At 32.7% G+C, this 238405-nt stretch overlaps 2 protein-coding genes across 3 annotated transcripts; one reads left to right on the forward strand and one right to left on the reverse strand.

Annotated features, from left to right (window-relative positions):
* Positions 1-21649: 21649 nt before the first annotated feature.
* On the reverse strand, positions 21650-56670 carry LOC129800386 (ankyrin repeat domain-containing protein SOWAHB). Its single transcript, XM_055844727.1, has 4 exons — positions 56517-56670; positions 55545-56233; positions 24123-24158; positions 21650-24054 (listed from the first exon to the last, which is right to left on the reverse strand). The coding sequence occupies exons 1-4, from the start codon at positions 56629-56631 to the stop codon at positions 23905-23907; spliced, it is 990 nt and encodes a 329-aa protein (XP_055700702.1). The 5' UTR covers positions 56632-56670; the 3' UTR covers positions 21650-23904.
* A 19980-nt stretch (positions 56671-76650) lies between these two features.
* On the forward strand, positions 76651-209377 carry LOC129800387 (homeobox protein araucan). Of its 2 annotated transcripts, none has more exons than XM_055844728.1 (7): positions 76651-78028; positions 143490-143915; positions 162809-162927; positions 189174-189499; positions 198958-200068; positions 200133-200204; positions 207887-209377. In XM_055844728.1, exons 1-6 carry the CDS (start codon positions 77933-77935, stop codon positions 200170-200172), a joined length of 2118 nt encoding a protein of 705 aa, XP_055700703.1. In that variant the 5' UTR covers positions 76651-77932; the 3' UTR covers positions 200173-200204; positions 207887-209377. The 2 variants fall into 2 exon arrangements, with proteins under 2 accessions (XP_055700703.1, XP_055700704.1); XM_055844729.1 differs by lacking the exon at positions 76651-78028 and adding an exon at positions 123988-125182.
* The last annotated feature ends 29028 nt before the right edge of the window (positions 209378-238405 follow it).

Below are 238405 nucleotides of genomic sequence, written 5' to 3' on the forward strand. Positions count from 1 at the left end.
CTTAGCCATAAGGCTAAATTTCTCTAATTTCTTATTAGTCGTAAATTTTTGGAAAATTGTGACTTTGAAATGGACTATTAAGGGAAAGTAATCTGTTTTAATCAGAAGAACAAATTAAATTGGTTGATATAGGGTAAATTGGTACAAGTTGGACAATGGCAAAAGTTGGAAAATTTCGCTGGGACAAGTTGGACAGGCAATTTTTTCTTGATAAATACAGTACTAAATTTTAATTAGTATATTTTTCTATGTTATAGTTTAATTATTTGGTTTCTTGTGCTGCAAATAAAGTGAAAATCCATTCATATGAATAAGATTTAACGTATAAAATTCTCACCTCAATTGACAGTGTAACTTTTCACCGTCGAAAAAATACATCGATCGGCCATTTTTTCCTAATAAAAACACAAGAAGAGTGACTTTGTTGCGGAACAATATATATTATTATTATATAATTTTATGTTATTATTTATATGTTATTGTTCTCGATTCTGTCCCCCTCTGTACAGCGCTATTCTTATTCGGGTCAGCAGAACCCATAAGTAGCCGCGCTATTGACAGAATCGAGGAGTTGGACGGGAATTTTAGACAATAAATGTCTTAATAATGAAGCTAGCGTTTTAATGTACGCTTCATTGGTGTCAGAAGTGTTTAGTAAAAAGTGAAAATGAGTGAAAACAACAAACGAAACAGCGTCAACTTGAGGACCAAAATCAACGTGATCGTCAAGGCAGCGCCAAGAAAAACATCGGTACAACAGATGCCGAAATTGATAATTCCAAAATCATAAGCCGAAGGGAGGCCTGGACCACCAAGTGCAGAGAATCCAGCCTTCTAGAAAACTACGCTCCCGAAAAGAACACTACCGCCAACTCCACACCGTTACAAATATCAGCCGATTGTTGAACCAAAGCAATCAGATATTCAACCAGAAAACCAACGAAATCAACCGATTTCTAATGAACCAGCCAGTTGCCTTGTCACCATTGAATTTAAGTCTACCACCCGCACTACAACCTACAACAAATCATGCATGGCATTGGACGTCAGGCGTTCGTATAACATCCACTTCGAAGAATTATCTTCAGCTTCGTTCATCTAGACCAGCGATACACACCAAATATCAGCAAGCAGCATTATCAGCATCACGGAACACCATAGACACAATCACCTAGATATCTACACTTATGCAGCCTCCAGAATCTCGACTACCCGCACCAGAACATTACAACATGGCAACAACACCTCTGATCCCGTTCCAGGATATTTATGAAATCTTACCAAAGTGTACAGGTGAGCCCATAGTAGCCAGTCAATTCCTTTCTTTATGTAACGGAATCTATGAAGATTATTTCGGTGCAGAGAATGGGCGTAGAGATAGGGAGTATATACGATTATTAACACTAAAATTAAGTCCAGAAATATATTTTCAAATTAGAGATCAATCCTTCAGCACATACGCGGAATTTAAAAACGTGCTCCTATCTGTCATTAATCCAGAAATTCCTTTAGAAGATGCGATAACATCCTTACAAAAATTGTCACTTCATCCTAAAGAAACGATCAAAGAATTCGGATCCAGAGTACAAGATGCTTTACAAACCTTGAATACTGTATATTTTGCTCATCTTGAAGGAGTTCTTCCTTTGTCTTTGAAAAAGGCAAATACAAGAATGGCTATAGAGACTTTTGCGAACTCTATACGTCACACAGAAACTAGGATCTTGGTACTATCACGATCCTTTGATAACCTTAATGCTGCAATCACTTACACTGAAAATCGCCTAAAGACCAAAACGTCCTATTGCGAAGATCATTTCTCTAAAATGTCTCAGTCACAAAATCCTCAGAGAAAACTTAAAAATTATTCAAAAATAACCACTGATGCTGACCGAAACTATCTAGCCACAATTTCAAGCTATTCCGTTATATCAGAATATGATCCTCATATCATTAACTTAGCAGCATCCGTGTCTTCCTACAAATTAAAATTTCTTGTCGACACCGGATCACCGTTTTCTTTTATAAAACGTAACTGCATTCACGATTATACTACGGTGCATACTAAAAATAGCATTCGTATCCAAGGCATTGCAGATGAGGGGATGGTGCAAACGCTGGGCACTGTAGTCACCCTTATACGATTCATCCCAGATAGAACAGATTTTTCAGCTAAATTAAATGTACTTACGAATAGTCAGTTCCCATTCGATGGAATACTAGGCCATGACCTTTTAAGCATACTTGATGCCGTAATTTTCGTGAAAGACAGAAAAATATTGCTTAAGTCAATGAATTTAATGGTTCCATTCGCAATTTCTTCTCAAAATATTAAAATGGAAATGGAATTAGGGCATCACTCTCCAAAATTTAACAAAGAAGGAAATGCGAATGTTGCGAATTTAATACACAACAATAGCACCGATCAAAATTCAAAACAAAAATGCAGCGACCTTGCTGAACGCAACATTGACAATAATGCTAACGCAAGCAAAATTTATGTCGATGCTGACATAGCTTATAATCGTAACAGTGACCTTAAAGCAAATGCGGAAACAAATTTTGAGAATAGCACAGAGACCCCAAAAGATCACACCTTTTTATGTATCCCTTACCAAGAATATCACTCTTTAGGGACAAATTATCAACAGAGTCATCCCCTAATAAATGAAAACCGTAAGACTCCAGAAAATACACAAAATATAAAAAATAAATCTGAAGACAATATTCCAATGCATAAGCAAAATGAAGTTAACAATACTTCTGTTTCCGAAGATCCCAGAGAAAAAATAAAAGAAACCAAGGAAAATATATTTCAAAATTTCATTAGAAAAAAAGGAACGCATTCCATGATTCTCCCAAAAGTTGAGGATCAAAATTTACCCCAAAATTGTAATGTCATATTTAACGAAGACGAAGAGAAATTTAAAATTCATCACCATTACATTATGGAACAAAAATTGCTTGCCCTCCTGAAAAATGGCCTCACACTATTGAAGATCCCGGAATTTCAAAGAATCCACTGCTACGAACTCAAAACAATTCAAAAAATCGTTCCTCCAATACAGTTAGAAAATTATACTCATAATTATACCCCACATTAATCAATTGATTAGAGATAGATATTATGGCCTCATTATACCGACCTCAATAAGTTTTGGAAAATTATCCGATAGATCTCTTGAAGTAAACCAACGAACAAATTTTAGAATTTAAAGTTTTAAAATTTAAAATCATGATTTTATCCCATCTCTGCATCGCACCCTTTAAGAGGGGAGGGAATGTGATATCTAATAATAAAAAAAGGAATATTAGTAATTTCATAAAAAAATAATACATTATTTAATATAATATTTAACCCATAATAAAAAAAAAGATATTTCTGAAAATATTCAAAAATTATATACCAAGTACCATTTGATAAACAAACAAAAAAAAAGTTAATTTCAAATATAATAATTTCTCAAAAAAAAAGTCAATAAACCAAATGTTAAATAATCCCCTTGGCAATCTCTGACAATTGTAAGTTTTCTTTTACCATATTTGAATAAGAAAAAAAAAATAAACAATTCCAAAAAAAAAACAACAAACACATTTTAAACAAAAATTTTATAAAAATATAATTGTATAATTTTAATCAGTTTGTAATCTAATTCAAATTGTATTATACCAAATTGTAATTCATATTATATTATATAATATTTTTGATAATATTAGAATTGTATAATTGCAGTTCGCATCCTCCTCCATAACAATAAAACTTATTCGCACGGAGTCCGTGCTTCCTTAAGGAGGGAGGAGTGTTGCGGAACAATATATATTATTATTATATAATTTTATGTTATTATTTATATGTTATTGTTCTCGATTCTGTCCCCCTCTGTACAGCGCTATTCTTATTCGGGTCAGCAGAACCCATAAGTAGCCGCGCTATTGACAGAATCGAGGAGTTGGACGGGAATTTTAGACAATAAATGTCTTAATAATGAAGCTAGCGTTTTAATGTACGCTTCAACTTTGGTTTTTCGGTTCTGTTGACATTTCTCAATATTTCTGGCAAATTTTAGTGGAATAAAGTGTTTAATCTCGATAGTTAACGGTACGTAATGGTTTTATTTGATATAATTACTAACTGTATGAAGAAAAAGTGCTTATTTGAAGCGTGAGCAAAAGTGACAAGTTGGACATCCGGAGATACGATTGTATTGCAGGGGTTTTCTTTTGTATGTATGTATTTTTATTACCAACATGTGCCTTTTATTTCAGATGGGTAAAAAGGCAAATAAATTGAAAAAGTACAAATCCTATACTCAAGACCAAGTGAACAAAGCACTGGAAGCTTTTCGTCAAGGAAAGTCACTAAGTCAGGTGTCAGTATTATTTGGGGTGCCAAGAACAACACTTTTTAATAAGCTGACCGGGAAATGTCCGGAAGAATGCTCTGGGGGAAGGCCTCCTACGCTGCCAAAAGATATAGAAGATGAGCTCGTTGAATGGATTTTAGGATGCAGTGACAAGTGACATCCTATAACAAAAGATCAAGTTCTCAACACTGTGCAAATTATTTGTAAGAAGTTCAAGATTGTCAACGAGTTCACCGATGGAAGGCCAGGATACTCTTGGTTCAAGAGCTTTTTGAACAGATACCCAGAATTGAGACTTCGTACACCAGAAGCATACACAACCCAAAGAGCTGGTATTACCACTGAGTGGTTTGAGAAAACTCATGAATATTTAAAATCCAAAGATCTTCTGGAACTTCCTCCTGATCGCGTCTTTAATCTTGACGAAACGGGTGTAATGCTTTCGCCCAAAGGTGGACAGGTATCTATATTATTATTCTATGGAGTTTTTAAATTCATGTTTGAAGTTCTTTGTGACAATTCGTATGATTAATGCAAGAAAAAAAAGAATTAGACTTCAGAAACAGGAAGAAAGGTTCAAAATAAAAGAAGAAAAGGAGCAAAGCAAGAAAATTAAAATATCCAAGAAAAAGATTTAATAAATAATATATATCTAAGCCTTAATGTTTTTTACTTTTTAATTATACACTTTACCCTAGTGGTACAATTGATTCAGTGTGTATGGCATTCAGTAAAAAATCTTGAAACTTGCACAACCTTCCCCTACGCATTGTCCAAATTCCCACGTCCAACTTGTCCCACCCTGTCCAAATTATATTGTTTTGCACTCACGTATTTTTCTTGTATTTAAGAACTTTTCAAACTGTTTTTCAAGAATTTCCATGAAACGGTAATATTCTAGAAGAATCAAGGAGCAAATTTATGTATGTCATCAGGGAAAAATGTATTTATAATGTCTTTAATCTTGTCTTTAAGTTCGAGCCTCTGGAAATTGTTCCAATTTATGCAACTTTCCCTATAGGATTTTGAGACCTTTAAAAACTAGGCTAAACCTTTAGTGACGATCTTACAGCTGCGCCTCAAAGCTTTCGATAAAAAAACTTAAGCCCTCGACCCCCTTGGTCCGAGCTAGAAGGGATCAAAAATTTAGTTTTAAAATAGCGATATCTCTTATTCTATATCAGAATTTGAAAAACTTTGATGATTTGGATAGATCTCGTTAAATGTTACAACTGTGGGACTGTAACTGCTGCGGTAGTTCCTTACATGGTCCCTTACACGGTCCCTTACACGGTCCCTTACATGGGACCGTACGGCCGCGGTAGAAGGGAACGATGAACGTCTCCACTTATGTATAAATCTACATCTAAATGCTACAACGCTTCTAAAGACGCCAACTTCATCCGATTTAATCGAAGGTCCTATTATCGAAAAGTTTATTTTTGAAATTTCGATTGAAAAAATTCAAAATGGGCAGTAAAAAATTAAAAATGAGCAGTAAAATATCTAATTATTGTCAGTAAAAAACTTAAATCTTTACAAAAATGGGTTTAATATATATATTTAACATTTAAAATTATTGCAGATGGAATGAAAAGCCCTTTATTTTCCCTTTGCCAAAATTTGGACGATAATTTTACTGTTTCAAATTTTTGTGTTACTGCTCAATTTTAACTTAGTACTGCTTATTTATACAATGCCTTTCGAAAACTACATTATCCCTTTTTCTTTAAATTTTTGTATGTTGCAGTTGAGATGAAGACCTTTCCAATAGTGAGTTGCACCGCCTCCCCTTGATTTTCCTTGACCTGAGCTATAACCAAAAATAACTTGACAGGACCATATCATCCTCGGTGTTTATGAAGCGATATTGATGAAATTTTAGTTTTTAATATGTTGGATCTGAGATTGAGACCTTTTTGGACATGGGCCGCATCTGTCCCCACTCCACATCACTGTACCCCGACTACCCCGACCCTCACTATAATCTAAAGGAACAGACTCTATCTCTAATGTTTACTAACCGATTTCAGTTAACATTCTTTTCCTCTTTTTAGCTTTCTTCTGTACTCAAACTATTTAAAATAGAAAATGATCAGTGATAGACCCGGATAAGTTTATGGCAGCTGAAACTCTTTATAGGCGACCTCGGGGTGCTTGCAACTTGCAACGCGTGATAATTCAATATTAAATTGAATCTTAGGGGCTTTAGGGGTAACAAAGAATCGCGTTGGGACAATTTTACACATTTCGGTCGCCGAGAACGGTTTTACCGACGCGATTATTTACCAAAACCAAAAATAATAACCAAAATATATTTTTACAACATTATGCCCAACGCACAATAACTTTTGTTTAGTAAACAGGTTTTTTACATTTCAATGAGAGTGAATGAAACAATAGAACTAGTCATCTCGCTCATTCTCATGGGAAATTTTGAAAACATGTTTACAAACAAAAGTTATTGTGCGTTGGGCATTACTTGGTCGACTTGATCTAAGTAGCGATGCATTTGACGATTTATCGAGAACAAGAAGGAAAATTTCCTATTTCTTTCTCCTCAGAAAAATAATTGTGCGCACCCTATTAGACTGGCTATCGAATAATATCGTCAAAGATCACAGAATCCTACCTTTCAGATTGTTTTTCTTTCCATCAAGGAGGAAGAAATAGCCACCCAAAGAGGAGATATAAGATTTTTTTCACTTACACACCCCTTTTTATTGTAGGTAATTTATTATCGTCATTCAATACGTCTCTGTAATCGTCTTACGACTCTTTTTTTTTCTCTCTCCTGATACTCTCCTTCAGCATCACCCACAAACCACAAAAGTGAGAAACTTCTCAAGCCATTTTGAGGTGGAATCAGGTAAAATGTGGACAATTATTATTGTCTCCTTGTGTTATTGTGCCTCAAAATGTCTCTAATGTTTTTTTTTTACACATCCAATTCCAATGGTCTTATGGTCGTGTGAGGAGAACAAATGGCGCCAGGCGTTACTACCTTCTTTTTTAATATATTTATTTTAGTGCTATGGAATTGGTTCTGGAGATGGCAAAAGGGAGTGACAGTGCTGGAGAGAAATTCAATGAGATTGAACACCCTCCAGAAAAAAAATCCCATGACACGTTTGCGGCGGGACTATCATCCGATTGTGCCTTCTTTTTTTTTCTTCTTCTGGATTGATGCTAAAGGAGATTTCGGAAGAACAATGATTTTTCTTCCTCCAATTGGATTAGTTATACTTATATATTTATTCTAAGAATGCTGACAAGAATTTTTTTCTTCATTTGATTGGTAGAAAAACCTACAGTAATGTATTATGATATGATTCTCATTGACGTACGAAAAAGTTAGCAATGTTATTTTTATATATGTAGTATCATATTTAGAGGTAGTAAATTTAAAAAAAAAAATTGATTATAATCAGGGGCATGACATTTCCTATGTTTCCCATATGTGTCTAACGAGCCGAAAAAACGTTTGGGTTTATTAACTGTTTTCTGTCAGTGTAGAATGAATTATCAAATAATAGTAATACAAAATAAAAGCCAATTTAATATAGAATATGCAACCGAAAACCCCAAATTGGCAACCTACGTAGTTTTGGAGATATCTGGTGAAATGTGTACGAAAACAGGGAAAAATTTACACTAAAATTGGTCGCATTTTTCAGAGCTAATGTCACCCCCCTATTATAATAATGCTTTAGTGAATACGAATTTTTAAATAAAATCTTGAAGTTTCAAAATTGAGAACAGTTACCAGCGCCACTTGCGGAAGATGACAGTGCCCTCTCGTGGAAGAAAAGGTTGTCAGTGTCAACCATGCCAAACATCATGGTCAACCATTTTTGGTACAACACTTTTTTTTCTTAGTAAATCTCTGAGAATTGTCATTCCTTCCTCAAATTTCCCAAGAGTGAAATTCGAGAGGCAAATTAGACCATGTCCGAAGAGTGATCCCAAGGTTTTCTTTTCCCAAAAGCACATTGCGTAATTTTTTTTTTTGAGGGTTGACTAGCGTAAAATATACAAATTTTGTCCTCTGAGGTATATTAATTTTGTGGTATAATTCAGGAGGTCACAGTGACATGAAATGTGTTAATAATTTTCTTTCAAGCTTTCACCCATATCATCCCTTTTTCTCCACCATGCATGCTCATTAGGAAAATATCACATAGAAAATATGTTAGTTGAAGCTGTAACATTGAAATGTTGCGCTTATGTTTCATATGTGTTGAATATAACAAATGGAAGAGAAACATGTTTTTGCTGTTGGTATCACATTCTCTAACTTTGGGGGGGGATAGGGGAGGATGCTTTACAAGGAGATAAGTAGGTGAAATTTAATGGTTCCATCGGATGGTAGATTTGTCATCTGGAATGTGTATATGAAAGAGGTATTACACGGCCTAAAAAATTATTCTAACACAAGAAGCTAATTTGCCAAGTACAACTCTCACTCTCTATCTCCCTAAATTGAACAATGTACTACAGGACTTTTAAACTTATGTCTAAAAGCATCGCTAAACTTATGTTCTTTTCGCGTAGGGTTAACTTGAAATGGAAAGGGTTATGGTGAAAAAAGAAGATTCTGTTTAATGGTAATACACAAGGTACTATCATGAGTTCTTCCATCTCTTAGCTTAAATCTCAGCAGATTGTGTTGTTCAATTTAAAACTTGAGTTTGTCCGATTGGGCAAGAACTTTCCAAAAATACGTTTAAACAATCATGAAACAATCATCATAAAATCGGGTTTTATTGCCTTCCGATTAATCATTTTTGTAAAACAGTTTCTATAGCAAAAGCGATATGAGATATTGACTTGAGGTTTTAGTAAATGATAATGATAATGGTGGCAACATTCAATACAGGAACTTAGGCCTTCCCGCAAGGGGAGTTCGGAACATCCATTTTTATTTTTTCTTATACGGGATGAGATTGTCAGTCCCATACCTCGTGAAATCAAGTGCAGTGAAGCTCACTGGATGCAATCCGAACACCTTTAGCGCCAAAAATTTCCTGGTGACCTAAAGGGGATTCGAACCCGGGACACTTGCATCATAGAGCGAGTGCTATACCACTTGACCCATTGAGTGCCCAGGTTTTAGTAAAGGCCGTTCGAAAATTACAAGATGGTAATATCAGACCCCAGACCAAGTTGATACGCCACAAATATTATTTTCCGAATATTTCAACTTCAAATTTTAATAATGTTATAGTTGAATGCAAGAGCAAGCGGGGTATGTGGTAGGACCCTACCGCTTCGAAATATTAGACGCCTTCATAGGGCCAGAATTTCAAAAGTTGGTGAACGTGACTATAACTTAGTTCAATTTTTCTCTTATTTCTCAAAGCAAGACTTCGATATTATTAAATGAAGTTAATTAAAAACAGTTCATAGGACTACCTAAAGTTTACAGATCCTATTTTTTTGGTTTGGGAAATAAAAGAAAAATTAAAATCTTCAAAAGATTGAGCACTCAAAGGCAGGCCACTTTCTCTTATAAGTAGAGAAGTGTATTACTCTACGAGCCATCGAGCTTAGAGTAAAGGATTTACAGGAGTAGCTCTTCGTAAAACGTCTGAAACCTAGATGTTGGTAAAAAATGGAATTTCGGTCTTCTTAACTTGTTATTTTATTTAATTTTATTTTGCCAACGTTTCATAGGCCGTGAAGAAGATTCCAACCAAAGGTCCGAAACATTGGCAATACCAAATAAAAAACCGAAATTCTATTTTCTAACAAGATCTAGAGGGAAGTGAGACACCTTTTAATTGAGGCACATTTAAATTAGGGTTTTTTCTCCTATTTTTAAATGAAACTCGACCTTACCGAGATATGATTTAATTCCACAAAACAATTGTCAAGCTAAATTGTGTGATGGTAAGGCTCAGTTCCATTTAAAAATGGGAGAAAAAAACAATTTTGAAGCTGCCCCAATTCAAAGGTGCCACACTTCTGGAACTTGCCTGAAATTTGAAGTCACTTTCTCATACTTCGATTTAAATTTATATGGGATTTTTTTTGCACTCGCTACCGTTATGCTAAATATTTAAAAAGTGAGAAGTTTTTCTGTATTATAAGATACCTTTCCGTATGGAGGGATAAATATACTAAATTTTTGTTTAAATAAATTTTTTCCTCGGAGCACTGTGAGCTGAGTCCGAGATCAATTTAGGAAATGGCTTCAAATAGCTCCATATAAAAAAGCCAACTTGCCAGGGGGTTGTCTGGAACCTACCTCAAGGGTTTTATTACAATTTCAGTAAAGCACAGTTGATCCGTTTCTCTCTCAAAGAAATTTGTGTCCTATCGCATAAGATCAGGTTCTATCTCGAATTCCAGAATATAAAATTCAAAATGTTTCACTTAAAAGACCTACCCCATTCCCATTTTTTTTCTGACATCCAAAATCAAAGACAAAATGCGTCCGGTTCTGATCGCTAAAATTTAATTATCGACCTTTATGTCCAGTAAGGGCGCTTAACCCTTTCAGGACGAGAAGGTCTAAAATCAGGGGTCGGAAAAAATCACTTTTTCTGACTTTTTAGAGCAAAACATAATTTCCGGCCGTAGGAAAAACTCTATTTTTGGGTCACCGGTGACGCAATCGTCCTTAAAGGGTTAAATCGAAAAAGCATTTCGATATTTCGATATCGAATATCTCGAATGAATATGTCGAAGACCTAATAAGAGATCACATCTCCGATGTTCTATTTTGGAAGCCATCAAAATAGGTTGTCGGCGCGAGGCACATCCAGGCGAATATGACTTTTGCAAATTAAGAGTCTTTAGCAGGAGCGCCATGGAATAGACTCTGAATGCTTTTCTAAAATAAGGAGGAAGGATCAAGAGTCGGAGAATGCTAACTTAGATATCCTACTAAGATCTTGACCTCATTAGGAGGAATTAAAAGTTGGAAATGAATGAATTAATTGTAGGGCTTAATACGGGCTTCAGAATTAAAACTTAGTCATATGGCTTGCCCGTTCTAAATTCTTATTAATCAAGATTTTTTAGAAAAAAAATAACTTAGAATTTGATTATTAAGGACAAGTGACCTATTAGATTTTGAAAAAACAATCAAATTGGTTTCTATTTAAGATTTTGAGACCTTCAAGAACTGGGCTAGACTTCTAGTCTGAAGACCGTTTAAAGCGGTCTGCAGACTTGAGGTTTAACGGGTTTAGCCTAGTTTCCTAAGCTTTCAAAATCATAAATAGCAACCAATTTTATTTAATTTTCAAATTAAAAAATCAATTTGGCTTTAATAATCTAATCATAAGTAACAAATTTCGAAAAAAAAATCTTGATTGATAAAAAATTAGAGGTTAAGCCATGTGGCTAAGTCTTATACGAATTTGAGATCCTAAGGCTTAGACAAGTGGCGCAACTGCTCTAATTTGTAATCTATCAAGTTTTTTTTTGTAAAAATCTGTCTTAGAATTGGACTATCAAAGACAAAAAAAAAACTTTTAGATTCTGAAAAGACTCCAAAAATTGCTTGACATATCGATTCCTCAGAATATAAACCGAACAACTCGCGAATGGCCAACTTTTCAGGAGAGCGATTTAAAGCTGAGATTTTACATGCTGATCATACGATTTTTAAGATTTGAAACCCATATAACTTTGGAAATACAGTGCCCGCTTTGTAATCCGGATGATTGGGAGACAATATGACAGATGTCCGCTTCGTAATCCGGATGGATTTTTTGAATTTGTTCAACGTCTCGCAAGTATAATACAAGTTTTTTTGTAGAAATAGAATAAAAGTTTTAAAAAAAAGAATAAAAAGTCGTAATTAGAGAATTCTATGCTATTATACTTTATTTATTAAACAAAAACATCACAGGATAATTCATTTTCCTTGCTGAACACACATGCATACATGACTTCAAAATTATTTTAAATGTAACCTTCGATAACTCGTCCGGATTACGGCGATCCGGATTAGAGAGCGGGCACTGTAATTAACTTTTCGGCCTTTTCGGTATAATATTCACCGGAAAGGTAAAGGGTGTCAAGGAGTACCCGAAAAGCAAAAAAAACGAATTTTGCAAAAAATCGAGTTGTTCGGATTATATTCTAAGGGATCGATATAGGATTTAGAGACCTTCGGGAACTTGGCTAATCCTCTATTCTGAAGACCGCTTTAGGCGTGAAGCCCCTATAAGGATGAACCATTTGATAATAAATAAACTCAATCCAACGATAAGTCGCTTTCTCCTCTGATCCTCGTAATTGCTACGTATTTAGACCTGGAAATACTCTAATATTGCTTCTAAAGAATCTCAACCACCATAAGCTTATCACGGGTTTCTGTCCCCTAACCACCCTCTTTTTAGCTCAATTCTCGCGCCTGATGTTGCTCTCTCAACATTCAATTTGTCATTTGGCGATGTCAAGACAAGTGTACTTAATGTAAATTTTCAGTTTTGACTCACTCTTGGCGAAATTGTTTGTGTCGCTGCCTGTGTGTGCTACATATATTTTCCTCCAACCCATTTTAATGCCCAAAAAGGTATATATTGCAATCACACATGCAAATTTATTATTATAACCGCCCTGCGCGTATTTAAAATGTGTTATATCGCTTATAGTAGCATGTTTTAAATAGTTTCGATGTCATCTGACTAATAAATTAGCATTTTGTTTTGCACTAGAGGATTAAATTTTCAAATCTCTGAATTATATGTTTTCTGCCTATGACTCTGATGCTGCACCCACCTCCTATCCCACTTTGCCCATTGTGTCTCTCCTCCTCACCCCCCTCCCAACCTTCACTACTCTTCAGCAATGGTTAAAATTGTAAATTGTCACACAAAACACCAAATGTTTTTAATGTAACCAATTTTGCAATGAGTTTCCATGCATTGTATATTATACTTAATATGATTATTTATTGAAATTACAAATTACATTTTCAATCGCCATTCATGAAAATATTCTGCTTCCAAAACATGGGGTTTGGATATGGCATATGAGGGGTGGGTGGATGGTGGAAAAGTAAATTCAAGTGTTTTATATGGTTTGCATCAATATGTTACCATTTTAGCCCCTTCTCACTTTTAAATTTGAGCCCCCTTATTCTGCCTTAATTTATATTTCATTGGATTACCACATTAACAATTTAATAACATTTATCAGTGATGTTACGGGCTATTGATTGCAAGCTTAACCTAAATAATTTTTTAATTAAAGATTTTATATATTATATTTAGTTTTAAAATGGAACCATTTAGAAAGGTGTTAGCAAAATCTAAAAGCGAAACAGAGATAATTTTAAGGATGAAAGTCAAATAAAATTTGAAAATATAGATACCCTAAATAGAAATATTAAAGTTCTTTCCAATGGTACTTGGGACTCTTTTAATATTAAACTGAATACCCATTAACCTTCGACTTAAAATAGGACAATATCATTCTGGTATCTTAAAAATTATAAAATCAAGGTTTCTTTGTCTAAAAATTTAGGACTAAATTAAATTATTTTATGGGAAAAACAGTATCAAAAAGTTTGATTGAAAAATTTTACAAAGTATCAAAAATTGGAATTTTAGTCCCAAAATTGTTCTTGGAATTGGGTTTACTGGCTAACCGATAAAATAGGTTGAGTACAAGACCTTCTAACAAATTCCGGATCATTAGTATTAATTTTACTAAATTTCAGAACTGAGTGAGTATTTGACAATAAATGAAATCGAACAATTGTCATGAAAAATTTAAATTCCGAATTTCAGAATATTACAATTTATTTTTTGTCTTTAAACAAATTTATTTACGTGATCTATATAAATTCACAATAAGATCCTTTTTATCCATGAATATAAGTTCCTTTCTGTCCCATTTTAGTGGTTAAGACCCCTAGTTTGGAACTAAATAAAATAGTTTAAATTCCGGATTTTAAGAATTTCGAAATGAAATTAGAAAGGCTATAGCTTCGGCATACATTTTATATCAGGAAAATTTCATAAAATCAAAATTTTGAGCCTTTTCTCACTCAAATGTCATTCATATTTCTGGGTCCCGGTTACAATCCCGAAAGCCAAGGTCTCGAAAACCGAAATCCCGAACTCCAAAATCTCGAATAGGCCAGTATCCCGAATTCTTAAAAACGTTTTCATGTTTTGGGAAATTATTCCACACATTATCCTCTGAATAATTTCGTCCCTGTCAGGATTTTGATATTCTTCAATTCAAGATTTTGGCTTTTTGAGATGGGGATGTTTGCCCATTCGGAATTTTTGCTTTTCACGATTTTGGTGGTCGGGATTTTGGATTTTGGAATTTTGGCTTTCGGGATTTTGGCATTCTTGATTTTGGCTTTCGGGATTTTGTCATTCGGGTTTTTGGCTTTGGGGATTTTGGCATTCGGGATTTTGGCTTTCGGGATTTTGGCACTCGGAATTTTGGCTTTCGGGATTTTGGCATTCGGGATTTTGGCATTCGGGATTTTGGCTTTCGGGATTTTGTCATCCGGGATTTTGGCTTTCAGGATTTTGGCTTTCAGGATTTTGGCATTCGGCATTTTGGCTTTCCAGATTTTGGTGTTCGGGATTTTGGATTTTGGAATTTTGGCTTCCGGAATTTTGGCTTTCCAAATTTTCGGTTTTCGGAATTTTGACCTATTCGAGATTGCAATCCATTCGGGATTTTGGATTTCGAGATTTCGACCCGAACGGAATTTTGGCTCTTCGGGATGTTGGTTTTCGAGATTTCGACCCATTCGGAATTTTGGCTCTTTGGGATTTTGACCTATTTCACATTTTGGATTTCGAGATTTCGAGATTTCGACAAATTTCGGAATTTTGTCTCTTCTGGATTTTGACTTTTCGGGATTTTGACGTTTGGATTTTTACTTTCGGTATTTTTGCCGGCACCGCATATTTCTATCGCACTGTTTTTCATATTTCATCCTCTCTTTAATATTCCAAAAAAAAAAATCAATTTAGATTTGAGTGCGTATAACAGCTATATAGAGGTAATACATTTAAGAACAAGGGGATGAAAATTTTGATTTTATGAATCTTCAAATTAGAATCCTAATAAAAGAGGTCACAGTATCTAAATTGAAGAATTTTGAGATAAGATATTTCATATCGGTCTACTAATTTTCTTCAATTTCTTGGAAAAATTCATAGAAATAGTTTTTGGTACTTAAAAACGAAATTAAATATTTCTGAAACCAATATTTACTGCGCACGGTTTGAAAATATTATGCCAAAACCACTTTTGGTTAAGAATCAAGAGAGTTTTTTGATGTTTCTTTAAAAGTTCTTTAATTCCAATTAACCCATTAGTTATTTTATCAGACTTTTGACAATTTTAAATTATATGAGGTACAGTAGACTCTCGCTCAATCGGCTCTTTTGGAATCGGGCGGAAAATTTTGTTGACAATTTTCACGTTTAATTATGAAGCTAATTTGCTCAAATTCGCTGTAGTTCTTGCTATTTTACCGTGATTCTTTATAATTGAGCGCTTTTTGTGAAATTTAAAAAGGCTTTGACGCCCAAATCTATCGATAAACCGGATGACATTTTGCCCCAAATGCCCAATTGAGAGAGAGTCTACTGTATTCTTTTGACAAATGTAATTGCATTTCTAAAAATTCAGTATCCTGAATTAAATATAAAATTCCACTTAAGAAATGCTTGCGATGAAGTCTTTTCTCTATCAATTACGCCATTATTTAGTTTTTATAAAGCGTGATTGTAGCAGAAATAGTTGAAGCATGATGAGAAAGAGTAACGTATACAATTTTAAAAGGAATTTTCTTCCTTTTTTTCTTCTTGAAAATAATATGTACATTATTATTATTTTTGCAAAAGTGTTGTTACAAGACATTGTTAGGAGAAGGAATACCTCATTGGGTGCTTCTGCATTGCTTTTTTTCCGAGATGGTGGTGCAGAACCAACAGCTCGTCAGAATGAATTTTGGAATCGACATTTCAGTGTTGGCGCCAGGAGTCTTGCCACGCAAGAAGATCTCCTTGTCCTTCTCCCAGAGAGAGAACTTTAGTTATAACCACACAGAGGCCCAAGCATTAAAATGGGGGCTAGGGCAGAGTGAGCAAGGGGCAAAGAGAGGCACGCTGTGAATTCTTCTGGGATGAGGCCACAACCATTTACAGTCATTGGAAGTGACTCTCGCAAATGAATTATGTCGCTTTGTCGTCATTATTGTGTGGTTCTGTCTTTCCTCTTTTTTTTATTTTTTTCCCTATATACTCCCTGGCCTTTTTACCTCCCTTTTTGGACATTTTTTTCTGATCTCGTTTTCAGGATCTTTCTCTCATCCCTCTTCTGGATCAATTTACAGGGAGAAATTTATAATCATTTCATAATTTCTCAATGATCTATTGAGGATGTTATCTATTTTTGGCGCTATTTTATTTCTTATTTGTTTTGAGGGTTCGATCTCTTCGGAGTTTTAATTTGGAATTTTGTAATAAATCTCTTGTAATAACAACCCTTAACTTTATCTTGTGAAAAAATATTTCGTCCAAATTTGGTACAAATTTAGGGGTTGTGTACGGAAAGATCTAATTTAGGAATTTCTTAATTTTGAATTCTTATGGCTCCGGCACACCTTTTAGATCAGGAAAATTTCATGAAGCCGAAATTCGAAACCCTTTCTTTCTCACATGTTTTCCATATGACTATCTCATTCTTTCGCACAGTAAATTCGATTGAGCTAAATTGAATTTGGAATGATGTTCAAAAGAAGAAGAAGAGTACAATAGAATGAGATAGACATATTCAAAGCATGTAAGAAAGAAAGAGATCCGAATTTCGACTTCATGAAATTTTCCTGATCTAAAAGGTGTGCCGAAGCCATTAAGATCAATTTTTGTTTTTAGATTTAGGGTAAGTGTGCCAAATTCCGGCCAGCTTGCAATTTCGGCCTCCTTTTTTGTTCCTCGAATTTCCATGAACATTTAGATTTTACATACTCTAGAGATTATACAATGCAAAAGAATAACAAAAAATGTAGCTTCGACAAATGAAATGACGTGAAAAAGAGATTGGAAGAATTCCCGAAGGGCAAATAGGGCACCAAAGCTCTGCCTATATTTCTATTCATTTTAAAATATATTAAGAATGATTTTAGAGTAAATAAAGACGGTAAAATCTTTACAAGGTTCCAAGCAACACTCTTTCAGAAGAAAGAATAAAAAAATAAATTTGAATTTAAAATATTACATTTCAAACTTGAGACTTTGACGCTTGCATGCAACTATGCCGAAATTTGGCACACTTACCCTAATATGAAATCTTAGATGGTTTTCTAATGATTGCCTTGTTTACCATCAAAACTTCAGAGCAGAAATTGTATATGCTATTATTTCAACTCATCCAATTCATTTTGCTTTGAAAAATCGGAATTATATGAAAACTTTAAACTTGTCCGAAATTTTTCATCTTCGAAAATTATTTAAAATTTACGGTTTTTAAAAATTTTACTATCAATAAATTTCAAATATTTCTAAGAAAGCCCCTGGTTTTTGGATATGTTTTGAGAATAATCCAGGCGAACATTCGCCAATAAACCTATGATTGGAAAATTCGAAATTTTGAGTTTTTTAAGGTCAAATTTAAACAATTCTAGAGGTCTTATTTCTTAACCGATTTAATCAAGTTTAGATTTAATTCAAAGGCTTTGAAATTCCAAACCCGATTCTGCATGCCTTAACAATAAAGCCCCTTATAATTCATTTCTTAAATTTTTTTTATCTACTTAGCTGTTATCGGCCTACGAGGTCATAGAATAAGAGATATCGATTTTCGATCCTGGGTGACTTTAATATTTGATATTATATCCTATCAGATCAATCTGTTTTTTCTCTTTCTACCACTCATCCTTCAAAATATATATTTTCGGTTAATTTTGAAAATAGTTCTTACAATTTACAGATACGGTACGAACTACGAAGATATGTATCAAGGAAACCATTCGAAACAAATTGGCCAAACACTCAATTGGCCAATTTTCGATTCTTTCCGAAGGCATATAATTGGTGACAATAAACTTTAAACATTTCAAATCAAATCTCTAAACGTCCTAAAGGTGACAATAAAACAAACCATACAATTAATTCCCAAAACTTTAATCGTAATATCCACTTTTGTGGCCAATTCATGTAGCAATTGTCTCAAGTGATCTTGAAGTTTTTGAAGGGGATGGTGAAACACAACAACTGCAAAATATTTCACCACAAAACCAAAAACTTTGTTCATTTTATGCGTGTTCAACAACTTTCCCATAAAGTCACTGGCAATTGACCATTTGAGCATACAAACAGTCAACCCAAAACGAATGATTGTCGTATAGTCTCTCGCTCTGTGCTGTTGGTTTATGTTTAATGGGATGTCGTTACATCCTTTCATATGCATATGGCAGTTGAGATTCAACTGCAACTATTACAATTATTGTAAATATTGTCAAGTGTGTTCTCTTTCATTACTTTCTTCGGAAGGGACTGTATCTCTCTCTCTCTTTCTATCGAAAAAAGCCGGCAAACATTTATCACACAATTCAACCATTTTACAGATTGCATTACATATGTTTGTAGTTTTAAGGAGAGACTTTTTCCGTTTTTCAAATTGTAATTTATACTTGACTTCGCCCCTTTTTCTGTGAAACACTTCAAGATAGTTCTGATTTTTTTTCCATCATATCTCTCCCTTCAAAAGAAAGTGATGATGAGAGTACAAAAGATGAGAACTTTTGGACAAAAACATGTGTTTCTCACTCAAATTTCTGTCTCTTTTGGTGAAAGAAATCTCTCCTCGAGAGGTGGATCAATTTTTAGTGTTAAAGGACTTGCTGAAAGAGCGGAAGGATATTAAACGAGTATTGATGACAAGAAACTCAATGAAAGAGATACTTGAGATTTCAAGTGAATTTCACTTCAACTTTCTTACAGATGGTGTTCTAAGGTCCTATATTGAACGAGCAACACATATTTTCCATGAATATTTCATAAATCAGCGCACGTAGCAAAAAATTTTCACTCAAAGCCTATACTTCGGGAGAGTAACACAATTACAGAAGTAGCCCTATAAGGACTTGAGGGAAAGAGCATTGCAACAAAAGTAAGTTATACACGATAAAAAAACTTGAACCAATCAAACTTAACTATCCTGAGCAGTAGAGAGTTGTACTTTATTTTGAAAATTTACGGGTTTACAACTCCTGCTGTATTGGTCTGCTTGAAGCAAGGATGGGACATGGAGCTCTAAAAAACAACTTTCAAATAGTTGACACACTGATGACCATGTCACATATAAGATTAATATTAAGATTAATACTTTCTGAACTGCGATAATGGCAAAAAAAGATTTGCAATTGTTTTATCTTGCTTCTCTCTCACATTTCCCCTCTGCGTACGAAGTTGGCAGCACTACATAGCTCGAAAACTGACCGAATCACAGTTGGCACGCATGGAAAATTGCTCGTGTGCCTGTAATACGATTCAGAAATCAATTAATACGAACAGTAATATCTTACTCATCGTATTAATCCACTAGAGTGTACTCTTTCTAACACACGTGATATTCCATTTGAAATTGTGCATATATATACCTCTCTCTCCGGCTTTTCTTAATATTAATATTAATCTTATATGTGACACCACGGTGATACTGCTTACAGATTACAAGAACTACGATAAACTTAAATTGGCAAGATTTACCGCGAGTTTTGCGACGTAACATGGGGAGAACGTGTACAACAGAAAACTTTAAAAAATTTATTATACGTTTCAAGGGCTGGTTTTAAGCTGGATTACAATAAAAATATCAATTATGGAGGAATTGTAAATTATTCTCAATCAAAAATCGGTGAAATTATTCAGGCACTTTTGAGAACTCAAAGGAAATTGTGTAAATTATCGTTTAAAAATTTTATAAAGAAATATTTGAACCCTCTTTTTGAAAGAATTTTTAGGACCTTTGTTTAAAATAATATACTCTCTTTATCCCAAAAAAAAAGTCTTAAGGGGAAGTGACGCACCTTTGAATTAAAGCAACTTTCAAATTGAACTTTTTTCTCCCATTTTTAAAAGGATCTGAGGGTTATTATAATGTAATTTAGCTTCACAATAAATATGTGGAGCTAAAAAACATGGTAAGATCCCATTCAATTTAAAAATAGGAGAAAAAGCTCAATTTTGAAGCTTCCCAAACTGCAAGGTACCCCACTTATTCCTACATTTGGGAAAAATTTTTATCCCGAGAAATAAGTTACTTAATTGGAGTTAATTTATTGAAAATAAACGATCTATTAAAGGACATGTTTAATATTCTGCAAAGAGGAGGAAGTGGGGCATCCTTGAAATTGGGATTTTCTTATGTTTAAGTGGAACTGAGCCATATCGTAATGTAATTGAGCTTCTTAATCTGGTTGTGCACCTAAATTATATCAGGATAAGGCTCAATTTTATATAAACAAAGTGGTTAAATTTTGATCTTCGAAAATTCGATATCGAAAAGGTTTTCGAACATAGGTGTCAAAGGACGAAATATTCGCATTGACTACCCCTAAAACTATACGAAAATGAAAGTTTCCTAGGCACCGTTTTCAAAAAAAAAAAAAAAAAAACAAAAAAAAAACAAAACAAACAAACAACATGGTTTTAGAGGGGGAGGAGGAAGTGGGTGGAAAAAGAAAAAGAGACTGTCCTAGATAATGTTGACTTATGGGGGAGGGGGAGGGGGTCGTCGAACTCCAGAGGTCGATATCTCTTACCGTTTGGCCTCTAGCCGTGTCACAAGTTGAAAAAATGGATTATATAATTGCTCTCTCTTTGAGTTCGAGCAGTAAAATGGGTAAAAAATCCCAAAGGTTCCCCAACTTCCTACAATTTCAAATGTGCCCCATTTTCAAAGATGCCCCACTTCCACCTACCAAAATTCGCACAGCCGACAACTCACTGCACTGGCGCGCAAGTGTCAGAGGAAATCTCGATAGATGGCACTATCCGGGCTATCAAAACTCTTCTCAATTTTTATTTTTAAGCTTTTATGCGATAACGTTTAACCAAATTGGATTTCCTATCATAAAAACACCCATTTTAGACTCATAATTTTACCAAAACGTATGACTGTTTTTTGGGACAGATGGAGTAATTTTTCCAAGGAATAAAGCATAAATTCGGCTAGTTTACAAATATTGAACGAGTATAGGGTAAGTGTGCCAATTTTCGGCATAGTTGCATGCAAGAGCCAAAGTCTCAAGTTTCAAATGTAATATTTTTAATACAAATTGATTTTTTTATTCCTTCTTCTTAAGGAGCGTTGTTTGGAACCTTCTATACAGTTTATCGTCTTTATTTACTCTAAAATCATTCTTAATACATTTTAAAATTAATAAAAATGTAGACATAGCTTTGGTGCCCTATTTCGGCCACCTTCATTCTCATAGTTCCTTGCCCTTCGGGAATTCTTCCAATGTCTTTTTCACGTCATCTCGTTTGTCATAGCTACATTTTTTGCTATTCTTTTGCACTGTATAATCTCTAGAGTATGTAAAAACTAAAAATTTATTGAAATTCAAGGAACAAAAAAGGTGGCCGGAATTGTAAGCTGGCCGGAATTTGGCACACTTACCCGAAGTATTTTGAACAGGAAAGTAAAAAAGTGAATGATTGGTAAAAGAATTGCATCAAGAAAATTAAAAGGGTAGTTGACTTTTTCACTGAAAGAACAGACCTTGATATTGTCTCAATGTGTTTCACTTTTTCGGGAAAAGGCAACCAATTTGCAATCTATTTCATTACTCGATAGCAGATCATTCGTATTTAACTAATTTTAGAGCAATGTAATTGATTTATTGGTGAAAAATGCTTAATATTTTTAGAGTCCAATGTTTAATAAATTTAGATAATCTTCCTAGAAATAAGAGGTTCTAGAGAAAGGAGAATCCTAAGGGAAAGACCTCCAATTGAAAGTAGAGAAGGTCAAGTGTTTTTAATTCTTTTTCCGAATAATTCTTTTGAAGCTGAGAAATCATACCGGGGGAAGATGCCAATGATTTGTACGATTTCAAGCTTCGTCGTAATAGCTAAATTTTTCCTATAAATCTCAATATCTCAATAAATGCACCATAGCACCTATATTTTAAAAATTAGGGGAAAGTAACCCAACCCAGTTTATAAAATATATTGCGGAATCACATTTATTCATTACATTATTTTAGAAACTTAGGAAGAATTTAGTCACTACGAAGCTTGCTATCGTACTAAGCATAGGCATTTTCCTCTACGTATAACAGAGAATCGCAATGGCTTTCCCGTATATTCGTTGAATATTAAAATACATTTAGCATCATATAATGCCAAAAACCTTAAAAACTGAAATATGAATAATCTTATATTTTTCTACAACACCCTCTGGCCACAATTTGGCGCCACAGTGTCGGATTGCGTCTCATTGTCTAATTAGGATCATTGGACAAGTTTGTGATTTACGATCAGCCCAATATTCTTCTCATGGACCTCAGGCACTTCCTGTGCCTCTTGCACATTTGTCATCTTTCATCCAAAAGACAAAAACTTGAGGATGTTTTTTTTCTGTGAATCCCTCTGGGCCATGTGAAAATTATCCTGATACACCATTTATGTCTTTGAATTTCCCAAGAAGGACACTATGTATTGAAACACAACACTAATTTCTTACACTGGAAAACATCAACTACTTGTCAATCAACTGGAGCAAAAATTGGGAGCATTTTGACTTCAGTTACAAAAAAAAAAACTAGATATATATCATAACTTGAGACAGCTCTAAAAATTACCTTTTCATCACAACTCAATTGAAAAGTCCACATGAGGAGAGAAAACAATTAGGAAAACATATTTTGAAAACTAATTTCATTTTGGGGCACGATCAATTGAGATTGAGATCAAAATAAAACCCGATATTTCATCTATAGCCTTAGAAATTATTATTACTTCCAAGTAGATTGAATCAAAATTTATGGCGTAAATAGAAAAAAAAATCTATTTAACTTTTTTAACTTCCCCATCCATCTCCCCTCCCTGAAGCTCCATCAATCTAATTCATCTTACGTTTGCCTAAATAGTAAAATTTCGTCAAGTCATTTATGATATTAACCAGATAGATGAAATTGTAATTAATAAACTGTTTCTCATGCAAATGAAAAAAAACACTTTTTTTCTGCTCCTCATTCTAATTTAGATCCACACTGCAAAATCATTAAGATTGTACGTAGAAGAGAGGAAGAATAAGAGTTGATAATTTCTTTGTGAAGAGAGATATAAGATTTCAATTAAGAGATTCCCATCATAATCTGTGTCACATGAAAATGAATTAGTGCACAAAATGTAAATGGAAAATTTTGCAGCTGTCACTAATGATTTTCATCTTTGACTTCAAAAGATGAAGATGATCCTCGACATTTGATCTTAATTATTAGGTTAATGTCGAAATTTCACTTAAAACACTTGAGGATATAGGAAATTTCTCTACAAAAATTCTATACTTTTGAATTTGATGATGACTTTCATTGAAAATTGAAAAATTGGGCAAAAATTAAAAAGAGACTTACCCGAAGTTTCACGAGCCAGGGACGATCCGATGCCAATTTTGAAAGTTCCTGATAGTTGCATCTGGCAGCACTAACAAGCCATTCTTTGGCTTTTGGATCAGACAACTACAAAATAAAATAACCTCAAAAATTCCAACCCTTCCCCATAAACTCAAACTAACAAAAAAACTTACCAAAGTCTCTTGATCATTTATCTCAGAATCAACGGTCTGAAAACAATAAAAAAAAAGAGAAATAAGAACAAATACTGAAGACCACGTCTGAATGCAGGAACAAATTGTAAATCAATTACTTTATAACAAATGATTAACAATAAAAATATATGCCATAAAGAGGGAGCAATAATTTTTCGCCATAAAAATCACAGTGAATTTGAGGTGATGAATGGATTTTCTCATCGGATTTCCTTCCAGCAAATTTTTATTTCATTCTCACACCCATCAATGTTATTCTTCATTTACACAAGGAATCAGAAAGAGATGGAGATGCAAAAAGCAATTACACATGATCACTCCTCTCTTCGCCTTCTGACCAATTTGTTCAGTCCATTGTTTGGCGGAGGAATTGGAGAAGAGAGTCCAATAGGAGAATCAACAAATCATCATCATTAGAGGCCGACCAACAATAGCAACACGAGGACTACTATACCACAAGAAGTGTCAATCTGAACGTTCTCAAATTTAAAAGAAAATTTCAATAAAATAGAGCAAATTTTCAGAGCTTGGCAAAATTGTATCAATGTTTCGACATTTTCTATGAAAGAAATTATACTTCTTATAATCTAATTCTTCACCTTCAGCTTTTTTTTTCTTAAAGCCCTATTATAAAGCTTATCCTAGGATCTTTGGGAAAAGGACAAATTTTTCAGAACCTTAAAAAAAGGGATTCTAAAAGATTTGTGTAGTTCTCGAACTCGTGACTTAGATGCTATGCTTGAGAAGTACTTTCGCATCATTTACGGTTTACTGGTTCTTAACCGATTTAAACCGATTCATAAATCACTCAAAAGTTCTCCAAAAATAGTTTAGGAATCTTACAATTGATTTTCCGATAAAAATTATTTGTTGGTTATGAATCGGTTCATTATCGGTTTATTACCGATTAGATCTGATTCCAAGCGGAAATACGCTTTAGCCTTTGAAACTTTTGCCATTGAAAAAGCGTTATCAGGAATGATTCAAGATTCAACGGCATTTAAATATATGATCGAAACGTCCGCCTGGATAGGGTAAATTAGGCTAATTCAAAACGTGCTCCAAATGGAAATTTTTCGTTAATTTAAATGGAAACGTCATTGTTTTCATGATAAATACAATACTAAATTATTATATTTATAATATTTTCTATACCGCAGTTTCATTATTTAGTTAATTTTGCTCCAAATAAAGCGAAAATCCATTCATATTCACAAATTTTAATTTGTTAATTTCTCAGAAAAATTAGAAGTGTACCTTTTCACCATCGAATTTTTCATCGATCAACCATGTTTTCCAATGAAAAACACAATGAGGTGACTGTTCTTTATTCGTTTTGTTTAACATTTATGTCATATTTCTGGCTAATATTAGTTAAATAAAGTGCTAATCTTTATTTTTAATGGTACGTGAAGTTTTCAAATGAAATCATTACCTATTTCGTGAACAAAAAGGGCTTTTCTGAAGTGTCTGAAAATGCTTCAATATGAAACCCCGGAAATATGATTTTTTTTTGGAGAGATTTTCTTATTGTTTTAGATGGGAAAAGAGAAAAGACCAGGAATAAGAGCAAATCCTGCACTCAGGAGCAACTCAACAAGGTTTTGGAAGACCTTCGTCGCGGTTTCACTTACACTGTTTGTCTCCAATTAGAAACTTTCCCTTGTCTCCATTTGGATTAATATGTTACCAATAGAAGCATTTTACACTCGTGTATTTTTCTCGTATTTAAGAAGTTTTCAAATTATATCTGAAGAATTTTCACTAAACAGTAACATTCGAGAAGAGTCAAGAAGAAAATTTATATAATTCTCTTAAGAAAAAATATGAACTGAATGTGTTGAATCTTCTGTCAAAGTTAAAGCATCTGGAAATGGTTTTGAATTAGGTCGTTTACCCTAATCTCAAAAACCTATCCAAAAATGAAAAGAGGTGGCAGAGCGTCCCAGGCTTTGCAAAATGCTCGAACTCGTGTCTTATATGCTATAAAAGTACTTGCGCATCATTTACCGCTTTTTAACCGGTTTAAACCGATTTGTAAATAATTTTAAGAGCAACTAAAATTGATTTTCGGACAAAAATTACTTATCGGTCCATAACCGGTTCAATAGCGTTTCACAACCGATTTAAATGGATTTATAACTTACTCAAAACATTGCCCAAAATAACTTAAGACTAATATAATTGGATTTCGAATAAAAATCAGTTATCGGTTATGAAACGATTCATTATCAGTTCAAAACCGATTGGAGCTGGTTTAGTTTTGCCGTGAATTCCAAGAACTTTCCAACGAGCCCAAACATGTCCCCATTTCCCTAATTAATGCGCTCTCTAGAGCATAGGTGTTCAAAAACCGTTGAAACCGAATAAACGTTAAAATAAGTTTGTTCAGGTAGCGTTTTGACCATTGATTGACGTACAAGTTTCATTTGGCGTTTGTTCGGTTTCGAACGGTTCTTGCACACCTCTGCTCTAGAGCTGTTTTTTTAACCTTTGACCTTGAAAAATCGGTATTCGGAATGATTAAATGGTATTTTCGCACATGGTCAATTATCTGCCTGAGAAATCTCTAAAACATATCCAAAAATGAAAAAAAAATTGCACGATGCGTCTTCGAGCAATCTTAAAAAACATGGTTTTGGAGGGTAAGTTAACGATTCTTGATTCGACTTATCGGGGGAGGGGGTCCCTTAGGTTCCAAGTCGCTATCTCTAACCGTTTGGCCTCTAGAGCTGTATAGTGATCACTCCGTGGAGTTCGAGCAGTAGAAAAATCTCTAGACGCGTTTTCGAGCAATCCCAAAAAACGAGATTTTGGAAAGGAAGAGAAGAGGTGAGGGAAAATCAGGGGCATGATAATGGATCCAGGGTCTACTTAGGGAGGGGTCCTCTGAAGGTCCCAAGTCTCTATCTATAACCGTTTGGCCTTTAGGCGTGGTAACGGCCGAACAAACGGATAAGTAGCGTAACGCCAGAAAACTCGAACATTTAGATTTTCAAAATCCTACCAAAACACTTACGACCTCTTAAACGGTAAGGAGTCATTCGAGACATATTCAGCTCAAAATCAACTGATTATATACTGCTCTCTCTGCTAAGTTCGAGTGAAAGGAACACCTATTGACACTTTAAGAAGTCGTATCAGGACTTATTGACACCATACTCCGTAACATTTGGAATGAGGAAGTTGAACATCTATCTATACTTATAAGAAAACGTAGACTAAGGAAAAAACGTCGTATTATTTACATTTTATTAGATACTTTAAATAAATTTCTGGATTTTGACAAAAGTGTCAATAGGGGTTCCCTGTCGAAGAGGTGTTCCTTCGACCCTAAATAAATAAAGAGGCTGATGGAGAAGAAAATGAAATTATATCATTAGAGTAATTTCAACAAGGGAGGGTCATTGAAGATCTCAAGTCGCTATGTCAAATCGTTTATCTTCCAGTTATGTTAATGAAAAAGCAGTCAACCAAATGTCACTCAGTCGTTCAAAATGTAAAATGCCCTGAAATATGATTTTTTAAATTTCTATTTTTTAGTCATTTAAAGACACTTGGTTTAACCCATCCCCTATTTCTTTTTTCTTTAACTATTCGTAATATGAATCTGGGTGAGAAGTGGCGGGAAAATATGACGAGTCACTGGCCAGGCGATGAACTGCCCAAAAAAGTCCACGCATCTCCCTCTTGGCAATTGTCTTGGCACGTTGTCAGTCGGAACGCCACTCACCCACTGGGAGTTTATCGTGTCACCATCGCGGCTCTCTGGACGGCTCTTGGCGTTCATATTGTGTGTGAAACAATGATGATGACGACTCTAGGTACACACCCGCCATAGACACATAGACGCAACCATGATTGATTAATCGCTCAATGGATTTATAATTTGTGTCTTGGCCTCTATCTCGTCTTTTTTTTATTGATTCAATCCCTCCTGCCAAACACTCTAGCACTTCATCACTCATGGACCCCGTGAGAAGGACACGAGCGAAAGAAGTCCAATCATCTCGATCCAAAAGTGATTCATTCACAGGAATATCAAACAATTTCCGGACACCAAATCACACTTAATTCACGCTGTTTTGTATTTATGTCGCAACTTGACTGCTAAATGGGGAATTTTTGAGAGACAATTGCTCACGATTTTCGCATACTGTGTATTGCAATTGGATCGTTTTGCATTCATGGCATTTGTGCTGAAGTGAAGAAATTGCAAAGTAGACGAATAATCAATTAACTAATGGGGCTATTACTTTGAAAAATAATAAAGGAATATAAAATAATTTAGGATCATGCATTAACTTTTCTTCCCAATGTGCATACTTTACATTTCTCTTGCTGTGTACTAAAAACTATGCAGATATTTTTAAAACGAACCTGAACAAATATAAAGCGACTCTGATATTGTAAAAAATAGTTATAGCATATATTTCAAATATTTTTTTATGTTTTTCTGGAATTGTAATAATCGATAGAAAAGATTAATTTTTTCTATAAAAAAAAGGATTTAGAACAAGTGTGTGCTAAAAGTTTATTAGCCCGATCATTTTTATAAGTGTCATTCTTAGATTTCAAACATTTAACGCAATGATTAAAAATTTCTGCCAGCAATTGCTTTAGTACATGCATGTACTAAATAAAATGTGTGTGCATTAAATTGATATCTTTGATATATATTGAATATTTTCATTACAATACGTTCACCATCCAGGTTTCTTAAAATTTCTGGTTTTTGAAGATCTATTTAGTAGATGCATGTACTAAAACGTCATCACTGCATCTAATAAAAACTGTTTTTCCATTCTAATGAATTTCTTAATAATAGGGTAAAGTGGTACAAGTTGGACAGGACAGTGGTACAAGTTGGACAATGGTACAATTTGGACAGGGCTTTTTGTCTTGATAAATTTAGTACATCATTTTTATTTGTATATTTTTAATGCTTTAGTTTTATAATTTGGTTCCTTGTGCTTAAAAACAAATTTTATACTGTATTTATCAAGAAAAAGCCATGTCCAACTTGTACCGGCGAATTGTCCAAATTGTAACACTAATTCCAAATTATATCACTTTACCCTAAATAAAAATTAGATCCGTTTATAATTTATTTATTTTTTCTTTATTATTGCCAATGTGATAGCTACGTGCTCCATATCGTTACAAGTTACGTAAATAACAGATCTTTCTACTTAAGTTGATTTAGAACATATCTGTTCTAAATATTGAGTACTAAGTCTTTTTTTCGTATTTTTACTTTGTGCATTAATTCGTTGATATATTAAGTTCTATAAGATTTTTTTAGCACTTATATGTACTAAATATTTAAACCCATTTATACTAAAGAGAGTTGTAATATTAGCACATGTCTTTCAGAATTCTTAAAGCATTTTCCATTGTAATAGCACCATTAGTCATTTAACATCGACAGGGATTTGCAAAATTCACACAGCTGGTTTTAACTGACACATAACTTACACTTCAAGGAAAATTTCAAGCAACACTTGAACAAAAAAATAATCATCCAAAATATGACAATCATAGCCGTAAGTTTCTGATTTAATGATTGAACTATCGCAATATGAAATCTCGACCTCTGGCAGCGACTCTGAATGAATCAAATCTTATTATTAAATATATTGGCCTCATCTTTAGCCTCTAGTGCTACAGGGGAATCTCTTGTGATAGATGAAGTGGAAGCATAAAAAAAATTTTAGTTGAAAGAATTATTGGGTGGATCAATGGGAGATTCAAATAGACAAATGATTTTAACAATGAGAAAGCGATTTTTACACACCATCACTCGATCAATTTTTCGATTAGTTTGTGATTTCTTCAAATTAATTTCTTCCCAGGTCTTTTTTTTTCTCTCTCCTTAGATGTTATTATAATACACCCATGGACTGGCCTTAGAGTTGTTGTCATCAAACAACAAAACAGTGTTGTTAACAAGAATATAATCTCATGTGAGATCGAGATGTTTTCTTTTTGTTGGTAAATCTCATTTAATATTAAACACTTTGCTTTATTTAAGCAAAATAGTTTGCTTTGAAATAGATTTTGAGTAAGAAAATTGAGCAATACTAAATTTGACTAATATAGGGAGGGGCCTATTTTTTAATGGGCGGGGTTTTTTGTGCTTAGATTCTGATAAAAATAGTATTTGAATAATGAATGATATATTGTTGCTAATGTGGAATGCGAGCAAATAACATTAAAAATTTTTCAATCGTGATTTTTGTAAGCCTTTCTGAAAGGGGTGTGTCCTTAAAGTATGTTTGGGTGGAGCTTATTTAGCAAGACAAATGCTACATCTACGAAAAATATCGATTGAAAAAAGTGTACAAGAGAAATCCCGAAGGTTCCCATAAAAGTGAATGAAATTGAATAGACAGGAAGGAAAACATTTGCCAATTTTCCTGGCGCAGAAGATCACACACAACATAGCATCTCCATCCCCATCATTCACGACAAAAGTCTTCCTCCTTTGCAGGTGAAATTCTCCAGATATTAATGATGTACCATGTTTCATTAGAGATTCACTCTATGTTCCTTCGCATCTCCTCTCTTTTGCTGAGGCTTGTGGCAATGGCACCATCCTCAGAGAGTATACAACCACCCTTGAAATCCTGTTGTGTACCTCTATGTTCCGATTAAAGTTCCCCCCATCAAACATCAACTAACTCCCATTTCATCCTTCCAAAAGTGCATCATAGGGATGTGTTTGAGCGACAAAATAGCGAAGGGTTTGAATTAGTAGCAAGAGGACGCCTGAGTGAATGTGAATCTTATTAAATGCACAACATCCACCAACGACGATACCTCATCATCCGTGTCAACTTCCCTCTAGCATTGAGTCTCCAATTTCAAGTGGGCGTCATCCACTAGCACCATCCGGAATTTCATCACAAAACCCACCCCTTACTCCCCTTTTCCCCAGTCACCCCAAAAACCACCCAAACTCACCGGAGATTTTAGCTATGACGGTGATCAACTTGCATCTCCTGCGCAATACATCCCCAAACAACTCAAAAGATACAGAAGAGCACAGTTTTCACCTGTTTTGGATTTATAGGGACAATTGACAAATAGTTATTTTGTCCTTTTGAGGAATAATGAAGATCTTGTTCAACAGAAATAACTGTCAAACTAAAACCACTTTCCTTACGATCTTTCACAAAGTACACTTCAGCCCAAAAATCCAAGCGAATATGTCAAGGGGTTTATAGAAAATTTCTTATTAAAATTAAAGAGACAAAATATGAAGGTGCAAAACTTAGCGTTAGAGATATGCACAAACTGAGAGAAATCCGAAAAAGTTAAAATAACATTCCGGAAAGTCCGGAAATGTTTATTTTACCCTGCAGTATTGATCCGAAATCGGTGTAAATATTATGTATCATAAGAGTATTAGGGGTTAAAGTTACCCTTTTTTCATGTTAATTTTACCCTCAAAAAGGTGTAAAATTAACATTAAAAAATGTTGGTATATTTTTACACATAAAAAGTGTTAAAGTTACGAGGAAAAAAAGTTAATCGCACCCTCTTTTTTTTCTCAGTGCCGTAAAGCAAGATTTAAAATAAAAAATTAAATAATAATTTAATAAAAATTTGCAAAAGTAAAAATACTTTATACCTTTTAAACAGTCTTCAAACAAGAGGTTTAGCCCAGTATCTGAAGATCTTAAAATTCTACACAACAATTAATTTTTATTGATTTTCAGAATCTAATAGATCATTTACCCCTAACAATCCCGTTCTATGTTGAAATTTTCCAAAAAAGTCATGGCTGATAAGTAATTAAAAAAGTTAAGTTATATGACTAAGCCTAAAGTCTAAAGTCCGTATTACATGGGCTTCAGACCTAAAGCTTAGCCATATGGCTTAACTTTTCTACTTTCTTATCAACCTAGATTTTTTGAAAAATTATTACTTAAGATTGGGCAATATCGGCAACTGAAACACTACGTTATGAAAAAACAATTCAATTTGATGCTATTTTGAATTTTGAGATCACCGGGAACTGGGCCAAGCCTTAGGTCTGAAGCCGGCCTTATACGGGCTTCAGACCTAAGGCTTAGCCATATGGCTTAACTTTTCTAATTTCTCATCAGTCAAGATTTTTTGAAAAATGTTGAATTAGTATTGGATTATTAAGGGCACATGACCTATTACATTTTGAAAAATCAATAAAATCGGTTGCTGTTTAAGGTTTTGACAACACCGGGAACTGGGCTAAGCCTTAAGTCTAAAGCTGGCCATAGGGTAACTTGGTAAGTCGGACACATCAAAAGTCAGACAAGAAGCCTTCAGAACACAAATACATGAAGTTGTGTTATCTCTGATGTATCAGACTTTACAAAATTTACCCTATTTGAGTACATTTATTAAGGATTTTATTAAAAAAAACTATTTCTGCTGCTTTATAGGGAAGTAATCAGCTGTATAAAAATCTGTTGACTTAAAAGGGATTTGAATTCGGGACAATAGCATTAAACGCAATAGCAATCAATAGCGAGAAACATCGCCTAGCGAGACACTAGAGGAGTACTACCACAAGAAAGTGAAGATGGCTAGAAGAATTCATTTGGAGAACAAGACCATAAAGGAATAGGTCCCGGTCTAAATCCCGAAAGCCAAAATCAAGAATGCCAAAATCCCGAATGCCATAATCCCGAATGCCAAAATCCCGAAAGCCAAAATCTCGAATGCCAAAATTCCGAAAGCCAAAATCCCGAAAGTCAAAATCCCGATTCGTTGAAATTTTATTACAGTTCCAATTAGAGTTAGAACCCGTCACTTAAGGTGTTGACGTCTTGAGGGAAGCTGTGTGGACGTCCTTTTCTATTAGTCAGTATATCGTAGGGGTGTCGCTTTCCAAATGGGTGACGGTAATTCTCCCGCGAGTATCGGAATTTTGCGTGATGGCTTATCGCGATTTCATGGTTAATAGTCTCAATTAAATATCCTTTTTTTCATATTTTTGTTTTTATTTTGATATAGTAAGTATTTAAGTCAGGGTTTTCTCTTTAGTCCCAACAGCTTGTAAGTAGGGAATGCCATTTAGCCCACATGGGCACTAAATGGGTCAAGTGGTAGAGCACTCGCTCTATGATGCAAGTGTCCCGAGTTCGAATCCCCTTTAGGTCCATGGTAAACCAATATTTTCATGTTATTTTTAAACAACGTATAGGGGAAAGTGACCATGCTTGATACGATCCAAGCTTGATAATAACTATTTTTTTCCTACGTTAAACAATAATTATGACTCACAGCAATATATTTTAATAGCTGGTCCTAAGCCTCACATTTCCTAAAAAAATTAGGATCCCAGCTCTTTTTTCCTAGTTTCAGGAAGCAAAAATTAAAAATGGGTCCAAAACTGTAATTTCGATACATGATATTTCATAAGTACAGTCGAGTTCCTCAAATTTGAACTCCTCAAATTTCAACGCCGGTTGAGTTCAAAATGTAAAATTTGAGGTTATGTGAAGAAAGTTTTGCGGGGATTATGAATTAGAACCATATTTATTTGGTCTTTCCTCAATATTATCGTATTATAGTAACTTCCGCAACAAATTCTATTTCTTTAACAACAAATTCAATTGATAAACTTCTCCAAAGTTATTTATCTTAATTTAGGCAAAGTGAATTTCACATGAATTCCGTTACGTTTTTGAAAATATCGTTCAAATTTGAGGAGTGAGAAATGTCATCTATATCCCCCAAATGTTCAAATTTGAGGAACTCTACTGTATTTCTTAATTAAAGTCGCTGTTCAGGACAACTACTATCATAGGCACATAGAGGGTTCATCAGTATTAATATTTATGTAAAAATATTTTTACTTGGGGACACTGTTTTTGATGGTGGTGACAAATTCATAAATTCTACCTGTGTCCATCCTATATTTTAAGAAGGGTTCATGAATGATAATTTAAATATGGCAACTCTATCATTACATGTTATTCTTTCATAATTAGACCTATTGTAATCCTCCAATTTTATTCACAATTGACATAGCCTTCATTTTAAGGTTGCAGAGTAACATTTTCATGGACTCAAAGTGAAAAAATGGTTTTCGCTAGCGTCCTAATGTCATAAAAACATGGCTTAGAAAAATTAGATAAAAGTAATTTTAAAACTCATAACCAGTTGTACAAACGATTTAAGCAGATATATTAGAGTTCCGTCTAAATATTGATGTGCATTTTTTTGTATCCGGTGAAATTTTTACAGTGAAAATGGGCCTCCGAATTGTCGAATGAATTATTATACAGGAAGGCCCCGGACCCAACTTGTATAAAAATCGCCACTGAATTTCCATTTTCTTCTTGAAGAAAATCTAAAATTTTTCAGGAACTATTTGAGGTGGGATTTTGAACCTAATAAGTGAGACATTTTTTTTTGTCATAGTGGAAGAATCGCTTCGGTTTGTGTGATACTCAGAAAATAATCACAAACCTTGGAAATCATTTTACAGTATCAAGCATGGGAACTTTCCCCTAATTTAATTTAAAAGACGACGAATCTTCAACCTGTCGAGCTTGTCGCCCCTTGTCCTCAATATTACGAAAGGTTTTCAGTAGATAAAATATCGTCCTGCTTCATTCTCAACCACTGAGAACCTTCATGTATACCCAGTCAGTATCACTGAAACTCGTGAGATCAGAATGGAGAGTACAAAAGGTATATAAAAGGACTTGGAGGTGTTGTTACGTAAACCGCCCCGGGATGTATGTAGAGCTTAATGACATCCTAGCATTCTGCTCACTTGTATTATATGCTTCATTTTCTCCATTTTATCCACCAATGTCTTTCCTTCCACACCATAATCATCCCCATCAGGTATAGAAGAGCATATTGAGCTTTTTTGGCCACTCAAGCACCAAAAAGGTAAAATTCACTTCTGAGACCTCTCTCAAAATAGTCTCATAAAAAAGCTTTAGAGAGAAAAGTTTTAGTTGTAATCCAAATATACATTGCAATTAAATTAAATTTTATTTCCACCAAGAACTTTTATTGTGCACACACCAAAAAGCACACAAAATCCTACCCTAATTGGAAGACATAGCTCCCCTTTAAAAAGCTCAACCACTTGGAGATAATAAATTCTTGGCCAACCATTGAAGATTCAGGAACACAGAGGGAGTTTCTTAATTAGTTATAATGTTGACCTTTTGTGATATTTACAAGACATTTCGTCATAAATTAGTCATTTTTATTTTTGCACACTCAAATTCAATGGGGTTGTGAATTTAATTACACCTCTTGATATATGTAATTAGGGCTGTAAAAAAATCACCATGAGTTCGAGAGTCATAAAAGTGCTCTCAAACTAATCTCAATTAATTACTGTTGCCCGTCATTTATTACTAACTTGCGGGGAAATCTTGCTGAAATGTTGACTGAATCGTAAAATTTGGCACGTGTCAGCAACCAAAATATTAATACAACATCCAGATGAGAACATCAATTCAGAATATTTCTTCAGAAAGAAATATCTACGTCGTCGTGAGAATGTGGATCAATTTGATACACAAATTGCCGTCTTATCCCTCCATTTTCCTCCTAACAATATAGCTCAGCAATTTTATTCTCTTGTAAAGTTTTGTGTTAATAATCAGGACAACAAGATGTGGAACAAACGTCGAGGCAAGTAAAAAAAAAACAGTAGAAACAGCAATTCACAACTAACCAAATTATTGTAACATCGATTAAGTAATCAATGTTAACACGACATTCAAACATTCTTTTTTTTTTGCTCTCTCCCATTCTTGCACATTATATGCTTTCAATAACACAAAAAATACACAACACAGCGGCACATTTCAATTTTCTCTATGTTGCCGTCACCTAATCAGAAACTTGATTATGTAGACTAATCTAATAGTAAATCTATCACCTAAGGATGACTGCAAGGGTAAAACCTAAAAGTAATGTCGAAATTTTGATCTTCCTTGACAGTTACTGTCACATTGACATATGTCAAATTTACGATCCATAATGAAATAAAAATTAAATCACGAATAACATAGTTTCAAGAAAACCTAATATAACAATGTCAAAAAATGGGAAAATTGTCAAAATAACCAAGTAACTTGCTGTAACAGAGATTTTGACACTGACAGGTGTCAAATATTCTCTACTGAGTAGTAATAAAATTTCAAAACAAACAGATTTGATTAAAATTACATCAAAAACACTTGGTAAAAAATGTCAAATAATTTTAGAATTCGAAAACTATAATCATGATATTGCAATTTCTTATAACAATAACTGTCACATTGACAGCTGTCAAGTATACTGACAAATAATCCAAAAATTCAAAAGGAATGACATTCGATTAAAATTATGACGTTAATGCTAAGTGTTAAATATACACGAAAATAATTCTAATGCAGACCTGTGCTTGTTAAAAGTCGTGTAATATCGGAAATTTTGTGTTGATAATTTTAATGGAAATTACAGATAGCCATACTGGTAACACTAATCCCGCTCATTCACGGTGCCATGATAAATATTTCTGCGCCAAAAAGACATAACAGACATAAAAACTCATATAGAAAGAAATTGTCTTCTTGACATCTTTGTCGGAAGACGGATAGCTGTTCACTACACACCCTTTTACTTGAATCTTGCAAAAATACAAAGAAATTAAATGCAAATATCACTTCAAATGGAAAGTTCTTAAATCGCGCGCAATTCAACTGTGAGAAAGAGATAAAGATACAAAAAACTCACTTGACAAACGTCTGGCGGCGCTGCGATTGCAAAAAAACATCTGAAATGCGACAAAATATTTTCTTCTCTATTTTGTCTTTATTAGCAGGTCGTGTCCCTTCTTGTAATATGTACTTTTGCATTCCTTATTAACCAAAATAGTGTTGTACAAAAGGGTTTTACTCAAACTCATCCTGAATTTTGGGACAGCTCAAAAGAATATGAGTCTTCCAGCTCAAAATTTCATCCCAATGCTTTTGTTGTAATATTGACAATAATTTACAATTAACTCAGATAACTGTATTCAACTAAATTATTAAAAGGATTTTCTTGTGAAAATGACTTAACTCTAAGGAATTAAACAATTTTCACATTAAAAACCTCTCATTTTCTCTACGAGAATTTTCGCGGCATTTCGAATAATACCAACAGGCACCACCAAATTCACTTCGGCTTTTCCTTTAGCTCAGGCCTGTTATAATGACTTAATGTTAATAACATTTCCTGTCAAAGTGACAGCTATCTAATACATAGCAGCGCATAGTATTACAAATTCATATTACATTATTAGAAATTCCTCTGAATGAAGTTATATTATTATAGGCCTATTCTTCGACTGCTTTAAATTACAGTTGACAAGTATCTGTTAATTTTTTTTATGTCCGGTGATCTTGAAATTTCGTTGGACTTAACGAACAGTGACATATCAACAATAAATTAATAAAAATAATGAATGACAGACTAGAAATAAGTGGTTGAAAATTTACCCACTAGAAAATTACACATATAAATCTGCGTCAATATAAAGATATAAAAATTGCCAATCGTAATAGTCTGACAGCTGCTGTCACGTTGACAGTTTGTTAAGTTGAGTCATTTTAATTGTCAGGTATTTTCCATATATATATTTTTAGACTCAACCATGTTAATTTGACCCATTTGAGTTAAAAAATCATGATAGAACATTCAACAAAAATTTAAAAGTGACAGCCCCTGTCATATTGACAGGTGTCAAATCTATTATTTTCAATCAGAGATTTTTATTAATATTTTGTCGTTATTCAGCCACCAAAAATTAAATTTAAACCATAATAAATTAAAATAAATGAAATTTAGCAAAATTATCTTCATAAACACTTAAAACAGTTGGCTGAACATGTGGTAGGAAAATTGCCAAAATTACCCTTCATCAACCACAAAATCACAATTAGGGAACACATAAAATCTCCGAAAAGAGCAAAACGGCAGAAGATTGAACCCCTAAGAAAAAAAAACAATAACAAGTAAAAAGAATGAAAAACATCAATTTTTCAAGATGGATAATTTAAGTTTTATGAAGTGAGAAGAAAATTAGAATCAACTTGAGGATGAAGAAACAAGAACAACAGTTTTACGACTTTTTTTGCTTTTGTTGTTGTAAAGCAAATTTCTATTACAATGTAATTTTTAGCAATTTTCGTGTATTATAAAATTTAACGGTTGTCGCGCAGTTCTTTTGAACTTGCGCTTTTTTCTCAACTCTCTCAGTTTTTTTTGCTTATCCCTTTGGAAAAGTTTTATTCTATTTTGTAGGGCGTTTTTCTGCATCTTGGAATTTTTCAGAAGAGATTCCAGAAATTAAAAAAAGGGAATTTCGATTGCAGAAGCGCCAGAAGAAATTTTATAGAGCAACATTTTTTAATGGGCTATTATTATAATTTGCCACTTGAATATTTCGAGATAGGAATTAAAATTTTCTGTTCAAAGAGCTCCTCTCATTTTTTTTTTGCACTAGAATATCTCTATGTTATTAGCGTAGGGTCTATTGAAAACAGAGGCCACTTCCTCCAGGGCATTCCGGATGCTGTTCTCATTATCTTTCCCATTCATCGGTTGAACAAGCCACAAAAGTTGAAGAGCAGGAAAAAATGGTTAAAAGGGTATTTCGGATCTCTTTCCCCCTTTTTTTCTTTGCCTTTTTGCTGACTAAAATTTTCTCGACATTTTCTTGTCACTAATTTTTTTTTACTCCTTGTAATTTGATGGCAAAATAAAAAATTGTTAACCCACAAAATGAAAAACACTTGAATTGGAGTTTGGTTGGAGGCCAGTGAAATACAAAAAAAAGGAAGGAAGGTATAAACGAATGATATAAATTCATTAGAGATAGTGAGGTGTGGCAATCAGTGCTTCGGCATCGCTTTTAATTAATCAAGTGACAAGAAGGAAGATATACAGAATAATTAAAACATCAATTCGATCGGTGAGTGACTAATTAAAGAAGTTAAGTAGCCATCTAAAATGTTGTACATTGTCGCAACTTATCGCAAATACTGCCAATTTTGTAGTAGAGAAACCATAGAAATTGGTTAATAGGGTCAAATAACCGCTTTTTGATACCTACTTTTAGGAAAAAAGTGAAAATATTCTGATTATGATTTTTTTGAATTTTCTGTATATATGTATTATTTTTTTTTCGACTAAACCGCTATCTTTACATATTTTTGGCCTTATTTGTACCAGCTTGATGTTGTGTAAAACAAGGGTAACCAGAATCCCGAAATTCCGCACTCCAAAAATTCCGAAAATCTCAGAGCCAAAATCCGAGTGGTCAAAATTCGGAATATGGATAAAATCCCAAAAAGCCATAATCCAGAAAAAATAGAAATTTTAAAGAGTTGAGATCCAGAAAGGATCAAAATCTCCGAAAGGACAAGATTCCTAAATAGTTACAATTCCAAATTAAACAAAATCCCGAAAAATAAAATTCAGGAAGGATTCAAAAACCTAAAAAGTCAAAATCCCTAAAGTGTTGGGTGGTAATGCAATACAAAGCCTCTTCTCCTTAATTCTTATGTTTACCCCGAAGCGGACTAGAAGCCTGGTAGGCTCCGTTATACTCGGGTGAATGATAGAAAATTGGGTAACTAACACCAGTGGTAAGTCATGAACCTGAGACTAATATGGGATTCAGACCAAAGGCTTAGCCATATGGCCTAACTTCTCTAATTTCTTGTCAATCAACAAGAAGAATTTCGATATCACGAGGAACTAGGCTAAACCTTAGGTCTGAAACCGGCCTAACGAACAAAGGATCTAGTCCCTCAAAAGAGGCTTGGGCAAGACGCCAACAACTCCTCCCCGTAAAAACAAGATTGTTACGAAAACTCGCAAGGAGCCTCTGAAAGGACGGACTATTCGATCGCGACCTATGCTTGGTTTCTGGAGCGAGCTGACGGAGAGTCTCCAGGACTAGAAGAGGTTAGTGCGAGAGGCGTGGTCCCTTAAAGAGACGTTGCAGTCACCTAAGTAAGTAAGTTAAAATTCCGAATGGTTCCGTTCAATAATGTTAGGTGGCAAAATTTGAATTACCCGCCACCTAGAATTTCCCTCATAGTCAGCGCACAATGACTACCGTGACTACCGGGCGCTGACCATGAGGGAACCTCATTTTTCTATCCGTTACTTTCTTTCCACCCGACCTTCTTGAAGTAAAAACCACCTCTGTAAAAATTTTTATTAAAGTGAATTAAATATATCTGTTGAACCCAAAAAGTGTAGTTTTTCTACCACGCGTGCACCACGGGATTTGGCGACAATTCTGGGATTGGATTTTACTAAATATTCTTCTATTTCCCAGGTAAATCCCGTAACAATACACAACAAATAATAAAACCTTTCGAAGAGACAAAGGCTCTCCAAAACCAATCCAAACCTATTCGAAAATCTACCGGAAGCCTAAATTGCAAGTTCATGTACTCTCCGCTTTAGCGCTGATTGTTCTACTATTTCGAATTTCGATATTCCATCTTGACACTTTAATCGTATCAATCAACAATGACAACAACAGTGTGCAAACGTTTGCTGCAAAAAGTGAATTTTTTTGTAGTTTTGTGGAATTTCAGGATGGCAGAACGTTAAATTTCACGTTCAACTTTAAATCTTGAATAGGTCCAAATCCCAACAGATCAAATTTCGAAAAGGTCAAAATTCCGGATTGGACAAAGTCCCAAAAATCCAGTCCAAAAATCGAAATATAGAACAGCAAAATCCAGAAAGGGTCAAAATTCCGAATGGAAAACTATAGTAGACTCTCTCAAATTCGGCCATTTGGGACCGAAATGTCACCCGAATTGGAGAAATTCGGGCATGAAATTTTTTGAAATGCAACGATTTTTGTTTACCTGTGTACTCATATTAAATTTACTTGCTCATATTAATTGTAAATTTTATGAGAGCCCCAAAATAATGCGAAATCACATCAAAACTGAGACAAAGCATGGCAAATTTGAGTATATTTGCTTCATTCGATAATCACAATCGAACTTCAAAAATTTCAACAAACTCTTTTCAAATTTAACTGCTGCCCGAATTAAAAAGTAGCCCGATGTTAAAGGAGCCGAATTAGCGAGAGTCTACTGTAAAATCCAGAAAGAGTTCGAAAATCGGAAGCGTTTAAATTTCGAAATTGTTTAAATTGCGAATGGGTCAGACTTCTGAAGATCCAAAATCCTGAAAGAGTTAGAATGCCACAAGGGTCAAAACTTCGAATAGAACAAAATTTCGATTGGGTCAAAATCTCGAAGAACCTAAATACCGGAATGGTCAAATTTCCTAAATGGTCAATATTCCGAATCTAACAAAATCCCGAAATTATAAAATTCCTCAAATTTAGCTTTGGTGATTTTGACCGAAACGAACCTTTTATCATTTACAATGGTGAAAATTTTGGAAAACTTTGGAGAAAATATAACAATATGGCTAATTTTTAAGCCTTCTTTACATAAACTTATAAAATAAAAAATCTATAATGAGAAAATTACATTTCTAGTTTCTATTCTTTATTCTTTATTGTCCTAATTATCATTATTTGTGAAAAGTAAAATATTTTAGCAAAAATGGCGATACATGGGTACCATTCTTTGCGAATAGTGGGTAAAAATCTGTACACCAACAACAAGACAAGAGAAAAGTTCCCCATAATCGTAACATCTTATTGAACTGGCTCAATGTAAATCTCTGTGACATTTTTAGATTATCTCTGTTGATCAACAGCTCATTACGTGAGTGAAATGTTGAAGCCACTTCACCCACTAAAAGGGTTAATCTAGGCCTTAATCGTCTCACTTTTGTCGTCTTCAATTGCCTCAGTGATAAAATTAATCTTGACACTTCCCCAAGACTTTATTTCTGGCAGAAGATCCCAATTGACAAAACTTTCCCCTCACATTAAGACAATTTTATCCACCCATCCTCTTCATTTTCCTTGACATCATGTCAAGATCCAACCATGAATGGAAATAATGTGATCATAAATCTATTTAAAAAATTTTCTCTTACAATTATTGCGCCTGTGGTAATATTGTGAAAAGTTGAAGAGACCATGTTGCATTTTGAATTATGGGCCCATTCAATCTGACATTCAAAGCACTTTAAGCAATTTTTAGAACAAATTGACACAGAACGACAAACATTTGATGACTACATTTCTTCGTCACGCATTTTTGATTTTTCCCCGTCATTTTGTTATGTTTTGAAAAATAATACAGAGCAAATTCTTCCTTGAAAAACTTCTCAAGAAACATCGACAATTTCATGTTTAACTTGATATTTTATTGATCATTTCGCTCGAAAGATTATTAAGCCCCAAAATTAAAACTCAAATACACAAGAATTTATAAACAACTTTAGACACGTTTCCTGTGTCGAGGATTTTATTTTCATCCCAATCTGAATGACGTGAGCAACAGATTTGTATTTGTCCTCGACGAAGGGGCCGTCATACTGAGATTTTAAGGTGACACCCTTACATAAAATAGTTTGTACAACAAGGATTTAAGAGTAATAATTAATCCTAATAATAAAGATAAAAACAAACACAATTGTTTAGAGATTGTTTTGCTTATAGAATTCTGATTTAAGGACAAAAACAGCTAACGAATTTGATGATCTTACGTGATAGAATCTATAGCTCAAAAGTCGTTAAATATTCTCAGTGTTATTCCTTGTCATTTTTTATGATACCTTTGTACAGTAGACTCTCGTTCAATCGACTCTTTTTCAATCGGGCGAAAAATTTTGTTGACAATTTTCACATTTAATTATGAAGCTAATTTTCTCAAATTCGCTGTAATTCTTCCTATTTTATCGTGATTCTTTATAATTGAGCGCTTTTTTTGGAATTCACAAAGGCTTTGACGCCCATATCTGTCGATAAACTTGATGACATTTTGCCCCAAATGCCTAATTGAGAGAGAGTCTACTACAGACTTGTGCTCGTTAAAAGCCGTGTAATATCGGAAATTTTAAGTTGATAATTTTAATGGAAATTATGTACAGATAGCCATACTGGTAACACTAATCCCGCTCATTCACGGTGCCATGATAAATATTTTTGCGCCAAAAAGACATAACAGACATAAAAACTCATATAGAAAGAAATTGTCTTCTTGATACCTATCTTTGTCGCAAGACGGATAGCTGTTTACTACACATCCTTTTACTTAAATCTTGCAGAAATGAAGGAAATTAAATGCAAATATCACTCCAAATGGAAAGTTCTTAAATCGCGTGCAATTCAACTGTGAGAGAGAGATAGAGACACAAATAACTCACTTGACAAACGTCTGGCGGCGCTGCGGTTGCAAAAAAATCTCTGAAATGCGACAAAATATTTTCTTCTCTATTTTATCCTTGTTAGCAGGTCGTGTCTCTTCTTGTAATATGTACTTTTGCATTCCTTATTAACCAAAATAGTGTTGTACAAAAGGATTTTTCTCAAATCTATCCTGAATTATGGGACAGCTCAAAATTTCATCCCAATGTTTTTGTTGCTGTATCGACAATTATTCACAATTAACTCAAATAACTCTATTCACCTAATTTATTAAAAGGATTTTCTTGTGAAAATGACTTAACTCTAAGGAATTAAGCAATTTCAACATTAAAAAACCTCTCATTTTCTCTACTTGAATTTTCGCGGCATTTCGAAGAATGCCAACAGGCACCACCAAATTCACTTCGGCTTTGCTTTTAGCTCAGTCCTGGTCTACTGTATAACCCTGAGAATTTTTATCTCCTAACAGAACATAATCTTTTAAACATAACCTATTTTACGATAAATCAGAAAGGTTCCCGTCAAATCATTGCTCTACCTGCCGATTTTATTCGGAGTTTTTTTTGAATTGTAGCGGTATATTCTAGTACATTCAGAAAAATCTGTAGATTTTCTATGAAGAATATTTAGAAATTCGATAAATGGTGAGCAAAAAAATCAAGAGAAATTAATCGCACAGTTTTCTGCTCACCGTTTATCGCATTTTCGTTTTATTTCTTTAATTCTCGTATATTATTTTCAACTTTTCCACCGAGTATAAGATAAGGTATTACGGTAATGGAAAATTTGCGTAAGAATTGCAATGGAAATTCGTAAATTTACGAAATGTGATGAGCATTTTACTGTCAATGTGATTCTGCCCTAATGAGAACAATCAAAAAGAAGCTGCGAAATTTTGCTAATCAAAAACTTGAATTAAAAAAAATCAGTATACAGTAGAAGTAGAGTCTCGCTATAGGCCATCGCTCTATAGTCCACAATTTATCGACCGTTGATTTCAAAACACTGATTTTAAGTTAGGTTATGTTTTTTAGTATGCGACATGCATAATTATTTTAATATTTTTGGCAAACTTTACTGAGTCGTTGTGATAATTGTGATCGATAATGAAGAGAGCGAGGACAAGTACCACAATCGCAAAGAAAGTGGAAGACGTCGAGCAATTTCAATACTAAAAATCGTTGATAATTTTAAAAAATTACATGGACTATAGTGCGACCCAAGTGTCAAATTTGAAACCAAATATGGACTATAGCGAGACTCTACTGTATCACTATTTAAGAAGTCTACAGTGAAGTAAAGCTTAAAAAAAAATTTGAAATGTCTTCCTTGGGAACAATCTTATCGTGGATACGCTTTAAGTCTAAAGCCCGTGATTCATTTTTCAGACTTATGATCTAGTCATAAGGTATAACTTGGATTAGAATTCAGTTTGGATAGTAGATAAGCCCTAAACTTCATAAAAATTGAGTTTTTCAGTTCCTAAATTTTCCGATTTCTAACCTCATATTGATTATCTCTAATCTTTCCGTACAGAAGTAGATCTTGAAAAATTCGAAAATCTTTTTGAAGATCCAAAAAAAGAGACTTTCTTACTTCTTAATACTTTCGCAGGTTGGCGAAAGTTACATTCTGTTCGAATTTCGAAGTGATCAAGTGTCAAAATGTGACCTTTCCGCATTGTTATGGGAAAAAAACAGAACAACGACGTTTACTGTTCTTGCCCCAGTTTTTAATCACTCTGTAATCACTGAGTAACTCTTTTGCCAGCTTTTTAGTGTGATATTTGATAAATCTTCTCCACCTTGTTCGAAAATTTAGTAGGAATATTCGAAATTGAATTTGAATTCTTCGAACTTCAACGACTTTTTCTGCTAATAGAGTTCCATTCACCTTTTATCCAAGACACTATTGGAGAATCAAAATCTACTTCTGTTTGGGCTCAATGGATCCTCTTAAAGCCTCTTTTCTGTTCAAGTAACATCCTTTATGGCCTATACATATTGGGAAGAGTTTTTGTCAAAAATTGCATTTTTGACAGAATTTTAACGTTTCTACCTATAGAAGTGCAGAAAATTTTCTTCAAAAAAGCATTGTTTTTTATGAAAATTGCTCACAATGTGTAGAGGCCTTTAGAGAATCCTATCATCCTGAAATCCTGGCAATTGCATAATTTTGCAGAGAACAATTCTTACCTACCTCCACCGAGATGAATTCAATAAATTAACCAAAATTCAACGAATTAAGCAATATCCCATCCGGATGTTAATCACCCTTTGTGGGTATATGATATTGAGAAAATCTCGTCCCATACTCACACTCAGCATTATAAATCAATCACATCCCATTTCACTTGCGTGCCATCCCAGGAAATCCACACTAAAATCTATTTGCAAACTTTGAATTGCAAATTTGTCTCCGCCATCGTTGTTCGTCGTCGTTCACTTTCCTGATTAAGATCCGGATTTCCCTTCCTCCCTCCTTCCACCTCACATTCATACCATCCATTTTCATGTCTCTAGGAAATATATACAAGACTAATCTCAACCACTCTTGAGGCCTCTTTTCGTATGCCCAAAAGATCTTCTCTCTTTTTGGGCAAAAGAGATTCTCACACAAATCATCAGCTCCCCAACTAGCTTTCCTTCCGCGAGGGACGACCAAAAATTTTTCAAAGAAAGAAAAAAAATCGGAAAATTACAGAAACTGAGAAAGTTTAAGTCCGCATACAAAATTTTCCGTTTGTGAATAAATTTTACAACATTCCGCCTCCAAAGTCAAAATGGGATATAGAATTCTTTGGATGTCACCCAGAAAACTTTTCAATCTGCTGCCACACTTAGTCACTGTCTCACCATTTCTTGTTCTTATATCATTTTGGGTGACAAAATAGGATACAGATATAGGTATTAATATACAGAATGAAAATTTTGTTTGACGACAACAGCTGGAGATCTCAAGTGTGACTTTCATCTCTTGTCTTTTAGTCATTGGCAAAAGAATTTGTCCAACTTTTCGGCACGTCTGTTTATTTTCAAACAAACAAACAACCCCTCGAGGACTCTCAACCATCACACTCATTTGCACTCTAACTTAGTAAATTTCAACGTGAAACATTTTCTACAACACTCTGCCTGTCCCAATATTTCTCATACCTTTTTTTCTCTCTTTCTTTCTGCTTTTCCATAGCTTTGGATATTTAAGAAAATGTTAACGAAATTGAGGGGTCACGATTTCCGTTACACGCAATATTTGAAAAAATATATCAGGCCTAGAAATACATTGAAATATGAAAAATATGTGAGAAAAGCGTAGAAAATTTCCCGACACGAACTAAATTCTTTGTATTTTTAACAAGCATTAAAAAGAAGAAATTGGAGAAAAGTTTAAATGACCTACAATTTCGAATTTCGAAAAATCTTCTCTTGTAGCATAAAACTCCACCTCGCGGCAAATGTCCGAAGGGCTTAAATGCAATATTACTGCATTCTTTAAGAAATTCTCTCTGACTTCCAAGTCAATTGTCCAACAAACCAATTTCTCGCCAAAAAGATGCAACATTTGCATATTCAGCCCAATCTGATGACCAAAAACACTTCATAAATTTCTCTTTTAGAGCCATTCTCTCCAACGTAAGAGTGCCCCCTCCCCATCAAAGTTTATGGAGAGGGGTCACAAGGGAGTGCGAAAAAAGAGTTTATGATAAAATCAAACATGCCGTATAAGTTTTCAAGAGATCCGTAAATCATTTTCATTGCACGAATCTCCACAAATCGCTCATTTCAGTTCTGAAAAAAATAATCTTCTACTCTTTTGTGCAAATAGCACATGAAGTGCTTTTTTCCGCACCTCAACTCTTTGGCAGCAGTTCATCATCTTCTTTTTTTTTTTAATTTGCTTCTTCATCCGAAATGGCATAAATTCAGAATGATTGAAACAATAAATCATTTTTCATTTCAATGCTTTTGTGAAAAGTTTATTTACCCTCAATTTATTATAAGTAACACCTTGTTTACGTTTTCGAAAAATGCACAATGGTTTAGCAATAAATCGAAAATCTAGAATTACATTCAAAAATAAGGATGACTGTTTTTTCGATGAACTTTGAAACTAAACTTTCGAAACTAAAATTGAAGCTGAGATCGTCCAATCTTCTAATAAAAGTTTAACCCATTTTTATTATAAGAATTTAAGCCCTTCATATTAATTATCCGTTTTTAAATTAATAAATCAGAGGAGCGCAAGAACCGTTGAAACCGAATAAACGTCAAATGAAACATGTACGTCAATGGTAAAAACGCTACCAGAACAAATTTATTTTGACGTTTATTCGGTTTCAACGGTTTTTGCACACCTCTGAATAAATAGAAACATCTTGAAAGCAATCCTTTCGAATATCGAAAAGCTTTCAACGACTAATAAATTTATTTAAGATTAAATTCGACAATCTAAGTACGATATTTAATAAGGACGAAACATTTTACACTTATAACAGAATCGTATTTTTAACACAAGTAACGTTCTACGTAATAAAATTTCGATTTTGAATGTACAAATGTAAACAACTTATAGTTTGAAGCTTTCATTTATTCAATTACTGTGATTCGGCATTAGCTTGTAATTTCGTATTCAGTTACTTAAGCTCGACTTCAGTTACTAAAGGTAGGCTTCTGTTTCCAAAGGCCAGATTTAGTCACTTAAGTTCTATCTCGGCTGATAAACTTAAGATCCTGCTACCAAGGTTCAACTTTAGTTAGTAAAGATTGACAGAGATTATTGAAGTAAGGGCTTCTGTTCTTACTTCAGCTTAGCTTCAGTCACTTAAAGTCGATTTCGATTGCTTAAGTAAGGCTTATATCCCTAAAGCTTAGCTTTAGTCATTTAAAGTCGACTTCAAGTGCTAAAGTTGACTCATCTTACTAAAGCTCAATTTCGGATACTTAAGTTCAACTTCGATTGCTTAAATTAGGCTTCTGTTTCTAAAGCTTAGATTTAGTCACTTAAGTTCGATTTCGCTTATTAAAGTCAGACTTCTGTAACTGAGGCTTAACTTTAAATTAATAAAGCTTGTCTTTGATTACTAAGGCTTCTGTTCCTAAAGCTTAGCTTCAGTCACTTAAAGTCGACTTCGATTGCTTAAATAAGGCTTCTATTCCTAAAGCGTGGCTTTAGTCATTTAAAGTCGACTTCAAGTGCTAAAATTGACTCATCTTACTAATGCTCGATTTCGGATACTTAAGTTCGACTCCTATTGCTTAAATTAGGTTTCTGTTCCTAAAACTTATCTGAAGTCACTTAAAGTCGACTTAGATTGCTTAAGTAAGGCATCTATTCCTAAAGCTTAGCTCTAATAATTTAAAGTCAACTTCAAGTGCTAAAGTTGACTCATCTTACTAAAGCTCAATTTCGGATATTTAAGTTCGACTTCGATTGCTTAAATTAGGCTTCTGTTCCTAAAGCTTAGATTTAGTCATTTAAGTTCGATTTCGGTTATTAAAGTTATACTTCTGTTACTAAGGCTTCTGTTTCTAAAGCTTAACTTTAGTCACGAAAGTCAACTTCAAGACCTAAAGTTGACTCATATTACTAAGGTTCGATTTCGGATGCTTAAGTCCGACTTGAATTGCTTAAGTTAGGCTTCTGTTCCTAAAGCTTAGATTTAGTCGCTTATGTTCGATTTCGCTTATTAAAGTTAGACTTCTCTTCTGTTATTCAGGCTTCTGTTCCTAAAGCTTAACTTTAGTCACGAAAGTCGACTTCAAGAACTAACGTTGAATCATATTACTTATGTTCGATTTCGGATGCTTAAGTTCGACTTTAATTGCTTAAGTTAGGCTTCTGTTCCTAAAGCTTACGTTTAGTCATTTAAGTTCGATTTCAATTATTAAAGTTATACTTTTGTTACTAAGGCTTAACTTTAAGTTAACAAAGTTTGTCTTTAAATACTGAAGTTTGGCTTCTGTTCCTAAAGTTTAGCTGCAGTCACTTAAAGCCGACTTCAAGTGGTAAAGTCGACTCATCTTACTAAGGCTTCATTTAAGATTGTTAAGTTCGACTTCAATTGCTTAAGTTAGGCTTCTGTTCCTAAAGCTTAGCTTTATTCACTAAAGCCGACTTCAAGAACTAAAGTTTATTTCTTCTTACTTACTTACTTTTTCTTCGATTTCGAATGCTTAAATTCGACATAGCTAAAATTAAGTTAGGCTTATGTTCCTGAACCTCAAGTTTAGTCATTTAAGTTCGACTACGGTTACTAAATTTAGAAGTTCGTTTCTAACACTTAAGTTCGTCTTCGGCTGCTATAATTAGGACTTTGGTAAAAAAATATTTACGTTGCTCTTCAGTAAGTGAACTTAGGTTTCTATTTTTGAGGCTCAGCTTTAGGTATTAAAGCACATCTTTGGTTACTAAATTTCGACTTCGGCTACTAAAGTTTTGTAACGCTTTTTAAAAGTTTCTTATTTCAAAATTACAAAGTTCTTGGGAGCCCGCTAATACCATAAAGATATGATATTGGACAGTGAATCCTCGTGCACTTTTCATCATCACGATATATGGGCAAGAGCCAATCCCGAGACGAAAGACAAGATGCAAACGGAGAAATTTATCTTTAATTGATGCGCTACCTTGAGAGACGCAATATATATTACAGTGGAGATCTCTTTGGCCTCATGTTATGCAAATCACACGGAGGTGCTCGTCCGTTTTTCTCTTCTCGCCAAGACGCCCCATAAGATATTGCTCCCCATCTTCACCTCGTTTGCCGCGCTTGTCGTCATCATCGTGGGGATCTTCGTGCCAAAAGCACAAAAAGAATAACCACATCTTGTTCCTCGTTTCATTTTTTTCTGTTTTCTTTTTTTTTTGCAACCCTACTATATACCCCCCTTTTCTTCACCCTGAACTTCCACACTCAAATGCACAAACATCTTCAATTCTTCCACACATTCTCATGCATCACAATTTATGACTGATGTCGGTTGTAAATTAAAAATAATCATAAAATTAAATCATCGCCTGTCACAACAACGCACAGAAAACGTTCATTTACTCACTCAAAGATATTTGATTCAGAAAATTTCTTTTATTGCCTTCTCCCGTGGATGCTGGATGCCTTCTTCTGCAGCCTCTCACTTCCCATCCCAGGGGCCTCACCATTCACCCGAGTACCCATTCATTTTATCAATAAACTTGTGAAAACCACAGGGAAGGGTACATGGAGAGAAAGAAGCAGAGCGAAAAAAAGCAACGAGGGGAAAAATTGTGTAGGAGAGATTGAACATTATTCTAACATACAGGGATGCGTTGAGAACGTCCTAAATTAGGTAACATCAAACATCTTCCAATCTTCAAGTTGATTTTCGCAAGTCCTCGAGGTCACATCTAATTAGATCAGTTTTGCTTTTGAATTAATAGCCCAGCAGCAAGGTATATTCCCAATTATTGAAACTTTCGACAACAAAATGCCCCAAAGATAAACAATACCGCACAAAGGATGAAATATCCGTTTCACCACAGACTCTCAATTGCCATTTCAACAGCTTGTCTTCACTATGTCCCTCAGTGACTGAAGGGAAGTTCACAGGAGTGGAGCAAGAAGGGATATATAGGACCCTGAGAGCAAACACTTAATTGAAAATGCATTTGAAAACAACTCATACACTGCATGGGACAATGTTTTAATACCTTTCCCATGAATTGAGAGCTCCACTGCCATGGTATAGTATCCCAAAATTATTTACAATTTTAATTAAATACTACTCAACACGGATGCAATTTACAATTTTCAATTACACAACATTCTCCTGCCATTGACACTCTGGGATAGAGATGGATCTCAGGGGGATGGCCATCCGGAAAAACAAGAGTAACCATATTTAAAGTGGACAACAGACAATTCAGAAAAACCGTTTTGCATTTTTTAAGTGAATACACTGCAATCGTGCAGTTAATGCACTGGACGCAGTTAATGCATTCACATCCGATATGACTGTATTTTTGACATTTGAAACAGTAAAACCGACATATTTGTTGAGGTTTTCTTGCAATCTCAACTTCTGTGATTCGAGAAGATATTCTGCTTCTTCCAATTAAAGCTAAGCCAATTGATAACAGCCAAAAATACTTCCCGCCATCCACGTCGGGCTGTTTCTACGTACTACAACATTTTTTAAAGAGAGATCGGAAAAAATGTTGATAAAGATCGAACGACGGATAGAATTTGATGATGTCATATCCAATACCCCAAAATTCTTGATTTCCCAATGTGTTCCGGTCAAATTCCAGAAAAGTTAAAATCCCGAAAGCTAAAATCCTGAATTCCTAAAACTGTCATACCAACTCCTCCGATTAGACCCGAGAAAGAGGAAAATGAAAATTTTCTGTGTTTTGGAAAATTATTCTACACATACTTCTTATAATTTTGTCTCTTTCTGGATTTTGACCATTCCGAATTTTGGAATTTGACCTATTCCGGGTTGTGATCCATTCAGAATTTTCATTCTTCGGGATTTTGGCTTTCTGGATTTTGGCTTTTTGGAGATTTTGGCTTTCGGAATTTTTGGCTTTTAGGTATTTTGACCATTAGGATTTTTTTTTTGTTTCTTGGTATGTTGGGCCTTTCGGGATTTTGACTTTACGAGATTTTGACTTTCGGAATTTTGGATTTCGGGATTATGGCGTTCGAGGAACGAAAAATTTTAACTTTTAGATTTTTCGATCCTCTCGAAATCTTGTCTCACAGGATTTTGACCATTCGGGATTTTGGCTTTTGGGATGTTGGACTTTTTGGGATTTAGACTTTCCGAGATTTTGGCTCTCGTAATTTTGGTTTTTTGAAATTTGATCGAATTTGAATTGATTTGATTTGATTTGAAACGGGATTTTCATTTTTTTTTGGGATGTTGGACTTTTCGGGATTTTGGATTTTCGAGATTTTGGATTTCGGAATTTTGGTTTTCGGGATTTTGGCGTTCGGGGTTTTAGGTTTAAAAAATTTTGACTTTTAGCTGTTTCGATCCACTCGGAATCTTGTCTCTTACGGTTTTGACCATTCGGGATTTTGGCTTTTGGGATGTTGGACTTTTTGGGATTTAGACTTTCCGAGATTTTGGCTCTCGTAATTTTGGTTTCTTGAAATTTGATCGAATTTGAATTGATTTGATTTGATTTGAAACGGGATTTTCATTTTTTTTTGGGATGTTGTACCTTTCGGGATTTTGGCTTTTCGAGATTTTGGATTTCAGAATTTTGGTTTTCGGGATTTTGGCTTTCTGGGTTTTGACTTTCGAAATTTTGACTTTTAGGTGTTTCGATCCACTTGAAATCTTGTCTCTCAGGATTTTGACCAGTCAAGATTTTGGCTTTTGGGATGTTAGACTTTTCGGGATTTAGGCTTTCCGAGATTTTGGCTCTCGGAATTTTGGTTTTTTTTTTTTGGAATTTGATCCATTCGAAATTTTGTCTCTCAGGATTTTGACCAAACGGGATTTTAATTTTTTTTTGGGATGTTGGACCTTTCGGGATTTTGGATTTTCGAGATTTTGGATTTCGGAATTTTGGTTTTCGGGATTTTGGCGCTCGGGGTTTTGGCTTTCGAAATTTTCACTTTTAGCTGTTTTGAGTTTTGACCCATTCGGAATTTTGTCTTTCTGGATTTTGACCATTTGGGATTTTGGCATTCTGGATTTTGGCTTTTCATTTTGACTTTCGGAATTTTGGATTTCAGGACTTTGGGGTTTAGGCTTTCGAAATTTTGTCTTGTAGGTACTTTGATCTATTCGGAATTATGTCCCTCGGGATTTCGAACATTCGGGATTTTGACACAAGGATGTTGAACCTTTCGGGACTTTAGCTTTTTGGGATTTTGGCATTCGGGATTTTGGTTTTCAGGATTTTGGCTTTCGAATTTCGGCCTGCACTGTTCTCAACAACTCAGCCACAATGAACTTGGATATCTGCGATATCTCAAATACTAAGGCGTTAATGATATCCGCCGATTTTCGAGACCAAAATTTTGGAAAAAATGGATTTTCGAAATTTCGATATCGAATACATAGAAAGAATTCAGGACAAATTCAATATTTCTTTCCATTCTTTCAATTATGCCAAATAATGATTTCTCACTGTCAAAGGCCAGATTTTGAGAAATTGTGAAATCCAGAACAAATTTCAACTGTTTTCAAATGAAAAGAAAATTCTAGTGCTGCGTATATTAACTTGGAAAACTTTTGGGGTCATCTGAAAATCGGTTGTGGTAAATTTTGTCCTTGATTTCGTAAGTAACTAAAAAAAGTTGAAAAGTGCAAAAGCTAGAAGAAAGCCTTTTCAATTTTTTTTAAATCAAATGGTAAATACGGTTTTCCTGTGGTTTTGATTGCAAAATTTATCATAGTATAGGTGTAGTTACAAAAAACCTAGGAACAAATCTTGCTCAGTGAGACGGAGAGGTTAAGAAATTTGATTTACTTTTCAAAATTTTCCCCATATATTCATCCTGTATTCACTATGTATATGTATTAAGAATGGAATTATTATCAATCTTATCAAAGTCTTCTTAACAACTCTGGAACAGATAGAGGCATAGAGGTGATTAAGGGGTATGGAATCATAATGCTTCTCAAAACCTACTCACAGTAACGGCTTTAAGAACTATTTTAAGAACAGTTTTTTTCTATTATCAGAATCAGACAACATTTTAAAGAATTTTCTTAATTTTGTAGTCAGCAAATTTTAATACAGTTAGGAAAAGAAAAGAATATTCCAGAAAAACTTCAATGCCAACTTTAAAAATTATTTTGAGAACACTTATTTATAAATTTTTAAATAACATGAAAACTTAGATGAAACATTTTTCTTTTCCTCCCATATTCATTTGATAGAATTTCTTTTTTTCTGGTAAAACTAATTTTAGGAACAGTAATAAACTATAAGTAAATTTAAGAACAGTTTCAGTACCCTATTCTAGAACCATTTTTGGAATATTTGTTTGTGTTTTTTTTTTTATAGAAATAGAAACAGGCGTAATCTGAAACTCACCAAAAATTATTACAGTAGAGTAGTATCTCAAATCTGAATCTCTCAAATTCGAACGACCGACGTTTGTATTCAAAATGTCAATTGTTGGGTTATGTTAAAAAATTCGTATTGTGGATGATTAAAAATGATATTTCTGTGCTGTTTTCTGAATATTTACATACACTACGATAGAATAGAATGGAATGGAAGTTTGTCACCACGAAGATTTGTCAGAAATTCTGGACAGTTGATTCAAAATGCAATTTAATCTCACATTTATTCCATTAGTTTTGAAAATATCTTTCGAATTTGCGAGGTGAAAAATGTCAAAAATACCCCCCAAGCGTTCGAATTTGAGAGACTCTACTGTATTAATTTTATTTGAAACTTTTTCTACTGTGAAACAGTTTCCTTTGCAGTATTTTTTGTGTTTAGGAACAGTTAAGAACAGTACTTTTACAGCAATGTGTGAAGTTCGGAAGATTTTGAATTACAGTAGACTCTCGCTAAATCGGCTCTTTTTCAATTGGGCGAAAAATTTTCTTGACAATTTTCACGTTTAATTATGGAGGTAATTTGCTCAAATTCGCTGTGGTTCTTCCTATTTTATCGTGATTCTCTATAATTGAGTGCTTTTTGTGGAATTTACAAAGGCATTGATGCCCAAATCTATTGATAAACCGGATGACATTTGGCCCCGCCCATTTGAGAGAGAGTTTACTGTAATTCCTAAACTGTTCCTAATCAACAGTTTTAGAAACTGTTTTTTTTTTTGCAAAATTATCATAATCGGTTTTCTCAAAAATCTTAAAATTTTGAATATAAAAATATGTTTTCTTTAAAAGATATTTTTCTATTTTTCCAAAATAGTCAAAAGTCTCCCGAATGACAAACCCCTAAGTGGATCTCACGACTGTCTGGGAACTATTTATGCAAAGAGTGAGAGACCATGTGAAGAGGGAATATGCAATGTGCATCCAAGGATGAGGAGGAAAATGCGTGGGTATCACAAAATGTTACTCTGGCATAAAAAAAAAGAGAATAAAAAAGAAACTTCTAGCACTTACCTTTTCGGGCTTCTTCTTCGATGATGGCGAGATGATTTTCTCCTCCTCAGATGCGATTCTATTGAACTTCTTCGTGGCCTCTTTCACACTAATCTTATTCTCTGACTCTGTCTTTGCAATCTCCATCATCTCCTCCATAATGGCCAGATTTTCTTTATTGGCCTCCTCCACGGAATCATCACTGCTGGACTTCTCCACTGAGAAGGATCTTTCGGCGCTCGAGCGCTTCCTGGGAGGCACTTGAGGCGGATCCTCTTGGCTCTCGCTTCGGCGGAACTCAGCAGGAGCCTGCTCGAGACTTGGCTGACGCTGAAGTCCCATAATTGCCGTGCGATACTCATTGATACAGTCCTTATACTGGGCACGAGTCTGGGGTTCCATAATGGGGACTTTTACGGGAGTTCCTGAGGAGGAAGCTCCAGGAGAGACTATTGGAGGAGGCCTATAGGGTGGAGGTTGTCTCCCGCCAGGAGAAAATTCACTCTCGGACGCAATGGAGCGAGTGGAGGGACTCATTATTGGGGTACTTCCACTGGCCAGACTCAAATTATCTTCCGATGGGCATTCATGGAGGTATTTTGACTTGAGAATTAGATATTTCTCCTTCTCATTCGAACCATCTCGCTTATCCTCGGTTCGGATGGTCGCGAGAATGTTCACGTATGTCTTGAATTGCTTCCGGGCTTCATCTGAACGGACAAGGAAGAAAAATTCCGGGAGTTAACACCAAAACAAGCAAAGTGAGGTTATGTCGAAGTAAACACGGGAATTTCAGCCGAAAAAGACCATGACAAGCCCCCAAAAGTGCTCCAATGGACAAAATAAGAACAAAGGATACCCGGATGCTGGATTTTCACGTGAGATTGGAGCAACAAGTGGTTAAAAAGGGGGATTTTCTCCGCCTTCAGTGAGTCATCGGATGATGCAAAAGAAACTCCCGGAAAAAGGCATGAAAACTGAATTTTCACTTACTTTGGGTATCAGGATTTGTAAGGAACTCCTTGAAGTGCTTCACTAGAGCATGATTAGTCACTTTACACCCATTATTTATCATAAAATTACGAATTTCCGCGAGAGAAAGCTCCATTGTACACAAAACACTCAGAAAAAAACACACACAATCCGTCAAAACAAATGTGGAACTCCGTGTGGAAGCCATCAATAGCCAACTTCACTCTATCCCGCCTTTTTTTCTCATTCTCCATCAAATATTCTCCTCTTCAATTTCCCTCTCTTTTCACTGATTTTTCACAAAAAATTTAATATTTTTCAGCTCCAACCTAAAGGGAATATCCGATTTAAGCTCTATTGAGCATCTTTGTGCACAAAAAATCGCAAATTTATGAGAAAACAAGTTTTTTTGCAACACTTGTTCCAGCACGATGCACAAATTTCCCTAGGAAAATACCATTAATGTGTGAAAATGTTCACCCTTTGCACTTTTTTCATACACTTAGGCTGTAAAAAAGAGAACATCGAGCTCAATGTAGTTGGTGGAGCCACAAAATTCGGTCAGGACTCGATTAAATAACACCCAAAAAGTGCGGGTATTGAAAAACCACGACAAATTGTTCAATGTTCTGTTCTCGGCGGGAAATTAATTTAATTATTGTGTCACAGAGGTACCAATTGGGCTGATGTTGCAGAACACAACATCCTTTTTTTTGGAAAATATTGAGCAAGCATAGGTGAAATGTTCAGTAGAAAAATTTGACCCACGAAGCGAGGGTGAAAATGCCCATGGAAATTGTATCGCAAATCAAACTGTTACAATGCGGTGGTTTTTTTTTAAATTAATTTTGAAAAAAAAATGACAAAAAATGAAGTTTTTTGAAAAGGAACTTAGGAAGAATACTAAGATTTTTCATGCTTTGAGAAAGAGCACTACATTAATTTGATTTTTGGAAGGAATACCAATGAAAGTTCTTCAAGTAATTTAAAAATATTTTGCATAAAGGGGCTAATCAATTAACATTGACAAAAATTAGAATAGATGATAAAACCCATTGATCAAGCAATATATTTAATTCCTATACAATATTTTTTACACAAAATAATTTAAAATTCTGTTTGCAAATTTTCTTGATTTAGGAAAATAAATTACAGTGCCCGCTCTCTAATCCGGATAAGTTCTCGACGGTTACATATAAAATAATTTTGAGGTTATGTTTGCATGTTTGTTCACTAATAAAATGAATTATCTTGTGAAGTTTTTGTTTAATAAATGAAGCATAATAGCATAGAATTCACTAATTATGTGTTTATGATCTTCTTTAAAACTTTTATTCTAATTCTAGAAAAAAAAACTTGTATTATATTTTCAAAACGTTGCACAAATTCAAAAAATCCATCCGGATCACGAAGCGTACATCTGTCATATTGTATCCCAATTATCCGGATTACAAATCGGGCACTGTATTCACTTAAATTTAAATTTGTTAGGTTAGATTTTCAAAGTATTGAGAGGTTATGTTGAAATATTGGTTCCATGCCGCCATTTCACTAAAGTCTTTCCTCTCATTATGATCTACAGTAGAGTCCCTTAAATTCGAACGCTCGGGGGGTATTTTTGACATTTCTCACCTCCCAAATTCGAACGATTTTTTCAAAACTAACGAAATTTGTGTGAGATTAAATTGTACTTTTAATCAAATTCCCGTATTTTCTCACAAGTTTTAGTGGTAAAATATTTCCTTTGCATTTTATACGATCATAATGTATGTAAACATTCAGGAACAAGCACGTGAATGTGATTTTCATTCATCCAGAATACGAAATTTTTAACATAACCTCACAATTGATATTTTGAATCCAAACGGCGTTCGAATTTGAGAGATTCAGATTTGGAGACTCTACTGTACAAGTATTTCAGATTAATTATGAAAGATTTAACCTCAAAATATTTCCCCTTCTCTTACAAAAGAATTTTCAAATGCCAAATGCCCTTTGACATCTACACAGTTCTTAACATCAAAACGATTCCATATAGCAAGTAAAGTTTTATGGTAAACTATTTTTTTCTTAACAATGATGCATACTTTTACAGGCCTTCCAGTTCTCGATTTAACAGTGCAGTATGAGACCATCCCATAACCTAAAAAAAAACATTAAAAAAGTATAACCTCAACAATGTTCTTGAAGAGCAATGAAGATACCAGCTGCTTTCGAGTATGACAAAATGTTTCAAATTATTTCAGAAGGTAAGAAGGATATTACATTAAATCTTGAATAAGTGAGGTTAGAATTTAAATTGCTTTGCAGAATAATAGAGAATGATATTAAAATTGCTTTTTTAGCTGAGATTCTTTATTTTAGTTCTTCTTTAAGACAGTATTTAAGCAAGAAATAAAGTTTGTATGATGTCATATTATATAAAATAACCTAAAAAAGTTCCTAAATTAGTTTTGAGGTTAAAGTTTTAAATAATTTCAAATCCATTAAAAAGCTTGTAAAATATTTTGATTTATAATACAATTAATTATGTTGTGAGAATTTTGTGAACTTTTTGTTCAACATTACGGACAGAGAATCTTGAGCAAGTAACACTTAAATCACAGAGAGTTTTCTCCAAGTTCTTCTTCATATTAAAGTAACACAAATAATTTTTTTAATAAATTTATTTTTAAAGTTTTACGACACTTTAGTTATTTACTTTTATTAGCTACTTTAAATAACTTGTCTTAAAAAAATATTTAGAAAATCAATCTCAAACTTTCTTCCTGGTGAAATAGTGAATTAGGTTCAGTAAAAAGATATGTCACTCAGAATTTCAATGTTAAAATATAAAAACCCTAACCTCAATATTATGTGTTTTTTCAATGTCACAAATTAAATATTTATAAGAGGTACTCTGAGCCATTAAATGTATAGTTTCCAAAGAATATGAGACGAAAATTGTGTTCGTTTTCAAAGTAATACAAAGTTTAAGTCCTTACTTTCAATATTGGCAAGATTGGCAATCATAACCTCAAAATAAAAATTTTGAAAGAATTACTGAACAAGAATTAAAATTAATAGCATTCTGGAATCACCGAGTTTAATTTGGGAGTACAATTTTAGTTCCTAAGACGCGGTGTAAAATTAAAAATCTAACCTTAAAATAGAAATTCTAACCTTTACATTGGATTGTTTGAGAAAGATTAAACTACAGGTTAATCAAATATTTATTTGAACAATAAGTATTCTTAAGCAATGGAATATTTGAAGAAAAATTTGAACTAAATCTTCTTTTCTTAACACGATATTATTTTGGAATCTTGGGATTTCATAACTTAAATTTTTTAATAGGATATTGGGAAAAATTAAATAATAATTCCATTATAACCTGAAAATTGAAAAATTTTAGAAAATTTTAAACATTTATTTAATGAAATTACAAGATAAAAAATAGCGTTTTTCTTGTTATATGAAGTTTGTGTCCTAACCTTAAAAATTGATGATCATAATCTTTGAACTAAAATTAAAAGAGGCTATTAACCCTTTAACGATGAGACAGTTTTCGCTGATTGAAAATCAGCAATAAAAATGAAACCGATAAACAAAATCAGTAAAAGGTCTTACATCTAACCTTCGAAAAGCCAACAGATTATGATTCAGTGTATTTCTTGATGAACGACAGGGACAAAAATAACCAAAAAATTTAAATAATTTTTCTGACGATACCAATTATTGATAATTTTCACTCTAATGAAAAATACTACGTTTGAGTATTGTAGTTTCTTGTTCCAAAACTGTTTTGCTTAAAAAAAAATTGGAAGTATAAAAAATAATTAAAATCAATTTTCAACAATTTTCAATATGTAAATTCAAAAATTCGTCATTTTTGAGCTTAAAAATTTACTATTTAGCTGGAGATTTGCAAAAAATATCCTAGATTCCTTCAACCTTCTACATTGCAATTGCCTACAAACATAAGAAAAAAATACCTTTAGGTAGTCAGGAAAAATTATTTTCTTTATGGGACACCAGTGTTTCAATCGTCTTTAAGGGTTAAACAAATATAAAGTAGGGGAAAGTGCCCATGCTTGATACCATTGGAAGCTTCGTAATGACTAAATTTTTCCTATGTTTCTCAATAAACGTGACTCCGCAATATATTTTAAAAACTGACCACTTTCCCATAGTTTTTAAAATATGGTTGCGATGAGTCACATGTGAAACATAGAAAATTTAGTCATTACGAAGCTTCCAATGGTATCAAGCATGGGCACCTTCTCCTAGTAATCTTATGTCACTAATTTGATTTGGATAAAATCATAGCGTTTCAGACATTATAGAAAATTCACATTCTAACCTCAAAATTAAAATCTTAACCTCAAAATTATATAATTATATTTACATACCGACTTTTGAAATATCCTTACACGAATGGTTTAAGTATAATCATGTTTAAAAGACACAAAATTATACCGGCTTCAGGCCTAAGGCTTAGCTATAGGGCTTAATTGCTCTAATTTCTTATCAATCACATTTTTTTTGGAAAAATTTCACTTAGAATTGGATTATTAAAGATAAATGACCTATTAGGCTCTCAAAAAGCAATAAAATTGCTCGCTATTTAGGATCTTGAGACTTTCAGGAACTGAGCTAAACATCTAGTCTGAAGACCGCTTTAGGTTAGAATTGCTCAAATTAGTTTCACATGTTCTTGTTTTAAATTTCATAATACAATTTATTTTTTAATTCTTATTTTCTGATATTGTAGAATCCACTTTGAAAGAATGAGTGCGGTTATGTGAACAATTTGTTTAGGAGATAGCCTGTGTGCACGAAAACCAAATGGGATGAATACGGTTTGAAATGGCATCCCCCGAAATGAGCATTAAATTAATTATAGAGGCCCAGTGTCGCATCCACAACACGACATCCAGAATTGCTCTCTGTCTACCGCGGCCACCCATTCCACCAGTAAAGTCCATCCCTTCCTGCCCATTGCATTTCTGGCAGTATGTTTTGTCTCTCAATAACGCTAAACACTTGTTTGAGAATGAAAACGATAAATAGCCGAATAAATCGTCTGTTTAATTGCTAAAATTTCAATTGAAAACGACCACCCTCCAGAGAGTTGGGGCCCAATTGGCCACCATCAGGACTGGGGACTCGGAAAATCCGTCGAGAGGTGATTTGGATGCATTTCAGTGCGGGATGGTCAATGAATTGGTGCGTTGTTTCTGGCGGGAAAATTGCCGAGAGAGTTTAGTTCGGGAATCAAAAGAGAGGCGTTTCCCGTATCCACCCCCAAACAATTGGCCAATTCGACCGATGAATTATTGCAATCATCCCGGTTTTATTACCTTTTGGTGGTTTTGTTCCCGACCAAGAGGGATATTTCTCAATGTAAGGGAATAAATTTTGTCAGTTTTGGGATATCTCTGTGCCATGGGAGGCAGCCCTCCTGAGGCGTGTTGCACGAGTCAGCAGGACAATCTTTCACGGATGATGTTCAGTGACTAATTGAATGGGTATTAATTTACAGGAGATGAACTTGAAATTGATTATTTGATATTTTTCTGGGTGTCCCCTGCGAGATTTAATTAAGAAATTGAATTTACAGATGAAATCATTTGATTTTGGAGAACTTACAAAAAAGAAATAGGTTAAGAATTCTATTATAAAATTGTTAAATATCCATAAAAATCCTTACTCATGCAATATTTACATTACTCTACCTTCGATTTTATTACTTCTCTGAAATTAGATTACATAATGAATTAACATAAAATCGGATGATTTATTTGGGAGCAAATAAATCACTCTGTAATACCACTCAGTTAAAAGCAATCAAAGTCAAGAAATAAAGTGCGTTTCTAATAATAATATATGACATGAATTTTAAAATATTTTCTTACAGATTATACAGGACATTACCCTATAAAAATACAAAATTTCATTAAAACAAGAGGGATTTTTCTTTAATGTTTTAAAATTTTTAATTTTGTTTCTTATTTTTTGTTTTTTTTTCTTATTTTTTCTTATTTGTTTAATTTTTTTATTTCAAATTTTTTGGTATTATTTTCTTTTTTTTTCAAATCGAGCCGATTTTTACACAATCTTATCTTCTTAAAAAAATATTGATGCAAAAATATAACTTTTTTCAGATTGATGATCTTAATCATTAGTACTTTAAGTATTTTAAACTTTTATTAAAAGTGCATTCATAATAGGCCAATTATTCTCTCAATTGGTTGAAAAGCTTTTTTCCACCTTTAAAAACCTCAGAAATTATTATTTTTTATAAAAGTTAGGGGTCTGACTAATATAAATAAATAAAGGATAAATAGATAAAGGAGTTACATTGAGTACTAAGCCAGGGGTAATTGAGAAGGATTAGTGATGAGGGAACCGCGAATGGTTGAGTGTTTGATCGGCGCCGATCACTTACATTATCGGGTGATCGATGCCGACCGTTCTTCATTATCGGCTGATCGGCAGCCAAAGTGAACTCTTATAAATATTTATTCCATTTTCATCTAAAAGTGAAGCTGAAAAGATTTTTACCAAAAACAAAAAGACAATTTTGAAATTCTAAAATTAGATCCTGCAATGAAGGGTAGTTTCGTATTACGAAAAAATACGTAAATTTAGGGTAAGTGTGCCAAATTTCGGCCAGCTTCTAATTTCGGCCACTTTGAGTGTAATTTCGGCCATGGAAATAAATTAATTAAAATTATGTATGCTATCTTCGAATAGTCAATGAATTCATTTTGCTTTTAAATATTTATTCTTCTTCTTCTTCTTCTTCGCTTTAAAGTTTTAGGCCGGACGTTCTGACAACATCCACACAGCCTAAATATTAAATTATATTATTTATTTGAATTTAAATTGCGTTGTAAAAACTCAGTATGGAAAGAGTCTTACAAAAAATGTGATAGATCGATTGTGTTTCTAGCAGTCTTACGATTTGTGGTAAAGTGCAAAAGGTTTTCCTTCGGAGTTTTTCATGAAAATTGATTAGTTCTTACAATCTTTAATTATTGTTTCTGTTTATGTTAATAGTGAATCAATCTTTAAATTTCGAGTAACATTTCCCAGCTGGATCCTGTATTTCGCGTAAAAAAGTAGATTCTTTCTGAGCGTCTTTCAGGTGAGGTAGTGTTGCCTATTCCGGCAACATCTTTTGCTTTCCTAAATTTCTTATTCATTTCTTTTTTTCAATTTCTGAGTTCTACAATGTCCAGAGAAAAAAACCATCGCTTCTATGAAAAAGATGATGTGGAAAAGACCTTGGAAGAGTTCATTAAGGGCAAATTGCCATGGGAATCTGCGCGTTAATTTGAGATGCTACTCTTCAGGTCTTCAGAACAAATTACACGGAAGATCTCAGGGATTCTGGGTCATATAAACGTATTAAACTAAATAGTAAACTCGTTCCGTTTGACGTTTTGAAATTTTCTATCCGTTGCGTAACAAAAGGTGGTCAGAAAAAAGGTGTCCGGTATTTCACTCAAAGTGGCCGGAATAGTACCCAAAGCAATATCCATATTACTATTAATTTTTCAATATTTTAGGAAGTGATTTAAAGAAAACACAACCTTCCCGAAAAGGAAGTAACAAAAATTTCAGTATGAATGAAATTATATTGTATTTCATACTTAGGACTTCGGTGCTTATATGCAACTATGCCGAAATTTGGCACACTTACCCTAGATATTTTTCACTTGGTTTGTCGGATTCTTTGATTTTGCTTAAGTTGTGATAGTTTATAAAGTAATCTTGAATTTCACAATGCGGTTATCAAATTTTCACAAAAATTTGTTTTGATATGATTTTCGAAACACACTTTGAGTTACTAATAGGAACCGGTGAACGTCGGGGAAGGAAGGGTCAGCTCAGAAAATTTTAGATACTTCTCAAAGATTTCGGCTCAGACTCCAAGCCTTCCTCAGTGGCTATGGCGGGAAAGAGCACTTTTTATTTTTCAATCCATTTTACAATTTTGCAAGCATCTAGGGTAAAGTGATACAAGTTGTACATAGTGTTACAAATTGAACAATTCGCCAGTACAAGTTAGAGAGGGATTTTTTCATGATAAATACAGTAACTAAATTTCTTTTTAAGGACAAGGAACCAAAATATAAAACTAATGCATTATAAATATACAAATAAAAATGAAGTACTAAATTTCCCGGCTAACACATTAAGTACTTATTAAGTAGTTATTAAGTTCTTAACTCAATGACTTAATTTTAAGAAGGTGTAGAACATTCAACTAATTAAAAAATATATGAAAATGAGACAAACGTCAGCGCTTTGTAGCGAGTAGTCAAACTAATATGGTATGACTCAGCCTTAACACTAAGTACTTAATTAAGGCCTTTATTAAAGTCCTTAATTGAGTAGTTTGTGTTAAGGACATGAAAAGTATTTTCACTAAGAACTTAATTAAGGGCTTTTAACTAAGCGCTTTTTAAGCACTTACCCTAATGCATAGAAAACATTTATTTTTAATTCTTCAATTTTTTTTTTTATTTCACACAATATTTATTTCGATCTTTGAGTTCATATATACAATTTCTGTAAAATTTGGATAATTTTATACAAATATTTCCAGGACTTTGCCTGCTACTATTTCACAAAGAGATAAAAATACACTTTTGCTTCTTATTGCTAAGATAAATACGTTGCTACCTCAGCTCTGTTATGTTGTCCGGACCAACACTTTCTTCTCGAACTTTAAATTACACTTCGTTTATTTCACGGTAATTAACTATATATAAATTTATCACTAAAAGAATATTTCATTAAAACATTTCACGTGTGCAATAACATTTTATGATTATGTTTTTTTCTGAAATGTCAATTTGTTTCATCTTTTTCTATCCAATGGTTAACATGTGTCCGTCGCATTCTCTATTCAAGTTTCCACTTTTTGTCACCAGATGTCACTACTTTCGCTCAAAAAATGCCTTAATTACGTACTTAATAAGTACTTATTAAGGACTTAATTTATGTACTTGGACTAAGTTATTATTTAAGAGCTTGTTTAATGCATTTAATTATTACATTAGGCTAGTAACAGCTTACCTTGTGTTAGCCGGGTTATTAAGAAAAAAGCCCTGTCCAACTTGTACCACTTTACCCTACTTACTCAAATCTTGTCTTTTCTCGCTTTGTCTTAAAGTCAGGGATTTTACAGGGCATGGAATTTTGGGCACTACACTTGATTTGTAATTTAAAAAAAAATAAATATTGGCTAATTTAAATTTCTTAGTGTTCTCTTATGGCCTCTATATACTAGTAATTTACCCCTATCCTTGTAGTAAGAAACGTCAGACTTTTTTTTTTTAAAAAGGCAATTTTTTACGAAAATTACTTCTAGTGTCTAGACACCATTTACACACTATGAGGAATCGACGGATTTCTTTTTAGTGGATTACCCCTTGAGTACATCTTCTCCAAAATTACTTAAAAAAGATTTTTGAATTGATTTAACTTACGTATGGTGTGTATGGTAATAAAGATTTAATTCGTATTAATATGACTTGATTATGTAACAGCAAAATTCTCTTGACTATTCAAAAAAGCAATGTATTAAAATTATGCAGAAATTTAATGTAAAATCCGACCTTAATTTTTCAATATTAAACCCATTTACCAATTGTTCATCGTCCCAATTGCATTTTGCATATGGGGAGATGAATTGTTTTTGCCAATTGCAAATGAAATTATATCGGTAATAATTTAAATTGCAATCAGTATAAATTGTTCTGGGATATTATTTCCATTGGCAAAATATTCTACGCAACTGTGAATGGTGTAGAAGGGGTCCTTTCTGGGCTGAGAGTATGAATGGGGATGGCATTTAATTAATTAGGGGTCCGAATACAATTTATATATTCAATGTGATTTCCACTTGTAGTCCCTCATTATTCACATTATACCAAAATGCAATGCATGAGTCTATTTAGCCCATTTGCAAAACGAAACATACCACATTTCTCTTTCCATTATGTATTGTTGCAGTAACCACTGCAGAAATGGCAAATTATTTAATTAATTCTCACCACTTTCATCCACTTTCTGTCCTCCAAAATTTTCCATTTTCCTTGAGGGGTTCTTCCCAAATTTAAATTCATTATGTGGGCTTCTCTCTTTCCTTGTGAGATTGACAACATTATTTTGGGAATGGGAAAGTCTTCCCATTTCAGTGCACTGAAAACTTTCTCTCGAACAAGCCCAAAGAGATGGAAGTCCTTCTGGTTTTCCTCATGGTTTCCACGTAATATTAATTTTCACAGAGCCACATCCTCTGTGACACTCGGAGAAAGTTCTGACTCTGCAGGAAAATTGGTGAGAAATGACATGAAAAATTTCGTGTGAAATTTATTTTCACATAATTCAGTGTCAAGTTTTTGTGGCTCCTTCAGACACTAAACATTGCTTCACAGTGGCGAGATAATTGGCACAATGAGTGAAACAAGCAATTGAACATTCTTCACAATCACCCGGCAAGACAAGAAGGGGATTTTCTCAATATTCCTTTTCATTTTCCAGTCACTCCTATGGCCATGTTCTTGTGCACAAATTGAGGTATTTTTAGTTTGGTGGAAAAATTGTGATAAATTGGTGATGTCACACTTAATTGCTGACTGGGGATGATATCCTTGGCACGAAATATTTTCCACGTCAGCCTCATTGAAATAGACCACACAGAGTCAGTTAAATACTTTAAATTTTTGATTAAATTGTGTGGAAATTGCTTTTCTAAATTCAAAAGAAGATAGCGAACTATTGAGAGTAACGGATGTAAATTTAAAAAAATTCATTGGATGGATGTAATTCTAAGGTTAAATGCCACAAAACATTGGTTTTCTAATTTTACTGCTCGAACTCAAAGAGAGAGTAGTTATACAATCGTCTTTTTTCAACTTGTCAATGTCGTGTAGCTTAAACGGTAAGAGATATCGACTTCCGGTTTTCGATGACCCCCCATAAAAATAAAACAATATCTCTAGACGTTTTTTTCATCCCCTAGGAGAAAGTGCCCATGCTTGATACCATTGGAAGCTTCGTATTGACATATCCTATTGACATATCCTAACGTCGAAATGTTCAGGTGAACATTTCGACCAAGCATATCTATGACCGAAAAATTCGTCATTTTGAATTTTGAAAGTCAACTACTTTGGAAGGCCCCTTTTCCCATTTCTCAACCGATTTTGCTAAATTTGGATTTTTTGGAAATGTATTGAAATTTTGAACCCGGTTGCATCGGTCTTCATTGATAATGGAACCGGTTAAGTACCGATTTTTGAATACTATTCTTCGGAATTTTTTTTCTTTCACCTTAAGTTTGTTCCCGAGCTAGAGGTCATAGAAGTTAGAACCTCTAGCTCAAGAGAGTTTGGACAAAGAAGAAGGTACTGTTTTAGAAGTAATCCAGGTGAACATTTCATCCAAGCGCCTGGCAAGTTGGTCCTTTTATATGGAGGTATTTGAAGCCAATTCCTAAATTAATCTCGGACTCAGCTCACAGTGCTTCAAGAAAAAAATTTATTTAAACAAAAAATTAGTATATTTATCCTTCCATACGGAAAGGTATCATATAATTCGGAAAAAGTTTTCACTTTTTAAATATTTAGCATAACGATCACGAGTGCAGAAAAATTCCCATACGCATTTGTATGTGAAAGTAAGAAATTGGCTTCAATTTTGAAGGCCACTCGCCTTGGACTATATTTCATCCAAACATGCCTAGGGGGAAGTGGGGCACATTTGGAATTGAGATTTTGCACCTATTTTTAAATAAAATTGAGCTTTATCGTGATATAATTTAGCTGCACAAACAGATCGAGAAGCTAAATTACATTATGATATGTCTTAGTTCCACTTAAAGATAAGAGAAAGATCCAAATTTCAAAGGTGCCCCACTTCCCCTATGTCCGGAAAATTCGCCTTTTTGAATTATTGTAAGCCAGAAATCAACCAATTTTTGGAGGGCCAATTTTTCAACCGATTCGGTTAAACTTGGATTTTTTCAAAGGTATTGAAATTCTAAACCCGGCTACATTGGTCTTTATCGGTAGTGAATCGGTTAAGTACCGATTTTTTTTATTTACAAATGTTTTCGCGATTTTTGAATCAATTTGATCTCTAGGAAACCAGTACACATGAAAAGATTATGCGGGAAACTAATTCACGGTGAGCTCTATCTCGTGAGTTCGAGCATTCCGCAAAGCTAGGATGCCTTGCCATCTCTTTTTTGGAAGATTATATTAAAAAGTGAGGTTATGTAGGTTTTTCTTCTCTAAGATACTGTAGAATATTTTATAGTAAATCGAGAAATTAAGAATTTTCAATCCATGCAATTTTGCTTTAGAAATTTAATTACAAAAGATAAGGATGGCAATGTAGACAAATATGCTATGTTCAATTAATATTTTTCAGTTTAAGGTTCAAAAAATTCTAACCTAACACAAACGAGCATAAAATATTAAATTGTTAAAGAAAATGTTTTCAAAGCTCTTTACAAAATAGAAAAAAAATGTTTTCATAAAATTTGTAACGATTTTTGGTCTTAATTCTCTTTGTGTAAAGAATTTATTCTGGACTTTGAGGTTATGTTTGACCTAACCTCAAAAGGCAAGATTATCTCATGACAGGAAACATTGAAATTAATCAAGCAAGTTTTTTATTTAAAAAATCCACAAAGTTTTTTTTTCTATATTTCAAGTTTTCAGAGTTTTTATATTTCTAAGGTTATGATTTGAAAGTTATTAAACTTTTATGCAAATTTTCTTTTTATAAAATTTGTGTGTACTAGACATTGAGAAATTTTTCAATATTATCTTTTATAGTATTTTTTAAAGTGGGACTTAGTATAACCTAAAATTTTCATTGCTACTTTTTCAACAAATTCGGGACGTCTTTCCCGTTTTTCTATTGAAAATTTCATACTCATCAAAGAAAACCATTGCAAGTACTTTTTAATTATCTCGATTACCTACAAGAAAGTTACAACGTGATGCTTCAGTGAAGATGATTAGTCAATAAATTTAGTTCCGGGACGAAAATTTTGCATAAAAACTTCAATAAAAGTTAATTATCCGCAAAATGTCCCATTTTATGGAGCAAATTTAAGTTTTTCTGTTGAAATTTAATGAAATAATATAAAGAGAATCATGTTATTTTTAAAATGCAAAAATCTCTATAATTGCTGCTATTAAAATTACTCTATTAAGAAGAGTGTCAAATATGAAGAACTGAGTTTTTTTCCCTTTTTGAAGAGGTTAGTTTGAAATGCAAGGTTATGTTAAGCTATAAGAAGCATAATTGGCATCCAGAATAAATATTCTTTAATTAAAGATTTTTCCAAGACAACGTACGACTAGAAAAAACTGAGCAATACATAACGAGTTGTAGTTTTTAAATTAAATAGATAAACCAAAACATTAACATTAACATTCTGACTGATTATCAATTTAGTAATAAAAATTGTATTTGAGAGAAAATGTGAGGTTAAGTCGAATCTAACCTAAGATTTTAAGCCACTTTTTCAATTATTTTTAAGGTTTTGTGTTACAGTAGGACTCTCGCTAATTCGGCTCTTTTAAGATCGGGCCACTTTTTAATTCGGGCATCAGTTACATTTGAAAAAAGTTTGTTGTCATTTTTCAAGTTTGATTATGATTATCAAATGAATCTAATATCCTCAAATTTGGCATGGTTTGTCTTGGTTTTGATGTGATTTTGCATTATTGAGGGATTTTCATGCAATTTACGTTATAATGAGTGTGTAAACTCAATATCTATATGCACATGAATAAAAAATCGTTGCATTTCATAAAGTTTGTCGCCCGAATTTCTGTCTAATTCGGCTGACATTTCGGTCCCATATGCCCGAATTTGAGAGAGTCTACTGTATATTCTGGTTTTTATTCGATCCAAAATTTACGTGCTCCGTTCTGAAGGATTTCTTAAGATATCAACCATCTCAGTTCATGGAGTTCTTTTTTCTAAAAGAGCCATTAAATTTTTGAGGTGACATGATCTTTTGAATTAACCTAAATTCTAGGTGTTCGTCAGCAAATTCCCCATCTTTAGTAATAATACTTAAAGTAAACGCAATGACAAGACAGACATAATAGTCAATTGAGGAGCCAAAACACTGAAAACCCATTCGATGCCATTAAAGAAGCACTTTGCAAGAGTAAAATGTCTTTGTCTTGCAGAAAATGTAAAATAGCCAGGGTGGCCTCTCAAACGGAAGTGTCTTTTCTCACCCACAACATGGGAGCAAATTGGCCGAGAAGGAGAGAAACCATTGAGGCTTCACCATATTGCATTAATTATTTCAAATTGGAAAATGCATTTCAAGTCAACTGGCCCATAAAGAAGAGCATTGGGTGGGAAACAAAAGGAGGAGAGATAATGGAAATTATTATTACTGCAAATACTGCCTGAGGTGCTAAAATAAATAGACAAGGTCTCGATGGAGGAAGAGCGGGAGGTAAGATTTGTTTAGAGGCTGATGAGAGATGAATTATGCCTGTCTTGTGCATGGTCAAATCAGGTGTTGGAGATTCAATGGCCTGGTAATTGAGGGAGTATGAGGAGGGAACAAAAGAATAATCCTCGCGGGAGCAAACTGGAAGCAACCATAAGGAAGTTATATATGGGCAAATTTGGCTTCGAGCCTGCACTGGAGATGCATAAGAGAAATACTTAAATAGAAACATTTTGCTGGGAGTAATATGCAGGTGGACTTCCTCAATTCCATGAGAACCAGCACCTACACAGAAACTTCCTTCATTCTTTTTCGTGGATCTTTCTGATCCATTCGGTGCATTTTTTTTTACAGAGAAATATCCACTAGAATAAATTCAATTGAGTGGAATTTCTAATTACCCACATCTTCTGGCGCCATCCAATTTTCACTTCCGTCCTTTGAAATTGTCCCATGTCACCGTGACACTGAAACTGATACTACCTCCAAGTCACCATCAGCTCAGGGTAAGTATGGTAAGTATATTCTCAAGAAGAGCCAGAAAAAAAACCACGTAAGGTCAAGAAGCTCAAGAGGAGCCTTCTTGGAGAAATATTGATAAATGTCAGAACGATTCTCTGGCGTTTGATGAATGACTCAAGGATTTTGGGGCGGATTGAGGAGCTCAAGAGATGGTTGCTTTTGTGGCCTGGAAGGTGTGGCACATTCTGCCAGGGAGAGTATGCTCAAGTGTGATGATGAGATGGAGATTCTCCAAGAGAAACACAAACAGATTAGAATCTTACATGCAAGACAAGACGCTCCATTGAATTTCACTCTATTCCTAATTGAAAAATTACCTCAATCTTTTGAGAAAACGTGATAATGTTTAGAGATAGTTTGAATTAGTATTCGGTTTATTTTAAAAAGGGTTTAATGAAGAGAGGTTCTATTGTAAAAATACCATTCTAATATTGACCTATTTTCAAAGAAACATGCAAGGAATCTTATTTTAGTAAATATTTAAGAAATTAATACATATTACACAAAAGTAATTATATTGTTAAAAATCATTTTTTTTTGAAGAGTTGAAACGTAAACTATTTTAGCTACTTAAAAGTACTTATATAGGTTTTAGGCTTAAGGCTTAGATATAGGGCGTAAATTCTCTAATCTCTTATCAGTTGAACATTTTTGGACAATTTTGACATATAAATGGACTATTAAGGGGAATTAATTTATTTGAATCAAAAGAACAAATTAAACTGGTTGCTATTTAGGTTTTTGATACCTTCGGAAACTAGGCTAAATCCGCTAAACTTCTAGTCTGAAGACGGTCTTGAAGTAGGATCCTGCCCAATGGCGTTCAATTTGGACTTAAAAATATTTACAAAGGGTAACTCATTTCCATTTTTTCTGATAAGGGTTTCTGGTTTCTCGGGTTTCGCGATGCAATTATTGGGTTTCTCGGATTTCGCGATGCAAAATGCGGGTTTCTCGGGTTTCGCGAAGCGTTTCTCGGACAATTGACGAGGGTTTCTCAGTATGAGTTACTCCTTGAATATTTAAATATTTAATGTATAATTAAAATGAAAATTTTTTGTATTATATAGATAATTTTTAGAAAAATCCATGTAGATTTCATAGAGTTGGCAAATTTTGCTAAAAACAAAAAAACAAAGAATTATTTATTTTATTGAAATGGCAAATATTATTTAAATTAGTGCCTTAAAATTAAAATGAGAAAGAACGGATTTTTATAGATTAGTATTTTTTTGAAATTGTTTTTTTTTCAAAATTCAAAATTAGATTTTCTGAATATATTTACAAATAAATTAAGTGCTTTTTTATTTAGTTTTTTAATTAAATTGTCATTGTAGGGGGAGGTAGGGCTAAATTGAAGAGCTATTTTTCTCAGGAAGCTAGACTTTGAAAAAATTTACTTTAGATCCATAATCGTTTTGTTCATCTAAATTGTATTACGAATCGGCTCAGCTTCCCTTAGAAATAAGAGAAAAATAGCATTTTCAATGTAGCTTTATCTTCCCCAACTATTGAATTTTCTTCAACCATAAGATAATATGTTGCTAATTACTTAATTAGTTTAATTCTGGATTAAGTTCATTAGTACAGTTTAAGTAAATTGCGAATTGCGATTTTAGTTGACCTAAAAAGATTTGTCTTTCTTAGATTATATAACTTTGTGTTATAGAACCTATTTTTATCAGCTACTGTGTAAGAGGCGTAGGAACTATAGGTACATAGAAAAAAATTTATCATTTATGCTTGATTTCGAATTGAGAAATTCTAGTTGATATTTAAAATTCATAATTTTCAATTTAAATTTAGATTGTTTTGCTGACTTCAGAACTTAGGTATTTATTTAATGCAGTTTTCAAGTTAAGAACAATATTAATAAAATTTTTGCTAGAAATAGTAATTTACAAAAATCTAACAAATGAACAGTAACATTAGATTTGATTATTTTCTAATAGGTATGTTGTAGAGTTGGTCTTGTTCTCAAATATTTCCGATATTCAACAGAAAATACTTGCTTCTTTTTTTTTACAAATTTTACAAATTACTTAAAATAAATATAAATGATATCTTTAGTTTATAAAGCTGTTAAATATATTAGATTACTCTTTATTTTTATTTTTCAAAACATTTCCTTATTCTTGAAAATATGATAGGATATCTACAACAGAACTTTTTGGAATAATTCGAAATTTAGTCCAAAATTATGAAATATTTTAAAATTGTGAGTTATTTCAAAGTTATTAGTATTTTTGGTTGGTAGAATATAGATCGAATTTAGAAAGAAAAATAGTTGTGATAAAATGACTGAACTAAAATTTCTCTTAGAAGCACCTTATGGAGTTTCGTGGTTATAGGCCTAATAAGCACAACCTAATTTTTTTCAAATTATTTTTTTAAGGGGAAGTGATACAACTTTGAATTGGGGCACTTTTGAAAGGGATTTTTCTACTATTTTTGAATGGAACGGGACCTTACTATGATACAATTCAGCTCAACGAACCAATTATAAAACTGACTATACAGTATGATAGAGCTGAGTTTTATTTAAAGATAGGAAAATCAAGCCCTATTTCAAAGGTTCCCCACTTCTCCCTAAATAGAAAAATTAGCTTTTGAGTCAATAAAGAACATTTCTTGTGAAATTTTAAATATAAATAAATTCTAAATTTTAGCAAATGTTTTAAATAAAGGACTTTGTTTTTTTTTTGCATAAAGGTATTTTTTGTAGTTGCTAAACTAGTAATCAAATTTTTCAAAATGCGTGTAAGGGCGAAGGCCTAAAAATCTAAAATGCGGTGAGGGGCTAACAACCTCTCCCCGTAAAAGCTATATTGTTACGAAAACTCGCAAAGAGCCTACGATAGGACAGATTTTTCGACAATGCTCTAATCTACGTTCCTGGAACGAGCTGGCGCAGGGTCGCAAGGACGGTTAATGCGAGAGGCCCGGTCCCCTTAAGAGACAGTCTATCCACCTAAGTAAGTGAGTTATGCCCAGCGCACAATAAGTCTGGTTTGTAAATATGTTTTCAAAATTTTCTACGAGTGAAAGCGAGTTGGCTAGATCTTTGTTTCATTCACTCTCATTGAAATGTCAAAAACATATTTACAAAACAAAATTTATTGTTCATTGGGCATAAAGTATAAGAGATTCCCTCATGTTTAAATATTTTTAAAGATGCCTGATAAGGAATAAAAATTTGAGAAATATTTTGTTTTCATAAATCATCATTTCTCATTAAAAATATTATTATATTTATATAAAATATATTTATATAAAATATTATTATATTTAATAATTATAAAATTAAGAATGAGTAATAGATATGAGTTTTGACAATTCAAAAATTCGGCCGCTTAAGTCAATCGGAATTCGGAATAAAATTCTAGAAAATAAAGGCTTGGGATACCTTTGCAATTATAGTTTCTATGTGACACTGACCCTGATAAAGGTTTAATTGTGTTTAATATCTTCTCCTGAAAAAAAAATTTTTGCAGTTAGTTATAACGTTTTTTGAAAAATAAATAAGGGAGGAAGTAGGGTGCCTTTGAATAAGGGCCTCTTTAACATATAGGTTTTTTTAATTTTTTTTTTAATGGTATTAGGTGATAAAGGTTTTATAATAATAATTTAATAATTTAATTTAATTCATTTATTCATTTTAGTTCAATTTAATGCAATTCAGCTTCTCAATTGGATTGTAAAACTAAATTAGTTATGATGCTAAATTCGATTTCCTATTAATAGTAGAAGAAAAAAGTTAAAGTTCAAAGATGCCCCAATTCAAAAGTACACTGCTTCCCCTACACCAATTTTTAATTCAAAAAATGTATATTTTTTTTATAAATTCACAAGATTGACTAGTTTTGAAAAAAATAAAAAAATAAAGGCTTTTGGGGTTTTTTCCTCACATATTGGAACTTGGAATTTTTTTATCTAAAGAAAATTTTTGATTTTTTTTAATCCAAAAAATGTATTGTTAGTTTTCGTGTCCACGGCAAAAGTTATGCCTCAACAGTTAAATTTTGAATTTCATTTTGCAATTTGAAAATTGAAAAAGTGGTATATTAAAATAAATGAAGAAGTGATCCTTTTTATGACTTCTTAACCCATTAAGGAAAGAAAATAATTTTTCCTGACTACCTAAAGTTATTTTTTCATATGTCTACACATAATTGTAAAGTAGAAGGTTGAAGGAAACTAGAATAGAATATTTTTTGCAATTCTCTAGCTATTTGCTATGTAGTAAATATTTAAGTTCAAAAATAGCGAATTTTTAAATTCTCAAATTCATAACTTATTTTATTTATTTTTTATACTTCCAATTTTTTTTAAACAAAACTCTTTTTGCAATAAAAACTACAATACTCATACGTAATATTTTTCATTAAACCGAAAAATATTATTCATTGGTATTGCTAGAAAAATTACTTAAAATTTTGGGCTATTTTTGTCCCTATCGTTCATAGAAGCACAAAATACATCGAATCAGATTCTATTGGACTTTCCAAGGTTAGATGTAAGACTTATCATTGATTATGTTTCTCAGTTTAATTTTTATTGTTGATTTTCAGTCCGTAAAAAATGTATCGTCGTTAAAGGGTTAATGATTTTAAACTACTAAATTTGAAGGGGTTATTTGGTAGGGTCAATGATCACGTGTCCTAATTGTAATGAATCTGGATCTTTTAGCTGAATTCTGAATATTCAGGAAACCAAAAGAGGAGCTTTTAAAGCCATGCAGTGCATTAATGTTTGAGCATGACCATCCCTCGTGCTCACGAGCTTCTGCCCAAAAGCTCCGCAAAGTGTTTACCGTTATACGATGTACCATGGAGAGAGGCTCTTGATGATGCCTCCAATTTGATGCTCTGTACAAACTCCAAATATCAACTGACTCCATCAGTCTCCACGTTGGCATTGTGAGGTGCCTCAATGGGGCTGATGTGCGAGTGAGAGAGAGTGGCTGGGTAACCGGTGTACGATTTGCAGAAGTTGGCGCGCACGTTCAAAATCAACTCCAGTGGTGCCTGTTGGTTGGAAAATTCATGTCAGCTCTCCCATATCGGCCGTTTTGGGTTTTGCAAAAGGAGAGAAAGCCAGGCTGCGTCTCCTCCAGCATTTGGGATTTACCCTGTACACAGAGAAGTATAGTAGGATATTTCTATGGGTAAAACTAAATATTTGCCCCCCTCGTAAGCACTCATGCCCGGTTTGTGCTCGTGTGTGGATATTTGGTTCTTGTTCTGCGCCATTTTACTCAATGTCGAAACATTCCACATTGTTCTTGTTGCCGGTGTGGTTCTCTAATTCCACCTCCGCGTCACTCACAGTGCCGTCGTTCCTCAAAACACCTCAAGGTGTACTCATGGTGGCAGAGTGTAGCGAAAGCTTAGTGGGGTGATTCTGTGGATTTGGTGAACCCTAAACGCACGGTGCATCGGGATTTTCCCGCCAAAAATTTTCAACGAGTTCCGGATGTTTTCCCGCGTGTTTTATTGTTCTGGGCCTGGGCTAAACTGAAGAACTCTCGACCCTGGGACTGCGGCGTGTGACAATTAAATTAGATACTTAAATAAGATTCCGGTTGGTGTTTGAGTCTCTGTCTGCCCATAAAAGTTGGAAGTGCTTTTGGGGACAAAAATTTTTTTGGTTAGACACCTGAATCATCGAGCAATTTCGTTGATATTTCCTCCATCCCCCGGGCTTAAACGGACAGAGGGCCGGTCACCTGTTTTTTTTTAACATTGGCCAAAAGGCAGGCGGCCACCGGAGGAGTTGGACGTCAGTGTATGGGCTTGCGAATCACGCAAAATCATTCCAATGTGAGTTGTCGAAGTAGTCTGATCTCAAAAATAAAAGTGGGTGTAGTCAATTTTTCGACGGTCTGGTGATGAGTGTTGGAAGATCTAAATCAACGTTGGAAGGCTTTTTTGTTGCTCCCGCAGACATTTGGAGCAATTAGCCAAAGAGCCCCGATAGCGCACCCAGTTCACCTGATCTCCAGATAAGGGTTCTGCTTGCTGAAAGCGTGACGTCACCCCGCGATTTTTATTTATTTTTTTGATTATTATTTTCCGCGTACAAAATAGAACAAAGTGTGAATGCGAGACGACACAAAAAGTCCCTGGCAAAGAACATGGTGCAAGTGTGTTGAGAGCCCCAAAGGGATTTCTTAAAACTTGTGAGTGCTCAAAGAAGAGAACCAGACAGTGCTTGAAATATTTCACATGTGACTGTCCTTTCTGAATTCCCACGTGAAATATCCCCAGTGAATTAAATAAAAAAAAAAAGACACAAGAAAAAAAGCCCCAAGAGACACCAAGTGCTTTCAGCAGAGACAGTTTAAAATAACACAAAAGGTAGATTAATTAGTGCGAAGACGGTTAAACAAAAAAAAAATACAAAAGAAGAAACAACAGTGATGGAATTACCACCACCTCATGAGGATTGGGAGCATCAAGTGAATCCCTTTCTGGAGATGAACAACTGCGAGGAGGATTATTTCAATCCACAAGAGGTAAATCAAATAGCCCTCTAATTGGTTAATTCCTTCTTCACGCAAATTACACGCAATTCCTCACAGATTTCCTTTTTTTTTAACCATATCTCTTCTGAGGCTCCTTTCCCGCCAATTTCAATCCCTATTTGGGAAATAGACAAATTGGCCTTTCAAGGGGATGCCATGTAAAAACCTTATTCGATGTTCTATGGGAATGGTAATTTCAAAAGGGTATTTATTTAGAAAACCATGGCCATTAAAAATTTGTTAAACGAAGCGTGTTAAAATTAGCGTTCGAAAAAATATCAACTTTATTTTTCAAAATTGTTAGTGTTGAAATAATAACGATTTTGGACTCTGTCAGTGACATAATCAATGATAAATTACGTAACAGATTAACTAGAATTTAATTAAAAAAATAGGGTTCTAAAGACTATTGAAAATCAGTATGAATTAAATATGGTGAGTAGATACTTAAAATGTAAATTCTGCATTTCAATGTATAAAAGTACTGAAATATTCTTAACAAAGGAGTGTTTAAGTTTAATGAATAATTTTGCATAATTTACTGGCCAAAATATTACGGCATTCTATAAATGAACAGTAAAAAGCTAAAATTGAGCAGTAACAAAAAAAATTAAATAGTGATATTATTGTCAAAATTCTGACAAAGAAAAAATAAAGAACTTTTCATATTATCTGCAATAATTTTAAATGTTAAATAAATAAATTAGACCCATTTTTATAAAGATTTAAGTTTTTTACTGACCATAATTGGATATATTACTGCTCAGAGAGAGCAGTTTTCACAGCTTTTACTGACCATTTTCATTTTTTTTTACTGCACGTTTGATTTTTTTTGACAAATATTACTACTGCTAATTTACCTATTCAAAATATATCTACATCAAAAAATTGAAAAAAAGACATAGGTTTGAAATAAACATAAAATCTATAGCATAATGGTAAAGTACCCTCAAGTCGACCGGTTCCTCAATTCGACCGGTAGAGTTATTTATTCAATTTATTTATATTTGTACTAATATTTGGCGTATGATCTAACGGCGTTATCACACTTGCACATTAAAATTTTAATGTGATTCACATTAATAGTCGCTTGTGAGCGTCCAAATATGTTATTTGTGTCTTTGAGTCACTTAATATTTAGGGTTTTTCTATTTATTGATAAAGAAGTGGACTTGGCCTGCAAAAATAAGTTTAAATTTACCTAAAGCATAAATATTTTTCACATTAAAAAATTAAAGAGAAAATCGCATTAATTTTTCGCATTAATGCTATAAATCAATTTATATCAAATTTTGCGGGCCAAGTCTACCTTTTTATCAACAAATAGATCAAATTTTGAATATAAAATGATTCAAACACACAAATTACACATTTGGACTCTGACCAGCGACAATTAATGTGAATCATATTAAAATTTTAATGTGCAAGTGTGATAACACAGTAACATTAATAGGTCAATTAATTACTCCATAAATAAATACGAATCAGTGACAATTTTATAGAAATTCAACATTAAAAAATTCAAATATTAACCACCGACCGACTCAAGGGCACTTTACCTTATGAAAAATAAAAATTTTCTTAGTGTCTTTGAAAAATGTTACAGATATTCAAAAGCAATTTTGATGTATTTACTGATCAAAAACGAAAATTTTACTGACAATTTTGAATTTTCAACTGGACTAGATGGGTTTTTCTCAATAATAACTAAGCAAAATACATAACCGACGAAGGTCTTTTCAATCGAATTGTCCTAGAGGTTGCAATTAGTGCTAAGACGGCGACGGCCGTATTGGGCTATAAAAATTACAATAAGATTCTGTTCTATTCAGTGTACTACTAATTTTTACGAAAACTCTTTTGTGATTTAGAACGTGTTATAAATTATGAAGATGATTTAACGACTGGGAGTTGTAGAATAACTTGGGACTTTGGAATGCGATCCAAAATTTAAAAGAGTGTCTATTAATTCTTATTATTATTCTATGCTGATTAGTATAAAATAAACGTTGTTTTAAATTTTTGGGCTACATTCCGAACCCCCATGTCATTTTTATAAGGTAATTTTATTACTCTAGTCAATTTTTTTTAAAGTAGTTTACTGACTAAAACAAATTAATTTTACTGTTTCGAATTCTTAACTATATATATATATTTTTTTTTCTTTTAATATTTACAACCAAGATTGGAATTTTTTCTGATCAATCCGTTAATATTTATATTTTATTGAAAATATTTATTTAACAATATTCCAATACAAAAAATTAAATGTGGAAAAGATTTTGAAATTTTTTTTTAAGATTTTAAATTCTATTTGATTTTTCTAATATCATTCTAAATCTAAAGTCTATTTTAAAATAATTTATGAAGTTTTAGTGACAATAGATTTAGTATAAGCTGTAAGTTGCTTTCGACAAACTAATCAAAAATAGACAGTAAGTTTTCAAACATCTTGGTTAGCTGAGTTGTTTCCTAGTACTTATTCTTAAAATATTTATTTTTTATATTTTTCATAATATTTTATGTTGAATATTACTTTTAATAATTTTCAATAAAAAAAAGACATTTTTTGTTTAAATATATTTTTAGTAAAATATTTAAATAAAAATTTTAAAATTTCTCAGTTTTTTCCAATGTCAATTCAATTCATTTATTTACTCGTAAAACATAGGATAGTTCCGTCTTAAAAATTTGTGTCATAAATAAGGTTTACATTAGAAAAACATTAAAGTAGTTAAGCAAAATACAGTTCTAATAAAGAAATTTTAAAGTTATATGAAATATAAAATGATAAAGAAAGTGAATACGTTTTTTCCTGTTTAAGTTCCTTTACAATTCTTTCAGAAAGTCTGATATAAAATTCTGCTTTCATTTCAGAATAATATTTGCCTGATAGACTTAGTATTATTTTAAAATATTTAGGATTATAATCAAAATTAATTACTACAACGCTGAATAACTTCATAAGCATCAAATTTAAGGGCTTTATCGACTTTTCGCGTCTTTAAATTCATTTTATAAAATGATTTGAATTGAAACTCAAAAAATAAACTATTTATTTAAATAATTTTTGCATTTATTATAATTTTTTACAAATTAAATTTCTATTTTATTGAATCTATTAATAATTCATTATAATTGCTAATAAAATTCAATTTTGAAAACTCTATCATTTCTGCTCTTTTATCTTAACGCCCAGCGCACAATAACTTTTGTTTGTAAACATGTTTTCAAAATTTTCTATGAGAGTGAGCGAGATGACTAGATATAGATCTCACTCACTCTCACTGAAATGTCAAAAACATGTTTACAAACAAAATTTATTATGCTTTTTTCTTAATATAAAATGCTAAGAGAATATTCCATAAATATTAATTATAAATGTGTCGTTTTTTCTTGACGAGAATTAATATTTTTATTAACTATTTCGTCTTGCCTAATTTTGATTTCCTTTTAATTATCAAAAAAAATTCTTTGGTCCATTATATTATTAAAATTTAATTTTATTGATACTGTTTATTCAATAAAGGTTTTTTAACAGATAAGATTTAATAGAAGATATTTTAATAGTACAGTAAATTCTTAGTATCTTTTTTAAATCGTATATTACAAAATTTCCAAAGTTCCAATTTCAATAAACTTTTATTTATAAAAATTTTGAAAATATCCATGTTTTATTGCATACCACTCATTTGCAATAAACCCCCTTTGATAGTCGCAAATCTACGGGATGTTTGCAACTGACTTAGCCCCCAAATTGAAGATAAAGGGTATGGGGTTGATAAACCCCAGCCAGACAGCAGCTACAGAGGGTGGCTATTGCCAATCGCACCCCGTGAGTTGGAAGCAATCTGTGGAGGAATAAATTAACACATTAAACGTGAATATTAATGATTGTGAAGCAAGAAGGGGTTTTCGCAACGCAGTACAAGTTAAATTTTAATGTGCATCCCCTGCTTTAGAGGGTGAGTCCCAACTCGGGCCTCTGTTGTACACCTGATACGTCGTAGAGATAAGTCAAGTGAATGGTGTAGCTGGTAGAGAAATTAGTCATTTCGTCATTGAGGGTATGTGTTGAAAATTTCTGTCCTCCCCACGACATCGGGAACACTTATATTGGGGAAGAAGTTCTTCCGATACAAGTCGTATGCTTTTTTTCCCGGGGGAAGACGAATGTGGAAAATTTATGGACTAGCACATGGAATTCTTCAATCCAGTAGGGTATTTAAATTATGCCAAATCACTGTCAGATATTTAATGGATGGATCCCTTAAGCTCAATTTTTGAGAAGGAACGCGACAAATGTACAAAAAAGACTGTTAGGAACCTTTTGAAAATTCTAAGAAATCGTATTTGTGATTAAGATGAATTTGAAAATATTAGAAGAGCGTTATCTGTCTTCAAAATTATAAACTTTGCAAGCATACCGTGTATATAGACGTTTATTGGTGGTTTACAGCGCAAAACTAAATTTTTATTTAGTTCTAATGCAAGATTTTCTAATTATTATAATATTGTTTTATAACTTTCTTTTTATCTTTACTTTGTAAAACTGGAGAATAATTTTAAAAATTCAAAATAAAAAAAAGCTAAATTACAGACAAATGAACAAGTTGAGATCAAAATTCACCGTTTGAGAGAATGTCCGGAAATTATCTACTACAAATAAGTAAATAAATAGACATAAAAAATAAATAAAAAGCACATAACATTTGAAATGTTGAAAAAACAAATGGAGAACAGCGCCACTCGCGGAAGAAAACACTGCCCTCAAGCGGAGGAAAAAAATGCAAGTGAATTCTTCACAATTTCTTCGTTCTCTTTTTGTAGTTAAAATATTTTTAAGAAAATATAAAACAAATTAAGTATAATGCTTAATGCCCAACGCTTAATAACTTTTGTTTAGTAAACATTTTTTTGACATTTCAATGAGAGTGAATGAGATAGTTCTAGTCATCTCGCTTATTCTCATGGGAAATTTTGAATACATGTTTACAAACAAAAGTTATTGTGCGCTGGTCATAATGCCCAACGCACAATAATTTTGTTTTGTAAACATATATTCGAAACTGCCCATAAGAGTGAGCGAGATGAGTAGATCTGGATATCACTCACTCTCATTGAAATATCAAAAACATGTTTACAAAACAAATGTTATTGTGCGTTGGGCATAACGCACAATAACTTTTGTTTTTTAAACATGTTTTTGACGTTTAAATGAGAGTGAGTGAGATCTAGTTCTAGTCATCTCACTCACTCTCATAGAAAGTTTCGAAAACATCTTTACAAAACAAAAGTTATTGTGCGTTGGGCATAATACATAAATCAAGATGGAAATAATGAAAAATAGTGAATTATTATGAAAACATCGAAAATAGTAAGTAAAAGTATAAAGAAATATTTAATTTATTTTATTTTTTTAAGTTTTTTGTTTTTTTTTCAAAATTTTAGCTTTTATTAAACACAACTTCTGAAAAGGTCATGATGCGGATGAAATTAAATTAGATAGTCAAATTCAGCTTGGCAACAAGTAATTATTTTTATAAGAAACAATTATAAAGGTATTTGGAAAAATAAGTTATTATCGCAAGTTCGGTGAATAGTGGGTCAACTCTAGTAGAACTTCTACTCTTTTGTAGAATCTATGATACTTTTTCTTGAATACTTTTTTACAGCTTTAGAGTAAAGATACAGAGAAGTATATTTTACGTTATTTTTCAAAAATAAATTTGTGGTTAGATATAGTCAAGTGTACTAATCCGGGCGCTTCGCTATTTGGATCGTTTATGACAATCCACTTAAAATAATATTTTTATTTTTATTTTCGTAATATAGTCACTACAGTACACAGAAAAAAATATTTTGTAAAAATGTTCGTAAATGTTTGTGAATTCCTATGGGGGAGTTACGAAATGTTCGTGAATCGTATAATCCACAAATAAGTTCGTAAAAGGGCAAAAAGATGAAAATGAGATGAATAAATTGAATTGAAAAAATTGAATTGAAGTTTGTACTTTTTCCACAAACATTGTTCGTAACATGATCATTTGACGAACATTTTATGTACTTTTACAAACATTTTTTCGTAAATGTCCGTAAACACACAAAAAGTGTTCGTAAAATTTTGTCATTTGTTCGTAAATGTTTGTTTTCCTGTCGAATATTTTACGAACATTTACGAACATATGACAAAATTTTACGAACATTTTTTGTGTGTTTACGAACATTTACGAACAAATTTTGTAAAAGTACAAAAAATGTTCGTCAAGTGATCATGTTACGAACAATGCTTGAGAAAGTGATATTTTCGATAAATTTCGGTTGATTGAAAACATTTATTGTTTTTTCCTTGTGAAAAAAGTATTTTAAATCCAAAGGTTTAATTAAAAGTGAATTAGCGAAAAGGCGATCCACTTAGTGCATGCTGATTTATTTCAGTATTATCATTATTTTATAAATTTTCTTTAATATTTTTAATATTTTTTTTAAAATTATGTTTCTAAATAAAACAGTGAATAATTCCATGGATTTAGAAGAAGTAAAAAAGTATTTCATCAGTCCAAAAACAAGCGTTTAAGTAGCACTCTACGGAAAACGATCCAGTTACCCCACCTTACTATATGTGTACCTGTAACTTTTTAAAGCGATATGAATCTGTTGTAGTAGAAAACTTATTTGTGTTAGTATTCCTAATAAAAAATTCACTGAACTAGATTTTTTTTAAATTATTTTTTTCCAATATTATTCGATCATCTAAATAAATTTCATCCATAAATAATTTAAGCCACGCCCCTTTCCAGATTAGCGAAGTAATATTAGGTGAGATTCTTAACAATCTCACCTACTTTTGTTCTATATTTTCCATTTGATGAAAGGCGAGTAATTTATTTAATTTTTCTTAATAATTCAAAACGACTTTCAAAAATCTCTAATTCACTCTTCCAATTTAAATAAAAATCATTAACCTAAGAGATTTTCGAGGAGATTTCCTAAAAGCATTTTATTAATGTGTAAAGTGTCTGGGTGATATGCTGAGAAAAATTTGTCAGTTGGAAGAATTGTGATTGATTACGGGATAAATTCACCTTGACATTATCTCTTGAAAGTTTTATGGTGTGAATTATTCATTTCTGGGGCAATATTTGAAATTCCGAAAAGAGCAGCAAATTGAAGTGAGATTGTTAGTTCATGAGACAATTCTAGGGACCATCTCGACACGGCACTTCATTAGGGCTAGTTGTCTTTTCTCACCCTTTTTTCCACTTAACCTGTCGGAATAAATTTTGTTCAATTGGATGGGCTTTTGTCATTGGAGTGACAAAAAGATGTTGAGAAGAATATGAGCCAATTTGATCATCACGTAATTGAGCCAATTGACCTCATTAGTGCGATTAATTTTTTTTTCTTTATTGAGACTTCTGCGAAAGCTGCGTCCGTTACCGTTCCAGGGACAAAAGTGTCCGTTGCAGAAGGACCATATCGATAAATTAGTGGTTTTGTCAACTAAAGCCTATACATCTTGGGGCTCTTGTTCCTCCTTCAGGTGGATACTTGCAGGCATTATCGATCACGCGCCTCTAAATAGTGGCCTTTTTGGGGTGGTATTTGTATTGTGTGCTCCTCAGAGTGCATAATTTAGTGAATTTTCATCTGTCCCCGGTTAATTGACACAGTAATGACAGTGATCAATTGAGGCAGAGGGATTGACATGTGTACTATGTATGTGGATCTGTGCATGAATTAAAAGGTAATTTCCACTTCAATTACGCCCGCGGGGTGTTAAAGACAATTACAGGGGTCGTACTTCAACAGTATACCATCTTACCAACTATTAATTTATGGCACCATCATTTCACTTCACAATTTATTTTGCCAAGAGACAATTTTTAATGCTCAAAGAGCCTCTCCCAATAAAAACAATTATGCTGTTTATTTTTCATAATCGTGCACTCGACAGTATCTCTTTCGCTCACGCCGTGATGCCCCATCATCGGGCATGGGCTAAGGGTACAAAAATTGCCGTGGACGTCATCAAAACAGGTGCATGCAGGTGTCTCAATGGCCCAGACAATTGATGGATATGTCGATGGAAAGACGTATCCCATATCTAACAAGAAATGTTTGCTAGATATGCGGGCTCTTTGAATTTTCTGTGCTGGATATCCCTAAGGCACAATTTGATCTACTTTGCACCTTCTTCAGAACTGAATCTTCTTCTCCAATTGGCGTTCCATAAATGAGCCAATTCACTTTTTTGCGATAATTGATTTTACTGTCTCAACTCTTATCTCATATTGCCATCTCGTCTCTCAGCCTTGTTCAGTGCCTCAGATCAAAATTATAAAATTTATTCAATTAAAAACGTTACAAGTCGATGAGGCATTCTCTGCGTTCGGAAGAAAGAATTTGTAACCAAAGTGGGGCAGTTTCACGTATAAATGACTTTAGATTATACATGATCTTTGGATTATCAATTTAATATCTTTGAAATGTATAAATTAAGATAGCTCATACAATTAGGGTAAGTGTGCCAAATTCCGGCCAGCTTGCAATTTCGGCCACTTTTTTTTGTTCCTCGAATTTCCATAAACTTTTAGATTTTACGTACTCTAGAGATTATACAATGCAAAAGAATGACAAAAAATGTAGCTTCGACAAACGAGATGACATGAAAAAGATATTGGAAGAATTCCCGAAGGTCAAGATTGTCTAATGGACAATAGTTCCAAATTAAGGAAAATACTCTAATGTCCATGATAAGAGCTTTCTAGGGAAAAAGAACGCGAAAATATGGAGTAATTGTTTAAATATAGGGTAAGTGTACCAAATTTCGGCCAGCTTGCAATTCCGGCCACGTTTTTGACTCCTCGTATTTCCATAAATTTTTAGTTTTCGCATACTTTAGAGATTATAAAATGCAAAAAATGACAAATGTGGCTTCGATATACAAGAAGACGTGAAAAAGACATTGCAGAATTCCCGAAGGACAAGGAACTAAGGTGGCCGAAATAGGGCACCAAAGCTATGTCTATATTTTTATTCATTTTAAAATGTATTGAGAATAATTTTAGAGTAAATAAAGACGGTAAACTCTTTACAATGTTCCAAGCAACACTCTTACAAAAGAAAGAATAAAAAAAATCAATTTGTATTAAAAATATTACATTTCAAACTTGAGACTTTGGATCTTGCATGCAACTATGCCGAAATTTGGCACACTTACCCTAGATCGTACATATTTCGAAGAAAGAGTTCTGCAAGAATTTTATACTGTGCAAAACTACCCACTACACTCTATACTTACAGAGCTTAGAGAGTATTAGTTTATTGTAAGGTTATTAAACAAAAGTCTTACTCACTTATACAGACTCTTAATGTTGTATCAAACACAAAAAAGCTTATGGAAAATGAATTACAAATTTGTTTAAATACTTCTTCATTTATTTTTAATTCACCGAAATTAAATTCATGCAGAGTTAATGTTTTAGTACACATGTACGTACTAAAACAATCCACCAAACACTAACTTTTTAATCCAGTCAGTTGAATTATTTAAAAACCTTTAAAATAATTGATTTATAGATTTGAAAATAAATTAGAACATGTGCTAAACTAAAGAATTATAGAAGTGTGTCATTTTTGCGATATTAGTGTAGTTTTTCTTATTTAAAAATGTGTTTTAAAGTATATTGGACCGTGGTCCTAGCTAGTTCTCACTCACAAATCGATATTGTTTACTTTAATGTAACTGATTACTGCAAAAATTATCTCCTTCATTTTATGACTTCTTATTATTTATTACACATTAATAAATTAGAGAAATCTCTCAAATAGGGTAAAGTGATACAATTTAGAAAAAGTGTTACAAGTTGGACAATTCGCCGGTACAAGTTGGACAGGGATTTTTTCTTGATAATTATAGTACTAAATTTGTTTTAAGCACAAGGAACCAAATTATAAAACCAAAGCATTAAAAATATGCAAATAAAAATGAAGTACTAAATTTAGCAAGAAGAAAAGCTCTGTCCAGCTTGTAGAATTGTCCAACTTATGCCACTTTACCCTACCCCAATGATTAATCAAAAATGCAATGCTTTAATTTAGCACATGTTCTAATTTGATTTCAAATATATAATTCAATTATTTGAAAGCTTTTTTGAATAATTCAATTGGGTGATTTAAAAATTATTTTTAGTAAAAATTATTTTAGTACGTGCATGTACTGAACTATTAGCACTGTAAAAATTTTATTTCAATAAATTAAAGAAAGAATAACTTAAAAACTTCAATGTAACTTACAAACTAAAAAACATTTATTGCAGAATTGTTGAGTCTATATTTCTTCGGTTGCCTCAGCAACTGTGCTAACTGCATCTGCTTTGTATCTGCATTCATTGAAAATGCCGCGCAGCGATGCATTGCTTACAACGAATGCTGACACAAAGCAAATGCAGTTAGCACAGTTGCTGAGGCAACCGACGATATAGCCTAGAAAATTTACACGGAGAAAGCCCGTGCTGACGAAGGCTCTTTTAAGCCAACGGTACTAGTCATTTTTTAGCTGGGGTGGTAATTCTGAGGGGTGCTATAACGGCGGCTAACCTAAATTTACGATATCAATATAGTTCCGTAAGTATAAAGAAAATTAGAAAATTTAAAATAGTCTTAAGATTAGGAAAGCTGAAATAAGGAAATTTTGTTATTAGAATATGTATGTGCTAAACTATGTTATAAATAAACCAAAAGAATAATAATATAAAATAAACCGAATAATAAAAAAACTACTTTAAAAAAATTGAATAGACTATTGAATAAAATCAAAAACGTTAATTGTATGCTGCAATAAGTATCGTACGATCTTGTTAAGTCATTTTTTTTTAATATTGTGTTGATAAAAACTAAATTAACAAGTATTACATTTAATACTTAATTAAAAATATATTGAGACAAAAAAAGCTGCTGAAGAGGATAAACTTTTAGTGCACAAATGTCACTAAAAAACTCATTTTAAACCGTTTTTAAGGTTGTGCTTTTATTGAAAATAAAAAAAAAATGTATTATGCAATTGAAATCTTGAGATATAAATACAATTTCAGAACTTAAACATGTATGATAAATTTTTATATCGTCGATTGCATCGATTGTTGTTATATATGCATTTTTTATGTATCAGCATTCCCCGTTGTACTAAATGCAGATACGACAACAGTAGATTCAACCGACGATATAATGATTTAGTTCAAACAATTTTTTTTATACCCCACCCATCCCTCTCTATATCCAGGTCTCAGATCCTAGGCCTATCATAACCGAAAACCTTACATCGATCCCTCAGAATATAATCCGAACAACTCGATTTTTGCAAAATTCGTTTTTTTTGCTTTTCGGGTACTACTTGACACCCTTTACTTTCCCCGTGAATATTATACCGAGAAGTTAATTATTCCCAAAGTTATATGGGTTCCAAATCTTAAAAATCCTATGATCAGCATGTAAAATCTCAGCTTTAAATCGCTCTCCTGAAAAGTTGTCCATTCGCGAGTTGTTCGGTTTATATTCTGAGGGATCGACATGATGAAACAACTGTCACTACCTCACAATCACTTAAATAAAAATAAATAAATAAATAACATTTATCTGCAGTTCAAACATGTACTAAATTTTTATACTAAAATATTACTTGACTGGAAACTGTACGCAATTTTTTTTGAAGTGTATAGACATTCGTAAGAACAATAATACGTTATTGATCTTATATTTAAACTAAATTTAATACGTCTATAAAAAAAAAATAAAGCGTAATACACAATATAAAATTATCGTAAGTGGAAGAATACAAGAAAAAGCAATAAGCGTTATTTAATGGAACAGTGTAATACTGTTTCACTGTATAAATTAAGAAGAAGGGTGGATTAACCACTTATCGCCATATTTAGGAAAAAGAGGAATTAATTTTATTATAACTTTTGCACTCTTATTACAAGATTACTCAAATTTGACACAAAACTACTTAGATGTATTGACTCTAGATTCGTGAAAACAATAGTCCTAGAATTTAACGCTGGAATACTTAAAAAACTAATTTTTATTAACAATGCAAAAATAACTACTTCATCGCCACTTTTCACCGCATTTCGCCAGTTTTGTAACCACTTCTCGCCACCCACTTGAAAAGGTCCAAACTCGATTATTTTAGGCAATGTTATAAAAAGGATACATTCAATTTTTCTCGTGATCGCCTTATTATTACTAACTTTAAACGTTTTCCTTCACTTTTATTTGAGAAATCAAATTATAAGTCTATTGCAAAAAGTAAACAATGCAGATTTGACAACTGAGAATCTACGAAGTGAAGTTAGCGTCGCCTATTAAAAATAGATGGCGACAGGTGGGAAAATCAATTCCAGAAGATAACCACTTTTTCGCCATGCCTCATTGTTATATAAAAATAATACAAAATGAAATATTAATTAACTAAATACAAACTTTATGTATTCCACAAGTGCAATTAAATATTCAATAAACAAATTATTTATCTAAACAGGTATTTTTTGCTTGATGAAAATTTGATGACACTTAGTATATTTGGTAAGAAATATTGGATTCGATGCACTTGCTTAAAATATTACTCTAAAAATGCTCAAGATCGTAAATCCAAAAAGAATAATAAATATTTTTCGACTCTATATACATAGCAGCAGTAAAAATACAAAGATCTTTGTGGCTCATTTGTTTCACAAATCGCGAAAAATAGCGATTTCAATATAAGTGGCGAGAAGTAGGGCACTGGCGAGAAGTGGTGATTCCACCCTAATGATCGATATGCGAAGTCCAAAATACTGACTCTCAAAATTTTCGAATTTAAACTGATCACTTTAAATAAATGTTCACAACTCAATAAGCCAATACATCAATTTTCTCAATAGACCAAAATGCCTAATTCACTATTTCACCTGCCTTAAATCCAATTATGGAGGAACATGAGCCTTTTCCTCTTCATCCCACCACCAATTTCACCTTTGTCGAGGGGTTCAGTTCTGAGAGTGAGAAATGACCAGCAATGAAGCACTCCAAAAGGTGAAGATTTTCGGTCATCCCGGAAAAAGCAATTAAGAGGAACACCAAAAGATATCTCGGATAACAAATTTCTTGCTTGGGGACAGTTAGACTAATTTTGGTGAATCCTCCAAGATTCCACAATTCACCTGACAATAATTGTGCAAATTTGTCACAGAAAATTTGTGTGCACTTCTTCGACATAAAGGGTTAATTTGCTGCATGAATAATTCACTTCCTTGTTGGCAAGTTCACAAAACATTTCTGGCACATGGGTAATAATTTTCTTAATAAGAAAATTTTATAACAAAATAAGTTCATTCACCCGCAAAAAGTCACGTGCAATTTCATATTAAGCCCCCTCTGCTTCTATTAAAAATAATTCACTCTTTCTCTTGGAAGCAAAAACTCGTGCCTGTAATTTTAATAATTGTTAAATCCCCTCCCGACATTGTCGTGAAAGGTGCCTTTCTAATTATCATCCTTTTTTGCGTGGGAGGATACATTCCTGCGGGATTATCTTAAGGAATCACATATGTGTGGTTTTTCGTTGGGAAGATGGAAAATGCGGAGTTGAGTGAAAACATCCATATATTTCTTACCCCTTTTTTCGCGAACTAAAATGATGGGTGTTAGTATTTAAAGGATGGTGGAGTCTGCTATAAATCTCATTCTCATCCTTCAACCTCAAAAAAGGAGCATCATGAACACCCACAACAAAATGTTTCGAGGTATTTTCCACTCCCCCATGACTCACATATTACTTGATGATGCTGCGAGAGCTTTCGAGTACTGAGAAGGTGTGATTTGGTGAGGGTGAAAACCACCCCAAACAGTCGTAAAGTGTAACCATATCCCATCCATTGTGATGGGTGACATTTCCATTGAGATGCCACTTCATTTGCGCTAGAAGAGAGGGTGCTTCATCTGCCAGATGGGATGAGATTTAGCGGCTCTATCACCTCCTTTCGAGATCAAAATTTGAGGTGAAGCATGTGAATTTCACGAGGAAATTGTGCAGCTAACATAAGTCTTGTTATGGTATATTTTGCAGAAATTCTTTGAATTAACGTTGTAAAAGAGTTTTTTTTAATCAGTTGCGTTGTGTTTAACATTTGAGTCCCTTTAACCCTTTAAGGACGATTGGAACACCGGTGTCCCATAAAGAAAATAATTTTTCCTGACTACCTTAAGTTAATTTTTTCTTATATCTGTACATAATTGTAAAGTAGAAGGTTGAAGGAAACTAGAATATTTTTTGCATGTCTCTAGCTATTTGCTATATAGTAAATATTTAAGCCTAAAAATGATGATTTTTTAAATTCTCATATTGAAAAATTATTTTAATTATTTTTTATTTTTCCAATTTTTTTTAAGCAAAACTCTTTCTGCAATAAAAACTGCAATACTCATACGTAATATTTTTCATTAAAGCGAAAAATATTATTCATTGGTATTGTCAGAAAAATTACTTAAATTTTTGAGCTATTTATGTCCCTATCGTTCATAGAAGCACAAAATACACCGAATCAGACTCTGTTACGGCGTTATCACACTTGCACATTAAAATTTTAATGTGATTCACATTAATTGTCACTTGTGAGCATCCAAATATGTTATTTGTGTCTTTGAGTCACTTAATATTTGGGGTTTTTCTATTTATTGATAAAGAAGTGGACTTGGTCTGCAAAAATAAGTTTAAATTTACCTAAAGCTTAAATATTTTTCACATTAAAAAATTAAAGAGAAAATCGCATTAATTTTTCGCATTAATGCTATAAATCAATTTATATCAAATTTTGCGGGCCAAATCTACCTTTTTATCAACAAATAGATCAAATTTTGAATATAAAATGATTCAAACACACAAATTACACATTTGGACTCTCACCAGCAACAATTAATGTGAATCATATTAAAATTTCAATGTGGCAAGTGTGATAACACAGTTAGACTTTCCAAGGTGAGATGTAATACTTATCATTGATTATGCTTCTCAGTTTAATTTTTATTGTTGATTTTCAGTCCGCAAAAAATGTCTCGTCGTTAAAGCGTTAAGGACGAGATGTTATGTTTTGCTTTTAAAAAATCAGAAAATTTGTTTTTTCTGACCCCCAATTTTTGACCTTTCCGTCCTTAAAGGGTTAATGCAATCCTTGGATGAGTTGTTTTCAACTATTCAGTTCATTTCAAATTTATTTCATTCAGCTCCGCTGCGTCTGCCGCCAACTTCGCCGCTGATCTCTCCAGGAAAACGACAAAAGTAACTGAAAATTATATAAATTGCACACAAAATTTGAATAGGGGAGACTAGGGCAAAAAGTCATAAATCGAAAAATTCAAAATTCAATATCTTCCAAGGTAGAAAAAGATAGCGGCTCAAATTTTTTTCTATAGATAGCCTACATAGATCTTCTTCAATGTCGTAAGTTTCTTAGAATTCGAACAAGGAATTTAGAAAATAAAAAATATCGAAATTTTTAGCCCTATTTTCGAAATATTTTCCTTGAAGAAGATAACAATTATTATCTACTTATTTTCCACAATTGATGTATACTGGTGAATATTTTCTAAATAATTTGGATATTTTGAATACGAATCCGCTATCTGTTTTAAAATTTCACAAAAGTTCTTTTCTTCAGAAATCCTTTTATTAAAAATGGCCACTTGGGGTAAAAAGTAACAAAAAGTGAATCAATTTCTGATGTCTCACGGCGAAAAGAAACGTCATTACCATGTCTCGCCGCTTATTATTTGCATTCGTCAAACGATTTGCAGTCTTTTGTGTATTTTTTTCTAAAATAGCTTGAAAAGCGCTTTTATTGTTTTCTCACTTTTCTCGCAGAGAAAAAGGTGTTTTACAAAGGTGTAGATGAATAAATTTTCTATGAAAATATGTCCTTTCGGTATTTTTTCAATTTTCAAATTTCCGGAATCCCCTATATAAAACAAATCAAAATATGATAATACCCAATGTCTGTTACTATTTGCACCAATATTTTTGAGAATTTTCACTAATTTAGCTTTTATAAATTGGCTCGATAAACGTATTTCCTTACAAAATAGAGGAATATTACTTTCAGAAAGTTGTAGAGCGGTAAATTTCCTATAAAACTGCGCTAATTAGAAATTTCTGGAGCATTCGAGTACTTTGTAAAAAAAAAATATCCGTTTTGTGACTTTTTGCCCCAGTCTCCCCTAGGATTTTTAAAAATACGAAAATGCATAAATTTAGCTCAAGAAGTAAAGCAAAGATCACAAATCAACAAAGTTTAACGTTTCTGATATTTTCGAAAAAATATTTGCCGTACACTTTTAATTAAAACAAAAAAAAACGAGATAACAAATAAGAGAGCAATTAAAAATGAGTGAAAAGTTCGCTATGCGATATTTACAAGAAACAAAAAAATATCTCTTAGTTCGAGAAGAAAACAGATGCAACAGTGGCAACTGTGCCCTTACGTATCGATTTTATAATATAATATATAGGGGAAAGTGCTCTCCCTTCGAACGATCATGCCTTCGAATAATGTGAATTTCTTTTGTTTTTCCTAAGAGATTTACACTAAATTATCACGGATTTATCAACAATTGATGAGACAAACTAATATTTAATAGAAATGTAGGGGAAATGCTTCTAATTTTGTCCAGTTTCTTATTTTGGACACTTTGAGGATAACATTGGACACTAAAAATAAATTGATTAAAATGATGGATTTTTATTCCAATATTTGATGAATAATGAATTCTATCTAAATATTTGTTCTTTTTGGAAGATTTTGACACTAAATACGTTAAATTTTGAATATGATTTGAGTTGAAATTGCTTTGTTGAAAATTCAGTGTGAGCAATTGCTTACGAGAAATATGACAGAACTTCGTGGCTTACTTCAGTCTTATTTAGTTTTGGTGAAGTACTAACAAAGTTTGTTCGCTGTTTTTGAGTGATATTATTGAATATTCATTGAATATTGTGTTGATTCACGTTACTGATGATTTGTACATTTGACCTGAAGTGAGATTTGCCTTGTAAATTATATTTTTCGTGTGAAAAATGGGAAATTTTTTAAGACATTCACCAGTGAGGTGATGATTCTTATTTTGGACAGGTGTTTTTCTCACGAAATTTCGTGAAGTTTTAGCTTTTGTAATGACTAGGTTGGACAAATGCCTGGAGAAATGAAGGAGCATCATCTCTACGAAAGAGATGCAGTGAGAAATGCCTTGAAAGGCTCCCGGAAAGGGCAGGGAATGAGCGAATCCGCACGTACTTGGAGTACCGAAGTCAACTCACTTTAATGAATGATATGGAAAGTTTCCGGGCTTCTTGTGACATTCTACGTTTCCCTTACATGAACAGGAAGAGGACTTGGTAAGATTGGTTCATAAAATGAAGAACAATGGGCATCCTGTTGAGGCGGATTATCTGTCCAAATTTACAGACAAGTTGTAAAAATTAATAACCAAGTTGCCCAAAATAAGAGTCAAATTCACCTCTACATATCAATTCATTTTTAAACGTATTAAAACTAATTTTAGTAAAAATGAGATGATAAATAGCTTGCCAAGTTTCTAAACAATCCTTCTGAAAAGAGAGTAACAAGAAAAGTCAATTAGTATTGAAAATATGGCACTTCAAACTTAGGATATCGATGCTTATATGCAGACTGTCCAAAATTATAAGCACTTCCCCTATAAGTCTCTTAGGAAACCTAAAAGAAAATTGTACTTCCACATAATTTAATGTGTACCGGTTCTCAACTGATTTAAACCGCTTCATGAATTACTCAAAAGATCCCAAAATGGTTTCAAGAGTAACAGAACTGATTTTCGGATAAAAATTATTTATCGGTTTATAATAATTGGCGTATTGCAGGTTTATATTCGAATCGAATCGTTTCAGTTTTTTCAGAAATTCAAAGACCTTTCCAACGAGCCCAGATATGAGCCCATTCGGTTGATAAATGCGCTCTCTAGAGCCTTTTTAACCTCTAACCTTGAAAAATCGTTATTAAGAATAATTCAACGGTATTTTCGCATAAAGACGAAACATGGTTTTTGTGGAGAAGAGAAGAGATGGATGAAATGAGAGGCGTTTAATATTTCCAGGGTCGACTTATAGGGGGAGTCCCCCGAAGATCCCAAGTCTCTATCTCAAACCGTTTGGACTGTTGTCGTGGTAACTGCTGGTAAGAAGTCGAAATATTATAATATTACTAAAATTGTTCAGCAAATAGTCCGAAAGTTTCTTGTGAGACTTAAGAAAAAACCACCTCAAGAAGCAAAACCTGATCCTGATCACGTAAATTTGAGTCATTTTTTTCGAAAAAGAATAACGTAGTCAGCATAAGAATTTGCCAACTTCAAATGGCTCTCCTGGAAAGTTAATTTTTGGAGATAGCATAGTATGGAATGGAACCGTCAATATGACCTCAAATTTATTAGCCAAAAACTCCTCGATGCCTACCGATTATTAGCGAAATTTTGACAGTATGGCATGTAGTGTATGTATAGTACTTGATGCACCAAATAGGATTGTTAGGAGAACAGGAATGTTCGAAGGGAGAGTACTTTCCCCTAGTAAACCCAAGTTTAGCTTTTTTATACCTTTTGAATAATTACTAAATTTCTCTAAATTCTAAAATTCCGTAATAATAATTTTATTCTAATTAATAATTTAAATTCTAGTCTAATATTTAAAATCACAAAAATTAAATTTATCTGGAAATATTGAAAAGGGTATTGAGTCAGTATGGACTCAAAGAAATAGAGCAGCATAGGGATGGAATGATAGCTTTTCGATACTGTCGAATCGATAGTATCGATAAACCTATATCTCTTAGACTAAGTCAATAACGACTTTTTACGCATTTTTAGGCCATTTATTGTGACATTCTTAAGCAAATATGACTGTTGCTAAATATATACATTAGCTACAAAAAGTTGTCGTTTAAATTATTCAGAATCGACAGTCGATAGTATCGAAAAAAAGTTATCATGTAACCCCAGACTTTTTGGTAATAGGAAAGTAAAGGGCAGGGAAGACTGGGATAAAATTTGCTAAAACGGATATTTTATCTTTTTATGAGCTATAAGACGAATTTATAAAATTGAGAATATTTTTTTAAGAAATATACCGTTCTATAACTTTGCTGAAGAACGTTTTTCTCTATCTCTAAATAAAATGTTTTTTTTAACCCATTTTCTAAAAGTCGTTTTATCAGTCTCTTTTAATCCATTAATTTTAATTTTTTTTAATATTGGTTTTAAAAAAAATTACCCAGTCTCGTCTATCTTTTTATCTAGAACTATGATTTGGACTCATTTTTGCAAATATTCAGATGTTTTATTTGCGAACAATTAAAGTTTACTTACAATATTTTACTTTTAGCCGTGATTCCTTTTAAAGACATAGCAGTTTATTTCACAATATAATTTTTTTACGGGTTGAATTCTATTTTACTTACGTAGCAATTTAACGAATACTATATAAGTACTGAGATTAATTTTATGAAACTTTTTTAGCTGGCAATCATTAGTGGCAATAGTGCCTTTCAGTCTGGATCTGGATGTTAAGATTTTTTCTCATATTATGTTTATCGGTATAAATATTATTATGCTTACGCTTATAAATTTTGTCTCACTTTAAATAGGACCATGTACGGGAGAGGGCATATCCTATTTGTTCTAATTTAAAATAAACATTAATTAAACATTTGGTATGCGGAATATTATACCAAATTTATTTTTTTAACAATCTGCGGTAATTTTGAAAAAAAAATTAACCGTATATATTCCAAATGGCCTTTCCGATCTACAAAACTTTAAAACGATAATGAGCTAGATGCAAACTTAATTAGTTGGCTTGCAAAAACTGTATTTTAAAATTTAGTCTCATGGTACTGTTTAACCTTGAAAATTTAGATTGTTGTAAAAATTATAAGGCTTCTAAATTTAAGTACTATTCTAAAAGATAAATTAAATGATTAATTCAGTTTTTTTAACAGAAAGCTTTTTGGTTTTTATTTATTATTTGCACATTAAATAATACACCAGTTTATTAACGTATAATTAGGCATTATTCTCTCTATATAATAGCACTGTGCAATAAAACTAACCTTTTTGTGTGTATCTTTGGTCTTGTCTTTGATAAAAAAAGACAAAACTTTTCAAGAACATCACTTAAGGATTTTGAATCCGAAATCCGTTTAGCTCAACAACGTCTAGATTTTTCTTTGCGCATTTAAAGCTTTTTCGGGATATAAAATTTGAACATCTATCCTTATAAAAAAAGGTAGATTAATTGAAAAACGTAATATTACTTCCATTTTATTAGATACAATAATTAAATTTCAATATGTTGACGAAACTTCCAAAAAAAATCTCTAGTAAAGGTGTTCCTTCGACCCTACAGTTCTCTTGCTTTAGTTATTCATTAGGGGACACTGGGGCAAAAAGTCACAAAGTCAAAATTTCAAAATTCAATATTTTCCAAGATAAAAGAGACAGCGCGGCTTAATTTTTTTTCCATAGATGGCCTACATAGACCTTCTACAATGTCGTAAGTTTCTTAGAATTCGAACAAGGAATTTAGAAAATAAAAAAATATTGAATTTTTTAGCACTATTTTTGAAATATTTTCCTTACAGCAGATATTTATTTACCTTTTTGTTTTCCAAAATTTATGCACTGGTGGATATTTCCTAAATGATTTGGATTCTTTGAAATACGAAGCCGCTATCTGTGTTAGAATTTTTCAAAGATTATTTTCTCCAGAAATCCTTTTATTAAAAAAGATCACTTGGGGTAAAAAGTAACAAAAGGCATGTAGCAAAAAGTAATAAAAACCGATGCAATTTCTGATGTTTCACGGCGAAAAGAAACGTCATTGCCATATAGTCAGATGGATCAGCAATTGTCGTAACTCCCTCATCACCTCATCAGCAGTTCTTGTATAGTACGTGTAGCCCCATATAGTTCGAGGAAGTGCTGATGAGGTGACAAGGAAGTTACTGCAATTGCTGACGCAACTGATGATATCTTACCGCTTTTTGTATGCATTGGTCAAACGATTTGCAGTCCCTTGCGTATTTTTTTCTAAAATACGCAAGGGTATTAAAGGGATAATATACGCAAGGGATAATTTCTCGTTCAGATAGAGAAAACGGTGTTTTACAAAGGTGTAGAGGAATAAATTTTCTATGAAAATATGTCATCTAAGTATTTTTTTTTAATTTACGAAAGACCGTAATAAAGCAAATTAAAATGAGCTAATATCCCCTGCCTGATACTTTTTGCCCCTGCATTTTTGAGACTAGTCACAAAATTACCTTTCAGAAAACGGCTCGAAAAATATATTACAAATGTAAATTGTATTATAAATGTGCTCGATAATTGTAAAAAAAATAAAATATTCGTTTTGTAACTTTTTGCCCCAGTTTCCCCTATTGTTATCTCAAGCTTAAAATGCGAGTGATTTCACCTTTTAAAACTGTTCTAAAATTTCCAAGGACCTATGATAAAATAAAGAATACTTTTTTAACTTAAAAAAAACATTCTAAAATATGATTATTAGAATTAAGGAATAACTTAAAGTTATGAAAAATAAAAAAAAATATTACTTCAATGATTAAACATTAAAGAAATTATCAAGTAAAAAAATATCTCAGTTTTTTTTTTAATGAATCTAACCTAACTTATGGCATATTTTGATAGCTAGATTCTAAATCAATCATTTCCTGAAAAATTAAGTCAAATTCATTACAGTAATATGGGAATAATATGAAGTCTTTGAAGCTAGAGTATGTGCGAAACCAGAGAGGTTTCCCATATAGGGAAATGTTTGCATGATTCGCACAGAGTGAACCTTCAAACAACACAAAATTTCTCTGTGTTTGCAAAGAGCTAGTTTGTCATTTCTTAGCCATAAGATAGATAATTATTACGGCGTTATCACACTTGCACATTAAAATTTTAATGTGATTCACATTAATTGTCGCTTGTGAGCGTCCAAATATGTTATTTGTGTCTTTGAGTCACTTAATATTTGGGGTTTTTCTATTTATTGATAAAGAAGTGGACATGGCCTGCAAAAATAAGTTTAGATTTACCTAAAGAATAAATATTTTTCACATTAAAAAATTAAAGAGAAAATCGTATTAATTTTTCGCATTAATTCTATAAATCAATTTATATCAAATTTTGCGGGCCAAGTCCACCTTTTCATTAACAAATAGATCAAATTTTGAATATAAAATGACTCAAACACACAAATTACACATTTGGACTCTCACCAGCGACAATTAATGTGTATCATATTAAAATTTTAATGTGCAAGTGTGATAACACAGTTTGGCTTATGAAACGAGATGAGGTCAGCTCTTTGCAAACAAAGAGAAAATTCGCATCGTTTGAAGGTTCAATCTGTGCGAACCATGTCTACATTCCCCTAGTTTTTAAAACGGTTTCGTAATAAACATTTTGAAATATTCTAATTACGAATATTTTATACACTTTTAATGAATTAATTAATTAATTTTCAGCTATCAGAATTGACTTTGAATTTAATTTGTATTTATTTTTACATATTTTTATATTTTCTCAATGTATTTCTTACTATAAAAATTTTATTAAAATGTGCAATTTATACTTATTTTTTCTCAAGTAGAAAAAAATTAAAACAGGGGCATATCTTTGTGTTTCAGAATGATTTTCAAAATTTTCTTAAGAACAACTTCATCATCTTTTTTTTGACAATTTTTTCGTAATGTTTTCTTACAGAAATATTTGTTAGTAATCGTCAAGTCTTTATAAATATTGAAGAATAAAAGGGAACAAAATACAAAATCAACAAAATTCGATTTAATTGAGAAACATAAATTATGAAAAATTTAGGTTAGCTGTATTAAAGTCAATGAATTCGTGGTTGTAAATTTTAATGAATTGTACTAAAAACCCACTGATATAATTTTCACCATTTAATTTCTTGTACTAAAATACCAATTTCATGACAAAATTTCCACGCAAAATTATAAAAGTGAAATTATTATCACTTGTCCCAAATTTCATGCACATAATCATGCTTTTCCGCAATTTTCACGTTGGAAAATTTATCCTGTCATAAAAAAAAAGAAACTCTTCACGAAACTTGGTGAATATTTTTTTTACGTTCCTCGAGTTGTTGCAATAAAACACAAAGAGAGTAATTTTGGGGAATTAATAAACATTTTATACGATTTTGCGTGACGTGAATCAGAGTTTTTCCTCGAAAGTTTCATCTCTTTCACTCTCATTTTACGATTTGGAGTGACTTTTGGCGCCAATTAAAATAGTTTTCCACACATTTTACGCCACACATTTTTATAACTTCTTTGGATGATGGTGTCCGGGGGATGAAAAAAAAATACGACACAATAATAAATAATTAAGTGCATTCTGTGAGAGTGAGCTGTAAAGTTGACAGTGAAGTGAACTGGCTGGAAAATGTGTTTATGGGGGATGAAGTGGTGTGGTTTTAATTGAAACGTTTCGAGATGGAGGAAAATAGTGCGTTTTAGACCTCATCCCATTGAAATTGACTTGAAAACTCGTAACGGGAGGGATGCTGGAAATGTGTTGAATCCCGCAGTGAGGCAAAGTGAACACTTGGCAGAGATTTTGCCATTTTCCAATCACATGGGGATTGGACGACGAGGAAGGAGAATAGAGTAAGAGCACATATTGGAGAGTGAACTAAACACCAAATCCACATGGCACGCAATTTTATGCACTTTCCACGAGAAAATTGCCCATATTTAAATGTTTCTACTCAGCCCATATTGTTTTCATTCACCATTGAGCATTAAACAAGTGGAAAATCTACTGAGGAGACCATCGAGGGGTGGCCAGGAAAATCCATTTGCACTTCAGGAGGCAGAAAAAGAGACATCTGAAGGGAGATTTTTCTGGTAAACTTCTAAAAAAATAAAAGTGCTGCCTAATGGACAGCTGGAGGAGCCCGATACGGAATAAATAAAAGTCATCTCAGTTGGACGAAAAAAAAAAACTCACCCTCAAGAAAATTTATTTATTGCTCTGCAGAAAAAAATGAGATTTTGCCAACCCTCAAATCGATGAGGTTGATTAACGATGGCATAAAAAAGCCGAATATTTGACCACATGAAAAATTTACGAGCACAACAAGCAACAAATTCCTGCAAGAGATCCTTGGACAAATATTTGAATTAAATTGGGGGAGAACTTGTAACAGTCTAGTGATTATCAAGTTACATTGTTGATAGAGAATGTTATTATTGAATGTTTAAAAAGGGATTTTAAATGAATCACAATAATTACAAGTCTTAAGAGGTTAATAATCTCAAAAGTACGAAAATAAAAATTGGACTAATGGAGTAATTACAAATATTAAAAGGACATTGAATCAATTTGTACATTCTGTACTAAACCAAATTAGGAAATAATTCTTATATAATTGGAAAAAAATATTTACCCTATTTCTATAACTGAAGATTTCCTTGAAGCTGAAATAGCATAATTGTGAATGATATTGCTAATGTATCAAATATATCAGATATGTATGTTCTAAAAATTTATGGTAACTTTTCTAGATAATATACATAATATGCTAAATAATTACGATAAAAGAGACAATACAGTGCAGACGCGAAGTTTTAAAAGTTAAAGATATATACACCGTAAATTCGTGACTTTTAGTACAGGCATGTACTAATTTTTTTTCATGTATTTATTTACTTATTTTTTTTATTTTAAAATTAAATTTTCTTCGTATTTGTTTGTATTTGTATAGTTAAAAAATAATACATACTTAATTACTTCAAAAGGCTCACAAGGTATTATGGTGCTTTTCCAATAAAAAAATGAAAAGGGGAAATTTTTGGCTATTTTCATGCACTCCTACGATATCGATTTTGTTTATCATGGTTCCTGTTACGACTGTTTTCCCTAATCATGTTCTAAAACTTCCAATCAGTCATGACAGGAACCAACACAACGAAGAGTAAATTAAGCAGAAACACATGAGAGGAGTCATGTACTAAAATATGTTCAGGAGATAGAATTTCCACTTATATTTTTATTTTAATAACACCATTATTCTAAATGTTTGCACTATACGTACTAAATGTTTCAAGCATTTATATAAAAATGTCAAGTAAGTGTTTTAGTACAACCATACGATGTGTATATAGAATATAAACCAATGCTAACTAAAGACATTTAATAAAGTATCCAATAGAAATTTCGATTAGTAAAATATATTATTTTTAATTATACAAATTTAGTTCATCTGTCTACTAAATCCAATTCATGAAATTAATTTCGATATTTAATGGATAATAGTTCCAAATTAAGGGAAATATTATAATGCTCGTGACGAAAGCTATTTAGGGAAAAAGAACGCGAAAATATGGAGTAATTGTTTAAATATAGGCTAAGTGTACCAAATTTCGACCAGCTTGCAATTCCGGCCACGTTTTTAACTCCTCGAATTTCCATAAATTTTTAGTTTTCGCATAGAGATTATACAATGCAAAAATAACAAAAAATATAGCTTCGATTAACAAGAAGATGTGAAAAAGAAATTGGAAGAATTGCCGAAGGACAAGGAACTAAGGTGGCCAAAATAGGCTTCCAAAGCTATCTCTACATTTTTATTTAATTTAAAATGTACTAAGAATGACTTTAGAGTAAATAAAGACGATAAACTGTCTAAAAACGTCCAAGCAACACTCCTTAAGAAGAAGGAATAAAAAATTCAATTTGTATTAAAAATATTGTATTTCAAATTTGAGACTTTAGTACTTGCATGCAACTATGTCGAAATTTGGCACACTTACCCTAGTTCTAATTCTTGTACTAAAAAATCCAGATCTATTAAAAATATATATGGTATTTTTTTAATTCCTAGTATTATACGGCATAGTTGTTTCACGATCTATTTAAAAAAAGCATTACTAGAAAATATATTTTTTTAGCACACATTTAGCACATGAGTGAATATTATACGTACTACAGTAAATTGTAATAAAAATTAGTATTTATATTTTTCAATACCCATGGAAAGCAATGTGATATCAACTTGTTTCTTTTGAAAAACTTAAAAAAGCCTATAATATACTTTAAGTAAACTAAAATATACAAAATAAAAATGTACTAAAGATCTAAATATCCAAAAAATACTAATATTCTCTTTAAAATTCATTCAGATATAAGACAAATTGAATTAATTATATTATTTCCAAACTTTAAAAATAAGCTATGTTTTTTTGGGAATAATTAGCACATGTCTGTACTAAACACTTTTTGTTCTAGTAATTTTATGTTTCGATACATGTTATTGATTTGTATTATATCTCAACAAAGCAAGAAAATAAAAATTTTCCAATTTACAAAAATAAAATATCTTACTGGTGTTTTAGGACTATTATTAGCACAACTCTAGAGCGAATCAAAATATATGAATCAGAAACCTATTCCTGAAATATTTTATATCGTTTATTAATTTTCTACTTAATAAAGCTTACAATTAAGGTGCGTTATTGCGCATTTTATTTAGTACACCTTAAATTACTTTATTACGGTTATAAGGAATTTTATTTTAGACAGAATTAAGAGCGCATTCATAAAATATTCCACGGTTATTAGTGGTTGTATTAAATTTTTTGAACATTACGCTGGTAAAAGTAAAAACCAGATGTAATTTCTTTATAACTTCAAACAATTTTAAATTACTAAATTAAATAGAAATCTCAATGAACTTCTTTTCTTCTATAAATTCTAGAACGTCCATGTCCATTTAGAATTTTAGTGTAACAATTGAATTCATTGCAACATTTTAAGTTAAATGTAAAACGTCTTAATAAACCGAAATGTGGTCTTTCAAGTTGGTACAGGACAATTAGAGTCAATTCTATGGTTCATTTTGGAGTACGTGCGAGTCCCAAGTGTCCCTTAAAGTTAACTTCATGCCAAGTTATGTTGTTGAACTTATGGGTATTTCACAATTGCAAGAACTCCCGCAGATGTCTAACAAAAGTGCCAATGAGGTGAATTTGGTACCAAGTCACCTGATGAACTCTTGTGATTAGATTTCTGGGAATCTGTTGGTTGTGTGGAAACATGCGTTAAATTTATTGTGCGGGGGACAAAATGCCACCAAGGGAAGGTGAAAAGTGTCGTGGTGTGAAGATCTGGAAGAATAGAAAACACCACAGGGACCACCAGAATGAGCAACATATCTCTTGCAGATCCAGAGATTTCTTTTTTTTTAGGCAGAGTGAAAAAAAATCACCAAATATTTTGGGGTCAATTGTATTGAAGTTGTCAGGATGGTTGTTTGCATGGAGAATCAGCGGGAATTATTCCGTCTGTGAGGTCCTTTGGAAGTCCTAAGAAGCCTGATCATTGTGGGCAAATTGCAAAATGGGACAGAAATTGAGAGAAGAATGGACTTGAGATCTCTATTTTGGGATGATTCATTGTTCAATGATGAAAAGTCAGGGCAACAGGTCGAAGGACGTGATGTGTATCTTCACTTTGTCCCATTGACCAGGATCATCTCGGAGATTGCTCTACCTGATCCAATTTTGCATTCCTCGAGGAGCCATCGGGCTAGACTAGGGAAGCAAAAAAAGAAGGATCACTAAATCCCTCAGGAGTGATCATGAAGTCGAGGTACACCGTAAATTAAAAATTGGTTAAGGCTATTTTCTTTACTGAAATGTATTTAACCGATAAAATTTAGTAGATTAAATTTCGTTGGTTTTAATCAAACACTTGCCAATACTTGTAAACCGACTTTGGCTCTTACGTAAATCTAATACTGTTGTAGGAAAAATTCCAAATTAAACTTTTACCATCTGAATGTGTTAAATTAACCCTTGAAATTAGTGGAAATAACACAGCGAACATTGATTGAAACCGGTCGGCCTGTAATATCCAGGGTTGTGCCTTTACATAGTAAAAAATACTTTTTACATTTCACATGTAAAAAATATGTAAAGTTGTAAAAAAAATACGTAAAAATGTAAAAAAATATGTAAAATGTAAAAAAGGAAAATTAAACATTTTTGAATCTTTTAAACATTTCCTGTAAGCAATGTCAATATTGATATGGCTTACGAGGAATATCAAGAAAATATTCTTGGAAAAGCCATGAACAAAATTTTGTTTTGAAAACCTATTGATGTGAAGTAAATCAATAATTTTCTACACAAAAAACATACTTTCTGTAATGAAATAACGTTACTATTTTCTGAGAGAATGATTAAGTCTTCCACAGATAGGTATTTCAGAATGTTGTCTGTATTGAATCCTCAATATGTTGATTTTTTTTATCTTTAACGTATCATAGAAACAAAATTAATATTATTAGTAAACATGTAAAACAATGAGACATAAAAATTCCATTTTTTCCACTATTCGCAAATACTTCAGCAATCAATTTTTAAAATCCAAAAATACTTTTTAATAATTTCTTATCGTAATATACATAGATTATTTTTAACAGACTTTGATATAGTGACATGTAAAAGAACTTGCGATTTAGTGTATTTGTAACATTTGCGATAATTGAAATGTAAATATAATACAGTGATATATTGTCTACATTATTAATTATCATTTATCCAGAAATTCAAACTAAAAGAAAGTGCTTCAAATAGAAGAGTTGATCAAGAATTATTTAGTTGTATTTATGTATTGAAAAAGCCAATCAAAACTCCAAGAGGGCAGGAAAAATTAAGGAATTTGTTTTCTTAATACAGGGGTTAAAACACACAACTCAATCATAAACTCGCATAACTTAAGATAAATATGGGTAAAGTCTTAGAACCGGCACTGCTTCAGCATAAAATAGTTAATATTATGTTGTAATCCCTCACAACTTAAGCCTAAAAAGATTTCACTTGTATGTAATACACTCATAGCTTCAACACGAAAAGGTTATAAAGAGCGCACAGTTGCAGCACAAAATGGAGAAAATTGAATATAAAACCCTCACAGCTGTCGAATGAAACGTTTAGAAATTTAGATCGTTTTTACTCGGATTCTGTGCAGACTTTATTAAATATCGATATAATATCATAATTTCTGTGTGAATTTTTGATTAATACATTAGTCTCATTTTGATAATAAAGCTCGATGGTTTTTAGAATATTACCACCAATTATCACAGAAAAATTCATTACCACTGAATCAGTGTTAGCAGGGAGACACTGATTTTCTTCATGAACATTGTTTTCTGGAATGTGATGTCTTGAACAAGGTATATTGCAAAATCCCCAAAGAAAAATATCGGTATGGAGAGAGCAGGAAATAAATCTTAATTTCAATGGTTTTTACAATATTTATTATTAGCAGAAACCACAGAACAATTGAAAGACTCCCTGAGCATGTAGATATAGAAGTTCAAAAATTATTAATCGTCTATGGCATGGTTATTTATTGGTTGAACCGGGTAGTAGGAAATTTGAATTGGGATTGACAGTAAATTTCATCATGCATTTTAGACGAAAAGCTTTACAGCAAAAAGCCGCAAAATATTTTACTGATTACAACGAAGTCTTTGATTGAGTGAAAAATAAAAATTTGAACTTGATATTTGAAGGGTCAATTTTACAATTTAACATTTTTTACATTTTAACTTTTCATGTTGAAAATGTAGCAAATGTTAAAGGTATTTTTTACTATGTGAAAAATTATATAAAATGCAAAATGTAAAAATTTCGCCTAACCCTGGTAATATCATCTCGTCGGTTGGATCAGCAACTGTGCCAACTGATAGTGATTAGATGTCATTCTTACATAATCACATCTATTTTAGGATATAGTAATTATCTTTAAAAAAATGTGCAAATTTCTGGAAAAATGGTTTAATTTAAATACATTTTAGCATTGAATTAAACCATGGTATTTATTTTAGTACACCTTGGCGTTCATTTTAGTACATTTTTCTTTTTATTCAAGTCTTTGTAGAATATATTTTTTGAATATTTTTGTTCTTATTTTTGGAATATGGCATTAATATTAGTACAATTTAGTATTGATTTTTAGTACACTTCGATATTGATTTTACATCATTTTGACATGTGATTTCGAACATTTTCACATTGAGTTTTAGACCAGACTATGGCATTAATTTTGCATCAGTTTTAGAACACTCTGGAATTGACTTCTACAACATGGCTTTTATTTTAGTACATTTTGACATTTATTTGAAATTATTTTGATATTTTTTTCTTAAACGGTGAATTTATTTTAGTACAGTCTGATACTTCTTTTAGATAATTTTAGTATTGATTTAAGAGTGATTCCTCATCCACTAAATTACAAAACAATCATTACCTTAAAATTTGGCTTTAGAGTACCGACTTTTTCTCAAACTATTCCCAATTTTTCGATTTACAGTGTACAAAGAAATACGTTGATCTTAGGCCAAAAATTGCCACAGACTGTCGAGACGCAATAAATCCAGAAATTGACTGCATTCACCTTAACGTGTGTATCGTATTTCAAAATGAAAACAATTCAAGAACCCTCCGGGGAGTTTTTTCTTCGGTGTCTTGGCCAAAAAATTCCCAGATAGCGATCTCCGGGACGACCCCAAATGGGACTTATCTAGAGCCCAAAACGGTCCATTGGAAAAGACAATGATGGAATAAAATATTAAAATCCTAATCGTCACAAATTCTCCAATGGAATTCCTTTGCCATTTCATCTCTTTGGTTATTTTTTTTTCTGCACAAAATATTTTTGTTGCTATGTCACCTCCAAAAAGAATCTCCGTGCATTCTCTTCAGACCAAGATTGAGGAAGTGCGTCCAAAAGATCACCGTACGGAAATTTCTTGAATCAAGACGCTCCTTTTCTTGAAGAAGAGACCTCGGTCATCAAAATATGAATGAGCTGAGAGATGATTTTGGACAGAGATGAATGCAATAAAATTGTTCATTTCTCGAAAGGATAGGAAAAAAGCGTGTGTGGGGGATGGGAATGGGAAGAAGAGACAGTTTTAAACGTGTGCTAAGGCTCTGGACTTTGATGGCTTGGGGTGCAGTCCAGAGTCTTGAGTCATTTGTTTCACCACAGGGAGTAATTTTGAAGTAGTTCTTCATATTTGTTGTTTTTGTTGTCTTTTTTTTTACACCGCGTGCATCCCAGAGACAATCAGCCAGAAAAATATAAAGACTCCAAATGTCTTTCTTTTATCTGGGACTCCAAAGAATTTTTTTTCCAGTCCTTTCTTTTTTTTCCTGCTTAATTGCAATCCATAAATGAATTATTTCTTCTGAAGGTGGCTTCACTGCACAAAGTTTTATCATTTTCTTGCTGAATGTTCACGCAGAAATCGCGCGCATATAAACATTTAATTGAGGGGAGACACGAAGAGAAAAGACTATCTCAAGATCAATTTAAATGCAGTGTTCAATATGAATTTAAAATCAAAAGGAAATGTTGGGATATAAATTTTTACTATCCCTCATGAAATTTACTGGTAAATGCTGCTAAAAATAAATTTAAGAAGGAATTCTGTGAAATTACATGACGAATGATTTTTCAGTTTATTTGTACGGCTATTAATTTCGAGAATTTTCAAATAATATCATGTATTTTTCTATTATTTTTATCACTTTTAAATATTTCATTTTTCAACATTGCTTTTTACAGAATTTATGTTCAAGGAACAAAGAATAAGCATGTAGTACTCTATCAATTTTAGTCTATATCTAGGAATGATTTTATAAATTTAACCAAAGAAAATATTAGCACATGCATGTACTAAATAATCTGTAACAGTTATCCTCATAAATTTTCATCCTATTATTAAAATTGTCGAGAGAAAAATCTAAATTTGATGAATCCAATTTTAGTACATGCCTGTGCTAAAATATTCTAAGATCTACTTTTTAATATAACAGCTCCATTTGGTAATCTTTCTGGATCTTGAATTGAGAACAAAGCTTTTAAGAAATATGGCATGTTTTTTTCTGTGTAAAAAAAGACTGGTGCTGATTGTTAACTATTTTACTTATGACATAGGGTAAAGTGATATAATTTGGAGTTAGTGTTACAAGTTGGACAGGGCTTTTTCTTGATAAATACAGTACAAAATTTGTTTTAAAGCACAAGGAACCAAATTATAAAACTAAAGCATTAAAAATATACAAATAAAAATGAAGTACTAAATTTATCAAGACAAAAAGCCCTGTCCAAATTGTACTATTGCATTGTCCAACTTGTACCACTTTAACCTACTTTAAGAAAACGATTTCTTACTATCGAATTAAATGACAATAATAAAAATTTTATAAACGGACATTTCCAACAAATTTCTTTCATATATTGTGAATATAGCTTTACAATTTAATTTAGTACATGTCTAAACAAAACCTACGTCATTCAACATAAAAAATACATTGTTTTTTACGAGCTTTATTTAAATCTTAAAGTATTGTGGATAGATCGGTTTATTTAAATTTGTTTTATTTTTTTGTGTTTATTGTGGGAGTTTCAGATTTCGTAGCTAGCTTGTTTAGTACACGCCTGTGCTAGATACTAAGCTGTACTTATAATACTGTATTTATTGTACTGAAAATACTCATTATATGACAGCTGCATTTTATAAGTTTATCACCATTCGATAAATCCGTCGATATATCCACTACTTGACAATAAATTCTTAATCTTAATTTTACTAAAGCAAACGCTTCGAATATCAGTGTAATAAATCGTCCATCAGTGTTTGGTGATTAAAGGGAGGAGGAATTGATGATGGAAAACATTTTGACATGAGCACAGGAATGCTATTTTGCAAGACATTTTCTTCCACCTTGGAATATTATTTATTTTTTCTCAGGAAAGTGAGAATACAAAAAAAAGAAAAAAAGGCGATATAAATTTTATACAATTGATTCTCCACACAATCTTTCATCTCCAGTGTTCACATTTAGATGAATGAGGTGGGAATTAATTGGACAGATTAGGTGGAGATTAATAATCCATCAATTGAATTGGCAATCTCTTGGTGTGTTGTATTCATTCACAAAAACCATTATTTGTGGAGTTGTTGGAAGGTGCACGATTATCTTGAGACATTTTCTGTGTGCCTCACCAACTTCAATGAACAAAAAAAAAAAACAGAGAATCTTCCCGGTGTTTGTGAATGATCAGAGGAATTGAACAATAAATTATTGTCATTGATAAGCAAAAAAGGAGGGACCTCAAGTTTAGTTTCAATAGACAACATTTTAGATAATGTTTTACTCTTTTGATTCCCATTCCACCTCCGATTTATTCACCAACTCGTGTGTGATTCTCATGAGACTCTACCACGATTCCAAATTCTTCCCTCCTGATGTACACCTTCATTTTTGTTTCTTTGGTTTTCCAATAACCAGAAAATTTATGCTGGATATTGAGCCAAATTGGCTCACTATCGAAAGTCAAGTCACAATCGTCTTCAACTTCTCATGTGGATTTTTCTTCAATGGAAGAAGAGTAAAGCAGATCAGTGACAGAAATATTAATACAAATGATATAACCTGAGAAGGATAATCTCAAAGTTTCAGTATTACTTCTGATATTTAAATAATACTTACATAATTTTGAATAGTTTTATTGCGAGGTGGATTTGAATAAGTAATTTTCCATATATTCGATGTTTTTTCTATGTTTTCTTTACGTATAAAGTTACTGTTGGTCTAAAAATTCATTAGCATTATTTATCCACAGTGTCTAATTTACTTTCTAACTATATTCTAAGCTATAAAGTTTATAAATTCTATACATGACATCGGATCTATGTTTTTCGATGTTTTTCTCCGATCTGTGTATTTAAACAATAGAAAAAATTTGATTCCTTTTCAGGATTTTCTGTGCTCCTCTATGTTTTTTTTAATATGTAAAATGAATTAAACTCAGTTTATGATTCCGTGACAAAAACCATCTTTAGTAGATAATTCAAATCTTGTGATTGATAATAATGCACTTTCAGTAATTTTTTTCGCGGTTTTTTTTAAGCAAATTTAGATAAAAGTTAGTTTACACTTCTCATAAATTAAATTCAATGGAAAATATCCAACTATTGTGTTTTATTTCATATGTACGTAAAGTTATCTCAAGCCTTATAGAAAGAAAATGATTTATCCATCGATGTTTTTCGATGTTCTTTTATAAATACAATTTCCGATTAATGAGTCTAAACTTGATATAAATAATAATTCACTGATAATTCTATTACTATACAGTGAATGTCTATATAAATTTTATTTAGAGTGACTAAAAGCAAATGTTCTAACTGTCGATGTTATTCGATGTTTCATTTGATTTTTTTGACTAATCTATAAATGCATTGCAGTTCTATGATAATTCTGACTACTGTGAACAATCTAAAAATCAGACAGAATTTTATTTTAGTAATGTTAGAACTATACGAGTTTTTCGATGTTTAATTTTACATGAAATTTCTATGAATTGCAATTTTATGTCAATACTAACAGCATTGAATACTTAGAGTCAACGGATTTATCTAAAAATATTTTTATTTAAAATTTGTATTAACAATACATTTATTCTAAAAGGATTTAATACAAAAAGGATTATTTGATTCTATGTTTTTCTAATATTTACTTATAAGGAATCTATTAAATTTTGAAAAAGGGACCATAAATATAGTGCATTTGGTGATAGTAATTATGCAAATATTTTAAAATTCAAATATTTAAGTACATTAGACTTTATAAATAAAATATTCACTAACTTTCTATGTTTTCTACGGTTCTTTTTCTACAACAATATTTTCGCGTTTGGTAAAATTTATGTAACATTGATTAGTATTCGATGACACCTTTTAGACGCAATTAGTCCTTTGACTGTGCTTCGACGTTTTAAGTAATTTGACAGTTGTCAAATCATATAAAACATAGAAATTGATAGGCAAATGATGTTTGTTGATCTTCTCTTTCAAATTAGAATTTTTTCTTTATGGAATGAAACAAACCAAAGCTCCTAGTATTCTGCTTCTCTATTTAAAGCACAATACTGTATCTGTGTGTTTTGGTAGAATATGAAACGAGAGGAAGTTAGAAGTTGATTTCCATATCAAGTTTTCAACACCTTTAATTGAATATGTTTAGTGTTTATTGATAAAAATAAAATGAGCTTACAGTTTTCGTCACAATTCCACCCAAGTTCCATTTTAAACTTAATCTCAAAGTGTACTAAATGCATAAGATTCCTGAATGAAGAAATGAACTTTCGGTTGTTTCTTGTGTGACTCACGGTTAGACGATAATCTTACTATTTTTTCCACACCTATTCTTCTCACATTCTTTTTTTTTCAGCTCCATTTTGCGATAAAATTACAAATTTTTGGTCGATATGACACTATCGCAATTTTACTGAGTTTATTTTTTTGGGTAAATGCAGAAGCGGCATTTCCGTCTTTTATTCCCCCAGAACACTCCCTTCTGCCTTTTTTTTTAGAACCTTTTTGCGGCATCGATGAGAAACATGTCTAATTAATATTTTTCCTCCACCGTCGAGTGATTAGAATGAAGAGTGAAGCCGGGAAAAAATATTACAGAGACCCTCAAAAATTGATTCTTTATCGTGTCACGAGCGGCGTTTTTCATGTATGATGGGTGACAATTTTTTAATCGATCGTTGACGGATTGTGAGTTTCCGATTGATAGTTGATTTTTCCGCCGTCAGTTTTTTTTGTGGTTTTGACCCATGTAAAAAGTTTCTATTATTGACAGTAAGTTTCTTATCATCATCACAGATTTTTTTTTTTGACTCTGACTCTTCGTCACTTTCTGAAGGAGTTTTTCTTTGACTTCTTGAGAGAGCTTTGAAATATTCATTCTTAATTGATTCTCTTGTCAAATGAATATTCTGGTGAGTTTCTATAATCATAGGACTCACATTCAGTGGTAAGATTAATTAATTATATATTGAAAGTTCTCTGCGCGATAAACTTGACGGTTTATGTTTAGTTAAAGAAAAGGTTAGAGAAAGGTCAACATTTCAAATTAATTAAGTCAAATTACCAAAATCCAGTAAATTAAAAGAAGAAAGCTTGAACAAAATTTGTAAATCGATGAAACTCTTTCGGATTAGAATATTTATTTGATCCGGATAACATTCTGTGTTTAATTAAATTAATTTAGACATTTTAAGTTAAATTGTGTGCTTCAAAAAAAATTCTTCTAAATTCTAGACTGTAAAATTTACTAAAATTCTGAAAAAGACAAGAAAAGCGCTTTAATTTACGAGATTTAAATATATTTAAATAATTATTATTTTATATCTTGCTTGCTAGATAATTATCAGTTTTATTAATGGAATCAAAACAAAATAATAATCAAAATTATCTTGTTTTGCTGGGTATATTTAATGAGTTTAGACTGGGCATTAATCTTTGGTATTTAGAAAACAAATTTTAAAAGCTACCAATTTAAAGACTGTTCTTAGGGTTGATTTTGGGAAAAGACTTTAAAAATCCTTGGATAAGATTTTAAGTACTTAGTTATATCTTTAGTTTTAAGATATTAAGTAAAGTGTGAAATTACATATATATATATATATATATGTCTGGTGCATATTAAACTAATATATATTTATAATAATATCAATAAACAAACATATTACTTAGTAATTCTTTTACGGTTAATCCCGGCCATTGTAAATATTTGTAAACATATTGAATATTTACTTTCTAAGAAGTAAAACAAAATTTTTGTTAAAATATATTTTTTATATTTTACAAATTCCCCAATCCCATCATTAGCAGATTATTTAGCTTGAAAGTGTGATTGCAACCTAAATAAGTGTACCATTACCACGTTTTAGTAGGGGGAAGCGTGCCACCTTCGGACGATTTATGCTTCGCACAAATCATTTATTTTTTCAATGTGTTATAAATTAGATTTGGACCATTATAATATTATATTTTAAGAGCTAGTCCAATTCCTCAAATTTTCAGAAAGAAGCTATAGGTGAAATCCATTAGGAACATGAACATAGAGAAAAAAATTGCATTGTCCGAAGCTTTAGTCGTCCGAAGGTAGTGCACTTTCCCCTGCATTAATTATTGAGATTTTTACAAAAAATATATTGGAAGAAAATTTCTTATAGGATAGGTAGTCGCTCTTAACCCATCTTTGAAAAATTAAAATAAATACGACAAAGACATTATAAGACTATGTTAAACTAGGGGAAACTTGGGCACCACCAAACACGGGGTAGCACCAAACGCTGCGATCTTTCAATCGGATATTCGACTTCAGAGAACAAGACTTACCGAAATTTATAGACATTATAGGGATGCTTGCCCACTGTAGAAATGATTGTGACAGTCCAAGTAGTTTAAAAATAAAAATTAGTGTTTGGTGCTACCCCGTGTTTGGTAGTGCCTCAGTTTCCCCTATAGAATTTTGAGCCGAGAAAAGGTCAGTTGTTAATGTCTTCAGATCCATCAGATTTAAGTTGAATTCAGATTTTTCAGTGTTCGTCAAAGACAGATTCTTTTTTTCAATTGAAAAGAAAACTCAAATTTTCTCCAAAGCTTTCGACTCTTGGTATAGGTCTTCCTCAGTAGATCAATTAGAATCTTTTACTTAGCGCAAGTGCGGGTGGCTTTGACCTCCTCCTGTTCGTAGACTTTTCTTTACTTCTGATGGTCTTTACCATGTCTGATCGGTGAAAACCGATTTTAAATATTAGAATTAAAGAAAAGTTTACGAACAGGAGGGGGTCAAAGTCACCCACACTTACGATCAGCTAAAGATTCTAATTGATCTATAGATCAGTATACTCAGTATACTGAGGAAGACCTATACCAAAAATCGAAAGCTTTGGAGAAATTTCAGTTTTTTTTCAGTTGATATAAAAGCTTTGTTGAAACTGCCTCTGACAAACACCGGAAGATCTAAATCCAACATAATCCTTCAGATATCCTACCTATAGGACTTCAGGCTTAAGTTTTAGCGTTTTAGCCATATGGCTTAACTTCTTTAATTTCTTATCAAACAATTTATGAAGCAATTGTAGCTTGCGGTGGGACATAAAGCGAAAGCAAATTATTCATTAAATTAAAAAATTAGTCAAATAATTTTTTATTTAGAATTTCGACTTTTGAAAATATGAGCGCAGTTTCTGATTTGAACTCCATGTTATAAGTCTCTTATACAGGTATTAAAGAAAATAAAAGATTTCAAACATATTTTTATTGAACACTGTTATACTTCGTTGAGAATTCTGAGGTTATATAGACAAGAACTATACTTTGCTTATAAGGTTCATTGCGACCATATTAAGAGTGTTATAAGAATTCTGTAATACAAAATTTTATACTGCATAAATCCCAGTTAGTAAGAAGTTTTTTTCAAAATACAAAATGCTTCTTAGGTAGATGGTTTCACTTATTTTTATTAGTATACTACAACAACACTATTATTGCATGGTCATGTTACATTTGTGGAAATCTGTCAAAAAAGCATCACTTTGAATTAATAATTTGATCGTATAGTGCACTTATACAAGTCTAAAAGAAGATATATGGTTCTTTAAACCATACTTGTAGTAACTATACTGTCAAGCTTCTTTTAGGAAAATGCTTGTAAGAAGAACCTGAGTGATAAGGTAACCATTTCTACGGAAATGACTTATTGTGACCATATAGCTATGAATTATTATAAATTATTATAAAATCTTTACTCAGTATTCTTATATAGAATTGCCTCAAGGTGGCACAAAACCGTTTCAGTGAACGAAAATAGTCTATCGTGTATGTAGAGGAAAGTGGCCTGACTTTGAATGCGGCAGCCTTTGAATGCTTCAATTTTTCTCTTATTACCCAAGGCTAAAATTACATTTTGTTAATCGAGGTTAATAGAAAATAGTTAATAGTATTAACTATAGTTCATAAAATTGAATTTTTGTTTTGAAAAATAAGAAAAAAAACTGAAACATTTAAAGGCTGCCGCATTCAAAGGCAGATCACTTTCCCCTATTCTTTATTAGAATAGCCTATTTTTGCTCTAAGCTTGTGATATATTCTTAAATTTAGCTTGTATCATCCCTTGTTCAGTCATTGTGACCTTTACAAGATACTTTTTGAATTGGTAAGGGGCTCAAAAGCTTCTGAAAGTAGAAGAATATTAAAAGAATTTTAAAAATTCAAAAAATAAAAAAGAAATTCAAAAGTTTTAAGGGAATGTTGTTATAATTTGCTTGCGTGAAGTGATTTTGTTTTATAAAAGGTCTGTATTGATCGCTTTTATAAATCTTATAATTCTGATTTTAGTTTAATCCTCTCTTAATATTTGTTTTTTTTTAATAAATGAAAACTTTAAATATCTTTTACGTTTAGAATGATAAGTGGTAATTTCTTTAAAAAATATAAGTTTTTTACAAAGAAGATCTTGTAGAAATTTACCACACAATTTACATTACCTTTACATTTGCATCTTATAATAATCTTACATTTTAGATGTGCAAAAAAATTTGATTCTAGAATAAATTCTGTTTCCTTTTTATGTTGCATTTTTTAAGAATTAACGGTCTTTTGAGCAATTTTCAAAAATAATCCTGGTGTACAGAATTTTCTGTTTCTACCAGAATTTTCCATGTAATTCTTCTTTTAGAGCTTTGGGAAGCTCCATGATGCACTTAAACCACATTTGGATGCTTGGAAGTGTATCAAAGAGCATTTCCCCAGTTGCCCATTTTCCTGGGGCGAATGAAATGTTTGCAAGTGGTGTGCGGTAGAACTCTAAATCTCCATCCGTGTGCCATGCAGCCCTCTTGGCCTGGGCATCCCCAGGAGCAAAATGGTTGGAGATTGCAGAGAACCCACAAACACGTTTCACAGCTTAAAACAGTCTGATTGCATTACATAAATTAGACACCTTTCTCTCTCAATTGAGGCACTCCCATTGTTGTCTGCACGGGTTCCTCCACGACGGTATTCATCTCCTTTTGGCCCAGGAGAGATTCCACCATCCAACACATCTCATGGAATTCTTTCCTCATGTTTGTGTTTTGGCTGAATTTAAATAACTTCGTTCCAAAGGGATTGGAGAAAAAGAAATGCTTATTTTGTGCAATATCACATTTGCACTTTTATTTCTTCACTTAAATTCTCGGTGGTATTTTAGTGAGGAGGAGGATTCTTGGTGTACTTGAGAGCATGCTTATAAAATAGTCATTTATTGTCTTAGCATAGCAAAGAGGATAAAAATGTGCATTTTTCAATTGTACAAATAGTCGAATTTTCTCGTATAGCGGCGGATAAATTGAAAAATGCTTTGAATGTTTCCCAGTAATTTTTCCTTCCGAGTGATTTTGCCAAAGGGTGCTCAATTATTCAAAAAGGATGTCTAATGCCCATTATATTTTTTGAGATCATGTATTTACTTAGGCTGCTATTCTGCTATCTTTATAATTTTGCAACTGAGCAAGATCCAAGAAATTTGGTATTCTCACAGAAAAAATATAAAGTTCTGAAATATTAGTACTCTCCAAATATTTTAGACCTTGTTATAAATTCTCCAACAAAATTTTCAAATTACCATATTTTACTTCCAAGAATTTTTCAATTCATCCAAAATTTCTTTGACAGTTCCATACATTTTCTTATACGATCCAGGAAAAATTTAGAGATCCTTTTAAATTTTGTAAAGTGAAAGTTTTGTCAAGGTTGAATTGAATGTAATTACCTTTAAAGATATTTTAATGCTTTTTTTCGTGAAAAATAACAAACACACACACAGTGTCAAATAATTCCGCAGATGATGCTGCACGACAAGTCTTCAAATTTTTTATATCTTTTTTGATTTTTGCTATAAAATTTCTTGGCGGCAGAATTGCTCAACCTTGGATTAACTATAACAAGAATTCCAAATTCCGCAAAATCTTACAAAATTATAAAAATGGCAGAATAGCCGCCTTAGTCTTCAAATTTTTGGACTATTGTTTAATTTAATAATTCAAAAATAAATAAAATAAAACCTAAAACGGCTGTATTTTGCTAAACTAATGTTATTCCAAATTACAACTAGTTCAATTTCCAAAAATAGTATATTAAAACATATTTTCAATTAATAATTAGTTTCTGTAATTTTCCATTCTTGAGAAATTATTATAGATCGTGTTTCATTCTGAAATAAAATATTTCAGATAATTTACTTATAAAATAATTATAAACTGTTTTAGGATTTTATTTTCTTATATTAGAGCGTTATCTTGCTTCCATCACTGAGATTACCATAAGTAAAGTGGCGCACTCTTAAGGATCTTAAGAGCTGCTATAAGAATTTCCAAAGAATTTTTTCACTTTAAGTCTTTTAAAAGTGCACTAAAAGACTTGTCTAACACTTGGTTCTATAAGGCAGCTATTTTGCTTCTTGGGAAATCCATTTATAACACATTGAAAAAATTGAATTGTTCGAAGCTTAAGTCGTCTGAAGGTAGCGCGATTTCCCCTACATTTTTTGCTCTTAGTATAATTAACATTTTCCGATTTTTATAGCTATTTAGTTTTCGGAATTCCCTTAAAAGTTTGTGTTCTGTATTTTCAAGTTTAGGTTTTGATCTTTCGTTTCCGATTTTTGAATTTTGGCATTCGGTATCTAATATTGAGATGTTGATTTTTTAACCTAAAATTTGTTTAAGACTGATTACGTTAAAAAGTTATTAAACTTTTTTGGCAATATAATTATAACTTTTGGATTTTTACCTGCAAAACGTTATATGGTCGAAGGGATAACTTTTCGACAGGGAACCCCTATTGACACTTTTGTCAAAATATTGAAATTTATTTAATGCATCCAATAAAATCTAAGTAATATAACGTTTTTCATTAATCTGTGTTTTTCGATAAGCATAAGTGTTCGAATTTCGTATTCCAAATGATACAGATTAGGGTGTCAATAAGTCCTGACACGAGTTCTTAAAGTGTCAATAGGTGTTCCTTTCACCCTATTTTTATTTATTTTCTTAATTTGAATGGGTAAAAAATAAATATTGGTCAGTAAATAACTTTACAGTAACTAAATTAATTAAATTTAAATCAATAAAATTTTTAGTCTCTGTAAAAATAAATTTACTTGTGGAATTCGATTGTTGGAAACATTTAGGTTTCCGAATTAAGTGGTTTTAGGGTAAAGTGATACAATTTGGACATAGTGTTACAAGTTGAACAATTCGCCGGTACAAGTTGGACAGGGATTTTTTCTTGAAAAATACAGTACTAAATTTTTTTAAGCACAAGGAACCAAATTATAAAACTAAAGCATTAAAAACAAATAAATAAAAATGAAGTATACTTAATTTATCAAGAAAAAAGTCATGTTCAACTTGTATCACTTTACCCTATTTCTTTGAACTTTTTTTAAAAAATAATTTCAAGATTCAATTGACAGTTTGGGTAATTTTATTTAGTTACTAGAACCGTAGATGCAGATATTTTTTATTTTCGGGGATGATTTTGCCCTCTGCTGTGCGTAACCTTTAAATCTTGAATTTTTCGGATCGGATATGGTAGATGAAATCGGTGCTCTTTAAGTGTTTTAAGTGAAAAATCTACCGCTAGAGGGTAAAGTCACCCGCATCAACGATATTTTACTTTTCGTTTTTGGTTTTTGACTTCTTATTTTCGGTTTTATATATTTTCAGTATTTGAAGATTGATCTTCGTGTAACTTTAATTCTAACTCAATTATTATTCGTCTAAAATAACAAAAAAATTCTACAATATCTTTTACTATCAAAAATATAATAATTAAAAAGAATCATTTGAAAGTATTCCAAATTGACCCGTATATTTTACCTAAAAAGTAACATATAAGAATTTAAAGAAATTTATTCATTTTATGCGTACACTGAGAAAAAAAGAGGGTGCGATTAACTTTTTTTCCTCATAATTTTAACACTTTTTAGGTGTAAGAATATATCAACATTTTTTAACACCTTTTTAACATGATATAATTACCATGAAAAATGGTAACTTTAACCCATAATACACCTAAAAAGCATAATATTTACACCGATTTCGGATCAATACTGCAGGGTAAAATAAACATTTCCAGAATGTTATTTTAACTTTTTCGGATTTCTCTCAGTGTAGATTCAGTTGATAATATATTATAAAATTGAAGGATTTCATGGTGCAATTGGTAAGAGCGTTCGGGTCTTGAGCTGTGTGACCCCCAGCTCGACTGTCACAGTTGTGAGTTCGAGTCCTGTCCGGTGCAAATGATTGAAGCGTCTGAATGGACATTTTTCACGGAACATTGTAATCTGAATAACAAATTTGTAAACTGAACAATATACAAAATGGCAATAAAAGCCCGGTACATCGAAATAAATAAATAAATAATATTATAAAATTGGTAAAATTGACACTTCCATCAACAAAAATTTTTTGGAAGTAATTATTACGGTTTTGAGAATTTTTACTGAAATTGTTACCTACTCGATTATACACTGAATATATTAAAAAAGCAAATGATTTTTTTATCGACTTGATCAGTAATAAATACTATTAATAAATATATTACATAGGAGTTTAAAATATTCTGGAACATTGCAAAATGGTCAGTAAATATTAATGGTTATTACCTTTTACCATCTAGGAAGATTGTAGGAAAAAATTGAAATCGTTAAATCCTTCCATTGTCTTTGGAGACAATGATCCTTCGTAAAAATTTTATACTTCTTTAGAAATTCTAGGTATATTCCACTCTTTTTTATTGAATTTATTGATCATTATAAAATACGGAATAAAAAGAAAATAGATTTTTCAAAATAAATCATAATGAAATTTTAAAGTTCCTAAGAGTAAGTTTAACTTGAGAAAAAAACATACTCAATAAATTCCTGTAGAACCTAATTAACCAATCTTATCGACAACAATTTTCCACCCCTTAAACTTCTTCAAGAGTGCTTGAAATTGGAGTATCTTATTCTTCATTTATCATTTGATTGTGATTGTGTCGTGTGCTATTTACCATCTCATGCAGAGAAACTATACATTTTCTGGCTCTACTCCTATCACCCTTCCTCAGTATTTTCCTCGAGTCTCCTATCCACCCTCCCGGAGACTCTCTCTCTGGGACCTCAGTTTGTCTGCTGAACGAGTGTGAGATGGAGTTTCCAGTGCGAAAAGACACACTTGTGTCGCACGCTTCCATTTCGATCACTTTCCCAAAACCCCAGAAACTTCCCCCAACTTCCCGGGTTCTCTATATGGGTGGTCTGGGTCGGAGGATGCAAGAGGTGCTTTAAGTGTTGTTTCATGTCACCTGAAACAATTTGGACAAGACTCTCTTGTCTGAAGGAGCTTTTCTCCTCGATATGCCTCCCAATTCTGGAAACACAATCCCCCCACCCCCCGCTTATGTAGTATTTTACATCATCCGAGAGATCAGGAAAGTATACCAGAAACCTATTGGAATGGGTGCTTTGACGAGGGGATGTGATTACAAAATAGCGCATTATGTACAATAGAAGAAATCATCTGACAAATTTATGCATCATTTATCATTCGGTGACGGAGAAGTTCAAAGTTCAAGGGATGAAAATAAGGGAATATTTTTAAAATCTTTCGAAATGGATTCTTCAGATAACTTGAATGCGGATTATCTAATATTGAACGGTTCTAATTAAAATTTGTTCTTATTGTAGCACTGTTGCTATTTTTAGGATTGAGTTCTTCAGGGTAATATTGTAAAAATGAATTTAGAATCAATACAGATGTCATCTTGTTTCAGTTCCAAAAATAAAATTTCCTCAAATGAGATCTTATAAAACATGAGCTTGGGAGCTTACTCATACCCTTTGTATGACCTTTGAGATACTTGACTATTCAATTACCTTCAGGCCAATTAACGAAAAACGGAACAACAAAAAAAACCAGGCCAAGCAACAAAAGGGATGAAGAGATATAGTTAAAAACTCCAGTTGTAGTGAAAATGGGGAAAAACCCTAGTACAGAAGCTCATTGTTGTAAGTATACTAGGAAAATCTGTAGGGGGTTGGGGTTGGTTTGGGGTAAAAACAGAGAAAGGAAAAAAAAATCACCATAATATAGTTGACACAAGTTCAAACATAATGAAAACAGCTTGTCGTGGAGCTTTGTGAGCCAATAGCCACTTTTTCCCGAGGATTTGTCCGCAGTCAGAAACAAGAGGGAGAAAGAACGAAGCCCCCAGAGGGGGTGGCTCGAGGGTTGCTGCTGAGAGAGGGTCATGTACGAACAATTTTATTTCGTGTTAAACCGAGACGTCCTGTCACAATCCTCCGCACACGGTCGTGCACGGAGGAGATATTTCAAAAACCCCTTCTGATTTTTTTTTTGCCGTCAAGTCGGGAAGACTATATGACCACCCCTTGCACCCTCCGGGGAAAGAGAAAGTTCAGGGATGAACGAGGGATATGACAGGGATGGGTAGATGGGTTGGTTCCTAGAGTGTGAAAGAATAGGTCTGATGGGGAGAGCGCATGTCGTGATTTTGGTAAAAGGGGTTTGTTGCTATCCGAACTACCTTGCCGGTTGTCCTGCGCCCTTAGGCACTATCCTATCCAGATCCGAAGGATCCGAATCCCCATTTCCCCGTACACAGTGTTTCGAAGTTCGAAAAGGCGTGTCGCTGATATGGCCACACCTCCAAACTTCCAACTCTCCTGCTTCAACTGACCCATTGACGGTTCGTTGTGAGTTCCCCTCTCCGTGGAAACGGCATCTCAATGGCGGTTCATTGGATGTCTCAGTGGTCGATAGCCCCTGAAAGAGGCGGAGTCTGGTGTCAGTGGCGGCGCTTCAGTTCACGCATTATAGTGTACAGTGTTGAGCCTCTTCGAGACCACGGAGCAGGCAGTCGGTGCAAAAGCGTTATACTGTGCGCATCGGTCCTACGCATCCAGAGAGTGAGGTACTCTGACGATATTTCACGGAAAGTTCGGGTTCGGTTGCCCATAGTTTTTTTTTCTTTCGGCAACACCAGTACCCAGAGTACTGAGAAAAGGAACCGTGAGAGAGACAATAAGTGACTTACATCCCCTACCCAACACCCCCTCATTGTAACGTCCTAGTTCTGTGTTGGTCGTGCTGGTGTATGTGCAGTGGGATCCTTTGGAGTTCAAACGACAGTAGGACAGAGATTTTGGGAATTAGCCCCTCAATATGGCCTTCCCCATGGGTTGATGATCCGGAGACTCAGTATGGGTTGCCGGAGCTAAGGGGGGTAGGGGGTTGATGCATGGAGGAGAAATTTAGATGAATAGAGGCTACCACCCCTAACATGGTACTCACCACCAATACAAGTGGATGAGCTGCGGCATCTCGACGGTGTTTTATTGTGTGATAAAGTGTGGTGCTTGTGCAACAAAAGTGGAGACAACGCACCCCCAAAACAAACCATTTGTTTTTGTTATTTTTATTTGATAACACGAACAGAGCCAGTGAACACTGTGTTGAACAACCCCCATAAGGACTCTCAAGAGCACTTTCCCAGGCACTATCTTCAATAGAAGCCGGTTTTTTTGTTGTTGGGTTCTTCTGTTGCAAATCGATTTTGATTATTTAACACGACCTGGGCTAAGGACCTTCGGTACCCAGGTCCTTGAGTTGTGTAGTGAAATTGTAATTTTTTTTGATACATCTATCCGGTGTTGTTCAAAAACCGATTGAGGTAGACTGATTTGTCGTAGGGGGTTTAGATAGAACTTGACCTTGGTGCAGTAGTGACGGTATCTGCAATTGATCAATCTCAATTGAATGGATAATTTTTCGTGGTACAATGGGTTCGGTAACCGTTGCACTTCCTTCTGGGACTTGCAGAGGACGAAGAAGAAACTCTCAATGTAGTTAGCTGGATGGAACAATAAAGTGTTTACACTGGTTATCATCTGCACAATCATCGAAATTTATGGATATTTTTGTTTTTTTAAATTAGTGTATTCAGTGAAAATTCCTAATACTTAGACACATTGGTGCAGGTGAAAAATATCGTGTTGTGCTCTAATGGCAGCATATGCGCAATTCGGCTATAGTTACCCGTCGGCAAGTCAGGTAAAGAGAACTTCATCAACCATACCACCCCTAGTTACTATAAGAACGCTTCTTAAAATGCAGGAATTCACCTCGATATGAAGTGCTATAAAAATATTTAATTAAGATAGGAGTGAAATTTAATTGCAATCTTCTCCATACGCATCATCTTTAATACCAAACGTGTGAGATATAGTGTACAAATTTTACTTCATTGCAATTTACATAATTTCCATGCGTGCTGAATGATTAAGTATTTTTTTTTTCATCATCATTTTAAATCACGAAGCTGCGATTCTCTCTCCGTATTAGGTATTTTAATCAAATAATTTTTTGCAGTGCATATAAACCGCGAAAAAAAACCCATTAGTACTTTAATGGCGATTGCAGCGCTTCAGGCTCATAGACACCAATTGCTTGACGGGTGGTCTGCCGGGATGGTATTAGGAAAATTGTAATTTTCTGCATTTGTCGCAGCACAAAGTGGAATTTTCCTAAAATGAAAGCAATTATCTGGTATTGATAAATTACATTAACAATCCCCTAATGAGACTTCACACGAAGCGCTCCTAAGACCGTTCGAAAAAGTCACCTAAACCCAAAATGGGATGGAAAATCTATGGGAAAATGGCACGATTGCTAATTAATTTGTACAATTTACCCAATCAATAGTCGTCTCAGCAAAATCACAAATATCCAAGTGATTTTATTCCTCTTTTTTTAATGCATCACCCGAAAAATATTCGAATTAATCGTCGTCGGTCAAAAAGGAAACAGAATTGAATTACAAATTAATTTATATTATGAGCAACAGTTGCAAGATACTCAGCTTGTCACCGTGGAATTTCTCCATGGGACTGTCGTGGGATCCTATTTTTGGTGTGATTTTTTCCACCCTTTTGCCCATTGCAATCTCCAACTGAGATGTGCGCAGAAGTTTCGCGAAAATTTTCCCATGGCGGTTTTTTGGGGCCAGAAAAGGGGGAACAATCTGGGGATGATGATTTCTGACTGGGGAAGTGTCTTATGGAATAGAAAGGTACCACGAAAGCATCACGTCTTGTCTTCTGCGTGCGAACTAATGAAGAGAGAAGACCTGAAGATCAATAAATAATTCATTGATTCACTTTGTCGAATTCTATACATTTAATATTTAATAAAACAATTTGGCGCTCTCGATGGACCTTTTTATTTTGTATTTCCCGTGCCAGAAACCCTTTTGGATTCTCTTTGAGTTTATGTGTGAATGTGAATTTGTGACAGAGATGCGCGGTTACGGAATGGTAAAGTGTAAATAAACATAGATTGTAAAGAAGCGGACAAGGTTACATCCTTATAAATCAGGGGTGCTCAAAAACCGTTTGAAACCGAATAAACGTCAAAATAAGTTTGTTTTGGTAAGCGTTTTGACCATTGACATACAGTAGACTCTCTCTGAATTGGGCATTTGGGGCAAAATGTCATCCGGTTTATCGATAGATTTGGGCGTCAAAGCCTTTGTAAATTCCACAAAAGGCACTCAATTAGGGTAAGTGTGCCAAATTCCGGCCAGCTTGCAATTTCGGCCACCTTTTTTGTTCCTCGAATTTCCATGAACTTTTATATTTTACGTGCTCTAGAGATTATACAATGCAAAAAAATAACAAAAAATGTAGCTTCGACAAATGAGATGACGTGAAAAAGACATTTGAAGAATTCCCAAAGGGCAAGGAACTATGAGAATGAAGGTGGCCGAAATAGGACACCAAAGCTATGTCTACATTTTTATTCATTTTAAAATGTATTAAGAATGATTTTAGAGTAAATAAAGACGGTAAACTCTCTACAAGGTTCCAAGCAACACTCTTACAAAAGAAAGAATAAAAAAAATCAATTTATATTTGAAATATTACATTTCAAACTTGAGACTTTGACGCTTGCATGCAACTATGCCGAAATTTGGCACACTTACCCTATAAAGAATCACGGTAAAATAGGAAGAACTACAGCAAATTTGAGCAAATTAGCTTCATAATTAAAGGTGAAAATTGTCAACAAAATTTTCCGCCCGATTGAAAAAGAGCCGATTGAGCGAGAGGCTACTGTACAAGTTTTATTTGACGTTTGTTCGGTTTCAAACGGTTCTTGCACACCTCTGTTATAAATTTATGTAAAAAAAAAAACTGCAATTAAAATCACAAGATTTTTTTTTTTTGAAAATTTAAAAAGATGAAAATAGCATTAAATATTATTATTCGGTTGTTTATTCTTTACATAGAGAATACTAAATTACCGGATTCATTGCCCGTTTATTCAAAATCAGCAACCGTTAATTTTAAAATCAAATCAAATGACAGTTTTCTTGTGACATTAAATCAATTGTCAAGCAAAGTCATTTTTTCTACCTATTTTAGCTTATGCACTAGACACACTTACGACTTAAGCCGAGAGACGACTTAGTGTAACATGATGCAAATGTAGTTTAACCATTATTTCGAATATAATTACGTTAGGCCGTCTTTCGGCTAATCCTCATGTCTGTCAAGGCTCTTACATTCGTATCTTTGTTTATTTAGAAATTTTTTATACAATTTAGAAATAATCTATGATTATGAAGAATGTCAGATAATTCTATTTATTAGTTATAAATAAATAATGGTCGCATGAAAATTCAAATTAAAAAATGTAGAAATATTATTTGTGATCTATTTAATTTTATAATTCATTTTATTTACTCTGAAAAAAAAAATATTTTGTCAAATTAACAAGACAAAAAGGATGTTCTTCCATACAGAATATGAAAAAGTTTTGTCAAATCGGCGGCTAACTGGGTCTTGTTAAAAGTTTGTCAAAAGGGTGTTTTTCCATATAAAATGCAAAAAAAAGTTTTGTCAAATTGGTAAATAACATCTTTTTGTCAAAATTTCAATAAAATCCATTTGTTCGTTTAACAAGACATTTTTTTCAGAGTATTCCCGTTCTTAATTCCTAAATTATGACGTTACATTTTAAAATGCTTTTTGTTGTACTGTACACTATCTATTAAAAAATCTATTATTTTTTTTATCAGACATATTGAGGTGAACTCTAGCTGTTCAATTCTAAGATAAAAAAACACAATGATAAGTATTTCTAAATTAAAATTGAGGATTTTTTATTTTGAGTTATAAGCTAACGATATGGTTTATATGTTCATTTTAAAATTTTGAATAATAAAAGGGTGTAAAATTAATTTATCACTTGTTTTAAAATTAAGGAAATACCTTGAAAAAATCTCGAATTGTTAGGTAATTAATTTTTAACTTAGTTTTTATTCAATTTCCGTCGAAATTGATATTTCGAAAAAGGTATCTTAATCAAGAAATACGAATTTAGGTGCAAAATGAAATCTGGATTTTTTAAGATTTTGAAAATTAAAGAAAGTTTTAGTTTTGGAAAATAAAGAAATAAATTAAAGGGTAAAATTGCTAAATACGTTTTTCAACAATTAAAAAAATATATTTTTGTATAATTAAAAATTATTTTTAATGATACACTAATGCAGATTCTGAAATTTTTGAATTTTTTCAACAACGGTAAAATTTATGTTAAAATGAGAGCCATCCTTATTTCCTGAAGGATAACTGCCAATGTCATTTTAAACTATTTTATTTCAATTATTTGTTTTTTAATAAATCAAAAATAACAATGTGAAGAATTTTGTAAGGTTATAAGGGAAGAGTACCCTTAATCGGAATGTTAAGAAACATGCTCGATATTCAGATTAAAATTCAAGTCTCAAAATATTATTTGGTATTTTTGTGTATGCTTAATTGGTTTATTTGTGATCCATTTAACTATATCTGTGCATTTGAATTTTAAAATTTTACAATAAATTAAAAAAAAATAGATGTAATTGCAACTAAGTACTCTCTGTACCTCGGATCGTCACGAATTTAATCAGGTGCCTCACGGAAAAATAGTTTTGTGAATTAAATTTGAACTAATGTACTGCATTCTTGTGTGAGTTAAATGGTAAAAAGTAGCTAATAATTTTTAAAAAATCATTTGAAATTGGTGCAACAATCTGGTAATAAGCTGACGATCCGAGGAACACTGCCGATAGCTGGTACTCTTCCATTAGCTTGAAAAAAAAAGTAAAATAAAAACGTTTTGACGGTTATGACCGTTATGGCATGTAGCGTTGCCTTTTATTTCAAAATGATACGTCAATTTGACAGCACTGGCTAAATTCCTGTCAAAATCGTTAACATTTAAAATTTATTACCTAACATTTTAATAGCAGAAATCTTCAGAGATAAAAAATTGAAGAGATAAAATTTTGTATTTAACTGATTATACTATGCTTTATTTCAACTGCTTTATTTAAAAATCTTAAAATATTGGTACCATTGTATAACCTGTCATAGAAACTGTTATTTAACCCTTTAACGACGAGACACTTTTTATAGACCGAAAATCAACAATAAAAATTTAACCGATAAACAAAATCAATGAAACGTCTGACATCTGACTTTGTAAAATCCAACAGATTCTGATTCGATGCATTTTTTATCTCTACGAGCGATAGGGACAAAAATAGCCCAAAAATTTAAGCAATTTTTCTGACAATATCAGTGAATAATAATTTTCACTCTAATGAAAAATATTATGTATGAGCATTGTAGTTTATTTTTCCAAAACGGTTTTGCTCAAAAAAAAATTGGAAAAATAAAAAAATAATTAAAATAATTTTTCAATATGACAATTTAAAAAATCATCATTTTTAAGCTTAAATATTTACTATATAGCAAATAGCTGAAGACTTGCAAAAAATATCCTAGATTCCTTCAACCTTCTACTTTGTAATTACGTACAAACATAAGAAAAAAATAAATAGTCAGGAAAAATTATTTTCTTTATGGGACACCGGTGTTCCAATCGTCCTTAAAGGGTTAATAGCAATTTAGTTTATCGTTGCTTGTATTATCAAGTGTTTTAATTACTTCTTCGTTATTAGAACAGTTTCTGATACAACCAACGATACACAGCAATACAGTAAAGCCTCGCTATAGGCCATATTTGGTTCCAGATTTGACACTTGGATTGCACGATAGTCCATGTAATTTTTTTTTTAAATTATCAACGACTTTTAGTATTGAAATTTCTCGACGGCGTCCACTTTCTTTACGATTGTGGTACTTTTCCCCGCTCTCTTCAATATGGATCACGAATTATCACAACTACTCAATAAAGTTTGCCAAAAATATGAAAATAATAATTGTGACAACATTGCATGTCGCGTACTAAAAACATAACCTAACTCAAAATCAGTGTTTTGAAATCAACGGTCAATAAATTGTGGACTATAGAACGATGGCCTATAGCGGGGTTTTACTGTATATTTAAGCCACAGAAACTGTCAAAAATCCTCCATATGTGACATATAAATCTGTAAAAAATCTTCCATAGGTCTTCTAGCCGAAATCAATGGTACATCTTGTTCAATATATTCTTCCCTAAAACTCCCCAAAAAGTGTGCTTGGGAGCAATTGTATGAATTTTAAATTTAGGAACTCTGATGATGATTTTTGATTTATTGCTCCTAATATTCCCCAAAAGATTTCGCATATGCGAACAGTGTCTCATATTCCATGTTTGTCGTCTTCTGCCAAAACTTCTAAACTTGTTCCACCTTTTTGTCCTCGTGGAGATTGTATGTACCACTGGTAACAATCAATTGACTTCTGTAAGAGCATCCCATTTATGGCATAAATGTCTCTTGGGATGGCAGATTTTTGATTTACGATCTCGATTTGTTGGGACTTGGTCTAAAATGTTGAAAAAAAAAAGTTATCGTGGAATTTGTTCATACAAAATTGACTTTTGCAACGGTAGTGTTGGGTTTTTTGTGCGATATCGCGATGGTTTTCCTTTAACGATCTCCTCGGGGACATAGAGTCCGGGAGACGTCCGAGAGATCGTCACAGAGATGGAGACAGATGAAGATATGGACATGAGGGGGACAAAAAGTGATGAGTCTTATCGAGGCAATTTTCACAAGATGATCATTTTTGCCATGGTCCAGAGACGCCAGTGTTGGGGATAAAAATGTCGTTAAGTGATCGCTTCTGATTTTTACCCATGGCAAATGCAACAAGATAATAACAATAATGACTGGTAGAGATACTTAACCATTGTGGAGAGGTATTTTTTTTGTTTTTTTTTTACAAAAAGATGCCTGTAAATATTTATAAATAATAATAATCGGACAATATTCGGTTGGGGCAAGAAAAAACGCTTATCTTTTTTTGTGCATATTTAATGTCCGATGAGCAGCAGGTTCGTCTTGTGTGTGTTTTTTTTTCAGTTCTCTTACGGACTCCAACTTAAACACCCTTCCTTCTTCCGTTCCCTTTCTGGCTCGCGGGGGACACATCCAGAAGAGACTCTTGCGATACTATCAGCTCCCATTCCTGGGCCGTTTCTTTGGGTCCCCTTCTTCTGCTTTGGCCGTTTGGAGCACTTTTCTGCGTGCTAAAATATCGCGGGGGGATGAGGTTGGGTGAGCGGGCAAAAAAAAAAAAGAGAATGCAGACTGAACTTCTGCAAGTTGCATTGAGCTCGGGGGCGCCGCCAATATATGGTGATTCGGTGTGTCGATACCACTATAAATAATATTATTGCGTCCTGACCTCCGGCACTTTTCGCCCGCCGTTGACGCTAAATGGCCCCTAATGATTTAAATTGACTCTCCTGACTTCAGTTTCTCTAGGAGGAAATGTGAAAAATTCATGCCACATCTCTCCCTATCGCTGCCCAATTAACCATTCGCATCGGGTTGATGCCTCGAGGGTGAGACAACCGATTTGATCATCTTCTTGACATTTTATTGCCCAACTGATCAGGTCGCTTCCATACCAAAGGAAAATATATTGCACAGTGGACAAAATGAGACAAATTGGTGGGAGATGCAATTAGACTTTGCAAACTAAACCTCAAATTCATAATCCAAACATATTAATTTACTTTTATTATTCAGGTCTTGAAACTAGATTTCAATTAGTTGGAAGTTACTGGGTGACATTATTGCGATCAACAGAGCTAATCAGCGAAGATAAGCTAAAATTTTGCCTATGTAATTCTATTCCACTTTTCGTATTTGGAAGTAAACCAATAAATTAGAGGCAAGTATCACCTGCTTGTCTTCTAGTTTACAGTTTAGCCGAATTCTGATCTTATACGGTCTTCAGATTAAAGACTGACACACCTCTAAGATCAGGAAAATTTCATTAAATACAAGTTCACATCTCTTTCATTCTCGAAAGTCTTGAATGAGCCCAATCACAAGTAGATTTTGATTCTCCAATAGTGTCTTGGATAAAAGGTAAATGGAACTCTATTTGCACAAAAAGTCGTTGAAGTTCGAAGAATTCAAATTCAATTTCGAATTTTCATACTAAATTTTCGAACAAGTTGGGGAAAATTTATCAAATATCATACTAAAAAGCTGGCAAAAGAGTCACTCAGTGATTATGGGGTGATTGCATAATGAGACAAGAACAGTAATCGTTGTTGTTCAGTTTTCTTCCTCACAAAAATGTGAAGACCGTCACATTTTGACACTTGAGCACTTCGAAATTCGAACAGGATGTAACTTCCGCCACCTTGCGAAAGTGTTAAGAAGTAAAAAAGTCTCTTTTTTGAATCTTCAAATAGTTTTTCGAATTTTTCAAGATCTACTTCTGTACGGAAAGAATATGTCTGCTCAAAATCGGAATGAACGGATTGAATTAAATTGAATTTGTTGTTCAAATCAAAACGAAGAATCCAAACGAGCGGGATAGACAAACCTTTATGAACAAGGGATGTGAATTTCAATTTCATGAAATTTTCCTAATCTAAAAGATATGCGGGACACGCAAAGAAATCTATTTCATGATAAAATAAATAGTATTGGCTGGGTCTCGATCAAAAACCGAAAGTCAAAATTCCAAATAGAAAAATCCAAAGTATGGCAGAGGAAAAATTCGAATTCGGGTATTGGACCCATTCTAAATTTTGGTCAATTCGAGATTTTGGTTTTCGGAATTTTGGCTGACGCTAAATTGATTAAGCTTCAAAGATGATCTTACTAAGCAGTTTCTCGGCTTAAGCTGTAACTCTCTTGAGGTCCTTAGATGCTCATTGCATAAACAAGATCCATTTTTGTAGAACATTATATTTCTTTATGGCTCCTGCACACCTTTTAGATCAGGAAAATTTCATGAAGTCGAAATTCGGTTCCCTATCCTTCTCACATGTTTTGCATATGCCTATCTCATTCTCTCGCACTCTTCATCTTCTCTTAAACATCACTCCAAATTCAATTTAGGTCAATCGAATTTGATATGCGAAAGAATGAGATAGGCATATGCAAAACATGTGAGAAAGAAAGGAATGCGAATTTTGACTTCATGAAATTTTCCTGATCTAAAAGGTGTGCAGGAGCCATAATGACCAAAATTAAATTAATTAAATAATGATTTTGTTGACTAAATATAATTTATTATATACTGAATAAAATCAAATTTCATATACTTTTCTTCTCACACGCTTCGTATATGTCTGACTTACTATCCGCATTCAATCTCATTTTATTTTTTAGATTACGCATTCTTCTTTATCTTCAATCTAATTTTGAATGCGAAAGCAAATTTTGAATTTAGACATCATGAAGTTTTTGTGGATTTAAAAGATGTGTCATAGGCATTATCGACCAGATACTTTTAACTAAAATTTAATGACTTGTCAATAAACTTTAGTCGAAAATTTCCAAATTAAATCTTAGATTTTATTGGAAAAATTATTAAATATAATTAAATCAGTTGAATTTTGAGAATGTTTTTATAGAGTTTGGGACAACATCTGTAAACGGGTCCCGGTCAAAATCCCGAACGCCAAAATCCCGAACGCCAAAATCCCGAAAGCAAAAAGCACGAACGCCAAAATCCCGAAAACCAAAATCCCGAAAACCAAAATCCGAACGCCAAAATCCCGAAAGTAAAAATCCCGAATTCTTAAAAGTGTCACAGCTACTCCAACGTTTGTACACGTGCTTTCCGGAGACAAAGGGTAATTTTCTGTGTCTTAGGAAATTATTCTAAATATTTTTCTTCATATAATTTCATCCCTTTCAGGATTTTGAAAATTCGGAATTTTGGCTTTCGGGATTTTGGCGTTCGGGATTTTGGCTGCCACCGCTTTAAACCTGTTTGGTTATGAAAGCCAATTTTTTTGTTATTTATTTATTTGTTTATTTATTTATCTCAACATTTCTTTGAAATTTTTTTGAATTTTATTTTCTCTCCATACTTTTCATAATTTCAAATTATAAATTACTGCTGCTCTGCTGGCATTCCAAAAATTTTCTAAATTGCATGATCTTAACGAGGCAGATTCTTAAACTAAAGCCATCTTTTCAGATTATATTTTATACAATTATTTTAATAATGATTTAAAGTTGATACACACGATAATTAAATTCGGTCAGTAAAAAATTAGAAGTGAGCTTTGAAGGACGACGTAAACTAACTATATATTTTTAATCCAGAAAGGTTCATAGTAATACAAAGATCTAGTAAAATCAATCGGAACGCCGTTTTAATGTAATTTAATATTACATATAATATTTAAATAAATTATTTGATTAAAATGGTAGTACTATGTACAGTAATTTATCAATAAATCTAGAATCGGAAAAACTAGACCAAGATACCAGGCCCTATCTATTACAATCAGGGGCCCATCAAGCCTAATAAAAAGTGAAGCTATTTTTCAGTTTTCCTTGTAAAAATTTTGCAGCTATTGCACCGCGACTTAAACAAATTTTCTCGTAGTTCTTGTAGAATTTTGGCGAACATTATGAAATATATATTTTTAGATTGCTTTTAATGCACGATTTCAAAATATATCAGACTGATAAGTCAATTCTCTTTAGGAAAAAACTTGCCAATAGTCTTCAGTGCCTCTATGCAAAAACGTATGGAAAAATGAAATGTCGAGAGGCCCCTGATTACAATAAAGAATTTTCAAATTTTGCAAATCTAGATTTGATATTTAGTAAGAAACCCAATAGAGTTTACAAAGATTTGGTCTCTTGAGCGTCATTAAATTAAACTAAACCTAGTTCAAAAAGATGAATTTTTGAATTTCAATTTTTGATTTTCTGAAATTGAAACAATTTTAATTAAAACAAGAAATTTTGTTATATGCTGTGAGATAATATTCCTTGTATTTCTTAAATTGATTAAAATTGAAGATCTAAATCAGGAATAGGTTAAAAATTACTAGACACTTTGGAATCTCAAATAAAGAAACAAGTCGTAATTTATTAAGGAATTGCAAGACTGAGGCGAAATTTTTGAGGTATAACGTACGAATTATTAAATATCAAATTTGTTTTGAAATTTTCCTATTTCAAGATAAACATTTCGGGTCGATAATTAGCATTTCGAACTCATCATATTTGTCGGCTAAATATTCTATTTAGGTCTACAGTAAGTCTTGGCTAAGATGTAAAGATGGTTCATGATTTTTTAACTTTCCTCCCTGTTAATATTTTTTTAACAATTAAAAATTTACGACTTCCTTAAGATACACTTGCAAACATGTTTCAAGGACTAAAATGTTGCACACCCGTCTTCACCTTATACAAGCTTCAGACCTAAGGCCGGCTTCAGACTAGAGGTTTAGCCCAGTTCCCGAATGTCTCAAAATCTTAAATTGCGAGCAATTTTATTACTTTTTAAGAGCCTAATAGGTCATTTGTCCTTAATAATCCAATTTGAAGTTAAATTTTTCTAAAAAATCGTAATTGCCAAAAAATAGAGTAGTTAAACCATATAGCTAAATCTTAGGTCTGAAGACCGTGGCTTAGCTATCTGGCTTAACTCCTCTAATTCCTCATCAAACATGATTTTTTAGGAAATTGTTGTTTAGGATTGAATATTAAGGGCAAATTATTCATTATATTTTGAAAAATCAATAAAATTGCTTGTTATTAAGATTTTTGAGACTTTCGGGAACTGGGCTTGAACCTTCAGTTATTGATTGATATATTTTTTTTGGTTTTATAAATCAAAGCTAAAAAATTTCTCAGTTAACTCCTTTGCACTATGCCCCTCAATTTAATGCAATAAAGTATTTTCACATGAAGAACCTTGAGGACTAAACCCCTAATTATCATCTAGATGCAATTTGCTACAGAAACACCTAAAATTGTGGCTATAAAATTAAATTGGGCCCTCTTTAGAGGTTTACTTCTTCAGTATAAATTTTTTTTTGGAATTCTTTTTGCCTAAGACAAATTTCACAAATATTCTCACTCACTTTCGTGCTTTTATAATGGGGTATTTGAGACAGAAATTGAGAGAACAAACAATCATTTTAGTCAAATACACATTAATCTGTCAAATAATATTATTATACACTGGCAGTTAAACATTGTGTAATACTTTAATGTTCGACGATTATTTAATTAACCGCTCGATCAATATAACAACGACAGCAACATCCTCAAGTGATGTCTCAATGCTCATTCAATTTGCCTTTCTTCGGCCGAAAAAGAGCCAATAATAAAAAGTAATATTAATATTGTTCCAACTGGTGAGATTACACAGAGAAATATTTTGGTAAATAAAACGACTTTTTTTCTCTAAGGAGTTTTGTTTTTTGATCTACCTCGTGGAGAGAAATTCTTTGGATTTTGTATTGAATTTTTCCGCATTAACAGCCGTCAAATATTCATTGAGAATTGAGTAAATAAGATGGGAAGATTTCAATGAGGTCCTCTCGAGTGGAAATCTCTTTGGGCTCAAAGCGTGCCCGCGAAAGCATGGGAACTAACTGGTCTATGGGGTTAAACATAGGAAAAATTGAATAAACATTTTTCTTAATTTGCTCTGAGCAGCTCCGGAGACGCCAAATTGGTCGTTGTCGCCAAAGAGTGGCTCTTGCTCTAAGGCCAAATTTGGCCAATAAAATGTGTTCGAAGAGACGTGATCATATGGCCAGAAGAAGTAGATGGTTATACAAAGCAACAGATCTATTGATCTCCATAAATTTCCGCTATGTAGTGTGGGAAGAGAGGGATTATAAAAAAAAGAACCTCTGCGAGGAAATTTCCTTGTGCTAAAATTAATTTAAATTATTCATTACAGCCTTAAGAATGACTTAAAAGACTATAAAAGATCAATAAACCTTCTAAAGGTGCACCCTTTATCTGATTTTCTGGAGCAACAAAAGAACATCTTGATGCTTCCAAGATGGTCTCGTAAAGATATTTAAACTCAAATGATCGTAAACACTTAATTATGCAAATCAATTTGCGTGCTTTGGCAATTAGCGCATAAGGGGAGGCAATTAGGGCAAAAGCCATTGAAAGGGAAGATGTGAAGGTTTAAATGACGTAAGAATACCATAAAATTAGAAATATCACCCCCTGCTGAGGTATTTCCGTCTATCTTACCTTTACCTCATCTGTCTTTAGGTAACTTTTTCTGCAAATTTTTCTCAAAGTGTTAATTGAATTACATTAACCTCTTAAAGTCATACTCCATAGCCCAATTAGTCTTCTAGACTAAAAGTTAATTTGGGCCACTGTCTAAGCCCTAAAAAATTTTTCAACCTGACCTGACCATTTGTAAACTGCTTTGGAATACACTGAGAGAAAAAAATAGTCAAACTAAAAATCCTCAATGTAAATTTTATACATCGATTAGATGAGATACATTAAAATTCGTGTTGAAGTAACAAACTTAAAAGTAGTTGAACTTACTAACTTGCTTTCAGATTTCACTACTTTAATTAATAAATTATACTATACTATGTTAATAATGTACTATATAATGATGTAATATGTACTAAATAATGTACTAAATGTACATTATTTAGTAATGTACAATTAGTACTAAATGTACTAAATAATAATAATAATAATGTACTAAAATTTTGTAATCATAATTTAGAGATAATTTTTATAATTATGAGGTTAATGTAGCTTTATAAAAATCTTAGGGACTTTCACTAACTTTTAGTAAAGTTAAAACTCAACAAAACCGAAGAATCTTACTAGAACCGAATATTTACAATTTTAGTACAACACTATTAATATTTGTTATTTAGAATTTTTCTTTTACAATACCTTTGAAAAGTAATTTTATTGTATAAGGTAGAGATAAATTTTGATTTTGATTTTATTCCTTACATTACAATAAATTAAAATATTTTATTTCACTTTAAAATCATATTTGTACTAATAAAAAATTGTAAATATTGAAATAACTTATAATGTATTGACATTTCTCTGAATGTTTTCCTATTAGGGCAATCTTTTCACTCGAGAAATTTTACTATGAACGAGTAGTGTTAAAATGCTTTTATCTTTAATTTTTTTTGTGATATATTTTAGTACATGCGTGTGCTAAACCTAAATTTCGCGGATGCATATTATATTTATAGTTATTTATGTTTATTTATTTTTTGAAGCTGGATTCTGTTTTTTATCTTCTAATCTTCGGGACCTAAATCGATTTCTTTTGAAAATTTAATGTGTATAATACACCTTATATTTATTTTTATTTATTTATTTACAAATTTATGTCCCTGTACAATTTATAAGTACAAAATGGGACTGTATATATTCATGGTGTAGGTAGAAATGACAATATTTAATGGGAAATGGGTAGGCTAAAGCTCTGATGATGCGATTACAAGAAAGTCTGTTTTAAATATTTTTAAAATAATCTAATAATTTTTGTTTTATTGTGAAGGTATTGATATTTATTTTATAAATTTATCCCCCTCCTACAAACATCAAAGACCTGAGAAGAACGGGATATACGGTTTTCTAGTCTTGTTTTGTTTTTAAAACCATTAAAATTCTTCTCAATTTCATTAAAAGAAATATAAATTAATTAAACAGAGGTAGCGAGCTGATTTAGTACATGCTTGTACTAAATTCTAGTTTTTTCTAATTTATTTTATATATTTTCTTGCATCCTAGGAGATTAATAAAATAGCTTAAAATTTTTAGAATGGGTCATACATATAAGATAAAGCAGTGGATACGTCAAACGTTTTAAACGTTTTATTTTTGAACAGCTGTCATATTGTTACTTATGTCAAAGTGTTTTGAATTTTTCTCTAAATTTTGCAAATTCCTTACTTCGTTTTAATAAATAAATATTTAAATATTGTTAAGATAAATTGTTTAAATAATTCAGTATTAGTACAAGTTCTAAAATTTGATAGTAATACAATTTTCCACGAACGTTAATAATTTTTCAACCTTCTAATGGATTTTATTTCGAAAAACCAACCAAATACATAAATTGGATATAATACCAATGGCTTTTTCTCAGTGTAAAGGTGACAAGTGTCTAATGCCCTGTTTACACGAGAATGAATGTTAAAGTCAGCAATAATATGGTTGTATTACTTTATGTATATAGGATTGAAAGTTAATTAGTGTCAATTGAAATGCCTCGAGAGGATTTTTAGTTGAAAGTGCCCTAGTCTCGGGGTTTTGCGGCGGTCAATTACAAAATGAATACGACGTCATAATTCTTCTCGTCCCAAGACGACTGTCAGGCGCATGAGAATGAATAATTTTGTGATTAATAGCAACCGCCATTCACTCTGGCTGCACAATAAACCAACCACCTCGGGATGGGTTAAGATGGACTTCTGGGTGGGAGTTTCGGACACACTTCAGGACCACCTTTGGCAGCCACACGCAGTTTATTCTACTGAGTAATTCCACGTGGGTGGGAAATACTTGCTAATTATTTTTCCACACTGACAAATTGTCATTGGTTCATTGGGCAATTTAAATTTCTCACGAGGTGAAATATGACCAATTTTCAAGCTTAAAGATCGAAGTGGTGTTCAATAAATGCGGCTGTATCTTAAAAGGAATGCATTAATCTCACTTTCACAGCTGACCTATGGGGTTATCTCGAAAAGATTGCAGCTGCAATCCAGGAAATTTAGAATGGATTCTCAAATAGATAAATAAATAAATAAAATTCTCCACCATTTTTCTTGAAAATTTATATTCAAACTCGAACAAAGATGAAGTTATAGAATTATTACATAGAAAAATTATTTTTTTAATATACCTTGATAAAAAATATTTATTTTATTTTCCTAAATATTTACTAAAAATAAGGCCATCTTTTAGAACATAACAACTACGTACTATTTCTTTAATATTATTGTATTCAAAACAGCAATAAAGTTAATTACAGTATCTTAGTACTTGGTTTAGTACAGATTATTAATCGAGTTTTCTGAAAATTTCTGATCTTTAGTACAGGAGCTAAAGCAGTTTCATACGGTTTTAAAAAATTAGTTAGACAATTTTGTTATGAAAAAACAAAAATTGTCTTTTAAATCAAAGGAGGCACTAGTAATTACCGATAACAGATTTTAGTACATTTCTCTTTATTTAATAAACAATGCTCTGTTCGTTTCAGTTTATACTAAAAATTGTTATGTAAGATAAGAGTGTAATTGTATTAATAAATTATAGTTCTTTTTTATTTTATTATCCTACAGTGCATAAAATTTTCAATTTTATTAGATGATTAGCTTTAGTACATGCGTGTTCTAAATGTTAAATTCTGTCAGAAATATTTATTGTCATTTTTTTAAATTACGAATAATATTCTTCATTTTGAAACAGTCTCCTGGCATAATGAGATAGTTTTTAGAACTTCAATATAATATTTTTATTATTATGAGACCCTCCGCTTTTCTTAAATCTGAAAAGAAATAAGCTTCTTAATTTTTTAGTCTTTTTTGTTTGATTGCTTTTTAGTAAGATATTTTATAATTTCCTGAAAAAAATTGGGTTTATGCAGCGAATTATTTTAGTACATGCATGTGCTAAATTTTAATTTCTATAAATTTCTTTACATTTTTTTTCGAATTCTTGAAGTACTAGGAATTATTTAAGTTGGTGTAACAGCTCTATAATTCAATGGTCACTCGTACTCTTCTAAGGTACTTTAGAACATGCGTGTGCTAAAAATTTTCTTCTTCTTTCTTCTCTTTTCATTTTACAGATTTCTGTGCAGTGTGAAGTGTTTATTTAATTTAATAGTAACAAAGTCTCAATTTAATTATAAAATTTGGAACAAAGTGAAACATTTTATACTTCATTTGAAATTTACCTGCCAATTAATTTTTTCACAACACCCATAAGTTCAAGGCCCATAAAGTACTCTTTCAACTTTTCCGGTGTCTGAATGCCATGTTACACAATTTTTTGACTAAAAACTTTTCGCTGCAAAAAGCCTTGTTGCACCATGACACCCAAAATGGTCTCGGAGAAAGCTCCAAAAACAAATCGTACGCCATTATTTTATGGTGTTCTCACGGAAGAATAATCCACGCGTTTCCATGACAATGGAGCCAACCCCCTCAGTTGTGCAGAAGCACATCTTCATGGTTAAAATGAAAAGCGCGACAGTGAGCAACCACTAAAACGCGAGTTACACTATTCAAAAGCCCCAACAACATTGTCAATGACGTGGAGCATTGTGGCAAATGGTAAACAAAAGTGAACAAATGGCATCATTTTGCATTCAAATGATATTACTATGGGATTTGTCTCATTATGTTTGCTGCATCTCATCATTGCTCGGTTTTAGATGACAATGTGAATTGGAAGATGACTAAATACGAATTCATCTATTTGCACAAGTTAATCTGCATTGTTGAACTCATGAGTGGATCAACTTTTTTTTCGCCATGTCTCTTCTAAAGCTAACAAATATCACAAGAGGATTCTGTTTTATTGAATAGACTGACTTTTTATTTGCTAAAGCTCTTTAGCATTTAAATTGGGGAAGAGGAAAAAAAGTATTGCGGAATTTACTGAAAGATGTTTGGACTTAAATGTGGTTCGAAAGACATCCTAGTTTAGGGGCTAATCAGTTTTGCACCGGAGAAAATATTAAGTAAATTTAGTACAAGTTCAAATTTTAATAGATTTCTCAAAGTTTGAGAGGTCTTTCAGAAGGTACTTTAACAAAAATTTTGTTAAAGTATTATATATATTTTTCTTTTAACTCAAAAGTGGCTGTACTAATTTGATGATGCGATGTACTAAATTCAGTATTCTAAAAAGCCGTAAAGTATCAGAATATTTATTGCGATTTATATTAAAGAATTATAAAAACAAAACGTTTTAGTAGCATTTTAAATCATTTAAGAATACATTTTAGTACAAAATATAAGAAACGCGCTGGACAAATTAGCGTGCATGATTTTTTAATATATGTTCATTTGCTTAAATCATATGAAATGATTAAATCAAATCAACATATACTGAGAAAATCATAAATGCTCAATTGCCAAGCGTGTTTATTTTATTCTGTACTAAAGTGTATTCTTGAATGATTATATACTCTTTAGAATACTTCATATACGTGCAGTGCTAACTGTTTATTATCCTCTTCTAAATTTAATAATCTTGAGACACATTATATTGTGGATTTTGATACATTTTAGAACATATTTTAGCACAGACTTACAATTTGAACATACAATTTTAGAATTTCATGTTTAAAGCCACAAATTCATTGCGCCTAAAAGTTACGCATATACAAAATACAGACATCTTTCAGAACATTTTATAAGGTTTAGTACATTTTAGTACAGATTTTGAAATGAAAAAATCAGTTTGGATGTGCATGAAGCTTATTTCGTCATATACAATGTATCTTATTTTGCAAGACAACTTTGTACGACAAAAAATTAGTACTAAATTTAAAAAAAAAAGTAGTAACTTTATTTTATTTGCTCTTCAAAATTGCAAACTTTTTAACGAAAGTTTAAATATTTTATTACAAAATATCATTCATAATATTCTTACTCTGTTTTTCAATGAGTCTATTATGTATGTCTATTAAAGTGTAAGAGATATCAAAAAGTCTGTACTAATTTAGGAATCTTTCATACCTAGTTTAGCACATTAAAAAGCCTCGGAGTAACTAACAAATGATTACCCTCCTAAATTAAATAATTTTGAGAGACACTGAGAAAGCCACAAAGTGGCGTGTCATGCTGATTATCACACCTGAGGAGGAAACGAAGTAAGATGAGGAGAAGTTTGATTTTAAGGGGACAAAGAGCCACTTGAAATGTGATATTGTTGAGACAGAGTGTGAGATCCGCACAAGTATAAGACAAAATAAAAGAAAAAAACTATCAGAAATGGAGATTAGACAAACCTCTCCCATATCTCTTGTGTTGACGTGGAAATTGATATGGAAATCATTAAGGGAGATAAATTGAATGGTGGTGTTCTTGGTCTTTTCAGCTCCTTGTCGGCGGCGGCGGCAGTGGTGCAAGTGGCGGCCAAACGGCAGGAGGAGCTGGAGCACCCACAGGAACAGCTCAGTCACCAATTTCTGCCACAAATGCTCCCTCACTGAGCCCTGTTGGTTCAGCCACAGGAGCTGGTCCTGGTGCTTTGAGTCCCGGATCCCTTTCGCAGACGTCCACAAATGCCCCGGCGGCTTCGGCATCATCGTCATGCTGCGAAAATGGGCGGCCCATTATGACGGATCCTGTGTCTGGGCAGACAGTCTGTTCGTGCCAGTATGATTCGGCCAGGCTAGCCCTCTCCAGCTACTCCCGTCTCCCAGCCGCCGGAGTGGGTGTCTATGGCACCCCCTATCCGTCCACAGACCAGAATCCCTATCCCAGTATCGGTGTCGACAGTTCCGCCTTCTACTCACCACTGGTAAGTGTTCAAAATTCATTCCAGAACTTTCTCACGAGAGCGAGATGCTCACTGATAAACATATTCGAATATTTCAAGTTCTCAAACAACATCCTTTTACTCCGGTACTTTAGCTAAAGAAATAGTGCAAGAGGGAAAAATCACAAAAACAGTTCACTGTCAGAATATTAGGGGCAGGCAAAAGGTTAAGATTTTGTGATGTCTGGGTACTTCAAGGAGTTCTAAATTTCCTATAACTCGCGAAGATTGAGATAAGTGACAGTTTAAATCAGTATTACTAATACATTTTTTATATATATTACCATATAGTTTCTTTCATTATAGTTATAAATTATTTTGAATGGCAGCGATATTTTTAAGTTCTTAAAAGTCATTTTAGTACAGCTTTCAATGCAAAATCAATAAATTGTTCTTTATCTTTTCAAAATTTTTATATAATTTCTATATTATATCATGACCTAGAAAATATATAAGCTCAATAATTCTATTTCCATCATAACACATATTAATAATTTAGTACAGAGTTCTAAGCTAAAAAGCCAACCTAAAATAATACAAAATGTCTCTGTCTTATACTACTGATCATGGTAATGAGTTCCCTAATTTTCTTGAAAATATTTCAGTGAATAGTATTTAAAAGATTTTTTTACTGCTTATGAAAGCTTTGGAGCACGCGAAATTAGTACACGTTATTTCTGTACAAAAAAAAGTTTAAATTAGAATAATATACTGAATTTTATTATGAAGTAAACAGAGTTTTTTTAATGAACACTTTGACATCTCCTAAATTAGAGTAAATGCAATTGCAAAATCATAGAAAATTATTTAGTACACTTATCTAAACTATTGCTAATCATAATAAAATTTAAGCAAGTACTGTTAAAAATTATATTTCGTATTAATTTTTAATTTTAATTTTAAAAGATTTTTTGAAAGTATTCAAGTAGAATTGGAGAATACAACGATTAATTTTTAGAATATTACCTTTGAAATTTAGTACACATTTTTAATAAGATTTCATGGGAAGTAATGCTCTAAAATTCAGTTCTAAACAAATTTATATGATGACTAAGACAAACTTCTAAGTTCATTTAAGATAGGGTCGAATGAACACTTCTTCGACAGGGAACCCCTATTGGCACTTTTGTCAAAATGTTGAAATTTATTTAATGTATCTAATAAAATGTATGTAATATGGCGTTTTTTCATTAAGATACCTTTTTCTATAAGGATTAAGTATTCAAATTTCGTATTTCAAATGGTACAGAGTAGGGTGTCAATAGGTCCTGACATGAGTTCTTAAAATGTCAATAGGTGTTACTTTCACCCTAAATGATAATTCAAATTAAATCGAATATATAGTACTGAGTACTAAAATCAAAATCAACTTTACAAAAAGGTATTTTCTTTTTTTTAGTGTATTATGTTTTAAGAATTTATAAAAGTACTTAAATCGAATTCTCCAGAATAATTTTAGTACATACACTTCAACAAGAGTAAATCCGAAACGAAATTATCCCAATTCAGTATTCATCGTTTTTTTATATGCAGCTAGAAGACTCCTATGTTTAATTGTTGCGCTTATTTCTTAGTTCAGTACATTTGTCTTGCATAATTTGAGATGGAATGATAACTTTTCGATACTGTCGAATCGATAGTATCGATAAATCTTTATCTATTAAATTGAGTGAATGTCTACTTTTTTTATTTAATTATATATTTATTTCATTTTATTTTTATTGTTACATGCTTAAGAAAATGTGATAGTTGATAAATATCTAAAAATTGCAAAAAGTGCAGATATTTAAGTTTTTTAGAGTCAACAGTCCATGTTATTCAAAATAAGTTATCTTGTCACTCCTCAATTTCGAATTTAGTACAAGTTGTACTAAATTAGGATTAAATATTGAATTGTGGTAAAATTCAAATATTATAATAAGAATTTTAATAAGTATTAAGCCATTTATAAATATAATTGGTGTATTAATAAGGATGTTCTTCTTTTGTGTGAAGTTGTTACAAGTTTTACAATATTTCAATTTTAGTAATAACCCGTCAAATCATTGCTCTACCTGCCGATTTTACTCGGAGGTTTTTTGAATTTTAACGGTATATTCTAGTACATTCAGAGAAAATCTGCAGATTCTCGGCAGAATTTCTCCATAGAAAATCTGCATAACCTCCATTACTTCACAAAAATATTGTTGATTTATGAAGAAACTGTAGAAGTTATAAAGAAAATTGTATGCTCTGCTTAACAAGCATTACCGAGTACACATTTAAGATAAGTAAAAAAACTGCGAGCAAAAATACTAATTTCTTAAAAATCACCAATCGAATGATACAAAAACACGAAATTTTGGTCGACACTCTGTTTAAAGTTTTCACTTCACTTTTCTCTACTTGTAACACGGCGTCGCAGAATTCTTTATTTTATATAAACACCGTGATATCACTAAGAATAACTCTATAGAATTTTGCAAACTTCAGTGAAAAATTTTTCCATCTCTTCTGACATCTTGTCTGGAAAGTCTGGAATGTAGAAAAAATCTACAGAATATCTACAGAAATTCATCAGAGATTCGTCATAAATCTGCCGAAATATTCTGACGAATTTTGTCCCAAGCCCAAATAAAATTCGTAAGAATATCTACAGAATTTATCTGCAGATATTCTGTAGAGGTGTAGATTTTCTCTACAGAAATCTTAAAGATATCTGCAGATATTATTTGACGGGAATTCAACGTGTAAAAATGTCAACAGTGTATAATTTTCTGTTCCGAAATATCAAAGATTGCTCTCAAGATAAAGCTTTGAACACTTTAAATAAATTCAGTGAGTACAAAGAGACAATCTTGAGGTATTCGCTGAAATCCCATTTGTTTGTAAAGGCGATAACATCATCGATGAACTTGATGCGCCAAATTTTCCGACACGAATCTGTACGTGCTTCTACCTTTGCAGCTTTGAGCTATTCGTCCACTTAATATTCATGACGTCGCTCCTGAGTACCTCACTTTTGTAAGAAGCCCAGATTATATGCACTCCAAAATGCCACTCTCACCCATTCATCTTTTTTGCTCCTTTTTTTTAGGGGAAAAGCTTTCGAAGAGCATTAGGTGAAAAAAAAAGTATCCCCAAAGCCAACGACAGGGACGGTAAATATTTCAATGAAGTAAAAACACCACCCAAATCGATTTTCACCTGAACTGAGGTAGACTATCTGCAAATTCTGCAAAAGAGATTGGAAATAATTGTATTTGTTGTCTATTTACATAAGTTTTCATATCAGAAACACATGTGACACACAATAAATAGCTCCAATGCGTGCCCCTTTTGTGATAACGCCAACGATTAATTCTAATATGAATTAAACACACCGTGAATCTCCATTTTTTGCCCATCTCTTTCCCTCACACGGATTTTCGGTGGTTTTTTAGAGCCAAAAGGCTTACGGATCCATTAAATGTCGGTCCGTGAATTAGCGTCTCAGCTTTTGAAGATAAAATTTCTGGTTGAAAAATTTCGGCTCCCAAAGGCAAAATGGTGTTATATAATTGAAATGAGATTCCAAATAGGGATGATATTTGAATCACAAATGCACCAGACAACTCACGAGATTTTTCTATGTGGAAATTCGATAGTTAAAAGTGTATCAAATGGGATTAAAATGTACATTAGAGGAGAGTAAAGTGATTGCAGGGATTAGTATGAGGAAAAAAAAGTAGATTATTTTACTGGAGTGGTTTCTCATTCACAAAGGCGTGAAAAAAAATTCGATAAGATTTTTTTTAAAGGTATTTATTGTAAATAATTAATATTTCCTCCGTTATGCATTATTTAGTTCAAATTATTGAGTTTAATTGAGAATGAAAATGCGTTTTATTGTTAAAAATTAAAAGAAGAGTAATTTTTGGCTAAAAATGTTTCTATTTCAATTAGGGTAAGCGTGCCAAATTTCGGCATTTCAAATACAAATTGACTTTTTTTATTCCTTCTTCTGAAAGAGTGTTGCTTGGAACCTTGTAAAGAGTTTACCGTCTTTATTTACTCTAAAATCATTCTTAATACATTTTAAAATGAATAAAAATATAGACATAGCTTTGGTGCCTTATTTCGGCCACCTTCATTCTCATAGTTCCTTGCCCTTCAGGAATTCTTCCAATATCTTTTTCACGTCATTTTGTTTGTCGAAGCTACATTTTTTGTTATTCTTTTGCATTGTATAATCTCTAGAGTATGTAAAAACTGAAAATTCATGGAAATTCGAGGAACAAAAAAGGTGGCCGAAATTGCAAGCTGGCCGGAATTTGGCACACTTACCCTTAAGTCGTTAAAAGAGATCAGGCACAAAACCAATTTTTAAAAATAAAAAAAAATAGCGGTAATGATTTAAAGAAATGTTTATCCAGTAGTAGATTTAATTATTTTAAGGAATATTTTAAGATTATATGAACCTCCATTTACGTTTTGATCAAATTTGGAGAAGAAATGAATTTTCAAGAAAAAATATAGATTTGAAAATTGTTTAATTAAATTTAATAAATGCTCATAATGGTATAAATCCGACATAATTAAATAAAGGTCTTCAAAACTTAATGACACCCAAAAAGTATTTTCTTTTCGATTTTGTCTAGAAAAAACCTGAATCTTTCATTTAGTATTTATCCTTATCAATAAATATTATTTCCTTGTAAGAATTTTTTTAAGCCTAGTTTAGGCTCTTCAATTTAAAATTCTTATTAGGGGAAGGTGGGGCTACTTTGAGCTGTGGGGTTACATTGATATAGGATTTTAACTGAGATTCTTTACAATCTCAGCTTTTGTCTCAGCTTTTTGATTTGGTCCCAAATTTTGGATTTATGGTGCTATTCCAATGAAAAAATTAGCATGTTTTTTTTAGCACATTACTGTTCTCAAGAACTAAAAAGACCATAACTGTTCCCATGTTATTTCAATTAATGTCAGATGGCGTTGTGATCGGGTGAAAGCTTGCTTGTTGGGAATATTCGAATTCGGATTTCGGTTGGCAAATCGACAAGATTAATTTACTGTTTTCACTTTCATAGTATTTTGTACATTTTCTTTATAATGATAGACAAGATGTAAGGTCCTTCTCTCTACACAAAACTTCATATTTTCCCCCGTCCTTGTCGTGTTCCCAAATCACCAAATAGTCATGACAGGAACCAACACAAAAGAAAAGTTCAACCGAAATCCGAATTCGAATATTCCCTCCGAGTAATGGCCTCTACACACTAGAGAAATTTATGTCCATTTTGAAGCAAATTCCCTACGCTTGTGTAGGAAAAACTCTCCAATATGGACATAAATTTATCTAATGTGTAGCGGCCATAAGCCTTCACCCGATCACAATGCCACCTGACATTCAGTCAGTGTGGAGTAACTTGTTATGTCAGCTTGGTGGCGTGATACAGTTGGATGATCGGAAGTTGGCAACTTTAGCCTCGATCGCGGGTTTTCCCAGATTTTCCATGAGTTTTCCCGTGAATGCTCGGTGGTGAAAATTCGGCGAGCAGCATTAATATTCTCTACTCATTATTTTCCGTGAAATGACGTATGGGAACAGTTATGCTCTATTTTAGTACTTGAGAACAGTAATGTGCTAAAAAAAACATGGTCGATTTTTAATTGGAATAGCACAATTACACGTTTTGACACTCATAGATCACGAAAATCATGTGTGCTAAAAATCGATTTTCGTGGTCGTCCCATTCGTCCGTCGTAGCACTTCAGGAGATAGAACGGAAAGAGATATCGACAAGCCGTTTTCGCCAAAGGTTAATTGTCGATAAGTGGGTAGAATTTGGTGTTATCAGATACACATCCTCTCCTCCGAATTTTGTTTTCTCAATAATTTAGCCCCTATGACAAGGACCGGTCTCAAATTTTAGTATGTCACTATTGAGCATAGGAACTCTTGAAAAAAAGCTTAAGCCCTTGCATTTTCGGTGTTTATGGCTCCGGCACACCTTTTAGATTGATAAAATTTTATGGAATCAAAATTTACATCCCTTTCTTTCTCATACGTTTTGCATATGTTTATCTCATTCTTTCGTACTCCAAATTTGATTGAGCTAAATTGAATTTGGAGTGATGTTTAAATGAAGAAGAGTGTGAAAGAATGAGACAGACATATGCAAAGCGTGTGAGACAGAAGGGAATTCGAATTTCGACTTCATGAAATTTTCCCGATCTAAAAGATGTGCCGAGGCCATTATAAAACGATTTCGATGAAATTTTTGTGTATTGTATTAAAAATCGAGACCTTTCCAATGGTTGATCCCATCTGTCCCTGCTCCAACCGACTGTATCCCGACCCTTACTATATCCAAATAGACCAGACTCTATCTCTAATGATTATTAACCGATTTCAATGAACTTTTTTTTCTTTCGTTGGCCTTTTGCACTCTGACTATTTAAAATAGAAAATGATCAGTGATAAGCCCAGATAAGCTTATGGTACCTGAGATTCTTTGAGTTTCCTTTATAAATATGCGATAAAATCGTGTAACAATGAAGCCCCACAGCACAAAGTAGCCCCACATCACCCTATAGGTCTTTTAAAATCAAAACTAAAATATCTTATTTTTCTAATTAAAACTCAAATCATAGATTTTTAATATAACATTAGTTTTTACTCAATTCGAAAATTCAAGTTTATACTTTAATTTTAATCAATCTTGAATTATTTGCTGATCACAATCGAATATTTTATTGTCTATTCCAACTTCTTATATACCAATTTCATTTTTTGCTCACTTAAATCTTAATTTCCACAATTAAACGTAATTATTTAATTTTTCATTTTGGAAATTTTTATTATTTCCGCTTAAGGGCACACTGAGAGAAGTCCGAAAAAGTTAAAATAAGATTCCGAAAATGTTTATTTTACCCTGCAGTATTGATCCGAAATCGGTGTAAATATTACCCTTTTTAGGTGTATTAGGGTTTAAAGTTACCCTTTTTCATGTTAATTTCACCCTTTAAATGGTGTAAAATTAACATTAAAAAATGTTGATATATTTTTACACCAAAAAGTGTTAAAGTTACGAGGAAAAAAGGTAATCGCACCCCCGTTTATTCTCAGTGCAGAATCACATTGACAATAATAAAATGCTCGCCGTATCCTCACCGTATTTCGTTAATTTACGCATTTTCATTGCATTTCTTACGCAAATTCCCATAAAATGCGTAAATTAACGAAATACGGTGAAGCTACGGCGATCATTGTATTGTCAATGTGATTCTGCCCTACATTGACCTTTTTATACTATTCTCCAAGTTAAAATGTAAAATTCCCGATTTATTTTGTAATATTTTGGTTAATGGGAAAATTCAATTGGGCTAATGAAAGTCACCTGTCAATCAATGAAAATATGCTCTGTGATAGTTCAAAGTCAGCAATTATCTGCTGATAATGTCGTATCAGTTGGTGGGGCGAAAATATGGCGCAATGCTCGGGTCCTCAAATGGGAAACTGAAGTGATAAGGTTGGGCATGATAAAGTACCTAATTAGTGCATATGAATTGCTTTTTAATCATCCATCCACAAGCACCTGAGGGCTGAAGATGACATTGACATGCCGTGGAACCAACCAAAAAAAAAATACGTGAGAGATCAAAGAGATGCTTAAATGGGAAGAATATGGTGCTTTTTGGAGACAAGGAAGACTCTTAATTATTTTATAGCACACCACAAATTCTCCCAATTCACTAAAACCATTCATTTAATTTTTTTTTACCTGACCATTCTTCAGTCTCTTGTCTTGCCTCCAGAATTCCCTCTCGTCCCCAATGGATGGGAGATTTATTTTATTCACCCGCGAGAAATCACTCCAAAATGTGGCTATCACCTCATTGTATCTTATGGATTGTGTTGGATTTTCTGTTCTTCATCCCAAAAACTACCGCAGATGATGATGATGGAGTGAGACACGAGGGGGAACCAGTTCTTTAAGTCCAACTATAGTATCATTTCTGTTTGTTCTTATTCGACGCTCTTCCGTCCACCAGAACCACCTTCAGAATGAACATTTTTTTTTATTCCACTGACGACAGTTGAGAGATAAAATTTCTATATATAAAATCCAATACTTTGGGGCATAAACAAGCGATATTATTTGGTTAGATTGCTGGTCACAAAAAGTATAAGGAATGAATGAGAAGGAAAATTGTCTTAGTATCCATTCGCTCTGACTGAATTTCTTCACGTTGGGAGAAGACGTTTATTTATGAATGGGCCCATGGAAGATGAAGGAGTGAACCACCATATATGAATGCCCCTAAGATGGATAAGAAAAATCATGTGGAGCTGAAATCACAGCGAGACACTCGGTGCTCTGGATGAAAAACACCTTATGAATGATAAAATTGCTCAATCTCACTCCACACCATAAATATTTCACGGTAGCCAACTCAATAAATGGGAGTTGAGACATTTATCAGCAAGTGGTGTGCTTGGACCAAAAGGAGTGATGGTAGCATAAAAAGTGAGGAATCCTATCCTGGAGTAATTTGACCAATGAAGAAATTTTTCCCTGTCACTAAAAATTGTTCATGGAATTGATGCTGACACTCTGACTTTTCCATCTTCATTCAATTGGTATTTGGATGAAGAAGAATGATAACACATTGAAATTGATTAAAAACTAAATCAACCTATTGACATTCTTCACTTAATTGTCTTTTGGAAATAGAGTTGATCGAGTATAAGGGCTGATAGTCTAGATAAAGATTGCAATGATGATTGGGCTTTAAGGAAACTGAGCACAATGGAAAAGTCAGAGTTTCAAAGCCAAAAATGTTTCTGATACATTCGATATTTCTATGAAAATTGTAACGGTTTTACCTGGTAAAGAAAGTACATGGCATTCTCTAAATTGACGAAATTGACAAATAAATATCTGAAAAATTTATGAATAACATATGGTAGAGCTGATATAATTAATCATAAATCACAAAAGAGAGCATTTGAAAACTCCTTTGGTTTCAAAAATATCCCAATTTAAAGTAACTTAACATAAATTTCGAATGTCTTATTTATATATGACACTAGTCCCTCTATTATCGATTTTACGAACTTTAAACGTTCAATAAATTTAATCTTTATTTTTATGATCAATAAAGATATCTACACACTGAGAGCAATTTTTGTAAAAAAATGTTTTTCTTTAAAGACGATTTCAAACGTCAAATTTTTTTAAAGCCAGTTTTTGGCGAAAATTGCTCCTAGTATACAAATGCCTTTATATATTGTAAATTATGTAAAGACCATAATTTGTCTTATTTTAAAAACTAAAAATTTTGGCATTTTAGGGCAGAATCACATTGACAATAAAATGCTCGCCGTAGCTTCACCGCATTTCGTTAATTTACGCATTTTAATTGCAATTCTTACGCAAATTTTCCATTACCGTATTACCTTATCTTATACTCGGTGACACTAGATGAAAATAATATGAGAAAATTGAAGAAATGAAACGAAAATACGATAAACGGTGAGCAAAAAAAAAACTGTACGATTAATTTCTCGTACAGTTTTCTTTGCTCACCGTTCATCGAAATTTCGTTTCATTTCTTAAATTTTCTTATATTGTTTTCACCTAGTACCATCGAGTATGAAATAAAGTAATACGGTGATAGAGAATTTGCGTAAGAATTTTAATAAAAATACGTAAATTAACGAAATACGGTGAGCATTTTACTGTCAATGTGATTCTGCCCTTAGTCCACTTTTGCTCCTGGAATTGGTGTTTGAAGAACGATTTCATTCTATTACTGAAAGCGTTAGAATCGACTTTTGAGGGATCGAATGTAAATGACAAGGTTCTGTGCTTGAAATTAAAAATCGTTTATCAGTTGTTACTATTGAGATGTAGTATTAAGGAAGTAGGGTATATTTGAATGGTGCCATCTTTTCCACTAAAATCTAATGGAAAGTTTTTTTGTAAAGAAAATTGACTTTTCAGTCTGATATATTTCGAAATTCTGCGAATAAAACTATCCAAAAATACAGGGTGAGTCGATTGAACTGCAACTTTGAAAGTGCTGTATTTTTTTCTTATTTAAAAATTAAATTTATGGACGTAAACGAGAAAAAGTCAGATCCTAAATCCTTGATCATTTAATCGTAACCTGCAAATCTCAAGATATTTTTCATTTTTCAGCTAATGCTGAACATAAACTCCCGATCTCTTACCGTCAAACAGATAGGGATTCTAGTCATTTTCATTAGCAAATAGCTTCAGAATTTAAACGCCTCGCAGATTCACGTCCAATTTAAGTTTCCGGAGTTTTATATATTCTTAAATTTAGAGTCAAAATTTTTCTGAATGTAACTGATTTTTTTTTGTGTAATAACGGCTTCAGAGCTTCTTCCAGGACAATTTCTCAGTACACATTAATATTCATTTTGACCCCATAGTTCAGAAATATCAAATGAAACTGATAATTTGACATCGTGGAAGTCCATGCTATAAAAAATTATGGTCCTTGACATCCGGTGGACGTTCAAATGTTAAAATTATAATATGAACTTTCCTTTAGGTAGACACAACAATTTTACTTGTTTGCGGATTGGCCTCTAACGCCACAGCGAAACAACTCAATCACCCAATCGAGCTAACTTTTTCTTGAACTGTGATAAAATATTATGCTTTTTGGAGTTTTCAAGCCTTCATATAGAGGTCTTTTACAGGTATTTATTTGCGATATGTGCGTCTCAGGGACCGTTTGTCTACAGCTATGACGCGGATTTCGTTCTATTCGCTTCTTATTTTTTCTTATTTATTTTTCTTATTTCTTATCTTTCTTATTTCTTATTTATTATCCACTAATAAGGACGATGGTTGACAATGATGCAATTTTTTCGACATCCATAGAGTTTTATAATTATATTTCAAAACTATAAGTTTTATTTCAAAACTCAAAATCTTTAATCCCATGCAGGTTTTGAAGGGACCTAAAGAGAACTATTGGATTGGAACCTATCCGATCAAGTATAGAGCAACCGCGCCATCATGTTTGAGTGTCATTACGGATTAAAAAATCACAAAGAAAATCATAAATGCTTTTGTGGGCATGTAACCAATAAAATGAACTAACTTTATGCAAAATTTGAGCATGCTTTCCCGAACGGTTTCGAAGTTATAACGACCAAAATTTAGTTCCAGTTCAATTGACTCACCCTGTATATATTTCATAATGTTCGCCGAAATAATAAAAGGACTACGAACAAATTTGTTTAAATCGTTATGGAATTCTTGCTTCCTGATTCTCGTTTCGATTTGTTAACGGTTTTCTTTTTTTCATTGCTTCCAAGAGCGCAGGCTCAAAAGCATTATTAATTTAAATAAATAAATAAATAAATAAATAAAAAAAAATAGAATATCTGCAATTTTTTTTACAGAGAAAAGTGAAAAATACCTTCACTTTTTATTAGGCTTGATAGGCACCTGATTTTTAGGCTGAAATAGGGCTCAATTCAATTAAAAAAAAGGAGAAAAAATTCTATTTCAAAGGTGCCTCAATTGAAAGGTACGCTACTTTCCCATATAATGTTTTTTTAATTCTATTTGACAAGAGTTTTATTTATACAATCACTATAAATCAGGAATAGGATAACTTACAAGCCAGAAGTAAAACCACTTTAACCGGGGAATTTGCAAAGAATACTAAAAAAAAAACCCGGGAAATCCTGAAAAAATTCATAGGAGACGTAACCTTCTCCTTATTTTTGAAGAACTGTTAATGGAAACCATTCTGATTACATTTGACTTACCTTGTGGGACCTCAAAAATTCAAAAGCTACAGATAGTGATTTAGAAAAAGAAGAAAAGATATTTAATCTTAAATTCCTCATCTAGAAGTCTTGCAACTCTGATTGTGAATCTTCCGTACAATTTGTCTGCTCGTTCATCATTACGTTTTTGTCTTTCTTTGAGACAAAGTCCACGAGTCTTGATCGCAAAATCTTACGAGTGGATAGCAATTTTAATGAACAATAATTGTGGGCATTGGTGACAAAATTATTGTCATTATTTTAAAGCTATTATCTGGTGTTGTATTGTGTGATGAGCGTGTCAATTCCACGGCCATGGAGTGTCCGCGGTATTTTGCCAGCAAAACCAAACAATTGTGGCTGTGTCAGAAACTGACCAGATATCACAGGATGTTCAGCATTTATCCTCATCCACCTCTTCAGCCCATAATGGCCAAAGTAGTGGGAAAATGGGAGAAAATAGTGCCCACATTGAGGCCATGTAAACTTCAGTGATCATCCCAAGGAGGGCGAATTGATGTGAAAATGTTTGGTGTTTTCATTCATTCATCTCAATTAATTCTGTCACTCAATCCCTTTTATACACCAGTGCGAAAATTCACTGAGGAAAATCACACAAAAGAGTGGATGTGGGAAAGAGTCTATTGAATTTTCTATGTTGGAACACATTGAAACAAATCTCCAGTTGAAGAGTGTTTTCCTTTTTGCTCAAATGAATTCAATCGGCTTTTCCAAAGCTCTTTTTTTTCCTAGGCTGCATTTAAATCCTAAAACGATGTGGATAGGTAGCTTTTATGAGGGTCAAACCACTCGATCCCTATCAATTCAATTGGAATTTACAATTAATTTTTTGATTGACCCTTTTCAATCTCCAACCCTCCACAAATATCTCTCTTAATTCCTCGGTTTCCAAATTGGGAAATTTTCTGGAATTGTGGCATCATCATGAAATTTTCACAGAAAATACGTCAAGAATCTTTCTCTTTGAATCCGTGTGGAAATAGATGGATTTTTGACGTAATTGAGAGTATACGAAAAATTACGTAAGTCAAATTGAAGAGACATGGTGCTCATGGAAAGAAAAAGAAAAAAAAAATGAGGCAAAACTAAAGCAAAATCGTGTTTGTATTTTGCAGAAAACACACAAAAAATTAATAAATTACATGACTTGGACGTGGCTTTCTTGAGCGCGGAATCTTTGGAGCATAACTAAAGAAGGAAAATTGCAATTATTTCGATAAAAATGTGCACCAGGCACGATATAATGCGTCCTCTTAATTCAACATATTCAAGTTTTATGGTGAAAATTGCGGCAAAACTAATAGATTTTTAAATAAAAGCAAATTACTCTCAATTTCTTTTGTACTTCGCATGAAATTCTCACATCATTTTCTGTCTAATCTTCATCACTAAAATTAGCGTGCTATTCTATGATAATAAACTAAAAGTCGAGACAATTTGAGACTCTTTGGTTTTTAAACATCATGAAAAATCTGCGGAAATATGACACAAAGAAAAAAAACAGCAATTTTAATACTTTAGGTTTAGGTAGTATTTTTATTTTTCATAATTTTTAGGTTATATTGCTCATAAAAATAAAAGCACAAATTTATTTATAGAAGTCATATTAATATTTTTTTTACTCACATTAACTGAGTTCAGTGAACATATATAAGTTTTGATTGTCTCTTTTTTTTATTAGAGTCAGAATAAGTTGTGCTTTTATTATATTTAAGGCTAAGTTTAACCCTTTAAGGACGATAGGGACACCATTTGCTCTAAGAAGTCTGAAAAAGTGATTTTTTCTGATCCCCATTTTTCGACTCTCTCGTCATTAAAAGGTTAAGAGTAGCATTCGTTTTTCTAAAATCCTCCGTATGAAACCTATGAAAAACCGTAATATTTGAATACTGTATCTGATGTAGTTCTGTATTATCATCTTCAGTTTCTTCCGGTGTTCGTCAGAGGATTGTCTTCTTCTCAAAACCAAAAAGAATCAATTTTCTCCAAAGCTTTCGACCCTTGGTAGGGTAAGGGCCTTGACAGACATGAGGATTAGCCGAGAGACGGCTTAGCGTAAACATATTAGAAATAATGGTTAAACTACATTTTCATCATTTTCTACTAAGTCGTCTCTCGGCTTAAGTCGTATGTGTGTCTAGGGCATAAGTGTGCCAAATTTCGGCATAGTTGCATGCAAGCGCCAAAGTCTCAAGTTTAAAATGTAATATCTTTAATAAAAATTGATTTTTTATTGCTTCTTTTTAAGAAGTGTTGCTTAGAACCTTGTAGATAGTTTATCGTCTTTATTTACTCCAAAATCATTCTTAATACATTTTAAAATGAATAAAAATGTAGACATAACTTTAGTGCCCTATTTCGACCACCTTCATTCTCATAGTTCCTTGCCCTTCGGGAATTCTTCCAATGCCTTTTTCACGTCATCTCGTTTGTCGAAGCTACATTTTTTGTTATTCTTTTGCATTGTATAATTTCTAGAGCATGTAAAAACTAAAAATTCATCGTAATTCGAGGAATAAAAAAGGTGGCCGAAATTACAAGCTGGCCGGAATTTGGCACACTTACCCTATGCGTCTTTCTCAGTGGGTAAATTAAAACCTTTTAAATGATTTCGAATCGTCTTTCGTCCTCTTAACACTACACATAGCTACTAAAAACATACTTTCTTCTTGAAAATGTTTTTTTTGGATAATACAACAAATTAAAGATAAATAAAATAAAATTCAAATTATTAAAGATTATCGAAAGACGATGCCAAATAATTTAAAAGATTTTAATTGACCCATTGAGGAAGACCCATCCTAAAGGTCGAAAGCTTTGGAGAAAATTGAGTATTTTTGGTTTTGAAAAGAAGTCAATTCTCTGACAAACTCCGGAACAAACTGAAGATAATGAAAAACCGTAAATTGTATAAAATTACATCACTTTCTTTCTTTGATCAGAAAAAATTAAGAATTTGTACTAGATAAAATAAAGTAACCTAAAATAAGAAATTTAGGTAAATATTCTGAAACTCTTTTTGCAGAATATGTATTATACAGCACCTGTTCTCCACTTTAATTGGAAACTTCAGACAAGCAACATAAATTATTCGTATGTAATCTCAAAAAGTCAGTAACATTTAGCAGTTATTTTAAATTATTGATAAAAGTTCTAGTTTAGAAAAGAAGCAAAACTATTTTTAAGATTGTTTATTGATAATGTCAATTTTGCAAGAGATTTGCATTAGCCCTGTACTTTAAATAAGCATTTCAATAGTTTTTATATTACCGTCGTTGCGGGTGACTTTTCACGTTTTTTCGCTGTTTTTCAACTTTGCCCTCTAAAAGTGGATAGTTAAAGTGAAGGGAGGGGGGTGAATGGGTAAAATTATTTGTATTCAGTTGTTAATGAATAGATTTTGTGCCACTAACATTAATTTTATAAAATTTTACTATGTTAAAAAAAATCAAGAAAAAAGGCTTGCACTTGGGATAAGGTGCGGGTGACTTTGCACTTTTTAATAAATACTAAAAAATCACCAATTTCTGATAATATACGACAATGAAGATCTTCACATCTAAGGGTAAGATGCACGAGATCTACAAGATGACGTGGTCGCCATCTTGATTTGACGTTTCTGTTCGCCATTTTGAATAACTGTCAAACCCTAAAACTAGTCCGATTAGGTTGAAATTTTAGTATGTTGTAGCTGATGCCAAGGCCTTTTCAAAACGTATTTATGTTCCAGTCTACGTCAAGTATTTACCTAGATACAGAGGTTCAAAGTTTAAAATTTTGCAATACTCATATTTTGGCGGTCTTTATTTTTTAATCTTCAATATTTGAAACCTAAACGAAATGCCTCAGTAACCATTAAAAATGGCTGAAACTTTTATTTTATATATTTATTTACTTTAACATAATTAAAAAATAAATAAACGAAAAGTACATTTAATTAATTTTTTATTTTTCATCTTTGCGAAAACAGTTTATAAGATTCTCAAATAATGCGCTGTTGTAAACAAAAACATTACTTTTCTTTTTGTTTGTTTGTTAGATCTCATCGCCTAACGATAGCGCTGTCTTTTTTCTGATGGTTTCGATAAAAGAAGCTCCCTGTAGTTCTGTATTCATAAAAATGTCAAAATTTTAAACTTGGAGCCCCTATATCCAGACAATCACTTGACCTAGGTCGGATTTTAAATATGTCCTGAAAAGGCCTTGATATCAACTAGAACATACTAAAATTTCAGCTCAATCGGATGAGATTTTTGTTTTGACAGTTATTCAAAATGGCGGACAGAAACGTCAAATCAAGATGGCGACCATTCCATCTTGTAGATCTCGGTCATTTTATCTTAAGTTCCCACAAAATTGGATAATTTTTAGCCAAATACTTCTATAATAAAGCTTTAGAAAGATCATTATATGCAATTTTATAACATAAAACATGCGTTCTTAGGAAGATAATAGGGAAAAAAATATTTTAATAAAAATAATCAACAAAATCGAAGTGGATTATTCTAGCCAGATAAATTTAGATTGGATTTGGACAATTTACTACTCTGAAATCGATTTTGGAATTGTACCTTCAGATAACTTTTTCACGGAGCCGTTTTTTGACAAAATACCTATACTAGCATTTCATTGACTATTACTGAAACTACAAGAATCCTTTTGGGGATCATTGTACCTTACTTGGTACTTAACATAGCCCTATATACTTTGACATGGTAGACCGGATCGGCGAAGACTATCAATAAGTGCTAGAATTTTTCAAAGTCTCACGAACAGCAGAGTGCAAAGTCACCCCCCGAGTGCAGTCACCCGCAACGACGGTACTTTAAAAAATCGGTAAAACTGTAATACAGTTTCGGTTTTTAAAGATCTATAAGTGTCTCTGAATGAATTTTAATTCAAAAACTATTTAAAAAAAACATTTTCTCTACGGTTTACTGGTTCCGCTTAAACCTTTTTCCGGACCAAAATATAATCAGACATATAATTTCATTCAATTTTTTTTTTAACTTTTGGGACTCAATAAGAAATTTAGGTGAGAAAGAAATCTTCCGATCCAAATATACTTACTACTTCTTTTGGATTATGTATTCTTCCTAATTCTAATTTAGAGATACTTTTTGTATAGCTTCGTATAGCGACCTTGGTCTTGTAAAAAGTGAAATGTGACACTCACAATTCACGCATATTTAACGCTTTAAATTAAATAAAATTTCATAAGTTTTATGTTTATCTGATACGTAAAGAGTTTAGTATTTCATATAGAACTTAAAAATAATTATAAAACAAATATTTATAGGATTTTTGATGTGTCCCAAAATACCCATATTATGTCGCGAAAAGCACCTTGTCCAGAAATACCACACGTTACCCTACTACTTGGAGTCAGTCTTTGAACTATGGTCCGATTAATAAAGGTTCCACCAGGTTAGCTGAGATTTTATAATCCTAGGGGCGGTCCTAATTAAGAATCCGAAGATCGAAACATTGGCACTTTAAGAACTCGAGTCAGGCCATATCGTAATCCTATTTTGTACCATTTGGAATAATAAATTTGTACATTAATCCTTATAGAAATCTTTGCATTTTATTAGATACATTAAATAAATTTTAATATTTTTTACGAAATTGTCAATATGCCGAATAGGTGTTTCTTCGACCCTAGTGATTATCCATACAAAGATCCTATCACGACATTAAATAAGTTTATTATGATTTTATCACATTGTGACTATAACTGAATGAATCAAAGCTTGAATAAACTTGTGCAAAATTTTCCCATAATCGTATACTTCAGACAAGAACGACAATAATTTTTATATGACTCCCAGAAAGTCAGTAAAGCATGAGGCAGAGTAGAGACTGTCTTTGACATTGACTTTGATGGAAGCAACCTGTTTAACATGCAGACTTTTATCAATTTGAGCAGTCTTTGTTTGGTTGTCTGGCAAACCCCTGAATTGTCACAATATTTCTGATAAAAATGCCAACAGAAGACTTTACGATTATCACAAATTAGTTGCAAAAATATGCCACGGATGTTTTATAAAATGGGGAGTTTGTCTCTAAGAACAGTAATTTTTGTACCACAGAACTACCTCTTAACATATTAATACAATTTGCATTAATTTCTCACTGTTGGTTCTTTTGTGCCTTTTTTTTTACTCTGCACCCTCCGTGTCTTTCACGGCTACCGGTAGTCACTTTAATGCATATTCATCATCTGACAACTATTGAAGATCCCGTGATGTGACTTCCTAATTAGTGTTGAGCAATGTACATTTTGTTTTTGGAGCACTAAACACTCCAACATTGCAAAAAAACAGGGGAGATAATAATGGTGAAGAAAAGAATTGCAGAATGATCCCTCCGAAGAGTTAGCAAAAGGGGTGCACATGCAAAAGACATCATGCAACATCGAATGAGACGTTTGTTAGCTTCTTTTCGACAGCTTCAGTAATTTCTTGAAGTTAGTTATTATTATTTAAAAACAATATTTAGGGCGATAAAGAGCTCGAGGATTGGTCGACGTGGTTTCATTGCCTTTTCTATTGCTCCATACAAAAATGATCTCTTCATTTGCAACATTTTATACACAAAACACTTGATTGTTAGATGGTGCAATTAAAATTTCGTTTTGCAGAATGGGAAATGACTATGATACTCTCACTTGGGGTAAAACTTAAGCATTGTGCCCAAACAGACATAAGAGAAAAAATTATGACAGTGATAAAAGTTAATAAGAAGTGGCTGTTAAAAAAGTTTTACTTTTTATAGTATTACCCAGTGGATATCTTTCTTAAAGTATTTTTTTGGGGAGATAAAGAACCCAACAGACCAACTCCAAAAGGTGCGAGAAGGAAAGACTCAGACATCACATAAAACATGAATCCAATTCATATACAATAAAGCTGAATAATGCCATAAAAAACATTTGTTAAACATGTAATCTAATGATATCAACATTGGAGGTGGCGATTAAAATTAATTAATTATTTTAATTTGTGGCTTTTTCCGTTTTACTTACATGTCTCTCATGTTTTTTTGTTTCTTCCATCAACTCTTTCAGAGCAATCCCTATGGTTTGAAGGAGAGTGGACCTACCGGTGATATGACAGCCTGGACATCAGCTGGACTCCAACCAACAACCGGCTACTATCCCTATGATCCCACATTGGCGGCCTATGGGTAAGTTCTAAACCCCCCAACTTCCTTCCGATTTCGGTTAAAGTCCCTAAACCTCGCGCTACCATTTCCCGGGCTCAATTGGTGTAATTATGCAAAAATGGGGCGGAGGTGATCGTGTAAAATTGTGCTCATTGTAGTGAATGAATTCAGCATATTTGTGGCTCTGACCATGGCGTGACCTCCGCCAATTTCAAAAGCTTTTCGCCTCTTGCAATGCTTCTTTCCTTCGGCTCTTATTGACGCCTCCCGCAGCTTGGTAATTGATTGCCAAAGATGATGCTCATTCATAACGTCTGGTTCTCACTGTGCTCTTGTCTAATTCTTCCGGAATACATTGGGAGAAGCTATTTGTGTTACTTTTTGTTTAATTCATTTTAACTAACCTTTTTTGGCACACAATAAGTTGAGTGGTAAAGCCCTAATGGTAGGTCTTGTTCTATGTTCCAAGTCAGAGGTGTGCAGGAACCGTTGAAACCGAATAAACGTCAAAATAAATTTGTTCACGTAGCGTTTTGTGCATTGACGTAAAAGTTTCATTTGACGTTTGTTCGGTTTCAAACGGTTTTTGCACACCTATGTTCCAAGTAACCTGGGTTTAAATCCCATTTAGATCACCAGAATTTATTTAAGTTTTTAAATTATTCTAATATCCTAATTTACCTTTTTAGCTTCACTTAAATTAATTCTGCTAAACATAGTAGAAGAAAGTGTGGCACCTTAGAATTGCGGCACTTTTGAAATAGAGGTCTTTTTTCCTATTTTTAAAAAGGAACTGACACTTACCATAATGTAATTTAGAATTGCAATCGGTTCTCCACTTCCCCATATGAAGTCAAGCTTTTTTATACTAAAGCTAAGATTATAAACGCAGAACAGATTTATTACCTCAAATGTCTTCAAGTCTTACACAAGGACTGGATTCAAACTGTTCCTAATGAAAGTTAAAGATATTTACATGATATTCTGAATACCAAACAGTTGTATAATTATTCTTTGTAAATCTCTTTATTATTATAAATTTACTACAGAGAAAGTTTATGAACTATTGCATGAGTTGGAATGATAATAACATGTTTGAGAACAGTTTTGAAAACAAAATATCTCATAAGGTTAATACAATTCGAATAGGTAGACCAATCGGTTAATCTCTTTAAGGACTACCACCAAAAAGTTTTTCATTATAATGACAGTTGGTCAATAATTGGCATATACAGTAGACTCTTCGATATCCAGCACTTCGATATCCGGGTGACAGCTGCCAAACACTGGCGGTTGATATATTCAAAATTATTTTCACTAAACATGAAGTTTGTCCAGAGTGAATTAAAGTATTATTAACATTGTATCGAAGTTTGTAATACATAATTGTGATAAAAATGAAACATAAGCACACCATGAAGAAAATTCTCTTTTTCTTTGTCAGACAGAAAATAAATTCACACTGCACAAAATAGAAAAACCGTTGATCATTCAAAAAACCTAAATGTCATTTTATCCCCCAGTCAGCCGGATAACGAAGAGTCTACTGTACTCTTTTCTGATTTAGGTTCAAACTGTTTCTAAATTGGATCGCCTTAGAACTATATTTCACATACGTAACACAAAAATTATTTTTAGCTATAAACGAACCAGGATTAAGGACTTATTTAAACTCAAAAAACCAAGAATATTAAACTAAAATAATTAATAAAATACAAAATCAGAAAATGTAACAAAAATAAAATAATAAACAAAAACGAAAAAATATATTACATATTTTAAATTATTTTAATTTTATTTGGAATTCAAAATTAACGGAAGTAGAACTATTGAATTTAAATTCAAACTGAAGTTGAGAACAGTTTCAGTTTATGTCCTATCTGCAAAATAGAATTTAAATTAGATTGCAATCAAGTCCGTGTGAATTTTGCGATCTTTAGTTCAATGATAATTGTATTTATGTTCAGATGCTCGTCTATCAGAGCAAGTGACACTCAAATTATGCAATTTTCTCCGGAATGGAGACAGGAAAAATTCCTGCTTCCACTCAGGATCGAACTGGAGCCCTCTCGCTAAATAGACAAGAGCTCTAGCAACTGATTTATTAGATACCACATGTACTATTAATCTTTGCCAAAACCTTATCCTAAACTGAAGAAATACGATTATAAATCCTCTAGTATACCACCTTATAAAAGGAATTCTACCATTATTTTTAATGAATTAAAGAATTGGTAGCAATAAGGGGACAAAACTGTTCCCAATTTGAATGGCATATCTGACTAGGTTTAATCCATTAAGCCTGTCAGTACACTAGAATGATTTATTTTTCTCATATATATGAGGAAGAGTATTTTTTCAAAGGAGTAGGGTGGTGTCACCACTTCTCGCCAGTGACCCACTTTTCGCCACCTATAGCTAAATCGAAGAAAAATCATATAATACGAGTAATAAAAAGGATATTGGGAAGAAAAAGCAACGCTGAATATATTTTTTAATAATATTGCCCAAAATAATAAAGTTTGGGCCTTTTCAAGTAGGTGGCGAGAAGTGGTTATTTTTGAATTTTTAATAAAAATATATTTTTTTAAGTAATCCACCGTTAAATTCAGGGACTATTAGTTTGATATATCTATAGACAACATATCTAAGTAACTTTGTGTCAAATTTAAGTTACTTTAAAATAAGGGTTTAAAAAATTATAATTAAATTAATTTCAGTTTTTCCTAAAAGTGGCGATAAGTGGTTACTCCACCCTAGACCTATTATTTCAATCAGACAATACAGAATCTATAGACTTTGAAGTAATTTCGATGACAACTTCACACTATTACCAAACCACTATAATACATTTTTTAATCAAGAAACAGTTTTGTAAAAACAAATAAAAAATAGTTTTATTTACTGAATTAATTAAGTTTGACAAGATTCTGAATTAAAAGTGTTCCTATTTGAAGTAAATTGCAATTGTTCTAATTTTCGATAATTTACACTATATCTTACGCCTTGTAATTATCTATAAGTCAATTTTATGTTATTAAAATGGTAGACTGTGAAGCAGGTCAAACCATTTTTTAAAGTCTAAGTTATGGAAATATTTTGACAATATTTGGCACTTTAAATAATATCAGAAATCAACAAGTTGTTGGTGAAATGAAGTAGAAATATTGGCAATTTTTGCTCATAAGCTGACAAAAAATACCCCTGAACACGAAACCATTAAAATTTCTAATTTATTAACCCCTCGATAAATTTCTAATAAGCTCGCCAGTTTTTTTTCCCTAAAAAAAAAGCACAGCAAAGTTCCCTCGTAGTGTTTTGTCTAGAAATATTTTCCCTCCACAATTCTAACACTATGAATGATTCCATAGAAGGAAAAAAAACAGATTCTTTTTTATTGCATTAATTTTACTAGTAAAGGCAACTATTTATTAATTTTACTATCACGCAAACTCTTGTCTAAAAGTACAAATAAAACACATATAGACAAAATAAATGTTGGTGAATATGAAAGAGAGAATGAGTGTTGGGTGGGAGAGTGAAAAAAGTGAGTTAATAGCTTGTTTGAAATACAAACACATAACTTAACAATGAAACACTAAATTTAGTAGCAATAAAAAATTTTATATATATGATGTATATCATATATTATATATATATGATATAGAATGACGCGATCTCAATAATTAAATGTTATTAAAATTGCAATGCGTGAACATGTGTACAATTCATGTCTCTTTTCTTGTTTATTCCTCTCCTTTGGGTCGCCTCTTTTTTGCCATTTATTTGCAATTTCATGACTCTTGGTATCTCTGACAAGTTTACTTTTTTTTTGATGAGCCAAGTGTAATGATATATTTTAAAAAATAATTTATTTTCTACGAGAGATAGATATTTTGATATGAAAAAAAATTCAAGCTTAATGGCTTGTTAACGTTGAACGTTGGAATGGGGCGCGATCTTGTTTTAATTGCTTTTTGTGCACAAAACATGTTAAAGGTGTAAAAGGATAAATAAATATATCACCCTATTTGCTATTGGTTTGTTCGGTAGACATAAAAAAAAAACAGTAAAGAAAATATAGCACTTCATTGAATAAATTTATCATCAGAAATTTTCGTCGATAAAGAATCAAGTGGGATGGAAATGTTTTCAAGAAGTTTTCATCACCACACGTTCAAGATCAGCCCAAATATTAACCCTATAAATATTGAGATATGGGAAAATTATTACCCAACAATCTTCTACTCCAATCTCCGTAAGGAATGGGTGAAATGTGAATCTGATGGGGATAGAAATTGATGCTCGTTTCACGTACAAAATCTGCGTTAAAACAACACAACCGAAAATTTTACCCACACTTTGCAATATGTCTTTCCAAACTTCCCCATTCTCACAAAAATATGCCCCTCAGTGTCATCAATTTTCCCCAGGGTGGAAGCTGCTTCGGGGAAATGGGAAATTCATCAAGTTCATCGTATAAACAGATCACTTCTTTCTCTCTTTTATTCCATCGTCATCGATTTATTATAACACTGTAGTGAAGGTACAATTTTCCCTTTTTTTTTTGCTCAATACACACTCAGGAAAAACATTACCCAGGGGGTTGTTAAGTAAGTCATTCAAAGGCAGTGAGAAAAAAACGGGGGTGCTATTAACTTTTTTTCCTCATAACTTTAAAACTTTTTAGGCGTAAAAATATATCAACATTTTTTGTGTTAATTTTACACATTTTTAAGGGTAAAATTACCATGAAAAAGGGTAACTTCAATCCCTAATACACCTAACTGTGTTATCACACTTGCACATTAAAATTATAATATGATTCACATTAATTGTTGCTGGTGAGAGTCCAAATGTGTAATTTGTGTGTTTGAATCATTTTATATTCAAAATTTGATCAATTCGTTGATAAAAAGGTAGACTTGGCCCGCAAAATTTGATATAAATTGATTTATAGCATTAATGCGAAAGATTAATGCGATTTTCTCTTTAATTTTTTAATGTGAAAAATATTTATGTTTTAGGTAAATTTAAACTTATTTTTGAAGGCCAAGTCCACTTCTTTATCAATAAATAGAAAAACCTCAAATATTAAGTAACTCAAAGACACAAATAACATATTTGGACGCTCACAAGCGACAGTTAATGTGAATCACATTAAAATTTTAATGTGAAAGTGTGATAACGCCGTAAAAGACATAATATTTACACCAATTTCGGATCAATACTGCAGGGTAAAATAAACATTGCCGGAATGTTATTTTAACTTTTTCGGATTTTTCTCAGTGGGATAAATAATTGAAATGAAATTCTATCATAAAGAGAGAGTAATCTGTGACTAAACGAACTAAACATTACTCTTAATTCAATTGAATTCAATTCATTTTATATATTTCTTCACAATTAATGCTTTGTCGCGTCTGCCGCCGACTTACACGGCCGATCTCATCAGGTAGACGGCAGAAACCCTGAATAACAGATCATATATTTATGCCAAGATTTACACAGATTTACAATTTTATAAATTACAATTTCAATCAGTTAAGAAGACTTACAACAGTTTAAAATTGATTGATATAATTAATCTGTTCCGAATTCGGAAACTATACAAGTGTAATAAAATTGAGAACAGTTTTGAGCTAAATATAATGTGTTAGTCTGAATTAAGTAGCTTAATAAAATTGCAAATCAAGTTCATATGATGTTTAAAAATAATCAAATAAATGCAAACAAACTGTTCTCGAGTTTTATTTGAAAAAAAGTTACAAAGCGAAAACTGTTCTCAATAAAATAACTTATAATTAGTAATTTTTTTAACATACTTATTATTATAAACCTGTTTAAACCTCTTCTCTAAAATATATCAATTTATTTATAAAGTTTAGTCAAGTTTTTAGGTTAAGAACAGTTTGCATCCTGTTAAACGATACTGACAGTATTTCGGTAGATTATGAAGTCTGAGCCATACATTTACCATAAAAACTTACTTGAATTTATTTTATACCTAATCTGTTTTAAAAACATTATTTAATTTATTTGCTATATTTACTTCTGAAACACATCTGTTCTCAATGCATTGAATTAGACCCTGATTATACCGCAAAACCTTAGAACTTTATTTAAATTAAGCACAATTTGAAGATGAATTTAAGTTATCTGAGCAAGCCAAAACTTCAGCATTTTTGATTTTAATTAAATAAATTAGAATGGCAAGATTATGATTATATTTGTCTGATCTGTTCCTAAAATCATTATGACAAACAAGATGATAAAATAAACCTGTTTCCAAGAAAAACTGTATAAATTTCAATAGAGATATTTTTTACTCTTTTATCAAATATATCAAATTCTTTATAAATTTATCTCATTAGTGAAACTGGGAACAGTTAAAATCCCAAATGACTATAGGGTGGCGGCATTACTTGTGACTACTGTCATTACTCATGGCCTCCTCGCAAATAACTTTACAATGCCACAAAATGATTTCGAAAAACCTCAAAATTAAAATATTTGATGTATTTCAATAGCTCATCACATTTTTTTTTGTTTTTGGAATCATTTTCTGACAAAAGTTGCGACGAGGGCTTAAGAGAAGACAGGTCACAAGTAATTCCGACACCCTATAGGGAATTTTCCACATAGTTATCAAGAGTAAATCATGAGTAAATCAAGAGTAAATCATACTTGTCATGAGTAAGTTCAATTTGATTTATACAATTTTTTTACAAAAAGTCCGTGCCATTTTACATGCAATATAAAATTACCAAATCTGTTCTTAATACACTGGATCATTTTCTACTCGAAAAATTTTTTGCAATGCAAATGTCAAAGAGAATGATAATAATAAATCTGAAGGTGACTACTAGAAAATTCATTTTAAAATAAGCCTGTAATCAAAGTACAGAAAGACATTTGGTTTATTATCTTTGGTAACAGTTTAAATGTAGGCTTTAGGTTTTCAGATGAATCTTTCCTGAGGAAAATTTTGTAATGTTTACAATTTGATGCAAAGTTATTTGCAACGATGCGATGTCTGAAACGATCGATCAAAAAACTTTTTAAACTGTTCTGAAAACAGAAACTTTATTTTACATCTGTACAAATCAGAACTAAAATTTCAAATTTTTCCTCGATAACGGTTTTCACAATTTCTGTTAAAAGTAAATACATGATCTCTTCTAAAATAATTCTAATCTACTTACTACCATTTGGAACAGTTTAAATCCGGATTAGTTTTTCGCTTTTTGACCTAATTTATCAATTAAAATTTAGTTCATTGGACGTATTTTATTTAGTGAACTGCCTCTATATTCTCCCTTTAAGTTACACGTCTTTTCCTCTGCCCGATAAATTTTCTACCATATTCTCTCACATATTTCCTCAGAGGGCTCCCTTTTCCACTCAGACCTCCTGGCAAAATAAAATCACATTGAATTTCTTCACCCTCTAGAAATTTTCCTCTCTCTTTTTTATCACTTTCTCCCAATTGTGTACTTCCATCCATTTGCCCAGCCACCCTCAAACCACCCTAAAAGCTGGGTGAGTGCGAAAAGAAAAACACGCCAGAACCTTCCAAGGAGTATCACCAACTTTTATGGCTATCAGAATCTCAATGGTAGACCGCCTTTCCTGTGTCGCACGCATTTTTTTCCTCACCATCCCAGAGGGTCGTTGTGAGGGAGAAAAAGCCACTCACAAGGAGCACAAACCCCTCGACAAAGTGGGTGGGTGGACATAAATGTCCTCCATTTGTGGGTGGATGGCTCAGCTGATTCAATAATCCCGTAGTTGTGCCTTTTTATTGCACTCTCACGTTCACTAGTTTAATAAATTTCTTCTCATCCCAAGAACTAACTTTATGTTTTTCATATGAATTCTTAAAAAAAAAATGAAAGAGAGGTGTGAATGACTCGATGGGGACGGGGATGGAAGGAAATGAAAGAATATGTTGAGACAACTTGTTGATTCTTCGATAGAAATATTGTTGTTTCAAGACTTTTTGCGTAAGTGGGAAAATTGTCGTTAGGATCAAATGTACGAAGTTATAGAAATATAAAATTTTCTGACCCAATAATAGCTGCAATTCAAAATTACTTCATTGTTTTACATTTTTAAAATTAAAAATTAAATTTCAATAGAGTAAATTAAGCTAATTCAAAACCTGCTCTAAATGGAAATTTTTCGCTACTCCAAATGGAAACGTCACTGTTTTCATTATAAATACAGTAGTAAATTGCTATATTTATATATTGTCTATACCACATTTTCATTATTTAGTTAATTTTGCTCCAAATAAAGCGAAAATCCATTCATATTCACAAATTTTAATTTGTTAATTTCTCAGAAAAATTAAAAGTATACCTTTTCACCATCGAATTTTTCATCAATCGACCATGTTTTCCAATGAAAAACACAATAAGGTGACTGTTGTTTATTCGTTTCGTTTGCGTTTAACATTTATGTCATATTTCTGGCTAATTTTAGTTAAATTAAGTGCTAATCTTTATTGATAATGGTACGTGAAGTTTTCAAATGATATAATAACCTATTTCGTGAACAAAAAGGGTTTTTCTGAAGTGTCTCCATTTTCCCTTGTCTCCATTTGAATTAATATATTTCCGATAAAAGCATTTTGCGCTCGCGTATTTTTCTTGTATTTAAGAAGTTTTCAAATTATATCTAAAGAATTTTCACCAAACAGTAACATTCTAGAAGAGTCAAGGAGCCAATTTATGTAATTCTCTTTAGAAAAAATATGAACTTAATGTGATTCATCTTCTGTCAAAGTTAAAGAGTCTGGAAATGGTTTTGAATTAGGACATTTACCCTACTTGTATTGCAACTTCATATTCTATCTAAGAAATTGTTGTTTTCTTGTTTTTTTTGAGAATGCAAAAAGAAATAAAACGAAATTATAATTTTAAACCGCCCAATGAATATTGCAGAACGTTAACTTTCATAATTCAAAATCAAACGAAACGTCAAAATTCTTGTCATACTGACAGTTGTATTTCAAAAATGTAGGTTTTCCTTCAATTTGTAAACAAATAACAATAGAAAGCACATCGATTTGCTCTAAATCTTCAATTACATGAAAATTTGACTGAAAGTGAATATCAGCAAAGACAAAAAACACGCTATTATTTAATTCATTCCCTCCCTCATCGACAACTTGAACTCTAATGTAGAAAGTCTTATGCATTTTTCCGCTTTGTTGAAAATATCTACGCTAAAATTTCTCTATTTGGAAAAGTCATGTGAAAGAGAATGAAGAACATAGGAGTGACTTATGAGAAGGAGATTCATATCTGCATTTCAAAACAGCCTTGAAACATAATTTATTTTTGTAAGTAATTTCTCTTGTGTTTAAAAGAACACTTTGTGATCTATGGATTAGGAGGAATTAAAGGGGTGGATATATTGAGAATGTTTGTGGAGGATGGTCTGGGAAATCCATCAGAGTGTGAAAGGCATCTTTTGGGGTTTTAATATGGAAATTCCACTGAGGACCGAAGGAAAAATTGAGAGGGAGCTTAGAAGTCAATCAAATTTAGCCACGTTCTGTGAATATCAAATAAAAAAAAGGCGCAAAAAAGGGAGACTGATGGCAGCAGCAAAAGCCAATGGCATGAAGGAAGAATGATGCGTGAGAATTTCTTCCTTTGGGGACAACCCGCCCCCTGCCAGTCTTTCCTTTGGGCCATGTGACACCCATATTTGGAGGAAAACTGTGGCAGTGACGCCGGGCAATGTCATAAATCACTGTGAGAAATCATCACCCTGTGAATGTAGAGTCGAAGCTCCATATATAGTCATAAAGTACATGGAATATAAGTAGTGGAGCGTATGTGACATCGGAAATCTGGGGAGACATGCAATCCTTCGTGACAGCGTCCAATCAGTCACTAGCATCTCTCTCTCTCAGAGCCTAAACTATAGAATTCACCTTACACACTGCGAGCTCCAAAGCACAATTCCGTGGGGCTGCCACCCAGGGGGGTGGATGTCTCCAACGAACTATGAGCGTGTCGTTTCAATATTCCACTCATACTCCGTATTTTCCACCCGAAAACAGAAATCGCTCATTTGGCAAAGAATCTCACGGAAAAAAAAGCGAACGCAGCACTTGAATGATTTACACCTGTGCTACACACCTTTCCACGTAAATAATTCTCTAACTCCTAAGGACTTTCGAGTGGTCGAAAGCTGAAAAAAAATCCATTTAATTCACTTCCACGTGGACGGGATAAAATGATTATTTGATAAATGGAATTATGAAATAAAACCACTTGAATGTTGGGCTTTCATTTGTTGAACATTCAGCGCAAAATCTGGTAGTAAATTCTACACAAGAAATAAATTTATTGGGAAAGCTTTTAAAATTAAATCGGTAGCAAATTTATGAGAAATTGATCGGTTATGAAGCAATTAAATTGAAATATGAATAATACATTTATTAATTGCCTTTGAATTCCTTATTCTAGTTGAGGTGACAATTCCTAAAATATTCTGGTTTTAGTACAATATTTATTATTATAAAATAATAATTAAATAATAGGGGAAAGTGGGGCACCTTTGAAAGCGGGGCACCTTTGAAATTGGGATTTTTCACCTATTTTTAAATAAAATTGAGACTAATCGGGATATATTTTAGATACTCAATCTGTTTGTGCAGCTAAATTATATCACGATGAAGCTCAATTTTATTTAAAAATAGGTGAAAAATCTCAATTTCAAAGATACCCCACATCCCCCTACACATTTTAATATTTATTTTCCAATAATTTTATTTAGAAGTGTAGCAAATATTAAATAATCGATTATTAATTTAAAATTCAACCATATTTTTGGATCTATCACAACTTAAAGGAATATATTGTGGGTATCAGAATTATTTTTCAGTATTCTTCTTAGTTTAATAAATTTTTTTATACTTCATTTAGTACATGATTTAGTACAATCAACCATGACCTCTATTCAATCTAATGATGCGTATTAAAGAAATTAGAAAATATCCAATATTTCTCTATTTATTAAAAAAAAACTTCATTGGTTCAAAACCGCGTCGCTTCATATTCATTTCTAGGTATTATTTAGTACACAAATATTTAATAAAATGGAATTAATGCTTGCGCGTTATTCTTAATATTTCACAATTTTGCTTTTATAGCTTAGTTTAATGCTTTTATTATAACAGTGCTAATAAGTTTAGATCCATCGTATATAAATCGATCACATTTAGTACAAAATAAAGTATGTAACAAAACACTAATGAAGTCTTGTCCATAATGTACCTGGAAATGCAAGAAAGAAACTTTAAAAACAACTAACACACCAGGTTCTAATTGTCATTTATAGTGTACTATTCTTCATATCACCTATGGTGTACTAAAACCGTGACATTAGCTCTGAGAAATGCGACCGGTTTTAGTGTAATTTTTTCCTGTTTTCGTACACATATCACGAGATATCTCCAAAACTACGTAGGTTGCCAATTTAGGGTTTTCGGTTGCCTCTTCGCAATTAAATTGGCTTTTATTTTGTATTAGTATTTTTTGCTAATTCATTCTACAATGACAGAAAACAGGTAATAAACTCAAAAGTTTTTTCGGCTCGCTAGAAGCATATGGGAAACATAGGAAATGTCATGCCCCTGACTAAAACATTATTTCTCAATTGAATTTTAATTATATTCAATTTTGTAGATGTAATTATATATTTCCATTTTAACTGAAAATGATTCAGGATAAACACTTAGAATCCTCTATTTGTTTACAGATTAATAACTAGTTTTGATGGAACTGAAAATAATGACATTTTTTAGTATATTATAAAAACTCAATAAGTTTATGTGATGACCTTTGAAAACAAATAATACTTAATCGTGTAATATTAATAATTATACTGAATAAATACTTTCACTACCCATTAGTATAGATATAGACCAATAACTTTTTTATTTGTACTATAAACTATAGGTTCTTTTTAGAACATATAAAACATTCAATAAGATTATGAAGTTATCATTGTAATCATATCATTTTTATCTTACCAACTATGAGCAGTATGATCACTTTAGAACATCATTTTGGTTACAGTAGGGTAAAGTGGTACAAGTTGGACAGTGGTACAAGTTGGACAATGGTATAATTTGGACAGGGCTTTTTATCTTGATAAATTTAGTACTGCATTTTTATTTGTATATTTTTAATGCTTTAGTTTTAAAATTTGGTTTCTAGTGCTTAAAAACAAATTTTGTACTGTATTTATCAAGAAAAAAGCCATGTCCAACTTGTACCGACGAATTGTCCAACGTGTAACACTAATTTCAAATTATACACTTTACCCTACATCAATTGTTTTAAAATTGTACTAAACAAAACTGTTAATTTTTCGCACACGCCTAAGGTTCAGTATAAAATAATGCTTGCTGTTTCGACATCAAAAAGCAAACAAAATTTAAAGCTTTATTTTTACTACTCTCCTGTGAGAAATAATAAGCTCTGTACTAAATATTTATTTAGTACAGAGTTTATTTGTGATTTCGAAAGTGGTAACTCAATATTTTGGATTTCTGAAATCAGAGATCCTCTATTAAAATGGAAAGCATCATATTTATTATATAGTACATCATGTACTAAATATTCAGCTCCAATTACCATTACCCTAAATTTTTTAATGCCAGCTCTAATAGTCTCACATAGTTCACTAGCCAACTAAGGGAAATTGGGGCATAACCAAACGTGGGGTAGCACCGAACACTGATTTTTATTAGTCTATATCTATAGTAGGGGATTGTTGGCATGGTTCGCACAGAGTGAACCTTCAAACGATGCGAATTTTCTCTTTGTTTCCAAAGAGCTGACCTAACATTTCTCATCTCGTTTCATGAGCTTAATAATGATCTAACTTATGGCTAAGAAATGACGAGCTAGCTCTTTGCAAACGAAGAGAAAAGTTGCGCTGTTTGAAGGTTCACTCTGTGCGAACCATGCCAACATTCCCCTAACTGTCTGTATTAGCGGTCTAGAGTATCTATGGATTCATACAGGGCTCATCCTCTGAAATTTAAAACTTAATTAAAAAATGTTCGATGCTGCCTCAGTTTCTCCTATCTCTTACTAAAAAAAAGTAGCAATGTTTAAGCACGTTTACCCATTTAACAATTTTATTATAAGCTTGTTTCACGTAATTAGATTATGATATGTTATTGATATTGAGCTTTATTTCTGCAAAACAATCGAGCATAAAATTGTTTCTCGATTTGCACTAACTTTTATGAGCTGAAAAAATATATTTCCGTGAAAATTTATTAAAAGAACATTATTCCTTAATTTTTTTGTTCCAAGAAGTTGAGTGTTTGGAAATATATCCTCCTTAATTCTAAAGAATATACTGAAAAATCAACAAAATAGGCAAATTACACACAATTGCCACTATTTTTTCCCATTGTATCACATTACAGAAGAGGGTAGTAAAACATTTAATGTTTTTTTCACAAAAAAAAAACTACTATGGGGATGCAAACTGTAAAAGAACTTGAACAAATTGACTAAGAAAATTGACTGAATAATTGATTGTTGCTTTTTGGTTGAATTTCCGGCCTGTATATCGTGGTGAATAAATTATGAAAGATCAATTTCACTGGATTTTATCAGTTGGATGAGCTAGATTTAGGAGGATATGTGAGATAGCGCAAGAGTTTGTTATCGATTTTTCACATATGTCAGTGGAGACGCCTGGTGCTACTTGGCGTCTCCACTTGGCACTGTCACCATAAGCATAAGTCAAATATTTTCCACATGCGGACGTTCTTATTGAGATTTTCCAAGACCTAATGACTTAGGCGTGATGGAATTTTGGTTCTATGCCACCCTTGAGGTTTTCGGGTAAACCGGATGGAATGAAATAAATCGGAATTTTGATTATGTTACCCTCATAGAGCTTTAATAAAACTCTGTGTGTGGATTTTAATTGTGCGGGATGAATACCAAATATTTTGGTGAAAAATATTTTTCATTCTCCCCAAAATATTCAATTGTGAAAGTATGTGACTTCATTGGAATGCCAAATTCTTTTTTCCATTTCCATCTCAGGAGGGCCCCATAGTACTTCCGGACGGGTGATTTAGGAGGACTCTCGGGACAAGGAAAAAGAGTTCAATCGATTGTAGACGGGGCGCCATTTTGCGTTATAAAATCACACACCGAAACGCTTTGATATGCCACTCTTTGGAGAAAAGGAAGGAGAGAAAGTGACGTGAGGGATGTGGGAAAATTCGGGGAGGGAAAAGCTTTAATGTTTTTTTTTTTGTTGGATGGTAGAGAGGGGGTGCAAATGTTGCTAAAGCCTGAAGAGCGCATGTTTCACATACACCATTCCACTTTTGGGGTAGTATTGCAAATGATGGAGCTCCGACAGACAGAGATAATCCAATTTTCGCTACTATGCTTCATGCTGTACTTTTGGCTGCTGTGGCAACAGCATCCCTTAACTCTCTCATTTGTCCTTCTGTCTCTCTCAAGGTTTACCAAGCTTTTGGGGTAGTTCAGCCTGGAGAGGCTCTCATCGCAATAGCTTTAATGAAATTTAAGTAAAAAAAATGCGGTCGTTAAAGTTATTGTATTCATCGTTTAGCTTTTGCCAATGAAATCGTAATTTTTTTAAATTAAGTTTATTTTTTTAAGATACCATAAATTAATTAGAAGTCAACCAATAATGAAAATCAGATTTCATAATAAGACGTAACTTAACGACTGATTGTTCAAAATTTAATTTAAATTTTGACAATACAGTAATAAAAATAACACTATTATAGTGTGTAATCTTTCACGCCACTTTTATAGTGTTAAATTTGGAAAAAAATGTTTGATTTTAAACTGTTGAATTTAAAAATTGTTGAATTTTTGTGTGTAAACTCAGAAATTGTTGAATTCTTATTTCATTAAGAAGATTTTATTTTTTTTGCTTTTTCAGACGATTAGTAATGTTTTTTATTCCTGTACTCGGGATCCCTCCTAAAGCGAGATGATTACATCTGATGCTCGGATCTTCACGAGATACTTATTATGCATATAAATATTTGATGTTCTATATGACTTTTGCTCAATAAAAAGCATCTCAACTGAAGTATATGTCTTAAATGGAAATTCAACAATTTTTACACAACTTTTGTTTAAAAATTCAATAACTTCGGTTGAAATACACAAGGCTTCACACTATAATAGTGTGAAAAATCATGATTAAACTATAATAGTGTTAATTTTTGATCATGTGACAAAAAATACCATAAAGTTGTGTATTTTTCACGCAATAATAATGTGAAAAACTATAATCATACTATAATAGTGATAAATTTTAGAATTTTTCAACAGTTTTTAATCAGAAAACGTTGTTGGAAAATTTTTATGACTATAATAATGAGAAATTTTACACAGATCGCAATTAAATAATTAATTTATCCGATTTCACACTATTATAGTGTTAAAATTTTACACATTTTTTTACAGTGAATTTTTAATTTTGACCAGAGAGTCTTGGTACTTTAATCCATAAAATACTAGCTTTAGAAAATAAAGAATGTAATTTAAGGTTAAACAAAGACATAGCGGAAGTATTTCAGGTTTCGCACATTCTCTGGCTTTGAACACTTCATATTTTTTCCATATTTCTTTAATGAATCTCACTTTCTTTTCAGCAAATGTGTGACTTAAGACTAGATCAGTAGGGGAATTCTGTAACGCTCTGACAATGCCATATGACAAATTGGGTTTGAATCTCAGGAGAGCTTTTTCGAAAATGCGATTCTGTAGCCGTGGCATTGCCATTTCAGCTCACGTGACATTGTCAGAAGTCACATATTTGAGATTTCTGGCAATTAAAATGACAATGAATGTTGTTAAACAAATCAACCAAGACAGACTGTGTTTGCATAATATCACTAAGTAAAGGCATTTCATTAAAAAATAAGTGAATTCCATTTTCAAACTCATATGATATGACAAAAAGCTCGATTGGCATTGTCAGGTTTCGAACTCACGCGTGACAATGCCACGAAAATTACAGAATTTCCCTTCAGGTTTGATCAGCTTCATTAAAGGAATATGGAAAAACATTAAGTGTTCGATGGCAGAGTATGTGCGATGCCTGAGAGACTTTCCCTAGGGCAATGAATTTCGTAGTGTTACTATTATACTCCTGCTCGTAAGCTTTTTTTTTTTATTCTAGCATTCTCTGGTCTTTACCGATCCGATCTATCATGTCTGATCGGTGAGGACCATTCTTAAGCATTAGAATTAAAGAGAAGTTTACGAGCAGGAGGGGAGTAGAGTTCCTACGGAGAACAAAGTCACCTGCATCTACGGTAAGTTACTAACTTGAGTGGAAATAACTGTCATTCGGAAAAATAAATAAGTAGATAGTGTGCTATAGTTCAAAGTGCTTCAAATGTACAATTTTTATTCGTCAAAAATAAGGAACATTCATAAAACGGGGTTGAAAACGTTTGAACGTTTTAAATAATAATCCAAATTAAAAGTGTAATGACGTTGGATTGGTGAGATATATTTATTTTGGAAAGAAAAGAATTTTACAATGTTGTCCTATTTAACAATCAACGAACTGTCATTTTAAATATTCAAACAAGTACTGACTTGACAACGTTAAAGCGGCAGATATGTGAACTTTACCCGTCAAATCATTGCTTTACCAGCCGATTTTACTCGGAGGTTTTTTGAATTGTAACGGTATATTCTAGCACATTCAGAGAAAATCTGTAGATTCTCGGCAGAATTTCTACGTAGAAAATCTGTAGAGTTTCGGCAGAAATTCTGCCGAAAATTTGCAGATTCTCGGCAGAATTTCTGCATTGGAAATCTGCATAGTCTCCATTGTCTCAACAAAAAAGGGACAGATAATCCTAACCGGCTTATGTAGGTGAGATTCTTAACGTGAGCTAACTCGGAGTGCATGCAAATTCGATTTAGAGCTGAAATTGTGAGTCGCCATTCAGTTATCTTGAATAAAATTCGTGAAATTATACAAATTTTGTATTTAAACCAAAATATCAAGGATTTGGATGAACTGACAGAAAAGTGTTATATGGGTGAAATGTAGACCAGAATGTTCTCTATAATTTTTCCATAGAACATGATCTCATCGATTACTCAGAAGCCAAGATAATCGAGGTTTTTTGTTTCTTAACTTGTTTTTTTCATCCAGAGTGCCCCAAGTAGTCATTTGTTGAACTTCAACTATATCAAAGAATTGTTGTATTCTGTGGGACTTTCCATTTAAAACCCTATTTTAAGTGTCTTGGTGGAGTAGAGGCAGTCAAATTGGCATCTGAGTGATTTCAAAGCGTTATTATGGGAAAAATCAATTTTTTCACACTTAAACGGCAAAATCGGAGTGATAGCGTAGTCTGAGCGGAAAATGATGTATGGACGAAATGTAGAGACAAATGTCCTCTACAATTATGTCGAAGTAATCATCAAAATCGGTTCAGCGACAGTCGAGATAATTGAGGTTATGTGATATTGAAATTGGTTTTTCGACTGTGGCGCCCCTGGTGTTGGTCACACGAAGTTCAAATATTCTAGAAAGCTGTAGCATTTGGTGAGATCTTTCGTTTAAGCCCTCATTCATCAAAATCGGTCACATAGAACCGGAGATATGATTTTTTGAATTTCGTGAACTTTGACCCCTCATATCTCCGGTTCTATTGAAACCACAGCGCACATACGCACCATTTTGGAAACGTCCTAGACTGGACTACAACATACTAAAATTTCATTAACTTGCACAATGCCGTTTTTGAGAAAAGTGACTTTGAATTTCGATGAATTTTGACGCTATCACAGCGCCACCTGTGGTGACTTTTTGAACTTCCATCTGAAAGTGCTCATCGAGACGAAACCAAAAAGGTAAAATTTAGGTCGCTATGTTAATTAGAACCGGAGATAGAGGCCGGTCAATGTTCGAACTTTGACCCCTTATAGCTCGGGTCAGGGGTTATGGATCGACTTAAGGTTTTTTTTGTTTGATAGGTATAATCAACGGCTACAACATACTAAAATTTCAGCCCGATTGCATAAGGAATTTTTGAGTTATTTAACTTTTAAGATTTAAAAATTTTCTTTTTAATAATAGCGCCCCTAGCGGTGGTTTTATGAACTTGCGATGTTAGAAGGGGAAGTGGCATTTCACGAGAGCTTTCCAAAAAGCCCTCATTTTTTAAATTCTGACAATTAGAACCGGAGTTATGGCCATTTTAAGAAAATTTTTTTGGACCCTTATAGCTCGGGTCAGGGGGGTCGGGGGACCTTAAGTTTGGTATTGATGGAAAGCTCTAAGGCCCAGCTATAACATACTAAAATTTGAGCCCGCTCGATGCCATAGGGGCAGAGCTATTGAGAAAACAAAAAAAGGGGGGTCTTCAAAATGGCGGAAGGAGGGGTGGGGGGTGGGGGGTCAATGCACCATGTTGCAATTTTCATACGATATTTAACCTTTGCCGAAAACCGCAAGTCGATATCTTTTTTAGTTTAGGAGCTATTAAGCTCCAAAGAGCGGCCGGACGGCCGGCCGGACGGCCGGCCGGCCGGCCGGCCGGGAACGTAACTTAGCCCCCCATATATTCGTGATCAGGAAGTGGCGAAACACATTTTGGCCAAGTTTGAGCGCGATCGGAGGACATGAAATTTTGTTAGGATTATAGTAGGTGAGATTGTTAAGAATCTCACCTAATATTGTTGATTTATCAAGAAACTGTAGAAGTTACAAAGAAAATAGTATGCTCTGCTTAACAAGCATTATCGATTAAACGTTTTGGATAAATAAAAAAATGCGAGCAAAAATACTAATTTCTTAAAAAGAAGAATTCTTTATTTTATATAAACACTGTGAAATCACCAAGAATAACTCTATTGAATTTTGCAAACTTCAGTGAAAAATATTCCATCTTTTCAGACACAGCTGTCTGGAAAGTCTGGAATGTAGAAAAATCTACAGAAAATCGGCAAAATTTCTGCAGAAATTCGTCAGAGTATGCACCAGGATTCGTCAGAAAATCTGCAAAAATTTCTGACGAATTTTGTCCCAGGCCCAAATAAAATTCGTAGGAATATCTACAGATTTCTCGGCAGATTTTCTGCAGAGCCGTAGATATTTTCTGTAGAAATCTTAAAGATATCTGACGAAATTATTTGACGGGTACATTAAACACGCGATTGATCGTCGAATAGAGTGTCCATTCCCTTGTAACTTCAATATGTCCCTGAAAACAGTTTTTAATTTGAATTTTGACAGCTGCCTCGTCATTTTGACGTGTAGTGTTCAACGCGACCTTTTCGTTACGGAGTAACGGTTTTCATTCGACTAACCTAAAATTGATTTTCAGCAACCTTGTCAGCAACTTTTATTTTGCATACTCATTTGTTTTCACATGAAACAAACCAAAGACTGTAATAGCCTTAATTTGAATTATGTGTTTAAACGAAAATTACTCCCATTTCACAGACAATTTCTTCAAATGCTCTCTTTGAGTGAAGCCAATGAGTTAGGAAATGAAAGTATAAACTAATTTAAACTAACCAATTATCAGCTTTGCGCTTGAGTATCTTATTGGTTCTCTGAGATATGTATCTGTCCGACCAAACAGAAAATTGCTATATTCCCATAAGTTCCATGGCAGAAACAAATCAGTCAAATAATGTAAGTTGATGCAAACCAGCTGGAATTCTTTGGATCGAGAGGGAGGAAAATTTATCAACATTCCAGAGCATTAATTACCCTCCTCCTTTGGCGGAATAAATCAATGTTGACTCTCAGCACATTTCTCGGCTATACCCAAAAAGTCTTTCGATGTAAGCAAAATGTGTGAAAATTGCAATTCACTATCACGTCAGAAATGTGCTGAGGATTTATCTGTAGGTGATTTTTGCCGCACCTTTTGTGGTAAAAATTGCACATAGGCAGATTAGACAATTGGGCGGGAAATTGGGTGATAAAGAGGAGAAGGGTTGGACAACCTACAACCTTTTTGTAGGGGGATATGATACTTTGGTATGCAAAGAGTGTAAAAACAGCTATTCCGTATAACAAATATGCCAAATCACATACGATGATTGAATTCCCAGATAAAGTCGTGGCGTACCTGTGAATGTTTAGAAATGTGAGAAATTATCGAGATAATAGTAAAAGAAGTTTGAAGTTGGTAGTCAACAGTTGATCTCTTTCATCTCCATCCTCGTCTCTTGTTCCCATCTCTCGCACAACAAAAAAAAAAGACCATTTGTTACAATGTGAAAACTTACTATAGTGGTGATTGCTGTAATATTATAAATTATTGTCAATATGATTGTATGTAATATAAAATTGCAAAACATGGTCATACATTAATGGAAATTTATGTTTAAATCAATTTTGCCAGAATGCGAAATGGTGCTACATATGCCATGATTATTTTAAATAAATATATAGTAGTAGGTTTGACTAAAAAATCACCCAATACTAGCAATAAATTTTAAAATTGCGGTAGTCTTGTTTGCTAAATTGATCAAACAAAACATTTTAAACAATTTGTTGTGGAAAAAACAGAGACCCAGATCGATCGTTTGTGGAGATTTCGATCGACCGCCTCCATTTAAATGAGAACGCAATTGGGGATATGATGAAAATTCACTTCGGCAATCTCAATATTCCAATCTCAAATTCATATTAACTCACAACTCTTGTAAATCACGCAAAGAAAACCACATGAGACAAACCCATCGAACAACGTGCTAAATCGACAATTTAAAAGAGAGTGTGGCTCGAGGAAAACTGCCTTTCGTGTCGACGGAAAAATGCCACAGTAAAGTGAAATAAAAAAAAGAACTATGCTTCCATTGTTGGTACAAGATGTGAATTATACTGTCTGTGATTTATTCTTCTGGGAGAAATTCACAGAGAGACTCTGAGAATAGACAGATTCACTTGCCACAACTTCCCTCCCAAGCAAAAAAGAAAAGAAAAAAAAAACATAAAAGAAAAGCCTCTTCCGAGTCTTGGACGATGTGTGAAAAGAATTGCATGAAATTTGCGTATAAAACACCTCTTTTTATTTTTGTTGCTCGTCTTTCTCGCCGGTTTTCAACACCTCCATCAATGAACTTCAACCCCCAAGCGACCGATTGTCTGACTAGTAGCATGCCAAAGTGACAACTTGTACCCCCGAGACACTCGTTTCCGATAACACCGGAAAGTGCTTCTTGCATCAAGTGAAGGAAAAAAAAGGTAGACGGCGGAATAAACGTATTCACAAAGTTGAAAACACTTTGCCATGTGGAGCAGTTCTTACTACACTGTTAGAAAAGGAATACCAAGACATAACTAATCGTTTGCCAATAGATGGCGTTGTTACGTAAATACAGTAGAGTTCCTCAAATTTGAACATTTGGGGGATATAGATGACATTTCCCACTCCTCAAATTTGAACAATATTTTCAAAAACGTAACGGAATTGAGGTGAAATGCGCTTTCTCTAAATTAAGAAAAATAACTTTAGAGAAAATATTAATGTAATTTATTGTGAAACAAATGGAATTTGTTGCGGAAGTTAATATAATGACCAGCGCACAATAATTTTTGTTTGTAAACATGTTTTCAAAATTTCCCATGAGAATGAGCGAGATGACTAGATCTAGATCTCACTCACTCTCATTGAAATGTCAAAAACATGTTTACTAAACAAAAGTTATTGTGCGTTGGGCATAATACGATAGTATTGAGGAAACACAAGAGAAAAATAGTTCTAATTCTGACTCTTCGCAAAACTTTCTTCGCATAACCTTAAATTTTATATTTCGAATTCAACCGTCGTTCAAATTTGAGGAGTTCAAATTTGAGGAACTCTACTGTATATTTTGATTTGAATGTACTAAACCAATGGGCATTCTATTACATTGTAGAACTCATCTCGGAACTGAAAGAAAACATTTTTACAAAAGTTAGCCAATATTGTACTTTTAGTACATCATAGCATTCAATATTTAGTACCCATGATTAAAATTAAATTACAAAAGCAAAAGTTATAACCAATTGTTAATCTTACCCTAACTCAAGAATTATTGCAAAACCTTGCATAGAAACTACTCAATCTCTATATATTTACTAATAGATAAATGTACTAAATTTAGTACAATATTTTAAAGCTATACCGCTGGACTACCTGAAGTTCAAGATACAAAATGTACGTAGTAGTATGTCTCTTGACGAAATCCTTGACTAAGTTCTTCTTATTGAGATCTATTGTTATTTGTTTTAAATTAAACATTAGACTTTGTCTGATAAGAAAGTATATTCTAAATGTAGTATACTAAATTAGGAGAATAATATCATTATTTCAAGATTAGATAAAAAATAATTTAATTCAATTTCAATTTAATGCAATATACTTCGCCGCAAATATCCTTGGTTTCGGCTGCCAACCGACTTCACTAGCTATCTCATCATGTAAACGGCAGAAACTAGTAAATCATTGATCGTATAAATCCGATCAAAATCTCGAACGCCAAAATCCCGAAAGCCAAAATTCTGAATGGGCCAAAATTCCGAATTCTTAAAAGTGTCATAGCTACTCCCGCGTTTGCATTCGCGATTGATGGAGGCAAATGGAAATATTCTGTGTCTTGGGAAATTATTCTACACATTATCCTACATATATTTTAATCCCTTTCTCCGATTTACAATATATCGCTTACATTTTATAAAATTGTGGCAGTTGTAGCGTGGGATCAGGGCAACAGGAGCAAGCATAATAAAGGATAAGTGCCAGCTTGGCTAAAAATAACGTTAAGGCTATCTTTTTATGTATATCTTTAGTAACTATATCTTAGTTACTAAAGCTTTTTCACTTATAGTCGAAGTCTGACATTTGCAGTATTTACTGATATAAAAACGTACTAAATTTAGTTAAATTTCATAATGTAAAACCTCGACTTCAATATGAGTTCTAAAATCCACATGATACTATATTACTGAGAAATAAAAGTTTTAAATTACATATTACTTAAAATTCCAAATTAAAACCTATGTCTCTGGCTTTTAACACTAAGTTAGAGCTACTGTAATTATTATTCTTCGTGTACTAAATTTTATTCAATATTAAAATCTAAGCTGGAAACCCCAAATTAGACAAAATAATTAAACTTTTGCTATTCATATACTTAGCTAATTTCCTGGTTATAGTATAGGCCATTATAAACTATACTTTGGAATATTTAGTACACCTGAGTGTTAGCTTTGTAACGTTTTATTTTTTGGATATAGTAACCTTAAAAACAAATAGAAATATTCATTTGAAGTTTAACATATGGGATTAGGGTAAAGTGGTACAAGTTGGACAGGGCTTTTTTCTTGATAAATTTAGTACTTCATTTTTATTTGTATATTTTTAATGTTTTACTTTTATAATTTGGTTTTTTGTGCTTAAAAAGAAATTTTGTACCGTATTTATCAAGAAAAAAGCCATGTCCGACTTGTACCGGCGAATTGTCCAAATTGTGACACTATGTCCAAATTACACCACTTTACTCTATGCAAGGTACTAATATTATGCAAATTTAGTACAAATTAGTAAAATTTTGAAATAGTTAATAGGACTAGATTTGTACATGGGTGGAGACGTTTAGCGCTTCCTTCTACCGCGGCCTTATAGTCCTATTGTAGAATAATAGGACTAAATTAATAATTAAAATAATAACACAAAATATTAATTTGAGCCTTACTTTATGAGTTTCACAAATTATTACATCTCTTAGTTCAATACCTTCAATTCTGAAGCCAACTTCATGATAAAAATAAGATTAATAGAAAATTTTGGAAATCTTCGGCAGTGCAGAAACTGTGTGATAGATTTCCAATTTTCTTTGAAATATTCTATTTTTCTTTACACAAGTTTCAGATTGAAGGTATAGCCTAGATATCAAATATTTAAAATTATAAATAAAAAAACTATTTTCATCCTCTTTTGAAGTCTAATGTATCATTTGCCCCTTCAAAAAAATTTCTTAATTATCTTGTTGAATAGAAATTAGACGTTCTATGCTATCAATTTTCAAAAAATATTATAATCTCTTCGGATTACCTAATTAGTTAAAAACTTTGCATGCTTTGAATTCTTCAGGCTCTATAGTTAAATTAGGATCAAGGATGAGACTAAAATATTTCAAGGGACTTAGTATTCAGTACCTTGTGGATAAAACGTTAATCGTCTACGCATATTTGGTTGAAAAAAGTTCGAAAACAGTTTAGGAAAGTTCGAGAATTCAAAATTTGAGAACAGTTAACAGCGCCATTCGTGGGAGAATACATTGCCCTCTTGCAGAGGAAAAGATTGCCAGTATTATTTTTAACTTTTGGCATTCACCAAATGCAAATACAGTGGGACCTCGATAGAGTCAACAAATTATTTCCAGGTCTGTTGTCTCCATTGTATTCGGTGATTCTATCGGAGTCCAAAAAATCACATAAAATGTGAAATTTTGATATAAAGGGCTATTATTTTATGTTTGTAATAGATAATTGATAAATTTAACACGGTAGTAGAATATTTTATTTAACAGACAAGAGAGAAAGAAAAGGCAAAAGAACTTTCAATCGGTCAAAACTCTTAAAATCACGAAAAGAAAATTATTTTGTCAAAAATTGATTACACGGTTAATATACGAATTTTATCATAATATTGTTTTTTTTGTGTTGAAAACGTTACATTGATACACTAAAACACTGAGTTTAATTTCGAAAAAGTCATACAATATTATTAGGTCAATAATAATGGGAAAGTTGACTCTATCGGAGTCAATTTAGGTCCAAGTTGAGTCTATCGGAGTCCGTAGAGTAAAAAAATAGCTGTTGACTCTATTGGAGATTGACTCTATCGGGGGTTGACTCTATCAAGGTCCCATTGGATTTTTATATTCCGAATTATCCAGAATCTATGGAGAACTCTTCGGTGATGGTCAGTTGATTTAAAGTCACTTCACAAAGAAAAACACTTCTTCAATTTTGCCCAGAGCTTTCGGTCTTGGAGATGGACCTTCTTCAGTGGCTACAAGGATTTGAGCACTTATTTTAGAAATTACATTTAAAATAAAAAGTCGTTTTTTCGTTGAACAGTTCAACAATTCAATTCAAGGATCGTTATTTTGTATGGGATTGGGAAATATAATCACTTTCAAGTTATCAATTGGGAAGGTTCTTTTGGAAATTGTTTTCGCTGATTTTTTCTTTTAGGTACGGTTTTGATATGATGTGGTTTGGCGACTTTGGCGCTTTTTGTTTATAATTTTCCTTTGTGTTATCAATTGATCTTTCTTGTTTTAGTTAGAATCTTTCTTCCCTACGATTTCCAACAGTGTACAGCAAACTGTGAGTAAAATCTCTTGGAGGGTTGCGATTTTCCCTTCAAGCTATTGATAATTGAAGCCTTTTCGGTGAAAATCAATTCCTCCTGCGGCTACCGTTTTTCAAGCATTTGCAATCGCAAAAAAGCTGTATAGAGAGTTTAAGGTAAAAAAAATCTCTCGTGAAATTGGTTCAGAAAATAAATGTTTAGAGATGTTATGATAGAGTTTAATCTGTAAAATGTATGCAAAATACCCATGAATATCTCATTATTTACAATTAATGTTGGCTTTCAAGTGGTGTTGAAAGACATTTTGCTGGCTGGGATGGTGGTTGGAAAAATGAGAGCTCAAATACGATGGCAGGTTTAGTGGGCTCTCTTTGAGATGGTTATTTGGGATTATAAATCGCTCGAATGGAGAAAATGACGATGATGAATTTATTAGTCACGACCTGACCCCACAAGACACAACACAAGGCACATGCTTCTTTTTTGCTCTCCTCGCCACTTGGGATTTCTGTTGTTGGGGCTTGTGAAATCCCATTCTTGTGCACCTATATATTGGGGGGACCGCGCAGAAAGGGGTCCCCGGACGCTGCTGAAGTGGGAGAAAATTGTTTTGCGCCATGCACAATGAATTTCAAATGGAGTTCAATTATCGATTCGTTATTTATCATTTCATTCCTTCACTCCTTATAGCTCCTTTTTTTCTGACTTTTTTTCCCGTAGCACACAATCTCTCAATTCTAATTTACACTCAATTGAGCTCGGTGGAATGGAAATTCTTCCTCGAATTTCGTGAGAATACCAAAACTCACCTGTGCATGGAAAATTTTATGCTGATGATGGCATTTTGTTTATTTATTCCATCTCGTAGATATGGCGCAGGATACGATTTAGCGGCAAGAAGGAAAAATGCCACGAGAGAATCAACAGCGACACTCAAAGCGTGGCTCAACGAGCACAAGAAGAATCCCTATCCCACAAAGGGTGAGAAGATCATGCTGGCGATCATCACCAAGATGACACTGACGCAGGTGTCGACGTGGTTTGCCAACGCCAGGCGGAGACTGAAGAAGGAGAATAAAATGACGTGGGAGCCCAAGAACAAAACAGACGACGATGATGATGCAATGGTCTCGGATGACGAGAAGGACAAGGACGACCTCGATGGTGGCATGGACAAGAGTCGAGATCACAAAGGTACAGCATCCCAAAAATACAGGTGACAAAGTCCCCCCAACAGCTGTTTTTGACCCCCAACCCCTCCGCCCCAAAAGCCATTTTCCGCCAAAAACTGGAAAATTGATGAGTCTCGCCCCTCAACCCAAAAAGTCACAAATCTCAGCTACTACCGAACTCTCATACTTCACCAAATCCACCCTCATCTAAAGTTTTCCCTCCAACAACCAACCCCCTCGTTGTCATTGTATGTTTGCCTGAAGAATGGCGACAAAAGGACCCCAAAGTCTCACTTAATAATAATATCAACTTCATCACTTCGTGAGATGTTCATTTTGCAACCCTCCACCAAAAACTTTTCCACCCCTCTTGGTGAAATTTCCACCAAGAATGATGGCAAATTTTCACAAGGAAGCACTTGGGCTGAGGGAGAGGTTTCGCTAGGAATTATCTAGGAATTTTGACTTAAGATTTTTGGTAAGATTTAATAAAGGGGGTTAATCTTAAACAAAATTTCAAACTTAAAGAAAGGATACTTTCTCTCGAAATTTTGAAACTAAACTTGTGAATTTACACTGAAAAAAAAGAGGGTGCAATTAACTATTTTTCCTCATAACTTTAACACTTTTTAGGTGTAAAAATATATCAACATTTTTTAATGTTAATTTTACACCTTTTTAAGGGTAAAATTAACATGAAAAGGGTAACTTTTGCCCCCAATACACCTAAAAAGGGTAATATTTACACCGATTTCGGATCAATACTGCAGGGTAAAATTAACATTTCTGGAATGTTATTTTAACTTTTTCGGATTTCTCTCACTCAGTGTATGAACAATTTTAGTACACAAAAATCTTGTGGAACAAAGTTAATATGATGAGGGAGGATAGACTAAATTGACTAAATATCACAAAATTGCCTGAGAAGAGTTATTACATCACTGAAGTTAGTACTAGAAATTTTAGGTGTACTAAATTTACTTCAATAGGTTGCCTTTAGTAGTCTAATACAGACTAATCTCAGATCGGAATAAACTTGTTTAGAGTTATAACTTTACCAAACTTTACGTAATTTACTTGCTAATTTTTTAGTACAATTCAATCTAAAATACAAAGCTGGATTTGACTTGTACTAAAAACACTCGTTTCCATCAAATATAAAAAGTTTTAATAAGCCAATTTAATACTTTGCTTGTACTTAGCAGACAAATTTTAATTAAGAGTTGTACTTAAGTTTATACGGATTGGGTTTGGGAATGGAAATATAGGGTGTACTAAATTTAGATCGAAGATTAGATGAATACGTTTGATTTTACTAATCTTGTAGGGTAAGTATGAGCTAGATCGCAATCTGACTAATTAAATGGACTACTAAATTTATTAAATATAGATCGCTTAGTTCTATTTTTCAAGTTAAGTTTTAAAAACTCTAAAATTGACTCGTACTAAAAACTGTAATACGGATCAAATATAAAATAATCAAAACAACTAAGTGTACTAAAAACTGCACTTTTTTATAAAAAAAAATAAAATGTAGGCACTGGAATATGAGATTTTGTTAACACGGTTAAAAGAAAATACGTTTTTGGGTAAAAATCGAAATTTAAATTTGAACCAGGAGCAAATCAAGCCTAACAGAAAATGAAGCTATTTTTCATTTTTCCTTGTAAAAATTTTGCAGATATTGCACCGCTACTTAAACAAATTTACTTGTAGTTTTCGTTTTATTTCGGAGAACATTATGAAATATGTATTTTTAAATATTTAATACCCAATTTCGAAATATATCAGACTGATAATTCAATTCTGTTTAAGAAAAAACTTACCATTAGTCTTCAGTGTCTGATTTGAACAATCTAATAAATCTATTCAAAGTGGCTAAAATCGAAAATTTAACGTGAACTAAATTTAGATAGATCCTTAATTTTTTAAATATCGGTATTAAAATGTATTAGGGTAAGGGCTCATAATTTTGGACAGGGTGCTTATGAGCATCAATGTTAATCAATACTAATTGACCTGTTTTATTACTCTTTTTTCAGAAGGGTTGTTTAGAAACTTGGCAAGAGTTTATTGTCTTTGTTTTAAATAAAATTAGTCTTAATAATACGTTTAAAAATGAATTGATATGTAGAAGTGAATTTGACTCGAATTTTGTACAAATTGGTTGTAAATTTGGACAACTTGGCTGTATATTTGAACAGCTAATCCACCTCAGTAGGAAGCCCATTGTCCTCCATGCCAAGAACCTGTCTTACCAAGTCCTCTTCCTGTTCATGTAAGGGAACCGTAAAATGTCACAAGAAGCCCGGAAACTTTCTATATCATTCATTAAAGTGAGTTGACATCGGTACTCTGGCATTTCCGAGAACGTTTCACGGCTTTTCTCACTACATCTCGTTCGTAAAGATGATGCTCCTTTGTTTTTCCAGGAATTTATACAACCTAGTCATCACAAAAGCTAAAATTTCACGAAATTTCGAGAGAAAAAAAGCTGTCCAAAATAAGGAATGACCTCACTGGTGAATATCTGAGAAAATTGTCCATTTTTCACACGAAAAATCTAATTCACAGGGCAAATCTCACTTCAGATCAAATCACTATAAATGTGAATCAACACAATATTCAATGAATATTTAATAATATCACTTAAAAATATCGAGTGAAAATTGTTAGTACTTCACCGCAGCTAAATAAGACTGAAGTAAGCATGAAGTTCTATCATATTTCTCGTAAGCAATTGCTCACACTGAATTTTCAACAAAGCATTTTAACTCAAATCGTATTCAAAATTTAACGTATTTAGTGTTAAAATCTTCCAAAAAGAACAAATTTTAATATAGAATTCACTATTCATCAAATATTGGAATAAAAATCCATAATTTTAATCAATTTATTTTCAGTGTCCAATTTTATCCTCAAAGTGTCCAAATTTAGAAACTGTCCAAAGTTATGAGCTCTTACCCTAAATATCGCTAAAATTTTAATTTCCATTAGTACAACCATTTAGCAAAGAAACGTCCTAAATCTTAACCTATACAAGATCGACTTGGATTAGTCATTGTAATAATTTATTCAAATTTTAAGTAATTTCCTCTAAGCTCTCCTTTGGGCGGTTTCCATTGGAAAACTTCGCTTGACAGACTATATAAGGAAAAGTTTCATTTTCCTTTCATGCAAATTAAATATATTTTGTATGAAAATCTCTGTCAGACTTAGACATATAACCACTTAACTTTCCTTCCAAGGACTTCCCATCTCACATGCTGAGAGAGATTTGAAAAGTTTCTAAAACCACCAGAAGTTTCTTACTGGATTTTTTTTCAACTGTGAGAGAAAAAATAACAAATATAGAGAAAGTTTTTGGGGAAGTTAATGAGGGCGAAAAAAAGGTTTTTGGTGGTTGGATGCAGGAAGTTTTTTTTTTCTGGAGGAGACGCAAGTGGGAGGAAATTCACGGAGCAAATAATTGCCACTTTGCCATCACATAAATTGTCTAAATCTGCGTTTGATTAAATAAGCCACGAACTCGATTGATTTATTTCCTTCCACAATCATCCCCTTCAAATTGTTAACTAGTGGGTGGTGACGCGGAAACCAAATACACTCAAGTTGGATCGTTTCTTGGTTTAGTTTGAGGGTTGGGGGGTTTCCATTTCTTGCATCTTTTCCTTGATGAATCAAGTGAAAAAAAAGAAGAAGAGGAAGTAAGATGATGAGAGGGAAAGTTTGGGATGGAAGAAGCAAGAAGACTTTGAGGGTGTTTGGGATTGGCTATGGGAAAGGAAAAAAAAAACGGAGCGAAATCTTGGGAGGAAAGCAAATAAAATTAAGCATTGAGGAAGAAAAACCACCAACAATGAGGGTTTGATTCCATTATATTCGCCTTTTCTGGCATCTCCTGAACCTTCCCTCAACCTTTTGCCACTCTAATGAATAACAGGACGTTCGCCGATGGGAGTAGATGGACTATTAATGGAAGTGTTTCAGCCCTTTGCCCACCCCAAGGGTTAGTAAACGAGTATTTCAAATAAACGACATATATACAATTAATTTTATCCCTCCAGCACAAAGTGGAATTCACCGTCAGTGATGGGGTATATCTTGAAGGGGGATGAATCCCGGCGTCTTTTTCTCTGCCACTGTGCATGTAACAAGTGGCAGTTTCACTTTGCCTAATCGGATAATGGAGGATATTATCACGAGGCGCTTTTAGCTACTTTTCCCAATATCAATGACCCCATTCCAACCCCACTATAACTCACAATAATAGGGGTAAGTCTTGTGAGAAAGTCTCTGGCCAGCCACATGCATCTCACGCCTTCGATTGAATCACATGCTGCAACCGTGGAGGGTGGTGAAAGTCACCCTCTGGGCCCCTAAATGCATTTTTTTATCTCACTTCACTCCCTTGCGAAATTAACTGCAATATTTTATTTATGATAATTATCGAGGGTGATTTAGACGAAAATCCCATGAGAGAGAAGATTTAGCTATCTAACGAGATGTGAAAATGAATTTATTAAACTGATATTAGAGTTATTGAAATATTTAATAGGTATGATTTCTTATAAAAATAATTCCAATAAATTTTTTTAAACCTGAATGTTGCTTTTTTGACTATCCAAGAGAATGTTGTTTTCGAAATAAAATAATATTAAAATTAAAATAACGTTAAACAAAATAAAAGTAGGACAGTTTTGCAAAGCTGAAAGTGTAAAAGACTTATTTGCTAAACCAAATTAGTTTCATTAGGAATTTTTACTACACAGAAAAAATATTTTGTAAAATTGTTAGTAAATGTTTGTGAAATGCTATGGCAGACTTACGAAATGCTCGTGAATCGTATAACCCACAAACAAGTTCTTAAAATGTTGTACTTTTTTCAGAAGCATTGTTCGTAAAATGATCATTTGACGAACATTTTTTGTACCTTTACAAACATTTTTTCGTAAATGTTCGTAAACACACAAAAAATGTTCGTAAAATTTTGTCATTTGTTCGTAAGTTTTTGCTAGACAAATAAAAATTTACGAACATTTTTTGTGAGAAAAGCCTTGAAACGCTGCCAGAAAGACCAGGGAATGCGCAAATCCGCGCGTACTTGAAGTACCGAAGTCAACTTACTTTAATGAATTATATAGCAAATTTCAGGGCTTCTTCTGACATTCTACGGTTCTCTTACATGAACAGGAGGAGGACTTGGTAAGATAGGTTCTTGAAATAGAGAACATTGGGCATCCTATTGAAGCGGATTAGCTGTCCGAAATTACAAGCAAAGTGTCCAAATTTACAACCAAAGTGTCCACAATTAGGGATTTGTGATTTTTAAACGTATTAAGACTAATTTTAGTAAAAATAAAGACGATAAACAGCTTGCCAAGTTTCTTAACAACCCTTCTGAAAAGAGAGCAACAAAAAAATCAATTAATATTGCAAATATCGCACTTAAAACTTAGAACATTGACGCATATAAGCACCATGACCAAAATTTTGAGCCCTTACCCTAACAATTATTTTTTTATTGCATTTTAAAAACAACTTCTGGCTTCTAGGAAGTTTAAACGTATTGCAAATCCTATAATTTAATTTTTCACGTACGGAAAATAAGAAATCATAAAATAAAATATTTTCTATAATTTTATAGATTTGTTTAATATTTATTCTGTTTCAATCAGTTACGATTTTTATTTATAATTCTTATTTTTACTAATCTATTGTAACAAGTATTTTTGCCAGATCTAAAGAGGGTGCTGATAATAAAAAAAAATTCCTTTCGATTTCTGTAAAATATTTACGATAGAATCTTCTAGATTTGCAAAAACAAACATACCAAAACAATACAGACAGTAAGGTTTTGTCAAGTCTTGTTTTTGTTATTCCGAATAGTATTATATTTGTTTTATTAGTAAAAACTTAAATCTAATTAGTTAATCACTTCTATTTGTACGTAAACAAATTTGTTAATTTGGAGATAATATAAATTAATCTTGGTCAGAAAAATAACTAGGTTGGCAATAAAGAATATTTAGTAGTTTTCGACGTTTTTTATATATCAATCTTTACTTTTATAATGACTATAATACGTGCTTTAAGCAGCTTTCAGACTAGAGGTCTAGCCCAGTTTTCGAACCCAAATAATAACCCAAATACCAACGTTTTTTCAGAATCGAATAGATCATTTTCCCTTAACAGTCGAATTCTAAGTTAAATTTTCCCATAAAATCTTCACAGATAAGAAATTAGAGCAGTTAAGCCCGGTGGCAGTCAAAATCCCGAATGTTCAAAATCCTGAAAGAGATGAAATTATATGGAGGAAAATGTTTAGAATAATTTCCCAAGACACAGAAGATTGCTTTGCCTCCAGCAAGCGCGGGTGCAATCGCGGAAGTAGCTATGACACTTTTAAAGAATTTTGGCCCATTCGGGATTTTGGCTTTCGAGATTTTGACCGGGACCCAGTTAAACCATATGGCTAAGACATAGGGCTTAAATAGACTCAGGCTGATCTTCGAAAATATTTAGGCCATAAAATTTGGCAGTAAAGATCTAACTCAAATTATTGTACTCTGGAAACTTAGGATCTTTGATTAGAGGTCCATTGTTTCAATTTTCTTTATCCAATCCTGAGTACTGCCAAACTTTACAGGCTAATTTTTTTTTTCAGATCAGCCTGAGTCTATTTAAGCTCTTAGGTCTGAGTCTGAAGCCCGTATTAGACTAAAGATTTAGTACAATTCCCGACGGTCTTAAATTTCTAAATATGGGAAGTAATTGTTTAGCAAAAATGCATTTTTGACAGAATTTTTTCACCTACAGTGTAGGCGATTTCGTTCAAAAAAGCAATTTTTGATGAAAATTGCTCCCAATTCTATGGAGATACTTCCGGTAATCGCCAGTGGAAATTTATTTCACCTCAAGAAGAAAAACAAATTTTCTGTATTGCCCAGAGCTTTCGGTCCGGATGTGGACCTTCTTCAGTGGTCGACTAGGCTATGTTTTTTGATTTCGTGAAGATCGGTATTTTTGGAAAAATAGAGGATCATCACCAGCAGTAATTACTTGGGAAGGTTTTTACTAATAGATAATGAGTTTTCCTGCTACTTTTCTAAATTTTCTTTTTGCAATTGTGGCTTTGATGTGATTTGATTAGGCGCTTTTTCTGATTCACATTGTTCCCAATGTGTAAATTCCTTAAGGAAATACAGAGATTTTTCTAGAAGTGATTGATCAATTGCCTTTAAAGTTCTTAGTAGAAAATTGTACAAGAAAATTACTTGATATCAAATTAGAATAATTAGGGTAAAGTGATATAATTTGGAATTAGTCTTACAAGTTGGATAATCCGCCGGTATTAGTTGGACATGGCTTTTTTCTTGACAAATACAGTACAACATTGGTTTTTAAGCACAAGGAACCAAATTATAAAACTAAAGCATTAAAAATATACAAATAAAAATGTAGTACTAAATTTATCAAGACCAAAAGCCTTGTCCAAATTGTACCATTGTCCAACTTGTACCACTGTCCAACTTGTACCACTTTACCCTATGCTATATAAAAAAATCTTAAGTCTGAAACCCGTGTAAGTCGAGAACCTGTCAAAATGCTGCCAAATACTTTTTCGAAATGTTTTTTTTTAACAAATCTTTGAATTTCTATTCGATCATTTTTCATTTGACTGAGTAACTATCAATTTTCTATTTTTAGAAATGAAAATATAATCCCAGAATATATATTTTGTCTTTTTGAGTACTAAAATTTTAAAGAGACTGCACTGTGGTTAACATGATCCACATTATCAATCCATTTGAGCTAGATTTGCTTGAGTACGAGGAAAAACAAACACATGCTGTGACACCCTTCAGATCGATTTTCCACCATCATAAATACATCAAATGGATGTGAGTGTAGCATTTTGGGGTTGAATATGAATGAGCCACCCTCACTTTGTCCCCTTTTTGGCTGCTGAAGCCATTAAACTCCATCCCAGAGTGTTCACTCTCTCGCCGGGTGATGGAAATCTCTCTCTCTCTCATTCTCTCAGAGGTTTTCCCTCCTGCTGGGGAGATTCAATCCTTTTTCCAACCCCCTTTAACACATACATCGTAGAACTTTTCTACCAAGTAGATATGTGTATGCGCTTGAGGAAATTTCAACCCTCTTTTGCGAAAATTTCAAACATTATAATTTAAAGTGAAGCCATTCATTGGATTCATGTTTATTCCGGCGGAAATTTAGCCTTCTGCCTCCCCACAAGTACACCCCAAATTCAACCATTCGTGGGTGCGAAAAGTGAATGAATTGAGGGGGTTTCCCGACTCTTCTGCAACTTTCAATCCGGACACAGTGAATATATACGAAAGCGAAACTACATTATTTCGTTGCACTGTAACATAGTTCGCGTTTTCCGCTCTGTAAGGCTCACTTTTCTTCCCATCCTTACCAACAGATGATAATACTCCGCTGTCTCTCAATCTGCCATATGTTATGGGGTTTGTTCCTCAACCATGAATCCCGGAAGTTTCTTCTAAAACACTAAATATCTCACGAGTTTTGAGACTTTAACACTAAATTTAAAGCTTTTAGATGGAATTTCAGGAATTTAACGGATTTTTAACGAATTCTTATTGAATTTGAAATATCATTTAAATTTATGTCAAAATGTTTGACAGATATCTGTCAGCTTATTGTCCTTTTTTACTGCTCGAAATCAAAGAGAGAGCAGTTATAAAATCGTTTTTTTTTTCAACTTGTCACTGTTCTGGAGCTTAAACGGTAAGAGATATCGACTTCCAGTCTTCGATGACCCCTCCTCAAATAACATTATCTCGTACCTAACCTCTTTGTTTTCCCCTCTTCCCTTTCATACGTTCCCTATCCCCCAAAAATAGGTCAAAAATGAGGTTTTTCCCATTTTGCAAAGAAAATGGCCCAAGCTTTTTCAATGATTTTTGGATATATTTTAGAGCTAGTCCAGGCGAATATTTCGCCCAAACATACCTATGACCGGAAAATTCGCCACTTTGAATTATTAAAGGTCAAAAGTCAACTACTTTGAAAGGCTCATTTTTTAACCGATTTGGTTAAATTTGGATTTGTTGGAAAGGTATTGCAATTTCGAATCCGGCTGTATCGGTCTTCATTGGTAATGAATCGGTTAAGTACCGATTTTTGAATAATTTTGCATCCCCAATAATTAATATTCCCTAAAAATAAAGTTTTTCGGTTTTTCTCAAAATTGGCCCAAGCTTTTTCAATGATTTTTGGACATGCTTTAGAGCTATGCCAGGCGAACATTTCGTCCAAACATATGACCGGAAATTTTTTTTCTATATTTTTAAATAGATTTAACAAATTTTTGAATATACGTGTTTTTCCTTTTAAGTATCCGTTACTTTTCGTAATTTTCCGAAATTTTCATTTTGGTTTTCCTAAAACTGAGATGTGTATTTGAAATCAGTTTCCTCCCTATTATAGATTCCATCCATCATGTGAAGTCTGAGCAGCATGTGAAAGACGAGGAGGAGGATGATCTGACGGACGATGACCGCAAGACTGAGGCTGCCGCCCTACTTGCGGCCACAGGCGGCAGCGCTGGTGGTGGTTTAGCGCACCATCATCATCTTCATCACCATCATCACCATCATCCGCACCATCCCTACCATCCTCATCATCCGCATGCGATGCTAGGCGGCGGATATGGCGTAAAGCAGGAAGACCAACAACTGACGGCGCCAAAAAACCAAACAAGCAGCGACTGTGGCGTGCCGATTCCGGCCACCAAGCCCAAAATCTGGAGTCTGGCCGACACAGCCGCGTGCAAGACGCCTCCCCCACTCCCACCCCACTCAGCACCGTGGATGACGGCGCCAGGCTATCAGCACCAGACGAGTGCACCTGGCAACGCCGGCATGATGATGGGCTCAGGCGGCCCGCCGCCACATGGCACCATGTTGCCGACCGGCCAGCCACCGCCCCCTTCCACCCACCACCCCCTGCAGCAGGTGCAGCAGGGCACAATGATGCCTGGCACCGGCCCCATGACCCCGAACTCCTTCACCGCCAACTATGGCCGGTACGGGGGGTTTCTCAGTGGGCCCCCACCCCCACCGCCCTCGGCCCACCACTATCCCAATCCCTGCACCACCCCGAGCAACCACCTAGCCACGGGGGACACCACTACGCCCCTGGGCCCCACCCAGATGTCCAGCAGCAGCAGTCAGGGCAGCAGCAACACGAATACCCCGCCGGCGATGGGGTTTCCCGAGGTCCAGACCGATACACCACCCCAGACGCCGCCGAGTATGAAGTTGCCCAGCGTGGCAGGGAACCTACTCACCCATTCAGCCACCCCTACGACCGGTACCTGCTACAGTAACACCCCTAATGGCAATGGATCTGCCATGAACACCAATGGCACCTACAATGGTGCATCGTCCCCAGGGGATGGCCAACAAGGCAGTTTCATGAGCAATTTTGCGCGCATGCAGCAGGGTAGTCCGATTAACAACAATAATCTCCATCATCATAAGGACTTTGCACAGATGATGAATGCCGACATGGCGGCTTTCAAGCCCTTCTACAAGAGGTTTGTTGTTGCACTTAAACTTCTTTTGTTGAAGAATTTTGTTGACTAGGTTTGTTCCTTGCAGTGCCCATCAAGTCGGGAATGGTTTCGTGTCGCCGGTCTGAGATGACGTCGCCGGAAATGGCTACCAGCCACAGTGAGTGTTTTAAATGCTACGTCTAAATTACTTTAAAAAAAATCAGATTCTAACACTTCCAAAATGGTGTAGGGTCGAAGGAACACCTCTTCGACAGGGAACCCCTATTGACACTTTTGTCAAAATCTTGAAATTTCTTTAAAGTATCTAATAAATTGTAAATAATATCACGTTTTTTCTTCAATCTACGTTTTCTTATAAGGATAAGTGTTCAAATTTCGTATTCCAAATGGTACAGAGTAGGGTGTCAATAAGTCCTGACAGAACGTCTTACAAAGTGTCATTAGGCGTTCCTTGCACCGTAAATGAGTCGATACTATAATCCAGAGGTGTGCAAGAACCGTTTCAAACCGAATAAACGTCAAAAAAGTTTGTACAGGTAGCGTTTTGACCATTGATGTACAAGTTTCATTTGACGTTTGTTCGGTTTCAAACCGTTCTTGCACACTTATGTACGATCTATCGTAGCTGACATGCTTGAAATTTTCGATTAGGAATCTTAAATGAATTTAAAGTCCGAAAACGCTCAACTTTTTGTGTTTTGGAAATACGAAACTGCATTCCCAAGAAGTAAAATAGCTGCCTTATAGAACCAAGTATTAGACAAGTCTTTTAGTGCACTTTTAAGAGACTTAAAGTGAAAATTTTCTGTTGAAATTCCTATAGAAGCTCTTAAGATCCTTAAAAGTGCGCCACTTAATTCATAGTAATCTCAGTGATAGAAGCAAGAGAGTTATAAGTAAATAAATAGATTTTTGGTTCTATAGTGCCTTTCTTAGAGAGTTCTACAAGACTATTTTAAGAAAAATTGCTGCTTGGGTTGGGTTTAATCCAGGTTAAAAGTTCGGTTTTTGTTTACAACTTGACTCTTTTAGATTGCTATATTGCGATTGCTTAAAGTTTACTTCGGATTGGCGTCATCTATGTTTTCGGAATACGAAAATTATTTTGAAAGATACCTAGGTTGATGTAGGATCTGACCTACGGCTTAGGACAAACATTCCATTTCTTTACAAACTTTAACTTCGAAGAATGGTCTTGATGAATTTTTTCTGTTCATTAAGAAGCGGGAACTTGGTAACAGCAGCATGGGAATCGTATCCCTCAGAGGCGTTCCCTCTTTTACGTCATAAACTGATCATTCGTAAACGAACAGAGAATGGATGACAAAATTTGTTGTATGCCTTGCCTACGCAATCTTCTGACTTCTAAAACCATATACTTAACATTATGTTCAGCATTGTCCCGTATCAGAGTTAAAGCATCGTACCATCTGGATACCTCTCCATCTATGTTTTTGCTTTTTGTTAGGTAAAATAATCCTGAATTGTCCTGAATGGTAGATAAATAATAAGTGGCAATGAACTATCCAGAAAAATTGTCCAAGTGACAACAAGTAACACTGACCTTAAGCGGTGGTAAGACTAGAGATTTATATCAATTCTCTAAAGTCTTGATTTTCTATCCACCAAAATTTTCAGAGATTTTCCTGAATCTGATAATCCTTAATACAGAATATGTAGGGTAAGTGTGCCAAATTTCGGCATAGTTGCATGGAACCGTCAAAGTCTCAAGTTTGAAATGTAATATTTTTAATACAAATTGAATTTTTTGCTACTTTTTTATAAGGAGTGTTGCTTGGAAGCTTGTAGACACTCTATCGTCTTTGTTTTCTCTAAATTCTTTTTTAATACATTTTAAAATGAATAAAAATGTACACATAGCATTTGTTGCCTATTCCGGCCACCTTCAATCTCATAGTTCCTTGCCCTTCCGGAATTTTCCAATGTCTTTTTCAGATCATCTTGTTCATGGAATCGACATTTTTTATTTTTTGAATTGTATAATCTCTAGAGCAGAAGCGTGCAAGAACCGTTGAAACTTGAAACCGAATTAACGTCAAAAGAAACATGTACATCAATAGTCAAAACGCTAACAGAACAAACTTATTTTGACGTTAATTCGGTTTCAACGGTTTTTTTGCACACCTCTGCTCTTGAGTGTGCAAAAACTAAAAATTCATGGAAGTTCGAGTAACAAAAACTGTGGCAGAAATTGCAAGCTGGCCGGTATTTGGCACACTTACCCTAGTAAAAATCACACTACAAATTTGGTGTATTTACTAAGCCTTAAGCAGGGGCCTATCGACATTTCATTTTTCCTTACGATTTTGCATAGAGGCACTGAAGACTTTTGGCAAGTTTTTTCCTAAAGAGAATTGAGTTATCAGTTTGATTATTTCGAAATTCTGCATTAAAAGCTATCTAAAAATACATATTTCATAATGTTCGCCGAAATAATACAAGACCTACAAGCAAATTTGTTTAGGTCGCGATGCAATATCTGCAAAATTTTTTCAAGGAAAAGTGAAAAATAGCTTCACTTTTTATTAGGCTTGATAGGCCCCTGCCTTAAGGGTGTACCTTAAGTTTGAAGACCGATTTAAAGAAGACCTAGTACTAGATTCAGAACCTCATGGGAAACGTTTCAGGATAAAGCACGATGATGACGTGGAATTAGGAGGCTTGCAAGGTGTGGATGGCGTAAACCTCAGCTTTGAAACGAATAAACGGATCTTTTAAACTCGGAAACGATGTTTACCAGTTTAATCAATAGTTGAATCCATTGAATCCTATGAATTTCTTCTTTGTCCATCAATTCTTTGAGTTTTCGTCGTCTGATTTAGCGACCTTTTAGCCTCTAAATTTGAATACAAATGCCTTCCATTAGATAAGATTTCAAAGATCGTGAGAACGACAAATGAGATCTAATACAGGTTCCATTCCGATACTTTGTTCTTTCCCTGCACAATAAATTAGTCAGAGAACTAAGCAAATTCTTTGGCTAATTTATTGACTTAAAATCGAGATGAACAGCCTCATTTGAATTAAGAACCGCGTTTGAATGCCCCTATTCCTTTGGACGAAAATTCAATTTAGGTTCCACAACTATTAATGATGATTCACCCTTCAATATTCTGCAAAAAAAGAGATATTCTGCGAAGGGTTGAAGTTATCTGCTAGAGACAAAGAGATGGGTACATGTATGGGAGTTTTGTGGAAAAAGGGTGAAGAGAAGAATTAAATGGAAAGGATGATTTTCCACTCAATTTCCCAAAACGATTTTAGGGGTTGGGTTTCTCTGGAATCCATCAATTTGATTGACCAAGTTGCGTATTTTAAAATCCTCTTTCTTTTTTGCCAAAAGGTCTTCTCTGTTGGAATGTCTTTCATCCAGGAGGGTTGTATAGGGAACCCTTTGTACTTCGGTAAATAATTAAAATCGTGCCGTTGATGCAATCAATTGGGCAGAAAAAAAAGGATTCAATTGAAGTGTTGGTTTTCATGAAAAATTTCACGCTTTTATTGGCGGGATGTTGTCTTTTTTTATTCCTGGGATCTTCTCTCACCATCCATAATTTATCTTCGCGATATGGTGTTGTCTCTCAAGAGGAGGTGGAGGCTTTAAGAAGATACCCAATGAAGGCAATGTTGAGAGGATTTGAGAAGAAGAAGAGGTTGAAAAAAAAGAGGCAAACGAACCAGATGAAAAGCGTCAAGAATTGATTTTATGGGGATATATAATAATTATTGATTTAATTGATGAGATGACAGTGTTGAGTGCTATTAAATATCATACAGAGAAAAAATACGATGTATAAATGAGGAAGAATAAAAAATAAAAGAATAAAATCGGAGGAGGAGTTAATAAATGATGAGGGAAAAAAAGGTTGAGATCCAGAGATGGAAAAGAATATAAGACAAACAGAGAATTAGGATCGCGTCGTACTATTTTTTTTTTTATTGAAATCTCAGCCTCATTAACCTTTTGAAGTTCACGCGCGGCTTGTGTTAACCCCTACCTTTCCTTCGGATAGGATACTTCTGCTCCACCTGTGTTTATTCTTCAGTGTCACACCAATGAAAAATTAAGTGAAATTAAGAGGGAGACAGATTTTTTTGTGTCTTGGACTTGAGAGACGCATTATTTGAAAAATAATAAACAGGTTCTCTTCCATCCATTGAAGAGAGAGGGCGAAAAAAAAAGAGCAGGAATTCTTATGGTCTTGCGTGGATTTATTGGTGAGCCGCACCTTGTCCCAAACCCAGACTCATTCAACCATCGTTCGGGTTTTCGTCTTTTTTTTGTCTATCGTGCCGCAGCATCCCAGTGAGAAATGGAAGAAAGTGAGGAGACTTGGTCTGAATGACTCGTCCCTTACAACTTCTCAGCCCAAACCGCCCTCGGAGACACCCGCGATGGGATTTCATTGAGAGGCCCCCAAAGATTGAAATCTCCACTCGTCCATCAATGTCTCAAAAGGCCGCTCCGGAGGTGCCGATAGCGAAATTGTGTTTTACACCACAAAATACAACGGCTGGCATTCAATAAAATTCACCCGCTCAATCTAACACCGCAAGAGATGTGTCTCGACCATCAATTTTCTACACTTACGACTGTCAAGGATACTCAGGAAAATTTACTTTCCAAACGAACTGCAAAAAAGTTTAAAAAAATATATTTTTTTGACAATTTTAGTTTTGTATTGACAAAATTAGGGGATACTGGGGCAAAAAGTAACAAAACGGATATTTTATTTTTTTACAAGCTACCCTAGTGCCCCAAAAATTTCTAATTTGTGCAGTTTTATAGGAAATTTACTGCTCTACAACTTTATGAAAGTCATTTCCCTCTATTTTGTAAGGAAATGCATTTATCGAGCTGTTTTGTAAAAGGTACAGTAGACTCTCGAATCACGAATCACGAATCTAGAATCACGATAAAATAGGAAGAACTACAGCGAATTTGAGCAAATTAGCTTCATAATTAAACGTGAAAATTGTCAACAAAATTTGTCGCCCGATTGAAAAAGAGAGGATTGAGTGAGAGTCTACTGTATTTTTGTGACCATTTTCAAAAATGCTGGGGCAAATAGTACCAGGTATGGGATATTATCACATTTTGATTTGCTTTATTACGGGCTTTCGTAAATTAAAAAAAAAGCTAGGTGAGATATTTTCATAGGAAATTTATTCCTCTACACCTTTGTAAAACACCGTTTTCTCTATCTGAGCAAGAAAAGCGCATTTTAAGCTATTTTAGTAAAAAACACACAAGAGACTGCTAATCGTTTGACCAATGCAAAGAAAAAGCGGCGAGACGCTGAAATGACGTTTCTTCTCGCCGTGAGACATCAGAAATTGCATCGGTCTGTGCTACCTTTTGTTACTTTTTACACCAAGTGGTCATTTTTAATAAAAAGATTTCTGGAGAAAAGAATCTTTGTAAAATTCTAAAATAGATAGTGGTTTCATATTCAAAGAATCCAAATCAGTAAGGAAATACTTATCAGTGCATCAATTTTGGAAAATAAGTAGGTAAAAATTCATATCTGTTGTAAGGAAAACATTTCAAAAATAGGGTTAAAAATTTCAATATTTTTTATTTTCTCAATTCCTTGTTCGAATTCTAAGAAACTTACGACTTTGAAGGTCTATGGAGGCCATCTATGGAAAAATTTTCCAGCCGCTATCTCTTTTATCTTGAAAGATATTGAATTTTCAAATTTTCAATTTGTGACTTTTTACCCCAGTCTCCCCACCGTAAATTCAAACGAATATTTCATTCTTTAGTACATTCGATCCATTCAGTCAAGTTCCCCAGACGTATATTAATTTTTTTCTTGCTGAGACTATTTCATTTTTAAAATTATAGATTTTTAATCCGGTCTACAATCAACATTTCTATCAATAATTTTAAAATGTTATAATACATAGTACAGACAACAGAAAATGAAGAGAAATTAAGTATAGAAAATATTAATGAAATGTTAGATATTCAAAATTTTACAAATTAAGAATAGAGATCATATTTCTTGTTTATTATGATATTTTTTTTTTTATTTTTTTAATTGTACTTGTATATACCGTAAGTCCGGGTGACTTTGATACTCTTTTGTTCGTAAGCTTTCCTTTACTTCTAGAACTTAAGGATGGTCTTTACCGATCCTATCTACCACGTCTGATAGGTGAAAACCGATCTTAAGTATTAGAATTAAAGAAAAGCTTACGCACAGGAGAGTGTCAAAGTCACCCCACCCCCCGGGGGCAAAATCACCCACAGTTACGCTATCATATTTTATAAAATACTCGCTGACATATTGCGGATAATTACTTGTTCGAATTAAATAATAAAAAAAGAATTTTATCGGATTTTTTTTTAGTTTTAGCATTTTCTGTCAATTGAAACTTTCAAACTTTTAGAAAAATAATTAAATTTCTCATAACATTTTATCAAGAAATTCTATTTGTCGTTTCTAGGTAATCCAAAGCTTGAGCAAAGCAGTTGAAATTCAAATTTAGGTATCTTTAAACAAATTTAAAGAAGAAGTTACACAGAAAAAGAAGATAAAAAGAGATTTAAATTAAATTTCTTTAAACTTATTATTCATAAAACAAAAAATATATAAAGAAAACTAAGTAATTTACAATTCAGCTCGAAATCGCGAATAGCAAGCAATTTTATTAAATTTTGAGAATCTGAGGGATCGTTTGTTCTTAACACTAAACCTACCACAACTCGGTTAAATTGACCGGTTTAAAATTAACACATATTTAAACGGTACAATGTCACTATCCAACTTTATGAATTTCTTACAATATGCATGTAATATATTTTTCAATGTCTAAATTTTAATTTTTTGCTCTTTTCCAAGTCAAATTTGTTAAATATCCTACCCTATCTCGGTTTGCCATTTGACCAAAAAACGACCAATAACGGGTGGTAGGTTTAGTGGTAATATTTCAATTATAAGTTAGATTTTTCCAAAAAATTTAAATTGATAATACATTATAGAATTTAAACTGTATATGGCTAAGCCTTGGTCTGAATCCCGTATTACTAGTTAAGCCGAGATCTAATAGAGATTAGGAAATATTAGTTTTCTTTCTCTATTAAACATAAAATTCAACATCTTTAATTTATTTTTCTTTAATGTTTAAAAAAATCAAAATTTTAAGAAGAATTAATTTTCAGTTGTAAATTGTACACTTTTATTAAGATTAGACTCATTTAACGCAATTTAAAAAAAAAATATTTTTGTCTTTTAAAATTGTTTGATTTTATTTCGCAAATTAACTAATGTTTACCAAATTTGTATTTTGTAAATTGTCTTCTTGAGAAAACTTCATTATGTGTTGTTTTTACCCTTAAAATGTTCAAATTCAATCAACGTTTTCTTAAAATTACACAAAATTGAATAATAAAAAAAATGAAACTTCACAATTGACTGGTTCTAATTTTTGAAAAATCGGAAAAATCGCAATTTTGTTGAATAACTTTAATATTAAATTTGATATGTGTAAATTTAACCAACAAACAGGCTTACAAATACACCATATTAATAGATCTTAATAACACCCAATCATAATTCGTTTCCACTTATCATGTTCCAATTGGAAGCAGTGTATAACTTCTAAGATTCTCTGCTATTCCTTCTTCTCTCTAGAATTTGATTCATAAAAAATCTGTGAAATAAAAATAAAAAAATAAATAAAAAATTAGTTCTTTTTTCGCACTTTGTCTCAAAAATCTGCGTGGGTGACAATTTAATTATTTTTTTTACGCTAACACCTCGTGCTTGGACTTATTCTCAAGACTTGTTCTTCTCTTCTTTATTCTAGATTTTATTTTCCGGCGGACCTTGGTGACTCTGTGGAGAAATACTGAATGGGACGCACATGCAAATGTATACGAAAGTTGATGACTCTTTTTGTGTCTTTTTTTTTCAACTGCTGCAAGTGGACAACGAAGGTGTTGATTTTTGGAAAGAATAGGGCAAAGTGCAAGCACATATCTCAATAGACCCGAAAGGAATGAAAAGAATTAACAAAACAAATAATTTTGTTCATTTAACTCACTTAAGTAATTTATGAAGAAACAGAAGAAGAAAAAAATCTCAAAATATAGCTCAAACACATCAAATAGATAGAAGAAACATTCACAGAAATTTTACGATAGATAATCAATAGTGGGACATAAATTAGATAAATAATTATTTTTCAATTTTCATCGTCTTGTACTTTTCACCGAACATTTTTCTTGTGATTCTGCTCAAAAGTTTTTTATGTTGCGAATATTTTTTAGGCAGAAAATCGCAACTTAGGGACAAGAAAATGTATATGGAATAAAATTGGCACGTTAAATTTGTGCAATATGTGTAAACAATTGTATCTTTTATTTTTCAGAAAAGAAAAAAATTTAAAAAATAAATAAATAAAGAAAGATGAATAAAAATGTTGGAAAAGCAGTTTTTTCGATGCTACAAATGACAGTGGCAGGTATTCTCTTTATTTTTCGAAAAGAATCATTTAGCAAAAAAAAACTATAATATTCGAAAAGAATGAACGTAAATGTAAATTAAATTTTAATAAATAAAAAAAAAGAAATTCACAAATTGTATGTTTAAGCATTTGTAATCTGTGATAAAATGACTACTACTAAATGATAATACCTATTAAATATTTTAAAAATAAATGAGAGTAATTTAAAATGAGATCTTGATGATTGAAAATCGACATTTTGGAAGCTTCTTGTCGATATAAACAAATGAATAATTTCTACAAAAAGAAAAGAAAGGAAAATATAGAAAAATTCTTTTGAAAATCGCAGAAAATTTTCTAATAATTTGACGAGATGAACAAAGGAAATTTATAGATTTTCAGTGAAGAAGAGAAGAATGAAAAACTAAAACTTCTCAAAGTTTCAAACAAATGAGATGAGAAATTCAACATTTTGAATGTATAACTTTGTAAATACGATGAATGTTTTCTGAAGTAAGTGTGAAATGAACACTCGTATCAATTTTACTTAATATTTACTTACTTATCATTAAATTGAACCTAATCCTCAGTTTGCACTTTGACCCCAAAAAAAAATGCAGAGGAAAACTCAGTGAAAATTGTTTGTATTTAGCTCAAAAGTAGTTTTGTTTTATTTTAGAGGAGAAATTTTGGTAAATAAAGTTGTGCAATGCATTTTTCGGAGTGTAGACTGAGGATGTTCATTAAGTAACAATTTACATTAATTAAGAAATAATTCGTAAAAGTATATAAAAGAAATCAAATCTATGTATAAATTCACAATCATGAAAATAGACGGATTATTAGATTTAATTCTGATTTTAAATACATTCTTCGTTGTACATGCGGCTCTACACTTGGTATAAATATGGACATATTGAATTTTCTCGATTTTCCACTATTTTGATACTTTTGAAAAATTTTCATTTAGGTAAGGGTTCTATTAGTTCAACGTTCTTATTCCCTCAAGAACTTTTCCTGAAAAACTATATGCAAAATACTAATATTTTAATTTAGAAAGAAATCAGATTTTACTTTAGAGCGACTCTAGACACGTTTGAGAATATTGACATATTTAACATGATTAATATGGACAGCTAACCAAAAAATATTAAAAAAGAAAAACTATGATTTTAGATTTGTTTTTAAAATTTTAAATCTAAAATGAAAATCCAATCGTTTTTTCGTTCCTTCCCCTTTTTCTTTGGGATCAGCCCTATCTATCAAAAAAATAAATAAATAAATCATGATTTCTATTTATTCTTGTGCTATTTTTTCATATGTTTCAAGTTTTTCTTCTTTTCGATGATTTGCTTAATTAAACAAAAGAGGAAACACTTACGATTTTGGGTCTATTTTTATAAAATTTTGTATTTTTCACCACTTTTCATTTACTTAATTAAAGTTTTCGCACCTCATCCGTTTCCCTCTGTACCAAGATTATTTTTTATTTGCTGTATCCACGAAAGAAAGCCACAATTTTGATATCGAGTTTTATTTTAAAATTGTTTTTTTGTAATTTTATCATTATTTTAGAATATGTTTATCTTTATGTTCTATTTCTTTTCTGTAGGCAGCATCATATTCCATATCTTTTTGCAATTGAAACTTATGAATCAAAACGTTGATAGTGAACCGGATTTAACTAAATTTGAATTGTTTTCTTTGGATTTTGTTGTAATTTTCAGTATTTATATTTTTGTTTAGCGCAGATTTTATTTAACATTTACTTTCCTTTGATTATTTTAATTTAATATTTATACTATTTTGTTTTTAGACATAACTTGGTTATTCTTTAAGGCTTGACATAATTATATTCAAAATAATGGTTAACACTCGTATCAGTTTCTCACAAAGCCTCGGCATAAGCCGTAAGACTGTCTAGGGAGGGTATCATGTAAAATTCACTGTATTAAAAGCCTCCAAAGGTCCTTACAACCAGCTTTAAAATAAAGAAATCTTAAAAGAGTCTAATGGCTTCTACACACTAAAGAAATTAATGCTCATATTGAAGTGTTTTTCCTACACATGCATAAGAAATTTGCTTCAATATAGATATAAATTTTTCTAGTGTGTTGCTGCCGTAAGATTTCTATTTTAGCTTTGTTATTGTAAAGTTTGTTACATTTCATCTTAAAAACTTAAACAAATTCGACACGTAAAAATTAAATATTCTTATCGAAGAATATGAATCAGACTTTAAAAATTAATATTAAGATTTAACGCTTAAATATTTAACAGAGAAAAACGGGGATAATTTATGTGACTTCGAAGTTAGACTCAATGTATCAATATAAAGAAGGAATTCTATATTTTATGGTTTTTTAAAATAATAAAAATCAAGTTTTTTTTAATAACATATGCAAATTTTCAATATTTTTTAAAAGCAAATAGTTATTTCATTTTTTATTTAATTAAAACTATTTATTTTTAAATTTTCTTTATTTTTTTATTTTTTCTTTATTTTTATTATTATTATTATTATTATAGTATAAAATATTTCTTTATTTTTACATTCATTACATAATCCCAATTATTTGAATTCATTATTTAATTTAATTTTCTGAAAGAGAATCATCAGCAATATGTCCATATTGACTTTAAGTGTAACTTCCGCTTTAACGGACATTTTTCGAAAAGGATCAACAACAAAGCCTGATATGGAAGATGCGGTCAATGCGTGTGTCTCAGTGCAAACAGAATAATAATTTAGACATTCCTCATGAATAAATTAATTGGATTTGAGGAATTTTCCTCCCCTGCGGGGCTCATTGAGACATAAAGTTAGGGGGACGACACTCGCCCCGCGGGTTTCTCATTGCCCCAAACTGTGCCGAGCGACCGCAATTCATCACAAATATGACCACATTTATCATCTCTTCTGGCTTTGGCTCTCTTTGGCTCATGGGGATCGAAATTTATTTATGCTATTAAGGTTTTTGTCTTTTAGAGAAAAAGTATTTTTATTGATTCCCCACGTGAGTCTCCAACAATTCTCCAACTCTGCACTGCATTTGAAGATTTTTGCAATGTTGTTTTTTTTCACCGGGACGACCTAATTGATGATGTTGTGCTGAAAATTGATCAAAAGGAGCGGGGGTGGAATCACATCAGTGGAAAATTTATTGTCTAAGGATTTGGGAAAAAGGGGCAGAGAAAGAAATTTGTTGGGATGAGGCACCCTGAATAAAAACATGAAATATTGTGTCTCACAGGACAATTCGATGGAATCGTTTGGCTTTGCGATGGAACGCGCGAGTGTCGTTGGAAATGGACTCATAAATTCACATTTGACAGTTTTTCTAGTCGCGAGCTTCGATTTTTTTTACCTACCTTCCACGTGCTGTTTGTGAAGGAGGACAGGCAGTGGATGAGCAAGAAGACAACAAGAAAGAATTAGGGAAGGAAATATTAGAATTTATTGAACTGAAGAAATCCAGAATTTCTGAAAAAATCATACTGAAATGATATTTTGAGCAAAAGACTTTAAAATGTACCTAGTAAGGAAAAAATGGAATAAATAAGAATAGTTAACAGTTTTAGTCGCGATATATGGCTAAAAAATAAAATAAACAATTACTCCATTCGATACGATTAATATAATAGCTACTTAATTTACAAAATAATAAATATAATAGCTCAATATTCAGATATAAATGAACTTAAAGAAAATTAAATGTTGCTGTCAAAATTTAAAGATTTGTTATTCTAAATTAATGGTTAATGATGCTTTATATTTTTGAGTCTTCCTGTAAAATTTTCAGTATTTAATCATTCCAACTAACAACACTGAAGATTTAAAAAAAAGTTTTAAAATGTTCGAGGTTCCTATTTTAGTTTAGTTATTGTAAAACTCCAAATAGACTTAGACTGATCCTTGAGAATAAACAGCCTGTAAAATTTTTCAATTCAAAGGTCCAGTCCAAATTATTATACATTTAGAATCCAAAATCAGAGAGAGGTTATTTGCATAAATAACCTTTATCTGATCTTTTCGGTAATTTTTGCTGGACAAATATTCACGAGGACCATTCAGACTCAATTTAGGCCTTAACATTCATTGTTCTTTTTTCTTTAAAAACTCAATGTTAATTAATTTTGAATCTAATGCTCTAGACACACTTGCGACTTAAATCGAGAACGGCTTAACGGAATTTTAATCAAAATAAGGATTTGACTAAACTTCTTCAGTTTCCCATTAACTAAACCGTTTCTTGGCTTAAGCCGAGAGACGGATTCGTCAGAAACTGATGGATATGTAATTTGATCGTTATTTTGTTTATAATTATGTTAAGCCGTCTCTCGGCTTAACTCGTAAGTGAGTCTATGGCATAAGATATTTATCGTAGAAACTAATCTTTAGTCAATCTAAAGATTTACATATATCTCAAAAACTTCCCTTATAATTTGAATCATATTAATATTTAAACTCAAGATTCAAAAAAGTCCTATTGGTAGGGAAAGTCTTTCCCGTTTCGTACACACTCTGGCTTGGAACACTTCATATTTTCATCATATTCCCTTAATGAATCTGACCTAGAGGCATAGTTTTAATAGCTAGCCTTAAGTCACACATTTTCTGAAAATATGAGATCAGATTGATTAAGGTCACATAGCAAAATTATGAAATTTTTGAAGCCAGAGTTATGTGCGAAGCCTGAAATTTTTTCTCTATAATTTATTTCTTTTAACTCGCATCTTTTTAATACTCCCTTCGTTCCAAAAAAGCCATACGTTTGCTAGAATTTTTTTTTTAGCTTGTTGACTCGTGCAGCGCTATATTTCCTAACCTCTATGTCAGAGAATTAGCGCTGTGTCTAGAGAACAAGCTAGCTGGACCATTAAAATTAATTGCAAAATTTGTAAAGACAAATAAGATAAGTGTATAAAATTTATGGTAGTTTGGCTACTTTCACTCATAGGAGTGGATTTTAAGTGTGTTGTAGTCCGTTTCCGTTATTTATTGATTATTTATTTTTAAGTTATTGACAGTTTGATCCTTTTTAGGTTCTTTTATTGGACGATATCGGTCAAAATAGGCCTAAGGCCTAAGACCTGAGCAAGGGGATTAAAGGGGGGGGGGGAACAAAAAAAAACTCTTTCGTTTCTTCGTTAACTTATTCTTTTTATTCCAAAATATTTATACTGATATTCTGTTACAATATACTAATACGATTAATAAATTTATTTACAATCTAAAAATTTCATAATTTACTCACATTGAAATTCCTCAAGAAGAATAGTATTTCTGAAAAATATTATTTTTTTTTTTACTTTTAGGTCAATGGATTTAATTAATTTTATTTACTTTTCTAGAATTACGGAGTTTCTAGGAATAAGGACATCTCAGTGATATTAAAAATTTATGAGTTTAAGCCCATTTAAAAATCAAACTCAATTACTGAAACAAAACTAGTACATTATAATATGAGATTGTTAACTTATTCTGTCACTCTAAATATAAAATTTAATAGAAACAGACCATTATATCTTTGATTTCCAATTATTCAAAAAAAGAAAAGGGCCTAGAAGCAATTTCATAAAATATTAATTTGGGATTCGAAGGTCACTAATATATCAAATTGGGATGGAATTTCTGACATTTTAGTATTCTGTATTAAGTTTAGGACTTTTTAGGTTGAAGTTTAACCTTATCTAGACTAATTTATTAAAACTCTGAAGAATTTATTCAATCCTAGTATTCAAGCCTTTAAAATAAGAAAAGGAAGTCTGATTAATTCCATAATTAGATTTTCCTGGGATTGAAAATACTTCAATCCCACATGATAATAGAATTTTATGAATTTTTGGGATTGCATTTTAAATATTTAAATGGATCTTTCGGTCTATCAATGGATTATTGAAGTCAAAACACAGTCACATCGAACAGACTGGGCTTTTTTACATGGTCATTGCTTTTTTACTCCTTCATTGCTTTTTTACACGTGGAAAAAATATTCAAAAAATTGCGGAATCAAACCAATTATTGCATCAATTTGATGTTTTTCCGTTCTCTGAGACAATATTCTCTAAAAAGAAAATGATGTTTTAGTGAAATTAGCCAAATTTAAATACCTTGAACAAAAAGAAAAAAGCAATTGCCCGGTCAATTGCTTGTTCTTGACAATTCCATATCACATAGTCCGTTAACATTCTCTATTTGAATTCACTGTTCGAAATTTCATCGACCACCCATCGAAATCAGCTGATGCCAGGAAAAATCAAAACAAAGGAAATTTTACTCATAAAACCCATAAAACTCTTGTGAAAACTTTTGAAATATATTTAAAATGAGTCTAGGCTTAGTGAAATTAAAGTTTAGCATAAAATACATGTGAATAATGTGAACTACATTGTTTTAAACAACTGAAAATATTTCCCGCCTTGGACATTTTACTTACACTGGATGGCGCTGTTCTCAGTGAGTTATCTAATCGAAAACAATGAAGGTGTCATATTCACTTCTCCATTTCTCCTTTGAAAATCGATTAAAAGAGCAATGGCCCAGTCTGTTCGATGCTAGTAAAGACCTTTAAGAAATCTCCTCTATTTCCTCCTCTTACAACGTTTCGGAGATGGGTTGTCTCCTTCCTCAGGTATGGGTAGGTATGGGGAAGATTTTGTCAAGGTACAATTAGCACTACACAATACATGCACTTGGACTTGGACTTTTTTCTGTACCAACAAATTCACCATAGGACGGTTTGACACAAAAAAAAAATCATTCCCCATACCTACCCATACCTGAGGAAGGAGACAACCCATCTCCGAAACGTTGTAAGAGGAGGAAATAGAGGAGATTTCTTAAAGGTCTTTACCGTGTTTTGACTTCAATAATGCATTTTAAATATTTCAGAATTAAATTTCAACTCGTTTTGGAGCTGATTTTAAAAATATTAAAGGGTGGTTCTTTCAGAATGAAAGAATTATTTGGAAAAGAGAATTTATCAAAACAATTCCATACTCAGTAGTTTTTTGCGATTGAAATGACTTCAATCCCATATGCAAGTGATGGAAGTCAGAAACATTTTGGGATTGTATTTCAAAATTCTTTGGATTAGATTTCAACTAATTAATAATAGTGAAATTGGTTTTAAGTACCGTAGATGGGAGTAACTTTACACTCCTGCTTTTCATAAGTTTTTTTTTTTAATTTCTGGTGCTTAAGGATGGAATTTGCTGATCGAGCATAATAGGTCGGATCGATGAAGTCTATTCTTAAATGCTTTTGAAAAAAACTTACAAAAAGCAAGGGTCTGATCGATTGATTCCCTACGATTGTAGAATTATTTTTCAAAATATAATATACTGGGACTGGTAAAATCTGTTTGAAAATTGTCATCAGCTTTCATTGTAGGCAATTGTATAAAATTCTCATGAAGAATTAACCATAAAGTAGAATTATAATTTTTAAGGAATACTTGAAAATTATGTCTACTATTTGAAAATTAAATCGAATTAATTTGAATGGAATATCTTATAAAAATATATCAGAAGACTTTTTATATTTCATGAAACTTTCAAGCCCTTATTTCCCAAAAAACCATCACGAATATTGTAATAAGTGTAGTAGAGACAAGAAATTAAAACGGAAAAATTCTTTCAACTTCTTTTCAACAAAACACAATCGAGCTGAGTTAATAAAATTCTTTGACTTACAAATTTGACTCGTTTGGCATCTCGCTGTAATTATGTTGTTTATTCTAAACTGATATGGGTAACAGGAGAGGGAGGTAAAAATAAATTATGTTGTATGACAGAATGACAGGGAGGAGGAAATCTTAGTCTGGGCATTTCCCTCCCAAAAAAAAAGCGAAAAATAAAAGGAGTTGTAACATCAGGAATCTTCCACGCACTTCATTTCAATAGCCAGAGCCAAAATTACAATATTTCATCGATAAATCTTTCCTGCCGCGAGAGAAATTTATAATACAGGTGGATTATGAATTAGTTTCTGATGATTTATTAATAGATTTTCTCATCGTCTATTTCTTCATTTGAATTTCGGGTTCCCCAACTTTCTTCTGGGTCAAGATGAATGTCTTGAGTGTGTCATGAGCTAATTTGTGGTCATTCTGGGGGACTTTGCTCAGAAAAGTGGACAAATAAATTCTATGTGAGACAATTTTAATGGGAATTTCTTATTTACTGGGTGTCTATTTGGACTTTGAGGGTATTTGAGCCCCTCCTTTGATACTCACTTTCAGGGAATTCCTCTTCCTGTGGGAAAGATCTCGGGTACATTCCTGAAGAGCATTGTGTGCAAAGTAGATGATTGTGGGGAGAGTTCATGAAGCTCAGGAGGATGCAAAAGATATCTGAACAAAAAAAAAGGAGTTTCCTTCGCCAATTTATTTAAAATTCACCTCGTTTTGGTTCGCACCGAATGACCAAATGCTGTGAATTGTTTAGGAAGAGAGTGTCTCTGCATACCTTAAGAATTTCGTCTCTTTTTTCCTATTCTTACCCATCTGTTCCTCGTGAGACCACAAGCCGAGTTGAAAAATTTATAGAAGAAACCCAATTCACGTTTTCTCCATTTTCAACCACGCGAATTTGTGAAGAAATTTCCTGAGCAAGGCCTTGATAGGTCCTTATTTTCGAAATCTGAGGAAAATATTCCCAAATGGAGAAATGGGGAGGGAATTTTTCATGGTTTCGAATTCTTACGTGGGAAATATTTCCCTGTAATTTTTTCAGAATTATTTGTCCGATATCGTCGAGGGATTTCGAAAATATTAAATATATAAATAATCTAAAGTTTTAAAGAAAATGAAGTTCTAATTTGTGAAGCTAAGAATAAAAAATGTGTATATCCTATGGTTCATTGTTTCTTCTGTTTACTACCGACGTAGATGGCAAATAGAGTTAGACACTGACCTTTAGATTTCAGTAACCTTTTGGATGTCAATATTCTAAAACATTTTATATTTAAACTTTGCATGAATATTCTATAACAAAAGATTTGTGATCAGTAACATAAGTAGTTTGCTTTTAAATATTTTTTTCAATTATTAAGTAATAGGTTGGAAAAATAGAAATTAAAACATATTGAGATACTACTTAAGATCGAAAGGCAATATCCCTTAACGTTCCATTTCCAAAAGTAACAAACAAAGGGACGTCTCAATTAACAAAATTTCAGATTCAGAATATCAAAATGTTACTAACATAGAACCCCTTCATTGCTTAGGAAAAGGTTCAAATATTTAAATGACCTTAAAACTAGGTTAACCCCTTATAAATTATTGGAACACCGGTGTCCTGAAAAAACTTGCACGTGGCTTTCTCAAGTTATATTTTCTTCTACTAAGTCTGAAAAGGCAATCTGTTTTTTTTTTATTATATTCGATTAATAAATTCCAGTATATTTAACGTAAATAAAAATGCTAATACCATTGAAAATTTGTTAGTAATTTATTTCAGTTATATATTTCAGTCAAAATTGCAACTTTGATTCTAATAAACCGATTAAATAAAAAAAAAACTTTAAATATAATAATATAAATAAAAATAAAATAACAAAAAGAAAACTTAGAGTTTTGATTTTCCAGAAAATTCCCTTGAACATGTGAACTTTGAGAAAATAATACCAGTTCTTGCGGTAATAGTAGATACGTAGGACAAAAAATATTGAAAAAAAATTAACTTTAAAGTTCAATATCCCTAGAACCATCGTTTATTTTTTGAAGTTCTCTTTTACATCTTGTGGCAAATTTTATTGGTTTTACCATATGCTTAGATATTTTTTTGTTAAATATTTTTGTAACGTAGTTATTAGAGCACAAAGTTTAATCAAGCTCACATCTCAATAAAAAGAAGAGTGAGAATTTTAACATAAAGGACAAAAATCATACTGTATAATGCAATTTTCTATGGTTTATTTTACATATCGTCGGTTCCGAAGAAGACTAGATAGATAGATAGATAGATAGATAGATAGATAGATAGATAGATAGATAGATAGATAGATAGATAGATAGATAGATAAATTTATTCATCAATGCTTTCGAAGTACAGTTTCGTTTAACTGAGATCCCATGTAGTTTTCAGCATCCTCCGCCGTCTTAGCGTTGGTGACCAATCTCCAGAGCAAAACGGTGGAAAAGCTCTTTCTCAGGTTCTATATGCCAGTCATGTAAAAAACATGTTTATACTTTACTTTGAATTCTCAAAATTCCCATAAAAAAAGAGAAAAAGAAACAAAAAAACAGAAGATTCTGCTCTGTTGAAACTGTACTGCTTTGCAGCATTGTGAGAGGTTAAAAATGGCTAGCTCTTACTGAGCTGTAAGCCATTTGTAAGTCCAAAATGTAAACTTTACAGGAAACAGGTTTAAAGTTTGACAGCTAAAATTTATTTTCATTAATTTCACTGCAATTAGTATACTTTCAGCTTTTGAGGCTATTTTATCATACTTTACGTATTGAATATCTTCTAGTTAACACTACTTTTAAATTAATTATAGCAGAATTGTGGGCAAGAAACTCAATAATTGGGCACGCTGATTCTAAGTTTTTTTCTTGTAACTTTTACAGGAATATCTTAATCAACATAAAATTTTGTGGGGATATAGATCTAAGGTTTCTGCATCCAATGATACCATCTTTTTATACTATTGTAAGTAGACTTACAATAGTCTTCTTCGGAACCGACGATATGTCTATTTCATTCAAGTTCTTAATAAAACTATAGTACATTAAAAGATAATTGATGAAATATTTTATTGAACATAAGGTTTAATTTAATAAATTATGATTTGAAATAAATAATTTATTTTTTTTGTTTTCACAATTAATAAATTTAATTACTTACTAAATTGATTTATTGATTATTTTTAATAAAATGCTTTTATGAAAATTTTTACATTGAACCTGTTCACATTGTCAGACTTCATCTAAAAGGCTCACTTATCTGTTATCTTGATAATTTCAAGCCATAATAGATAAAAGAATTGAATTTGTATTTAATACTTGTGGACATTTTGTAAAATAAATTTTAGTATTACTTATAGGGAGCTACTAGGGGAGACTGGGGCAAAATTAGTCACGTATGGTATGTATTAGATATTGGGATATTATAGTTTGCTTTACAAGGAATATTGAGGAAACCATAATTTTATCAAAGTAAAAACCTCCCTTATTATTCTTTAAAAATAAACCTGATAGGGGAAAGTACTCTCCTTTTGAACGTTCATGCCTTCGAATAATGTGAATTTCTTTTACTTTTCCCAAGAGAGTTACACATATTTATCAATAATTAATAATAAGCTAAATAATATTTAATAGAAATGTGGACATCTTTTAGGAAAACTAAGAGAAAATTCACATTATTAGAAGGCATGAACGTTCGAAGGGAGAGTACTTTCCCCTACTAACTTTGAACATTCTTTTTTTTTGTGAATTAGGGCTGAATCACATTGACAGTAAAATGCTCACCGTATTTCGTTAATTTACGCATTTTCATTGCAATTCTAACGCACGTTCTCAATTACTGTATTACCTTATCTCATATTCGGTGGCACTAGGTAAAAATAATATAAGACAATTGAAGAAATAAAACGAAAATACGATAAGTGAGCAAGAAAAACTGTACGATTAATTTCTTATACGGTTTTTTACTCACTGTTTATCGCATTTTCGTTTTATTTCTGTAATTTTCTTGTATAATTTTCGCTTAGTGCCACCGAATATGAGATAAGGTAATACAGTAATTGAGAATTTGCGTTAGAATTGCAATGAAAATGCTTAAATTAACGAAATACGGTCAGCATTTTACTGTCAATGTGATTCTGCCCTAAATCTTGACTACCGTTTCGTACGATCACGATGAGATGAGAAATGATGTAACTGGGATAGAGGCTTCAAGAGAAGAAGGAAATCACCAGGGAGATTGAGGATTTTTCCCTCCCAATCGTCCAGGGATTCCACCCCTTGGCACAAATCCACCCTCATCTGAAATACAATGAACACCCATCATTTATTACACAATAAACACACATGCATTCTAATCCACAGAAATATGACATAATTCGCCAAGATATATGACTGTGGATGAGGTCAATAGTCTTAGTGTTTTGAGAAGTAAATGTGAAAATCCTCATCTCTCATCGAGAAAATATTAATTTTTCCCTCTTGGGTAAGAATTCATTGTCAGTGGCGGGCTGAATCAATTGGAACATACTCGGCCCTGATGTTAATCCCATTGTCAAACAGACGAAGAGTGGAATTTCCTTTGTGCAAGAGGGTGGAAAAAGTGCGAGAAAAGCAAGATCATCCGATTAGAGTGGAAATTAATTGACGCGGACAGAGCATATGCTGCATACTCACACCTACTATTTGCAAAAGGCTCAGACAATGGAGAATTTAATGAAAATTTTAAATTACTCATGCTTCTGGGATTTGAGAAATTTAATGTGTCTCCTAAAATTGCATTTGAAATGCTTTAGAAATGTTTCTTCCATTTTTTTCAACGGTCAAATTTCAAATTATCTTCACTCAAAAAAGATCGAAAGGAATATCTTATACTCATTCAAACATATAAATTGCATACGTAAGTATATTACTTTTAAGTAATAGCGTATCAATATTATTCATACTAGGGGCAGTGAGTTGATATAAATCATATATAACTAGAATTTTTGAAATATGAATATTATACTGACTTCAGACGTGAGGCTTAGCCATATGGCTTAAATCATTGTTGTTTTGGATTGGATATTAAGGGAAAATTATCAATTAGATTTTGAAAAATCAACAAATTTTTTTGTTTTTTAGATTTTTGAGGCCTTCGTGAATTGGGCTAAACCTCCAATCTGAAGTCGTTATTAGAGTCGTTTTATTTAAACCGTTTTATAAGAGAAAAAAAAATTAAAGAATTAAACCAATCTTCAGAAATTTTTCTATGTAAAGTATATTATTTATATAATAATAACGTCTTAAATTATTTAAAATCTTAAAATATAATTTGGCATTCGTATTAAGGCAGTTGATCAATGTAAATTATTTACAAATATGATCAGAATTATTCTATTACAACCCCTCTTGATGACTAAGAAATCATGGAGTTTAGAAATTATTCTAACGAGTTTATTTTATTGTCATTCGAGAATATGCTTTTACACTTAAAATATTTAAAAATATTTACATAAAATTATAAATTATTATTTTGTCGAGGCTTTAAAAAAATTAAATAGGGGAAGTGGGGCACCTTTGAAATTGGGATCCTTCTTCAATTTTTAAATGGAATTCAGACATATCATAATATAAGGTAAAGTACCCTCTAGTCGGCCGGTTCCTCATCTCGGCCAGTTGAATTATTTAACCAATTTTTTAACGTGTTATGGTCAATTTCTATGAAATTTTCACTGATTTACGTTATATATAATATAATACACCTTCTAATGTTAAATCGGTAAGACCACATTATAACAAATCTAAGTAAATTGAATAAATAGTCGCACTGGCAGAGTTGAGAAACCGGCCGACTACAGGATACTTTACCTTAATTTAGCTTCTCAATCTGTTTGTGCAGTTAACTTATATTACGAAAAGGCTTAATTTTATTTAAAAATATGTAAAAATACCAATTTCAAAGGTACCCTACTTTCAAAGGTGTCCCATTTCCCCCTATGTCTTTTCCAAAATCAAATTTCCTACTTCATATGGAGCAGTGGACAACGGACAAACATACAAGTAGCTGGTGGTTTGGATCACTCCATAGTCACAAAAATTTATGATTCAAAATTGTAAACAACTGTTATGGATAAATTTTTCGATACCAGTATCAAGTAGTAACTAATTTTGAGGACATCGAGCCAATTTTACCACGGATATATTGGAAACGCATATGGGAAACCTACAGGGGACTCGAGAACTCATGTTTTACGAAACCTGAACCCATACATTTTTTTTTTAGAGAACTCAGAGAAAACCGCTGCGACGGGGAACGCGTGGGACCCAGTCATTTATGAGGGAACCCAGAGAACTCGAGGAACCCAGACGTTTTCTGGAATCCAGAAAACCCATATTGTTTTTAGGGAACCCGGAGAACCTATTTATTTTTTGGGGAGCTAGCGGGGACCGGGAAACCCATTAATTTTTCAAGGATCCTATGGAACTCGGTGAATTCGGAAAACCCATACATTTTTAATGAACTCTTGGGAAACCCATTGGGAACCCAAAGAACTCATAGGGAACCCGGGGTACTAACCCAGTCATTTATGAGGGAACCCAGACGTTTTTACGGAATCCAGATAACCCATATTGTTTTTAAGGAATCCGGAGAACCTATATATTTTTTGGGGAGCTAGCGGAAACCGGGAAACCCATTAATTTTTCACAGATCCCATGGAACTCGGGAAACTCGGGCAACCCATACGTTTTTAATGAACTCTTACGAAACCCATAGGGAACCCAAAGTACCAATGTATATTTCAGGGAACTCGGGAAGCTCGGGCAACCCTTTTCATATTTTTGAGAACCGGGAAACCCAATCCATACGTTTGTTTTTTTTTTTTAGAAAACTCATGGAAAACAGACGCAACTGAGAACCCAGGGAACCCATATATTTTTAATGAACTCTTGGGAAACCCATAGGGAAGCCAAAGAACTCATAGGGAACCTGGGGTATCAATGTATATTTCAGAAAACTCAGGAACCCCGGATTTCCTTTCTATTTTTCAGGGAACTCGTAGGAAACCCACAGGGAACCCGAAGAACCCGTACGTTTTTAGACAGTATGGGGAGTACATACATACATTTTTTAGGGAACCTGGAGAATTCAACCCATACCTTTATCAAAAAACCCATACATTTATCAGGGAACCCGGTAAATCCATACATTTTTTCAAGGAACTCATGGAGAATCCAGGAGAAACCCGAAAACTCCATTCATTTTTTTTGGGAAATTCATGGGAAACCTGTATGGAACTCATACATTTTTTGGGTACCCGTTCATAGGGAACCCAATATATTTTTTCAGGAAACTCAGGGAACCCATCTCAAATGTTTTATTACATATAATTACTCCTCGACCTGTATAACTGTCCAGCTTTTCTTTTGTCTAGAAAGACTACATTGAAATTTCATATCAGTTTAATCTTTTACGTGTAGGTTTAACACGTAACATGTGTTAATCCTAGTCATGTCTTACAAAATGCAATATCTATTGAATTACTAATTGAAAGTGCCACTTTAGGGCAATCAGTTAAAGGGATGGAGCATGCATGGAGATCCCCAGAAACATCCATTATCCCATCCATTGATTTCCACTCTACATGTTGGCAATTTTTTCAATTCAAATATTGTGTTTCGTTAATTTTTAATGGGCATCGATGATAAATGGGTGAGGTAATTTTATAATGAATCAATTCACACGGCCCCAATGGAATGAGACATTGGATGTTTTGGGGGATAATTCGAGGGGAGTCCGAAGCGCCAAACTGTTGTGCTTGATGGGGAGAAGGAGCCACCCGTAGCTCATGATCCGCCAATAGGGCGATTTATGCCTTCGCGGCACGACATATTGTCGAGGAGTTTGTTCCTCAATTCCCATCTTCCCTGGATCCTCTCTACCTGAGTATCAGGGCCAGATGGGAGGTTTTTTTCTGCACCATCTCGCGCTCGTAAATCCGCAAAATGTTTGCATGCGTGACAAAAACAACACCACGGTGGCCTTTTTTTTCCGGTCCCCCCTTTGCAAACCAACCTACTCCTCCCATTGTGCTCGCTATGTTTGCTCACAGACACTGTATTAGATATGTGTATGAATTTATTGGTGTCATATAATATTATTATTATATCAACATGAAAATTTATAAATATTGTAATTCAAATGTGAACATATCGATCGACAGACTCGAACACATAATAAACAAATCGAGCAGGAGAGAAGACGAAAAGGCGAAGGTGAAAGGAGCTCATGAGAAAACAATATGTGCGTTTTGTGTTAATAAAATAAAAATGCAAAAAAAGAATGTATAAGGGAAGGAAACGGAGCAATAAAGTAAATAATGGTGGTACAAATTTATGATCTTCTTCCAACTCCTTTTTCCCAAGAAATGATCGGCGTGTCATTTGGCGTTTTCAGATAATCGCGTGAATATTGTTTATGATGGCAGGAGGGTGGCTTAAAGGTAACACACTCATTCCATATGCTTAAGCCATTGTCCATATAGATGTTCTTTCTTGGCCCAGAAGTTCACGCTCAGAACATTGTTAGCGATTTGCAAAACATCTCAAAGAAATATCGACGGTAAATTGTTTTATATTTATTGAATTTAGATATTTTACGGTAAAATATTGCATTGCAGGCATTGAATTTCGATGTAGAACGGTACAGGACGTAAGAAAATTTAAAATATTGTTTATGTTAGGCATATCGTTTTATTTAATTTTAAATATTTAGAAAAAAATCTCTAAATAATTTGATTAAAGTGTCTAATGATGATTGTTGTCATGGACAATCTTAGAATTAATTTAAACGAGTGTATTTCGAAATACACTTCGCAGTGCTATGCGCTGGGTAGTCTGCGAAAATAACTCCCAGTGGTTTGGTTCTAAGATAAAATCTCTGTATATCTGTTATAATCCTCCCAAATGTGTGTCGGCTTAAATTAAAATTTAAACGAACTTTTTATTAAATCACAGGGAGTATTAATTTGCTGTTCAAATTTAGTGAATTTAGTACAAAATCTTGAAGGACAGTCAAGACACATATGTACTTTTGTAACTGATAGTATAAGATAGTAACATGAGTAATTTTAATTAGATTTTCACTTGGTTTTTCTTAAAAGAAAATAAAATGCTACTAATGCAAATTATTATTTAATGAGGTATGTGATGATGGCATTTAAAGTACAGTTGTAAATTGATAGGTGCCTTGACTAACCATTTATTAGATTTGGTCGATTTGTGTGGAGGCCCAATGCCCATTTGTGGGGGCCCCAAAAATTTTGTTTTCCAACAGTGCGACAGTGTGAACTATGCCAAGTCCTAAAACCTGATTTTGTTTTTACTGCTTGAAGAACTATACCGAGAAAACAGTAGAATTCCTCAGTTTTTTTATCTTTAAATTAAACAAGTTCAGTGAAATTATATCACTGTAATTTTGAGTGATTCGAACTCTGGTTCAATTCATTTATATAAATTTAACAGATTGATACAAAAAAATACGCAAAACAAGAAATTTTACTAAACTCTCAGACTCGAGAGCACAATACCTTTAAAGCTTTAAAGGTACCTTTAAAAGTATTTCATGTTGATTTCATCCAGAAATATTAAGAATTAGGGTAAGAGCTCATAATTTTGGACAGTTTCTGAATTTGGACACTTTGAGGGTAAAGTTGGACACTAAAAATAAATTGATTAAAATAAATTATGGATTATTATTTTAATATTTGATGAATGATGAATTCTATCTTAATATTTGTTCTTTTTGGATGATTTTAACACTAAATACGTTAAATTTTGTATATGATTTGAGTTGAAATTGCTTTGTTGAAAATTCAGTGTGAGCAATTGCTTCCGAGAAATATGATATGATGATTTAAGTGATATTATTGAATATTATGTTGATTCACATTTATAGTGACTTGTTGAGTTGATCTGAAGTGAGATTTGTCTTGTGAATTACGTTTTTCGTGTGAAAAATGGGCAATTTCTCAGAGATTCACTAGTGAGGTGATACTGCATATTTTGTACAGGTGTTTTTTTTTCTCTAAATTTCGTCAAGTTTTAGATTTTATGATAACCAGGTTGTATAAATGCCTGGAGAAACAAAGGAGCATCATCTCTATGAATGCGATGTAGTGAGAAAAGCCTTAAAAGGCTCCCGGAAAGACAAGGGAATGAGCGAATCCTTAAGTACTTGGATTACCGAAGTCAATTCACTTTAATGAATGATATGGAAAGTTTCCGAATTTTTTGTGTATTCTACGATTTCCTTACATAAACAGTAATAGGACTTGGTAAGCTAAGTTCTTGAAATGGGGAGCAACGCGCATCCTATTGAAGCGAATTAGCTGTCCAAATATACAACCAATGTGTCCAAAATTTGAGTCAAATTCACCTTTGCATATCAGTACATTTATAAAAGTATTAAAACTAATTTTAGTACAAAAAAAGACAATAAATAGCTTGCCAAGTTTCTAAACAACAATTCTGAAAAGAGTAAATCAATTGATATTGAAAATATCGCACTTCAAACTTAGAACATTGATGTTTATAAGCACCCTCCCTGTCCAAAATGTTGAGCCCTTACCCTACGGCTATTAGAGCAATTTTATACTTTTTAAAAAATTGAAAAAATCGCAACATAGGGGGTAGTGACAATAAATACTCTAATCGCTAATAGCAATTTAATTTGCAGTTTTTTTTGTTAATGATTTTTATTTCCTGACAATTGTTTTCATGGTAGAATTCTTAAATGTGGAGGCCCCTAAGATGTGGAGGCCTGGTGCCGTGGCCTCAGGAAACCCACCTAAATCCGGCACTACTAGTACAGTACGACTCCGATAGAGTTAATCCCCAAAAATTTTAAAAATCATTCAAAAATATTGAAAATTTCAAGCGTATAGTTTATTTTTTAAATCGTCTTTGTTAAGCAAGAATCTAAGACATATTTTAAGGAGTGAAATACTAACTAGAACAATTAATAACTTAGAATATTTTGCAGAAATATAAGTTTCAAATATGTTAACTCTTTTGAAGTCGTACTGTATTTGCAAACAAATTGGAACTTCTGTAAATAAAATTCCTAATGATGCGTAATATATCAATTAAAGTTTTGATCCATGAAAAAAATTTAATAAACACCAAAAGAGTTAGCGATTGATTGATGACATTAAAAAAAAACAGAGAAGATCCTTATTGACTTGTATGCAAATCAAGAGGGAAGAATGAGATTCATGAGAAATTAATCATATTGGACCTCCTTTCTAGATCCTGGAGGACGCATCTCATCGCAGCAAAAAAAGGGGCGTCTGTCACCTCATGTTAGAATTCTAGAAGGGGTGCGTCACTGACAAAAATGCGATTGACATCGCCCCAGAACTTTCCTTTTGCACATTGTAAATGAAAGTGACTTCTGTGCCTGACAAATTATCATCCACTTGCAGCTTCCCAAATGCAAAAATATTTTGTGTCGGCGACAAAAGGAGTGCCTAGAGAGTGGATCTGACACACCAGATTCCTCCGGCAAAGGGACAATCATAAAGTCATTAATGATGTGCGGATTGTGCTAATTCCAAATTGATCAAATGCATGAAATTTATGACGGATCACTTTAAATTTCACATTTTGGAGTGTTAATTGTCGCATGAACGGGGGATTGGTGTCAGGAAGAAGATGAGATTATGACAAAGGATGACTCTATTCCCCTTTGGATGCTTTTTGTCCTCTCACACATTCCATTTCGGTTTCTTCTTTTTTTTATATGCCCGGGATCCTTTTCTGCGACATCGTGTATGAAAGTGAATCTCCTAGAATTACACAATGATTGATGCAAATGCGCATTCGGCGTAAAATAGAGATTCATTCCATGCTTGATGGATGAGTCTGGAAATTCCATACACTCCTGGGGATGAATATTAAAATTTTTGGCCCATTTTATAGAAAGGGAACGCGTGAAATAACTCTTGTGGTCTCCCTAAGGACAAGTAAGAGATTCACTAGGATCAGAAGGGTTTATTTAGAACAAGAAAAAGAATAAATCTGAGGGTTTATTATACCAAAAAGGCAATTTCGTATTGAAAATAAAAGATTTAGACAGTGAAATATTATAAATGATACAAAAAAAGTTATAATGCAAATAAATCAAATTATTTAAGAAATAAAATATCAACAAAAGGTTAATTTGTTAGCTTTTACACAATTCTGGCTAATCCTCGAGAATATTAAGTCTGTGCAATGTGTTGCTAAAGGATTAGGCAGAAGAAATTTTTCGCAAAGGACTTTTAATCGATGATAGTGGTGGAAATAAATATAATTCCACCATATAATCCTTAAATTGGAAAACACAAAATATCTGTTAATTAATACAAAAATAGGTTGAAAACTTCTTAATAATTAGGATTTCTGTAATTTTTTAAGTTATCCAGTAGATATTTCGTCGACCCATCAATTTCTGGTGTTGATTATGACCTTTAGCTTTTAGATTTTATTTTAAAAACTTGTATTTACCCTAAACATCCTTAATAGTATCTTCAGTTTTTTCCGGGGTTCGTCAGAGGATAGTCTTCTTCTCAAAAGCAAAAAGGCTCAATTTTCTCCAAGCTTTCCACCCTCGGTATGGCGCTACGTCAGTGGGCTGAGAATATTTTATTATTACCTATATTTGAGGAACACCGGAAGAAACTGGAGATAATACACAACTACGTCAGATACAGTGTTCGAAAATGCTCAATAAATTTCATTAATAAAATATTTAACATTTTTAAACCAAATGAACGAATGGATATATTATATATAAATCTGAGTTTTACTATCATAAAGGCTATCATATCCGAAATCATTAAAAATGGTTTCAAAGCTCAAACTTCTGAATTCAATTTTAAGCTTAATATACAATGGCGGCCAAAATAATAGAATCACTCTTGAAAATCTGAGTTTTTTTTTAACTTAAGTGATTATTTTTTTTAGTACGTTCAAAAAAAATTAAATTTATAAATGCTTACGTAATTGCCTCGCGTCGAAAAAGTACAGTACTGGCCGCAAAAGGCCTGTATTTTAATTCAGAATGCGCCAATCGTGATATTCTGCTTAGACAAAAAAAAAAGAATTACTTTAATTTATTCATAAACTGAAATTCATTTCTAGTATTTCAAAAATAACAAAATTTTAGTGTAATGTCAATAATTATTTAGTGTCTCGATAATTAATTTTCCAAATTTGGATAAAGCTAACTATGGCAAATTGGACAAAATTTATAACTTTATGGTTTGAGGCTTATATTATAATTACTGATTATAATTAGGTTAATCCGTCTCTGGGCTTAAGTCGTAAGTATGCTTAGGGCATAAACGTGAGACTAAATATACAGTGGGTGTCAATAGTCTGTTGCCTCATATATGTTTGAGAAAACAAATAAAAAAATTGATAGAAAAAATTACTTTTTCAATTTTTTCTTTTTGCAAATGTTTTCCCTGTTAATAAATTTAAATTAAATTAAATTTATTTAAGTTTAATTAAAATTTAATTAACTAATTTTATTTTATGTGAAAAATAATTGTGTTCTACAAGTTGATCATTTTTGATTCATCAAAAGTTTGTTGCTGCATTTAAGAAAGTAATTAAAAATGGTCAAAACATGCAAACAACTTAACCCATTCAGTCAATGTATCAGAAATACTTGAGATATAATGTTCATATTTTGGGATTAGTTTCCTACATATTAGTAGATGAATGGAATGGAAAGAAAAATTTTTTATCTCATATGGGGGCGCGGGGAGCCTCTGCGAAACACACGTCTTAACGGTCACTGAATTTAAATTCTGCACATTAATCCTTTACAAACTCTATTGCTTTAGATAGAGTAACTATCCAAGAACACCAAATGGCAACTAGAATTCAAATCAGGAAAGAGGAAAGAGGCCAATTTTAACAAATTTGACGGGATGTCGTATTTTCCGTCTGCCATTTTGAGCAAAAATTTTGTATGACCTTCCGCGAAGCAAAAAAAATACTAACAAAATGTATTTTCATCTCTGTCCGACTATTTTTCCCAAGTAATTGAAGAATTAAAGTTACTAAAAATCCATTCCCGACAGCAATTCTGATAAAAATTGCCCAGAAATAAATCATCAAAAATCACTCAATTTGTGTATGATGTATAATACCATGGTAAGGAATGGGTTAATGTAAACTGGTTACATTTTGAATTTGTCATTTGAGAGGCAAATGGTGTGCTTGTATATTTTTAAAGTTGTCAATGGTAAATATTTGTATATAAAAGTGATGATAAATAATAAGTAATAATCTGTTTTTTGATAATATATAATTCAGGTTAAAAATGGCAAATTACAAAAGGTTAAAGGGAGGAAAATTGTCCATGGATACTGCCGGAATGCATATGTCGTTAATGCCAAATTTATTAAAACCCACAATTTGCCCCTCAATTTACATAAACTCAAAATGTATCCGGATTATATCAAATTGGTTGTATGTTTTGACCATTTTGAATTACTCTCTTAAATGAGGCAACAGACTTTTGACGAATCGAAAATTATCAACTTTTAGAAAACAATTATTTTTCATATGAAATAATTTTTTTTAAAAATATTAATAAGATCTGCGGCTTACAGGGAATTCATTTGCAAAAAGATTGAAAAAGTAATTATTTCATCATTTTTGCACTTGGTTTCCCAAACATGAGGCAACAAACTATTGGTACCCACTGTACATAAATAACTGTATATCTAGAAATCATGCTTCCAAGAAAGCCTAGACTGTGGTAGGCTATTTTTAATTAATTATTATTAAGTAATATTATAAAATGTTATAAAATTTCAACTCGTCAAACATGTATCAGTTATAATTCAAACTTGAAAAATATATATGTTTGACAGTTACCGATAAATTTGAGTTTATGTATAATCCCTTGTCATTTTCTGTGATCATGACAATAGTAAATGTCCAAGATAACTGCTTAAGAATGAGATATATTTTAACACAATGAAACTGATCCTTTTTCCAAAATATAAAATTCAGGGACTGTCCTGTAAAAGATAAAGAAGGACACTCTTCTAATATATTTTATGTTCTGTCCCCTGGATCATGACAATTTTTGAGGAGGAAGAAGGCGATAAAGTAAGAAATGCAGAAGATAGGAAATCATCATTTTGGTTTTAATGTCAGACAATTTTTGAAGGATGCAAGTGGACACAATGGACAGGCAACCTGTTGGAGTGACAACAAATTGTTGAGATGGAAATTTGAAGATCTCAAATGAGGGGATTAATGATGGGCAATTATTCGATAACGTCATCAATTCATCCCTCATTTATTCGATCACGTCTTGAGTGATCACTTGAGTGGAAGAAGATCAGCATCATGATCCTCCTTGATTGTTGTTTTTTTTTTAATGAAAAAATTGGGTGATATCATGAAGATCTTCAGAGGACAATTTAATGGATAAATCGTGTCTCTCAGCATCTCTTCACTTTGTCTTATTTTCAGCTTTTTTTGTCTTTTTCTGGAAGATATGGGAGAAAAAAACCAAGATAAAAATATGGACAATACTCATTTGGGGCGCCAGATTTGACTTTATGGAGACTCCTTCTGAGCCTTCCTTACCTGAACTCTGCGGACGCCTGTTTTTTCACCTAATTTATTTCTCTATATCCCCCATATGCATTTTCTTGCAATATTATTTATTTCTCTTGGTTTCTTAAACCTCCTGAGAGAAGAATAAAAATAGTTCCTGGGGTTGGATACTTTTTGTCTAGACAAGATGAAGATATAAGCAAAATTATTTAAGGTGTTTGAGGCGTCATTCAGATGAAATTTTTCTACCTAACACTGACCTCCCATGCAAAAGAAACTGCCAATTTAGACTTGAACCCTCTGACTCTTTTCTTCCTCCACAAATATCATTTCAATCACATATTTAGTGTGTTTTCTTTCACAGCGAGTTCATTCATGAAATTTTTAACACACAAAAAAACGAATGATTTATCAACATTTCTGACTTGGTTTCTCCTCCCTCCGGATCTTCGTGGCTTGTTTTTCTTCTCTGGGACGAGGTAGAAAATTATGGGATTACACAAATATCGCCCTCTTAATCATTTAGCACTCAAAAGTATGTTTTAGCTTCTGGTTATTCCTTTTGTAAATTAACTTTATTAATGATTCTATTTTGAGGTGAGTTCCCATAAAAAAAAAACCTCACATTTTAGGAATATCTTTTGGAAATAGATAGTTTGATGATTGAATATTTTCTATAGAAAGGTATTTTTTGGATGAAAATTATTGTTTGATTCAATAGGGAGTCAAAATTGATCAATTAATAATGTTGTTTGTAAATGAGTGGTCGTCAAAACGTAATTATAACTGACACATCAAATTAATTGATTTATAAATTATTCTCAGAATGTCTCAATTTAATCTTAAATTTAAGACCGAATATTTTTAAACCCTTTCCAAATAATAGTTTAAAAAAAACTTTAGTGTAATCTAATAGCCAATTGGATATATCATGGTGATATTACGATTATGGTTAGGAGAAACTAGTCAACGTCCGTTACGATTTAAATTTAGGCGCGAAAGAATTTAAGCCAGTTGAAAATGTGATTATAAACTGATATAAAAATCTAAATCCAGTCACAATCAACTTCCAACAATTAGCAGGCAATTAGTGACCAGCTGATTGCTTCTATTATCAGGTCAATGACAATTAACGCTCTCCTTATCATATCGTCAAAGTAGCCACACAAAACTTAATATTGCACAGTTTTTTGTCTATTTACCGCGCAGAATTTGATGAAGATTATCAGAGAAATTCTATAAATTTATATTTCTAAAATAAAAGGAAGTTTATTTGGACTATATTGAACTTTATTGTTGAATAAAATTGTTAGTTTTAAGTGAATTGAGTAAATTAAAAGTGAGTTTTCTATAAGAAATTGAGAAGTGAAAGTGATTGGATTTAGAGCTTTCTGCTGATTTGTCTTAAGCTCTTTGTTCCCGAGCACCATTGTTCCACATCGAGCAACCATAGCCGCTGAAGAGAGGCAGAAAATTTTACTCCATCAACTCCGGATTGGCTATATAGTATAAGCTAATTTTATATTTTATGCTCATGCAAGTATTACACTGTTTTCATTCAATCAATCGTTTATCTATTCAAGATAAGCGTCGTTTATTTATTCTTTAAAAAAAATGTTATTAACTTTACATACATGCCACCCATGCCACCACCCTACAGACCAATAATTTTTATTGATGTTTAATTTAATTTACGCTGTGTCTATTATTTTAAATGCAATATACTCAACTACTCAAGTTAATATTAATTAGATAGTCATATGTTAGTCAGATCAAAGTGTTTTGACATTAAGCACCTCATAAACGTGATAAAACTATTTTAATTATAGATAAACTATAAAATTAAATTATAAATATCCTTCTTGCTTTTTGATTGAGAAATAGTATTAATTATAATATCTTATTTATGGTCAGATTCCTGTTGCAGAGAAGTTAGCTTTTAGTAGGGGAGACCGGGGAGATTTGGTACACTTTTTCATGATTTGACTTTGAGACAATAGTCCACAAAATCACGATAATGTATTACAATTTCATGCGGTCTGTAGGATACTTATGGGTATTGACTTTATAAAAAGTACTCGATAGAACTTGAAAAACAACTGAGTTTTCTTGGAGAAAATAAAACATTCAACTTGAGGATTTTTCCCAAACCTCCCGGATTTGGGGCAGTATGGTACGCAAAAAGGGATGTTTGGGACGCATTTTTTCTCTCATAATTTACATTATTGGAGCATTTTATTTACTTTTAAACACTAAATTAAAAATATTTCTAACAGAAAAACAAAAATGTTCAATCTCTTATTTCGTACTTAGAAATTAATATCAATCTTATTTATATAGTAGAGTTATTTATTGTCAATCAGTTATTTAAAGTGTTTTCTTCTTATTTGCCATCCTAGCTTTCTTTGCTTTTTTATTCTAAATATTGGAATCATCATCATCAAATTCCTCAGGCTAGTAGATTCTTTTGACACTTTTAGTTTTGAACTCATTAGCGGATTCCTGTTTGATTTTACGACAACTTCGTGGTACTTCTTTATCCTTATTTCTATGAATAAGCTCTCAGTTTGCCTTTTCTGGAGAACTTATGCGAATTGTAGAGGATATTGCTCGAGCAATTTTCCAGAAAATAATTTTTAATGAGATTGGGCAAAGGTCGAAGATTCTCAAGAAAAGAAATTATTCGTTTCCAAGACATTGATGGTTTAATGTCTCTGTAGACTACTACTCAACTGTTAAAGTTTGCACAAGAGGGAGATTTTCAGTAGAAATTGGGAATTACTCTCCATTTTGACAGTTTGCGCGCCATTTACAATATTGTGAAAAATCAACGTCCCATTCATTCCCGTTCAGATGTCCCAAACATCCCCGCGTGTAGTTTTGGTATGTGAAACCTTTAAGTAAAAAATAAGAGTGTATAATTTCTGAAACTTTTATAAAAATTTGATCCCAGATTACACTGCCAGCTAGTGAGATAAAAGAGTTTTGATATATAGCTTATATAAAAGATAACGAGGAAAACAGAGACACCAAAAATATACTATTTTTATCAATTTTTAAAAAGAAGTGTTCATAGAACTTACACAATAAAACTGAGGTTCTCCATTCTTTTAGTCAATACATCTAAATGTTGCTTACGATTGAGTAGTGGTTAAATTCCTTTTATTTCAAAAATTAATTTAAAAAAATCGCCTTGTCTAACAACCACCCCTGTCCCAATCCTCCCCGGTTTCCCCTATATATGATCTCTAATAACTCGCTGTTCTTTATTTTTCAAACAGCTACATTCGAATATCACATGATTTTCCTGTGTTAATTAAATCTTCACTGTACCCTTTTTCTCCAGAATACTTCAATTGTACCTTGAGTCACGGTGCAATTGTCTGAAGTTTCAAAGCAAAACGAACTAATTGAAAACGAGGTAAGGGCCAATGAATAAACAAAATATAGAAAAAGATGTGCTCATACTGAATAGAAGAGTGCGCGATTTATGGCTATATGAATGAGACCGCAAAGCATTTTCTCTGTCATTTATTAAATGATATACCCAATGTAATACCATGTTCCATCTCCGACAAAAGTTTCCTACGTGGGCGCCAGAGAAGAACAATTTATTTATGCACATCACAATCTCAATAAAACGATAAATAGCCGCACGAGCTTCATTTGTACATTTTTTTTCGGCCATAGAATTGAGCCCCAAAACTTTCAGGAAGACGTCAAGGGGCATGGCTTTCGGTGAGCCTTTGTGCGTTTTTTTTTCCTGAACTCTTGTAGCAATTGTTCTTGAGCCACCCTGGAATGGTTTCTTTGCTCCTCGTGGTGCAATTAAATTTTCATGCATGTTCCTTGCAAGATGAAAGCCTTGTGATTTCCGGAAGCGCCAGAAAACGCTCTCCCTTTCTGGCCAGAGGGTTATTTGAAGCACGAGCCTCGTGCCAAGTGGTCGTTGTTTTGGTGTATCTCTGTTCTATTGTTGATTAAAGTGTGTTAAACTCTGAAGTACTCCTCAACAATAGGCCTGCAGGAAACATTTCAGGAAAATACACGACGCCAGATAAGAATTCTAAGTAGAACGAGAACTGCTTTGTGGTAAGTTAATTTATTAAATTGGGGTTTCTTAGGGAAGAATTTACACATTTTAAATATTTAACTATGAACTAAATTAAGTTATATTTGTTTTATTGAATAAAGAACTTTTAAACAGAAGTTCTTTTTTTACAGAACTATTAAATACAGAACTAGAACGTATTGTTTAATACATATCTGACACAAAATATCCTTTAAATAATTTTATGGTCTGCTTACAAATATTTGTGCCAGTAAGAAAAAAATATTATCTTGGAACTTAATTTCGGAAAAATGCGTGTTTAAATATTGAAGTTAAATATTCAATGAATTCTGTATAAGTTATTAAAGTTTTCCAATTTTAAGTCAATTCAAAGCATTCAAAATCTTAGCAAAGTTTCTTCACAGAGTTTAAAAGATTTTAGCTTTCATGGTAAGGATTACTTTATTAAATTTATTTTTTTATTCATGAGTTTCTTTTTTATTTTAATTAATAATTAATTATTTTGTTCCGTATACAAGAAGATTCATACAGAATATTTGATTATGTCCAATATAGCTAGGACAGTCAGAAATCACTTAAAATCATCAACCTCTGCCTCCTTAAGGGTAAAATTTCAATGTTCTGCAAAATGCCACATCGATGAACCTATTTAAGATAGGGGGAAGTGGGGCACCTTTGAAAGTGGGACACCTTTGAAATTGGTTTTTTCTCCTATTTTTAAGTAAAATTGAGTCTTATCATGATATAATTGTGCTGCTCAAACAGATTGAGAAGCTAAATTACATTATGCTACGGCCCAGTTCCAATTAAACACAGGTAAAAAATCTCAATTTCAAAAGTGCCCCACTTCCTTCTATTTACAAATAACAAAAGAATTCCTAGAATCATTTCTTAATCCCAAAATTTTTCTTAAACGTACGATTTTTTTGGGATAGAGGAAGTATATTATTTAAGTTAAAATAATTCAGAATATTTAGTCTCATTGCAAATTTTTCTAATATTTTGATCGTTTACTCAATTAATAATATAAATTAATATTTAAATTATAATAATGCTATAAAGTACCATCTTTCGTAAGAAAAATATTATCAGAGGAAAATGGCTTGCAGTTGAATGTTTCGATCTTTAAATATTTGATTTTTTTTTTCATTTATTTCCAAAGCAAAAAAAATTATTTTATAACTCGAATATAATAGAAAGTAGTGAATATAATATTAACTTAATATATTAATATATTCTTAATATATTCAAGGACTACCGCATTCAAAATCAAGTCACTTATCCTATAGGGTATAGGCTATTAAAAATAAATTTTGCTATTCGAAATGATGGGCAAGGTATTCCATATTAGTCAGTAAATCGAGCATAATCATTCAAAAAATATTAGGTATTTTATTATTTTTAGTTCTCTTATTTGCTAATTATCCTATTTTTTATTTTTTTAACAATGAAATGCAATTAATTGAACCTACTGATTAAAAAAAATCATTCTCGTAATCAATAATGTTTGATATGCAAGAAAAATAAGAAATGAACGTTTACAATTCGAATGGCGAATAAAACAAATATTTTTTCTGAGTAAAAATTTAATATTACTTAGTTATAATATTGTGAAAAATTAAGTTTTTGTATTTATTGATTTAGAATAGAATTTATTTCATCTCATTCTTGATCTTTTCCACGCCCCCCCCCCCCAAGCGTCTACCGCCGTCTCAGCGGTAGTTCTGACCTCCAGAACTAAACGGTGGAAATGTCCTTTCTTCGGTTGTCCTCTGGCTTAATCAACAAGTTCCATTTTAGGTTATTTGTTCTTAAATTTTGAAATCTTTACTTGTATTATCGACTGTGCAAAATGCGATATTTTAAGTTACAAAGGGTAAGTGTACCAAATTCCGGCCAGCTTGCAATTTCGGCCACCTTTTTTGTTCCTCGAATTTCCATGAATTTTTATTTTTTACGTACTCCAGAGATTATACAATGCAAAAGAATAACAAAAATATAGCTTCGATAAACGAGATGACGTGAAAAAGGCATTTGAAGAATTCCCGATGGGTAAAAAACTATGAGAATGAGGGTGGCCGAAATAGGGCACCAAAGCTATATCTACATATAGTTATTCATTTTAAAATGTATTAAGAATTAAAGAATGATTCTAGAGTAAATAAAGACAATAAACTGTCTACAAGGTGCTAAGCAATACTCTTTAAGTAGAAGGAATAAAAAAATCAATTTCTATTAAAGATATTACATTTCGAACTTGAGACTTTGGCGCTTCCATGCAGCTATGCCGAAATTTGGCACACTTACCCTAGTTATCTGTTTTGTAATGCAAGAAAACGGAAAAAAGTAATTGTTTTCTTAAGAGGATAATGCAGATGTATTGCCTAAGAATTTTTGATGTATTATTAGAGCAATAGCTGGACAAAGCGAAATATTTTCGCAATCTTTAAAATTACGCAACACTCAAATTTGTTTTCTTACCTTTTCGACTTCAGTAAAAATTGTAGG

This window comes from Phlebotomus papatasi, chromosome 2 (assembly GCF_024763615.1).
Source record: "Phlebotomus papatasi isolate M1 chromosome 2, Ppap_2.1, whole genome shotgun sequence".
NCBI classification, from domain to species: Eukaryota; Metazoa; Arthropoda; class Insecta; order Diptera; family Psychodidae; genus Phlebotomus; species Phlebotomus papatasi.

Bases quoted from the DNA above. Each gene is read 5' to 3' on its own strand.
- LOC129800386 (XM_055844727.1), bottom strand. From the start codon at position 56,631: ATGGAGCTTTCTCTCGCGGAAATTCGTAATTTTATGATAAATAATGGG. The intron at 56,234-56,516 runs GTAAGTGAAAAT...TTGTCCGTTCAG, and splicing joins TACAAATCCTGATACCCAAA to ATGAAGCCCGGAAGCAATTC. The intron at 24,055-24,122 runs GTAAGTTTTTTT...TTTATTTTGTAG, and splicing joins TAAATGATCAAGAGACTTTG to TTGTCTGATCCAAAAGCCAA.
- LOC129800387 (XM_055844728.1), top strand. From the start codon at position 77,933: ATGGAATTACCACCACCTCATGAGGATTGGGAGCATCAAGTGAATCCC. The intron at 143,916-162,808 runs GTAAGTGTTCAA...CAACTCTTTCAG, and splicing joins CCGCCTTCTACTCACCACTG to AGCAATCCCTATGGTTTGAA. The intron at 162,928-189,173 runs GTAAGTTCTAAA...TCCATCTCGTAG, and splicing joins CCCACATTGGCGGCCTATGG to ATATGGCGCAGGATACGATT.